This window comes from Oncorhynchus clarkii, chromosome 18 (assembly GCF_045791955.1).
Source record: "Oncorhynchus clarkii lewisi isolate Uvic-CL-2024 chromosome 18, UVic_Ocla_1.0, whole genome shotgun sequence".
Taxonomy (NCBI): Eukaryota; Metazoa; Chordata; class Actinopteri; order Salmoniformes; family Salmonidae; genus Oncorhynchus; species Oncorhynchus clarkii.
The window spans coordinates 35,041,294-35,329,651 of record NC_092164.1 but is presented as its reverse complement, the minus strand read 5'-3'; the positions used below and the strand labels follow the sequence as shown (position 1 = coordinate 35,329,651).

The 288,358-nt window shown below is 43.2% G+C and overlaps 2 protein-coding genes and 1 pseudogene across 4 annotated transcripts; all 3 read left to right on the top strand.

Moving 5' to 3' along the window:
• The first annotated feature begins 72,226 nt into the window (after window positions 1-72,226).
• LOC139373388 (angiopoietin-1-like) lies at window positions 72,227-130,406 on the top strand. Of its 2 annotated transcripts, none has more exons than XM_071113835.1 (9): window positions 72,227-73,354; window positions 96,946-97,101; window positions 98,265-98,386; window positions 99,628-99,860; window positions 104,504-104,631; window positions 105,622-105,723; window positions 107,969-108,135; window positions 125,395-125,525; window positions 129,121-130,397. In XM_071113835.1, the coding sequence occupies exons 1-9, from the start codon at window positions 72,935-72,937 to the stop codon at window positions 129,282-129,284; spliced, it is 1,623 nt and encodes a 540-aa protein (XP_070969936.1). In that variant the 5' UTR covers window positions 72,227-72,934; the 3' UTR covers window positions 129,285-130,397. The 2 variants fall into 2 exon arrangements, with proteins under 2 accessions (XP_070969936.1, XP_070969937.1); XM_071113836.1 differs by having other exon boundaries at window positions 72,412-73,354; window positions 104,507-104,631; window positions 129,121-130,406.
• Window positions 130,407-160,273: 29,867 nt separating this feature from the next.
• On the top strand, window positions 160,274-161,895 carry LOC139372308 (actin-binding Rho-activating protein-like; annotated as a pseudogene).
• A 3,316-nt stretch (window positions 161,896-165,211) lies between these two features.
• LOC139373386 (sterile alpha motif domain containing 12) lies at window positions 165,212-287,090 on the top strand. Of its 2 annotated transcripts, none has more exons than XM_071113833.1 (5): window positions 165,212-165,411; window positions 198,748-198,944; window positions 207,886-208,015; window positions 218,997-219,137; window positions 285,907-287,090. In XM_071113833.1, exons 2-5 carry the CDS (start codon window positions 198,777-198,779, stop codon window positions 285,927-285,929), a joined length of 462 nt encoding a protein of 153 aa, XP_070969934.1. In that variant the 5' UTR covers window positions 165,212-165,411; window positions 198,748-198,776; the 3' UTR covers window positions 285,930-287,090. The 2 variants fall into 2 exon arrangements, with proteins under 2 accessions (XP_070969934.1, XP_070969933.1); XM_071113832.1 differs by lacking the exon at window positions 165,212-165,411 and adding an exon at window positions 173,851-174,376 and having other exon boundaries at window positions 285,907-286,016.
• The last annotated feature ends 1,268 nt before the right edge of the window (window positions 287,091-288,358 follow it).

The window sequence follows — 288,358 nt, the reverse complement described above, 5'->3', positions numbered from 1 at the left end:
AATTGGCATGCTCATGAAATTGTTGACTGAAATTCTTATTATGGGTGATCAAAGATTAATACCTGAGCCATTACAATGCAGCTATACATTCTGGTTAGTGTGACTCAGCAGTGTGGGAGGATACATTATTATAGTTCCAAACACACATGCAAAACAACGCAAACCTCACCCATCTGGCACTCCAGGCTGGCACAACTGAATACTCAAAGTATTTAAAAGAGAGCAAATGCTATTTGTACCCAGGTCTGGTAAGAACAGAAAACAAACTCAGCCTCTGAAAGCGTATCTGAGAACATCTTTTATGACTAACGTTTTTGTATGGAAACTTCTTTACAGTCATCGATTTCAGCAAAAGAAAAGAAACCCTAATGAATCTGTCTCCCAACCTCAAACGACATTTCAACAGTCCCACGACTTTATTGGTCTTTCAAAATACTGTTTTTATTTCATTTGATCTAAATAACCAAACACAGATTTGCATCCAATAATTCCAAACAGTCCCCTTAATATCATTTTAGCATCAGGATCCAGGAGGCCAGGGAGTTCAAACACTTTTATACTCCCCACAGAGTAAGCATTTAATTCATCTCTATTAAGTGGTTTAATGCAGCTTAGAGTCAGCGTGTGGTTCCATGTTGAAAAGTATAACATTTTACTGAGTAATTGAAAGCCTTTCATGTCACAAACTATTTGTGTCCATAGCAAGAGCTTAAGCTAAGCCACACTTTGTCAGTATATTATATATGGGAGGCATTATTTCACATGAAAGCACTTGAAAGCATTTCTTGGAACTTAAATGATGACTTTAATCTTTGAATCCAATTGAAAGATGAAATGCCACAGAGAAAGGGGGGACATGGTGTCATCAATACAATAGACAGTAGATGGTCCCAGACTGTGCTCTTTATCAACGTGACAGTCAACTTATGATTCCAAAACTCAAGAAGATTTCTGCAGAAATGTTTCGGTCACCTTGAAACAATATACTGTATATTGGCATAGATTGGGAGCAGTTTTATGTTTTTCACTAGGGATTTTTTTTTTTACAGAGATCTCAGATATCTTAAATTAAAAAGGCAATCTAGGCAAAATTGGTGTGACACATAAATCAGTCTATCCAGCTTGTAGTTTGCGTTTATCGCGTCCAGAAAACAGTATATATATATATATATATATTTTTACATATAAGCTAAAAACAAAGCATGCATCAGGCAAGAACACATTTTATCCTTAGTTTTCTTCTAAATTGCGAAGTAATCTTGCATCAGTACCCCAATAACTTCTTAGTAGATAACTCAAGTACTTAGCTAAAGCCTTTTTCATTCTACCCAGAAAAGTTCCCATAAGGTCAGACAAGGCTTGCGTCCAATCATCGGCAACCTCCATCACATCCCTCTACTATGACATCACCCTCTTTCCTCCTGCTCGTGTCATTGTGGTTTGGACCACTTCTAATTCCATGTTCTCAAACCAGCATGGCCTCTCAGCGTTGTCCAACACTGGGGGGGAAAATCCTTTAAATGTCCCCTAGGCTACATAAACCTCCCTCCCTCTCCTTGCTGTGTCAGAGTGAATGTTCTCTTTCTGAAGAGGACTGTGATAGAACCTGGCATTAAAGACTCATATTGCCCCAAATTTAGATAGAGGTAGTTTGTTTTTGGCTACACACACCGGTCCACAGGCCTGCATACTGTATAAATAGATGGATAATGGCTACCATTTTACGGGCTCCCAACCAACTGTGCTATTTTCTGGGTTTTTAACATTGTTTTAACTTATTTTGTACATAATGCTGCTGCTACCAATGAAAAGAGCTTCTGGATATGAGAACAGCGATTAATCACCTCAAACTGGAAGACTATTTTTTTATTTAACGAGTCCAATGCGAAGTATAAACTGCTTCTCCGAGACTAGGCCCAAATCCCTGTCATTCGCATGAAGAAAAGATGGAAATACAGTGGGCAGAGATCGGGGTGCCTTGTGAGAATTTGTCAGCGATTGAGTAACCCACCTTTACCATCCGTTATATTGGCCAATTTACAATCACTGGAGAATAAACTGGATGATCTCCGTTCGAGACTATCCTACCAACGGGACATTAAAATCTGTAATATCTTATGCTTCACCGAGTCGTGGATGAACAACGACACAGATAACATACAGTTGGTTGGGTTTTCCGTGCATCTTCAGGACAGAACAGCTACTTCTGGTAAGATGAGATGTGGGGTGTGTTTCTATTTGTCAATAACTGGTGCGTGATGTCTATTAAGGAAGTCTTGAGGTATTGCTCGCCTGAGGTAGATTACCTCATGATAAGTTTTAGACCACACTATCTACCAAGACTTTTTATCTATATATTTTTTCTAGCCGTCTATTTACCACCACAAACCGATGCTGGCACTGAGACCCCACTCAACGAGCTGTGTAAGACCATAAGCAAACAAGAAAATGCTCTTCCAGAAGCGGCACTGTTATTGGCCAGGGACTTTAATGCAGGCAAACATAAATCCGTTTGACCTCATTTCTACCAGCATGCCACACAGAGAAAAAAAAACTGTAGACCACCTTTACTCCACACACAGAGACACATACAAAGCTCTCCCTCACCCTCCATTTGGCAAATCTGACCATAATTATATCCTGCTGATTCCTGCTTACAAGCAAGAACTAAAGCAGGAAGTACCAGTGACTCACTCAATATGGAAGTGGTCAGGCGACGTGGATGCTAAGCTACAGGACTGTTTTGCTAGCACAGACTGGAATATGTTCTGGGATTCATCCAATTACATTGAGGAGTATAACCACCTCAGTCACCAGCTTCATCAATAAGTGCATTGACGACGTCGTCCCCACAGTGACCGTGCGTACATATCAGAAGCCATGGATTACAGGCAACATCCGCACCGAGCTAAAGTAGCTAGTTTGAAGGAGCAGGACACTTTATTTAACCAGGCAAGTCAGTTAAGAACAAATTCTTATTTTCAATGACGGCCTAGGAACAGTAGGTTAACTGCCTTGTTCAGGGGCAGAATGGCAGATTTTTACCTTGTCAGCTCGGGATTCGATCTTGCAACCTTTCAGTTACTAGTCCAACGCACTAACCATTAGGATACCCTGCCGCTCCAAACACTAATCCGGACGCTTATAAGAAATTCCGCTATGCTCTCAGACGAACCATCAAAAATGCAAAGCTTCAATACAGGACTAAGATTGAATCCTACTACACCAGCTCTGACACTCGTCGGATGGGGTGAGTAGGGCTTGCAAACTATTAGGGACTACAAAGGGAAACCCAGCCATGAGCTGCCCAGTGACGTGAGTCTACCAGACAAGCTAAATGCCTTTTATGCTCACTTCAAGGCAAGCAACACTGAAGTATGCATGAAAGCACCAGATGTTCCGGTCGACTGTGTGATCACGCTCTCCGTAGCCTATGTGAGCAAGATCTTTAAACAGGTCAACATTCACAAAGATGTGGGCCTAGATGGATTACCAGAACGTGTACTCAGAGCATGCCCGTACCAACTGGTAGGTGTCTTCATCTCTCCCTGACTGAGTCTGTAATATCTACATGTTTAAAGCTGACCACCATAGTCCCTGTGCTCAAGAAAGCGACGGTAATCTGCCTAAATGACTACCGCCCCGTAGCATTCAAGTCGGTGCCCATGAAGTGCTTTGAAAAGGCTGGTCATGGCTCACATCAACACCATCATCCCGTACACCTTAGACCCACTCCAATTCACATACCGCCCCAACAGATCCACAGACGATGCAATCTAAATAACACTGCACACTTCCCTTTCCCACCTGGACTTAAGGAACACCTATGTGAGAATGCTGTTCATTGACTACAGCTCAGTGTTCAACACCATAGTGCCCTCAAAGCTCATCACTAAGCTAAAGACCCTGGGACTAAACACCTCCCTCTGCAACTGGATCCTGGACTTCCTGACGGGCTGCCCTCAGGTGGTAAGGGTAGGAAACAACACATCTGCCACGCTGATCCTCAACATGGGGGGCCCCTCAGGGGTGCGTGCTTTGTTCCCTCCTCTACTCCCTGTTCACCCACGACTGCGTGGCCAAGCATGACTCCAATACCATCAATCAGTTTGCTGATGACACAACAGTGGTAGGCCTGATCACCGACAATGATGAAACAGCCTGTAGGGAGGAGGTCAGAGACCTGGCAGTTTGGTGCCAGGATAACAACTTCTCCCTCAAAGTGAGCAAGACAAAGGAGATTATCATGAACTACAGGAACAGGAGGGCCAAACACATCCCCATTCACATTGACGGGGCTGTAGTGGAGCGCGTAGAGATCGTCAAGTCCCTTGGTGTCCACATCAACAACAAACTGTCATGGTCCAAGCACGCCAATACAGTTGTAAAGAGGACACAACAACAACTTTTCCTCCACAGGAGACTGACAAGGTTTGGCATCGGTCCCCAGATCCTCAAAAATGTCTACAGCTGCACTATCGAGGCCGGTTTCATCACCGCCTGGTATGGCAACTGCTCAGCATCCAACCATAAGGCGCTACAGAGGGTAGTGTGTACGGCCCAGTACATCACTGGGGCCAAGCTTCCTGCCATCCAGGACCTCTATACTAGGCGGTGTCAGAGGAAGGCCCAAGAAATATCAAAGACTCCAGTCACCAAGTCATAGACTGTTCTGTTTGCGACTGCACGGCAAGCGGTATCGGAGTGCCAAGTCTATGTACAAAAGGCTCCTTAACAGCTTCTACCCCCTGAGTGGCGTAGCAGTCGAAGGCACTGCATCTCAGTGCTAGAGACGTCACTACATACCCTGGTTTGATTCCAGACTGTGTCACAACCAGCCGTGATTGGATGGCGCCCAATTTGGCCCAGCGTCGTCCGGGTTTAGCCGGGGTAGGCCGTCATTGTAAATAAAAAAAAATGTCTTAACTGACTTGCCTAGTTAAATAAATATAGCCTTGTTATTGTCATTTTATTGTGTTGATTTTAATTACTTTAGTTTGACTTTAGTTTATTTAACTCTAGTTCTTGAACTGCATTGTTGGTTAAGGGCTTGTAAGTAAACATTTCACGGTAAGGTCTCTATTCGGTGCATGTGACAAATAAAAATGTATGAGTTCATATAATAATGTTCAGAACAGTACAGCAAGTCTTTAATGACATTCGGTTGACACAGCTGAAAATAATCACCGTCATTTGGGTGATAAAGTGTGATACAGGGTGATGAATAAGAGCTAATACTCTATATTAATAGTGATCTACAGTACATATAATTTTATGGTGATGAATTTATAGGCTGACTATTTAAAGAGGCAGTTGCAAATGATGTATTTAAAAGCTATCTCCATGAACAGATTTTCAACTGTTTTGAAAGATGAAATCAGTGTATTTAGCCTGTTTATCATGAAATCACTTTAAATAAGCATAACTAAGTGGTTTGGTATCTGGTGGGAAAGGTTAAAGTAGAGTAAGAGAGACTTGACCTCAAGTTGACTCATAATACAGAAATATGAAGCCATATCACAATGGTGTTAATCATATCATACGGAGTCAGAGAGTGGGAGTGTGTGGGGGTACTGTCTACTAGCTCCCAAACACTACCTGCAGAGCTTAGTTAATACATTAAATCATGGGAATCACTGTGGAGGAGTCTCGGTCTTAGACAACGAATGACCATGAACTTTTTTTCACCTGATCCTGTCTGACTTGGAAGCTCCCACAATAGATTTGTGTTGGCAATGCTTGTTAATTTATTTCTTTGATAGCCGGTTAGTGTATCTGAGTACCAGTCTGCCCCAGAAGTCAGGTCAAATAGTGTTTTTTTCCCCCACTCCTGCTGTCTGAGAGGATTTTTAGTAAGCGTTGTCAGTTGACTGGTTCCAACTCAAAAAGCACAAGAATTTGATTTTAACACTCACCTTCTCAGATTGTTCTGAAATTGTTTCTGTTGTTAGAAACAGATAATATTAGCATTACTGCAACATTATTTTGATGAAATATGATTTAATCTCGGAGAAATTCATTTTATTGATAGCATCTAAACTGGTCAATTTAATTTATAGGATTCATGTAATATTCAATACATATGGACCAAACTTAACAATTAGTTAGACATGATGAATCCAAAGAAATTGTCAAATGGCAACCACGCCCTCCCCCCCCCCCCCCCCCCACACACACACACACCAAATCCACCCCAACAACAAGTATATAGCATCAGTTTTCTATGTCTGACAAGAACTATAGAGCTGCGGCTTGGAGTATTGTTTCTCATCCTATTTAATGTATTTCCAGTGAATTTGGTGATATTTTCAGAGAAATTTGTTATTCAAGTTGTTAGGTTTATTTCCCATCCTACATCCTGATATTACCAAGTTCTGACCATTAGATGGTTAAAGGAATAGTTAACCTCAATGTTAAAGGGATAATTCACCTAATTTACAAAATTACATTTAGGTTTCCTCATTCTGTAAGCAGTTTATGGAAAAACCTGTTTTCGCTTCGTCATTATGAGGTATTGTGTGTCGATTGATGAGGGCAAAAAATAATTTAATCAATTTTAGAATAAGCCTGTAATGTAACAAAATGTGGAAAAAGTAAAGGGGACTGAATACTTTCTGAATGCACTGTATATACACTACCGTTCAAAAGTTTGGGGTCACTTGGAAATGTCCTTGTTTTTGAACGACAAGCAAAAAAAATTATCCATTAAAATAACATCAAATTGATCAGAAATACAGTGTAGACATTGATAATGTTGGAAATGACTATTGTAGCTGGAAACAGCAGATTTTTTTATGGGAATACATATTTTACATATTTCTACATATTTGTACAGAGGCCCATTATCAGCAACCATCCCTCTCTGTGTTCCAATGGCACGGTGTGTTAGCTAATCCAAGTTTATAATTTTAGAAGGATAATTGATCATTAGACAAGCCAATTGCAATTATGTTAGCACAGCTGAAAACTGTTGTTCTGATTAAAGAAACAATAAAACTGGCCTTCTTTAGACTAGCTGAGTATCTGAAGCATCAGCATTTGTGGGTTCGATTACAAGCTCAAAATGGCCAGAAACAAATAATTTTCTTCTGAAACTCATCAGTCTACTCTTGTTCTGAGAAATGAAGGCTATTCCATGTGAGAAATTGCCAAGAAACTGAAGATCTCGTACAACGCTGAGTACTACTCCCTTCACAGAATAGCGCAAACTGGCTCTAACCAGAATAGAACGAGGAGTGGGAGGCCCTGGTTCACAACTGAGCAAGAGGACAAGTACATTAGAGTGTCTAGTTTGAGAAACAAGTCCTCAACTGGCAGCTTCATTAAATAGTTCTACTGTATTTTAGTCAATGTCATTCCAACATATATTTTTATTTAAATATTTTACTTTTAGATTTGTGTGTATTGTTGTTAATTGTTAGATACTACTGCACTGTTGGAGCTAAGAACACAAGCACTTAACTACACCTGCAATAACATCTGCTAAATATGTGTATGTGACCAATAACATTTGATTTGAAGATTATTAAGGACCTCAGTCACCCGAGCCATGGACTGTTCACTTGGATACTGTCTGACAGACAGAGACAGTACAGGTGTATTAGACCCAAGACAGAGAGACTAATAAAACAGCTTGTTTTACCCGGCCATCAGACTGCTCAACAGCCATCACTAGCCGTCTACCAGGTGATGCACACTCACTTGCAATACAATCCAAGCTATCTCACACACACACACACACACACACACACACACACACACACACACACACACACACACACACACACACACACACACACACACACACACACACACACACACACACACACACACACACACACACACACAGGCTCTCTCTCTCTCACTTTGATTTTCCCTCAATCAGCCTATTGCATTTGTTCCAGTGGCGGTTTGGCACAGTGCAGCCGTAAGTGTCCTGGAGGGACAGTTTTCCTCGTAAATACAGCCATTATTAATCTTAATAGAAATGAGCCCAGACTGCACCAGGAGGTGTCTAGGGCTCAATGGCAACAAACCTGCTGTAAATCTCATAGTCACTATTGGAGTGCATCAGTCAGTAAATCTGTCAGCACAGTGTGTACAGTAAGCTCTTCTGCTCCCGGGGCTTCACAGATAATGTATCATAGTCATAGACGATAATGTATTATAAATACAGTAAATCATGTGTTTAAAAATGCAATTACAACAGATTTGAGGGTCATAATTAGGGTGATGCTTGTTCTTTATGTTTTTTTATAGGGAGGGAGGATATGACATGGGCTAGTGTGGGCAGATGGTGCATCGGCTGATTTTGAGGAGGCCCAGTGTGGTCTTAATAAAGAGGGGGAGAGAGTTGCGGAGGTTTGAAAGAGTAAGTGAGGAGAAGAGGAGTATTAGAATAATGGAACATCCTCATGAGCTCTAAAACACTCTTCCACCAGCTTAAAGTAACTATGTTAAATCCCTCAATGCTTGTGGCCTGCTTTTCGTCGCTTGGTGTATTGTGTAGCGACAACGAATTCAATAGGACCACAACATAACCCAGAATTTCAGTCACCACATAGTATGTATATATTCCTCCTCCGGTGGCAAAAACCACAAGGACCGGAATGATAAAGGGCAATTTCATGGATACGGAATTACACCGAGACTTTTCACGTTAAATATATACCAAACAACAACCATTGATTTCAAAGTTTAACAAACCATAAAATATTATTCGCCGAGGACTCCTTTTAATAATTTCCTCTGAAAATGTTACAAAGTTTGGTAACAGAATCTTCAGTTTTTCCCAATATGTTTATTTATTTACCGTGTAAATTGTTCAAAGTAGTTATTTTTAAAATTTTACTAGTCAAGTCAGTTAATAACAAATTCTTATTTACAATGACGGCCTACTGGGGAACAATGGGTTAACTGCCTTGTTCAAGGGCAGAACAACAGATTTGTACCTTGTCAGCTCAGGGATTCAACCAGCAACCTTTTGGTAACTGGCCCAACACTCTAACCACTAGGTTACCTATCGGCCCATGCATAGAGTTGTATGGTTGGTTAAACTTGGAAGTCAATCGCTTTTGTTTGGCATGCATTTCAATGTGAAAAACATTGACTCTGTACCGGTACCCCCTGTATATACTGTAGCCTTACTAATGTTATTTTACTGCTGCTCTTTTACTATTTGTTACTTTAATTTAAAACATTTTACTTTAAACTTTTCTTACAACTGCACTGTTTGTTAATGGCTTGTAAAGTAAGCATTTCACTGTTGTATTCGGAGTATGTGACAAATAACATTTGATTTGATTTGAATTCCGTTACGTGGAATTGCCCTAAAGTAAGAATGATGACATCACACAGCATAAGCCCCTTATAAACCAGAGCATGACTGTAAAATATTGAATGGGCCAGAGTGTCTTTAAATGTCAGGACCTTTAGTTCAAACCAGCCATCTGAGAAAACCGAAGATTAGATTTGATGTTTAATTCTGATACACTGATTAGACTTGGAGATGGTACAGCAGTGTCCCACTTTAAATCCTTCATCCTTACAAAGCCGTGAGTGCCCCCCCCCCCCCCTCCCCCGACACCTCTCCACGTCTGCCCATCTCTCACACCATCTAAGGGGAAGATAGTCAGGATGCCCCTGCCATCTGTCTCCCTTGTGCCAACCACACACAAATGGGCACACACACACACACAGACAGACTGACCGTGTGCGCACAGAAAACAAACACACACAGACACACAGGCACAAACACACACCCAGCTAGCAGAGAGTCTGGACGGTCCAAGCATTGAAAAAATACCGCTGCGCCACATTCCGGCATGCTCCTCCACCAAGGGAACAGGAAGCGTCTCCCTCTACAGCCTCTCCAGCAATGATGCCAGATGCCTTGCACACACAGGAGCCTCCAAAGTTGGTCCCCAGAACCCTAAGGAAGGTGATTGGCTGCTGATTGTACAAACCCGAATGGCCCATTAAACTCCTGTTTCACAGTGTGTGATCCTGCTAAGTCTCTGGACGGTCGTTGTGACAGAGGATGAGGATGTTTCTGCTTCCAAATATAAAAACATACCAGGACTTTACTGTTCGTTTTGAATACTGTACTCGCGCTAGCATCATGTTACGGGCCGGTATGCTGGTGCAATTGCAACAGCTAATCATGTGTTCCTTAATAAATAAAGATGCCTCAATAGCTGGCACCAATCATAACTTGCCAAAAGAGGAACTAGACTCGTACTGTCTGTGATGGCTGCCTTTACTAGTCAGAGCGAGAAGGGTTGGCTGCTAGCATGATCGTGTTTATTCAAACACACTATTCTCTTTGTGGATTTTGGAGAGAAACCACAAGTAGTCTACTGAGAAAATAGCAACGCAAGTATGAGTGGCTCTAGAATGTAAATGAGACCTTATGGGAGAAGGGATATCAAATCACTGTATACTGTTATTCACAGTTTGGCAAAAAAAAAGTAATAGAACACCAAATTGAGGAAATGTGACCTTTTTGAATGTCCGGATGTGGATGAGCTTTTTGCCATGACGTTGTTTCTGTGGTGGGGTAGCGCTGCCACTGCCTCCTCCACTACAGCCCACTTGAGTCGGCCAACTGCGTCAGCAGCCTGCATTTAGAAATGGACGTCATGCAGCGTGTTAGCCCAGCGCTAACGTTAATGTACCGTAATAACAGGCCTGCACCGCTTATGTGGTCGGAACTCCCTTCGCAACTCCCCCCCCCCCCCCCCGTTCAAAAAAGCAATAACAACAGATGGACTGTGCCAAGGAGACTGTGACCATGCCTGTCCATTACCATGGTGAGAAGGTACAGGAGGGGGCTGAGCTGAGTTGCTTGGATTGCAGATATGCAAAGTGTGTCGGCGGTTGGACTAATGCCGTTCTCATCGGCACATCCTGTACTGCTGCTCTCAACTTCACATAATGCATTTATAATTGCGTTCCTCCCCTGGTGAATAACAATGACTTTATTCACAGCCATGTTTTGCTAGAGCAGCAATAAACTAGCATAGTAGTATATAGCAATCATGCTAGCCAAACCTAGAACTTACCCTCCAATAATAAGGTGATATTAAGAACCCACACAAGTAGGTGATTATTGTGATTATATGTACTTATGTCTTTATGAAGATTCTAGTTGTCCTGGTCTGTTTTTGGAGATCTCTGTGACCAGTTGGCTGGAGAAACTAGCATTCCACCAATCCTGGTGTGTTCTTTTACGCAATTACAAATTACGTGGGTGTTACCTATCTCCTGGAAGTTCACATGGCTTCAATAGTGTGCTTGTTTTGGTGTTTACCTGTCTAGGTTGACAGTAAGTTTTTGTTGTTGGGTCTGGCGTGTTGCTATGTTCTAATGTGTGATTGTGGTCTGTCTGGTATTGCCATGCTAGCGGCTAGGCTGGAAATGCCCAAGGCCACACAGCATTCCATTAAATACTGAACGTTCTAGGTTCCAGGTCTCATCTCAATTAAAACAATGTCATTCATTTGAACCATGGTTGATATCATTCGCACTACTAAAGAGCGCTACATCCTTTCGTCTACAGACAATTTATTTTGGATTTTTAAATTAAAAAGTGTGAATTTATGTATGAATGTAAGAGAGGGAATGGGCGAGAGGTGTTGAATATGGCAAGGGCAGGAATATGCTGCGCCAAGCACGTTAACTGATGGATCACAGAGCCAGCTGTTCAAACATCCTTCCAGTCCTCCCACTGGATGATCAAAATAACGCTTTTTCCACCCAGGAGCAAAAGATCAGTCACATTTGCTACTAGGAGGGCCGTGCAACGTGGCATCGTATAAGAGGCCATGATACAGTAAATAGTCAGTAGACAACCCACTGAGCCCCTATCACAAGTATCATCATCCATTTCTCTTACTCTTTCTTTCTCTCTCCCTCTCTCCCTCCCACAAACAGTCCCCCAACCCATTGAGCTCTCTCTCTCTCCCTCCTTCGCACACATTCTCCCCCACACTTCCCAAAGCAAAGTTCCCACTGTCCAAGAACTCAAAAAAAATCTATTAAATAATGACTAAAAGTCAATGCCAAGGAGACACCCTCCCGCCCATGGAGATCAAGGGTCAAATTCCTTTTGCGCCAAATGGGTCTTTTGTTTCTAGCCAGGAGACGTGGGGGAGAGTCAGAGGCTGGGCCAGGCTCATGGAACGTGCTGCTTTCCTCGATTGTAGAAGCCTCCGTGGTGCCAAGTGTGCAGTCCTAACTGCTACCAGATGTGCAATTAAACCGCGCTCCAACCACCAAGCCTCTTTTAGTGGTGGGCAGAAAAGAAAGGGGCTAAATGACTTGGCAATGATAGCATTTTGGACAAATATTTAGTTCAGGTTTAGTGTGCTTTTTTATATGGGCATTTATATATATATATATATATCTTACAGATTGTAGGCTGAGCCACTCGAACCACTAGAAATATTTTACTAGGTTTTTATTAGCTAATTATAGTTAGTGAGGACACACACACACACACACCCAGACAGAAACACCTTTTAATTTCTCTGTTGAATAAATGAATCCACATGCTACCCTCAGCCACAAAAGTGGAAAAATCCTAGGCTGGGAATTTTTTTTTGGTCTCCTTTTGAGAATCTAATATTCATCCTAAGTGACATACAGTTCTCTGGCTGTGCCAGGAGGTGTAGAACCTCATTATTCATGTCAACATTTTTGGAAATTCCCTATGTACTCCAGAATGTTTTCCATCAACTTCTCTGAGCCTTTGATTACTTAATGATGGAATTTGGAGGCGTGGATGGATTTATTTTTTTATCATAATCCGCCCAGGTCTACATCCACAATTGTGCTTGTCTAGGACTTTCCTATACTCATACATTACATTTCTACGTACTTTACTGTACCAGTAAAGCCTACATCATCTATATCCCAGGCTGGTTTTCCCCGCGATAACAAGGGAATGGTTACACCAGTGTTAGCCTAGCAGAAGACATTAAGGAAGAATTACAGTTACACCGTAGAGTATACGTAATGTCTAATGTAAAGGCTAAACATAAAACCTCCCTAGCTGTCCAGAAAAAATATGCATGCAGATGAGTAGCTGACGTTGCCAGAATGTGGCTCGCAGGGGTACGACGCTGCGTATAAACGGGTGGACAGTTGTTATTACAGGTGCATAACCACATGTTGATGTAGTCTCCCTCCACTGCTGACATAATGCAAGCTGCTCTCTCCTTCATCCCCTGACCCAGCGGTGGAAGCATGGAACGAGCACACTGAGACCACTCAATCTCTCTCCCATTTAGGCCTGGAAGCAGGAAGAGCACAATTCAGGAAGTCCACGTTTTTTTAAAATTTCCTCTCTGTGGAGAAAAGAGAGGAAGCAAGTGACTAGGAAACATCAACAACACACGACTCCCCTCGTTGGAAGTTATTCATGTCGGATTCTCACACCCCTCCCTCCTGACTTTGTTGATTTACGGCTTTGAATATATATTTCCTTCATTTCAGCTCTTAAAATATACTTTGAAAAATGTCCCTTTGACAGTAATTCTATTTTAGCATAGTGCAGAGAACAAAAGCAATACTTTGCTGTGATCAATGGCCTGTGACAGTGAGAGACTACAAAGGTGACACACTGACAGAACAGAAGGCAAAAAAACAATGCCATGCCATTTTGACACCACGCCAGTCTGTTTGAACAGAATTATAAAGACGAGGAAGAGAAAGAAAGACGAAATTGGACTAAGCTGAACTGCTGTCTGTAAGGACCGACGCTGGAGGAGAGAAGCAGGTACGGGGAGTAGAACATCTAATATGGAACTGATATCCAACAGGACAGAGACAGCGTCAGAACCGGGTATGCCAAGACAAACAAACGTTAATCCTGTAGCAGGGAACAAAGCTTGGGAACAGACAGATATAGGGGAGGTAATGACACAGGTGATTGAGTCCAGGTGAGTCCAATAATCGCTGATGCACGTGACTGGGGAAGGCAGGTGTGCGTAATGCTGGGGAGCCTGGCGCCTTCGAGCGCCAGGGAGGGGGAGCGGGAGCAGGCGTGACATTGTCCCCCTCCTTTTACCGATTTAAGGGGTTGTGATGTCACTGCTGTCTATATTGGCAGCGGTTACCTAAGTAACATCATGCGCGCGTGGTGAGACCATCTCAGAGAGTTAGTGTAAGGGCCGCCAATACCCGCCATCCATCTGTTTCGAGCCAGAAGCGAGCTGTGATGGCTTTAAAATGGAATTTTCTCATTGAATGATTTAACGTCCTGTCCTTAGATAGGAAAGGATTATCAGGAAGTGATTGATCTTGCCAATCGATTCATCTACAAGTTTTAGAAAGTGTTGTATTACTTATGATCACAAGAGTTATGGTATCTTTCTGATTATACTGTGCTGTATGTATTTATTCAATTCAAGTTGTGTTTCTCAAATTACTTTTTAATAATTTGATCATGCAATCACTATAAAACTTAAACTTTAAAAACTATTACAACCAAATATTTGTCTCTGCACACTTTTGTCTTTCCCCAACTCCGGACTATAAAGTGATATCTATTACCTAATGAACATTAAGAATAAGACCGGAAGGGAACATCCATTTATCTCTTTGTATCTCTCTGACAATAATCTCTGATTACACAGTGGCTGTATCCAATCAGTTGAAACTAGCAGGTACGGCAAACTGCTGTGCAATCAATGGAATAGATCCTTCTATCACTAAACTTGTTCACCACATTGCCTTTCTTCAAGTTAAGTGCAAACGGAAGGAATCCTTGCTTTCTTCAAGGTTGAAATGTTGAATGTTGAAATCAAACTAATAATTCCTAGTATAGTTTAATTATATGGAATTCATGTTTAGCTCAAGTGTGGACAATGGAGGATCAGTTTAAGGATGGTGTGTATTGTCGTATGAAATCCAAAGTATATTGATTATCTGAGACATTTGTAAGGAAGATGTTACATTATATAAGAATACATTTTGACATGAAGTGTGTGTGCCTGAATGTGTCTGCATATGTATCGATGTGTTTAAGGTGTGAATCAGTCAGTGTTATTGTCTGTTAGGCACTAGATTGATTCAGATTACAACCCTGTGAATTCAAAAGTATCAATATTCTCCAGCTCTGTGAAAAAAGTTAGTTCAAGCCTCAACAGCTGTTCCCCATTGAGCAATTAGAGCCAATCAAAATGGTGAAACATTCAGGCATGCATATGGGATAGGAGATGCATTCCTCTGTGTTCGCTTAGCATCTAGGCCTACGATATGAGTGATGATTACATTCTTACACGTGTTATACGTGCTATTTCTTCATTCTATTGTCTAATTCCTGCCCATTTTCTCCTGCTTACAATACCGTCATTCTGAGAACAATTCGATTTTCATTGATTCTGTGCTACTAACTTGGCAGCAAAAATATGAATTTCAGTAAATGGGGAAACGAGAAGTGGGGAACGAGAAGGAATGGATCATACACCCGGAGACTCATTTAGAATACATAAAAACGCTAACTCGTCATCAGCACAGGTCTGTTCTAATCCCTGTTTTAATTCCCCATGGATAAAATGTGTCTATTTCAGTCAGAGATATACTAAATTTCTAATGAATTAAATGCATTCCTAGATGTGACATTCCACTTGAAAATGAAACCAGCATGATAGACACTACGTACGTCTGATATGTGTTTTTTTATGCTCTTCTGTTTATTGGAGATGTCATGCTATCTTCTCTGTGTGTGGTTTGCTATATAAAGGAACCACACATTAGATGTCTTGAAATCTACTACCTACAGGTGTGTCTGGAATATAAACAGTTCTGGTTTACGAGAAATGACCAAGTTTTTACAACGCTGGACCGGGGACAATAAAAAGAATAGCACAGCTGGCCTGAAAATAAACATGGCCACATACCACGGACATAAACACGCTTACAGTACCTGTCTACGCGAGACTTCAATCACTGTATCCTTAGGCCTATTTCCTCTCTCTCTCTCTCTCTCTCTCTCTCTCTCACTCTCACTCTCAATCTCACTCTCTCACGCTCACCAGCTGTGTAGACATTGGTGTTATGCTCCAGCCCCTTGAGTTCCCTTGGTAACCCAGAACTCAATAACGTGCTATGTGGCTGAGCAAACTGAGGCGTAAGCTGAGAAATGTCTTTTTACAAGCCCCCGGTCGGTCCATCTCAACCACATGTCAAAGAAGACATGTACACTAACAGCCAGCCAATGGTCTTTCCTGTCTGTGTCACTGATGTTAATGTCATCTCAGCAAACAGCTGTAACTGCTCAGGCCCTGGTAGGCTGGGAGAGTGTGAAGAGCGGTATGGTGAGCAAACACAGGACATGGCTGGAAGAACTACTCTCACATACTTTACCTTAGGCCAATGGGTTTGCATTGAGTAGGCAGCAATTATTATGTCATAGTGTTGAAGTGCTGAAATCAATACATAAGGCAGTTCCCAGGGGATATAACTAGATTTCTAGATTTTTCTTATTGGGTAATAACAGACTGGTACATATAATGACAGCTATATGCTCAAGGGCACTGAACAAGGCTATCCTTATTACATTTTCACTGTACGTGAACGTCAATGTGGGTAACACTGCGCCTCGCAGCTCGAAACCAGACCAACATAACTCATATTTGTTGAGCCCAGGGGGTTCTACTCAATCCCAGCAATCAACGGTGTGCCATGATGGGTTCTCCATCTCAACCACTCCCTAATGACGCAGAATCTCCGTGGCGATGGCTGATGAGGGCGTTCTCCACCTGTCACACTCCTTCATGATAATTGCAGCCACTCTTTTTTTTTTCTTGCCATTTTGATTGAGTCACTCAGCCTGTCGTTTTTTTTCTACTTTTCTTACACCATTATTGAATTTTCCTTCTACGAAGGTGTCAGGGGAGCTTTGCCTTGTCTTCAGCTCCGTGTTCCTCCTGTAGCTCCGCGCCTCTCTCTCCTTGTCTTTTTCGAAAGGATGCTTGTATTCATACATTTTTAACAATGGCCGGAGCACTGTGAGCGTTCCATTTCCCTGTGTGTGTGTGTGGGCGTGCGTGAGTGTGCAAGTGCGGGCGTGTGCATGTGAGTAAGCGACAAGGGGGAAAGAAAGAAAAAAGAGAGAGATGGTGTCAAAAAGAGAATATTGAGAGAGAAAACGAGAGAAAATCATCCGCTCTTGAGCACCAGGTTATTTTGGACCCACTTAAGGCTCTGGTTGGTTAACACCTTCCTGCTTGTTGAGGAGGGGAAGTGGCTTGAGGGATGTGGATTGTGGTGATGGCGACCTGTTTTCTGGGCCCCTTCCCTCCCTCCATCGTGTTTCACGCTGTGCCACCATGTGTGTCAGACCAACCTGACACTGCATGCTGCTGTAGATAGGTTTTTGAAGATACCTTCAATTTCAGGCTTCCTCGTGCCATAATGGAACTCGTTCAATAATTCTGGGAAATCTACAGGGTTTTTTAGGTCACTGGTCCCATCTTATAAAACTCACAAATCACTGGGAAGCCACAGATGACTGGGATGAATCATATGAACATGTAATGCCTTTCTCTCCTTGGGTTAGTTGTCAATTTTCATACCACAAAGGCTCAGGGGAGATGAAATGCACCCTGGGAATAGTCTTCCTGAAAAAAGACATGGGAAGATTTGAGGATGAGGTAAGGTTTGTACAGCTGTATGCGGGTAAGATGATGGTGTTGTGGAGGATGAGGGACTCTCCTAGTCTGGAATTCAACATGAAGTACTTTTCATCATTCATATCAGGATTCCAGGTTAAGTCCTGATATTTCCCTTGCTTTTTGATGTCACGAGTGTGAGATGGAAGAACTACATTTCCTGCTATTGAAATGGCGATCACGTACGTTGTGTACTTTCAATATATTACATATTTGTTTAGAGGCTTCATCACTCAACACAGAGTGTAGAGGTTAGGGAAAAATAGGTACTCAACCAATTGACAACATACAGTAATTGGATGTCACTCTCGCATAATAAATAGTATTGTCGCTTCAGTAAACACAAATATTTAGCTGCACATTACCTCAAAGTGTGTGGTGAACTTTTTCCTGAATTACCTCAAACTCTACTTTGTGCTTTAAAAGCCCAAATGACATCTACCAGGGGTTACTGGGAGCAGTTTAATTAGAGCCAAGCCATTTATCTTCACTGACTATTCATTAGATAGTGAAAGCAATCAGACTGGTTTATGTGTAATTAACAGTCATCTCTTAAAATTGCACGCCATTAAATACCATGTCAATAATCAGGCCCAGTATGCATATGCACTGTTTAATAAAAAAACGCTAATTAAATGCTAATCTCCTACACGGAAGTGGTCAAGGCATGTGGGAGAAGTTTAATAGCTTGAGGGGGTTTTTGGTTATGAAAATTGAGTTGCTATGGTGTCAGATTAGGTGGAATTCAGGAAAGGTCTATCAAACTTAGAGGGTTGCAATGGCCATTCGGCATGGCCAGAGATTTGGTCAACACTGTGTGTAGCCCATGAGTTTGCCCTGACAGGGTTGGCCGGCAATGGTGGGTGGGTTCTTATTTGGTTAGCAGCCTTGGAGGAATGCAGAATGGGCCTCGCCTTACAAATTAAGGTGTTCACTGCCAACGAGAAGCTTTTAACAACTTATTTTATGCTTCGGGAATCTTGCTTGGTACCTTACAGTGTTGTGTGGTGTGTTGATATAAACACCGATGTGATCCCACGTGGAATGCATGACATACAGTGGTCTAGCTATATATATATATATTTTTAAATCTGCAAGGTACCTACATGTAAACAAACAGTGTTGGAAAAAATGATATTGATAGCATGTCTGACAAGGTACGGTGTAATGTCAGATCTGAATTGGGAGACTCATGCAGCGTGAAGCATAGTAATTTCCAATACACCCCTTAAAGGGCCAATCAGCAGTTAAAACAATAACAAAACGGGTCTCTGCAACTGTTTTGATAAAAAGCTGAGGGATGGGGCTGGACAAATGTAAACTCTTAAATTCGTAGACAGAGCTATGGATGCAAGTATAGTTTTACCATGTTTTGAGGCTATGCAGTGTATGTTACATTTACTTTGTTTACAAACATTAATTGAGGAAAACCAGTAATATTTTGCGTTCTGATGGGGTACGACAGTGCAACTAAGCTCATGAGGCATTTATAATTTATATTCTTCAAGAATCAATGGGTACATATAATTCATTTATGAGTCCTGCTGATTGGCCCTTGTAAAAATGGAAATAATTATGGAAAAATGTGCTTTTAGGGACTATGTGTGAGAGTCGTCATCTCTGCAGAATAGAACCCATCCTACTCACATTCTCACCTTATTCAGATTTTAAATGAAACTGGGACCTATAGATAAGACAACCACAGGAGCTCAGGTGCTGCCAAATCCCACTTAGAGGAGAGAAAGGAGAGCGTATCAGGCTGGCTTCTTAAAGGAGGGAGATAAAGATCATTCATCATTTCCTATGCAGTGGTCTAAGGCCCTTCAAAGATCCCAATGGATGAGAGGAGAGGGGGGATGAGGTACAGGAGGGGGATATGGAGAGGGGTATGTCTGTGGAGGGTGGGTAGAGTGGAAGAAGTGGTAGAAAGGACAGGAACCTGTCACAAAATGACATGTCCTAAAGAGTTTGTGTAACACTCTATGGTAAGATTGAACAATTACATTTTGATATCAGGATGTCCACAACATGAGAGAACTGCAGTTCTGTATACATGTAAGTAACATCAATTGCTAGCTTGCTTATGTTTCTGCCAACTAGGCTATCATTAGCTAGCTAGCCATGGATTAGTTGACACTAGCCACTGTATCATGCACCTCCTGAGTCTATTCACTACAATGAGTCAGTAGTCTTTGGTTAAAGAAAATTGTAATACATAAAAACGTATCCCAGTTTCAAAAATTCAAAAATTGACAACTGTGCCATATAGATTGCAAAATAGTTGGGAAGAGATTTTCTACATACCGATTCCACGGCACATGGTTTATGAACTGATATGCCAAACGATCCCGGATTCAAAACTTAGAATTATTATTATTTTACATTGGACCAGTAACCAGAAGGTTGCTGGTTCGAATCCCCTATCCAACTAGGTGAAAACATTTGTCGATCCGCCCTTGAGCAAGGCACTTAAACCTAATTGCTGCAAGGTCGCTGTCAATAATGGTTGATTCTTGGTCGCGCACTCTACGAGGGTGTCCCGTGGGTAGTGGGATATGTCTCGTGGGGAGTGGGTAGATGTGTGAAACAGGACAAATATAAGCACCCCCTATTTGACTTTTGATGCTATGGCCACCGTATATGCCCTGATTTCAAATTTGACTACCATAGCACAGCTATTTCAAAATTGTCATGTCAATGTGGAATTTCCAATATCCTCTGGTTTGGTGTGAAGATGATAAATGTCCTTGTCTCTCATTCAGAACAATTTGTTGGAAAGCTGGAAAGGTAGCCTAGCTAGCAAGCTACAGTAGTGTAGGAATGACACTATGTGCATACTCTCATAGGTTGACACTTTTTTTATAATAAATGTGATTAGGTAGATATTTTGAGCTTTTGAGGCAGGAATTAACTGTCATATACACATTGTTATTGACAGTGCCTTGGAAAGCTTGGCCAAAGACCTACTCAACCTAACTAATCTTAGCCTAACAAGGACATGTTTTCATTCTTGTCCCCTAGCTTTGGATTTAAGATTGGGACATTGACATCCCCTTGTGCAGGAGGATGCAGTGAAACATTCGGTGGGATGAACTCTACCACAGACTGGCTTTTCCTCTGAGTCACTGCTAATGATTAATGGAACCACGACTTTCCAGGGGGGGGGGGGGAGTGGGAGAAGAAGAGTGTGGGAAAGGAAGAGACAAAGAGGAAATAAGCAGACTGTGTTTGATAGAGAGAAGGGTAGACAGTGAATGAGTGAGCGAGAAAGTGAGTGAAAGACCAAAAAAGTGAGCCTGTGCATCAATATAGAAAGAAAGAGGACAAGAGACTGACTCCCTCATCAGAAGCTCCCCGGGAAGTCCAGATCCATGTTGTCAGGACTTGTCTGTGTTGGATCCCCTCCAGCAGAACAAGCCTGTCGGTTGCAGCTCTAACTCTCTCTGTAGGCAGAGTTTCCTCTTTCTCATGAAACAACAGCGATTAATTCCCTCCGTGGGAATTTCCCTAGCTGGTTAACATCTCCCATTTATTCCACCTAGCTGAGCTGAAGGTTTTTGTTTCAGAAGAAAATTAAAGCCATTTTGATTGGAATATATGCTATTTTCTGTTTCATTCCCCTCCCCATGACTTCCTTATTGCCAGTGACGTGTGGACAGGGTAGGCAGTGTTTTTTTTCTGCATGTTTTTTTCTGCATAATAACATCAATTTCTGAACTAGTACTTACTTCCCAAATTTGCAGTGATCTGGTACAAACTGCGCAAGGTGGCCAGGGGAAAGGCAGCTACACTGTTTGCCTTTCTCCCGCTCTTCAAACTCAACGCAAGGAATTTACATGACTTGCACATGCTTGTTTCTACCTTATACTGCCAGCAAACAGAAGTCAAAAGGCAGGCAGAGAGCTTCGCTGCCTTTAATGTGTCAATGTCCAAATTATTTTTGTGGGGCAGAAGCTTTTCGGGCCTGTGAATGTGTGTCTAATGGTTGTGCTGCCTACATGCTGCTGTTTAATGGTTGGTTGTGGTTGTTGGATGGTTACCTTTGTGATTGTGTCATACCGATAAACACCATAGCAAAACATTTGCTTCATGAACTTTATGTATTTATCTTAAAGTCATTATTTGTCACATCTCTTAAACCCATTTGGGCAAGCTGTCAATTCTGTTTGGCTTTTTTGTTTTGATTTGAGGCTTTCCGTCTGCTGAACACTTTTCTTCACATTGCATGACGTACAATGTTAGTGTTTTCTTTTTTCACATATTTGCACTTTGTCAAGTACACTTCTCTGTTAATAAAATCAGCCTGGTCTCATAGACTAGACGTAACATAGCAAACGTAAATCTGGGGGACACACATTTGGTATGGTTGCATAACTTAACCTTTTCACATGCGAGTTCCAAATATCTCTAATGGTTGACCCAGTGTGAGTTTATTTATGCACGTGATGCACGTCAGAATTCACTCACTGTTCCAAAATATGATTGTTACGCAACAGGACTGTGAATCCGCGCTGCCCTCAAACTAAGGCAGGCTGCCTTCTTTTATCTATAGGCTGTTTCAACTTGTCAATTTCAAACAAGTTTTATTTTCAAACAACAGTTTGAATTTAGGTGCGTTCCGCCTCCTCATTAATTCACACAAAAGTAGGCCATTTCACTTTTGCAGACAATTTATGTTCTGGGCTTTACTGAGCCGGACAAACTTCCCCGAGCACTTCCCAATTGTTTCCGCAGATCAAGAATGCAGACATTTGCGCACCTCCAGTCAGAACAGAACCTGCACAAACTTTTCACATTTTCTGGCTGGTGCTTGCTTCGCCTTCATTGTTGTTTTCATTACTACATGATAATATCTTTGACATGTGTTTGTTTCTATTAAAGTAAGTGCCTTGTTAAGTTATAATAGTTTCTGTACGTCGTGTTATGTCATTTCTACTGTAGCTCACTGTATGTATGGAGCATAATATATTTGTGTGCATTCCTTATAACCGCAGACACGCGAGGCAACGTTACTAATTGCATAACCTTTATGGTGTTATACTCAGTCGTGCTCATGTAGCTATATTCTTCTATTAGCTCTGTAAAACAATGCTAATTGCGTCAGAGAAGTATTAGCTGGTGTTGTCTTTTGAAGCTACCCTGGCCTTATGACCATGGTTTGTTTTCGTTTGGCCTGTTTAGCATAGCTCTGTTCTGCCCTGCCACCTTGTGGACATCAACAGTTATTGTTTCTTACTGTTTTTATTGTAGTGTTGTTATGTTACTTCTTTGTAAAATAGTTTTATTGCTATATCCTGATATTGCATTATAATTACTAATAATTCCTCTTTATTCTGTACTTTCAGAAACCACACACACCAACAGTATTGAACATTATTTGCCAATATCATAACTGGAGCTGAAAACTGAGGCCATCTTTTGTATGCTAGTGTACACTCCTTAACAGTTGTACTGGATGAAAACACAGCAAGAAAGCACATAGGCCTATATGTAGTAGTCGTCTTTTTTATTGAAGTATTGGTGGTGGTTGAACAACAACAACAAAAACAACAACAAACCCCCCTCCCCCACATAGTATCATGGCAGATTACCGGTCAAGTCACCTGTCAAGTCAGTCAGTCAGTCAGTAATTGCTGCAGATGTGCTCAACAGTGCTTGGGCATAGTTGTACTCCCAAAAGCATGGTGAAACACATAGAGGTGTGTCACAGGCTGAACACGTATACTTTGTCAACCTCGTATGCTTCCTTCTCCTGGCGCCAGACAGGCAGACTTTGCCGTGCCTCCGTGTGCGACTACCTTGAGCAGCAGTTTAAGGGACTTTGCAGGGAAAATGCCGTGCAGTGAGGTGTAGGGGATTGTCTGCAGAGAGGACGGCCCCCAGTGGATTGGCGCTGAGGGGTGTGGTGCTCCTCCAGCAGCTCTCTCGTGAGGTTTTCTCTGTACTTTTGGTAGGTAATTACTTTACCTGTGGGGGAGAGGGAGTGGGGAGGATGATGAGGCAGTGGGCAGGTGGGTGAGATATTGTCACTATAATTGCATAGTGGTACTGTATGTGATTTGTATGTGAACTGTACATCCAGTTCCAAAAAATACCTTGTTCAGTAATCATCTCACCTGTTAGTCGGTGAACTATGTAGCCATTGAGGGCAACAGTGTCGATCAGGTGGAAAAATATCTTCTTATACCACTTAGTAGCTTTCCGAGCGCATTCCACAAAGCTGTTTATCATGTCTGCATTATCCACTGCCCCCATTTTGACATTATAGTGAAGCACACAGTCTGGTTTGATCTTTAACTCTCCCGTCAGGTGGTCCACCTTCCCTGTGGCCGACATGGTTGCTGTCTGGACAGTGGAGAGGACATGGACGTCTCGTTTGTCATGCCACTTTACTGCCAGTTGTTGACTGTTCTCCTTGAACTCCACCTCCCCTCTCTGCATCTTCCTGCATCCGAATGCTGGCATCCCCTTCCTGTTAGACCTGACTGTGCCACAGGCTCCTGTGCTGTTGGAAGAGCAGAAGCTGGAAGTGTGTGGGACTGCTGTACCAATTGTCCCCATACAAAGTGTGTCCCTTGCTGAGATGAGGAGCCAGCATGGTCATCACCGTGGACCTGGACACCACAAGACCCTCATAATGTTGGACGTTACCGTGCTTCTACACCTGCATTGCTTGCTGTTTGGGGTTTTAGGCTGGGTTTCTGTACAGCACTTTGAGATATCAGCTGATGTACGAAGGGCTATATAATGAATTTGATTTGTTTTGATTTGACGTCAGTGGTGGACCCTGGGTAAACTATAATGTCCCGGACAAATCCTGTCTTCACGTCGCACATGACAAAGAACTTGACCCCAAACCTGTGCCTTTTGGAGGGAATATATTGACGGAACGCCAGCCTACCCTTCCATAACATCAGGGACTCATCAATGAATAGGTCCTTGTATGGCACAAAGAACTGACCAAATGTTGATGTCAGGCTGGTAAGAACATTTCTTATTTTGTGTAACGGGTCATTTAGGTTGGCAGTAGCATTGTTGACGAAATGTAGGCATTTGCAGCAGAACTAGGAAGCGGTCTTGGGAAAAGAGGGTGCCAAAGAAGAGAGTTGTAAACATCTCTGTGCTCTGTGTTCCAGTATTCTCTTAGGGAATTATTCTTTACTATCCCCGTGAGAAGGACTGTCACCAGGAAGGTATACATTTCACTAATTGTGGTTGCCACCCATTTAGCAAGTCTCCCCCTCACTCCTGGCTCTCTCTTCTCTTGTAGCTCCAAGGCATAACGATTGGTCTCCTCTACTATGTCTCCCACCAGCTCCTCTGTCAGAAACAGCTTGAAGCACTCTGCCTCAGAGGGAAATGGCAAGGGGCTTTGCACTCCAGACTGGAACTCATCAAAGCAAACAGCAGGGCCAGGAGGAGTGAAATGGCTGGCAGCCTTCCAGCTACCACAGACTTCCTGTACTTCATCCACTGTTGGTCTGCCTCCATCACCATCAGCATCTTCAAAGTGACCTGGGACTTCGTCAGTGGACAAGGGGTCCTCAGATTCAGGGATCTCAATGGCTCAAGGTTTGGGAGCCGCTCCTCACTTTCACTATCACTGTCAGAATCTTATTACTGACTTCCATACTCTGACTCATTGTCAGAATTTATAAAAAATCTCCAGAATTTCCGCATTTGTGAGTCTCCTTTTGAAAGACATTGCGAAAGCTACAGCTTAGCTCACTAGCTACACACATAAATAACAACACTGAATGGCTCAGAGTGGGAGTGAGAGGTTACGTGATTGACTGCATGCACGCGCCACTTGTATCAATAAATCACTGTCAGAAAACGGTTTGTTTGGTAATTATTTATTTATTTATTTACTGTTCTATTCACGTTTTCAAGTACTGGTGACAAATCATGCATTCCGATTCTTTCATAGATTACAATGGACACATATTATGTGTGTAAAATACTTTTTTTATGGTTGTACTGATTATGATGAGTTAAGCTAATTCCAGCTACAGTATGTGTGGAGCCATGTTTGTTGACATACAATGCATTCTGGGTTTCACGTCTGTCGGACCGAAGATTTTTCAAGTAAACCTCCAGAAGTTAATGATGGGATGTGAACGATGGTAGACAACACACTCCCTTCAACATGCATACTATAAATAGACCAAACTCATCTTGTCTCCTCCTATTATCTTTGGCTGATTCAAAAAAACAAACATGGCGGCACGCACAAACTACCCATCGTCGGATAACGTTCGATTTCTAGAAACTGTTTTACTCAAATATTTTGATCAATGGTGAGCTCACCCCATGATGTGATTAATTATGCTGTAGCTACTTCTGTGAATGTCTGAACATTGCATCCAAAAAATAAACTGGTCACATTCAGGACATAACTTTGTAAGGACTGTGTTTGTGCAAAAGGTTTCTGTGAAAAAACAGTGTGGCCAGCTAAAATGCTGCCTGTTGCGTCAATCGAGACTGGATGTTCTAAATAAGCATTCTGATCACACCCGTTTGTTGGTACGTGTGAAAAGGTTAAGGCAAAAACAAAGGAGTGTGGTTGGTCGGGATGAATGGATGGGGAGGCGTATAAGGCATGTAGCCTACATCCCGAGGGTTATGTGTTTGAATCTCATCATGGACCATTTTAGCTAATTAGCAACTTTGCAACTACTTACTACTTTTTAGCTTCTCTGCAACTACATAGCATGTTAGCTAACCCTTCCACTAACCTTAACCCTTTTAACCCCATCTTTTAAAATTAACCCTAACCTTAACCCCTAACCTAGATAACTTTACCCACATAGCTAACTTTAGCATTAGCCACCTAGCCATCTAGCTAACATTAGCCACAACAAATAGAAATTTGTAAAATATCATGCGTATTGCACATTTGTAACATATTGTACCAATTGCAATTTGTAACATATCATACCAATTGTAATTCGTAACACATCATATGAAATGGATGATGGACATCCATCCACAAATGAATACATACCATACGAAACGTAACATATCATACAAAATGGAGTGAGACATATTTACATGTACTATATTACGTCTGTCTACCTGTGTCCAGGTTGGTAAGATACACACTCCGAAACAAAATTGAGTGAAGAAGAGCACTTTGAAGGCAGTTCACTGAAAATGAACAAAAACTGACCCAAAACAAACCGAATTCAGAACACTGAGGAAAATGCACTCAATTAATAAAACAATACAGCAATAAACCCAAATAAGCAATACACTGTGGGGTAGCAACTGCTGCACAAAAATGTAATGAATCAAAACAAGGAAAAATTATCCAGTGAAAAAGTTCTTCCTGCTATGCTCTGCGTCCACCTGGCCCCCTACCCAGAATGCTCTCACCTCTGCTCGTCCACAGCACACTACCAGGCCATACTAGTAGAGTATCTGTATCAGTGTCTGCCTCCACAGAGAGAAAACCACAGTGTTCTCTCATGTGGATGTTTTGCCTCCACAGAGAGAAAACCACAGTGCTCTCTCATGTGGCTGTTTTTCTTTTCGCCGGGGCTGTCTGTTTTGAAGCCTGTGTAGAATTATTCCCTTGGTGTAAGATGGGGGGACAAGAGGCGCTCAGTGCTGCCTGAAATCCAAGCCTCTCACCAACGCCCTATCAGAACTCTGGGAAAGTCGTGCTCCGGGCGAAGTCAACTTGGCTGCGGTCTGAGCCAAATATTTTGTGAAGCGCTGCATGCCTGCATGTTATTGTTGGGGCCATTCGAGCAATTTGTACACTTGTACACGTATGTACATACTAGCACTCTATACCGCAATGCAGTTGTGAGTATAATAGGCATTCAATATTACACTACAACATCAGTCTAACTGAATATACAGTAGATGTTATGTTGGCTGCAGTGGTGGAAAAATGACCCAATTTTCATACTTAGCTAAAAGTAAAGACACCTTAGTAGAAAATGTTGTGAAAGTAACCCAGTAAAATTCTATTTGAGTAAAATACTAAAAGTATTTGGTTTTCAAAAGTAAATGTAATTGCAAAAATATACTTAAGTATCAAAAGTAAAGTCAAAAATCATATCAAAGGCTCATATTAAACAAACCAGACAGCACAATTTTCATGTTTGAATTTTTTATTTTACGGATAGCCAGGGGCACACTCCAATACTCAGACATCTTTTACAAACTAAGCATGCTTGTTTACTCTTCAAACACACCGACAGCGTCATTGCGCAAAAAAGCACGCAGCATCTGAATATGTATGCAACAAAAGTTCAACATTCACCTTCTGCTACCATTTCTGTCAAGCCGTCTAGGCATAGTTTCACACATACCTTCGATAAATCCAACACATGCACCACACCGAACGCACTCCAACTGCCTCTGCAACGCAATGCTGCAAGGCAAACACATCGATGCTGTCGGTGTGATCAAAGCGTTAGTGAGTCTGCCAGATCAGAGACAGTAGGGACGACCAGGGATGTTTTTGTTGATAAGTGTGTGAATTGGACCATTTTCCTGTCATGCTAAGCATTCAAAATACAGTATAACGAGTACTTTTGGGTGTCAAGGAAAATGTACGGGGTAAAAAGTACATTATTTTCTTTAGGAATGTAAAAGTTTTCAAAAATATAAATAGAAAAGTAAAATACAGACACACCAAAAACTACTTAAGTAGTACTTTAAAGTTGTTCTACTTAAGTACTTTACACCACTGGTTGGCTGAATGTTCCAGACAGGGTCCTGAATGTTCTTCAGCTGGTGAACCTCGTCTTGTGTTGGGCAATGGCAGCTGATGCGGCAGAACTTCATGAGCTACCTAATGTTAGCTAGCAAAGTTACAAATCACATTGCCAGATAGCTGCTGGCTAATTACATTGATTTGCTTTGTAATGGCTAACCTGCGTATTATGAAAGCTAGCAAGATTTAGACTTCGATAGACAAATGCAGTTTGTTAGCTAGCTAAGTTAATTACGTTACCTCTGCTCGACTTCTAAGTAAGGTAACCATTAAATGTTAACGTCACCCCAGCAACCTATGCTGGTTGTACTTTGTACATCCAGGTACTGAGCACCACAACACGACTAAAGTAACATTAGCTACCTGTTGACAATGATTCTCATTGAGATGCAGAAGCGCTTGTACTTTCGTGTAGTGAGAAAATTCTTGATTTTTCTAACACAGATTATATGTTAATAACATATTAACCCAATGAGTCCCACGAGACGCCGGCAAGTTTTGGACTTATAACCCCTTTTAAACGTAGTGTGTTTGAGCTATATCCTCAAACAATATATATTTCTTCTCCATCCGTTGGTGCCAACCATTAGTCTGTGTGATCAACGGGTGCTGAGCTAGAGCGGTGTTTGTGAGACAAGAGTGGATGGCGAAGGGCCCCGTGGCCAGGTCTTTTTTTTTATACAAAAACGTCTGTAGAGTCCAAATGGTTTAAGCTACAATCTATTAAAACCTATTTCTGAAAAGCTGAGACTCTCCCGAACACACACGTTTTGCTCTATGATGCTCACAAGCTACATAAGAGTCGTTAGAAAGTAAGGGGTTATTCTAATCTACATAGCAGATCATACCAAATCCAAGGACATAGTGTCTGTAATAAACTCACATAGTTGCCGTCACAAACATCAAACGCCACACAGTTCTATTCATTTCCCACTGAGCAAACTATTTATGCGCTTACAGCATTCATATAAATCCATTTATATCTGTCAATAAAACTCATGAATGCGACTGTTTGTCAAATTATTTTGTGTTGTACACGGTTGTCCTGAAATTGAAATCGTAAACACTTAATTGTGTTTGGACATGCAGATGAAAGTGAAAGTCAGATAAATGAAAGTCAGATAAATGAAAAGCCGATTTTTGGTGGGTTTGGGGACTGACAGAGTAAATTTACATATGCAGTGAAAGAGCAACGGTGACATTTCCCTTTAAGGCCATAGCTTCTCTCCCACCAAGCTTCACCGCCAAATACGTCACCCACACACACAACAGCTTTAGAAACATCAAACACAACAGCTTTAACATGCAGATGTTTTCAGGATTGGTTTCCCATTCTAACATGAGAGTCTACCCAGATGCTCTCTCTATGCAACATACTGTATGTAAATGGATACCCATCTTGGATACCCAAGACATCATGTAGCTTTAGTATTATGTTTCTTTAGAATGTTGATAATGGCTAGATGGTTAGTGGCTTATGTATTACTGGACAAAAATATAAACGTAACATGGAAAGTGTTGGTCCAATGTTTCATGAGCTGAAAGAAAAGATCCCAGAAATTTTCCATACGCACAAAAAGCTTGTTTCTCTCAATGTATGTACACAAATTTGTTTACATCCCTGTTAGTGAGCATTTTTGACTTTGCCAAGATAATCCATCCACCTGACAGGTGTTGCATGTCAATAAGCTGATCACAGGATGATCATTACACAGGTGCACCTGCACTCTAAAATGTGCAGTTTTGTCACACAACACAATGACACAGATGTCTCAAGTTTTGAGGGAGCATGCAGCTGCAGGAATATCCACCAGAGCTGTTGCCAGAGAATTGAATGTCCATTTCTCTACCATAAGCCGCCTCCAACATGTGTTGATGTCAATGTTGTGAACAGAATGCCCCATGGTGGCAGTGGGGTTATGGTATGGGCAGGCATAAACTACAAACACAATTGCATTTTATCGATGGAAATTATAATGCACAGAGATATCGTGGCGAGATCCTGAGGCCCATTGTCGTGCCATTCATCCGCCGCCATCACCTCATGTTTCAGCATGATAATGCACGGCCCCATGTCACAAGGATCTGTCCACAATTCCTGGTAGATGAAAATGTCCCAGTTCTGCCATTGACTGCATACTCACCAGGCATGTCACCCATTGTGCTTGCTTGGGATGCTTTGGATCGATGTGTACGGCAGCGTGTTCCAGTTCCCACCAATATTCAGCAACTTCGCACAGCCATTGAAGAGAAGCGGGGCAACATTCCACAGGCCACAATCAACAGCCTGATCAACTCTATGTGAAGGAACTACATTGGACTTTGAAGAAAACTGCAAACCACTTATCCTGAGGCTGAATTTATTGTAGCTGGGGAATTTAACAAAGTAAATCTGAGGAAAACGCTACCGAAGTTCTATCAACACATTCCCTGTAGTACTCATACTTCAAAATGATTAAAGTGACCAGTGATTTCATGTCTATGCACATAAGGCAGCAGCCTCTAAAGTGCAGGGTTGAGTAACAGGGTGGTAGCCGGCTAGTGACAGTGACTAAGTTCACGGCATGGTGGAGGCTGGTTAGTGATGGTTATTTAACAGTCTGATGGCATTGAGATAGAATATGTTTTTCAGTCTCTCGGCCCCAGCTTTGATGCACCTGTACTGACCTCGCCTTCTGGATGATAACGGGGTGAACAGGCAGTGGCTCGGGTGGTTGTTGTCCTTTATGATCTTTTTGGCCTTCCTGTGACATCAGATGATGTAGGTGTCCTGGAGGGCAGGTAGTTTGCCTCCGGTGATGCATTGTGCAGACCGCACTATCCTCTGGAGAGCCTTACGGTTGTGGGCGGAGCAGTTGCCGTACCAGGCGGTGATGTAGCCCGACAGGATGTTCTCGATTGTGCATCTGTAAAAACATCTGAGTGTTTTTCGGTGACAAGCAACATTTCTTCAGCCTCCTGAGGTTGCACAGGGCGGGGTCGAGACCCAGGGTCACGAGCTTAAAATGATGGGTTTGAAGGATACTATGGTGTTAAATGCTGAGATGTAGTCGATGAACAGCATTCTTACATAGGTATTCCTCTTGTCCAGATGGGTTAGGGCAGTTTGCAGTGTGATTGCGATTGCATCGTCTGTGGACCTATTGAGGCGGTAAGCAAATTGGAGTGGGTCTAGGGTATCAGGTAGGGTGCGGGTGATATGATCCTTGACTAGACTCTCAAAGCACTTCATGATGACAGAGGTGAGTGCTACGGGGCGATAGTTGTTTAGCTCAGTTACCTTAGCTTTCTTGGGAATAGGAACAATGGTGGCCCTCTTGAAGCATGTGGACACAGCAGACTGGGATAGGGATTGATTGAATATGTCAGTAAACATACCAGCCAGCTGGTCTGCGCATGCTCTGAGGCTGCGGATGGGATGGCGTCAACCTTGCGAGGGCTAACATGTTTAAATGTTTTACTCACGTTGGCCCCGGTGAAGGAGAGCCTACAGGTTTTGGTAGCGGGCCGTGTCAGTGGCACTGTATTGTCCTCAAAGCGAGCAAAGAAGTTGTCTAATTTGTCTGGGAGCAAGACGTCGGTGTCTGTGACGGGGGTGGTTTTCTTTTTGTAAGTTTCTGTTTTAGTTTCTGTCTATAGGCAGGGAGCAACAAAATGGAGTCGTAGTCAGATTTGCCGAAAAGAAGGCAGGGGAGGGCTTTGTATGCGTCACGGAAGTTAGAGTAGCAAGGATTCAGAATGCTGCCAGCTCTACTCGCGCATTCGATATGCTGATCAAATTTAGGGAGAATTGTTTTCAGATTAGCTTTGTTAAAATCCCCAGCTACAATAAATGCACCCTCAGGATATATATTTTCCAGTTTACATAGAGTCCAGTGAAGTTCTTTCAGGGCCATCGAGGTGTCTGCTTGGGGGGGATATACACAGCTGTGATTATAATCGAGGAGAGTTCTCTTGGTAGATAATGCGGTTGGCATTTGATTGTAAGGAATTCTAGGTCAGGTTAACTGAAGGACTTGAGTTTCTGTATGTTTTTATGATTACACCACAAATCGTTAATCATAAGGCATACACCCCACCCTTTTTCTTACCAGAGAGATGTTGGTTTCTGTCAGCCCGTTGCGTGAAGAAACCGGGTGGCTGTACCGACTCTGATAACATATCCTGAGTGAGCCATGTTTCCGTGAAATACAGAATGTTACAATCTCTGTCTCTCTGGAAGGCAACCCTTGCTCGTGTTGTCAAGAGACTGGACATTGGCGAGTAGTATACTCGGGAGCGGTGAGCGATGTGCACGTCTACAGAGCCTGACTAGGAGGCCGCTCCGTCTGCCCCTTCTGCAGCGCCGTTGTTTTGGTTTGGCTACTGGGATTAAATCCATTGTCCTGGGTGGTGGTCCAAACAAAGAATCCGCTTCGGGAAAGTCGTATTCCTGGTCGTAATGTTGGTAAGTTGACGTTGCTCTTATATCCAATAGTTCTTCCTGGCTGTATGTAATAAGACTTAAGATTCCATGGGGTAACAATGTAAGAAATAATACATTAAAAAAACGAAATTCTGCATAGTTTCCTAAGAACGCGAAGCGAGGCGACCATCACTGTCGGCGCCATCTTGTAAAAATATGATTTCATATGTGTTATTTCATAGTTTTGATGTCTTCACTATTTTTCTACAAAGTAGAAAATAGTAGAAAATAAAGAAAAATCCTTAAATTAGTAGGTGTCCAAACTTTTGACAGGTACTCAATATATATATACAGCTGAAGTCGGAAGTTTACATACACTTAGGTTGGAGTCATTAAAACGCGTTTTTATACCACTCCACAAATTTCTTGTTAACAAACTATAGTTTTGGCAAGTCAGTTAAGACATCTAATTTGAGCATGCCAGATTTGAGCATTTTTCCAACAATTGTTTACAGACAAATTATTTCACATATAATTCACTGTATCAAAATTGCAGTGGGTCAGAAGTTTACATACACTAAGTTGACTGTGCCTTTAATCAGCTTGGAAAATTCCAGAAAATGACGTCATGGCTTTTGAAGCTTCTGATAGGCTAACTGACATAATTTGAGTCAATTGGAGGTGTACCTGTTTATGTATCTCAAGGCCTACCTTCAAACTCAGTGTCTCTTTGCTTGACTTCATGGGAAAATCAAAAGCAAAGACCTCAGAAAAAAAATTATAGACCTCCACAAGTCTGGTTCATCCTTGAGCAATTTCCAAATGCCTGAAAGTACCACGTTCAACTGTACAAACAATAGTATGCAAGTATGTACACCGTGGGACCACGCAGCCATCATACCGCTCAGGAAGGAGACGTGTTCTGTCTCCTAGAGATGAATGTACTCTGGTGCGAAAAGTGCAAATCAATCCCAGAACAACAGCAAAGGACCTTGTGAAGATGCTGGAGGAAAGCGGTACAAAAGTATCTATATCCACAGTAAAAATGAGTCCTATATCGACATAACCTGAAAGGCCACTCAGCAAGGAAGAAGCCACTGCTCCAAAACCGCCATAAAAAAGCAAGATTACGGTTTGCAACTGCACATGGGGACAAAGATCGTACTTTTTGGAGAAATGTTGTGGCAAAATGTCTTAAGGGTAACAAAGTCAAGGTATTGGAGCGGCCATCACAAAGCCTTGACCTCAATCCCATAGACAATTTGTGGGCAGAACTGAAAAAGTGTGTGCCAGCAAGGAGGCCTACAAACCTGACTCAGTTACACCAGCTCTGTCAGGAGGAATGGGCCAAAATTCACCCAACTTATTGTGGGAAGCTTGTGGAAGGCTACCCGAAACGTTTGACCCAAGTTAAAAAATGTAAAGGCAATGCTACCAAATACTAATTGTGTATGTAAACTTCTGACCCACTGGGAATGTGATGAATGAAATAAAAGCTGAAATAAATCATTCTCTCTACTGTTATTCTGACATTTCACATTCTTAAAATAAATTGGTGATTCGAACTGATCAAAGACAGGGAATTTTTACTAAGATTAAATGTCAGGAATTGTGAAAAACTGAGTTTAAATGTATTTGGCCAAGGTGGATGTAAACTTCTGACTTCAACTGTATGTATGTGTACACTCCGGACATTGCCAATCCTAATATTTATATAATTCTTATTTCCATTATTTTACTTTTAGATTTGTATATATTGTTGTGAATTGTTAGATACTACTGAACTGTTGGAGCTACGAACATAAACATTTTGCTACACCCGCAATTACGTCTGGTGAATATGTGTATGAATATATGTGACCAATAACATTTTATTTGATGTTGTGCTGCATGAGGCCACAAGTGATGGTCACACCAGATAATGACTGGTTTTCTAATCCAGGTCCCTACCTTTTTTTTAAGGTATCTGTGACCAACAAATGCATTTCTGTATTCCCAGTCATGTGAAATCCATAGATTAGGACTTAATTCATTTATTTCAATTGACAGATGTTCTTATATGAACTGTAACTCAGTAAAATCTTTGAAATTGTTACATGTTGCGTTTATATTTTTGTGCAGTATAGTAGTGACTGACTCATCACTCTCCACCTTTGGCAGGTAGTCTAAAATACAATGTACTTTGGGGCCATCTAGTGGTCAATATGAAAAAGGAATTTCCACAATGGGCTGACTGAAATGTTCATGAAACTGTTATGATTATGGATCAGAACAGATCGTATGCTGAGTGTCAGAACAGATCGTATGCTGTTTAAATGGAGTATACATGTATGTTTATGACTGACTGTTTATGGATTGCAGTTAGCAGCCAAACGACTGTAATTATGCTGTACATTATACTGACATGTAGTCTATATGTAGCGTGTTTATCTGAGGATTCAGCCAAGGTCAGTTTTGAAGGTGGTATTAATTGAAGTGCAATATATCTTTCCATTGAGTTTTGAGTTCCATGGGGACTTTCTTGTCAACAGTTAAATCTTCCTAGTGCAGGATATGACATGACTTCCAGTGGGCATCCAATGTGACACAATGTGTGTGTGTGTGTGTGTGTGTGTGTGTGTGAGTGTCACATTGGATGCACACACACACACACACACACACACACACACACACACACACACACACACACACACACACACACACACACACACACACACACACACACACACACACACACACACACACACGCAAACAAACCTGTGCTCTGATCTGGCTTGTCTCCAGTTTTCTACTAGGGTAAAGAGCAGTGCCCTGTGGACCACTGCTACTCAGTTGACAGAAAATCCAAGGCAGGCTCAGTGACAACCTTCCGCCTCCCCACTACCCTACAGGACAAGGACCAGGCAGACACAACCCATTCCTCTCTGCACAACCTCCGCCCCAGTGGACCCTCTATGTTCTGTCCTAAGACCATAAGCAGGAACAGGGACAGCCTTTGCCTTCCCCTTCTACCCATGCCCCAGAGGAAACTCTCTATCCAGTCTACAGAAGACCATAGGCAGGCAGAAAGAGCCTGTTCCCCTCCCTCCTAACACCAATGGACAGAACCTTCCTTCCTCTCTACCCCAAAGGACAGAATACCATAGGCAGACAGACTCCGACCTCTACTCTCCCTACTACCCCAGATGACAGAAGACCATAAGCAGGCCAGGCAGACTCAGCCCTCTCCCCTCTCAACTCACCCCATGGACAGAGAACCATAGGGCAAATACACTATACACTGCGCTTTCCCCAGCGAACACAGACCTCTCCTCCCTATTACCACCCCACAGGACCATGAGCAGACTGATACAGCCCTCTTCCCTCCCTACTACCCCAGAGGACCAATAGCAGCATAAGACATCCCCGAGGCCTGTTCCCCCTCCCTCCCCTCTCAGAAAGACCGGCGTGATGAGTGACGGGTCCTCCCTCAGCCATGTCACAGTTCTTAGGGGCCCGGTGCGCCATAAACACAGTTTCCCACACAAACACAAAGCCCAGTGACCATTTTACTGCTCTTAAACAGTTTTTGTAGCTTTGGCCCCTTTTAAAGAGACCAAGAGTTGACAAACACATAAAGCATAGTGGGTTTTTAGGAACTAGGCCAAAGTGTGTCTATGAGTATATGAACGTGACTGTATTGTTTAAGCCAAGTGACATATGTTCAGTGAAAGACCCTGGTAAATTAAAGTAGAGTGGCCAATGTGAAGTGATCTTTGTTGGTGTTTTAGTTGAGGGTGTGGTGTCACTGTACCTCCAACAGGTGGCAGTCATGTGCCAGGCAGTGTAACCATAGAGGTCCTCAGTGGCGAAATGAAAAAGGTTCTAGGTTTTATTTCTCTCTGAATAACTTTCAATCAACACTAGAACTAGGTTTTTAACATTTAACATGTGGAATTAGCAATACAGATGATCCTATCTCTGATGAATCAATCTATTTACATAATGTCAACTGTTTTTGGATGCATCCAAAATCCAGTAATCAAACTATTTGAGCCATTATAGCGTTTTCTCACTTGCAAATTTCTCTGTAGTCTGTGCGCCTTCCTTCCACCACATACCTTCCCATGTTTTTTTGATGCATCGTACACAAGTTATGTGTTTGTTACTGTATAGCTTCAAACCCCATGTTAACCAGTAACATTGAGGTACATGTTTTCTCTTCATCACCCTTAGGGTACTTTCTGTGTGGAGGTAAAATATCTCAAACAACTATCTGTTGGGTTGACTGATATTAATTCTTCCCTTGTGTTGGACTATATTTCACAGCTTCGATAAATCAATATATCAGAGCCTTGTCCTTGTCTCGGAATGTTGCATTTTATCCCAGCTCTATTCCCACCACAACAATCCATTGCACTCCATTCCCGGCCTTCCTACGGTTTCCCTGACATTACCAGAAAGACCATGGAGAGGAGAGAGCACATGGCATAAGGGATGATTTATAGGAATTCAATTTTTACGGTTTCTTATTCTGTAGGTGGACCAGGTTGAGGAATAAGGGTTGAAACCGAAGTCCTGTCAAACACAATTGGAATCAGCAGGTCTTTGTGAGAGATTGGAGAGAGTTGAGTTCTCTCTACTGACATTATTGACTGAAGAAACTGTGACGTTTTTGTGGCTTCTGCTTTAATCAGGATTAATCGTCAAATAGAATTGGCTATTTATTCAGATGATTCAACAACATTGGTTTAACACTATCTATCCAGCATCCTGTTGCTGGGATCACTGCTGATTTTCAATAAGATACTGCAAGACATAATATAAAGACTTCAGAATGCAGAGTTCATTCTAGCAAACACTCCTCTATCAAGAATTATAAAACGGGTGGGTCTAATCCTGAATGCTATGTTATTTTCGACTAACATTTAGTTTTCAACAGCAGAGATTTGCAACATTGTTCCAATATTCAAATTCATGCTCCTGCTGTCCCAAAGTAAAGAACGTGTCGGGAGTCGGGACGAGACAGAAGGGCAGGCAGCATTTTTCAGCCAATAGAAATCATGAATCAACTGGCATAATTTTTATGGATATAAACTGGGCAAAAAAAGAAACGTCCTCTCACTGTCAGCTGCATTTATTTTCAATAACTTAACATGTGTAAATATTTGTATGAAAATAACATGATTCATCAACTGAGACATTAACTGAACAAGTTCCACAGACATGTGACTAACAGAATTGGAATAATGTGTCTCTGAACAAAGGGGAGGTCAAAATCAAAAGTAACAGTATCTGATGTGGCCACCAGCTGCATTATGTATTGCAGTGCATCTCCTCCTCATGGACTGGACCAGCTTTGCCAGTTCTTGCTGTGAGCTGTTACCCCACTCTTCCACCAAGGCACCTGCAAGTTCCCAGACATTTCTGAGGGGAATGGCCCTAGCCCTCACCCTCCGATCCAACAGGTCCCAGACGTGCTCAATAGGATTGAGATCCGGGCTCTTTGCTGGTCATGGCAGAACACTGACATTCCTGTCTTGCAGGAAATCACGCACAGAACAAGCAGTATGGCTGGTGGCATTGTCATGCTGGAGGGTCATGTCAGGATGAGCCTGCAGGAAGGGTACCACATGAGGGAGGAGGATGTCTTCCCTGTAATGCACAGCATTGCTGTTGTAACAGTTAAGCTTCCGTCCCTCTCCTCGCCCCTACCTAGGCTCGATCCAGGGACCCTCTGCACACATCAACAACTGCCACCCACGAAGTATCGTTACCCATCGCTCCACAAAAGCCGCAGCCCTTGCAGAGCAAGGGGAACAACTATTTCAAGGTCTCAGAGCGAGTGACATCACCGATTGAAATGCTATTAGCGCACACCCTGCTAACTAGCTAGCCATTTCACATCGATTACACTCACCCCCCTTTTTACCTCCTCCTTTTCCGCAGAAACCAGTGATCTGGGTCATGGCACCAATGTAACAATTAAGCTTCCGTCCCTCTCCTCGCCCCTACCTAGGCTCAAACCAGGGACCCTCTGCACACATCAACAACTGCCTCCCATGAAGTATGCAGAACAAGGGGAACAACTACTTCAAGGTCTCAGAGCGAGTGACGGTCTCAGAGCGAGAAACGCTATTGGCGCGCACCCTGCTAACTAGCTAGCCATTTCACATCGGTTACACTGTGACACACCGCCCCAGACCATGACGTACCCTCCACCTCCAAGTCGATCCTGCTCCAGAATACAGGCCTCTGTATAACGCTCATTCCTTCGACGACAAGGCTTCTCCCGGTACGGACATTGCATTTTTTTGCCCCAGCCACATCTGTAGTCCTCCTGCCTCCTTGCAGCAAGCCTAAGGCACGTTCACGCAGATGAGCAGGGACCCTGGGCATCTTTCTTTTGGTGTTTTTCAGAGTCAGTAGAAAGGCCTCTTTAGTCTCCTAAGTATTCAAAACTGTGACCTTAATTGCCTACCGTCTGTAAGCTGTTGTTGTCTTAACAACTGTCCCACGGGTGCATGTTCATTAATTGATTATGGTTCATTGAACAAACATGGGAAACCACTGTTTAAACCCTTTACAATGAAGATCTGTGAAGTTATTTGGATTTTTACAAGTTATCTTTTAAAGACAGGGTTCTGAGTTTATAAAAATAATTCATGTTGAAAGGTAAAGCGAAGCGCAGCTAATTTGTAGTCTTTCCAGCTTCAGTTTGAAGTGATTATGTTACTGTAGCTGTGTTGTTGGCTAGCTCCTCTGAACAACAGTGTCCTGACGAGTGAGCACATTTTCTAGGCATTATCGTGCCTCTTAGCTTATTGTTATGGTTGTATCCAAATAAATGTCACTAGAAAACAGTTTAAGCAAATGCAGCTACTTAGCTGTTATTCTGGCGGGCACTTTTTGACCTCACTGTAAGTTAGCCGTAGCTGGCTAGCTAGCAAGCAAGCCAGTGTTTGGCTTCTCGGGCATTATCACTTAATTTTAACACAGATGACTAGTCTAATTATTTTGTCCTCACGTCATGAGAGTTCCGTCATCTTCTTGCTGATTTTTGACCATTGCTCTCTGCTAGCTTTGATCAACTTCACCAGCACCTCAGTGCACATAACACACTTTGATTGATAACCCCCTATCCCCGCCCTGTAGGGGCAGCAGCTATCAGCCCTCTTTAAGACCAATCTACCCCCTGGGATAGTGGACCATAGCTGGACTACACACGCTCCTTTGATCTGCCCCACAAAGCACTCCAGCGTATTTAACTTTAGATTAGATACCCACCATTTACATAATGGCGTCCTGAGCTATTCTGTTTGCAGATTTAGAGTGACTCAGACAAAACGGGACATTAGTGAGTAGTAATCATGTTAACGCTGCTATCTGAGACCCAGCCAGGGGAGTCCAGGTGCTCTTGGGGTTAATTATCTCTCAAGTCGACCATGATTCAGACTTAAAGGATTGTCTGTGTGCTCTGTGGGCCATTATCAGACCCCCCCTCCCCCCCATGCCCACCTCTGACCCCCTTCCAGTCGCGTGCCTGTGCGCTGATGAATGAAGGGCCCTTAAAACGGCAGGTTTGAATTACCGGCCTGATGATGACTCCAGCAGTGTTGCGGTGCTTGTAACCATTTCTCAGTCCAGACACTGCAGCTGAGATAAAGAAAGGTCGTCTGGACCATTACATCAGGAGCTGAAATGGAACACACACACACACAGACACAGACACAGACACAGACACCACCCCCTCCAGTCTAATCTGTAGTCTCATGAGAAACCAGTGTTTAATCATAAACAGTCACAGTCAGTCCTCAGACGCTCCACATCAGGATTTGACCCAATTTGTGCTGTTGAGGGACCGATGTCTCCAATTCCACAAGAAAGGTTTGCTGCAATCCGTTTCCTGCTGGTTATAAGATTATTCTCTACGGGGAACATGAAGGTGCGAACAAATTACTACTAACCGTGCATATAAATGCATTAAAGGGTTAAATGGTCTGTTGTGATTCCATTCAACTATGCATTGAGCTGGTGAATTATAAAAGGTTGATATGAGTACCACATTGTATTATATTTTTCTCCTTTTAAACCGAGTAATGGATTTGTCATTGTTCTGTGTATAAGAATTACTCACGGTATCTCCTGAACTGGGAGGCCATTGTATAGCTGCTGGGTTGCCATCGGTGATGGCAGACATGAATATCATGATATTATAAGATGGCGCTATAGAGGATAGCTGCCATCTTACGGGCTCCTCCCCAATTCTGCTATTTTGTGTTTTTTTAAAGCAGATTTTTAAAACTTTTTTTGCACATAATATTTCCGCCATAATTTCCTATGACCAAAAACAGATTCTGGACTTCAATCAATCAAATTCAATCAAATGTATTTATAAACCCCTTTTTACATCTGCCGATGTCACAAAGTGCTGTACAGAAACTCAGCCTAAAACCCCAAACAGCAAGCAATGCAGATGTAGAAGCACGGTGGCTAGGAAAAACTCCCTAGAAAGGCAGGAACCTAGGAAGAAACCTAGAGAGGAACCAGGCTCTGAGGGGTGGCCAGTCCTCTTCTGGCTGTGCCGGGTTGAGATTATAACAGTATATGGCCAAGATGTTCAAACGCTTATATATGACCAGCATGGTCAAATAATAATAATAATCACAGTAACTGTCGAGGGTGCAACAGGTCAGCACCTCCGGAGTAAATGTCAGTTGGCTTTTCATAGCCAAGCATTCAGAGTTAGAGACAGCAGGTGCGATAGAGAACGGTAGAGAACAGTGATCAGAACAGTGGTCAATAACCTCGATTATGGATGGAGACTTCTACTTCAACGAGTAGGCAGCTCTGGACGTACTGCTCATTCCGGACCAGGCCCTAATCCCTGGGACTCAAAAGAGAAAGAGACGGCACAAGAGAGGCAAACGAGCGGGCTCCCTGACGAGACTGCGTCGGCGAGTAAATAAACCACCTCTACCCTCTGTTCTATTGGCGAATGTACAATCACTAGAGAACAAACTGGACGAACTCTGTTCAAGACTATCCTATCAACGGGACCTGAAGAACTGTAATGTCCTATGTTTCTCAGAGTCGTAGCTGAACAAGGACGTGGATAATATACATCCAGCTGGTTTTTCTATGTATCATCAAGACTGAACGGCAGCTTCGGGTAAGGTTAAGGGGAGGTGTGTGTCTCTTTGTTAACAACAAATACTCTCTGGTGTTAAGGAAGTATCGAGGTTTTGCTCGCCTGAGGTAGAATATCTCATGATAAACTGCAAAACATACTATTTACAAACCGATGCTGGTATTAAGACTGCACTCAATGAGCTGTATAGGGCCATAAGCACAGAAGAAAATGCACATCAGTCTGACCTCATTTTTACCAGTATACAAGCGGCACTCCTAGTGGACAGTGATTTTAATACAGGGAAACTGAAATCTGTCTGACCTAATTTTTACCAGAATGTCACCTTTGCAACAAGAGACGAAAAATCTCTAGATCACCTCCACAAACAGAAACACATACAAAGCTCTTCCTCGCCCTCCATTTGGCAAATCTGATAACTCTATCCTACTGAGTCCTGCTTATACTATACTCAAACAGAAAGTACCAAAGACACACTCAATACAGAAGTGGTCCAATGAAGCTAAGGTGAGATGCTAAGCTACAGGATAAGATGCTAAGCTACAGGACTGTTTCGCTAGCACAAACTTGAAAATGTTCCGGGATTCATCTGATAACATTGAGGAGTTTACCACATCAGTCACCAGCTTCATTGATGAGTGCATCGACGACGTCATCCCCACAGTGACCATAGGTACATATCCCAACCAGAAGCCATGGATTACAGGCAACATCCGAACGGGACACTAGTCTGGTTGCTTATAAGAAATTCCGCTACGACCTCCGACGAGCCATCAACCAATCAAAACGTCAATACAGGACTAAGATCGAATCCTACTACACCGTCTCCGATGCTCGCTGGATGTGGCGGGGCTTGCAAACAATCATGGATTACAAAGGGAAACCCAGCCGGGAGCTGCTTGGTGACGCGAGCCTACCAGACTAGCTAAATGCCTTCTATGTTCTCTTCGAGGCAAGCAACAACAAACCATGCAGGAGAGCACAAGCTGTTCCGGACGAATGTAAGACCTTTAAACAGCTTAACATTCATAAGGCCGCAGGGCCAGATGGATTACCAGGACATGTACTCAGATCATGTGGTGATCAGGAGGGAAAGGGCAGTGTGGTGCAATAGAGATTGCATCATCTGTGGATCTGTTGGGGTGGTATGCAAATTGGAGTGGGTCTAGGTTTTCTGGGATAATGGTGTTGCTATGAGCCATGACCAGCCTTTCAAAGCACTTCATTTCTACAGACTTGAGTGCTACGGGTCGGTAGTCATTTAGGCAGGTTACCTTGCTGTTCTTGGGCACAGGGACTATAGGGGTCTACTTGAAACATGTTGATGTTACAGATTCATTAAGGGACAGGTTGAAATTGTCAGTGAAGACACCTGCTAGTTGGTCAGCGCATGCTCGGAGTACACATCCTGGTAATCCGTTTGGTCCTGCGACCTGTTTAAAGGTCTTAGTCACATCGGCTACGGAGAGTGTGATCACACAGTCATCCGGAATAGCTGATTATTATCAGTCATTTAATATCTATCCTGTTGCCTAGTCACTTCATTCCTACCTATATGTACATATCTATCTCATACCCCTGCACATCGACTCGTTACTTATCCCGTGTATATAGCCAAATTATTGTGTATTTATTCTTTGTGTTACAATTTTTCTAGAAATTTTCTATTTTTCTCTTTGCATTTTGGGGAATAGCTCGTAAGTAAACATTTCACAATTAGTCTACATTCATGTTTACGAAGCATGTGACAAATGAGCATAAAGCCCAGAGATTCAATGTCCGGTCTATTCCACTTCCTCTCTGCGTCAGCTGGCCATGAGGATGAGTCATTAGAACACACACTCATGCACATACACACACGTTTTTATGTCCATACATTGCTCCATATATTTATATATTCTCAATTCCATTCCTTTACTTAGATTTGTGTGTATTGTGTGTACTGTATTGTTGTGAAATAGATAGATATGACTTGTTAGATATTACTGCACTGTTGGAGCTAGAAACACAAGCATTTCGCTACACCCGCAATAACATCTTCTAAACACGTGTATGTGACCAATAACATTTGATTTGATTTGACATGTACAGTACAAGTCAAAAGTTTGGACACACCTACTCATTCAAGGGTTTTTATTTATTTATTTATTTTACTATTTTCTACATTGTAGAATAATAGTGAAGACATCAAAACTATGAAATAACACATATGGAATCATGTAGTAACCAAAAAAGTGTTAAACAAATACATTTTAGATTTTAGATTCTTCAAAGTAGCCACCCTTTACCTTGATTCCAGCATCTAGTGGAACGCCTTCTTAGAAGAGTGGAGGCTGTTATAGCAGCAAAGGCGGGACCAGCTCTATTTTAATGGCCATGATTTTGGAATAAGATGTTCGAGAAGTATGTGTAAAAAAATTACATACTTTTGGCCATATAGTGTATGTGTTTTTTTTTGGTAATGGAATTTCAAGGCACAAGGCAATATTTCTTTAACATACAGAAGGCAGAAACAAACTAAATAAGAGTTGATATTAGAAACTATATATTAGTGTTGATATTAGTTAGCAGGGGTCTTTACTTCAACATTATTGGGTTTTGATGCATTTTTAATACCTTTCAAGACTTTTTCTGGTAGATGTTTTCAAAGACCCAAGTCTTTGCTCATTCTTAATTTGTTTGGATGGAAAATTGTTGGAAAATGTATGAACTGTATGCCTTAATTTCAACAAAATATATAGACTTAGCTTTCATTTGACACCCAATTTGACATGCTCCTACTGTATGAACTTCGCATGTTGGTGCTTATGGGTCCTTTTACATGGAAATTACCTGAAATTAAAATAGCTATCCGCAAAATATGATTATTCAAAGTCCTCAGCCTTAAATCTGAATCTCCCAACGTAGATTGTAGAACTGCTCTCAAACCTAGTTTATTTTCAAGCTTGAGTATCAGGCTCTCTAACAACTCAAATATGATCATCCCATTTGTTGTTCTACAAATGAAATCCACAGCTATCATCCATTTTCGGGGATACACCTAACATCACAACAGAGACAATGAATCAAGGAGGTGAAAAAAAACAACGAAAATCACTCTTCACACATAGAGAGGAATGTATTCTGGGTGTATGTTGTCAGAGCAGACACCAGAGAGGCATTCCTTCACATAGGTTTTAACGACAAATCAAATAGAGAGTCTTCTACAGTCAACGATCCTTTATCAGGATGTCGCTCTCCGCGACATTCTTTACATGTGTTGCCGCATAAAGTCAACCCTACAGGTTTCAAGTGGTTGCAGAGCCCCTGCAAGATGACCCGGTGAACCCCTCTATCTGCCTGCACATTCCTTCCAATTGGCTGACTGGGAGCTAGGTCCTTATGGCCATAAAGGGCTGGTGTGGCTGATATAGGTCTCCCTCAACTAGCATGCCCTAGTGAAAGGCTTAATCAGAGAGGACGGTGATAACTGCAGCTATGAGGCGATGGGAGAATGGGAGAAAGTCATGAAGCAGTACAGCTGAGCTAGTGGTGTTACTTTATGGATAAGGTGCTACTGATGGCTGTGTGTACATACACACAAACAAACCTGCTTATATGGATTAGTTATATACACAAATACTAACGTGTACACATAAACACACATACAGCCAGTACATATTTCTACACTCAAGGCACAGCTGTCCTCAGAGCAACTGCGTATTGTACATAAAGCCCACTGGGTGCATCCACTCGCACATGCCTTTACACAAAATTACTGTAAATAGCTACTCTGCACACATACCAAATACAGGAATAAATTACCAAGGAGAAAATGGACCCTAATTTCTCCTAATAATTATGTCTGGATCTGAGCTCAAAGGGGAACCATCCATAACCCAATGATTGTGTTTGGTAATACGTTCCAAGGCTCTTTCAATAGTGCTTGTGTGCTCACTGTTGAGAGGGCCAAATATGAGTGCAGTGGTGAAAATGGATGAGATTGTTGCTGCCTCAGTTCAACTGCCAATGCTGAGAGAATGGTTACTGAAGTTTATTCCTTGCTGAAAGCTGAATTCAGAGTGTAAATGAAGGCAATGATTGATTAGGCTTAATTCCGGCAATATTCATTCACTCACCGTAGACATGGAATCTAGCAGGCTGTTTATAAATCACTTAAAAGGCAAAGGAAACTTTTAGTTTCCAAGTCTAACCAAACCACTGTGGTGTCATTTGGACCTATTTTCAGCACTGGCAGGCTGACCTATTTTTCGAAAAGATGCCCAAACTACCAAACATCCATAAAGCACCCCCCCCCCCCCCCCCCTAAAATCACACATGTTCACAAATCACCTTTTGTTGGAAGGGGGGTGGTACAAGTCTGGAACCCATTTCTGCCAGTTTTCAGATAACAACATGAGTAGCACTTCAGTGACACTCCACAGATCACAGGTTAGCGGTGCACACACAATGACTCCATTCATTAACTGGGCCTGAAATACCATTTCACAGCAGATGCCATCTTTCTACCCGCACGCTAGACATTGAGGAGAGACACGGCAATAACACGCTTGAAACATTTTTTTGGCAGCTTTCATCCATAAATGGCTCAGGTATGTGTGTTTAAGAGGGGACAAAAATGACAATAGTGAAATGAAGCAGGAGTTGGTCTGAACTACGATACTGAGGTCACACGTATTAAGTCGCTCGAGGGACCTTGTGTCGGTTTCCAGACGCATCGGGTTCTTCATACCTGATGATAGTATATACACACACACTCCATCCTGGCAGAAAGAAAACCTTTCGTAGAATTCCTTTTCATCGATCACGCCGAGTCAATAGCGCTAATGGCTAGTTTTCAGGACTTCTCACGTTAGAGATGTCAAAAAGGCAGTTGTGTGCAGAGTGACTCCAACCCAAACACGCCATTACCCAGGTGGACCCATGGCACTGTCCGATGGCCTCGGCTCAGAGCGTATCCAATAAATCGACTACAATACACTGCAGCTTCCGAAAGCGATTGCATAATTACAAATAAATGAAGACATCATACATCCTGGATTTCCACAATGATACCCGAGAAAGAGGTCTGTTAGCATAAAGTCCCAGATTAATTGGTATAAATTGGTCATTGACTTTGTGGAGGACGCCCGTCTTAGTCAGTACAGTTACTCAGTACATTATTAGCTGTGAGTTCTGCAATAACCAATGAGCGAGGTGAACAATCCCATGGGTGTCATCCATATAAGGCATTAAACCCAGACTCTATCAATATTTGAAAATAATTTTGCATGTGAGTCGGGGCTACATCGGATGGGCCTTGCATCCGGTTGTTCCAACTTCCACATTGTTTGGAAAAGGTTCCACGTGCCGGTCTACTGCTATATGCAGCTGTCAAGGGGTTGAAAATAGAGGGCGTAAGAGAAAGGGCCGGTGCCAAAATGAAAAAGGACCTAGCCCCCGGCCTCATGCAACACCTATACAGCAGATGTGCCACACTCACAATTAATCGAGCGGTTCGTCCACAAAGGAATTCACTTTTGAGAGGCAAGGAGGTGTGTCTAATTGCACCAGACCTCTGTGACACCGGGGACTTTTCAACAGTATGGGTGAACCATCTCTGGTCTATCCCTTCTTCATTGGATTTCTCTTATCCGACACACACGCTCGCGAACAAACATCTAAACACGCACACTCTCACACACGTGCCCGGTGCAAGAAGGCACACACACACACACATGCTCACATACACTTAGCCTATCTACAGTGAGGCATGTACACACGCACACACAATCTAGTGGCTGCTGAATGAGCTATCTTTTAGCTTACACAGTACATTGCACTGCAGATACTGTACTTTGACATAAAGGATTTCTCTATAAACCTCACTTTGTGATAAAACTGGATGATACTGTAGCATAGCCACTGAAGTTGTATATGCTTACTACACCAAATATCTCCAAATAGTCGGCTGGGGCATCGCTGGATCACAGTCCAGTGTTTCCGGGCAGACTTTGGATTTCTTTGGGGTGTTTATCTAGTTGTGGATGGTGACAGGATATCTGTGGTGATATCACAAGAGGGTGTTAGCCACAATGCTAATGCAGTCTTAGAAAGCCTTCCATGTGATCCCTAGGCAAAAATGTTGCCATCAACACCTCAACACAGACACAGTATGATTGGTACCTATAACAATACAATTATTACAGTATTTCAACATGTAATTTAGGGTATATTACATGTACAGGTAAGTGCCAAAATAAAGGAAACACCAACATAAAGTTTCTTAATTGGTTGGGCCACCACGGGCCGCCAGAACAGCTTCAATGTGCCATGGCATAGATTCTACAAGTGTCTGGAACTCTAATGGAGGGAGGAGACACCATTCTTCCATGAGAAATTGCATAATGTGGTGTTTTGTTGATGGGGGTGGAAAATGTTGTCTCAGGTGCCGCTCCAGAATCTCCCATAAGTTTTTAATTTGGTTCAGGTCATGTGACTGAAGCATAGGATGGTTGAATTGCTTAGTTAAATCAGGAGCCACACCTGTATGGAAGCACCTGCTTTCAATAAATAGTGTTTCCTTTATTTTGGCAGTTACCTGTATGTCAACATAAATCGGTAATGTCTTCAGCATCATCAATTCCTCTATTTAAAGAGTGAGCAGAGAGAGTTTGTGAAGTAGCATGCAGCTCGGGCTACAGTGCTCATCCTCACGTCTTTGAATCACCAACTGCCATCCTCTCCAGCCCCGTTGAAAATTAGGAGAAAGAGCAGAGTGGCCGACAGCAGAGATAAGGCTTATTAAGGCTCATTTGGCCCCTCCTCAACATGTACACACACATATACACGCACAAACACAGTGCACACACACACACACACCCAAGCTCTTCTACTGAGAATAAACTCCAATGAGCTTAGTCTCTATGTTTCCTTAATCTGCTGGGGTTTACAGAAACGAACACACTACCTGTTTATAGGAAAATCCTGTTTGCATTCTCTCAACCAGACACATAAACAGACATACTCTGCCAATGTAGCAAACTGTCACGACTTCCGCCGAAGTCCGTCCCTCTCCTTGTTCGGGACGACGTCACCGGCTTTCTAGCCATTGCCAATCCACTTTTCATTTTCCATTTGTTTTGTCTTTGTCTTACACACCTGGTTTCAATCCCCCAATTACCTGTTCATTATTTAACCCTCTGTTCCCCCATGTTTGTTTGTTTGAGTGATTGTTTCTATGTAGGAAGGTCCGTTATTGTGGCCTCTGTTTTTGTATTTATTATATGTGGAGCATATGTTTATTATATGTTGAGTAAAATACGTAAAATACTATACTTACTATCAGTCACTCTTCTCTCCTTTGATGTATTTGCATCTGGGGAATCCAAGTGTGGCAAGGAAAGGCATTCTAACTGTGAAGTCTATTGAATGGGTTTGAATCACAATCATAGAATTAGAATTCAGAATGAATTAGATGTAGCATTCTATTTCTGTTATCATATAAATAGAGTCTCTCCATTGCTCAGCCTGACCTACTCTTGGCGTACCTGTGGTTATATTTCACACTTGATTAAATTAGCACACACACCTGGCCCGGCTGTTCCCTTTCTCTCTCACACCCTCACAGCTGGTAATCTTGTTGTCAGGGTTATTATTAGGGCTGTGGCCCTTGGCTAGCCTTTTATATATTGGTGCTGCTTTCATCAGCCCCATCCTCCTTATTGCTCTTTATCTGTTTGCCCTTAACCTTTTCTCCCATGGGTCCGTTGGCCAATTTTACTCACTACTGGAGTATAAATAAAGTGAATTAAAGCTTTCATCTAAGGTCTCATAGTGCAGTGTCATGCCACGATTAGCACACTGGTGCCCTAGATCTATAACTGCTCTTTTACAGATCTATTAGATGTACCTTAGATCTATTAGATGCGCCTATAGTCGATTGCCGCACCAATGTAGTAAAATAATTTTTTAAATCCTCATCAAAATCCGTAAATTTATGCTAGAGATATCTGTTTTTCCACTGCATCTGCCCGTGAAAGGTGGCGGTGGCGGTGGCTGTGGCGGTGGCGGTGAAAGGTGAAAGGTGGCAGAGCTTGAACAGTATTTGTCAGACCATGAGACATCCCGAAAATAAGTAATCTTATGAAAACGTCTGTAGCATCCGAATGGTTTGATCTACTATTATGGCCCCTTTATGGAAAGGGGAGACAAGTGTCATGGGACTCATCTGGAGGTAACCTGCGCTGGTCTAAAAAAAAGTATTAAGGTAGTTGTGTGCCTACCCAAAAAAAGGGGTTAAATATCTGTAAAAATATATATATATACAGTATATTTTTCCTGAGCTTTCTTATATCTCCTAGATATAGGACAAACACTTCAAAACCTTATTTCTTATTATGTATTATGTATTTTCTGCCATTAATGAATGTGTTATTCAATATCTTTCTTGGGCTATAGTAGTAAAGGTCAAATTCTATATCTGATCAAATAATTGCTGTATATATTCTGATACCTGAAGGAGCCCTACAATTCTAAATCAAATAACTAAGTGGCCCATAATATGACCATCTAAAAACAATTCCAACTTCCATAAGTTCCATTGAACTTCCCGCCCCCGACATAAACTTTTTTTGAAATGTACCTGAAAGGTTTATTTTTAGCTCTTTAGATATTCATGTTTGAGTGCAGGCATCAATGACTCAACATTGTTCTTCTGCATGTGGCAATCACTAGTTTTGTGTGGCATGAAGAGTGATTCTCTATGAAGTCTCTAAGGAAATGCCACTGAGCACAGCATGGAAGACGTGATAACACGATAAGGTTAAACTGAAGTTAATGGTTGGACCCGATGCTCAAACATAACCAACTGTCAGGAATCCAAATAGCCACCGGAGAGAGTTTTAAATACTGTACACATTCAATGAAAGCTGACAAAGAACATGCAGATGTGATTTAAAACGGCTTTGCACAATCCTTAGCTTTTCACCTCTTTCTGTCAACTGTATGCTTAACCTTCCACTTGTATTCTTAAGTAATTTGTACAGATAGATGTTCAACTTGCACAATAGTAACCAAGCATGCCAATTTCACACTAATGAATGTGGATTCATAATGCAAGACCTGGAATCTGAGATGAGGAAGGCTTTCCTTTTTGTTTGCCACATATTTACATTTTGGCGCTATCCAATCCCTTATCATGACCATGTTCTCAATACAAAGGTCAAAAGCCATGTTGGTGATCAGCCAGCAAAGTAGAATCCAATGTAGTGTCAGAGTCGGTTCCCACCTGACCAACTGAGCTAATTGATCAGTTCAGTGATTGCCTAAATTCAACACACCTGGTATTCCAGGTCAGCTCAATCAAAAACATGAAGTGCCTGCGGTACTCCATGACCAGTGTTGCCTACCCCTGACGTAGAGATTAAGTCGGCCATTAAGACCCTTTTAGATACCGCTGACAGTTTGTTCTGACCTGGATTTATGGCTATTTAGTGTTGCAATCCCCTCAAGAGTACTTTATTACTGTAATCAAAAACATATCGCTTTGGCGGGAAGGACGGGGGTCAAAGGACGGCAGATTTATCATCTCCTGTGATGTCCCCTACGTTGCATTGCCAAGGAGAGGGTCAGCTTACTCTCGGAGTCTGTTGATCCACCTGCCCGTCTCGCCGCCTGCTGAGCGCAGTACATGTCATACGGAGACCTCTATGGAGCCTCTCTGTCATACTCCCAGGTGTGGCTCTGTGCCTTCACCCATCATCCTCTTTTTCAGTGCTAAACAGGGGGAAGGTGCGTCACCCGACAAAGTGGCAGTGACAGACGAACCCGGACCCTGGTCCAGAGGAGCTCATCGCTCCAGGCTATTCTCCTTGCGTTGAGAGCTTTCTTGGCAACAGGCACACAGCATATGAAGGTGCTTAGCACGAGACCTCTCCCACTCTCCCTCACAGTGGCAGGACAGGAAGAAAGAGTGAGCTAGCATGTTAAGAGTCAGCAGGAGTTGGATGTAATGTTGAAAGGCTGGCGAGTGTCCAACAGAATATGACATGCTCAATATAGTGTGGTGTGATAGACAAGCTATAGATGATATACAAGTTTTCATTTTGCGCACATCCGCTGTTCATTATCAGTTTGGAGGGTCCGGATGCATAAATATTCAATTTGGGCAATAATATCTCTGGCACTAAATAATATCTCTGGCACAAAATAGTATATCTGGCACAAAATAGTATCTCTGGAACCCAGTGCATCATTAGAAAGAAGCAAGATAAGTGTTGCGTTGTGTGGTTGGATACATTTTAAGAAAGATATGGACCTTGATCAGTAAATCACACATTTCCTCAGATATCATCATTTCAACAGCTTGTGATGGGTTCACAAAATAGTCTTGGTTCATATAGTTGGTAACAATGTGTGCAAGTATGTTATTTTAACAGACAAGACCAACAAACTTGGCACCGAGTGAGCTTCGACATTATCTTCAACCTTCTCAATACTGTCCCCTTGCTGCACGAACCATGGACATTCAGTAGCATTTTCTACATTCCATGAGAAGTGGAATGTTAATTCCACACCAAAGACAACTTAGTGGTTTTAAACCCAACTCAGGCTTGGAAGTGATACACAGACAAACTCAGTAGTGATGACCTTTCAACCCTTTGATGGTCATTGTATATTGGGAGACATTACCTGTGGCCCGACAGGCTATAACTCAGTTTCAGCACAACAACTTCTCTTATTTTTTCAAAACAAACAAGGAGAGCCTCCCGAGTGGCGCAGCGATCTAAGGCACTGCATCACAGTGCTAGAGGTGTTCGATCCTGGGCTGTATCACAACCAGCCGTGATCAGGAGTCCCATAGAGTGGTGCACAATTGGCCCAGCGTCGTCCATGTTAGGGCAGGGTTTGGCCAGGGAGGATTTATTTGGCTCATCGGGCTCTAGCGACTCCATGTGGCGGACCGGACGCCTGCAGGCTGACCTTGGTCGTCAGTTGAACAGTGTTTCCTATGACACATTGGTGCGACGGATGGGTGTTAAGAAGCATGGTTTGGTGGGTCATGTTTCGGTGGATGTGTGACTCGACCTGAGCCCGTTGGGGAGTTGCAGAAATGAGACAAGATCAAAATTGGGGAGAAAAAGGAGGTAAAAAAAAAAGAAAGGAAGTTGGAGGTTTGAGATGACCTCTTGTTGCAGTTAACGTATCAACTGTTCCTTTTTTTCATAACGTTGACATCCTTAGTCCTCCATTTCAGCATCCACCTGATCTAACTATCTCTGACATGGCTCAATCCTCTTCCCCAACACATGACCCCAGTCTGTTGTTAGTGAAAACAAAATGGCTGCCATGTTCCATCATGGTGAGTCATATTCCATGACAACAATGTCTTCAAGTAAAAGTTGTTTCAGTTCACCATTTACATTTCCTTTAAGGGCACAACAACACCACCTTTACACATAGGAGAAGACCGTTTCCTACATGGAGACATATGTTTGTAATGGTAACAGACACAGCCAGATTCTGTTTTTGGCCGACTTTATGAAATCCTCTATTCGTTTTTTATTTATCATAATACTGCTAATGCTATATTTTTCTGCCTTCCCACAACCTGAGGTTTGGCATGCCAAAGTCTTCAACAGAGAAAAAAAGGCAAAACATTGTCCACAAAACCACACTCAGTCTCTGGCTGCATTTCTAATACAGTATTTCCTTCTCAATCATCTTATTTCCCCCTGAAACCCGATTTACACGTTTTACATCAAGTTTTCTGGCTTCTAACCATATCCTTGAAAAGGAAGTCCGACAAAAGTCAAGAGAAAGTTTACGGTGAATGGAAAGGATCTGTTTGGAAATGTTTTAATAACGTTACTTATTACTACAACTCACCTGCATTTGCTTGTACTGCATCATCAATATTCACAAATCCACACAACCATATGTTGCCTACTGCTATATTACTTAAACTAAAAAGGATCTTGAAATTTACTTCACGTGGGAATAGAATGGCAGTTGTAACGTGTCATTGAATATATTATTAACGGATAGCTGTCTTCATTTTCAACAAAGTAGGGATAAGATCATTATAACAGACGTATTACAATAACCCAGGGTGATTACTCCTAAAGAACATATTCGAGTTGGAATCCACATTTCAAGCTTTGTCAGCTGTTTTCCTTGCTAACTACACATGGGCTTCACTCAGTACAGAGCGTCGGGTGGCTGTCACTGAGGCACGGTTGAACAAGCAGAGAATGTGCGCTAGCCGTGCCCGCTGTCTGTCCATCAGTGAAAACGGGGAAACGACACTGCATAACCAGTCGCCAGTTCTGTAAACTGTTAGAAAAGTAGGATCAACAAACAGAACCACCGCAGTCGGCAAGCTGGTCAAACCCTGGGTCAGAAAGGTCGCACACCATGTGCTGGTGCTTTCACTCCCCTTCATGGAAATGAGTTCTCATTTATTTGTACGAGCTAATAGTGACTTCAGTGCGTGACAAGTACATAGACATACACTCAAAGAACTGCTGAAGGCCTTACTCGCCTATCCTGAGGCACAGAGAGAGAGGGAGCTCCATTGATTGTGTTTATTGTTGGCCTCCTGAGCCATACAACAAAGTGACGTGATGTAAACCATTGGAGCACTTCTGGCCAAATTTGATGTGACAGTCTCACGGTAAACATATACATAGCGTGGCCAAGCTTATTCTTTTCCTTCACCTTCCACCCTAATGACTTGACATGAAATTGATTAGGGCAAATTAGCAGCCATGTAAACAGAAATTACGTAGATTAAAGGCAACCATAAATTGACTTTGATGGTGAAATTGGTGTATGAATCTTTAGTCAGTATGTGAAGAATCTAACCCCCAAAAATGGCCTTTTCCCACTTACTACAGTTACTTCACATCGTAAAGGAAAGCGTGGAGGAGTATAGCGAGGTCTGGTTTGTACCACTGTGAGTGTTCCTGAAAGGTGATGGCTGTTACTTATCCCCACAAATCACGCAGAGAATAACTTGCTGTTGGCTGAAGACACGTCAAGCTGACTGTTTTATTATTTGCCTTTTTAATATGCAGCTAATGGCCCTACTTCTGCAAGGTGTTTAAGGTCCTCTTTAAACTCTGTCACTCACATCCCTTACCTCACCGTGTTGCAGATCAGTGAAGCAAGTGCCGCCAACCATGACGCAATGAGCCTTTACAGACCCTTTCCATAGTCAGGGAATAAGAGAAAGCAGCTCTGACTTCCCCATGTGGAAATACTGTACTTATGGTACGCCTGGGCTCAATGTCCGCCATCTTGTTCTCATTATTTTAGTTTGGTTCCATAAATGCCTCCCATAATCCAAAAGTCTTGTCAACCTGCTGCTGTCGTCAGTGTGTTACAGTATTCATTTACATTGCTTTGACTCTACACACCACACACACAAGCCCAAAGGTGTCCTCGCAACGAGAGACACAAATAATGACTTTGGCTTCTTGTCAAAGAGCTTTACGAGTACACGTAGGGATGCGGTCATCCTGTGTCTAGGCTTTTTTCACGGAGGTCTTATCATAGGAATAAGCTCATGCTGTAGTTCTCCTAAATGCATTTGAAAACCTTACAGTTTGGCATAGTCCCAAGCGTGGCAGAGCTTCTCATCAGTGTTGTACTATCAGAGCTTCAATGGGTGGTCACCACTTCACATGCCTTACAAGAAGATAATTCGGTGCAAGAGAGCTTCATTTGGATTTTGCTGTATGCAACTTATCTGAGCAATTTAATATTCCTGTCTTGCGTTGCTTTTAGATGCTTTGTGTGTTTTTCTAAGAAGTAAATATCCTTTTTTGAGGCCGATCAGCTTTTGCCCGTACATATCCAGTTCAAGTGTGCTTTGAGCAGCTTGAGGGTCAGAGCGAGGGTTGTATCCATTGTTATACCGCAGCTTCAGATTTCAGAACAATCTTTCTGCAGTTCCTCTTCGATATGGCTGTGTTCTAGGTTCAATACAAAACCTGTGGCCCTCAAGACATTGTAGTTCGGAGCTATCCCTTACCTACTCAACATGGTCAAAAGGTTAGGCATAGAAATACATTGGCTGTACCTGAGCTTCCCAAACATCTATCCAAGGGCCCAACACAGAGAGAGACAAATAAATTGCTTATTTGGCAAAAACACTAGAGCTAAAATGATTTCCTTTCGCGAAACATGGGCAGGTCTGTTACAGAAACGGTCATCGATCTGGTGAAGGGAGAGAGAAAACACAAGCAAAACAATTGAATCACTCCGAGTTACTGCAAGAATGCACAATAGCATTGAAGAGATGTGGAGGAGATGTCAAAACAGAGTGAGGGAGTGTCAATGATAGCTCACATTGACCGGTTCATGTTTGTCGGGTTACACTTGGAGATTGATTCAATGTTACATCGACCACAAACACAGCCAATGCAGATCAAAATTCTACACCCATAAATAAAACCCTTGTAATTCACTACCTGTAAGTGGTAAACTCAGCCAGGCCCTTAATGAACCTGGGATGATAACAGTAGTTCTTGCACACACACACACATGCACGCACACACACACACACACACAAACACACACACACACACACACACACACACACACACGCACACGCACATGCACACACACACACACAGGTATAGGTTGAGTGTGACACTAATCATTGCCTGCTACAGGCACAAAGAAGGGCATGTCATTGAAACTATCTGACGTGTCAGCCAGTCAGCCTTTTAGTGCCTACTCCACCTGTCCCCCTGTACATGGCTATCTAACTGCGTATTATTTTTATACCAGTAGCTATCTCTACTATCACATAGGAATTCACAAGTCTAGTGACAGTGAATGGCTAAGGTCAGGCCAGGGAGAACAGGAGAGTGCACGGCCACAACATCTGTGTTTGCTTCTATGGATTTACAATGGAGATACGGGAAGAGACACACCAAAATAGACTATTGTGGTGATTACGTCTTGGTAGTTACATGGACATGTTATGATGTCATTTCTTGCACATGTTCTCAACTCGTCCATTTTTCATGAAAACTTATGAATAAGTCATTGGTGCATCTCATAACCAAAAGTATAGTAATAGAGCCAGGGGCTTCTTTATTGTGGCGGTGTGAGTGTGAGTGTGATGTGAGCACAAGCCCAATATGTTTCCTTCCTTTAGTGAGGCCAATTTTAAATAGCTAATGTGTAAGTTATAGCAACTACTTTTGATAGTATAACAATGGGTTCCACCTTAAAATAAGTGCAGTGGCGGAAAAAGTTTGTCATACTTGTGTAAAAGTATAGATACCTTAATAGAAAGTTACTCAAGTAAAAGTAAAAGTCACCCAGTAAAATACTACTTGAGTAAAAGTCTAAAAGTATTTGGTTCTAAATATACTTAAGTATCAAGTAAGTAAGCAAAGCAGGCGGCACCATTTTCTTTCTTTTTTAATTTATGGATAGCCAGGGGCACGCTCCAACACTAAGACATAATTTACAAAAGATGCATTTGTGTTTAGTGAGTCCGCCAGATGAGAAGCAGAAGGGACGACCATGTGTTGTCTTGATAAGTGTGTGAATTGGACCATTTTGTCCTGCATTTTGTATTCAAAATGTAACAAGTACTTTTGTGTGTCAGGTAAAACATATGGAGTAAAAAGTACATTATTTTCTTTAGGAATGTGGTGAAGTAAAAGTTGTCAAAAATATAAATAGTAAAGTCAAATAAAGATATCCAAAACACTACTTCAGAAGTGCTTTAAAGTATTTTTACTTATTAAGTACTTTACACCATTGAATAAGTGTTCCTTATTCAAGGTAATTACAGAGGCAGGTACAAGGTAATTACAGAGGCAGGTGCAAGGTAATTACAGAGGCAGGTACAAGGTAATTACAGAGGCAGGTGCAAGGTAATTACAGAGGCAGGTGCAAGGTAATTGCAGAGACAGGTACAAGGTAATTACAGAGGCAGGTGCAAGGTCATTACAGAGGCAGATACAAGGTAATTACAGAGGCAGGTACAAGGTAATTACAGAGGCAGGTGCAAAGTAATTACAGAGGCAGGTACAAGGTAATTACAGAGGCAGGTGCAAGGTAATTACAGAGGCAGGTGCAAGGTAATTGCAGAGACAGGTACAAGGTAATTACAGAGGCAGGTGCAAGGTAATTACAGTCTAATTTCTCTTTTTACCTGATGCCTGGATTATCTCTTTCAATCATGGCTAAGGGGAGACGGTTCCCGTCTTTCCATGGATAAACCAACTAGGCTAGTAATTCGACAATTTTATTCATATTTATGGATGGACACAAGTTTGCTATTAAGGCACATGAAAGTTCACATGTTCCAGAAGCCATTTCTGCCACAAAACGCATTTTGATAAAAATATGTACATTCAAATGGCCCTCCTGTGAAGTGGTAGCATGCGACATACGCCTAGTTTCCTGAAACAAGTTACATATGTGACTGTATGTCCCTCTAATTTCCAACGACTACTTACATTTCCCTCAAAACCCTCAACAGTGTATCCAATTTTTAAAATGTTCTATAGTGAGCCATTCTAATGCAGTTGGGATGTCTCAATACTACTGAGACCTTATACAGTCCAGTAAGCCAACTGTAAATGGATACAGGATTCACAAATGTTTCATCATCCCACTGTTTGTGTCTGAAAACATGAAAGACAGGCTGGCTTGGTTGCCATACAGTGCATTCAGAAAGTATTCAGACACCTTGACTTTTTCCACATTTTGCTTCATTACAGCCTTATTCTAAAATGGATTCCACTATGTTTTGTCAGAGCGAAAACCAAGCCATGAGGTCAAAGGAATTGTCTGTAAATCAAATCAAATCAAATTTATTTATATAGCCCTGCGTACATCAGCTGATATCTCAAAGTGCTGTACAGAAACCCAGCCTAAAACCCCAAACAGCAAGCAATGCAGGTGTAGAAGCACGGTGGCTAGGAAAAACTCCCTAGAAAGGCCAAAACCTAGGAAGAAACCTAGAGAGGAACCAGGCTATGTGGGGTGGCCAGTCCTCTTCTGGCTGTGCCGGGTGGAGATTATAACAGAACATGGCCAAGATGTTCAAATGTTCATAAATGACCAGCATGGTCCAATAATAATCACAGGCAGAACAATTGAAACTGGAGCAGCAGCACGGCCAGGTGGACTGGGGACAGCAAGGAGTCATCATGCCAGGTAGTCCTGAGGCACGGTCCGAGGGCTCAGGTCCTCCGAGAGAGAGAAAGAAAGGGAGAAAGAGAGAATTAGAGAGAGCACACTTAAATTCACACAGGACACCGAATAGGACAGGAGAAGTACTCCAGATATAACAAACTGACCCTAGCCCCCGACACATAAACTACTGCAGCATAAATACTGGAGGCTGAGACAGGAGGGGTCAGGAGACACTATGGCCCCATCCGAGGACACCCCCGGACAGGGCCAAATAGGAAGGATATAACCCCACCCACTTTGCCAAAGCACAGTCCCCACACCACTAGAGGGATATTTACAACCACCAACTTACCATCCTGAGACAAGGCCGAGTATAGCCCACAAAGATCTCCGCCACGGCACAACCCAAGGAGGGGCGCCAACCCAGAGCTCCAAGACAGAGCTCCAAGACAGGATTGTGTCGAGGCACAGATCTGTGGAAGGGTACCAAAACATTTCTGCAGCATTTAAGGTCCCTAAGGACACAATGGCCTCCATAATTCCTAAATGGAAGAAGTTTGGAACCACCAAGACTCTTCCTAGAGCTGGCTGCCCTGCCAAACTGAGCAATCGGGGGAGAAGGGCCTTGGTCAGGGAGGGGACCAAGAACCGGAAACCTGGCACCAAACCTACGGTGAAGCACAGCGGTGACAGCATCATGCTGTGGGGATGTGTTTCAGCGGCAGGGACTGGGAGACTAGTCAGGATCGAGGGAAAGATGAATGGCACAAACTACAGAGAGATCCTTGATGAAAACCTGCTCCAGAGTGCTCAGGACCTCAGACTGGGGCAAAGGTTCACCTTCCAACAGGACAACAACCCTAAGCACACAGCCAAGACAACGCAGGAGTAGCTTCAGGACAAGTCTCTGAATGTCCTTGAGTGGCCCAGCCAAAGCCTCGATTTGAACCAGATCAAACATCTCTGGAGAGACCAGGAAAATTGCTGTTAAACAACGCTCCCCATCCAACCTGTCACGCTCTGACCTTAGATGTATGTGTTTTCTTTATATTTTGGTTAGGCCAGGGTGTGACGAGGGTGGGTATGCTAGTTTTTGTATTGTCTAGGGTTTTTGTCGGTCTAGGTATTTGTATGTCTATGGTGGCCTGATATGGTTCCCATTCAGAGGCAGCTGTTTAGCGTTGTCTCTGATTGGGGATTATATTTAGGTAGCCATTTTCCCTTTTGTGTCCACCATCTGAAGCTCAACAGAAGTTGGGTGATGCAACAGGACAACGACCCAAAACACAGAAGTAAATCAACAACAGAATGGCTTTCAACAGAAGAAAATACGCCTTCTGGAGTGGCCCAGTCAGAGTCCTGACCTCAACCCAATTGAGATGCTGTGGCATGACCTCAAGAGAGCAGTTCACACCAGACATCTACAAGTACAGAAAACATTTGGTTGAGGGTATTGCTGCCAAAGGAGGGTCAACCAGTTATTAAATCCACAGGTTTTACATACTTTTCCCACCCTGCACTGTGAATGTTTACACGGTGTGTTCAACAAAGACATAAACATGTATAGTTGTTTGTGTGTTATCAGATTAAGTAAACTACGTTTGTCTATTGTTGGGACTTAGTTAAAGATCAGATCAAATTTGATGACAAATTTATGCAGAAATTCAGGTAATTCCAAAAGGTTCACATACTTTTTCTAGCCACTGTATGTTTTCAGAAATGAGGGGCTTTGTAAATGAAGGATGTTTTAGGAAGCCTTAAATCACGACTTTTCAAATAAACGTTTATTGATGAACAACATAACCCAGAAGATGGATAGGCTGATTATCATAGCCCTTTAGAAACATTTAATCACATGAGAAGAACAAGGCTGGAACATCTGGCATATTAACTTTTGGCCTTGCTACAAGAAGGACATTATCTACGTGGCAGACATGTTTTCATCAGATCCAAACAGATCTACAGCAACATAACCTTTATAGTTGTTACATCAACCACAGTAAGTAAGATGCGTCTGTTGTACATGAGTCCTCATATTGTACGTTTCCCGACAAGCTAATTACATTGTGAACATTTTTGGACTCCCAATCCCTCCATTAAAGGATTACCATGGTGACAGAATTGAGAAAAAAAAACATGCTCTGTCTGGTGTTGGCTGCAACATACCTCATGATATCTGCAAACAACCCATAATAGGTGATGGCTGGAGCAGACTGAGAAACAGACAGGCTCTGCCTTGCTCAAGGCCTTATCAGATTTTCTACCGCCGTCATTCCTGTGTTGGAAGCCAGAGAAGAGGAGTGCACTGTAAGTAAACCTGAGATTTACCCATCCCTATTGCTATTGATCTCAGGGGGTTGATAGACCACCATGTATCATCTTGCTTCTCTGAGTGTGTTAGGAAAACACAGGCATGCTCTGCCAAGAAAACGGAGGCTTGGGAGACCTAGAAGAGGATGAACACGCACATGAACTCTATCTGTGGCTAACTGTGTGCGACTTCCATGTTTCAGCACCACTTCAGTGCTTTTATATCCCAGTAAGTGAACCTGAGAGGGAACTACATTTGAGTCAGGAACAGTTGGATACTGATTGAATAGACGAAAGGCAAAGTGCGATAGGTGGACACATTTATTGCGCTCGCGTAGGTGATCTCATCCACCCTCACACACACTCTTTGACTTGATATGTGTTGTTGTTGTTCCATAGGTAGTGTGAGTCCAGAAAATAACCATTTGATGATCTCATGCTCTTTTCCCATGTTAGAATGACCAGTCCCATGACTGCAGAAGAAAATGCAACATGACAAATGTCAGTGTGTTGGCTGCATTCAAAATTAAGCGTGCAAACACAGCTTGCCAATGGGGAAATTAGGAGAGTAAGGAGAAAGATACCTGGGCTTGTTATGTCCGTCTGATGAACACGTTGGCCATTGCATCAAAGGCTGACAATGACAAAAAGCTTTGGGGCACACACATCATGACAGTGACTGTGGGCCACACACATCATGACAGTGACTTTGGGGCACACACATCATGACTTGTGTCAAACAGTGGTCCAAGAAGCCAGCTAAATGAGTTAGGGCTAATTATGGCTGCATTGCTATCTATTCCCCATGGTGGATCAGGTTGCAGGGTTGATAATGTTGTGGAAGGCTGACAAACACTAGGGACAAAGAGTAGTAGGCTATATAGACAATCACAGAGAATAATCTCAGTGTATTGATGAAGTGGATGAGGTATTTATTCAGAGAAAATCATTGATGTTGAAGGGGCACTGAATGAAATACTAAAATGAAGGGGCTACAATTAAGATTTCTTTGTTAAAATCATTTGTTTTACAGGTAAAGGAAGTCTGATATCAACAGGTATCAGCTTTCATCAGGTGCCAGTTGCACTTCATGCATGCAGTCCATTGCTATAATCTTGGAGATGTTTTTCCCAAAATGTCACTTAAATGGGACATTAACTCAATGCAGAGGTATGAGGTGGGGTCCTCTTGAAGCAGACCTAGACTATTGAAGTGTAATCTCTAGAGATCGTCTTTATGTAGGTAGGTAGGTCGGCATTGGTTGAGGCCCTGCCCACTGGGCACAGACGTCAGTTCAACATCTAGTTTTGATTTACATTTGGTTGAGTTGTCAGTTAACGTGAATTCAACACGAAATCTCCCCCAAAATTCCCCCTGTCAGAAAGTTGGGTGAAAAACAGACGACATTCCCTTAAGTTGATGACTTTTTGCAAATCCAATCAGTGATTCAACGTCATGACATTACATTTTTTTGTTAAAATGACGTGGAAACAATGTTGATTCAACCAGTTTTTGCCCAGTGGGTGGAACTGGAAGTAAAATCTAGGGGGACATTGGTTACCTTGTTAGGGAGAATGGAGGAGTATGATCTTCTGTAAACACTTCTGAAGGGTCCCTCCACCCTTTGCCGAGATAACAGCATTGCAGCACCGTCCACTTGTTAAAATATACAAGCCAGATCAAGCAGATTACAGAAGCTAACGGCTATTGGGGGGGATCTAAACAAGTTTGCTCTGGAAACCCAATCACCCTGGAAATGCAGTGATTGTCCACACTCCAGTGAACCACCTGGAACCTTCTCCGGCCAGGCTAACCTGCAGACAAACATTGTTAAGTGTTGACTCTGCTTTTCAAATTATGGAGGAAAGAGTAGCTGCATGACATGGCAGATATCTCTAAGTAGCGCCAAATTCCGCTTGCCTCGCAAACAAGCAGCCGAGATCATATTCTTTGTTTACGCGTTTGTTTGCGCACAGGGTCAGTCAACCTGTTGATTGCAAATGAAAAGCCAGGCTCGTGTTACATAATGTAAACTGCTATGTGACAATCCTGATCAAACTGATTTGTAAAGAGTCCTATGCATGCTGCAGAAGTCTAAGTATTCACAGTCGGGCTTTAGTGCGCTACAGTATGTACCTGCTTTGTATTGTGAGGCTACAGAGCACATGTTTATGTTATGTGTACAGGTGCTGTAACAGGGCATTTGCAGAATTATAGCTGAATTAACATGTCAGCGTTAGCATGCAAAATACTGTAGACTTTTGTAACTTCTTAGTCCTGAAGATGAATGACTACTTGAACTTTCAGTTTGCTTTAGCTACAATGCTAAACTGGTGAGCTGTAGGGGAAAGTACTCATGAGGTCTAAATCACATAAGCTTTTAGAGGCCGCACAATTATACACAGTACCAGTCAAACGTTTGGACACACCTACTCATTCCATGGTTTTTCTTTATTTTTACTATGTTCTACATTTTAGAATAATAGTGAAGACATCATAACCATTAAATAACACATGTGGAATCATGTAGTAACCAAAAAAAGGATGTATTTTATATTTCAGATTACTCAAAGTAGCCACCATTTGCCTTGAATAGTGGCTACTTTGCTTTTCACACTCTTGGCATTCTCTAAACCAGCTTCATGAGGTAGTCACCTGGATTGCATTACAATTAGCAGGTGTGCCTTGTTAAAGGTTCATTTCTAATCTAAATCAAATCTAACTTTATTTGTCACATGTGCCAAATACAGCAGGTGTAGTAGACCTTACCATGAAATCCTTACTTAAAAGCCCTTAACCAACAACGCAGTTCAAGAAAGAGTTAAGAAAATATTTACAAAAAATGTGTTTGAGCCAATCAGTTATGTTGTGACAAGGTATGGGGTGTTATACAGAAGATAGCCCTATTTGGTAAAAGACCAAATCCATATTATGGCAAGAACAGAACAAATAAGCAAAGAGAATTCTGAAAATGTAAAAAACGTTTAAAGTTTCTTCAAGTGCAGTCGCAAAAACCATCAAGCACTATGATGAAACTGGCTTTCATGAGGACCGCCACAGGAAAGGAAGAGCCAGAGTTACCACTGCTGCAGAGGGTAAGTTCATTGGAGTAACTATAGCCCAAATTAATGCTTCACAGAGTTCAAGTAACAGACACATCTCAACATCAACTGTTCAGAGTGAATCAGGCCTTCATGGTCAAATTGCTGCAAAGAAGCCACTACTAAAGGACACCAATAAGAAGAAGAGACTTGCTTGGGCCAAGAAACACGAGTAATGGGCATTAGACAGGTGGAAATGCGTCCTTTGAGTCCAAATTTGGTTCCAACTGCTGTGTCTATGTGAGACGCAGAGTAGGTGAACGGATGTGTAGTTCCCACCGTGAAGCATGGAGGGGGGAGGTGTTATGGTGTGGAGGTGCTTTGCTGGTGACACTGTCAGTGATTTATATAGAATTCAAGGCACAATTAACCAGCATGGCTACCACAGCATTCTGCAGCGATACGCCATCCCATCTGGTTTGCGCCTAGTGGGACTATCATTTGTTTTTCAACAGGACAATGACCCAACATACCTCCAGGCTGTGTAAGGGCTATTTGACCAAGGAGAGTGATGGAGTGCTGCATCAGATGACCTGGCCTCCACAATCACCAAAACTCAACCCAATTGAGATGGTTTGGGATGAGTCGGACCACAGAGTGAAGGAAAAGCAGCCAACAACCGCTGCCAACAACCGCTGCTATGTGGGAATTCCTTCAAGACTGTTGGAAACACATTCCAGGTGAAGCTGGTTGAGAGAATGCTAAGTATGTGCAAAGCTGTCATCAAGGCAAAAGGTGGCTACTTTGAAGAATCTAAAATCTAAAATATATTTTCATTTGTTTAACACTTTTTTGGTTACTACATGATTCTATATGTGTTATTTCATAGTTTTGATGTCATTAGTATTAGTCTACAATGTAGAAATTGTAAAAATTAACAAAAACCCTTGGATGAGTAGGTGTGTCTAAACTTTTGACTGGTACTGTATGTGTCAAACACATTTGTCTTTTTTGCTGTCTGATCACTCTCTTGCTCTTTCATTTTGTCAGTTTCCTGGTTTATGAATGTTTTGTTTTCTATTTTGAAATGCTACCATGGGGCTAAGCCGCAGCTAATGGAGCTATGGGTGGTTTTCCCCGTTGACTGTTATTCTCTCATACCTTGCATTCCTCCTGTGACACTGCCACCTCTGGGCACCACCAATGACAACGAGAGGAACTCAGGTCTCAATCAAGAATTACAATAAAAGAGCGCTTCGTGAAAATTGACAGGCGGGGACTTTTTACCTTTCCGTAAACTTGACCTGAACTTTGCCATCCGAGGAGGATAGGGGAGATCCGGCTGCTTTGACAGGGGACAGAGCCCAGTGCCGGTGTTGAGTTCGGGCTCAAGAGTGGAGGGGATAACTAGGAATGGCAGCACGTTCGAGTTAATGGCTTGGGGGAGTCACTCGTCGGGTCGTCTCACCCTGATGACATCATCCCTCCAGGCAAGTGCCACGTTGGGCTGTTTAAAGAATCAATCAAGTCATTAGTCCAAGGTTCTATGAGGCAGACTAAACATGTCTGTCTGTCTGTCTGTTTGTCACTCTCATCCGGAGACATGTTATCCATGGTCCAGGCCCAACCTGTGGCAAGATGCCCGCTTTGTCTCTCGGCTGTTCTTCTATCCTTAAGTCGTTCATATGCATTCCCTTGCAAGTAAATCCATGAGAGATTGAGGCGCTTCATTTGTTGCCTCAAGGATTTTGAGCTTACATTGTGAGCTCATTGTACTGTAGGCCTTGTTGAAGTACCGTTATGGATTTATTTGTAGTTGAACAGCTCTCCTCTCTCAGCATACCACCCTGCATAACACTGCTTGCTTGCCTCTAAAGCTAAGAAGGGTTGGTCCCTGAATGGGAGACCAGACGCTGCTGGAAGTGGTGTTGGAGGTCCAATAGGGGTCCCTCTTCCCTCTGGTCTTAAAATTGAATCCCAATGCCCCAGGGCAGTGAAGTGGAAATTGCCCTGTGCAGGGTGCCGTCTTCAAGATGGGATGTTAAACGGGTGTCCTGACTCTCTGTCATTAAAAATCTCATGGCACTTATCGCAGGAGTATAGGACTATTAACCCCATTGTCCTGGCTAAAATTTTCAACCTGTACCTATTTCCGTCATGGACACCTAAATATTATTATTATTGTTATTATTTACTCAAACACATAGCTACTCACATTCACACCAAGACAAACACACATCCTCATTCCCTAATTCTCACCTCCCAACCGTCAAGTGTGAAAAGTGAAGTCTGCACGCTGAGTCCTGTCAACACAGCCAGCCATTGTGTGATTGCTTTACGGCCTCCTGAGACCACGGAGGGACTCGACTGTGGGCATTTCAGTAGGAGAATATGTAGAGCTCACAGGTCTGCCCTGGACTCAGAACTCCAAACAGGAGAATAATACACTGTTATGGCCAGCATTAGCACTTGCAATGAATGGTATGGACGCTGGCGCAGGTTCAGCGTTGCCATGACAAACCTGAGGATTAGGGGCTAAAGCCTCTTCTCTGTCCTCATAGTGTCAGCACCACGGTGGAACTCTGACTGGATTGCACAACTATGTAATTCATTAAAATGTGCCTCGTTAACGGAGCAGGTAAGTACGAAGGGTCTTAAGCTATTGAAGTGGGTACGAGTTAGTTGCTTAAGCCTCTATTGGGAGATAACCCTGAGTTAAGTTCAACTCACTTTGTGCATTTTGTAACAGTTTTCTTTCTTCCATAATGTGAAAAGAAAACAATGTGCTATTGATGTAGGAGGCAAATGTGAAGACAATGTAATACCTTCATGACAATTGAAACTTGTCTTTCATGTATAGCAATACTTTTTTAATTACATTTTTATCTTTAAAATCTTAATATTTATAGACAATTCAGTAGTCTCGATTTGAATTGTCTTGCATTTACAGTTGAAGTCGGAAGTTTACATACACCTTATCCAACTACATTTAAACTCAGTTTTTCACAATTCCTGACATTTAATCCTAGTAGAAATTCTCTGTTTTAGGTCTGTTAGGATCACCTCTTTATTTTAAGAATGTGAAATGTCAGAATAATAGAGAGAATGATTTACTTCAGCTTTTATTTCTTTCATCACATTCCCAGTGGGTCAGAAGTTTACATACACTCTATTAGTATTTGGTAGCATTGCATTTAAATTGTTTAACTTGGGTCAAACGTTTCGGGTAACCTTCCACAAGCTTCCCACAACAAGTTGGGCGAATTTTGGCCCATTCCTCCTGACAGTGCTGGTGTAATTGAGTCAGGTTTGTAGGCCTCCTTGCTTCCACACGCTTTTTCAGTTCTACCCACAAATATTCTATGGGATTGAGGTCAGAGCTTTGTGATGGCCACTCCAATACCTTGATTTTGTTGTCCTTAAGCCATTTTGCCATTTTGGAAGTATGCTTGGGGTCATTGTCCATTTGCGACCAAGCTTTAACTTCCTGACTGATATCTTGAGATGTTGCTTCATTATATCCACATCATTTTGCTTCCTCATGATGCCATCTATTTTGTGAAGTGATCCAGTCCCTCCTGCAGCAAAGTAACCCCACAACATGATGCTGCCACCCCCGTGCTTCACGGTTGGGATGGTGTTCTTCGGCTTGGAAGCTTCCCCCTTTTTCCTCCGAACATAATCTATGGTCATTACGGCCAAACAGTTCTATTTTTGTTTCATCAGACCAGAGGATATTTCTCCAAAAAGTACGATCTTTGTTCTCATATGCAGTTGCAAACCGTAGTCTGGCTTTTTTATGGCTGTTTTGGAGCAGTTGCTTCTTCCTTGCTGAGCGGCCTTTCAGGTTATGTCGAAATAGGACTCGTTTTACTGTTGATATAGATACTCTTGTACCTGTTTCCTCCAGCATCTTCACAGGGTCCTTTGCTGTTATTCTGAGATTGATTTGCACTTTTCGCACCAAAGTACGTTCATCTCTAGGAGACAGAACGCGTCTCCTTCCCGAGCGGTATGACGGCTGCGTGGTCCCATGGTGTTTATACTTGCGTACTATTGTTTTTACAGATGAACGTGGTACCTTCAAGTGTTTGGAAATTGCTCCCAAGGATGAACCAGACTTGTGGAGGTCTACAATTTTCTTTCTGAGGTCTTGGCTGATTTCTTTTGATTTTCTCATGATGTCAAGCAAAGAGGCACTGAGTTTGTAGGTAGGCCTTGAAATACATCCACAGGTACACCTCCAAGTGACTCAAATTATGTCAATTAGCCTATCAGAAGCTTCTAAAGCCATTACATCATTTTCTGGAATTTTCCAAGCTGTTTAAAGGCACAGTCAACTAAGTGTATGTAAACTTCTGAAATTTGTGGAGTGGTTGAAAAACATGTTTTAATGACGCCAACCTTAGTGTATGTAAACTTCCGACTTCAACTGTATATTTGTCTTGTATGTGTACACATACATTGATAAAATCAACAGACAACCAAATAAATGTTGCTCATTTCTTTTCCAAAAGCACAACATGAGCCAGATACTGATTTAGAACAGCTGTATATAGGGCCTTGAGAAACTGACACAATCCATTCTGTGCTTCATTGCCATAAGTTAGCCATTTTGTCAAAGAAAGTGTTATGGCGAAAGACCAACTTGGGACCTCAACAGTTAGAAAAATGACAGTAGTAGCTTTGGAACAGCGTTTGTTTTCTCAGTCATGTTTCATGTTTACATTCCTATGAGAATTAAGATCTGAGATTACACAACTCAATTAAGATGATGTAAATACAAACAGCTTGTGTGTTATGGAAAGGCAGATAATGCCAATACAAGCTGGAATAAAAGGAAGTTGTTTCTGATATGACCATTTCTACTTCGTGATTTTATAGAGTAGACATGTATTGGCACTTGGGCCAATGACTGCATGGCTGCGCACAACTCTAACACCATCATTAAAGTTGCTCCACAGGATTTATTTATATTTTTGCGCATTGTAATTTCAGAAAATGTCTATAATATATCTGCTGTTATAGTGGAATGATAATGTTTCATAGTATTACAGTATTGCTACTCATTCAACCACTTATTTCTCCTGCCGGGGTGGAATCTGTTGTCAAAATGTGGCTGTGTTATCTAGTGGAAATTGCTGTGTAATTTCCTGGTTGCAAAAATTTGACACGGTTTGCTCAATTTCAGTTTATGTGAGAAAAGAAGCACTGAATATTGTAGGGAATCATTGTACCATCTAAATCGTTGTAAATATATTTTCAATAACAAAACGTTAAATTTTTACAGCTGTTTGAAGCTGCTGGACCAAAACCATTGTCTTAAGGTTGGTGGACCAAAACAAAGTCAGAACAGTTTCCCATCTTGACAACAGATGACTATCCGATGGGCGAATATCACACCCAATCCCAACACTGCTGGGTAAGTAATACTATGAAACATTATCATTCCACTATTAGCGGCAGATATATTATGTACACTTTCTGACAACGCAAAATGTCCACAAAAATTCTATGTGTAGCACCTTTAAGTTTGCTGATGACGCGACGGTGGTTGGCCAGATCACCAACGACCTCACAGCCTATAGGGAAGAGGTCAGTGACCTGGCAGTGTGGCGCCAGGACAACAACCTCTCCCTCAATGTCAGCAAGACAAAGGAGCTGACCGTGGACTACAGGATACGGAGGGCTGAGCACGCCCCCATCCACATTGACAGGGCTGTAGTGGAGAGGTTTGAGATCTTCAAGTTCCTCGGTGTCCACATCACTAAGGAATTATCATGGTCCCCACACACCATCACAGTCGCGAAGAAGGTACGGCAATGCCTCTTCCCCCTCAGAAGGCTGAAAAGATTCAGCATGGGCCCTCAGATCCTCAAAACGTTATACAGCTGCAACATTGAGAGCATCTTAACTGGCTACATCACTGCTTGGAATGGCAACTGCTCTGCATCTGACCCCAAGGCGCTACAGAGAGTATTGCTTACTGCCCAGTACATCACTGGGGCCGAGCTCCGAGCGCCTATATGACAGAGGATGGCGGTGTCAGAGGAAGGCCCTAACAATTGTCACCCAAGTCATAGACTGTTCTCTCTGCTACCGCATAGCAAGTGGTACTCATCCACCAGTCTGGAACCAACAGGACCTACTCCCAAGCCACAAGACTGCTAAATGGTTAGTTAAATAGTTCAACCAAATAGCTACCCGGACTGTCTTTTGAGTCATCACGTACGCTGCTGCTACTGTTTATTATCTATCCTGTTGCCTGGTCACTTTATCCCTACCTGTTGTATATGTACATATCTACCTCAATCACCTCGTACCCCTGCACATTGACTCGGTGCTGGTACCCTGTGTATATAGCTAAGTTATCGTTACTCATTGTGTATTTATAACTCATGTTATTATTTTTCTATTATTTCTCTTTTTTTCTTTCTGCATTGTTTGGGAAGGGCCATTAAGTAAGCATTTCACTGTTAGTCTACACTTGTTGTTTATGAAAAGTGACAAGTAAGCATTTCACTGTTAGTCTACACTTGTTGTTTATGAACTGTTAGAAGAAAGCATTTCACTGTTAGTCGACACCTGTTGTTTATGAGATGTGACAAATACATTTGATTTGAGAGTGAAAATTGTGAAAATTCCTACATTTTGTAACTTTTGAGATATATAGTTTCTTCTTTTCAGTTTATTGGGAAGTCATTGAAAATAGAGGAACCTTTTTTCAATAATTGAATTGGAAGTCTACTTCCTTTAATTGACTTCCTTCCATTCGAATTGAGCCCAACCCTGGGCTGTGGACTGTTTGATAGTATATCTTATTTGACAGCATGGCATTTAAGCTCATGTTCATGGCAATGCTAGTAGTTTTGATGTAATGCACTCAAGGACTCTCGGGTTCATTTGGACTTCGTAACAGGACACCCATGTTTTAGGACACCAGCGAAGTTCATCAACTGTACCCAGGTTTCCCAGAAATGTTTGCACATGCTTTGTGTCTTGACTAGCCAGGGTTTGTTATCTTGGGTCTCCTCCATGCATTAACTCACACACCCCTCCTTTTCCCACACTGTGAGCCCAACATTAGGTTGTATCCACTATCACAGAATACACACACTTTATCACACACACACATCAGGGTGGTTTGGACCACAGTGAAGTGATGAGGGCCTGGTCATCTCTATCTGTTGATAGCCTTCCCTGAATCATAAGGATGTCAGGACACTGTCCATAATAGGGACTTGACCTTTGACACTGGGCCTTTCACCACACTATTCCCTCGGCTTCCCTTGCTGGCTGCCAATGAAGACATTCCTCTGTCTACTTTTGGATTTCGGTTTTGTTTTCCTTAAAACACGGAGAGCTCTCCCGGATTGGTATTTTGACAGCTTTCGCAGAGTTTCGCACCATGTTGTGGCTATTTTTGGTGAGAGGAGAAGAATTACATTAGATATGATATACCACTTCACTCAATATGATAAAGTATGTAAACATTGAATTCTCTTACCACCTAAATGGGATAAAACTCGATTTACTAAAAACCATGGAAATACAACACAGCATTGTGAACCCCTGTGTTATATCGTTGAGTGTTATATAGTTGAGTGGTGGACAGTGAGAATCCTGTGGCATCTGCTGTGTACTGTAGTGCATGGGAGACGGGAACAGACTGAGTGTGTACAGGGGCAGGGCTACCACACAAGCCTCAGGTCAGAGAGCGTGTAAACCAATCCTCGCAGTCTGAGCACATCCTCTGTGCTTGGGGTCCCTCTCTGCCTTACACACACACACACACACACACACACACACACACACACACACACACACACACACACACGAGGGAGAGAGAGAGAGAGAGCGACTCGTCCATAAACACACATTCCTCTGCAGTCTCTGTGAGGGGCAGGCTCAGAGTGTGCTGGAAGCCTGGTGCTGTTCTTTAGTGAGCCTCGCTCCAGTCGTTTAGTCACACAGAGAAACCAGAGCAGAGACGGAGGAGGAAGAGCAAAGCAGTCACACAAGAGGAGGTCTGACGACACGATCCGTATGCACTGACACTTGTATTTAACACATGTAGACATTGATACAGTGCATTGATACACTGCATTGATACAGTGTAAAAAGGACCATCTATATAAACACACAAGCTGTCACGGCGCAACACGTGTATGCGGCGAGCCCTGGACGACTGGACTTCTGGCTGACTTCTGACCGGACACATAGCGCTCCAGCAGCCCATTACAAGAGTGTGTGTGTAAGTGTGTGTGTACGTGTGTGAGCACACCGGAGATGCCCTCCAGACCTTCTCACAGTAGGAGGTCCAGCACGGGGATGGATGACACGTGTTCTACATCGACTGGGATCCGTACAGCATTCTGATCCACTAAAAGAAATACTGGCCCAAGACCGACCGCTGAACAGACGAAAAGTCATCCAGAAGCCAACGATAAAAGGACTTTACTTTTTCAACCTTTCCTCCAGGCTGGAATGATGTTGTGGAACAAGTTTGCCTGCCACTTGCTTTCGTTGGCAGCCCTACTGGTGGCAGTGGGCTGCAGCGGGGGGGAGCATAGAAAAGGGACAGATGGCAGTGCCAGCGGCGCAGGACAGGGCAGCACAGGTGGCAGCACGGGTAGCAGCAGCAGCAGCGGTAGTAGTAGTGAAAGTAGTAGCAGCAGTAATCGGAGGTACCACAGAGTCCAGCATGGACAGTGCACCTACACCTTTATCCTACCTGAGGGCGACAGCAGTGGAGGGAATTCGTGCCGACAAGGGAAAGCCGCGACACAGTTTAACAGCGCCAATGCGCTGCAGAGAGACGCTCCACCCCTGGAGCAGGACTTCGCTTCCCAGAAGATCCAACACCTGGAGCACGTCATGGAGAACTACACTCAGTGGCTGCAGAAGGTAAGGGAGAAGTGGTCACACTGTCATAAGCAATGCAATGCGGTGACCGGAGTCATAGTCGAAAGCTTGTGCAGGTGTCCTTTTATGTTTACTTTCTGAGTATGCATTGAAGCGGTCTGTGTTTACGCAAGGGCTGTGTTGTTGTGTCTGGCTCTGATGGGGGAGGGGTTTTGTGACCCCTTTAAATGTATGTGCGTTTGAGAGTGATGTTCTCCGGCTTTCAATTGGAGTTTCCTCGTGGTTGTCTTAATGAAAGTTCTTACAGTATTGTCCGGGATACATCTGTGCTCTCTATGGCTGGAGCTGTGTGCTGCGACTCCGGTATTCGTGGTTTAAGATCTTGGAGAGGGTCTTGAATTGATGAATGATTATTATGACAAATGTAAAACTGTGAACAAATCTCATGAGGAATCTAGTTAAAAGTCTTTGTACGGCTGTCCCATACCGACAAAATAACCAACATCCCATAAACAATTTACATCCACAAAGCTGTTTTGTTACGTAACTGTATATATTAACCATTGATCTATTTGTGTAAGATCCGTGTTTGGTACTTCTCCGAAAAACTCTGTGCTCCCTGAGCAAAATTCCACAGATGTCAAGTTACGTTCCACGCTGCATCCGTCACAATGCGTGGTCGTAATATGTCAGTCCTCCAGAGTTCTCCAGTGTGCTGTCTCTTTTAATGACAGGAAGCCTGTAAGGACCACTGCTAGAGTACGACGGAAGAATGCTCCCTCTATGTACCGCCACCCAGGACTTTCCATTAGTCCACACTCCAGCTTTAGAATATAAAGAAAGCAAGTTAATGGAATCATCAGATATTTTCTATAAGTAAAGGATTTACTAACATGAAAGACATAAAAATAAAAAATAAATGTGAAAACGTACTGATTATTGGGAATAGACTAGTTTTAAAGGGAATAGATCTTCCATTTTCTGATCTGTATCTTTTGCCTTGCAAAATTGTGTATACATCTTTATTTCAAAGCTCTGTACATTTTTTCATGGGTAACCTTCAAATTGGATTTTCAACAGGCAAGGGCAGATCCAGTTTTAATACTTAATGTGACTTTACAATTGGGTAAGCAGTATTGCGGGAAACAGAAATAATGATTTTGCAATGCAGTGCTCATTGAATTCAACTGGGAATGCAATCAACCAACAAATATACTTGTCGATAGGCTTGCCAAGAATTGTAGGCAAGGGAACTAAGCAAATGTACTCTCTATCAGGGGTTTAAGAGACCTGTGGTGCATACGACTCCTCACATCCTTTTCCTCCAACTTGTAAAGCCAGTCAGGTGTTTATGACCAGGAATATGGTTTCACTGTGACGTTAATGAATTGTGAAGTCATCACTGATACCACTTGGCAACTGAATTGTTCATCTTAGACTCCTTATCGTTGAAAAGATAAACTATCTCTCTGAAATGAAGACATGAGTCAAATAAACAAACTCTACATTCGGAAAAGCAGCTCTGCTGTACTTTTCACAATAATGTGACTTTGCAAGGAGATTAGGAGGGCCAATCTATGATGAATTGCTTAAACACACAATCGTTTATTTTTGTCTGTAAAATGTTGGCACAAAATGAACAAATAATTGCACGTAATGCACAATAGATTTGATAGTTTTCTCTGGAATTGTGGGATTAATTTAACTGAGCATCATCAATACCCGTTAGCGTGCTGGGGTCTCTGCTCACTAGTAATTGGAGCACCATCTTAAAAGCTATTGGGGCAAGTTTCTCAACGGTATTACTGCTTTTCATCTACCTCCGAAATGTATTCTTTCCACTCCTCTGGTTGTGAGAAATGGTCGTTCTTTATAAATGACCCAACATTTCATTCCAATGAACTGTTGGTTGAGTTTGTAGTTAGGAAAGTAGTAGAGATGTTATTGCTTCTTACTGTATGTTGTATCTCACACTAGTAAAGCACAAACATAGAGGTATGCACATATCAATTCCCAAATAAATTGGTTGGCTTTTGCTCAGAAACTTCACACATCACTATACATCACTCGGTTTATCTCGTATCTGGGAAGAGGAATTTCAGTGGTAAAAACTGCTCGAAATCTTGAGATAAGCTGTGGGCTGTAAATGGTTGTGGGAATGATGACCTATATAAATTAACTATTGGCATGCAAAAGATTGTTCCGTGGAGAAAAATTACATAACGAGGACCATGACTATACATTGTAAAAAAAAATTAAAAATCATGTTGATTCAATGTACAATTGTAACGCAAGCAGTTGCAATAGGATTGTGAGTTTGCTCAACAAAGTAACATTGAAGTTAATTCAATGTGCAATTATAAGTCAACCAGCTGCATTGGGATTGTGAGTTTGCTCAACATTTGGGCACATATGACCTTATAGCTGAACCAACTTTGAGCAGAGTTTGAGTACACAGCTCAAATTTTTGTCCTTTTGAAGTCCAATCAACTCGCGGAATAAGGCTGATTAAGCAAGTTGGCTTTTTTTTTAACAGTGTAGGACTACTGTAAGGTCACCCTGAGTAAAAAGGAGTCTGAGATGAAATCACATGGACATGGACATTGATTCATATTGATATAGGTACTTCGACAGTCCATGATGGTACTATATAAACAGTACCAGCAGCAATTGTAGACTGAATTCTAGACTTAATGAGACGGTTGGAATAACTTTTTTTTGCTCAAACGTAAAAATGGTAGTGTGTGAAAGCATCTGCCATCACCACTAATACCATTCGTGTTTCTTCCCCGACACATTTGCATTCTCTGCAGACCTCTGACATTTTTTCATCTTAAGGGGTAGAAAAAACAAAGGGAAAACAAAAAAAATCCTGCATCCAGCACGTCTTCAATATTCTGAAAGAACAATATGCAATAATCTTGTCAACAGTTGATTGACAATAGAAGTGACAGTAACCAGTGGACAACAACATAATAAGAATTAGGGGAGACGTTTTAAGAGGCAGCACGCAGTGATAATTCAGCCCAATTACGGAGGTGCGGGAACATCAGGATGCAGTTAACATTTCTCATCAAACAGAGGATTAAGTGTCCCAGCCAGTCGATCTATCTTAATCACGTAAGCTTTGACTGCTTGTCAAGAGGAGAGCTGTCCCTAATGCTACTCCAGCCACCACTGATGAAAGAATCCACAAAGGATACCACACACGCCTCGATGCATGGGCGCCTTAACTTGTTGGGGGTAGATGCAGCAAGCAGCTGTTCGGGAATTATTAGGCCGTCCCAATCTTTCCCCTCCGTGGAAGTCTGGTCGGCCCAGGGAAGAGCAGGCACTGATAACATTCCTGCGCAGTCAAAGGTGGCTTCTGTTGGTCCAAGGATTACTTCCCCGGCAGGCCTGTAAAGAAGGGGGAATTGGACCAGATTGCCTGTGATCTTTGGGTATTTGTTGCTGGAAAGTAGCCAATTAATGCATCCCCACTCCATTCCATCACTGCCTGGTTTGTGAAAGTGTGCATGGTCAGTTGTAGAACAGAGATCATCGAGTTTGCCTTTTAACGACAAACAAAAAACATGAAATCAAAGTTAAAATAACATCGGGTGAGGTGTTTCGTATCACTCACCCGATCACTTCCAGATGCATTCAACGTTTGAATGATATAAATCAGCTATGGGAGAGATACACTCAAGATCTCCTTTCCACTTCCTCAATAATTCAAGGACAACTCAAGTCATTGAAACTTGGACCAAGGTCCATTTCAAGGAGCCAAAAATAAATCCTGCTCCCCAGGAGTGAAAGTGATAGATCTTCACACGTTCACTTTAGTGCCGAGCGTAGAAAGGGTTTCAAACCAATGTTTCTTCAGGGGGAGGCATTGCCAGAATAAGCTGTTGAAGTTAAAAGAGGAGAGATGATATCAGTGCTGTTCACAGTGCTATCCCTGTGAATTTCCTATTGCTCTGCCTGTTAGTGTAATCAGGATGCACAACATGGGTCGTTCCTAGTTTCCCTTCACCCCTTGGGGCTAATACAGCAAAAAGGGGTGAATATGTCTTAACGCTATCAGAAGGCCACACAGCCTGCCTAAAGAGCCAAGGAAAGACTAAACTATTTTAGGGGTGACTTCCTCTGTATCAAAGCTTCTTTTTTGCAAATAACGCGGGCCAAAACGAACAAATCGGACGATGCAGCGAGCTACTGGACGCACAACAGACTGAGAAGCGCTTCCTTCCTGTCCCTTGCAGAAGTTGCAAGACCAGGAAAATAGCAGAAGGGGCTGTTGTACTCTGCTACTGCTTCCAGAGATGAATCTTTGCCTCACTTGCACTAGCAGAGAAGGTGGAAAAGAGAACAGAGCTTCTTTACAGCATGTCAAGGGGGTAGATAAGGAAGTCCATTACAATGTCACAGTATTCCCACATGGATGTGAACATTGAGGGCGACATGGTTATTGTTATTTTCAGGAAATGGGCATTAGGTATGTTTGTCACGGTCAATATGGCAGCTCACTTAGTATCAAACTCTTTTCCCAGAAACCGTATTTCATTGTGGTCGTTAGCTTCGAACCTGTTAGAACTTTTGATATTGGGCAGAAAAGTAGTTTCAACTCTACGCCATGGTTACGCAACCAAAGTGAATAGGGGAGGTTTTTAATGCCCACGGTCTTGAGAGTCTCTCCAGTTTCTCTTGAGTTCTCTCTGAGGCATCATGTGTACATGTGGTTAAACTCCCATCATTCATTTCAATGAATTAACCTCCAGTGGGCTCTTGGTACAGGATTTACCTAGCTTTAATTGCAATATTATTTTTGTATTTGCTTCGGAGTGCCAGTCATTTGCTATACACCGCTCAAAGACATTTTACTTAATGCTCTGCACTCCCCAGTATATGTGTGAAATCAATTGAGAAGGTTCTGTATTATGTTTGGGTTTCCGAGTATATTCACTTCTTCAACGGAACACATTTTTCTTCCTGGGATTACCACAGGTATTATAAATAAGAGAGAGTGGGCTGCAGCATGTCACTCAGGTGATATAGAGAGCTTTACCATCGGCCTATACTGTATGTCAGGGGAACTGATATTTGGATACTTCCGTTCTCGATGACATTTGACCTTGTTTTGAGTAATGGTTCAGTATGGTGTGCCTGTATAAGGAATTAACATACCTTGGGTGGCAGGTAGCCTTGCGGTTAAGAGCGTAGGACCAGAAAGGACCATTGAAAGGCTGCTGGTTCAAATCCCTGAGCCGACTAGGTAAAACATTTTCCGATGTGCCCTTGAGCAAGGCAATTTAACCATCATTGCTCCTGTAAGTGCCTCTCGATAAGAGTGTCTGCTAAAGTCTCAGTCGTTGCGCTTGTCTTTAGAAGTTATAGCTCGCAAGCATTGCCAAACGTACAGCATACAGTGCGAAGCCTGTATGGGTGAGTGATTCTGACCCAAATATAAGATAGTAGCCATTGTGGAATATTATACAACACTATAAAAACGGATTGTTCAGTCAGTGGTCCAATAAATGCTGCTATCACAGTGTACTACAACATATCGTTGAAATCCAGCTGTGATTTGAAAGAACCCAATGGTATATCACTGCTCTCTATTATTTATATAAGACATAGACTATAACTCATGTCAAAATTTCTCTGGCTTGTTAAGTTTCTGTCATATTTCTCTGAACTGTCCATCGGGGAGCCCGTTTGGGTTCATTTCAGCCCTGTAAAATTCCACGAGGCCCTACAAGACTCTGCCTTTATATAAATGTGTACCTTCAAATTTTACAGCTGTGTTTTCTTCCAGGGACAGCGATCACAGGAAAGATATGTGGGCCTATGCTTTCTACTTCTGTTTACTGGCATGAGGCGGGAATAGAAGGAACGTACAGTAATGTTATGCCCTTATTTCTTTCTAACTTTTTTCGGGTTCAGCCAATCTTCAAGTCCGGTGTAGCATTTATCCTCTACAAATTCCCCATCGGAATCCTGTTCCATCTGACAATTATTCATCTGAGAGATAAGGCTGACTGCGTGGAGTCCGGGGAAATTCCTGAAGCATCCCAAAACACTGCCATTAAGCCCTACTCCCCTTCGAGGTTGTGTCCTACAGATGTTGCATTGTGAGCGGTTGCTTTTGTCTGTCAGCACTGGGGCCACTTGCCAGAGTTCCAAAGGACGCCATTTCACCTCATTTGAGAGTTCAGCTTCTTCAACTTTTCCATGATTACAAATCAAAACATCACAACATTGGTGATGAAAGAGAGCAATGGAATAGTTTCTGTCAAAGTGAGAGGCTTTGAATAAACAAACAGAACAGCAGATAAATAACAGGTCATAAAAGCACCCGCCGTGTGGGAAAACAAATGAAGAGAAGCAAGTGAAGGTGGGGAGAGAGGGAAAGAGTGTGGGAGATATTGGGTAACAGATAAGCAGTTTCACTCCCTCACAGCCGGAGTTGGATCAGTAAATGAAGAATAGGCGAGTTTTCCTTCTCTTACTCTGTTCTTGTTGTGATCTGGGCCAATCGCACATCAGGCTTCATGTCACACTTTGCAATAACCTCAGTCATTTCTTTGTTCTGTCTTTGGTGTTGGTGAGGCGTAGGGAAAAGTTGCTTGATGAATAATTCTTTGTAGTCCACATCTCATGATATATTAACATACGGTGTGGAACTGCACAACGTGGTCGGCCACTCACGACTCCTTCCTGTGCGGTGGGTGGTTTTGTCTTGTGTGTGGGAGGTGTTTGAGTCCCGGGTCAACGGTTTAGAGCTGTGATCGGCGTGGCACCTCATCCACACCCCTCACACACACACACACATACACAGACCCAACATAGGAACAGCTCTGGAGAATATCTTAACCCTGTCCAGCACTGTGATTGCCTGGTCTGGGACCCAAGCCAGGTTTCTCACATTCCACACAATACCAGGGCTGTGGCTGGCAGAGCCAACTAGAGATGACTGGTGAAGATGTCGATAGTGTGCTTGCCCCCCCCCTTCCCCTTTTCTTCCCTGTCACATCATTTTCGACCTCTGCTTAAAATAGGAGTCAAAGGTCAATCCACCTTACACCTTGACCTTTTAGAGAATAACTGTACTAAATGTAGCCTCAATTACCCTTATGATAGAGCCCTAGCAAGCTTTGTTGGGTCAGGATAAGACCGACCTCTTGTACTATGATACTGTAAGTGTTTCTAGTAAATTGCAGGGATAAAGGAATCGTTTCAACAAGAGGTGTAACTGTTGTCGAGGGTAGAAATTCAGTCACCACCAGACTGATGCAGACCACGACCAGAGAATCACTCAACAAGACAGCCCCAGAACACATGCCTGTAGCTGGAAAATTAATGGAGCTTTACGCCTGTTTACTCATAAATGGGTGCAGATGTTTGTTTGAGTGGACTTTACTGCCGGGGGAGCTGCAGGCTGGGGTTGCGGGGGTTAATCCTCAGCAGGTCTGGAGGGGTTATGTTTGGATGGACTGGAGGAGCAGGGGATGAGATTTAGTCTGACTAATGGTGGTCCGTAGATGGTCAGGTGGGATCTGCCTCTGTAGGCCCCCAGAACTCATTCCTTGAGCTTGAAACATTATGCATTAAGTTCTCAAACTTCTTAATGTGTAGTATTGTATGTCATAGTGTCAATCAGCATACTAATATAGCGTTTTCTTTGACTTTACCTTATTTAATTTTTTGACCTATTCGGGACATTTCAATAATGCTATATTGTAGGTGACTACTGGTAGTCACATTTTCCAATGTAAGAGGAATCAATAAAAACAATTGGGCTCTCAAATATTACATAATGATTTTGGAGTATTCTATAGCGTACTATAATATGGTAACCATAGTCTAGCGGAAAGGATCCCTAAGCGTCCCTCAGCCAGGGGATGATGGTCCTACAGTACTTGTCTTTGGGGTGCGCTGGTTTCGATCATTTGATCTCTCCCCTGCTTGTCACTGTGTGTATACACACTTCTTTTGCACTTCAGTCTGAGAAAGCAAAAATAAACAGAGTTCCAGCCAGATGAAAGCCTCGGGATAAGGCGACATTGTGCTGCGTATGCTCTGGTCCTCTGCTGCTCCGCTCGGGGCACTCTGAGGAGTCAGAGCTGTAAGTGACTGGAGAGGACCACGCTGGGTTATGATGATGTTACAGGGTTTAAACCGAGCTCTACTGTGCCGGTCTGGTGTGCCTGGGGATATTCCATATGATATGACTATGAGCTGAGCTTCCACAGCTCCAAGGGTTGGGGTTTTGCTTGAAAGTAACTGCTTTCTCTCCATGTTGACATATGGATTGCAGATTAGAGAAAAAAAAGTATAATTATTATTTATAGTTATTATTTTACACAACATGATCTCTGGGTTGTTGGTTAGGATTTGAAACTAGCTGTACAATTGCAGGAACAATGGCATATCTTATGACTTGTGACATTTTTTGATTGTGTAAATACTGAATATTATAGACATTTCAACCTATGAAAGAGACACACAGCCTCAGTAGCCATTAGCATCCATTTTCCCTTCGTTACACCGGTATGACCTGAGGTCAGACCAAAGCAGCTCCATCTGGTGAGGGCTACTGTACCTCTTCCTGCTGCTTTGTTTTCATTCCACTGCTGTTCAGTAGGCACCGCAACTGAGGAAAAAAGGGCCTGTTTCCAGTGACTGCCTCTGCGGCCTCCTCAGCGCCCCTCAACCCCATTCTGCCCGGGGCACGATGACTACCGCTGTCAGCACAGACGCATGATATCAAAGCCCCCTGTCCAGAGTCCAGACCCGCACAGCTGCAGATGATACATTGTCCAGTCTAGCTGTGAGATGGGGATGAGGAGGCAAAGGAGAAGTGTCTCATCATTTAGACCTCATGTAACAGTGTGGCTGGTTGTGTGATGTATCCATAGCAAAGGAGGGAAGGGGGGCCATGGTTTGACTTGGGAGTTTATATAGGAGGTTTTTCTGTTTGCGAGGGTAACCCTGGATGACTTGAGAGTCTCTAAATGATCGCTTCTTCACTTAGCGGGATGCTAGGGGGAAAGATAAACATGGACATGCCGCTGAATGTAACAATACCTTGCATTAAATGGCAGTTCAATTTGAATAGAAGAGGCATCAGCTCTGATAGATGTTTAGATGACACTAGCAGTGAGGGAACATAGTGGTTATTATTATGTGATGAGAAAGGCCTACCATATTCACAAACTTTGAGATTGCACACATACCAACTTTATCATGAGGCAAACTAATTCCATCTATGTCTGAAATGTGCTGGCAGAGATAAAGATACCCCAAATGTTTGGATCGAATCACCCACGTCCCGTGGGTTGATATTCCTGTGTGTTCTACGGCTAGGAAGATTGAGACAGCAGTGCCGGAGGGTTTACTCAGCCATTAGCGGCCACGTTCCTACTTGGATGAAGCCCAGTGGAAACGTTCCCATGTTTGAGAGAATGACAAGCTCGATTCCTCTGAAAACTAGAAAACTAGGGGTCCAGTACGAGGGCAGTTGAATTTGTTGAGTTTGTTTTGTTGTTTGGTTTTGTTTCTCCATTCCCATGTCTTGGATGAATGCATATGTTTCCTCTCCCATACGTCCAGATACACATCATTAATTGGGGTAATTTGAGGGCCTGCTTTTGACATAAGAGAGCTCCTTGAAACTCAAGGATTTGTGAAAATAGACATCCACACACAATCAAGGCTGCAAAATATTTATTTTCTCTCTTGATGAATTCACATGACTGATGCTAAGTGACCTGAGCTCAACAGAAGGAAGGAAAACAGCAATATATGGTTATTACTATAATAGCCTATAATTCAATTATATGATGAGTAATTAATAGAATACTACTGTTCTTTATCTAGTTTTTCAGACCGGGTGAAAATACTAATTTATTACTATACATGGGGCAAGTATAGAAAACTCAGTAGTAAAGGATTTGGAGATTCATCAGGGTGTTGCTACTGGAATATGGTCATATAAGATAGCCAAATAATCCTTGTCTAGACCAACTCTAAGAAATCATTTGCAGAATCTTGATTGTAATAACAAGCAAGCCTTCCACATCACAGCACCCGAATCTGAAAGAGAAATGTAAACATTTCTGTTGGACGAGATCCCTGCGGCCGTTCGGAGAGGAGAGCTGAAATTCAAAGCAAACACTTTCTCCGTCCCTCTTGTCATATTTCGAGTAAGTTCATGTTTATAAGACAGGATATCAAAAATTAATTGCTTCTTGGTTATGTTAACTTATTTTGGGCTTTCTTGTGAAATTGGCTCCTATCTTAAACTTTTTACCCGTCTGTCATTGTCTGTACATTTTTAGTAGCGTGTTACCTTGGTTGCCGAGGATTGTGTTTCGTTTAATACATGATATTGTTGAAGCCCTTGAATTGATGTGTGAGATCTCTCTGACATTGGTTAATAATACATGTATAGTAGATGGATAGGCAAAGTATTCCAACCAGATAAATGATTCCAATCACATAAGAATTAATGTATCTGATGGATGAAGTAAGATCAAATTTCCCATAAAGAACAGAAAACTATTGGCAGTCATGTTCAGATATAGTTTTACTTTTCTCAGGCTTCTTCCCATTTATAAACATTTGACCTTTGTCTTTACAAACTTTTGAATCTTTAATCTGTTTCAAGTTATGCAAAATGTTACTGTCCAAGCACCGGACCTCCATTTCAGCCAACCATTTCAAATATTTAAATCAAATCAAATGTATTTTATAGCCCTTCGTACATCAGCTGATATCTCAAAGTGCTCTACAGAAACCCAGCCTAAAACCCCAAACAGAAAGCAATGTAGGTGTAGAAGCACGGTGGCTAGGAAAAACTCCTAAGAAAGGCCAAAACCTAGGAAGAAACCTAGAGAGGAACCAGGCTATGTGGGGTGGCCAGTCCTCTTCTGGCTGTGCCGGGTGGAGATTATAACAGAACATGGCCAAGATGTTCAAATGTTCATAAATGACCAGCATGGTCAAATAATAATAATCACAGGCAGAACAGTTGAAACTGGAGCAGCAGCACGGCCAGGTGGACTGGGGACAGCAAGGAGTCATCGTGTCAGGTAGTCCTGAGGCATGGTCCTAGGGCTCAGGTCCTCCGAGAGAGAGAAAGAAAGAGAGAAAGAGAGAAAGAGAGAATTAGAGAGAGCATACTTAAATTCACACAGGACACTGAATAGGACAGGAGAAGTACTCCATATATAACAAACTGACCCTAGCCCCCCGACACATAAACTACTGCAGCATAAATACTGGAGGCTGAGACAGGAGGGGTCAGGAGACACTGTGGCCCCATCCGAGGACACCCCCGGACAGGGCCAAATAGGAAGGATATAACCCCACCCACTTTGCCAAAGCACAGCCCCCACACCACTAGAGGGATATCTTCAACCACCAACTTACCATCCTGAGACAAGGCTGAGTATAGCCCACAAAGATCTCCGCCACGGCACAACCCAAGGGGGGGCGCCAACCCACACAGGAAGATCACATCAGTGACTCAACCCAAGTGACGCACCCCTCCTAGGGACGATATGAAAGAGCCCTAGTAAGCCAGTGACTCAGCCCCTGCATTAGGGTTAGAGGCAGAGAATCCCAGTGGAAAGAGGGGAACCGGCCAGGCAGAGACAGCAAAGGCGGTTCGTTGCTCCAGAGCCTTTCCGTTCACCTTCACACTCCTGGGCCAGACTACACTCAATCATATGACCCACTGAAGAGATGAGTCTTCAGTAAAGACTTAAAGGTTAATGGGTAGGCAGACCATTCCATAAAAATGGAGCTCTATAGGAGAAAGCCCTGCCTCCAGCTGTTTGCTTAGAAATTCTAGGGACAATTAGGAGGCCTGCGTCTTGTGACCGTAAGCGTACGTGTAGGTATGTACGGTAGGACCAAATCAGAGAGATAGGTAGGAGCAAGCCCATGTAATGCTTTGTAGGTTAGCAGTAAAACCTTGAAATCAGCCCTTGCCTTGACAGGAAGCCAGTGTGGGGAGGCTGGCACTGGAGTAATATGATCAAATTTTTGGGTTCTAGTCAGGATTCTAGCAGCCGTATTTAGCACTAACCAAAGTTTATTAAGTGTTTTATCCGGGTAACCGGAAAGTAGAGCGTTGCAGTAGTCTAACCTAGAAGTGACAAAAGCATGGATTCATTTTTCTGCATAATTTCTGGACAGAAAGTTTCTGATTTTTGCAATGTTACGTAGATGGAAAAAAGCTGTCCTTGAAACAGTCTTGATATGTTCTTCAAAAGAGAGATCAGGGTCCAGAGTAATGCCGAGGTCCTTCACAGTTTTATTTGAGACGACTGTACAACCATTAATATTAATTGTCAGATTCAACAGAAGATCTCTTTGTTTCTTGGGACCTAGAAAAAGCATCTCTGTTTTGTCCGAGTTTAAAAGTAGAAAGTTTGCAGCCATCCACTTCCTTATGTCTGAAACACGTGCTTCTAGTGAGGGCAATTTTGGGGCTTCACCATGTTTCATTGAAATGTACAGCTGTGTGTCATCCGCATAGCAGTGAAAGTTAATATTATGTTTTCGAATGACATCCCCAAGAGGTAAAATATATAGTGAAAACAATAGTGGTCCTAAAACGGAACCTTGAGGAACACCGAAATGTTCAGTTGATTTGTCAGAGAACAAACCATTCACAGAGACAAACTGATATCTTTTCAACAGATAAGATCTAAACCAGGCCAGAACTTGCCCCTGTAGACCAATTTGGCTTTCCAATCTCTCCAAAAGAATGTGGTGATCGATGGTATCAAAAGCAGCACTAAGGTCTAGGAGCACGAGGACAGATGCAGAGCCTCGGTCTGATGCCATTAAAAGATAATTTACCACCTTCACAAGTGCAGTCTCAGTGCTATGATGGGATCTAAAACCAGACTGAAGCATTTCGTATACATTGTTTGTCTTCAGGAAGGCAGTGAGTTGCTGCGCAACAGCATTTTCTAACATTTTTGAGAGGAATGGAAGATTCGATATAGGCCAATAGTTTTGTATATTTTCTGGGTCAAGGTTTGGCTTTTTCAAGAGAGGCTTTATTACTGCCACTTTTAGTGAGTTTGGTACACATCCGGTGGATAGAGAGCCGTTTATTATGTTCAACATAGGAGGGCCAAGCACAGGAAGCAGCTCTTTCAGTAGTTTAGTTGGAATAGGGTCTAGTATGCAGCTTGAAGGTTTAGAGGCCATGATTATTTTCATCAATGTGTCAAGAGATATAGTACTAAAACACTTGAGCGTCTCTCTTGATCCTAGGTCCTGGCAGAGTTGTGCAGACTCCGGACAACTGAGCTTTGAAGGAATACACAGATTTAAAGAGGAGTCCGTAATTTGCTTTCTAATAATCATGATCTTTTCCTCAAAGAAGTTCATGAATTTATCACTGCTGAAGTGAAAGCCATCCTCTCTTGGGGAATGCTGCTTTTTAGTTAGCTTTGCGACAGTATCAAAAAGGAATTTCGGATTGTTCTTATTTTCCTCAATTAAGTTGGAAAAATAGGATGATCGAGCTGCAGTAAGGGCTCTTCGATACTGCACGGTACTGTCTTTCCAAGCTAGTCGCAAGACTTCCAGTTTGGTGTGGTGCCATTTCCGTTCCAATTTTATGGAAGCTTGCTTCAGAGCTTGGGTATTTTCTGTGTACCAGGGAGCTAGTTTCTTATGAGAATTTTTTTTAGTTTTTAGGGGTGCAACTGCATCTAGGGTATTGCGGGGTATTGTTACATTGAGTTCCTCAGTTAGGTGGTTAACTGATTTTTGTTCTCTGGCGTCCTTGGGTAGACAGAGGGAATCTGGAAGGACATCAAGGAATCTTTGTGTTGTCTCTGAATTTATAGCACGACTTTTGATGTTCCTTGGTTGGGGTCTGAGCAGATTATTTGTTGCAATTGCAAACGTAATAAAATGGTGGTCCGATAGTCCAGGATTATGAGGAAAAACATCCACAACATTTATTCCATGGGACAAAACTAGGTCCAGAGTATGACTGTGACAGTGAGTGGGTCCAGAGACATGTGAAGCCTTTTGGAGTGGGTCTGTGGACTTTTCCATGTGAATATTAAAGTCACCAAAGATTAGAATATTATCTGCTATGACTACAAGGTCCGATAGGAATTCAGGGAACTCAATGAGGAACGCTGTATATGGCCCAGGAGGCCTGTAAACAGTAGCTATAAAAAGTGATTGAGTAGGCTGCATAGATTTCATGACAGAAGCTCAAAAGACGAAAACGCCATTTTTTTTTTGTAAATTGAAATTTGCTATCATAAATGTTAGCAACACCTCCGCCTTTGCGGGATGCACGGGGGATATGGTCACTAGTGTAGCCAGGAGGTGAGGCCTCATTTAACACAGTAAATTCATCAGGCTTAAGCCATGTTTCAGTCAGGCCAATCACATCAAGATTATGATCAGTGATTAGTTCATTGACTATAATTTACCTCTTTCCTTACAAGGCTTCAGTGATGAGTCAAAGCACTGGACCTCCATTTCAGCCGACCATTTCAAATATTTACCTCTTTCCTTACAAGGCTTCAGTGATTAGTCAAAGCACTGGACCTCCATTTCAGCCGACCATTTAAAATATTTACCTCTTTCCTTACAAGGCTTCAGTGATGAGTCAAAGCACTGGACCTCTATCCCAGCTGACCCATTGATCGATCCTCATTCTGTCACGTTAAGGCAGAGGACGAGAGAGAGGATGAGAGAGGATGAGAGAGAGAGAGAAGTCAATTAAATTGGAAGATCTGCATTTGCCCAAAAGCATAAAAATGGAATTTGGAAGTCCTTATTTTCCTTACTGCACAATTCTCTAAATCAGATAGATTTTTAGGGAGTTTTGGAAACAAAAGAAAACGCCAAGTCTTTAGAGTTTTCACCAGTGGGCACGCTTCTCACTTTTGTCAATTTGTTGAGCCTAGGAGCTTTTGATGGACAGAAAGTGGTGTATTGGCTCTACTTGCCAAATGATTTTGGGCACTGGTTTTATATGCAATGATTTGGGTTGGAGATGGTTGGTTTGGTTTCAGGTTGTGTACACAAGACTAACTATGTCCTTGGAAAAGGATAACAAAATGAAATCAACACAACAGCATTCTGACAGAAAGAGAGAGAAACAGAGAGGACAGCTTTGGGTCCTGGCAGTGGACTGGTTGGATTAGAGTGTGATTCCCATTGGACTCTGGTCAAAAGTAGTGCGCTACAGTATATAGGGAATAGGGTGCAATTTCGTTTTGGTACATGGCAATCACACTCTGTCCATGGATCAGTTAAGCCCTGGAATCAGCACCCAGCAGGGCTTCAATAATGAGTCATAGCACTGGACCACCATTCCAGCCGACCAGGGGCCTATTGATCGATCCCCATTCTGCCACGTTGAGAGAGAGTTAGAGAGAGAGAGAGAGAGAGAGAGAGAGAGAGAGAGAGAGAGAGAGAGAGAGAGAGAGAGAGAGAGAGAGAGAGAGAGAGAGAGAGAGAGAGAGAGAGAGAGAGAGAATCACAATTTGGTAAATGCCTGGTATCTAGCTGTGAGAGTAAAGGTTGTCGAAAGGTAACTTTGATTTCAGCCTGAGTTGCTCTCCTAATTCGTATCCTCTCATGGTCTCACTCACTGTCTCAAAGTGACTTATATACAAACAAGCCACTACATTTTGGCTGAAGCTGGGGCAATGAGACAATGAGTTATATTCTATATGTATGCTGTTTGTAAAGAATTATATGCAACCTCAATTTAAGCAACCCATTAAAGTCCTGGGCATTGAGTGAATTATAACCACAGGTTTCAGAGAACGTATTAAATCCTCCCTTCACTGTCCTTTGGCGATAAGAAGGCGTTAGCACATTTGCTGGCATCATTCTCAAGGTGCCCTGTGCTGTAGTGTGAGGTGCTAATCGACAGTAATAGCTCCTTTACCGTATCCACTTGAGGCTTCTCAGATGGTTGGGGCCCGTCAGTGGGAAATGCAACCCAGACACCCACAGAGCCAGAGATAAGCTAGGCTACAACAGAGCACAAACGGTATGTTATAAACTGGGTGGTTCGAGCCCTGAATGCTGATTGGCTGACAGCCGTTGTGTAACAGACCGTATACCACGGGTATGACAAAACATTTGTTTTTACTGCTCTAATTACGTTGGTAAGCAGTTTATAGTCGCAATAAGGCACCTCGGGGGTTTGTGGTATACCTCAGGGGTTTGTGGTAAGGGCTGTATCCAGGCACTCCACGTTGCGTCATGCTTAAGAACAGCACCCTTAGACGTGGTTTATTGGTCTTATACCACAACCCCTCGAACCTTATTGCGTAAATATACCACGGCTGTCAGCCAATCAGCATTCAGGGCTCGAGCCACCCAGTTTATAAAGGGAAGTCATGCACACTCTAGAATGCCCTTCAAGCCAATCAGAAAGGAGTATTCAACAATGCCATGGTATAAGTAAGCAACAAGCAATGCGTAAATCAATCACACAACCTTTACCACCTTTCTACTCATGGCTCTGATAATGATCCACAGTCCAGGTAAGAGGTTAAACCTGACACCACAGTTATGGCTAACCTTGATGGATTTGGAGTGACCCTCAGCCAATGGGCTGCGTGTGGAGTTTAACCAAGTCCTCCAGCTGCTGCTAAGCCAAGCTGAACTGGTTCCTCTGACTCAGATAATAGCCCAGATTCCTCTCTAACAAACGTGAATTTCGATCAAAAAATCAGAGTGATTCATTGGCCTAAAGCTATTTGTATTTGTCTGCTGTATTTAGATGGAACATATATTAGATTTTTTATTTTTTTTTCCATTCAAATGACATTGCATTGTTTCAGATTGAATTTGAGTGCATTTTTTCGGATGACTTGTGTTTTTGTGTCTGGTCAGATGTCATGAAAATCTGACTTTGGCATTTAACCAACCCACGTGAGAGTGGAGCGCACCAGCACTGCATGCATAGCATGCACTTTTATGTATTTCATCATCGCTTTCCCAATTCCCAACAAGGGCATGCCTCTCTACTCACTTTCTACCACTGAAGGACACTATTTACTTTCTCCTGATTTCTAATCCTCTGCTGCTCACTGCCTGGAAAAGCACAGCCAAATAACTTAACACCCACATTGGGCTACTTTGCTTCTTCCCATGTGGTATTTCTACATGATGGGGCCGTGTTTGTGTAATCTTGTTTCTCCTTGGTACTTTCCGTTTTATGACCCTCGTCAGATTGAGTCCTGGGTCAGGCACATTCCCTGGGAGACTGGCCATATGTCGATGAGTTTCTGGAGGGCCACCGGTGTCACTTCCACCGGGGTCTCTCAAGGTGACTTACGCAGGGTGCCTGCAAGGCATATCAGACAACATTTACACAGATTCGTTTGAACGGATTGGCAAACTGCCATAAAGAGTACAAGCTGCTTGTGAAGCGTTTGAAGAGTACTACAGTGTATCACCATTAAAGGCACAGGTCTCCAAAGATAAATACTTGCCATCCAAGTCGTGCAACGAGCCTGAGGTTATCGATTCAGACTGTTTCAATACGTTATAATATCGGTGTTTCCGAACCATGTAGGTTCCAGACTCGTCATGTTCTTTCCAAACTCCTGTACCCTAGTGTGACACTTAAATCAGTCTGTTGTACTTCACAGCCAAAGGAGCTCTGTTGTATCTGAAAGTGGGCCTGAAACAACGCTACACTGAGCTTTTATACGAACGCCAAGACAGGGATATTGCACTGAACGACTATTTCCACGTGGCAGACATTTGCTGATGGCTGATGGGTAGAAAGATGTCACAGTTTTAGGATTGAACTGTCTCTGCTCTGTCTGTGTTATTGTACTGTATGTTCACAAAACATTGAAATCCATCCTTTATAGAGACAAGCAATATGACAGTTGAGTATTTCCCTATTTGTAAGTGGCAATCTTTTGAGTATGTTATACACATTAAAGTGATTTCACTCTCTCAGCTTCAGCCCTTTATACCCCAAGATAATTCTAGAATGACTGGGAATTTTCATAATAAAGCTAATATTCTCACACATTTCAAATAAACAGACATACAGAAGCTCAAAAACAAAGTACAAATGACAATTACAAGTTAACTTAGTTTTAAAGAGCACAACCTCTTCTTTAATATGACACCACATTAGTGTCAATAGCAATAACACTCATTTTGTCTTCCATTGTGTAAAGACTGTTACGTCTCTCGTCGGAAGGCATGGACCAAAGCGCAGTGTGGTAAGTGTTCATGATATTTATTGATCAAAACACTCGAACAAAAAAACAAAGTGAAACACGAACAGTTCTGTAAGGCAAATAAACTATACAGAAAACAACGACCCACAAAACACAGGTGGGGAAAAGGATACCTAAGTATGATTCCCAATCAGAGACAACGATAGACAGCTGCCTCTGATTGGGAACCACACTCAGCCAAAAACAAAGAAATAGAAAACATAGCAATAAAGAAACTAGAATGCCCACCCTAGTCACACCCTGGCCTAACCAAAATAGAGAATAAAAGCCTCTATGGCCAGGGGGTGACAAAGACACTCACTATCAAAAAACCATTAACACTGTACACAACAACAAAAAGTATTTAAAATTGCAGTAAATTTGACTAAATTACTCACTTAAAATGTACCAAGTATAATATATAATACTTATAAATATTATTTACATATCTAAAATACGACCAGAGGACAATATTCAGAAAGTATTTCAAAACCCACACAAAGTAGGCTAGTGGAATGACAACATTTCTTACTTCTGCAACAATGTAAAAATTCAAACAACTATTTCAAAAATATATGTAACCTCTCTCAATAAGATTTAGTACAGGCCAGGCCTGACACAAAATGTAGATATAGTAGCCTACTTTGACAACAATTCAGTGAATGCAGTATTAGATAGAGACAGATAAAGAGAGAGACGCTACAAAACACAACAACTGTTCCGAGATTTGTTGGACAAATTCATATTTCACACGGTCACTTTAGTGTTTGCATTTAGCCTACAACATGTCATGGAACTTCTGGAAGTACTGCCCCATCCTGCAAAGGGGCACAGAACACGTAGAGCACCCAAAAGGAGGTTTCTACACATCTCCCACTCTTTGCCCTGCGTCCACTCCAGATGCACACCACACACCCCCTCATGCGCCCTTCAAACTTCACCTGCTTTCAAATGAGTTTACAACTCAGTCCACACGCCCTTGTGCCACAGTCTTGGCTCCCCTCTTCCTGCCACTGTAGTCATATCACAAAGTGAATGGACAAACTGCATTTTGAATGCCTTCAGGGACCAGTGCCTGCGGTTTCTGGGAAGGGGCCTTTGCAGGGTCCCCCACACAATATATGCATTTACGATGGCAATGTTGAGCATCCCCCAAAACACATACTTCCACTATTTTCTGCCTGGTGCGTCCAACATTGTAATAGCTCCTCAGTTGGTCAACATTGTCAACCCCACCTATTTTCTTGTTGTAATCCATCACAAGCTCTGTTCCTAGCACCTCCAAAACCCATACCACTTTCACTTTAGGCCCAGGCTGTGTGGTACTATGGTGAATGGTGGGTCTTGGGGCAGACACACGCCATGGAAGGCTTCCTTCTCGGATGTGCTCTCCCTCTTCCCCTCCCTCTTCTTCCTCCTCTCGCTCGGCTTTGTCCTCTCCCTCCTCTTTTTCCTCCTCCTCTCCCTCCCACTCCACTCATTTCTCCTTCCTCTTCACTCTCCTATTTCTCTCTCCCTCCACTCTTCTCTCCTTCACTCTCCCTTCCTCTCTCCCTCCTCTCGCTCTCTCCCTCCACTCTTCTCTCCTTCACTCTCCCTTCCTCTCTCCCTCCTCTCGCTCTCTCCCTCCACTCTTCTCTCACTCCCCTCATTGCTCCACATCTCTATCCCTCCTATCATCTCTAACTCCTATTCGTCCCTGCCTTTTGCTCCAGAGCCCTGACTCTCCACATCACTTCCTTCGCTTTCACTGACCTTTAGGAACAGAGGAACAGAGGGAGAGGAGAGGAGCAACAAATAGGATACAATTGTGGTCAGGAACATAAACTCTCTCTTCCTCCCTCTCTTTCTGTTTTTCAACTGTACACATACTCTCTTCCTAATAAGGAGTTTCCATAATAAATTGTCTGAAACAGTTGCAAGCCTCCCATTCCACACACACACACACACACACACTCTCTCTCTCTCTCTCTCTCTCTCTCTCTCTCTCTCTCTCTCTCTCTCTCTCTCTCTCTCTCTCTCTCTCTCTCTCTCTCTCTCTCTCTCTCTCTCTCTCTCTCTCTCTCTCTCTCTCTCTCTCTCTCTCTCTCTCTCTCTCTCTCTCTCTCTCTCTCTCTCTCTCTCTCTCCTCCAATCAACTCTTGCTTTCTTGCCTGACAGACTAACTACAGAGTTCGCCAATGTTAGCTGATTAGTTACGAAGCTGGGACAGCTTCCAAATGAATTGCATTGGTAGAAACAGGATAGAACAAGCAACTTGTTAGCTGGCTATGTAAACAATTAGAAACTGGGTGGTTCGAGCCCTGAATGCTGATCGGCTGACAGCCGTGATATATCAGACCGTATACGGGTATGACAAAACATGTATTTTTACTGCTCTAATTACGTTGGTAACCAGTTTATAACAGCAATAAGGCACCAAGGGGGTTTGTGGCATATGGCCAATATACCACGACAAAGGGCTGTGTCCAGGCACTGAGAACAGCCCTTAGCCGTCGTACATTGGCCATATAAACCGCCACCCACCCACCCACCCACCCCACACTCGTGCCTTATTGCTTAAATATCCAACTCATCATATGAGCTCCACTGAAGAGGCATTTACTACCCTAACATGACAGCTAGGCAGTCAAATAATAGGAAAACAAGGCAATGTATAGCCTATAAATATCTGAACCTAAACAACATGACAACCCATGACAACCCATGTACTTGCTAGCAACAGATTGTTAGCAAGTACATTTTGCAATATTGACACAGATATTACTGTTGGAAAAACAAGGCCATTGGCGCCGCTCTAGTAATTTAACTGTGGGAATTCTATGGGAATTCTGTGGGAATTTAACTGTGGGAATTCAAATATGTTCATTTTGTGCACATTACAAACCATAATTGAGACACACATAATACTCTTTTATACCTTACAGTCTTTAAAGTTGAAAACTTCTACAGTTTATAGCCCTTCACAAACATACTGTACCTGTATATGGGTTGAAAATGGCAGATTTGGGCACTGATAAGAGCCTGTACAGTAATACTCTATAAATTATGTCAGCGCTCAGGCTCTGAGCTTTACAGGGCTTTATGGTCTTTGACTGAAAGCCATTCTGAATTTGAGCACCGCATGAGACAAGAATTTGCCCCCATCCCTCCCTCTAATTGCACAACCTTTGCACATGTTGTGTTGTCTCAGTGAGGGAAATGCTGTAAATTAAGAGAACTCGGTGTATTTTGAAAGATGAGACGTTGAGGATTATAATAAATACCACTTTGATGTCATACAAGGAAGACAAACCTCCGTCAGTCCAAATGTGCACTTCACATTTCCATATCATAAAACTCATGTCATACACAGTGTCCATGATTTTATGATCACTATTTTTGATGTACAGTTACAAGACGACATGGGTTGTTCTGAACAGAACGAGCCCACGTTTGTCTATTGTAAAAATGTGCCGCAGGAACACTCACCTGGATGCACGCATGACTCCTTTCTATGCGTACCAAACATGACGATGTGTTTCTCTGAATTGCCCTGTGACTGCCTAATACTGTAAGATGATATTTTATGACTTAGCTAGTCATTTTGGCAATAGAACAAATGACTCAGATGATGCCCACCTGACCCAGATTGCGGTTTATAATAGGCCATTTTTAGATTGCGTGAAAACAACGGTTATTGTGTGATGGCGGAGATACAGGGTTGTGTTCCGAGAGAAAAAACTACTACAAGTGTGCTTGCTCTAGTTTCTCAATGACACAGCTAGGAGAGCTATAAAAAAGACCGTATGGTTTAAGATTCTTCTTTGAGTCATAAAAGCGCATTGAAATGACTTTGTGCCCACTTTGGAGAGGTGTGTCATGTGGCCGCTAGGAGACACCAGATAGTCCTTTCACGTGTTGTGTTGCACCTACCTCACATGTTCCAGGAATATTCGCATCATGTTACCGACGCTATCGAGAGTGTTTTCAGGTTTCGCTATCAACAAACGCAGCAAAGCGTTTGAACATAAAATCAACAGTGTAACGTTTGGATTCAGTCTCGTGCCGAGGTGAACTGTTTCCACAATCTCAAATTGCTACCATGCGTGGACATATGCATTTCATGTTTCTTCTTCAAGAAACATTGAAATGTATCCATAGATGTTCATTCCCACACGGGTAAAGGGTTAATGATGAAACTTCTACGGTCTTCAAAGTTTAAACTCTCACTCATGCACTAGCTGTAATGGGCATGAAAGCCAACATAAGGTCTGAGCATGAAAGTCTAGACTATCCCAGTGCCCGTGTTTTCTAGAATAGGACTAAGGGCCTTTTAACGTGAGTCATTCAGGTCCCTGGAGGCCACACATTTAAGGTTCCTTTAACCATGTCGTTTTGAGGGTATCATCGGACATCACGGCTAATCTGACAATAGAAACAATCTGTATTTTCAGAGGAATGGAAAAATGAAGCGAGAGACTTTGATGTCACAAATGCTTCCTTTAAGAGTCTCACGGCAACAACATAAATCCTTCACACTCGAGTGAGTAGTGGAGTTTGGCCGGTGACGTCTCCGTGTGTGCTGTTCTTTTCGTTCAACCCGGAACAGTTGCTGAGTAAGGACATCAGTGCATGCGACACTGCAATGTTTGTAACTGGCTGGTGGGTTTCTGAAAATTCCCTATTAGATAGTGAGTTCAGAAAGGCCACTGTCCGATTGACCAAATCAAACAGGCCATCTAGATTATTCATTAATGTTTTCAAAAGTGTCAGTGCAGATGGTTAAACGTAACAGGCCGAACATCACCGCAGGTGCATGAACTGACGTTGATTTAAACCCTGTCCCAGCCTTGTCATCCGTTCACTTTTGGAGGATGAAAGCGTGCTCTCAAGATAAGCACCAGTGAGTATCTGGCCATCTCTGTCTCATCTTTCCCTAGCTAATGACCTACATCTGGATCCACCTATATTCTGAAGCTCATTCTTCACTTTGTGGTTCCCCAAAGAAGAGGTTTTGTGTCAGAATAATGTGGTGAAAAGACAGAATCAACTCAGTTGATCTATGACATAGAGATACTGATTAGAAGGCCTTAGAAATGTCCACGTGAGGGAATGTTACAATGATTACAGAATGTATGAGATTTGAAGCTTGATCAACGTGGATGGGAGCCATTTGTCAGGCATGTTCTGTCTTTCAACTGTAAAGTGATTGAATGCCGTCTCTCAACTGTCACTGTTTTCAAACGTATCTCTATTTCGTTGTGTCTGCATGATTTACAGCGTCTGTTTATCCTCTGCTACTTTCGTTTTTCAAGATACCCCAGTTTTGTTGAGTCTGCATCATGGGCCATCTGTTTTAGTCTGTTTCATGCTCTGTGTCTCATCCATCCTCTCATAATCTATCTTCAGATTGAAAACGACATAAAGGAGAGCATGAAGACAGAGATGGCCCAGTTGCAGCAGAGTGCCGTTCACAACCACACGGCCGCCATGTTGGAGATGGGCACCAACCTCTTGTCCCAGACGGCCGAGCAGACCCGCAAGCTAACGGATGTAGAGACGCAGGTACTATATCCCCCTAAACTCCTCACACTCCTGCCGGGAACAATCTCACGCACCATAGACTCAGCTATTCCACATTAAACCACCCCAAAAAAAGCAAAAGGGGGAACTGGCCAAAGATAATATGGATGACATGTAAATACCTACGCTCTCTTTATGTGATGTTCATATCAGTGAAGGCTACTCAGAGGAGGAAGGGGAGGACCAGCCTCCTCAGTGAATTTCATAAAAAATAAAAATGGTAAAACATGTAAAAAGTTATCAATTTTAGATAAAACTATACTAAATATAATCACGTCACCAAATAATTGATTAAAACACTATTTTGCAGTAGCCTCAACAGCCCTTTGTAGGGTAGCGCCATGGTGTACTGTAGCCGGAGGACAGCTAGCTTCTGTCCTCCTCTGGGTACATTGACTTCCACCCAAAGTTATCAAATAATTATTATAGTACTGAATAAGCATAAGCTACAGCTAGCTAGCACTGCAGTGCATAAAATGTGGTGAGTAGTTGACTCAAAGAGAGAGAAAGACAATAGTTGAACAGTTTTGAACAAATGCATTTCTTCCAAAATGAAGGACAAGCAAGAGAGAAATACGACGTGGCTGTGTGTTTATGCATGATCAGGGGTTTATGCGTTTTCCCGATTCTGTTGAAAAATAGAATAGAAACTCTTGTTTGTGTCACTGTCTGTCACCTCAAATTTGTCTCTCAACCTGTGTCCGTTGTAGCAACCTCATGATGGGTATAAGGAAAAGTAGCCTAAACCCGTCGCTGTTACATTGAACTGGGTGAATGGAATATGAATGACAGTTATCCGACATGTTGTAATATAAATAAGGCCATGCTCATGAAAAAAATAATCATCCTCCCTCATCTTAAACGGCACTGGCCGCCATTGGTGCCTATGTTTAGGTTTCAACTTCACTTGATACTTGGGGAGCTTAAGAAGGAAGGGGAGAAAAGTGGTACTTGTGGGGGTAGGTTTTGATAAGCAAAATCACTGAGTATTACCATGTGTCAGAACAACCTCTCTTCATGCAAAACCTATACTTTATTACCTCTTCCTAAAGAGGAGCTGATGATTTACATCTTACCTATATTTTGTTTTGCTGGAACACCTCTAGAAGGCAGGATACCGCTAACCTATTTCTGCCTTCGAGCAGGTTCTGAACCAAACCTCCAGACTAGAGATTCAACTGCTTGAGAACTCCCTGTCCACCAACAAGCTGGAGAAGCAGCTCATGGTGCAGACCAACGAGATCAGAAAGCTCCACGACAAGAACGGGTAAACTCACAGGCCGCTAACACAATGTGAAACATCATTTAAAGACATCATGCCTTTCATGACTCCAGACACAAACTCATGTATAGACAGATCAACTCAATGTGCAACAAGACACCCAATCCTGTGAAGTAAAACAGTATGAAGTCCATGAGGCCATATTTTCCTAGATGGTCTTTGAAAGCTGCACTTTAATGATGATGCAATGGGAGTAATCGAATGTGGCTTTTGGATGGCTTTTCAGAGTCCAGTTTGTCCAGTTTGTCTCTCATCGTCTGCTTAAAAGCTCCCTCCCATCCTCAGTGCTTACTGTAAATACAGTAACACAGCTGTACTGAATTCTTCCATTAATAAAAATATATATATACTGATTCTTATATTTGAGAGCTGCGCTCAAGGTTTATAGACATGGGTTCCACATGAGGTTGGTGGAACCTTAATTGGGGAGGATGGGCTCGTGGTAATGGCTGGTAATTGCCGTCCGTTCCAGCAATTATTATGGGCCGTCCTCCAAGAGTAGCCTCCACAGCGGGTTCCTTTACTGGGAGCAATTTTCAAAGATTGCGCAATTATGAAATCACCTCCCATTTAAACATTTTATTTTATTCATCAATTTAATGCAAGCGGAGTAGTTCTGAATTTGTTCATCAATACGACGTCTTTCAGACTATATCATCTTTCAGATTAAATCATTTTCCAGACTATATCATTTTTCAGACATTATTTATCAAATGGAGGACCATGGGATACGGTTAGAGCTTAAATTAGTCTGCAAAGTTTCTGATGAAATGTATGACAATATGTTCATTGTCTGTGTGCAACTCATGGTGACTGAATGCACTGACATAAAGAATTGCATTGCTAGTATGTCTGGGCGTAATGTATATAGTTGGGTTTCCATAAGACATGTTGCCACGGCTACAGTTCAGACCATGTTTTAGGGTCGGGAGAAGGGAATATGCCGGAAGCGGATTTGGTCTGATAATTCACTTGCTTGATCTATCAAAAGAAGGCAGGTAGAAAATAACTTAGAAAGTGATGGAATTCGACTGTTTTTGGCAATCACAAAGAAATGCCAGTAATTATTTGGTAACTATTATGTAACTACCATACAACTATGTAAGCACCAAATCACGAATAGAGGACTAATCCGAAAGTTGGTTATAGCTTCAGTTTACAGTCATCTATGAACTAAAGCTATAGGTCTAACAAACCTTCCTATGTCGGGTCTTCCGCTTCCCAAGGTTCATGGAGCAGAAGATGCAGGAGATGGAGTCTCGTCACCGGGAGGAGCTGGGGACGCTGCGGGAGGAGAAGGGAAGCCTGCAGGCTCTGGTGGGGAAACAGAGTGGGGTGATCCGTGAGCTGGAGACCCAGCTGACCAGGGCCACGGGCAACAGCACCGCCATGCAGAGGCAGCAGCAGGAAATGATGGACACAGTGCACAACCTCATCAGCCTCTGCAACAAGGACGGAGGTATAGTAGCTAAGGGTATCGTGTTGACAGACTTCACACTGTATTGTCCTCCAAGAACATGCCTAGTTGGGAGCTACACCCTGAAGAGAAAAGTCAAAACATGTGCATGTGTGTTATTACAGGTGCAAGATGTTTAAAAAATCGATATGTTATTTAAAAGAAGGTGCTTGGAAACTGTTTGGGCTCCCAAAGATGAGAGAGAGGAAGGAGCTGCCATGATGCCAATACGATAAACATGGTTCCATACAGAGAGGCACAGTGATGCCCTTAACCTCTGCTCGAGGGGGAAGCCAAAGTGGTCACTCATCACTCTAGTTGCTCGGTGTGGTGCTCTCGTTACGGTAATGGTTTATCACGCTTCACCGTGACAGCCTAGGCTGTGGTTACCGCTTGAGTGAAATGTCAAACAGCCACCATTTTGAGTAATCAACTCTTTTTCTTTGTTCGTGTCTCCCCGTGGCGATAATAAGGGACCCTTCGGTCCACCTCTTGACCCTGACAGCAACATGAGCCTCATGTTTAATCAATGCAGTGAACTCATTACACCCCCTCCAACTCAACACAACAGCACAATCCCAAACCCACTTGATCCCAAGCTTCCCTCGATCACATTCAGTCACAGGAGATTTTAAGTAAATGTGTGTGCTGGGATTGGTGGAGTGTCTAGCGAGAAACCTTGCACTATGTTCATGTTCCCTACTTCCTGCTGTGACGGCCCAAGACCCCACACTGCTTCCTGTGGCTGTTCACCCGTATAACAGGAAATGAGCAGGCATGAATAGATATCTAAGACATGGAGAGTGGATATGTGCATGACATGATTATCACGTGCTACTTCATAGCTTTATTGTTCTATGCAAAAAGACTCCCTAGCGGCTTAATTTCATAGCTCTGACAGTAGGAACACTTTATGGCAGATGGTCCTTTGAGTGTCGTTTAAGCTGTCTACTGAATGGGTCATATTAACTAATCCCTGTGTATTAACTAATCCCTGTGCCGTGCCATATTGTGACCCAAATATGTTATTAGGGTTTCTTAAGTCTCTAAAACTGTTTGCCAAATGAAAAACAAGTAATTAACTGACATGGAAAGACGTCCACGTTTGCCATGTTCCATTAGTTGCCAGTAATCCATTTAGTAAACACCTCTGCAACTTTGTCACCTAGTCAGCCATGTAATCTCCCTGTCAGCTCGGGGTGTTTCTTTGGGTCACTGGGGCATCCAGCCTCCCAACTTGATTGGTGGCTGCTTTAACAAGAGGAGAGTGAAATTAAACAATGGACACCCTGGCTCTGTGGTTGGTCCCATCCTCCTCCACGGTGGCACTGAGGGCTAACCGGGCGCTGGGGTCACCTCTTCACCCCTGCCGAATAATTCAACCTATAATGGCTCCTAGGGGAGGTTGCAACACTTCCGTTCCCCACAGTGTCTAAATCTAGATGTGATGATGCTCCGTTACAGGGGAGGATTTTCGGGGGAGGATTTGTTTGTTTACCAAACAGATTTGTGTTTTTGTTCGGGGAGGGTTAGCTTTTCGTACCATTGGATGGCGTCTATTCGAGTTAGGCTCTGTTTTGAAAACTGAACCCTAGCATTTCCTTTCATGCTCAGATTCAAATCAACACTGACAGTTACTATGGGGAACATTTTAAAAAGGGAGTTTAGATGCTAAAACTATGCCCATAAACATTGTTACTGACGTTTGTCAAGAAACATACTTCTCAATATTTAGGCTTATGTATACTGAACAGTAATATAAATGCAACACGCAACCATTTCAAAGATTTGACTGAGTTTCAGTTCAGTCAATATAAATAAATTCATTAGGCCCTAATCTATGGATCTCACATGACTGGGCAGGGATGCAGCCATGGGTGGGCCTGGGAGGACATAGACTCACCCACTGGGGAGCCAGTCCCAGTCAATCAGAATGAGAATGTTTTATTACAGACAGAAATACTCTTCAGTACCTTTTCCACTGTATTATGCTCTGAACTCTAATCCAACCATCTCTGATGCAGCCAGACGCCACTGAGCTCACGTTTGGGTCGTCATTATTACCTAAATCTTTCGAGAGAGCATTGAGCCAAATACCGTAGTATTAGTAGTGGTAATTGACCTCAGTGTTGGAACGCTCTTCAAAATCTCTGGGCGCTAAATATGATTTTCTTTCACAGTATTCTATCATCCCACCTAATGAATGCCATCAATCATTTTTACAGCCGGGAAAGCCATGTCTGGAGGGAATATGATCTTATTTGAATTATCCGCATTTAGCTCAGAGTTCTATGAAATGCTTCAAAATGGCATTTACCGCGTTGATTGTACACAGTGTACAGTAAATCATCAGATGTTTTCTACTAAGGCCTTTTATGATTTAACTATGCTCATGTTTAAGCATACTCATTTGTCTTGAAGTGACACCTGACGCTGCAAAGATACTCTGGAGCAAGTAGAGAGATTATCCATGAGGTGTGTATTGGCACCATCTATCATGGACTTATTCCAGACTTCTATTGACCCTATTTTGGTTTGCTTGTCTTTCCCTCAGATATTTGTTTGTGGTTTTGAGTCAATTTTATTTGGTTTTTAGCATCCTTTCACATTTAATTGAGTCTGCTAGATCTGTCACAGTCCATTTTGGTTCCTTTGTTTCCACGTGTGTCCATTTGACTCCATGAGGTGCCTTCTGGGTCCACAGTGAGATGTATAAAGGGACCTTTTCAATCCCCAAGGGTCTTTGAGGGGCCTCTCGGGGCTGCTTGGGTCCATGTAGGTTCATGAGAGTCTTTTTAGATCTGCGTCACAGCCTCTCTGGGTCCATTTGGGCTCATTTGGCAAGGGTACTGATTTATGCAAACACCCAGCCCTGCTATCCTTTTCACATGAACCCCCTGCTGAATACAAGTCCCCACTGAATCACAAAATATTTGTCTGTAAATAAATATTGGGAAATACCTCATATTTTCAGAGCCAGGCTGCAAGCTCTTCAAGGGTGCCTCTCCTATAGCAGGAAGTCACCAGTCTCTGGTAGACTTTGACTGCACCGTTTATTGTGAAATTTGTCCTCACTGTGACAGACTGTGAGTCAGAAGGTTCCCCTTTGACACCGATCTCTCCCACCTCTCTAATGCGTCCTGCCATCTCCCCATATGAAGTAAATTGCGTCACGACAGGGCCGGCCTTTAGTTGTGTTAGACTCCGCAGAGCAAGGTCCTACTCTGTCAACCTGTCACGGTGGGATATTCTTGTCGCTGACACTCAATACTTCATCAAAACGGCCTAAATAATATGCCTAACCTACAGCCTGTGTCTCGACTGACTGTTCAGCTGAGGGAGGGGGATCAAAGTGGAGTCTAAGGATCACTGACACGTTTCGCTTTCCAGTGACATCCCCTTTGCGTAAACAATCCCAATAGTAAAAACAATGGTGTGAAAACTGAGATTCGCCCCCTCCTTTTGGAATTGTAATTTCCATCGATATAACAAGGACTTGGAGGGTAAATATAAACCACTTGTTATAACAGGAACTTGAAATGTATAGCTTGTAGTATTTTGTCCTAGGCCCCTTGCTTGGTTTCAAAAATATTGCCGCCATAATTATATACAGATGGAAATAGACCCAGCTGCCTGTTCGAACAGGCCTGTCAAAGTCAGATGCCCTCTCTCTGGGCGGGAGATCATCCACTTGACAAACTGCTTTTATCTTGCTAATAAGCCATCCAGTCACCCTCTGATTTTATCATGAACTATATGGATATCCACACAGAGACCTTCTAGTTCGGCTTCTGTGTCACTTTACTTATATATTCATTTTCTGGAATGTAAAGATGGTAATCATGATAAATGTACACTGCCGGTTTTGATATTACAAAAACCCCACTGCTTGATGGCTCATATGTGACATGAAACCTAAGGTAGTCAATTCCTTATTTAAATAGCGGGATCAAAAATGACATATTTGTATATACACTGAACAAAAGATGTATAAACTGTAAAGTGCTGTGCCATGTTTCATGAGCTGAAGTAAAAGACATCTGTCGTATTTTGTTGTGTGACAAAACTGCACATTTTAGAGTGGCCTTTTTGTTTGTCCCCAGCACAAGGTACACCTCTGTAACGATCATGCTGTTTAATCTGCTTCTTGATATGCCACACCTGTCAGGTGGATGGATTGTCTTGGTAAAAGAGAAATGCTCACTAACAGGGATGTACTGTAAATGCAGCCAACTTGACACAACGATAAGAAGCATTGGAGTGGGCCAGCATCCCTGTGGAAAGGTTTCGACAGGGGGGTGAAACTCAATATTAGAAAGGTGTTCCTAATGTTTGGAATACTCAGTGTATTTTGGTAATGGATAGCGCCCAAGTGCTGAGCACAGGGATTTTAATAACCTCATTGACACCTGTCAGTCAAATATATAATTTGAAAATAAAGACATATGGAAGTTGCTTGTTGACACTTGTTGATAGATTGTTTGACAGTCTGAAGGCAATTTAACTGTGGCAGTTTAACATTCAAACACCACCTCTGAGTGACTGTTTCTTTTAGCTTAAAATTACTATTTTCTGAAGTCTTTCTAGAACCTGAATTTCCACAGCATGAAGTTGTGATGCCAACTATGTATCTCGTGTTTCCTCAGTAGTCCCAAGCAGCACGAAGCGGGTGGACGAAGAGAAGAAGTTTCGGGACTGTGCCGATCTGTACCAGGCTGGTTTCTACAAGAGTGGGGTCTACACCATACATATTAATGCCCAGGAGACCAAAAAGGTGGGCAGCCAGTCAGAACCTCATATAGAGAACGCCATGTGAAAATATCTACCGTTTCATCACTTTAAGCAGCTCTTTGAGCTGTGTTTTAGTATTTAGGGTGTTTTTTGTTACTAGAGTGAGCTTCAACTCTGTCCAAGAAAGCCAAAGACATTGACCTACTTGAGAGCAGCAAGTGAAGTGGGGCTATGATAGTTATTGGCTGCTTCAGTGCTTCAGGAATAATCGAAGGCTCAAAATATACCCTTGGCAGCCTGATGAGGGCCAGGGTTTACAAGAGGGTGGCGGGGGAGGGGGTGAAACAGGTGTTCACCACCTCCACAGGGTGCTGCCAGGCCTCAGACGGATGGCAGGGAGGTACGAGGGGGAGGTTGGCGGAGGAGTGAGGGATGAGGGGGAGAGAAAGGAGAAAGGAGAAAGCCTCGTGTCTGGTTTCGGAGAATAATTCTGTCAGGGGCTATACCTACTTAATTATACCCAGACCGGGCACTGTGTGTTCAGCTGGGGTCTTGTCCGAGGTGATAGACCTCCTACAGACCTTCTCCACTACTCAAACAAATAGCACCACAGCAGATAGATACCCCTGTTATCAGCTTACACAGCGGCCAAGGGTTAAGGGTCATGTTCCATCCAGGTGTCCAGTGGTATGTGTCCTGCTCCACTGGCCCCGTCCGCTTATGTCTGCACCAGGCCTGGGATTGGGGTCACCTCCTGGGAGTTGTTGGAGGATCAGGACACATTGATTACATTTGAGTAGGACTCACAATACTTCGCCCTGATGATACATGAGAAGGACTGTGTGCTGGAACCGATGATTCATAGAAAGGAATCACTAGTTAGGCCCGCTTTATTTTAGAATGGATGGTTCACAACAGCAAATGTAACCTATCATGTCTATATTTGTGCTCTAAATTGTAAGGTAAGAGCATGTGGATTGTGTTTGTAGGCAGCCTGAGAACTTAATGACCATCTGGGAATGTGTGTTTACAGGTGCATTGTAACATGGAGACCGCTGGCGGCGGATGGACGATCATCCAGCGAAGAGAGGACGGCGGCCTGGACTTCCAGAAAACGTGGAAGGAGTACAAGATGGTGAGACGAGAAGAAGAACAAACAGCCCAACTCGAACGCACCACACGCACAAGATAAAGCCATGCCTGAATGAGGAGTCTGTTTCCAACACACATCCTCTGCTACAGTAAATTATAACAAATGGGTATACTCTCGCCTCTCTCTCTTGGATTTAACATGTTGAAAAAGAGTGAGGTAGGATTCCCTTGTATTCTCAAGAGTGGCCAGGCCCTACCCAGCATCACCAGTTGTATCTCTGGTACATCTGTACACAGGGAGGGATTCCTCAGCCCTCGTATTAGAGACTCTAGCTTGGCACGGAATCCAGCCCAACCCTGGGCCTGACACACTGTTGTTATTCATTTCAAAACAGGACAGCAGTAGTCGGAAAACGATACATTTGTTTAGTCTTGCGTAACAGCGAGAGGTGTTGTGATCATCATCGTCCATTCCATACGGGGATAGATATCGACTGGTGTACTAAGAGGCTAAGCTCTGTTTTGCTTTTAGGAGCGATGAGCTACCCCATTGCCATTCCAATTAGCTGTAGCGTATACTAACATAACGTAGGCATCACAGCAGCTGGAGACCAGATTAAATATGGAGGGTGTTTTAATTACCAATCTGAGCACATGGTAACGGGAGGGTAAATATCTGCAGAGGGTAAATATAGATTTGACAAGGGTGAAAAGGGAAAGGTTAAAGAGGTACGGACAGACAGTCCAGCTGGTTAGAAGCAGTGAGGGAGCCATGGCACCCCTAGCCAAGCATGGAGAGCGTGGAATAGAAGTGGCAATGGAATCAGCACGGACCCTAGCACCACCACCGAATACTGGCACACCATCGGTGTGGTCCTTTGCCTCCCTCAGAGGCCCTTCCTTGAAGAGCCTGTTAAGTGATTGATATAGTTTTATTGTGTGATTCAATTCACTGTTGTTGGTCTCTGTGGGCTTTTGCACATAAATTCAAAACACTTGAAGGATTCATAAATCTTTTGGGCAAATTTATTGGGCTATTCCTATTTTGTGGGAAGATGGAGAGCACTCTGGCAGTGACCCCTACAATTAGTCGTCAAGTATGTGATCTTATCACCGTAATGTTTATAAATACATTAGCAGTACTAGATAGAGTATATGTAGCAGGATAACAAATGCGTTCTTTAACCGGTATGAGACACAAATCAATTTGACAATTTGCAATACCTTATTAAGTAAGTATTTGTCTAAGTTAGTATTTGTCAGAATGTATGGCAAACTTTATGAAAGAGCACTTTCTATCAATCTTTATCGTTTTAAGAAAAGGTTTTACTTCTCTACCCAACAATACTTCAAACCTCCTCTCTGAAATCCCTGGTAGACGCATTCAGCCAAGTTTGCGTGTGAATGAACCCTCTGGTGTGGAACATTAAGGGGGAACCACTACTGTTTGAGTCCAACCATCCCAACCACAAGCCAGGTTTGCAGAGGTGAAACGGAATCACAAGGGGAGGCCTTGGACAGCGCTAAAAGGCAGATCAGTCGGAAGTCAGATTGAGTCAGGGACGTGGCCCAGCCACTTTCTCCTTCCACCCACACAGCAGGACATGTCTCAGGCTGGAGGAATGCCCCGTGTTTACTTTCCTCCTTCCATTCTCCTAATCATCGCAGGCTCTCGGCACATCTCCCCCTTCAACCCACCCCTTCCGCAAATCGTTAATGGAACAGTCCAGAGCTCCAGACCAGTCTCTTTGAGCCATCATGTCACCCTAGTTTCTAATTCTCCCCATTGCAGGTTTGTTACTACCGCTGCTGTCAAAAGCACTTCATCTACAATGGGAGTCATTGTGACCCTATCTAAACGTTGTAATTGTTGAGAAGGCGTACGTGGCGCTGTGTGCATCTGTTGTCATTCTCATGGACTGTGTAATAAAGAGGGTTTATTACGAGTTTGGTTTGGGTGGGAATAGGAAGGGTGGAAAAGGTGCTTTGTGTGCCTTTTTTCAGCTGGTCCCAATTTATGCTCTCATAAACAGGGAGGGCTATTCTTGTGCGGTTTCATGCTTTGTGTTGCATTTGTTTAGGCGTCAATCCTGAAGCAGTCATTGATGATGACATCACAAAAATGCTATTAAAAAAATTCCATGGTGGAGAGATTGCATCTTTTCCAGGAAGACCTTGGAAGGGATCGGGATTGACTTCTATCCTGTATCCCGGAATTTACAGTAAGATTCCCTATGGGCCTCAGTGATGACTCTGGCCTCCTCTTTGCTCTTCTTCTTCTGTTGCAGGGCTTTGGGACGGTTTCTGCAGAGCACTGGCTGGGGAATGAGTTTGTATACCTGCTGACCAGCCAGAGGCAGTATGCCCTCCGTGTGGAGCTCACCGACTGGGACGGACACCAGGCCTTCTCCCTGTACGACCGCTTTCACATCGATAGTGAGAAACGCAACTACAGGTACTATTAAAGAGCTGTTTGTATGTGTCTTGATAAGCCTCGAATTCATGTTGCCACTACTGACTGATATCTAAAATGGAGACATTGCTGACATTATGCAGTCCAAATTCCTTCTCATTTAATGGTATCATGTCATAACAGATATTTTACATACAGTAAAGTGTTCCCACAACTGATACTTGGTCCTTGAATAAGGAGTTTAACTTTTTGCTTCTTCCAGAGCGCTAAATATGCTTCAAACTGTGGCAGATGCTTGGATTCGTTAGATTTTGAAATTCATTCTCATTTAACTGTATCATGTCATAACAGATATTTACATACAGTAAAGTGTTCCCACAACTGATACTTGGTCCTTGAATAAGGGGTTAAACTTTTTGCTTCTTCAAGAGCACTAAATATGCAGACGTTTGGATTCGTTAGATTTGGAAAACTACTGGAACATTCCAGAAAGTTTCGTGCAATCAAAGGTCTCTGAGAGGAGATGGTCTGACAATTCCAATTGAGGTGATTCGTCAGATTTGTAGCCCCTTCTGATAAGAAGCTACTTCAGTTTCTAAATGTTATTTTTTCAACTTCAGATGGATTTCTGTTTGTTTTCCGAAGACGTTGCAGACATTTATGCTGCCGGGAAGGGTGCTTCACAGCGTTCAGATGTTTGGACAAAATGGTGTGGTCGGGTTGAGAGTGAGGCGATTGTCATATCTAATTTGTGGAAACATCTTGGATTATGTGACGACAGGATTTACTTTAAAGAAGTCTGCCTCTTAAAGTGTTAGGTGCACACTCTCCAGGTTTTCTCTGTAGGCGACAGAAATGGATTTTACGGTAAAGCTATAGGGAGAGGTCAACCGATTTATTTTGTTATGCGCTGAGACTAAATCCGGGTTTATATGTTCCTTTGTGAAGATTGGATAACTCCATCCCTTTTTACCTCTCAGAGTTTAATACTGACCGCACAGGCACTGACTTCCTTCTCCCTATAGTCAGTATTTGACAAGGAAAGATTTGTTAAGTGCAGAGAAGGACCATGTAGGATACGGTTCAAGGGGGGATAATGCAGGTATGTTTATCTACACTGTATGTATAAAAGGACACTTGAACAGGGATAGTGATTTATTTGCACTCAAAGGATTCTCCCTCCCTCTCTCTCTTTCACTGTTTCCCTCTCTTCCTCTCTCTCTCTCTCCCTCACACACACATACTGTAACCTCTTGCTATTTCGATGGGGGAAACAGTGGTTGTTTGTTTCTTCGGGGCAGGAAGAGGCGTCTTTGAGCCTACAGTGGGCTTTAGTTAAGGGAAGGAAGGCTCGTTGGCGCTCGGAGTGGAGAAATCTAATCGGCCTGCTGTTCACTATAAATATATTTGTTCTGTCAAATAGTTGTGTGATTGCTTCTCAAGAACATTGGCCAAAACCAACCAGGCCACAAACAAAGCTGCCATCTATGTTCTGTTCTCCTCTGCTCTGGCACCTCCACTTCAGAATCCCAAACAATCTGCGACATGTTCTTCAACTTGTATTTATTGTACTGAGAAGCAACAGATTGTAGCAAAAGATAGCATGACGTTTTGGTTTGGTTTTGGATTATTTTGGGCATCGGTGGTGGGGGCCTTACTGGAATAGTACAATCTCCACTGACGCAGACAGACACGTTTGTTAAGACACATGAACGAAAGTAGCATGGTCATGCAACTCACTTACACACACACACACACACACACGCACACGCACACACGCACACGCGCACGGGCACACGCGCACGCACGCACACACACACACACACACACACACACACACACACACACACACACACACACACACACACAGGCACACAGACCTACACGCACCCATTGGATACCGCAGATGGTAATTTAAAGCTGTAGTCCACCGATGCACAAGTGTGCCCATTTATTATAAACAATGTCGAGCTTTGCGAGGAAATGTTTGCTTTACTGCCAGCTCCTTGGTTGCGTCTAAATATAAAGCCAGACGGAAATGACTTGGTTTGAAAGAAGTGCAATTATTGCCCAGAGAAATATAGGATTCTAATCCTTGATCTAAATCATATACAGCATGCACTAATTGTCACATTTATTACTGTCCCCCCTATTTTAATGATTTCCAAAGCACAGAGGCTGAGTAATACTCACCAACACTATTTTATTTAGTATCCAGACAGCATAATAAATACAATATAATAAAGCTATTAAATCAATCCATCGCAATGTAGATCTTGGTTATTCAAAACATATTTGTGAGTAAGTAGTTGGAGAAGTAAGTAAATTGGCCTGGTTCTCTTCTCATGGTGTGACTAATGCCGCGTTCAAGTGCTATTCAGAACTAGGAAACTCTGAAATTTCCGAACTGCAAATTGGTTATAGTTATACACGTGCAGCTTTCAACGAATCAGCAAGTCAGAAATTCAGAGTTTCCTAGTTCCGACTAGCATCTGAATGCGGCAATAGTCATTTCCAGATGACACAGTATTATGGGATTGACGCAGAAGTCTTGGAGAGTCTGTGCTACTCTTCCCTTTTTTTTTGTGTTGAAGCCGTGCTTAAGGATGTTTGTACTGGCAATAGCCTGCATCCATATAAACATGAAAAAAGCATCTTAGTATCAATTTTACAGCAAGGGAATACAGTGTTTGTGAAAATATTTTCACTTGTTCTGTCTTTTAAATATGAGTCCGTGTGTGCAGCTAACTTTCTTGTTCCCTAATGCTTTTCTCCCCCGTATTTTCCCATTATGTAAGGTCTTATTTTACCCCAAAAGGACAATGCCTACCATGCCCATATTACAATATACTTTAAACTGGCATCAACAATGCTACTCAACTTATACTTTACAAATACCGTTGAAATTGCTGAAAGAGTATTTACGGGCTGACCTTGTAACTCATAACTACACAGCTCCCACTGAACCATGCTTGAACAAGCTTGTAAAATTTTTTTTTTTTTTGGGGGGGGGGGGGTGTTTCGCTCGATTGTGAATCACGTTTCTGCAATTGCTATAACCTATGTCTCTCTGTAAACAAATACAAAGGAACAGTCTATAAAATTGACTGAAATTGTTAGCTTGGTGAAATAGTGGGTTGCAATTGAAATAATGGGCTGTACAGTGATTTAGTCATGACCTGCGAATGGCATTGATAATGATGTCCATCAACACATTCGATCGATAACACTAATTTATCAACATTTACAGTATGGGCCTCAAAATGAGTCTTATTAGAGAAAGATGGCGGGAGGAAAGAGCAGGGGAAAAAATACAGACTGATAGAAAGAGCAAAAGAGGGAGAGTGATCAGAAAGATGGGAATAATTACATTCCTACTGCAGAGGGGCAGGGAGGGGAATAGAACAAGCATTCACACTGCCAATCTGTGGACAGATCTTATTCATTATAGATTTGTGTCTAAGATCATTTTGAAGGATAGAAGAGGGCGAGGAAAACGATAGTTATGGTTGTAAGTTGCTTAGAAGGTTTGCTGTGAAGCAAAACATCAGTGTTGTTGCAAAGTTTAACTTACAAACGGATAGGAACTTTTGTTTCCAGAACTGGTGTGTGTGTGTGTGTGTGTGTGTGCGTGCGTGCGTGCGTGCGTGCCTGCGTGCGTGTGTGTGCGCGTGGTGGCCTGGGTGGTCAGGGAGAGTGTTTCCGGGGGTCGGCCAGGCATGAGATAGTGCCAGATACATGTTATTTCTCAGGGGTCAGAGCCATCAGTCAGGGGTCAGAGTTGATTATATGACACAGACTACAGAAGGGCTTTGACCAATGGCTTACATCCTTTTCAACACGGATCTGAGTAGTGGCCCTGTACCACAGTGGTCCAGGGGGATCATTTGACATATTAACAATTCATATTGAAGTGTTGAATTATGTAACTGTTTAGTCTACTTGCTAATCCTTTATAAGCTATTTAGAGTTTCCTTAACTTTCAAATGCCCTTAGGTGTACTAACTACAGTATAAGTTATGATTATTTATTTTACTACATTATGAATAGAATCTTTGCAAGGATTCAAATTTCATGTTAGTTTCTGCTTGCATGCACCATGCTGTATTTGGGTCTGTAAATGTGTGTATTTTATTGCAGTTGTGCCTTAACGTTGCATGTGAGGATTTAAGTATTGAATAAAACCATCATCTCCGGAACATTTTGAAATCGAACTATGTTAAAAAGCAGTGTGGGAGTTACTGAACACATGCACGGACACGAGTGAGGTTCACAGCTCAACGCTCTCCTCCGCATGTGTGCCGAAATCCTCTCCGTTGGAGAAAGGCCCTATTATGTTTACTCTTCAACTGACTGTTAAAATCTTTATTAAATATCCTTCCTCTTCAAGCCAAGCTCCCTAAATCCTGGGATTTCTCCATATGGTAATGGGGAATCTCCCTGGTGGAATCAGACAGTACCCTCAGATGTATTTGACGTGGGGGATTTGGAGAAGGACTTGGCAAAGGAGGGATTCTCTAGCTCGGCTGTAACCCCTCTGTCCTAGCCTTACACTGAGATGGGATCCCTGATACCCCTAACTCCTGAAGCTCGGTTTACTCATCCAACACGCATCCGCACTGCATTCTGACTGATAACCACAGTGCAGTGGGGAGGCAGCAACGCTGAATGCTATCTGTCCGTAAATCAAATGCTAAGGTATCTGAATACAACGTTATGTTGTGAAGCTAAAATCTAAAGATGATTTAGGTGAGAGGCGGTAGTATTATTCTGATATTTTATTAACCTTTTGTTGGGTTGCGGTTTAAGGTTTTAGTTTAAAGAAATTAACAGGGATGCATACAGTATGATCTACCTCAGTGATGATAATCATTGGCAACTTGTAAAGTAAAAAATGGTGAGTGTGTGTGCACATACGTGTGTGTGTCCATATGTTCGTCTGTCTCTGTGATGACACCCAGCGGCAGGCGAGCGAATGGGCTACAGCCAGACACCTCTGGGTAGGACGTGGTTCATTGGGCATGGTGATTAACCTCTGCTTTGAGCCAATTAGGCTGCAGTTCAGCAGGCTAATGACTGCCAGGTGTGCGACAGCATGTGCTGCCTGGACCTCAGTAGGTTTGGTCGTCTCCAAACTCCTTCTCAGACTGGGATAAAAGGAATGAAGCCAGCATGCTAGGTTGAACTGTGTCAGTCAAGAGAGGAAAGAAGTCCATTTGAAAGACTGACACAATTCTTTCTATGTCACACACATACAAAATAAACTTTTGTACAGGCAGACATACTGTAACAAACGTACACCTGTAGGTTACATGTTAAAATGTGCTTAAAACATCTCTGGGGGAATCCCTTCAGAATGTAAGTACATAAAATAAAGTAAAACAGCAATATCCCCCATTTGGGATAACACGGGGCCTTTTGAAATGGGACATGGCAAGCAGATAACAGACGGGCTGTGGAAGTGTCAGTGGGGGCCATTCCACAGTGTGTTTAGCCACAGTCTGATACATCTCACTGGTGCGGAGGAGAAAGACATATTTATGATTTTCTTTATTTTGCAGTGTTTAGGGATGAATGCCACCTTCACTGAGAACCCCTGATGTATGGACCCCTATGGCACACAGGACTTATGGTACTTTGGGGAGTGGAGGTCTCTGTTAACTTTAACTGTCGCTGGCTGAGCCTGGGTGGTTTGATACAGCCTTACAGATACAGGAACTCAATTACTATGTTGTTTTATGTTGCATACATGCAGGTATTAGGTAGGCCTAACTCAAGTGGTTGAAACAAAAGAGAAGTGAGATTGATGGAAACAATTCTATCTTGATACTACATCATGATGTAATTCAGCCTAGAATGAGCAACATCTACATAGTTTGTATGACCAATATAGCCTCGCAGCCTAGCTGTAAAGTGTTATTGACAGTGGAGGCTCCTCATCCTACTCGATAAATTTGATTTTATATTAAAAAAGTTGTCCTTTTTAGATAAAACCATAGTAAATATATTCACGTCACCATATAGCTGATTAAAACACACTGTTTTACAATGAAGGTCTACATTTCCATCCTCCTCCGGGTACATTGACTTAACTACAAAAGGCTCATGGTTCTCACCCCCTTCCATAGACATACATTGTAATTATTACTACTTCCGGAGGACGTCGTCCAACCTATCAGAGCTTTTGCAGCATGAACTGACATCTTGTCCACCCAATCAAAGGATCAGAGAATGAATCTAGTACTGAAAGCTTAAGCTAAAGATAGCTAGCACTGCAGTGCATAAAATGTGGTGAGTAATTGACTCCAAGAGAGAGAAAGATATAAGTTCTGATCAAATTAATTTATTAAAACATGTAGGAGAAGAAGCAGAAAGAAAGAGAAAGAGCTAGCTAAAAAAATATTATTTTTTAAATCACTTTTACTTTTACTTACTTAGCTAGCTAATGCAGCTAGCTAATGTAGCCTAATCAAACACCCGGCTCAAACAGAGACTATCCAGCACTGGAACTCTTCCAAGTCAAGGTAAGCTTTTTTTAAAATTAATTTATTGTCACCGGGGCCTGCCGTTGTAACTGCTAAATTACTTACTGTACACTGTACTACGTGATTGTAGCGGGAATACTAATGTGTTACTTCTAATAGCTATGTTGACTATGAGGGCAAAAGGCTCAAATTTTGAGCCCAACATTTTTTGGGGGCTTGCCTGTTTTGCATGCTAGCGTCCCACCTGGCCAAAAGCCAGAGAAAATGCAGAGCGCCAAATTCAAATAAATTACTATAAAAATGTAACTTTCATGAAATCACACATGTAAGATACCAAATTAAAGCTACACGTGTTGTGAATACAGCCAACATGTCAGATTTCAAAAAGGCTTTTCGGCAAAAGCAAACAATGCTATTATCTGGGGATAGCACCTCCGTAAACAAAAGAGAGAAAACATATTTCAACCCTGCAGGCGCAACACAAAACGCAGAAATATAAATCATGCCTTACCTTTGACGAGCTTCTTCTGTTGGCACTCCAATATGTCCCATAAACATCACAAATGGTCCTTTTGTTCGATTAATTCCGTCGATATATATCCAAAATGTCCATTTATTTGGCTCGTTTGATCCAGAAAACATTGGTTTCAACTTGCTCAACGTGACTACAAAATATCTCAAAAGTTACCTGTAAACTTTGCCAAAACATTTCAAACTACTTTTGTAATACAACTTTATGTATTTTTTAAAGTAAATAATCAATGAAATTGAAGATGGGATGATCTGTGTTCAATACAGGAAGAAAACAAACTGACGCTGCCTTTCTGGTCACGCGCCTCTAACAGTACACTTGAAGTGACCCTCTTTTTGAACAGGGCTACTTCTTCATTACACAAAGGAATAACCTCAACCAATTTCTAAAGACTGGTGACATCCAGTGGAAGTGGTAGGAACTGCAAGAAGGTCCCTTAGAAATCTGGATTCCAAATGAAAAACCATTGAAAAGCGAGTGACCTCAAAAAAAAAAAAAGATCTGAATGGTTTTTCCTCTGGGTTTCGCCTGCTACATAAGTTCTGTTATACTCACAGACATGATTCAAACCGTTTTAGAAACTTCAGAGTGTGTTCTATCCAAAACTACTAATAATATGCATATCTTATCTTTTGGGGATGAGTGGCAGGCAGTTGAATTTGGGCATGCATTTCATCCGGACGTGAAAATACTGCCCCCTGTCACCAAGAAGTTAATACGTGTCACATATCAGTTTGCAAACAATGTAAAACAAAAGATATATCATTAAGTTAATAAAGCCGCATACACACATGGTCTCTTTTTTGTTTCGTTGAGTAAGGCAGCTCCAAAATGCAGGTGTTTCAGCCTAGCTCAGTGCTTTCTGTGGTGGGGCAAGCCAGCAGAGAATACAGAGTGTTACGCCGTGACTGGCTCAGTGTTCTGTCACTCATGGGGACACTACGTCACCACCAAGTCTAAGGGTAGAGCTAGAAAATTCTAGCCCTTTGGGTGCTGCCATAGAGTTACATTAGAAGTGCCCATCCAAGAAGGCTCAAGGTCATTGGCCACAGATAAAATGACGTCAAATCACGTTACATGTATAGTAACTTTGATTGGACTGATTGTACTCATGTCAATACCATACTTTCAAAATCTTAGCTAGCAGTCATCATCATGACATTTAATGGTTAAAGACCTGGAGAATAAACACTCCTCCTCACAGCTGCTAATTTCCCTTAATGTTGATGATGTGGTTGTTACTGACAAGAAGCACATGGCTGAGCTCTTTAATCACCACTTCATTTAAGTCAGGATTCCTACTTGACTCAGCCATGCCTCCTTGCCCGTCCAACATTTCCTCATCTCCTACCCCTTCTAATGTGACTATCCCCGATGCCTCTCCCTCTTTTCCCCTGCCCCGCTGCAAAGTTTCTCCCTGCAGACAGTCACTGAGTCCGAGGGGCTAAAGGAGCTCCTTATTAAACTTGACCCAAAAAAAACATCTCGGTCAGATGGTTTAGACCCTTTCTTCATTAAGGTTGCTGCCCCTATAATTGCCAAGCCAATATCCAACCGTTTTAACCTGTCTCTCCTTTATGGGGAGGTTCCCTTTGCTAGGAAAGTAGCCACGGTTCATTATTTATTTAAAGGAGGAGAACAAGCTGATCCTAACTGTTAAAGGCCTATTTCTATTTTGCCCTGTTTATCAAAAGTGTTGGAAAAACTTGTCAATAATCAACTGACTGGCTTTCTTGATGTCTACAGTATTCTCTTGGGTATGCAATCTGGTTTCCGCTCATTTTATGGATGTGTCACTGAAACCTTAAAGGTCCTCAATGATGTTACCATTGCCCTTGATTCTAAGCAATATTGTGCTGTTATTTTTTATTGACTTGGTCAAAGCTTTTGATACGGTAGACCATTCCTCCTTGTGGACCGGCTAAGGAGTATTGGTGTCTCTAAGGGGTCTTTGGGCTGGTTTGCTAACTACCTCTCTCAAAGAGTGCAGTGCATAAAGTCAGAAACTCTGCTGTCTCAGCCACTGCCTGTCACTAAGGGAGTACCCCAAGGCTCGATCCTAGGCCCCACGCTCCTCTCAATTTACATCAACAACATAGCTCAGGCAGTAGGAAGCTCTCTCATCCATTTATATGCAGTTGATACAGTCTTATACTCAGCTGGCCCCTCCCCGGATTTTATGTTAAATGCTCTACAACAAAGCGTTCTTAGTGTCCAACAAGCTTTCCCTACCCTTAACCTTGTTCTGAACAGCTCCAAAACAAAAGTCATGTGGTTTGGTAAGAAGAATGCCCCTCCTCCCACATGTGTTATTACTACCTCTGAGGGTTTTGAGCTTGAGGTAGTCACCTCATACAAGTACTTGGGAGTATGGCTAGATGGTGCACTGTTCTTCCCTCAGCACATATCAAAGCTGCAGGCTAAAGTTCAATCTAGACTTGGTTTCTTCTATCGTAATCGCTCCTCTTTCACCCCAGCTGCCAAACTAACACTGATTTAGATGACCATCCTACCCATGTTAGATTATGGATACATAATTTCTAGAGCGGCAGGTAAGGGTGCTCTCGAGCGGCTAGATGTTTTTACCATTCGACCATCAGATTTTCCACCAATGCTCCTTATAGGAGACATCAGTGCACTCTATACTCCTCTGTAAACTGGTCATCTCTGTATACCCATTGCAAGACCCACTGGTTGATGCTTATTTATAAATCCCTCTTAGGCCTCACTCCCCCCTATCTGAGATATCTACTGTAGCCCTCATCCTCCACATACAACACCCATTCTTCCAGTCCCATTCTGTTAAAGGTCACCAAAGCGCACACATCCTTGGGTCACTCCTTTTTTCAGTTCACTGCTGCTAGCGACTGGAATGAGCTGCAACAAACACTCAAACTGGACAGTTTTATCTCAATCTCTTCATTCAAAGACTCAACCATGGACACTCTTGCTGACAATTGTGGCTGCTTTGTGTGATGTATTGTTGTCTCTAACCTTCTTGCACTTTGCGCTGTTGTCTGTGCCCAATAATATTTGTATCATGTTTTGTGCTGCTACCATGTTGTGTTGCTACCATGAGGTTGTTACAGTGCCTTGCAAAGGTATTCATCCTCCTTCGCATTTTTCCTATTTTGTTGCATTACAACCTGTAATTTAAATTGATTTTGATTTGGATGTCATGTAATGAACATACACAAAATAGTCCAAATTGGTGAAGTGAAATGAAAAAAATGACTTGTTTAAAAAAATAATAATAATAAATAAACGGAAAAGTGGTGCGTGCATATGTATTCACCCCCTTTGCTATGAAGCCCCTAAATAAGATCTGGTGCAACCAATTACCTTCAGAAGTCACATAATTATTTAAATAAAGTGCACCTCTGTGCAATCTAAGTGTCACATGATCTCAGTATATATATATATACCTGTTCTGAAAGGCCCCAAGAGTCTGCAACACCCTTAAGCAAGTGGCCAAGACCAAGACCAAGGAGCTTTCCAAACAGGTCAGGGACAAAGTTGTGGAGAAGTACAGATCAGGTTTGGGTTATAAAAAAATATCAGAAACATTGAACATCCCACGGAGCACCATTAAATCCATTATAAAAAAATTGAAAGAATATGGCACCACAACAAACCTGCCATGAGAGGGCCACCCACCAAAACTCATGAACCAGGCAAGGAGGGAATTAATCAGCGAGGCAACAAAGAGGCCAAAGATAACCCTTAAGGAGCTGCAAAGCTCCACAACGGAGATTGGAATGTCTGTCCATAGGACCACTTTAAGCCGTACACTCCACAGAGCTGGGCTTTGCGGAAGAGTGGCCAGAAAAAAAGTCATTGCTTAAAAAAAATAATAAGCAAACCTGTTTGGTGTTTGCCAAAAGACATGTGGGAGACTCCCCAAACATATGGAAGAAGGTACTCTGGTCAGATGAGAGTAAAATTGAGCTTTTTGGCCATCAAGGCCAACACCTCTCATCACCCAAAGATTACCATCCCCACAGTGAAGCATGGTGGTGGCAACATCATGCTGTGGGGATGTTTTTCATCGGCAGAGACTGTGAAACTGGTCAGAATTGAATAAATTATGGATGGCGCTAAATACAGGGAAATCCTTGAGGGAAACCTGTTTCAGTCTTCCAGAGATTTGAGACTGGGACGGAGGTTCATCTTCCAGCAGGACAATGACCCTAAGCATACTGCTAAAGCAACAGTCGAGTGGTTTAAGGCAAAACATTTAAATGTCTTGGAATGGCCTAGTCAAAGCCCAGACCTCAATCCAATTGAGAATCTGTGATATAACTTAAAGATTGCTGTATACCAGCAGAACCTATCCAACCCGAAGGAGCTGGAGCAGTTTTGTCTTGAAGAATGGGCAACAATCCCAGAGGCATACCCCAAGAAACATGCAGCTGTAATTGCTGAGAAAGGTGGCTCTACAAAGTATTGTTTTTTGGGGGGGGTGAATAGTTATGCAAGCTCAAGTTTTCAGTTTTTTTGTCTTATTTCTTGTTTGTTTCACAATAAAAAATATTTTGCATCTTCAAAGTGGTAGGCATGTTGTGTAAATCAAATGATACAAACCCCCACATTAGTTCCAGGTTGTAAAGCAGCAAACCACTGTATGTTGTGTAGCTACCATGGTGTGTTGTTATGTGTTGCTGCCTTGCCATGCTGTTGTCTTAGGTCTCTCTTTATGTAGTGTTGTGTTGTCTCTCTTGTGATGTGTGTGTTGTCCTATATTTTTGTTTTTCATTTTTTATTTTTAATCCCAGCCCCTCCCCCTGCAGGAGGCCTTTTGCCTTTTGGTAGGCCGTCATTGCAAATAAGAATTTGTTCTTAACCGACTTGCCTAGTTAAATAAAGGTTTAATAAATAAAGTCGACAATCTACTGGCAAATCCTTTTTAATCCTTGTCATATGAAGAGAAATAATGAAGAGAAATTATAGAGAAAACAAATTGGTGCTCATCGGTCATTGGACATAAACATTACACAACAAGTTGGAAATCACAAATTCAACAATAAGTGGTTTGGAATCAGTGACTAACTGCAAGCATTGCAAAGCAATCACTAGCCTGCTAGTCAGTGGAGTGGCTGTGTGGTCCCAAATATGGGATTAAGCTCTTTTCCAAGTTTAAAATGATAAACATTCAACATTGGCCATGCTGTCAATGAATCATGATTTGGGCCATGCTCAAAACAACTGTTAACCCAGAAATGAGAGAACTTGACTTCAGTGAGTTCAAGACAACTGGGAAGTTGGGAATAAACAAGCTCCGACTGGGAAAACACGTTTTGAACCGTCATCCAACTCGGAATTGTAAATCTGGCCTCTTTCTAGAGCTCCGACCTGAAGATCAATGACGTCGTCAGGATTTGACCTTATTTTTTTTTCGAGTTCCCAGTTGTTTTGAAAGCACCATAAATCCAGAGAATGCCAGACTTTGATGACAAAATTTGCCCACGAAGGCCCGCCGTGCCACCTTCCTGTTCAAGTGAGCACAGCACAACAAGGTGAGTTCAAAAATGTCTTGTATGCTGCTGCATAAATTATGTAATATGCCAAGGAGGTATTATACTGTAGCTAAGAAAGTAATACTAAGTGTATGTTGTGTAATAAGCTGTTAGTAGCCCATGTGCCTCACCCTAATAGTTTGGTCTATTATCCCCTCTTAATTTTGTCTACTGTTCCCAGTCCACCTCCAGTTTCAATTGCTCTGCTTGCGGCTATGGAAACCTGATGTTCACTGGACGTGCTACCTTGTACCGTACCTGCTGTTTTTGACTCACTCCACCCCCCACCCCCCCCCACACACACACACACATCTGCTGTCTCGACCTCTGAATGCTTGGCTATGTGCCAACTGACATTTACTCCTGAGGTACTGACCTGTTGCACCCTCTACAACCACTGTGACCACTATTTGACCCTGCTGATCATCTATGAACGTTTGAACCTCTTGAGGAACAATCTGACCTTAATGGCCATGTACCCATATAATCCCCACCTGGCACAGCCAGAAGAGGACTGCCCACTCATCAGAGCCTGGTTCCTCTCTAGGTATCTTCCTAAGTTCCTTTCTTTCTACAGAGTTGTCATAGCCTCTGTGCTTCTATATCTGCATTGCTTGCTGTTTGGGGTTTTTGGCTGGGTTTCTGAATAAGCACTTTGTGACATCGGCTGATGTAAAAAGGGCTTTATAAATACATTTGATTGATTAATATAAATAAGGCCAAGCGCCAAAAAAAAAAAAGATGTCTTCCCTAATCTTAAACAGCGCCGACCGTCACTGTGTTGTAAGTGGTGTTGTAAGTTTGCATGCTTTGCGCTAATGATAGTGATGCCCTCATGCATTCCCTCATGCATATTGGAGTGGGCTGTTAAAGACTGCAGTGGACTAGTCGACGCATACCGTGTAGTTTAGCACAATAGAATCCTCTATTTGAAAATAAAAATAAATGTCATTTAATTCGTTTGCCAAGGATATATTTTGGGAAAGCTTGACAATTGTTCAAGTTTCGAATGATCATGTATTATCATAAAACAATGATACTCGACTGATCCCAATTTCGGTCATTTCCCTCTTGTACTCTGCAATACTCCAGAGTCCTGTCCTCATTGCGATTGAAATCAAATCTACAACAAAGCAGTAATAATGATGCGTAGTATTAATACTATTGGCATTTGTATAAATGTTTTATATATCCAACATCCGGCAAAGAAATAACACTAACAAACCAGCATCCCCTTTGGATATTAGCAGAATGACATGCCAGGACACCAACACTTCTTCCTTCAGGCTGTCATTGAGAAAGCTCAAAACAATCCCCCACAATCCAACATTGTGTTTATTAATGAGCCTTGGCCAATCTAATTTGCTCGAGTTATTCCAACAAGAGCCAATCAGATCGGCACAGTTGGCCTTCAAAGTCTGTAAGGGCCCGCATCGGTTGCGCAGATGTTTGACCCTGGAGATGAAATACAGCCCGTTACATGACACGCTAAACGTTTCTGCCGAGAAACAGAGACAGCAGAACAACTGTACTCACGCAGGGGAAAAAACGTATTTTCCTCTTGAAGACTGCTGCCTCGGATCACCCTACTTATCAGTTAAGCACATAATGGACTTGACATGACAGGATGCAGATGTCAATTGAGGTGGATTATCTGAGGTAAATTGTCTGGTAAATACACAACACACCCAGTAAATACAGACAAAAACTATTTTAAGGTCGGACCAGTGTCATGCGGAGAATCCCTCTTTATGATGTGTCTTGGCGATGTTTCTCTGTGCGGTCGAAAGGCTGTGTAAATGTCTTCTAAATATACAGCTTGTGTCTATTCTTTATCGGAGCAGTAGCAGGCTACATCCTGGACTGTGTGGGTCAGGAATTAACAGAAGTTAAACTGCCAGGAACTCAAGCTGTGTTTTGTGATATGAGAGGTGTAGGCCTACAATAGAGTATCTGCAAGAACTTCTGTAATCTTAAAGGGTCAGAGTTGTTCTTCAGCGCGTGTCACAGATGAAGACTCACTACCCCCACCCTTCCACTACCCACACATCCACCCACACACACACACACACAACTGTGTTTTCGTGAAATTTCAGGACTTTTTGGAGTGTACATTTTTTTTTTTATCATATTTTCCCTAACCCCAAAAACCCTAAACCTAACCCTAAACCTTAACCCCAAAACCCTAACCCTTAAGCTTAAAATACATTTGAACAAATTCAGGACCTGAAAAAAAACTTTTAAAAACTTTTCAGGACATGAAGGTGAAATGTTACGATATTGGGGTCCAGATAATGTAGGAAAACAAGTGCATACACACACACACACACACACACACACACACACACACACACACACACACACACACACACACACACACACACACCCAACTCCCTACAGTATTTCATCACCCCACTACCATGTCTAATTTCAGCATGTTCTATTCATCCAACCCACCTTTGATTCAGATAAAACCACTGATTAGAGCTATGACTCTCCACTACATAATACAGTATTGGTTTAGTGGCTTAGTTGAATTCCCAACAATGATATAGTCACTTCTTTCCTCTTTCGCTCCATACAAAATCATTAATTTACACAGCTGTCTAAATACAGGAGTCATGTTCATGTTCATGACTTGCTCCAAGAATACACACCACTGACCAGTGTCTCCACTTCATGAATCTAACCTGAAACCACACAGCTACAAGCAGATGTGTCAGTCAATTACAGTTTGAGGGACATCAGAATGTAATATCTTTGCATTAATTTATTGTACACATATTTTGTAGGCTACACTTCACCCCCCTCACTTTCAATGGGCAATGGGAAATTCATTCCAGGTGGCTACCTCATGAAGCTGGTTGAGAGAATGCCAGGGGTTTGCAACGCTGTCCTCAATGCAAATATAAAATCAAATATAAAATATATTTTGATTTGTTTAACACTTTTTTGGTTACTACATGATTCCATATGTGTTATTTCATAGTTTTGATGTCTTCACTATTATTCTACAATGTAGAAAATAGTACAAATAAAGAAAAAACATTAAATGAGTAGGTGTGTCCAAACTTTTGATTGGTACTTTATATAAATATCTATTTTTAAAAGCCTGTCCAACCTTTCTCATAGGAAAAAACACAACTTGACTAAGACTTGTTACCCGCCTACTCCCCTGTCCATTCTGATTGACGGCAATGTGTTTCAGGAAATGATTTTGCTTAACAGAACATGTTTCAGAGCGCAGAGCAGACACATTGGCATGGTCCTCTGACAGAGTTTCTTGGCTCTGAGAGTCCATCTTTGGTGAGAGAAAACTCTTAGGCGTGTGATAATGTGGGTTAGAGAAAGGCAGGCCACAGAATGAGCTCCTAATGATGCAGGTCACAGCAGGAAAGAGAGGATTGACACTACAGCATTTCTGCTCTCTTACCAAGAGTGATTTCACAATTCACAATGACACACTCAAGTGTGTTTAGGCACACCTACTCGTTTTTTTAAAACTATTTTCTACATTGTAGAATAATAGTGAAGACATCAAAACTATGAAATAACACATATGGAATCATGTAGTAACCAAAAAAGTGTTAAACAAATCAAAGTTCTTCAAAGTACCCACCCTTTGACTCTCTTAGACCCTATTCAATTCCCAGTTGGGGAGAATTGTTAGGGGTTGAGTGGTGAGAAAGATAGTGATGATTGGATCTGAGAAAGGTAGTCATGGAGTGGGCGGATCGATGAGGAAGACACCAAGGCGTATGGTTTGGAGTCATTGACTCTTTTTGATCATGGAATAAATATTCAACCAGCTTCCAACATTAGTTGATGTCAAGCATCCTAATGACATTGAGATGTGAGATTACACTTGCCAAATCACCTCGTCAATAGACAATGTCTTGTGACCTTGCAATACCAGTCACTCAACCTAAAAATAGAAATCCACAAAACACACTATTCTAGCGACACGGCGTGAGAAAACAGCATTACGTTACCCCTCCACCCAACCAACCTTCCAGAGACATCCATCTCAAACCACCCCAGCCACGGTGCCCCTAAACAGGGGTTCCATGATACTGGTCCACCCTGCCCTTCCTGTATGTGCCCGCTGGTTCACTATGTCTTTCACCACAGCAGTACAGCTGGGGCCTTGGTTGATTTACAGGTACCACATGTGTATGTTAGACTGAGCAGCCCTGCAGGCAGCAGGCCTGCAATACTGTAACATACAACGTCTTTGGGTTAATATGCTTTATCTCCACCAAAAGGCCTGCCATAGTAAGCGCAGCAGGCCTCTGATCATTCTGACAGAGAAGAGTGTATCACACCGTACTGTATGACCACAGGAGGGAAGACAGTGGGCATAGTGCATTGCATACACACAAGGAGGGACACTGTGTATCTGAGGACTAGGACCAGTGGGAGGGGAGTTATGTAGCCTACATGACGGTGCCTCATTGGGCTGTACCTGGGTCAGCCCTTAACGACCTGGTGGTGGGTCTCTCTGCTCCTGTTATACTGTAAATCGCTGCTCTGGGGCTTGCAGGTGCTTCCCAGACAACTTTGTCTACACTTCTCTCTCTTTATTTCATTCATGTTGACCCAGGCGGAGAGACTGTTTGCAGAACAGATTTGCACAGGTAATCACTGCTGAAAATGTAACTTTCTCGGGAGGTCTCTTACAGTGTGTTATGTCTTCTTCTCTCCCTCTATAATCGCCCTCTTCTATTTTGTCCCCTTTTTCTTGTCGTCCTCTACCTCCTCCTCTCAGACTGTTCCTGAAGAGTCACAGTGGGACAGCAGGCAGGCAGAGCAGTCTTGTGATCCACGGGGCAGACTTCAGCACCAAAGACATGGACAACGACAACTGCATCTGCAAGTGTGCCCTCATGCTCACAGGGGGTAAGTACCAGGGTGTCCCCATAATGCACCACACTGCACTGTGGAAATATACTGTATAGTTCACCAAGCTACCAATGACTTCACAATGGAAGAAGTTAAGCAAAGGCTAAGCTAACCGTAAAGTTACATTGAAAATGTAACTACAAAATACTTAGTGATATATTATCATATCTATATCTGAATGTCAGACTACAAATTGCAAGACCATATCACTCGGGGGTCATATGTTAACAGAATGTGTAATTTAGCCTATTAAACACAACAACTATGTTTGAAGTGAGAATTAGGCAGGTCTGATGCGGAAATAAAAAAAACATTCTTTACCCATTCTTTACCCATATTTTATTTTATTTTTGGCAAAATAATAAATGTGTATAGTTCCAGTAGTTAGCTACACTGCTACATGGCAAAACATTTTTAATTAACTACTGAAAACACTACCAAGATTTGAATTGAGTTCAACTACCACCAAGCTACTGCATGTAGTTAAATGTAGTTAAATTACTAGTTGAACTATGCTGAACAAATATCTAAATGCAACATGCAACTATTTTAAATATTTTACTGAAATAGAGTTCATATAAGGAAATTAATTAATTAGGCCCTAATCTATGTATTTCACATGACAGGGCAGGTGCGCAGCCATGGGTGGGCCTGGGAGGACATAGGCCCATCTACTTGGGAGCCAGGCCCACCCACAGTGGAGCCAGGCCCAGCCAATCAGAATTAGTTTTTCTCCACAAAAGGGCTTTAAAACAGACAGAAATACTCCTCAGTTTCATCAGCTGTCCAGGTGGCTGGTCTCAGTTAATCCCACAGGTGAAGAAGCCAGATGTGGAGGTCCTGGACGTGGTTACACATGGTCTGCACATTGTGAGGCCAGTTGGATATACTGCCAAATTCTCTTAAACGATGTTGGAGGCAGCTTATGGTAGAGAAATTAACACTCTATTCTCTGGTAACAGCTCGGGTGGACATTCCTGCAGTCAGCATGCCAGTTGTGCACTCCCTCAAAACTTGAGACATCTGTGGCATTGTGTTGTGTGACAAAACTGTACATTTGAAGAGTGTATTACACCATGTGTAATGATCATGGTGTTTAATCAACTTCTTGATATGACACACCTGTCAGGTGTTTGGATTATCTTGGCAAAGGAGAATTGCTCACTAAAAGGGAAGTAAACACATTTGCGCACAACACTTGAGAGAAACAAGCTCTAGGATCTTTTATTTCAGCTCATGAAACATGGGACACTTTACATGTTGTGTTTGTATTTTAGTTCAGTATACATAAAGTTCCCTACTCCCCAACACTGCCACACTGTGACATGGTACAAAGAGAACCCAATAATGTACTATTTAGTGATGTGGTAGGGAAGAAGAGTCCCCACAAACCACTACATCATGGCAGAAGAAGATTTATCTTTGTAATGCATCCTGGTCAATTGTCTAGAGAACTTGGTTCCACTACAAGACTAGCCTGACTCCTCCTAGCTCAAACCTTGAGACTGGGTTGTGTCATTTTAACACGGACCTGTGCATGTGGCATTGTACCACAGTACAGAGTAATGAGGCGTGTGTGGAGCTTACTGCATCTCCTAACTTCTGCACTCCCACTACTGCACATTTGGGGTTTCAAATTAGCACCATAAATGTCCATGGGCCGGGTACCAAGTGTCAGGGAGATTCAACATGACTCTAATTCTCTGGCTGTGTAAGTGGAGCAAGGTGACCCTACTCACTGTATGACAGTTCCCCAGTGGAGGACTGGGCTTGTAAACCGTTTATGGTCAATGGCAAGAGAAGACAATATCGGGGATCAGGGAATTCTGTCCAACCAAATCTAAGGACTGCGTATTTCCCCTAATTCAACAAGCCAGTCTCACAATCCAGCAGTGTGTTTAGCCAGAGAGGGAGAGCAGGAGTGACACTTCCTGCAACAGAGTTAGGAAGGGTGCCTGTATCATAGTAGTGACTTAGTGTAATTAATAACTGCACCACACTCAAAGGGATATTTAATGTATTGCAAACCATTGGAAAACTTCCCTGGTCTGTGGTTTAATCTGTGCTTGAAAATCACTCCAATCAGAAATTACCTTAGAGATAATTGTGTGTGGGGTACAGAGATGGGGTAGTCATTTAGAAATCACGTTTAACACCATTATTGTACACAAAGTTAGTCCATGCCACTTATTATGTGACATTGTTAAGCACATTTTTAATCCTGACAAAAAGAGTTAAATAGTTATCAACTCAAGACATTTCAGCTCCGATTTTTAAAATTAATTTACAAATAATTCCACTTTGACATAAGGGGTATTGTGTATAAATCAGTGGCACCAAATTGAAATTTGATCCAAAAGTAATCTTTTTAAATTAATTTAAAACAACAAAATGTGGGAAAAGTCAGGAGGTGTGAATACTTTCTGAAGGCCGCTGTACACACAAGCTCAGTCATACTGAACAGACCTAACCCAGTCCTACTGTATGTTCACTAGTGTACTGAGGTGACAGTGACAAAAGACTATCCGGTCTGGAAACAGATCACCAAGTGTTTCTAGCAGGGTCATCTGTTTTTACAAGAGAGTAAAAGCCCAGCACTGGGAAACACAGAGGATACTGATCAAATCGGAAATAAATCATCATGGATTTAGTCACAAAGAACCAATGGGAAAATCTTTGCCACCCTGACCCCATGCCAAGACAAGAACAACAGTACGAACTGTGGGACTCAGTGTTAGGTCTTCTGTGAAATGTCACAGCTCACACTGGCACTGGTATTTAGACCTGAGGGGAAAGGCTGTGCCCCACCATATATCACCCATCGATTGACACATGCCACACCAGCCACACTGTGCCAACCTGAAAATATAAATATTTGTCTTGCTCATTTTCATGTGTTCTTTGGTGCTAGGGGTAAAGCAATACATTACCTTTGAGGGAGAAATTAGTAAGAGGATAAAAAAGCGCATACAACAGCATTATATGCAGGGAATTTATGTATTCTGAATGCCAATCCCAACAGAGCTTATTTGAGCCCACGCACATCTACTCTTTCTCTAAATACCATTGAGAGTTAACAGGTCCTTAAAACTAACCTCTCAAAGCAATTCATGATGACAGAAGTGAGTGCTACAGGGCGATAGTCATTTAGTTCAGTTACCTTTCCTTTCTGGGGTACAGGAACAACGGTGGACATCTTGAAGCAAGTGGGGACGGCAGACTGGGATAGGGAGAGATTGAATATGTTTCCAAACACTCCAGCCAGCCGGTCTGCGCATGCTCTGAGGACGCGGCTAGGATGCCGTCAGCCTTGCGAGGGTTAACATGCTTAAATACCTTTGCAATTATGTCTAAACAACTGCTCCATTGCTGCTGTTGGGAGTTCACTGTGGCATTCTGTCAAGGTTCAACATTGCAGAACCAGAATAGAGAAACAGTGTAGGACCTTCTGGTGTAAAGTTTCTGCTTTCTTTTAGCTTTAAGCAATGGCGTTTCATACACACTAAGGTCTGTCTTTGGTTGTTTTCAACTTTTTGTCATAGGGGCTTATAAAATGATCTAATTCTCTCCATCTGTTCTTTGCTCTGCCCAGGTTGGTGGTTCGACGCCTGCGGCCCGTCCAACCTCAACGGAATGTACTTCACCAAAGGGCAACACGTCGGGAAGCTAAATGGCATCAAGTGGCACTACTTTAAGGGTCCCAGCTACTCGCTACGAGCAACAACCATGATGATTCGTCCGCTGGACTTCTCATAGACACCGAGTGCGTCCAGAATGGCACCCTATTCCCCATATTGTGCAATACTTTAAATGAGTGCACTACATAGGGAATAGGATGCCATTTCAGACGCAACGTTAGAGTTTCTCCCCTACACTCTCGGTAAGGCCAATGGGACAGCTATATTAGGGGGAATGCTTCCTGCTTTACCCTGTTACTATCGTCTCCCCATAACGACTTTGGAGTTTGTCCGGATGGGAACTCTACACCACCTGGCTGTTGCTTGGTTAATGTTACTTCAGAGTCAGCCTGGAAGTGTGGTTGGAGGGTAGAGGGCTTGTGGAACGAGAGAGGGGTCTCGTCTTATCATAGAGCTACACTGTGAGTGATGAACTCCTTGCGAAGTCGGAGGACAAACTGCTTCGCTCTTTTTTTTTATATTTGACGCATGAACTCAAGTAGAGTTCAGCTCTCACCCCAGGCCTGTGGACTCTCACCCCAGGCCTGTGGACTCTCACCCCAGGCCTGTGGACTCTCACCCCAGGCCTGTGGACTATTGGGGTAGACTTCTCTCCTTTTTGGGAACTGACTGCAACATTGCAACTTCGTCTGCATATGAAGACTATATGACAGACCACACGACTACCCATAGACTACATGACAGGCTGCCTTCAGACTACACGACTCCCTATGCGCATCTGGAATGTTCTCACAACCATACGGGAGAAAAAGGCATTTTTATAGAGGTGTTGCACCAAGACATTGGGACATTGAACAATGTTTTATATTTCATGCTTTTTATTCCTATATAGCCTAATACATTTGGCATGACTTTTACATAAGTCACTCTGGATCGTTTCTGGAGAGGAAAAGTCACAAGGTCACCATCAGTATAAAATATTGGTCTTACATGTACTGCAGACTCCAAAGGCAGTTCTGAGAACAAGCCTGGCTCAGTCAATGGTTTTGCTGCCACTTATATAGTTGTTGTCCTGCCAGAGTGCGCTGATTATTTTCAAAGTTCAAAATGCCACGTTATTATTGGATTTGGCAACTGACAGAGATTTATCTGCAGTTGGTATTGGCTGACAACCAATGGCTGCCAAGGCTAAAAATGTGGTGATCTTCTTTCCTCATTTAAATATAAAAAATAATATACTGTAACGAACAAGCATTTCGCTACACTCGCATTAACATCTGCTAACCATGTGTATGTGACAAAATTTGATTTGATTTGATTTTATATATATATATATATATATATATATATATATATATATAATATTAAAGCATTGCCATACCGTAACTAGTAAAACTGTGTATAAGAAGGACAACATTATTTGTGACACCAAACCAATTGAAGGTAGTGCACATTATGCACTATTTATCTCTAGATGTTGTATGAATATGGTAAGTTTTCCATCTCAAGTATTGCTATACATCTACCCCCCGAAAGCGTTAAAGAAACGGATGGTGTTATTATACATTTTCTGAGAGTTTTGGAACCCTTTGAACATCAGATGGTGATTTTTCATTTGAAAACACTGTACAGTATATAGTATTTGGGTACAGCAAAGTGTAGATGATTTGAACAATTCCGAACCACATTAAAAAAAAAACTACCTAGCCATTGTGTGCGCTTGGATCATAGCTTCATGAATGTTCATTTCAAATGATATTCCTCAGTTTGCAATGGTGTTTTACAAAAAAAGGGGAAGAGGTTATGTTATGAATAATCACCTTTTTATGACCGGAGGTGGCTACAGGGTCTTGACAGAAATGTGGTCTGTCCATATTTTGAAACTCTAACCACTGACCAAAAGATAAGTCCCATTTTATTGGAAACACCCCACAACGTCCCTCGAATGTGTCTTTACTTAGACATACAACCGTACTGAACCCCAGATCCAGACAGGTTTTTCTCTTTCATCATTGCAGCTTAGAAACTGTTGTTTTTGGCTGAGGCATAAAATGGAGGATTCCTTTAAGTGTACTGTGTGTACTTGTATTGCATTACTACCAGCATGAAACAACAAGAACGAATGCACGGTTTAATATACAATGTTACTGAAGGTGGGCTACATGTTGAGGAAAGACACATGGAACTTGTAAAACTATGAAATGACATGTTTATTAACATACTAAAAGTGCATAATTTAAGTGTATATGTAAAATAACTTTCCTGAGGAAAGCCACTCCATTTTGTTTTTATTCCTCCAGAACCACAGTGGTGTTCTGAAGTTGAGCTTAAACCATAGAAGTAATAATAACAAGAGTTGAGAAACATGCCTTAAATGACTCTGCTTTTACCTCGTTAAACTGTAGATTTGATATTTTAATTCAACTACATTTTTTTTTGTAACAAGTGGTCGAAATGTCAAGTTGTTAAACTAAATAAAAAGCATGTGATGCACTAATGTTTTCAATCTGGGTATACATTGGGCGTTTTTTTTTTAATGTAAGATGTGCTGATTTTGAAACAGACCGATTTTGGGGTCACATTACAATGTATTCACTCACAAGTCTCTCTCACCACAACATCCTTTGACACATACACACTCAGGTCCCAATGGGCACACCCTGGTTGAATCAACGTTGTTTCAACATAATTTGTCAGCGTATTGTGACATGGAATTCTATCTCAATATACCTCTTTATTTAGGTTGATAGCATTACGTTGAAACAATGACATTGATTCAAGTATACCATTTTATAATCAACATTGAAACATGGTCAAATAAAATATGTCTAATTAAACATGAAATTCAACACAATTTAAAATATTGATTTTTTTTTACGTGGAATTTTCCACACAAATTCAATGTATACATAGTTCTTATGATTATGTGGAAATTAGATTGATGTAACAACCTGTTAGTCAGGTTAAGTCAATGTATTTAAATTAAAGTTTTGCCCTAATTTCAATGTTTACAAAGCTGGTTGAAATGAGATGAAAACATGACAACTTTTTTTTTAAATCCAATGTATTTTTCTTATTAATTCCACGTCACAATACACTGACAAGTTACTTTGAAACAACGTTGATTCAACCAGTGTGTGCCCAGTGGGGTTCCACATTTCTACCAAACAGAGGCAATTCACCACTCTCTCTTATGACAATACCTTGTCTTTCACACCAAGTCAAATAGAGGAGAAACACAGAGGGATGACACACGAGTGAGTCCTCCTACTAGGCAAATGGTGCTGAGATTATGAGGACCCGTGTGTGCACGGGTCAGCTGCCTTTGTCTCCACCTCAACTCGGCCCCTTAATACACTGCTGCTCTCTGCCGTGACAGATTGCAGAGGTGTCAAATGATGCTTCCGAGACCGTTGGTGTCTCTTCATAGTTGACATTTCTGGGGCCTAATCAGAGGTTGAACAAATTACATCTGCCTGCAAACAGCTGCTTATCCCTTAGCTCCTGGGCTGACCTGACACCCTTAGTGGAATCCATACAGGGGCTAGGGTGGGGGTGAGGAAGGGTCCAGACACACAATGAACAGGAGCGATGAGGTCGGCTCCCTCCACTATAGAAGTGCAGGATACAGGATGGACGATGAAGGATGGGGAATCATTCCACTGTGCAGGAGGCATGGACGTTTTCTTCAAAAAGAGGATTTTGATGTCTTCAGAAGTAGACAGAAGTAGAAAGAATTCCAACTAGGGGCTCACATATTCAGGATGTTAGGTGAAGTGTAGTCTGACCCTTGGCCCCCATCTTAACGCTCCCCACCTCCTGCCTCCACAGGCTGTTAGCTGTGCTGAAGACGGATCATTTCCTGTTTTCTAAGGGCGGCCGAGGGAGTTTGGCGCCGATGGGGAGGTTGCTGTGCCTGGGCTGCAGACAGTGCTGGGCCCAGAACAGATTAGATAAGAGGAAAGACAGTACCTGCAGTGTGAACACAGAGAGGCATCTCAACCCCCTGAGACCACCTACTCACATGAAGAATATGAAAAATGAAGGGAAAACGGAAATTGAGACATCTGTATGAAAACCAGGGGTGAAAGTAAGGTGGTCTGGTATGGTGTCCCAACAAAATAAATAGTGTGGGTATGAGCCTATCCCAATAATTAAAACAAAATGTCAAGAAAACTGTAGGCTATAACCGCATGTCAGACGAATGAAAAAATTTGCAAATGGACTTGAAAACGGATTGTATAGCCTACGCTCCACAATGTGATGTGGTTAGATGAGAACACTGACATTTTGCCAAAGATGAGTGGCCGACACCGAGACACACGTGGACAGCAGTGGACGCATAAATTCTGGCCTAATGACGATCGCCAAATGTCATTACCCTTTTCTGTGTAAAAAAATGTCAATGGGAAAGAGACAACTGTTTGGAGAACAAAAAAACAAACGCAACACTTAACAATTTACATTTTTTTTGCTGAGTTACAGTTCATATAAGGAAATCAGTCAATTGAAATAAATGTATTAGGTCCTAATCTATGGATTTCGAATGGCTTGGCCGGGGCTCAGACATGGGCAGGCCTTGAAGGGCATAGGCCCAACTGCTGAGGAGCCAGGCTCAGCCAATCAGAGTGAGTTTTTCCCCACAAAAGGAGGGGAAGAAGACGGATGTGGAAGTCCTGGGCTGGCATGGTTGTGTGGCCGGTTGGATGTACTGCCAAATTCTTTAAAATGGTATTGGAGGTGGCTTTTGGTAGAGAAATGAACATTGACTTCTCAAAGCCATCAAATCTTGAGACATCTGTGGCATTGTGTTGTGTGACAAAACTGTGCATTTCAGAGAGGCATCTTATTGTCCCCAGCACAAGGTGCAACTGTGTAATGAAATGTCTGTCAGGTAGATGTATAATCTTGACGCAATAAAATGCTCACTAACAGGGATGTAAACAAATCTGTGCACCAGATTTGAGAGAAATAAGCCTTTTGTGCATATGGAACATTTCTGCAATCTTTTATTTCAGCTCATGAAACATGGGACCAACACTTTACATGTTGCGTTTAAATTTTTTGTTCAGTTTAATTTAGCTTTAAACAATGAATGGGGGCCTCGTCTATCCATGCTTACGCGCAGAGGCAGTTGCATTGCTGCAGCGTTATCTGATTTACCGAAGGAGGCTAATTTAGTTACATCAATGATTACATTTACTTAACCAATGGCAGCTGTTTACCACAGAGGGAAATGGTCATCTGTCAAATATTAGTCCACCTTATTTGTAAACAATGAAAAGCAGCTTGTTCAGCGCCGTGTGCGTCCAACGTCTGTCCAGAAATTCAGATTCAATAACAACTACTGCATAACAATGTCTAGGACCCTCCCCTGGGGTCCTTAAATAAGGGAAACTTTTAACAAATAGCATTACTAGATTTGTTTGAGATTGTGGCATCTGTCTGTAAGGCATTCCAATGCTTGGAGTCTGTGCAACAAGATGCGCATGATGCTGATCCTACACTCTAACTCCTGAATGACTGACTTGATGTCTGTAGCTGCACTGAGGTACAGTAACATATTACAATACAAGACACAACAGAGTCAATGAAGAAGCTTCTGATCGTCCTCTAGCACAGATACAGTGTAAGATGGTTGGATGCAAACTATACAGCCGATCTAGTTTAACCGACTATCAAAACTTATTTAATCCTCTTTGTTCCTATGTGGGACACAAGGCTTACACAAGAGAGCGCCACTGCTTCCGATCTTCAGTATTTTTGAGGACAGCTCTCCTTCTCCGAGGTTCTTCGATGGGACGATCAAAACAGATATCCCAGAATGAATCAGTTGCAGGTTTGACAAAGGTTAACCGAGCACTTGAAACAAAGTCTGTCTCATAAAATTCATAACATGCAAGTCTACTGAAAACCGTGACATCAAGTATTGACATCAACACACACAAATTCCAAGTCATTCCCTTGTTCATTGCAGCAGACTCTGAAATCCAAAACCTTCTCAGTGGTCTCTGTAGAATTGTAAAGATTAGGTGTTAGGTCATGCATTTTTTGGTTAATGGCTCTTAGAAAATGAAAGAATCATTGTTTTCCTCGAAATGTGCAAAGACATTTTTCTTTTTTCATTTGATCAGAAACACGAACCATATCAAGTTGATGTACTTCAGAGATTTGTTACACTTGTGCTGGACCTGTACCATGTGTAAGATAAATCTGCACCTCTCATGAAATAAACAATGTCCTTTAAAAAAATCCAAGATCCTATTGCGACTCCAATGTCTGCCTGTAAACTGCTCTGATAACATCAAAAGGTCACCACCGATCCTCAATCTAACATTCTTGACTTTTGCTAATAAAGTGGTCGCTATTGGCACACCCTATTGTTTTTTAGAGTAATAGATATTCCTGTCTGGCTATGGGGAGAAAACCCACAAGAATGTTGTGCTAGAGCAACGTTGGGTTGCGTCGGCTTTGAGTAAAAACTCCTGTTTGGTTTAAGCAAAATAAATAGAAAGGAACAAGAGTATAAACACGAGGTGAGGTTACGGAAGCCCCTCTCCGTCTTGAAGAACTCAATAGGTGTTCATCATGACAGATGGTTTGCGGTAGTGGAAACGACAGTTGGTTTAGAATGGCGCTAGAGCGAGGTGAGGCAAGGCGAGGGCTGCTCTTTCCAATGTTAGAGAAGGCTAAATCAGACCCTGGGTAGCCCCTCTATACTGACCCCGAGTCATGTTTTAAGGCTCCGCTGGGAATGGCTTTTCTTTATTTGCTTAATTACATGATAACATTTCTACTTTTTTTTTTTTTTTTTTTTTTAAATGTCCAAGACATTCTTTACATTGCAAATCATAAATGAACTGGTTTGAAACCTGGTTTAAAAAAAAACAAGACAAAGCAACACCTCACAATGCCTCTCCCCTATTTGACCTAGGTAGTTTGTGTGTGTGTATTGATATGTAGGCTACGTGTGCCTTTAAAAAACATTTTTTGGTGTAGCTCTGTCTTTGAGCTGTTCTTGTCTATTATTAATGATTATATCACGTTCCATGTTTTGTGTGGACCCCAGGAAGAGTAGCTGCTGCTTTTGCAACAGCTAATGGGGATCCTAATAAAATACCAAACACCAAACTGGTATGGGGGGAGGGGGGGGGGGGGGGGGGGGGGGGGGGGGGTGTTATGATTGTTTTGGGGGGGGGGGGGTTTCACTGAATGTGATGGCTGAAACGTGAAACAAGGAAAATGTAAGTGTTGCTAGGTGAAGACTTTCAAGTGACTCTGTACATTTCAAAATCTATTACACATCGATGTAGATATAAAACTATTGGATTGTGTTTTGAATCATATGGCTCTCTCCAACTCAATAAAAAATAATATATGTGCTGCACGTGTGGACATGAAGGATGAAAAGCACGCGGCTGATTATGAAATGCTCTGGACCTGACAGAGACCCTGGCGTGGCCGCAGATAACGAGGTGTGATGGTTGACAAAGAATCACATGCCCAGAGCAACACCTCTTTACAAGACCCCATATTACAAAGGAGAAGCCCCTCATCCAAAGACAACCTCATGCCCCAATTAAAAACGGATTAGGCTGTCGAGCACAGAACACTACCACGGGAATAAACTCACAGAGGACAACCAACAAGACCCGGGACTGACGCACTAAAGGAGCGAGGCTGCCAAAGCCTTACAACCACATGCAAACCATTCCTTTCCCACCTCCGGACAAACAAATGACTGAAACAGAGCCTTTTTCAGTTGACCATTACTTTCCAATGATATCTATCCTTGGAACTTGGGGGACGACAACTGCTTGAGTGTATCCGTAGTGATGAGAACCAGTACAGCAAGGCTTACTTACTTAATCCTCTTCGTACCTTGAGGCACATAAGGCTTAATAACGTAGCAGACAGGGGCCCAAGGGCCCTTTATCAGGTGTCATACAGTACCCATACACTGGTGTCCTGTGTGAATTTAAGCTCTCTCTCTCTAACTCTAACTGATCAACTATGAAAAGGCAACTGACATTTAGTCCTGGGGTGCTGACCTGTTGCACCCTCTACAACCACTGTGATTATTATTATCTGACCCTGCTGCTCATCTATGAACATTTGAACATCTTGGCCATGTTATAATCTCAGTCAGAAGAGGACTGGCCACCCCTCAGACCTGGTTCCTCTCTAGGTTTCTTCCTAGGTTCCTGCCTTTCTAGGGATTAATAAATACAAAAGGGCTTAACAAATACATTTTATTGATTGATTGATTGAAGTATTACAATAGAAAAGTTCACTTGAGCAAATTGCTACATAGAAGAAAAAGCACATAAATCAAACACAATGATTTCTGATTATATTGGCCATATTTTAAATCAGTTATCTAGAGATTTGTAGTTTTCATAAAAGCCCAAATTTTCTCATAGATTTTTAATTTAAAAAAATCTCAGATGTGACATTAGGATAGAACAAAAATAGCACAATCCACAATTCACCCAGTAAATGACAGTCTACTGTGTACAGTAAAGAGGATAAAGACAATAGTCGTGTAGTAGGTGTAAATTGAGTTGAGAAATTGAGAAAAGCGTCCCTGCTTTATTGTGAGTGTCACCAAAATTAAAGACACCATGTCAGAGACGGTATAGAAAGCAATAGGAAATGTTACGGTATAGAAAATTCCACCATTATCTCTGCTTTGCGGCTCTGGCTGGTTGCTTTTGGCAGAGATGCAATGCTTTGCAAATGGTGGATTGCAAGTGCAAGGGTCTCTCGATGTATAATTTACTCTTCAGAACATGGAATAATATTCGTTTTAAAGTATTTTGAGGTCAAAACCAATGCTGATTGATCAAAACCAAGGCTTAAAAGGGATAGTTCACCCAAATTACAAACTGACATATTGGTGTTCTTACCCTGTAAGCAGTCTATGGAAAAGGGATGACAGCAAATCCATGCTTTGGTTTTGTTTTCCTAGGCATTTGTGGCACAAATCCCATTCAAGTCATGGTACCTATATTAGCATTTTACGCGTATCATGTCCAAATCATCTGTGACTTTGTTGAATTTCACAATCAATTTTAGATACTTTAGGACACGGTTTCCCAAACTTGGGATCACGAAACCATGTGGGGCTGCCTGATTTGAAAATGGGGTAAAGAGAGATTGGTTCGTAGAACCAGGGTTCGGTCAGTAACATCCGGTAGCCACTAGATTACAAACTGGTCGCTCTAGACGGAGTCTGTTCTATTATTATTTTATTTGCAGTGCCTTAGACCACTGCGCCATTCGGGTGCCAGATGACTGAATGTGATGTCGAGGTTGAGCGGCTTCACTGTAAATATATTGTATGTTTTAATATTCAATAAAACATTTTTTTTATGATTAATAACTATAAAACAGGGGGTTCTGTTTTCTTCATACAAATGTGGTTCTAACTTGTTTAAGCTACAAAATATTATGACCCCATCACTGAATGATAAGACTCTTATGAATACATACGTTTCCCTCAGCAATCCATGCTTCCCTGCTTTAGGACGATTTTGACATGAAAACCCAAGCATGGATTGCTGTTATACCTTGCCCATAAACTGCTTATGTAGCACATGGAGATGTGTGAAACTTTCTCTTGAGCCTGAAGTGTCCCTACTTGCACCTCTGAATATAGTAGCTAGTTTTTTCATGTGGTACAACTGGTAAGGTGCTATGGAAGGGCGGTCACGTGTGCTAGCAAAGAGGAGGTCCTGGGTTTGAGCCTTGGTATGAGCCGAAGCGGGACACGCTAAGCAATCAGCTTGACGTCCTTTACAGATGGTGCCAGTGACTCGGATGTGCAGTTGTGCTCAGCTTACTGTTGTGGAGTAAGTTTTGGGGGTGAACGTAGCACATGGGGTTGTGTAAAACACTTGTCCATGCCCCGGGCGCTGCTGGAGAGACATGGCGCTCCGTCAAAGCAACCTAACATAAATCACGCAGCGGCCACATTTGAGCCTATCTTAGGTAAACAGTGCCCTCGGAAAGTATTATTTTCCCCTTGACTTAATTCACATTTTGTTGTGTTACAGCCTGAATTCAAAATGCATACAATCATTTTTTTTTTTGCTCACCAATCTACACACAATAGCCCATAATGACTAAATAAAAAATAAATCAAATCAAATGTATTTGTCACATACACATGGTTGGCAGATGTTAATGCGAGTGTAGTGAAATGCTTGTGCTTCTTGTTCCGACAATGCAGTAGAAACCAACGAGTAATCTAACCTAGCAATTCCAAAACTACTACCTTATACACACACAAGCGTAAAAGGATAAAGAATATGTACATAAAGATATATGAATGAGTGATGGTACAGAATGGCATAGGCAAGATGCAGTAGATGGTATCGAGTACAGTATATACATATGAGAAGAGTAATGTAGGGTATGTAAACATTACGTATATTAAGTAGCATTGTTTAAAGTGGCTAGTGATATATTTTACATCAATTTCCATAATTTCCCATTATTAAAGTGGCTGGAGTTGAGTCAGTGTGTTGACTGCAGCCACTCAATGTTAGTGGTGGCTGTTTAACAGTCAGATGGCCTTGAGATAGAAGCTGTTTTTCAGTCTCTCGGTCCCTGCTTTGATGCACCTGTACTGACCTCGCCTTCTGAATGATAGCGGGGTGAACAGGCAGTGGCTCGGGTGGTTGTTGTCCTTGATGATCTTTATGGCCTTCCTGTGACATCGAGTGGTGTAGGTGTCCTGGAGGGCAGGTAGTTTGCCCCCGGTGATGCGTTGTGCAGACCTCACTACCCTTTGGAGAGCCTTACGGTTGTGGGCGGAGCAGTTGCCGTACCAGGCAGTGATACAGTCCGACAGGATGCTCTTGATTGTGCATCTGTAGAAGTTTGTGAGTGCTTTTGGTGACAAGCTGAATTTCTTAAGCCTCCCGAGGTTGAAGAGGCGCTGCTGCGCCTTCTTCAGACGACACTGTCTGTGTGGGTGGACCAATTCAGTTTGTCCGTGATGTGTACTCCGAGGGGGGTGCTCCCTCTGCTGTTTCCTGAAGTCCACAATCATCTCCTTTGTTTCGTTGACGTTGAGTGTGAGGTTATTTTCCTGACACCACACTCCAAGGGCCCTCACCTCCTCTCTGTAGGCTGTCTCCAACTCAAACTTGATGATTGAGTTGGAGGCGTGCATGGCCACGCAGTCGTGGGTAAACAGGGAGTACAGGAGAGGGCTCAGAACGCACCCTTGTGGGGCCCCAGTGTTGAGGATCAGCGGGGTGGAGATGTTGTTACCTACACTCCCCACCTGGGGGCGGCCCGTCAGGAAGTCCAGTACCCAGTTGCACAGGGCGGGGTCGAGACCCAGGGTCTCAAGCTTGATGACAAGTTTCGGAGGGTACTATGGTGTTAAATGCTGAGCTGTAGTCGATGAACAGCATTCTCACATAGGTATTCCTCTTGTCCAGATGGGTTAGGGCAGTGTGCTGTGTGGTTGCGATTGCGTCGTCTGTGGACCTATTTGGGCGGTAAGCAAATTGGAGTGGGTCTAGGGTGTCAGGTAGGGTGGAGGTGATATGGTCCTTGACTAGTCTCTCAAAGCACTTCATGATGACGGAACTACGGGGCGGTAGTTGTTTAGCTCAGTTACCGTGGCTTTCTTGGGAACAGGGACAATGGTGGCCCTCTTGAAGCATTGGTTGCGGGCCGTGTCAGTGGCACTGTATTGTCCTCAAGCGGGCAAAAGTTATTTAGTCTGTCTGGGAGCAAGACATCCTGGTCCGCGACAGGGATGATTTTCTTTTTGTAATCTGTGATTGACTGTAGACCCTGCCACATGCCTCTTGTGTCTGAGCCGTTGCATTGTGACTCTACTTTGTCTCTATGCTGACGCTTAGCTTGTTTGATTGCCTTGCGGAGGGAATAGCTACACTGTTTGCATTTGGTCATGTTTCCGGTCACCTTGCCCTGGTTAAAAGCAGTGGTTCGAGCTTTCAGTTTCACGCGAATGCTCCCATCAATCCACGGTTTCTGGTATTGTATGAGTACGACATTGTCAATGCACTTTCTAATGAACTCGCTCACCGAATCAGCGTATTCGTCAATGTTGTTTTTGGAAGCAATGCGGAACATATCCCAATCCACGTGATCGAAGCAGTCTTGAAGCGTGGAATCAGATTGGTTGGACCAGCGTTGAACAGACCTGAGCTCGGGAGCTTCTTGTTTTAGTTTCTGTCTGTAGGCAGGGAGCAAAAAACTTGAGTCGTGGTCAGCTTTTCCAGAAGGAGGGCGGGGGAGGGCCTTATATGTGTCGCGGAAGTTAGAATAACAATGATCCAGGGTTTTACCAGCCCTGGTTGTGTAATCGATATGCTGATACAATTTAGGGAGTCTTGTTTTCAGATTAGCCTCATTAAAATCCCCAGCTACAATGAATTCAGCCTCAGGATATGTGGTTTCCAGTTTGCATAGAGTCAAATAAAGTTCGTTCAGGGCCATCGATGTGTTTGCTTGGAGGGGAATATATACGGCTGTGATTATAATCGAAGAGAATTCCCTTGGTAGATAATGCGGTTGACATTTGATTGTGAGGAATTCGAAGTCAGGTGAACAGAAGGACTTGAGTTCCTGTATGTTGTTATGATCACACCACATCTCGTTAATCAAACCCCCCACCCCTCTTCTTACCAGAAAGATGGTTGTTTCTGTCTGCGCGATGCGTGAAGAAACCAGCTGGCTGCACCGACTCCATTAGCGTCTCTCGAGTGAGCCATGTTTCCGTGAAAGCAAAGAACGTTACAGTCTCTGATGTCTCTCTGGAATGCTACCCTTGCTCGGATTTCATCAACCTTGTTGTCAAGAGACTGGACATTGGCGAATAGTATGCTAGGGAGTGGTACGCGATGTGCCCGTCTCCGGAGCCTGACCAGAAGACCGCTTCGTTTGCCTCTTTTACGACGTCGTTGTTTTGGGTCGCTGGCTGGGATCCGATCCGTTGACCTGGGTGGAAGGCAGAACACAGGATCCGCTTCGCGAAAGTCATATTCCTGGTCTTAATGATGGTGAGTTGACGTTGCTCTTACATTCAGTAGGTCCTCCCGACTGTATGTAATGAAACCTAAGATTACCTGGGCTACCAATGTAAGAAATAACACGTAAAAAAACAAAATACTGCATAGTTTCCTAGGAATGTGAAGCGAGGCGGCCACCTCTGTCGGAGCCGGAAGTAGCCATAGACAAACATAGAAATGGAATTCAAGTCTGGGCTTTTGCTGGGCCACTCCAGGACTTTCACATTCTTGAAATGAAGCCATTCCAGCGTTGCTTTAGCTATTTGCCTGGGATCATTGTCCTGTTGGAACATAAATATTTGCCCAGTCTAAGGTTGTTGGCACTTTGAAGTCAGGTTCTCATCAAGGATTTTCCTGTATTTGGCTCCATTCATTGTTCTCTCTATCCTTAACAGTCTCCCAGTCCCGCTGAAAAGCATACCCATTGCGTGATGCTGCCACCCCCACGCTTCACGGTGGAGATGGTATCAAACGGGCGATGAGCTTTTCCTGGTTTTCTCCAGACATAGCACTTTGCATTCAGGACACAATGTTCAGTTTTTATCTCATCAGACTACAGGATCTTTTGCCTTATGATCTCAGAGTATTTCCCGTGACTTTTTGCTAATTCCAGGCATGCTTTTTTCATCTGCCTTTATTTCAGGAGTGGCTTCTGTCTAGCCACTCTCCCATAAAGCCCAGATTGGTGAAGTGCTGTAGAGACTGTTCTCCCATCTCAGCCAAGGAACAATGATTTGGCATGGGTCACCAGATCGTCAAAAAGTTCTACAGCTGCACCATCGAGAGCATCCTGACCGGTTGCATCACCGCCTGGTATGGCGACTGCTTGGCATCTGACCATAAGGCACTACAGAGAGTAGTGCGTACGGCCCAGTACCTCACTGGGGCCAAGCTTCCTGCCATCCAGGACCGAAACCTTTCCTTTTTCAGGACCCTGTCATGGCAACAACAACTGCCCGAGTTACACCAGGAACGCACAATCCCTCCATCAGTGCTCAGACTGTCCGCAATAGGCTGAGAGAGGCTGGACTGGGGGCTTGTAGTCCTGTTGTAAGGCAGGTCCTCACCAGACATCACCGACAACAATGTCGAGTATGGGCACAAACCCACCGTCGCTGGACCAGACAGGACTGGATAAAGTGCTCTACACTGACGAGTCGCAGTTTTGTCTCACAAGGGGTGATGGTCGGATTCACATTTATTGTCGAAGGAATGAGCATTACACCGAGGCCTGTACTCTGGAGCGGGATCAATTTGGAGGTGGAGTGTCCGTCATGGTGTGGGGCGGTGTGTCACAGCATCATCGGACTGAGCTTGTTGTCTCAACGCTGTGTGTTACAGGGATGACATCCTCCTCCCTCAAGTGGTACCCTTCCTGCAGGCTCATCCTGACATGACCCTCCAGCATGACAATGCCACCAGCCATACTGCTCGTTCTGTGCATGATTTCCTACAAGACAGGAATGTCAGTGTTCTGCCATGGCCAGCGAAGAGCCCGGATCTCAATCTCATTGAGCATGTCTGGGACCTGTTGGATCGGACGATGAGGGCTAGGATCATTCCCCCCAGAAACGGGAACTTTCAGGTGCCTTGGTGGAAGAGTGGGGTAACATCTCACAGCAAGAACTGGCCAATCTGGTGCAGTCCACGAGGAGGAGATACACTGCAGTACTTAATGCTTTTGATTTTGACCCCCCTTTGTTCAGGGACACATTATTCAATATCTGTTAGTCACATGTCTGTGAAACTTGTTCAGTTTATGTCTCAATTGTTGAATCTTGTTATGTCCATACAAATATTTACACAGTTTCTTCAAGTGCAGTCGCAAAAACCATCAAGCACTATGATGAAACTGGCTATCATGAGGACCACTACAGGAAAGGAAGACCCAGAGTTACCTCTGCTGCAGAGGATAAGCTCATTAGAGTTACCAGCCTCAGATTGCAGCCCAAATAAATGCTTCACAGAGTTCAAGTAACAGACACATCTCAACATCAACTGTTCAGAGGAGACTATGTGAATCAGGACGTCATGGTCAAATTGCTGCAAAGACACCACTACTAAAGGACACCAATAAGAAGAAGAGACTTGCTTGGGCCAAGAAACACAAGCAATGGACATTTGACTGGTTTCAAATCTGTATTTTGGTCTGATGTACAAATTTGAGAATTTAGGTTCCAAACGCTGTGTCTTTGTGAGACACAGAGTAGGGGAACGGATGATCTCTGCATGTGTGGTTGCCACCGTGAAGCAAGGAGGATAAGGTGTGATGGTGCTTTGCTGGTGACACTGTCAGTGATTTATTTAGAATTCAAAGCACACTTAACCAGCATAGCTACCACAGCATTCTGCAGCTATACGCCATCCCATCTGGTTTGCGCTTAGTGGGACTATCATTTGTTTTTCAACAGCACAATGACCGAACACACCTCCAGGTTGTGTAAGGGCTATTTGACCATGAAGAAGAGTGATGGAGTGCTGCATCAGATGACCTAGCCTCCACAATCACCCGACCTCAACCCAAATGAGATGGTTTGGGATGAGTTGAACTGCAGAATGCTCAGCATATGTGGGAAAAAGACTTCCAGGTAAAACTGGTTGAGAGAATGCCAAGAGTGTGCAAAGCTGTCAAGGCAAAGAGTAACTACTTAAAAGAATCTCAACTATAAAATATATTTTGATTTGTTTAACACTTTTTTGGTTTCTACATGATCCCATATGTGTTATTTAATAGTTTTGATGTATTCACTTTTATTCTACAATGTAGAAAATAGTAAAAATAAAGAAAAACCCTTGAATGAGTAGGTGTGCCCAATCTTTGGACTGGTACTGTGTATATGGAAACTGTTTAGTGCAAAAAATAAGAGATTAAATACATGTAAAAATATATATAATAAACCAATACTTCCTGAACTTTCTTATATACTATATACACAAATGTATGTGGACACCCCTTCAAATTAGTGGAATTGGTTATTTCAGCCACACTCGTTGCTGACAGGTGTATAGAATTGAGCTCACAACCATGCAATCTCCATAGGGAACATTATCAGTAGAATGGCCTTACTGAAGAGCTCAGTGACTTTCAACGTGGCATCGTCATAGGATGCCACCTTTCCAACAAGTCAGTTCGTCAAATGTATGCCCTGCTAGAGCTGCACGGTCAAATGTAAGTGCTGTTGTTGTGAAGTAGAAACTTCCAGGAGCAACAACAGTTAGCCGTGAAGTGGCCGTGAAGCTCACAGAAAGGGACTGCCGAGAGCTGTAGTACGTAGCGCGTAAAAATCGCCTGTCCTCAGTTGCTGAACTCACTACCGAGTTCCAAACTGCCTATGGAAGGAACATCAGCACAATAACTGTTAGTCGGGAGCTTCATGAAATGGCAGCCTAAAATCACCATGCGCAATGCCAAGCATCGGCTGGAATGGTGTAGAGCTCTCTGCAGTAATGAATCATGCTTCACTATCTGGCAGTCCGACAGATGAATCTGGTTTTGGCGAATGCCAGAACTTTTCTTGCCCGAATACATAGTGCCAACTGTAACCTTTGGTGGAGAAGGAATAATTGTCTGGGACCGTTTTTCATGGTTCGAGTTAGGCCCCTTGGTTCCAATGAATGGAAATCTTAACGCTACAGCATACAATGGCAAACTGTTGTCCAACTTTGTGACAACAGTTTGGGAAAGCCCTTTCCTGTTTCAGCATGGTAATTCCCCCGTGCTAGGTCCATACAGAAATGGTTTGTCGAGATCAGTGTGGAAGAACTTTACTGGCCTGCACAGAGCCCTGACCTCAACCCCATCTAGCACCTTTGGGAAGAATTGGAAAGCCGACTGCGAGCGGCAGTCGCTCAAGCCGGCAATTGCTCAAGCCGGACACAGTATCTACACATTGCATTTGAGCAAAAACAATCCTAATTTTGTGTTATGATGTAGGCTAATCTTTATAGTTTCTGTCATATAAAAGCCAGAGTTGCTGAAAAAGAACACTACTACTTTGACTGCCTGTCCGCCTCCTGCTATAGCCAATGTTAGCTGCATGTAACTCCCCACTTGAGTTTTGCATCACAGGCCTAGTTCGGTGCGAGATGACTGTTAGAACCGATGACGTGTTTCTATTGTCAACTTAACTTCCGTTTCCATTAAAAAAAGAACTCCGCTCAGACATCTTTATTTCTATGCCTGCTACGTTAGGTTATTAAAACAGGGAAAATATGCTTACTTTCTTTATGAAACACCATTTTCCACCACCATGCTGAACGCTATATGCAGCATCTGGGATTAGCATTAGTCACTAGTGTTGAGCGATTACAACTAATTGACCAACATTGGTTTCATTCTTTGAATTCCATTTAGTTCGGTTTGTTATCTGTGAGCTCAATGTGCAGTTTCTCTAGCGAGAAATCAGATCAATCCCGAACTGTGCAATGTAGTAGGGATTTATAGTTTCCAACAGGCCAATATTCTACATAGTTTCATGCAGGTAAATAACTACACTGACCATAATCCATTGCACACCTACTTGTCTGGTGTGGGGCAGACAAGGAGAGGGAGAGAAGAGAGCAGGGATAGAGAGCAGTTACTTTGCGAGGTATCTTTACCGAAAATCCATGATCTCAGTGATTGACATTTGGTATTCAGCAGTCATAAAAGTATGTCTTATTTACTTTGAAGAACTGCTCAAATTGTGATTTTGTCTGACAGCATAGGCAGCTGTCTAGATTAGATGATGACTTGGAATGAAATAATAAAGTCATCAAATAAAACAAATGTAATATACCTTGCAACTGAAATGTTTAATTAAAATAATGTGAAGAAGGGATAAACAGTAATGGGCACTCCCATCATGAGACCTCAAAAAGCACTAATTGCTCAGCACTATTAGCCACTGTAGTATTATGGTGAAAAATTGTGTTTCATAAAGAAAGTAAGCCTATTTTCCCCATTTCTTTCCCACTTTCTCGAGACTGTTTTATGTATACATTCCCTTTGGATGGCAAGATTAAACGACTCGATATCACCATCTGCCGGGCTTTGGGTGGTAGAATTTGCATATTTTTTTGATGCAGGATGAAAATCTGCTGCCAACTTTGTCGCTATATTTTGCGAGTTTTCAGACCCCTCCGACAAATGTTATTGGTAAAAGAGGCTAGAGACAAATTCATCTACTTTCAAGCTGCCTTTGGTGAGTTTAAATATTTTATCAATCAAATAGAAATCAACATATCAGCCAGGATCAAAATGACACTTTAGCACGTCTGTGTTTGCTCACCTGAATGTGTACAAGACAAGGGGTCCATTGCTCAAGGAGAGAGAGACAGTCGGACATTGCTGCAGCAGGTAGCCCATAATATAAATCAAATCGTACAGTATTTGTCACATGCGCCCAATACAACAGGTGTAGACTTTACCGTAAATGCTTGCTTACGAGCCCTTCCCAACAATGCAGAGTTTAAAAAATATAAATAAAATACTAACACAAGGATTAAAATAAAATACACAAGAATGGAGATCATTTGAGTGTCCAAGATTTACGTTTACTATGTTATGTTTAGTCTATGAGACCAGGCTGATTAAATGACTCAAATGTACAAATTATGGTTTGGGGTAGAAGCTTTCTCTGAGCCTGTTGGTCCAAGACCAGATGCTTTGTACCGTTTGCCGGACGGTAGCAGAATATATTCGCATGAAAATCTGAAAAGCTGTCAGCAATTAGATGAAAACCTAGCTACTGAAATTCTTTGAAAATTGTATTTTACCTCCATCCATTATTTGGTTTAGGTGACTCGCTCCAAATGTGTCCCATCCCTGGCTTTTGAAGTATCCTCAGGTCAGCACCAAGTGCACATCTTTAATCTAATTAGGCATCACAAAGATGAACTGGTTAGTCCTTATTTACCTTAGTCTGGGACAACCTAGTCTAGAACTAATTCATCTGAAATTAAGCAACGTCTCAGAAAGCTATTTTTTAAATCTGGATTAATTTAAGCAGAATTAGACTAGTCCTGATTTAAATGAAACTCTGTCCTGGAAACCTCCCCGTGGTGTGAATAAAAATGATTACAAAATGTTATCTTGTTTTTATAGCTACTCCTTACTGAGAAGGCCCTCCTAACATCTAACATCATTTTGCCTCTTAAAAACACTGAACCCTCATGTTTCTTTAAACTCTATGTCTTTCTTCTTCCCCCTTTTCTTTATTCACCCTCCCTAAAAGTGGGAATCTATCACGGACATGTCCAATAAATTCAAATTAGGGAGCCTCAGCTCTGCTCCAGCCCCTTAATGCGATCTGGCTACACGAGCGTACTCATTCATCCTGTGAGTCTCCATGCAGGGGAAGATGTGATATCCTCCTCTTCCTGGACGGCCCACGCTGACCCCAAGGCCTGTACTACAGCTAACTTAATGTCCTGTCTGTTTATTTATGAGGGCCGTTCGAGACGGCCAAACACAATGAATAATGCACTTCGCCTCTGTCTTTGGGAAGTATTAGTGGATTACAGAGTGGGTTTTTTAAAGCGACTTGCCGACATCATTTACGTCCCTGGGCCAAGGCAGATTTGTGGAGCTGTCTGGCTGTGTCTTTGGGGTCACTGTTGAGATAGGAGAGGATGTTGTGTGGTTGTATCAAAAAAAAACATGAGGAGAAATGAATGCCAAGTTTACTTCTCAAGTTTACTTACAAAGACACTTTGTCAACAGAAAATGTTTGAATGTTGTTAGTGTTGCAGTCTGCATTGGAAATGACACCTCATTCATCAAATAAATCCTGAGTAGGAAAAAAGTACCATCCAAGAGAAGAAAGACTGATAATATCCTCTGATTCTGGTTTAGGCAGATCCTGTATGCTCATCTAGTTATACTGCATTCCCCAAAACAGCCCACCTCACTTTGATCTAGGACAGCACACAAGATTCCAAGGCAATCAAGATAGATGCTTTTAGCCATGTCATCTTTTATCAGTGCTCTGAGTTAACGGTCATGTTAATCAGAGGCAGATTAGAACAACAGAACATTGTATTATCCATACGCAGCCCACTAGAAGCACCCCAAAAAATCTGCACCACCGGCAGGGGTCACAGAGTGCCTGAGAGGTCGCTTCACCACCAGCTTTGATCCTCATACCGCACAATTAATCTCGATTGCCAACCAAAACAACCCCGCCGAATAGCTGCCGACACTAAGGAATAAAAGACAAATAAGACAGAGGACTAACAGCTCTAGTTTTGATACGCACCAGGAAATGCAGGTGCACTCACTCTGTTCTGCCCCTTTCCGCTTTCCTGGATGCAGTGTCTGGACCACCAGTCCAGGTGGCTTAAAAGACCAGACCGGAATGGACTTTCAATAAGAAATGTATAGTACTTACACCTGGAACTCCAGTTTATGGAGTGAAGCCAGAATGAAAACCATCTCATTTCCCTCGTCCACACTGGTTATGGGCTACCACACTCTGATGAATGGGAAGCTGGGGCACTAGTGGTGAGGTGAAATGTATTAGTCTGCGATAATACAGCACAAGCAGCATGATGGGTTGCGTCCGGTCTGAGTACATACATGGCAACCACTAACCTGATCCACCTTTCTGAAACAATGTAAGTTTGCGAGATGACGATGGTGGACCAGGCTAGGTAACTACAGCTCTAGTTCAACATGTCTCACTCACCCATTCAATCTCCTGTAGGCTATTTGACCACTGGCGCCACAGAGCATTTTTCTCTAGCGCCACAGAGCTGTATAGACTCAACACTGACCTTGTGGGGACCTCTGGAGGTGTTTTACTGAACTTACAGTACTTAACAACTGCTGCTTGGTGTGATAAATATATACTGAACAAAAATATAAACACAAATTGTAAAGTGTTGATCCTATGTTTCATGAGCTAAAATAAAAAATCTCAGAAATGTTCTGTAAGCACAAGAAGCGTATTTCTCTAAAATGTTGGTACAAATGTGTTTACATCCCTGTTAGTGAGCATTTCTCCTTTGCCAAGATAATCCAGGTGTGGCATATCAAGAACCTGATTAAACAGCATGATCATTACACAGGTGCACCTTGTGATGGGGACAATAAAATGCCACTCTAAAATGTGCAGTTTGTCACAGAACACAATGTCACAGAGCATGCAATTGGCAAGTTGACTGCAGGAATGTTGCCAGAGAATTTCTCTACCGCATGCCGCCTCCAACGTTGTTTTTGGCACTACGTCCAACCGGACGCACAACAGCAGACCACGTGCAACCACGCCAGCCCAGGACCTCGACATCTTCACCTGGGGGGGTTGTCTGAGACCAACTCCCCGGAGAGCTGACAAAACTGTGTGTTTGCACAACTGAAGAATTTCTACACAAACTGTCAGAAACTGTCTAACGGAAGCTCATCTGCATGCTGGTCGTCCTCACCAGGGTCTTGCCCTTACTGCAATTGTGGGTCATACCCAACTTCAGTGGGCAAATGCTGACATTTGATGACCACTGGCATGCTGGAGAAGTGTGCTCTTCACAGATAAATCCCGGTTTCAGCTGTACCAGACAGATGGCAGACAGTGTGTATGGCGTAATATGGGCAGGCGGTTTGCTGATGTCACCGTTGTGAACAGAGCGGTGGGGTTATGGTATGGGCAGGCATACGGACAACAAATAAAATGGCATTTTATGGATGGCAATTTGAATGCACAGACACACCGTGACGAGATCCTGATGCCCATTGTCGTGCCATTGTCGTTCCCATGTTTCAGCATGATAAAGCACAGTCCCATGCCGAAAGTATCTGTAAACAATTCCGGGAAGCTGAAAATGTCCCAATTCTTCCATGGCCTGCCTACTCACCAGACATGTCACCCATTGAGCATGTTTGGGATTCTCTGGATCGACATGCACAACAGCGTGTTCCGAGTTCCCGCTAGGACTGGGCGGTATACCTTGTTTTACTATATATTGGTAATGATGCATGGACTGGTTTGGGTTTTTACTTTACCTTCTATAACGGTATTTGAATGTTTGGTTTGTTAAACAGATCCCTCTGTCACTAAAGGAGTGCATTTGTTGATGGTCAACCTGGGGACACTTGCGTTCAGTCTGCATGGTCAATGCAGCACAGGCAACCATGTTGATGACAACGATGCTGTTTCCACTTTGCATATATATCCGCAAGCACTCTATAATTCCACTATTAGTTTGTGTTTCTTATATCTGAAAAAAGTTAGTTTGTCTTTTCTTAGCAAGTCACTAAATCGTGTTAGCTGCTAATGCTAGTTAGCTGTCAAGCTAGCTAATAAATGTAATGAGTCAGAACAAATGTAGCTAGCTATACAGCCTGATACCAGTGATGGTGTAGGCCTAAATCAGCATGTTGTATCTGCAACAGTAACTTCTAAACCAAATCATGAATATGTTAACTACATTAATGTAGCCAGAGATTATAGGGTCCCCTAGGAAACACTCACCAACACTTTGGTTCCTACCCTGTCACAATAACTCCTCCCTGGCAATTTCATTCGTTGTCATGTCAAACAATACTGTAATCAAAGTGCCCACTATTATATTCTAAATACAGAATTATAATAATCATTCTATTCAGTGCTAGCTGTGCCACCAGAGACTCTGGGTTCGAGCCAAGGCTCTGTCGCAGCCGGCCGCAACCGGGAGGCCCATGGGGCGACGCACAATTGGCTTAGCGTCGTCCGGGTTAGGGAGGGCTTGGCCGGTAGGGATATCCTTGTCTCATCGCGCACGAGTGACCCATGTGGTGGGCTGGGTGCAGTGCACGCTAACCAGGTCGCCAGGTGCACGGTGTTTCCTCCGACACATTGGTGCGGCTGGCTTACCGGGTTGGATGCGCGCTGTGTTAAGAAGCAGTGCAGCTTGGTTGGGTTGTGTTTCGGGGACGCATGGCTTTGGATCTTCGTCTCTCCCGAGCCCGTACGGGAGTTGCAGCGATGAGACAAGATAGTAACTACTAACAATTGGATACCATGAAATTGGGGAGAAAAGGGGGTAAACATTTTTTATCACGATTTTTCGCAAATATCGTGCAGCTCTACATGGCAGTGTGGAAATGATCTCAAATAAGTACAGGAAATGCAGAAATGGATTAAAATGCAGCAAATTATTTTGGGTTGAAGTTTAATTGAATAGAATAAACAATCCGAATGGAGAAAGACCCATTGAAATCACTTGGAATGAATGTGTTGCCCCCTAGGGTCACACACTACTCAAAGAAAATTTTTAATTTGTATTACTCAAAAATATAAAATATATTAATATATATACTGTCAAAATTTGAAAAATACCTTGATATGTTTGCCATATATCCCAGCCCTAGTTCCAGCCAATATCCAGCAACTTCGCAACGCCAATGAAGAGGAGTGGGACAAGATTCCACAATCAACAGCCTGATCAACTCTATGTGAAGGAGATGTGTCGAGCTACATGAGGCAAGTGGTGGTCACACCACACTTCGAGGGAAATACAGTGCCGCCGAAGCAGCCACCTTGTCCTGCGTGAGCAAGACATTTAAGCGTGTTAACCCTCGCAAGGCTGCCGGCACAGATGGCATCCATAGCCGCGTCCTCAGAGCATGCGCAGACCAGCTGGCTGGAGTGTTAACAGACATATTCAATCTTTCTCTATCCTAGTCAGTTGTACCCACTTGCTTTAAGATGTTCACGATTGTTCCTGTACCCAATAAAGCGAAAGTAACTTAAATAAATGACTATCGACCCGTAGCACTCACTTCTGTCATCACAAAGTGCTTTGAGAGGCTAGTTAAGGATCATATCACCTCCACCGCCCCAATAGATCCACAGATAACGCAATCGCTGTCGCACTCCACACTGCCCTATCCCCTGGACAAGAGGAATACCTATGTAATAATGCTGTTCATTGACTACAGCTCAGTCTTCAACACCATAGTACCCTCCAAGCTCATCATTAAGCTTCGGGCCCTGGGTCTGAACCCCGCCCTGTGCAACTGGGTCCTGGACTTCCTGATGGGCCGCCCCCAGGTTCTGAAGGTACTGTAGGCAACAACACCTCCATTACGCTTATCCTCAACATGGGGGCCCCACAAGGGTACATGCTCAGCCCCCTCCCGTACTCCCTGTTCACCCATGACTGTGTGGACGACGAGACAGACTACAGGGAGGATATGAGGGCCCTGGTGGAGTGGTGCCAGGAAAACAACATCTCTCTCAATGTCAACTAAATAAAGGAGCATGCCCCCATCTTCAGGAGACAGCAGAGGGAGCATGCCCCCATCCACAGCGACAGGCCGCATTGGAGAAGGTGAAAAGCTTCAAGTTCCTCCGCGGACACATCACGGACAATCTGAAATGGACCAACCACAAAGACAGTGTGGTGAAAAGGGGAATAGTCAGTTGTACAACTGAATGCCTTCAACTGAAATGTGTCTTCCGCATTTAACCAAACCCCTATGAATCAGAGAGATGCAGGGTGCTGCCATAATCGACATCCATGTCTTCAGCCTTGCTCAGGGGCAGAATTTTACCTTGTCAGCTCGGGGATTCTCCAGCAACCTTTCGGTTACTGGCCCAACATTCTAACCACTCGGCTACCTGCAGAAGGCTCCACCCTCACAAACTTTTACTGATGCACCATTCACCGCCTGGTATGGCAACAGTACCGTCCGCAACCGCAGGGCTCACCAGAGGGTGGTGTGGTCTGCTCATCGCATCACCGGGGGCACACTGCCTGCCCTCCAGGACATCTACAGCACCCAGTGTAACAGGAAGGCCAAAAAGATAATCAAGGACCTCAGCCACCCAAGCAATGACCTGTTCACCCTGCTACCATCTAGAAGGTGAGGTCAGTACAGGTGCATCAAAGCTGGAACTGAGATACTGAAAAACAGCTTACACTTCAAGGTTATTGTACTGTTAAATACTCACCACTAACCGGGCCCCGCCTAGTACCATGCCCTGAACTTTAGTCATTGTCACTAGCCGGCTACCTCCCGGTTACTCTACCATGTACCTTAGAGGCTGATGTCCTATGTACATAGTCATGGAACACTGGTTACTTTAATAATGGAACACTGGTCACTTTAATAATGTTTACATATTATTTTACACACTTCATATGTATTTACTGTATTCTAGTCAAAGCCTATCCTATTTAACTATTGCTGTACATATAATATTCTTCAGATATACTACATATTCTATCCATATCGTCTATACATCCCATCATTCATACATACATACATACAGTACCAGTCAAAAGTTTAGACACACCTACTCATTCAAGGGTTTTCCTTTATTTTTACTATTTTCTACATTGTAGAATAATTGTGAAGACATCAAAACTATGAAATAACACATATGGAATAGTGTAGTAACCATAAAAGTGTTAAACAAATCCAAATATGTTATATTTGAGATTCTTCAAAATAGTCACACTTTGCGTTGACAGCTTTGCACACTCTTGGCATTATCTCAACCAGCTTCATGATAGATATATATAGATATAGATATACACTACCTTTCAAAAGTTTGAGGTCACTTAGAAATGTCCTTGTTTTTGAAAAAAAAATCACTTTTTGTCCATTAAAATAACATCAAATTGATCAGAAATACAGTGTAGACATTGTTAATGTTGTAAATGACTATTGTAGCTGGAAACTGATTATTTTTTATGGAATATCTACATAGGCGTACGGAGGCCCATTATCAGCAACCATCACTCCTGTGTTCCAATGGCATGTTGTGTTCGCTAAACCAAGTTTATCATTTTAAAAGGCTAATTGATCGTTAGAAACCCCTTTTGCAATTATGTTAGCACAGCTGAAAACTGTTAAAACTGGCCTTCAGTTTCTTGGCAATTTCTCGCATGGGATAGTTTTCATTTCTCAGAACAAGAATAGATTTGTTTCTGGCCATTTTGAGCCTGTAGTCTAAAGAAGGCCAATTTTATTGCTTCTTTAATCAGAACAACAGTTTTCAGCTGTGCTAACATAATTGCAAAAGGGGTTTCTAACGATCAATTAGCCTTTTAAAATGATAAACTTGGTTTAGCTAACACAACATGCCATTGGAACACAGGAGCGGTGGTTGCTGATAATGGGCCTCCGTACGCCTATGTAGATATTCCATAAAAAAATCATCAGTTTCCAGCTACAATAGTCATTTACAACATTAACATGATGGTTGCTGATAATAGCCCTCCATACGTCTATGTAGATATTCCAGCCGCTACAATAGTCATTTATAACATTAACAATGTCTACACTGATCAATTTGATGTTGTTTTTATAGATAAAAAAAATGTTTTTCTTTCAAAAACAAGGACATTTCTAAGTGACCCCAAACCCCTGAACGGTAGTGTATATATTTATACTCTGGACTCCGACATTGCTTATACTAATATTTCGATATTTCTTCATATTTCTTATATATTCTTTTGCGTTTTAGATTTTGTGTTTATTACTGGATTGTTTGAGCTAGGACAACAAGCATTTTTCTACATCCTCAATATATCTGCTAAATATGTGTATGCGACCAATAGCATTTTATTTGAGATTATTTGAGATTACTGACAGGTTCTGATTCTCACCCCTACTTAAAAAAAAAGATATCTATGACCAACAGATGCATATCTGTATTTCCATCATGTGAAATCCATAAAGTATGGCCTAAAACATTTATTTAAATTGACTGATTTCCTTAGATCAACTGTAGCTCAGTAAAATCTTGGAAATTGTTGCTTGTTGCATTTTATATAGTTGGTGATAGTTGGGGATTTTGTCAAGTATTTGCAAAAAAACATTCCTACTTTTGTCACTAGATGTCAGTAGTAATACTGTTGGATGGTGTGTTCTCATTTATTGAAATGTATGTTTTTAGACAATCAATTTTCACAAAAATGTCATTTAGTTAAATCTAAACTGTCTTGATAAGGCTTCTTGAAGGTGTCAACTTTACATAGACATTTGTTAGATGACTGTGGAAGTTCATCTACAACCTAATCTGACTACCAATATACAGTATATTTTCTATAGAAGTTTTCACTAAAACAAGTCCCAGCCCTAAAGTGCCAAAAACCTCCCCAAAAAGTGTAAAAACTTTCTATCCAATTGAGCAGAATATTTTTTATTTACAAAATAAAATGATATAAGGATTATTTTTCCCCCATGTGATTGAAATATGACACCTATTTAGAAGTCCAAAATAATACAAAAATGAATTATGTAATTTATTTTAGGCCTGTCGTACCCATACATCGACTATACCCCATAAATGTGATTCAGGGGTAATTAACATATTTGTCCATAAGGTAGAGCTCTAACCTGCCTATGGGGTGATCTGGTATCCGGAATGACCTGAGAGTTATACAGGAGTCCTCTGTTCATGTTCACTTTCACACATCCACACCGTGTGACTGACTGCCAACAGCTGTCTTTCACCAGTCTGCTGGCCTGTGTATGCTTGGGTCAGATTCTATTAAAATATCCCTCTCCTCTAATTGAACCCATACAAACAACAATACTAAACACACACACACAGAGAGAGAAAGAGAGATTCACATAAACATCCACACACACGTACACTATCATATTAAGCTATGCCTAGAGAGCTGAACACATACACATGTATGCATCTAAACTAAAACTAATAAAAAGTCTTGAAGCACTGGGTGCAATAAAAGAGCCAGTGCTTCCTGTTTGTAAACTCTGATCTCTCTACCAGGTCCATTGCAAGACTAAACCCTACATGTGTAAGCAGGAGCTCCTTGTTTTCCCCAGGTATCACATTATTTCCTGGTTAGAGTCCGTGTGCCTTCGGTGCCCGGATCAAATGTCTCCTTCTGTCTTTGACAAGCCCTCTGGTTCCTGTGAACCACAAAATAACTCCTGTGCAGCTGTAGCTGCTCCAAGCTTCTTGCCTCAGCACACTCCACATAGTATATTTGCATGCACAGTGTGGATATCATGTATCTGTACAAGTGGCAATGCAGTAAGTCTTTGTGTTTACGAAAATAGAACCTTGCAGCAAACATGCAAGTTAGAGCAGAATTTGACATGTGCTGTAAGCTAACATTTTTCTTGTGTGTGTTTGTGCTAGGTGATCATCAAATCAAATTAAATGTATTTATATAGCCCTTCTTACATCAGCTGATATCTCAAAGTGCAGCAAGCAATGCAGGTGTAGAAGCATGGTGGCTAGGAAAAACTCCCTAGAAAGGCCAGAACCTAGGAAGAAACCTAGAGAGGAACCAGGTTATGAGGGGTGGCCAGTCCTCTTCTGGCTGTGCCGGGTGAAGATTATAACAGAACATGGCCAAGATGTTCAAATGTTTATAAAATGACCAGCATGGTCAAATAATAATAATCACATTAGTTGTCGAGGGTGCAACAAGTCAGCACCTCAGGAGTAAATGTCAGTTGGCTTTTCATAGCCGATCATTAAGAGTATCTCTACCGCTCCTGCTGTCTATAGAGAGTTAAAAACAGCAGGTCTGGGACAGGTAGCATGTCCGGTGAACAGGTCAGGGTTCCATAGCCGCAGGCAGAACAGTTGAAACTGGAGCAGCAGCACGGCCAGGTGGACTGGGGACAGCAAGGAGTCATCATGCCAGGTAGTCCTGAGGCATGGTCCTAGGGCTCAGGTCCTCCGAGAGAGAGAAAGACAGAATTAGAGAGAGCATACTTAAATTCACACAGGACACCGGATAAGACAGGAGAAGTACTCCAGATATAACAGACTGGCCCTAGCCCCCGACACATAAACTACTTTAGCATAAATACTGGAGGCTGAGACAGGAGGGGTCAGGAGACACTGTGGCCCCATCCGATGATAACCCGGACAGGGCCAAACAGGCAGGATATGACCCCATCCAATTTGCCAAAGCACAGCCCCCACACCACTAGAGGGATTTCTTCAACCACCAACTTACCATCCTGAGACAAGGCCGAATATAGCCCACAAAGATCTCCCTCACGGCACAACCCAAGGGGGGGCGCCAACCCAGACAGGAAGATCACATCAGTGACTCAACCCACTCAAGTGACGCACCCCTCCTAGGGATGGCATGGAAGAGCAGCAGTAAGCCAGAGACTCTGTAATAGGGTTAGAGGCAGAGAATCCCAGTGGAGAGAGGGGAACCGGCCAGGCAGAGACCGGTTGACCAGGTGATCTCTTTAACAGATGCTTTTGAATCAAATTACGCCCTACTGTATTGTACCAACCCTCACTGTCTTTCTGTCTGTCACTGTCCTCCTGTTTTGAGGCTGAGCTTGACTTGATTGATTGCCCACTGGGCACAGACATAATTTCAACATCTCGTTTTGATTTACATTTGATTGAGTTATCAAGTAACATGAATTCAACGTGAAATCAACAAAAAATGTCACGTCATTGGATTTAGCTTAAAAGTTGGGTGAAAAAATGACCAAATTTCTTTACATTGGGGACTTTTTGTAAATCCAATCAGTTTTTTTTTATGACGTGGAAACCACGTTGATTCAACCTGTTTGTATAGTCGTGGTCAAAAGTTTTGAGAATGACACAAATATAAATTTTCACCAAGTCTGCTGCCTCAGTTTGGTTTGATGGCAATTTGCATACACTCCAGAATGTTATGAAGAGTGATCAGATGAATTGCAATTAATTGCAAAGTCCCTCTTTGCCAAGCAAATTAACAGAATCCCAAAAAAGCATTTCCACTACATTTCAGCCCTGCCACAAAAGGACCAGCTGACATCATGTCAGTGATTCTCTCGTTAACACAGGTGTGAGTGTTGACGAGGACAAGGCTGGAGATCACTCTGTCATGCTGATTGAGTTTGAATAACAGACTGGAAGCTTCAAAAGTAGGGTGGTGCTTGGAATCATTGTTCTTCCTCATGGTTACCTGCAAGGAAACACGTGTCGTCATCATTGCTTTGCACAAAAATGGCTCCACAGGTAAGGATATTGCTGCCAGTAAGATTGCACCTAAATCAACCATTTATCGGATCATCAAGAACTTCAAGGAGAGCGGTTCAATTGTTGTGAAGAAGACTTCAGGGCGCCCAAGAAAGTCCAGCAAGCGCCAGGAGTGTTTCCAAATGTTGATTCAGCTGCGGGATCAGGGCACCACCAGTACAGAGCTTGCTCAGGAATTGTAGCAGGCAGGTGTGAGTGCATCTGCACGCACAGTGAGGCGAAGACTTTTGGAGGATGGCCTGGTGTCAAGAAGGGCAGCAAAGAAGCCACTTCTCTCCAGGAAAAACATCAGGGACAGACTGATATTCTGCAAAAGGTACAGGGATTGGACTGCTGAGGACTGGGGTAAAGTCATTTTCTCTGATGAATCCCCTTTGCGATTGTTTGGGGCATCCGGAAAAAAGCTTGTCTGGAGAAGACAAGGTGAGCTCTACCATCAGTCCTGTGTCATGCCAACAGTAAAGCATCCTGAGACCATTCATGTGTGGGGTTGCTTCTCACAATTTTACCTAAGAACACAGCCATGAATAAAGAATGGTACCAACACATCCTCCGAGAGCAACTTCTCCCAACCGTCCAGGAATAGTTTGGTGACGAACAATGCCTTTTCCAGAATGATAGAGCACTTTGCCCTAAGGCAAAAGTGATAATTAAGTGGCTTGGGGAACAAAACATCGATATTTTGGGTCCATGGCCAGGAAACTCCCCAGACCTTAATCCCATTGAGAACTTGTGGTCAATCCTCAAGAGGCGGGTGGACAAACAGAAACCCGCAAATTCTGACAAACTCCATGCATTGATTATGCAAGAATGGGCTGCCATCAGTCAGGATGTGGCCCAGAAGTTAATTGGCAGCATGCCAGGGCGGATTGCAAAGGTCTTGAAAAAGAAGGGTCAACACTGCAAATATTGACTCTTTGCATCAACTTCATGTAATTGTCAATAAAAGCCTTTGACACTTATGAAATGCTTGTAATTATACTTCAGTATTCCATAGTAACATCTGAAAAAAATATCTTAAGTCACTGAAGCAGCAAACTTTGTGAAAATGTATATTTGTGTCATTCTCAAAACTTTTGGCCACGACTGTATGGAGGCCCATCCGTATGGTGTCCAACCTTACCAGGAGCAGGCAGAATTGGGTGTCCGAGATGAAAGACAAGCTGGCCAAGGAGCCTATCAGCTGGGCTCCTGACCCCCTAAGAGAGCTTTGGGGCGAACCACCAAAGACACCAAGCACCACTAAATTAGGAACCTGGCAGAAGAAGGTTTGTCCCTGTCAGGATCCCACTGCTGGCCACCACATACATACCTGCTGCTCAGAACAACACTTCAGCTACCAAGCAGGAGTCTCAAGGCAATTCTCCTCCTTCCCAATTGGAGGGTAAAATTAAGACCCCTCTAGTGCCTCTATACGGGAGTCCCGGATCAAGACCAAGTAGGTGGGGAAGACTGTGACCAGCGGCGTTCAGGAGAGGAGTGTGGGAACTACATTTCTGACGAGCTCATTTGTCTGGAGGCTCCACCGCCAGGGGAGGAGATAGACAGAACACTGAGTAAGAGGGGGTCGCTCGCACTCCAAAGAAAGTGCTCCAAAGTATCGAAACTGACCCGCAGCTGGAAGCAGGAGAAGGAGCGGAATGTAACGAGAATTTGGAGATGGGCACACGTGGACACAGAGGAAAGTGGGTACTCTGAGGCGGAGTAAAGGACCCTTGAGGCGGAGGGCGGCCAAGATAAACCTGGACAGACAGACAACTCTAAACCTGGACAGAGGGACAGCACTGAACCTGGACAGACAGACAGTTCTAAACCTGGACAGACATCTCTAAACCTGGACAGACATCTCTAAACCTGGACAGACAGACAGCACTGGGTCATCCGGAGAGGCCATGCAGAGGAATAGTGACGGCATCTCACCTAAAGGGAAAGTTGAGTCATGGGTGAGGGTCAAAGACCCTCCAGCTCAGTGTGAGTTCAATGTTCTTTGCATCAGTATGGTGACTGTATTAACATTCATGTACAAGCGATGGTGCATGACGGTCCCTCATTAAACGTTCCCCTAAGTATGTAAGGGACACTGTAAATACACCTAAATAACTTGATATAGCTAATTTGTTGCTCAAATAAAACAGTTTAATGCTACACTTGTTCAGAGCTTTACAATGGAAATGAACGTTGCAATGATTGATGATTGTCTCACTTTTTTGTTAAATATTTGGGTGATTGTTCTTCACAGGAGCAAAAAGGAGTTGGATGACGCCAACAAGATCAACGCTCTCTCAAAGAAGTACAGTGCCGTGGGCGATCTGAAGAGCCGCTGGCAGAACTGGTCCTCGACGAACACCGTCAACCAGAAGCTCAACCTCTTCAGTGAGGACTTTGACTATGAATACTCCATGTCCCTACGCCTCCACAAAAGGCGTGGAGGGTTATGGACGCCCCAAGGAGGACACCAAAACAAACAGCCGAACGTGCCAGGCGAGCCAAGCAACACATCCACGGTGAGATAGTCTACATGTGCTATGTGATCAAGACTATGAACGACCCAGATCCGGACGGGAAGACCCACGTCACTTTCAGAGAACTGTTTGATAGATACGTACGCGTCTCTGACAAGGTGGTGGGGATTCTTCTGAGAGTCAAGAGGCATGGGAAGGTGGCGTTCGAGGGGGAGATGCTGAGGCAAGGGCAGGATGATGGTGTTATCATCACCCTGTTGGTGTGACTTCCTCTCTTGTGGAACCAAGTGTATTCGGAAAGTATTCAGACCCATTCCCTTTTTCCACATTTTGTTACATTACAGCTATTACCTTATTCTAAAATTGATTAAATAATGTTTTCCTTATCAATCTATACACAATATCCCATAATCACAAAGCAAAAAAAGGTTTTAAGAAATTTTTGCAAATTTACCTGTGGTAAATTGAATCGATTGGACATCATTTGAAAAGGCACACACCTGTCTATTTAAGGTTCCACAGATGATAGTGCATGTCAGAGCAAAAACCAAGCCTTGAGGTCGAAGGAATTGCCCGTAGAGCCCCGAGACAGGATTGTGTCAAGACACAATTCTCGGGAAGGGTACCCAAAAAATGGAAGAAGTTTGTAACCACTAAGACTCTTCCTAGAGCTGGCCGCCCTGCCAAACTGAGCAATCGGGGGAGAAGGGACTTGGTCAGGGAGTTGGTCTGTGGAGATGGGAGAATCTTCCAGAAGGACCATCTCTGCAGCACTCCACCAATCAGGCCTTTATGGTAGTGGCCAGACGGAAGCCACTCCTCAGCTAAAAGCACATAGCAGCCCGCTCGAGAGGATCTGCAGAGAAGAATGAGAGAAACTCCCCAAATACAGGTGTGCCAAGCTTGTAGCGTCATACCCAAGAAGACTCGAGGCTGTAATCGATACCAAAGGTGCTTCAACAAAGTACTGAGTAAAGGGTCTGAATACTTATGTAAATGTGATATTTCATTTTTTTTTTGTTTTATACATTTGCAAAAAAATCTAAAAACCTGTTTTTACTTTGCCATTATGGGGTATTGTTTGTAGATTGATGAGGGAAAAAACGATTTAATCCATTTTAGGATAAGGCTGTAACGTAACAAAATGTGGAAAAAGTCAAGGGGTCTGAATACTTTCTGAATGCACTGTAAGTCCTTTTCAACATTGAAAGACTATGCACTGCTGGATAGGAATTTAGACAATTTGCTGCTATGGTGTAAAGAAGACTTAACATCACTAACTAACTCAATATTGTATGTTATTTTGTGGCTTTCCGCTGCAGTGCATTTGTTTGTTATGGTCACCAGAGGTAATGCTTCAACCTGATTGATTGCCATTGGATTACATAAATAGCTTTGACTTGAGGAACAATGTGTAATTTAAACAGGGATTGAGTTTCATGATTAACATCACTAACCAACTCTGATGAGATTACATAACAACGGGTTCAGGAGATACACAAAGGCTACAGTTCCATGTTTTGTGTGCCAGACACAGCATGATGACCGGAGCATTTTCAGGTATGTCTGTATCAACTGGAAATCTGTCCATTAAGCTTGAATTGGGGACTTGAACCCAACTGAACTCAGATGTGGGCACATTGGCTGCGTTTAGACGGGCAGCCTAAATCTGATCTTTTTTTTATTTTTATGTTTTTTTACCTCTAATCAGATCTGAAAAAGATCTGATGTGATTGGTCAAAAGACCACTTAGTGGAAAAAATATCTGAATTTTGATGCCTGTGTGAACGCAGCCCTTGTGACCATGTTTGACATCCTACATTTAAAATAACCTTGATACTGTATTAATCAACTATTTATTTATTGGCTAAACTTGGTCTCAGTTTAGTCTCTGATATGTATTGTCCACTTTTATTTGAATAACCATACTTTCTCTTTGTCAATCTACTAATTTGAATGCCATTGTTATGGAGTTACTGGGACTTTGTTGATTAGTGAACTCTTAATAACCATAGCCCAAACCTAACAACAGTGTTAGACAAGTAAAGTTCACCTAACATTGCATGCTTTCCTCTCAAATAATACAGGACATAATCTATGTGAACTGGTCTGTCGCGCCCTGACCTTAGAGAACAGTTTATTTCTCTATTTGGTTAGGTCAGGGTGTGATGTGGGGTGGGCATTCTGTGTTTTGTTTTTCTACGATTTTGTATTTCTATGTTTTGGCCGGGTATGGTTCTCAATCAGAGACAGCTGTCTGTCGTTGTCTCTGATTGGGAACCATACTTAGGTAGCCCTTTCCCTCCTTTCAGTGTGGGAAGTTAACTTTGTTTGTGGCACATAGCCCTTAAGCGTCACGGTTGTTTTGCATTGTTTATTGTTTTTGTCGGCGGCATCCTAAATAAAAGGAATATGTACGCTCACCACGCTGCGCTTTGGTCTAGTTATTTCGATGGCCGTGACATGGCCGTATTGTGTTGGACAACATACCTAATCGAGACATCAAGCAATTTGCTAAACTTTTGGTGTTCTTGGGAGAAAGAACAATTAATTAAATGATCTAATATCTATTGAGTTGATAAGGAATCATGATCATGTCTTTAACAGGAAATAATGTTCTGCTGACTGAAAATGCATGGCCTACCTGTAACATTTGTTACACTATGTACTGAATGTTTCTCCCTTTTGGTGACATTTATTTGACCATTTAACTTTATTTAACTAGGCAAGTCAGTTAAGAAGACATTCTTATTCACAATGACAATGGGACTCCCAATCACAGCCACATGTGATACAGCCTGGATTTGAACCAGGGACTGTAGTGATGCCTCTTACACTGAGATGCAGTGGCTTAGACCGCTGTGCTACTCGGGAGCCCAAGTGTGTATATTTTGCTTTCATATATTTTCAAGAGGACCACAATAGAAATAATTGTAACTTTTTCATGTCATCCTTTATGATTTGAATTGCATTACACAGTATCATCGTGTGGTTGTATTGTGTTAAAAAATGTATATTTAATTAAGGAATACAAAATATTTAAATGTAGAGATTTGCCCTTTATGAATGCGGAATACACCTGACTTCGCTAATTCGTAAAACAGGAACATAGTTTTTCTCAGGGTTCCTTGTTCCAGTGTATTCAATACATTATGTATATTGTGGCAAACAATGAATTCTCTTTTTTCCTGCCAGTCTGACGCCATCCACAGTCTTTGGTTGACTTGTCTTTATTTATCTGCCTTTTTTTTCGCTCTGAAGTTTAAAGTTGAAATGTGATAGACACAGGTTGCATAGACACAGGTTGCACACACACACACCCGCACACACGCACATGCGCACACACAAACAAATGTCCTTTGTGCTCTGAGGCATGTTCTGATGATTAAACCCATCTATGAGGAACTGATTTTTCTCCTACCTCACCATGCCAGACTGGTAATACCACTAAATGTAACCCACCCAGTTAAATATAAATGTCAGTGACAAGGAGCATAACACCGCCCACAGCTACAGTAGCCTATGGCTTCCTTGTTCCTCAGGCACATCTTTGACTGGAAGCCAAAGCCGATGCTGGTAGGAATAGACATTAAAAGATGTCAGCTGCAGTGGGTATAATTATAGGAGCACCTTGGCTTTGACTACAGCATTGGGAGAGACTCCAGAACAGCGCGGTGCTTCTCACATCAGACACTGATGCACTGACAGCCTTCGTTAACACCCGCTGCTGGCTCCTTCACTGACTCCTACCTCTAAACGGGTTTTATATGCACACTTTATCTGTGAGTATAGAGTTGTTTTTATTATTTGAATATTGCTCTTATCATTAAGCGGGAATAGTATTTATTATAATTGCATTTTTTATTGGCCCATCCACTACCGCCCATCTTCGGAGGACAAAAATAACTGTTTTTACAGCTTTTTCTTTTTTGTTACATGTAAATTCTACACACATTTGAAATACATGGCACTTTATTTTTTGACACGGTAGTTACATAGCAAGAATACAGTTAATAATAGTAATTCATTATGGGAATATTAGTAAATAATGTTTTGTACTGTAAGAACAATGTAAGAATCCATAGCGGTGAAACTGAATCAAGACCGTTTTATAGCATCTGACTGTTTGAATTTAAAATCGGTGTTGAAAAACAATAGCATTACTGTTGAGTTAACTTTCAATCAGATTGCAGACCTACTGGATGGATATAAAGATAACAGCACCACTTGCTTCACAGCGATGTGATAAGAGAGGGCTGGTAAGATAATACAATGAATAGGAGTAGTACTCTGAGGGACAAAACGTATTAGTCTTGCAGTGTTGGACAAATAACAATTTAATACATTTTACAATAAGGCTGTAAATGTCACAAAATGTGGAAAAAGTCAAGGGGTCTGAATACTTTCCGAAGGCACTCTATCTGTAATCGCTAACAAAGGACAAATGGTGGAAACACAACAACAATGCTCCATTTCCAACAACTCCCGAAGTTTTTACCGTTTAGTAATGGAAAAATGGTAAAAGGTTGCTAAATGGTAACTTTTTCCTGTAACTTTCCCAAACTTCTCAGGTTTTCTAGAACTCCTGGTTGGAAGATAATCAAAATCAAGGGGGAATAAGCAGGAAATCCAGAATCCTCTAACTAGATTTGTATTATTATTATTTAACTAGGCACGGTCAGTTAAAAACTTCTTAGGGCTGAGATCTCGTTAACGGGATCGATATGACAACAGCCAGTGAAAGTGCAGGGTGCCAAATTCAAACAACAGAAATCTCAATTAGAATTCCTCAAACATACAAGTATCTTATACCATTTTAAAGGTAATCTTGTTGTTAATCCCACCACAGTTTCCGATTTCAAATAGGCTTTACGGCGAAAGCACCACAAACGATTATGTTAGGTCAGAGCCAAGTCACAGAAAAACACAGCCCTTTTTCCAGCAAAAGAGGAGTCACAAAAATCAGAAATAGAGATAGAATGAATGACTAACCTTTGATGATCTTCATCAGATGACACTCATAGGACTTCATGTTACACAATACATGTATGTTTTGTTCGATAAAGTTCATATTTATATCAAAAAATCTCAGTATACATTGGCGCGTTATGTTCAGTAGTTCCAAAAACATCCTGTGATTTTGCAGAGAGCCACATCAATTTACAGAAATACTCATTATAAATGTTGATGAAAATACAAGGGTTATACATGGAACTTTAGATAAACTTCTCCTTAATGCAACCGCTGTGTCAGATTTCAAAAAAGCTTTACGGAAAAAGCAAACCATGCAATAATCTGAGTACGGCGCTCAGAGACCCAACAAGCCAAAAAGATATCCGCCATATTGTGCAGTCTACAGAAGTCAGAAATAACATTATAAATATTCACTTACCTTTGATGATCTTCATCAGAATGCACTCACAGGAATCCCAGTTCCACAATAAATGTTTGTTTTGTTCGATAATGTCCGTAATTTATGTCCAAATAGCTGTAAGTTCCATTACAGTCCGTAGAAACATGTCAAACGATGTATAGAATCAATCTTTAGGATGTTTTTAACATAAATCTTCAATAATGTTCCAACCGGAGAATTCCTTTGTCTGTAGAAAAGCAATGGAACGGGAGCTCTCTCACGTGAACGAGCGTCACGAGTTTGTGGCACTCTGCCAGACCACTGACTCAAAGAGCCCTTATTTACAGTAGAAGCCTCAAACAAGTTTCTAAAGATGGTTGACATCTAGTGGAAGCCTTTGGAAGTGCAACATGACCAATGTATCTTCAATAGGGAATGAGTTGAAAATCGACCAACCTCAGATTTCCCACTTCCTGGTTGGATATTCTCTCAGGTTTTTGCCTGCCATATGAGTTCTGTTATACTCACAGACATCATTCAAACAGTTTTAGAAACTTCGGAGTGTTTTCTTTTTCTTTTTTTTTTGAATTTTACCCCTTTTTCTCCCCAATTTCGTGGTATCCAATTGTTGTAGTAGCTACTATCTTGTCTCATCGCTACAACTCCCGTACGGGCTCGGGAGAGACGAAGGTTGAAAGTCATGCGTCCTCCGATACACAACCCAACCAAGCCGCACTGCTTCTTAACACAGCACGCATCCAACCCGGAAGCCAGCCGCACCAATGCGCCGGAGGAAACACCGTGCACCTGGCCACCTTGGTTAGCGCACACTGCGCCCAGCCCGCCACAGGAGTCGCTGGTGCGCGATGAGACAAGGACACCCCTACCGACCAAGCCCTCCCTAACCCGGGCGACGCTAGGCCAATTGTGCGTCGCCCCACGGACCTCCCGGTCGCGGCCGGTTACGACAGAGCCTGGGCGCGAACCCAGGGACTCTGATGGCACAGCTGGCGCTGCAGTACAGCGCCCTTAACCACTGCGCCACCCAGGAGGCTCTTCAGAGTGTTTTCTATCCATATATTAGCAACTGGGACTGAGTAGCAGGCAGTTTACTCTGGGCACCTTATTCATTCATGCTACTCAATACTGCCTCCAGCCATAAGAAGTTAAGAACAAATTATTATTTACAATGACGGCCTACACCGGCAAAACTCGGACGACGCTAGGCCAATTGTGCATCACTCTATGGGACTCCCAATCACAGCCGGCTGTGATACAGTCTGGATTCGAACCAGGTTGTCTGTAGTGACGCCTATAGCACAGAGATGTAGAGTATTCAAATACTGTGCCACTTGGGAGACCCCTTTTTTTTTAAATCCCTGTATGTACAGGGATTAGGAGAAAGTGACTGGTAGCAGGGTAAATAATAATAATAATAGTAAACCGTATGGCAGCAGTATAAGTGGTGGGTAAGTCTGTGCACGGTGGTGTGTGTGTGTGTGTGTGTGTGTGTGTGTGTGTGTAAGAGTGTCAGTGTAGGAGTGATAGGTGGACATGTAAACAGGGCTGAAAAGTGACTGGTAGCAGGAATACATAAATACTTATGATAATATGGTCATAAATACATGTAAATAGGCGTAATAGTGACCAGTAGCAGGATAAATAGATAGATACTAAATGGGTATTGGCAATCAATAATCAATGAACAGCAGCGTAGTGGTAGTAAGACATTTAAGCAATAATACTTTTAGCAGCAGCGTAGATGTGTGGGTGGCAGTAGTTGTTAGCCATTTAACATATTATGGCCAAGGAATAAAAGCTCTTTAGAAGTCTAATGGTCTTAGCCTTGATGCACCAGTACCGCTTGCCAGAGAGGATCATGGAGAACAGTCCGTGTCTCGGGTGACTGGAGCCTTTGGCAATTTTTCAGGCCTTTCTCTGACACCACCTGACATGACGTCCTGGATGGCTGGGATCTCACCTCCAGTAATGCTCTGGGCTGTCAGCACCACCATCTGTAGGGCCCTCCGGTCGAGGGCGGTGCAGTGGATAGCGAGGAACTTGAAGCTCTTCACTCCTCTCGACTGTAAATAAAAACAATAACGAAGCTATTCACTGAGTATACTAAACATTATGAACACCTGCTCTATCCATGACGTAGACTGACCAGGTGAAAGCTATGATCCCTTTTTGATATCACTTAAATACACTTCAATCAGTGTAGATGAAGGAGAGGAGACCGGTTGAAGAAGGATTTTTAAGGCCTGAGACTATTGAGACATGGATTATGTATGTGTGCCATTCAGAGGGTGAATGGACAAGACAAAGCATTTAGGTGCCTTTGAACGGGGTATGGTAGTAGGTGCCAGGCGCACTGATTTGTGTCAAGAACTGCAACGCTGCTGGGTTTTTCACGCTCAACAATTTCCCGCGTGTATCAAGAATGGTCCACCAACCAAAGGATATCCAGCCAACTTGACACAACTGTGGGAAGTATTGGAGTCAACATGGACCATCATCCCTTTGGAATGCTTTCCACACCTTGTAGAGTCCATTCCCTGATGAATTGAGGATTTCTGAGGGCAAAAAGGGGGGAGGTGTAACAGCTGTTGGAAGGAGTGGAGGACCAAGGTGCAGCGTGGTACATGTTCATCTTTCTTAGTTGAACTGAACACTGATTAACAAAAAACAACGAAGAGAACGAACAAAAACCGAAACAGTTCTGTCTGGTGCAGAAAGACACAAAACCCATGTGGGCAAGAGCTACCTAAGTATGGTTCTTAATCAGAGACAATGATAGACAGCTGCCTCTGATTGAGAACCACACCCGGCCAAACACACAGAAATAGAAACACATAGAAAAAGAACATAGAATGCCCACCCAAATCACACCCTGACTAACCCAAAAATAGAGACATAAAAAGCTCTCCAGTACGAGTCAATGTGCAGAGGTACGAGGTAGTTGTGGTAATTGAGGTAATATTGTATGTACATGTGGGTAGGGGTAAAAGTAACTAAGCAATCAGGATATACAGAGTAGCAGCAGCGTATGTGAAGTGTGAAAGTGTCTCTGTGTGTGTGTGTGGCAACTATATGCATGCATGCATGCATGTGTGTGTGTGTGTGTGTGTGTGTGTGTGTGTGTGTGTGTGTGTGTGTGTGTGTGTGTGTGTGTTGGAATGTCCGTGTAGTATCTGTGAATGTGTGTAGTGAGTGTGCATAGAGACAGTGCAAGGGAGTCCGTGTAAAACAATTAAGATAAATAAATCATAAAGGGGTCATTGTAAATAGTCCAGGCAGCCATTTTATTAATTGTTCAGCAGTCTTATGGCTTGTGGGTAGAAGCTGTTCAGGTGCCTTTTGGTCCCAGACTTGGCGCTCCGGTACCTCTTGCCATGCGGTAGCAGAGAGAACAGTCTATGACTAGGGTGGCTGGTGTCTTTGCCAACTTTTAGGGCCTTCCTCTGACACCGCCTGGTATAGAGGTCCTGGGTGGCAGGGAGTTCGTTCCCAGCGATGTACTGGGCCGTATGCACTACCCCCTGTAGCACCTTGCGGTCAGATGCAGAGCAGTTGCCATTCCAAGCAGTGATGCAGCCTGTCAAGATGCTCTCAATGGTGCAGTTGTAGAAGTTTTTGAGGATCTGAGGGTCCATCCCAAATGTTCAGCCTCCTGAGGGTGGAAGAGGCGTTGTCGTGCCCTCTTCACGACTGTGTTGGTGTGTTTGGACCATGATAGGTCCTTAGTGATGTGGACACAGAGGAACTTGAACCTCTCAACCTGCTCCTCTACAGCCCAGTCGATGTGAATGTGGGCGTGTTCGACCCTCCGTTTCCTGTGGTACACGATAAGCTTATTTGTCTTGTCCACGTTGAAGGAGAGGTTGTTGTCCTGGCACCACACTGCCAGGTCATTGATCTCCTCCCCTTAGGCTGTCTCTTCATCGTCGGCGATCAGGGCTACCACTGTTGTGTCGTTGGCAAAATTAATGATGGTGTTGGAGTCGTGTGCAGCCACACAGTAGTGGGTGAACAGGGAGTACTGGAGGGGACTGAGCAAGCACCTCTGAGAGGCCCCTGTGTTGAGGGTCAGTGTGGTGGATGTGTTGTTGCCTGCCCTCACCATCTGGGGGCGGGCCGTCAAGAAGTCCAGGATTCAGTTGCAGAGGGAAGTGTTCAGTCCCAGGGTCCTTACCTCAGTGATGAGCTTGAATGCTGAGCTGGAGTCAATGAACAGCCTTCTCATGTACAGTAGGGGTTTATTTTGTCCAGGTGGGAAAAGGCAGTGTGGAGTGCAATAGAGATTGTGTCATCTGTAGATCTGTTGGGGCAGTATGCGAATTGATGTGGGTCCAGGGTTTCTGGGATGATGGTATTGATGTGAGCCATGACCAGCCTTCCAAAGCATTTCATGGCTACAGATGTGTGTGGGACAGGGAAGTAGTCATTTAGACAGGTTACCTTGGCATTCTTAGGCACAGGGACTATGGTGGTTTGCTTGAAACATGTAGGTATTACAGACTGGGTCAGAGAGTGGTTGAACATGTTAGTGAAGACAGCGCATTCTCTGGTAGGCTCACATCACTGGGCAGCTCTCGGCTGGGTTTCCCTTTAATCTGTGATAGTTTGCAAGCCTACGCACTATGCAGTAGCGCTGTGAGCATCATGTTTGTGAGCCTATGGGAACACACACATACAGACATAAAATGTTGTGATACTGGAAGAAAGAATAAGAAAGACACTTTCAGTTCAAGTCATTTTTGTTAGGTTTATCCGTTTTTTTTTCTCCAATCCCCTGGCACTTACAGTTTCAGAAAAGGAAATTAAGGAAATCTTAAATATAACTTGCTAATTGGTGTTCCAAATTAAACACTTCCTAAAATCGGGAAATTGCCTACACTCCCCACAATTCTTTGAGGGGCAGTTGCTGTGCACCCCAGTTTTCCAGCAGCAAGTGATAACCAAAACGACAATGTACAATCAAAGCATATTGAGTTCTACATTCTACTACTGTATGAATGATTCCCGAATGTATAGAGTAGCAGAATGGCTGTCGAAGGTAAGATAACTCAATGTTGTTTATTAAAATTGGTTGTTTATTTTGTTTCAGCAGTGAGACGAGGCATGATATCACTGTCTATGGATGAATCAACCTGATATAGGCAGTGAGGGGATTCAATTATCTAGCCCGGGTTACCTCGTTGGGAGGATTTTGTACTGGGTGAAAAGTGAGGAAGTTATTTGAAGCAGGCCCGGGTTGAACCGGGCAAAGGCCCATCACCTCATTGGGCGAAAGCTGGAAGGGACGAGCGCCCTTCTCAAATGGAACAGTAATCTGCACCGCTCTGTCATTTTGTCAGCAAGGCAGCACGGTGCATCTTCCAGAAACATACATCTCTTTTCCATCAAATAAAAGTTCACATTTTCTAACTAGTTTTCATTGCGAAGGCAGGTAAAGCATTTTTATAAAGCATTTTTATCAAAATCCTACTAATAAATACATGTGCTTAAATACGTCACTTTTGTTTTAAGCCGACTTCGCTCGAATGCGATCAACTTTCAGCCGGGGCAAAACACACCTACATGGACGCCTGTGCGAGATTAATAGAACCCTCAGTGATTTCATTCGTTTTGGAACTGGGCTGACTCCTGGGCGTGAGCCAGGTGCCCCATTCAAAGCCAGGGTCAGCTCAAAACAAACGTGAATTATCCTAGGCTAAGTACGATTCTGTGTTTACTTTTCACATGCAAAAATGATTTATTTTGATTTAAAAAAAAATGATATGCCTTCAAAACAGATTTGATGGAAAAGAGATGTCTGTTTCTGGACGATGCACCATGCTGCCTTGTTGACAACATGACCGAGCCACAGATTACCGTTTCATTTGAGAAGGGCACTCCTCCCTCACTGCGTTCATGTCACGGGCCATTGACCGGTGCACCTTGGCTAAGGTTAATAGAACTCCCTCGGTGATGGGTTTCTTGCACATTTGTTTCGTGAACGGTAGGCTTAATGGAGTTGCCAACAACCAGATGCATCCGGTTTTAAGGGATACAGCTAATTCAACCTAGCTTCCTTTTTTTTTGCTGAAAACCGGAGAATTTTTACTCTGCCCAATATCTGTCCACAAAAATAAGCCCATGAAGTGAGTCATTTCTGCATGGAGGTCAATGAGTGTCAAATTTAGTCAACAACAATTGCAATTACTAATTTGCTACATGGGGTATATTTGATTAAATAGAAGTGGTTAGGTTGTTACAAATGCACTGATATAAGTGGACACACATTTTGGCAATTTACCCCAAAACGACTTTATATTGGAGCGGTTCCTGTGATCAAAGAGCTAGATAGAGGACTACTCACCATTTTAAAGTAGTCAACTGGGTGGGGATTCTTATGAGTTGGGAGTAATCAGCCAATGAAGAAGAAAATGTACTTCTTTAAAATGGAGATGAGCAGCGCTGGAGATCAGTAGCGCTGCCCATGCAGTCACAGACGTTATAATAGCTCTGATACCCAAGATTAGCCCTCTATCTATCTCTATGGCATGTTGTTCACATCTTGCCCTCTTTATTAGCTAGAATGGTCCCTCCCTCCTACCTTCCATCTTTGAGGACATGCATTTCTATTGTTGGAGCGGTCACTCGAATATCTTGTCACTATAATAGACTATCCTTGGTTACCTGCGCTCAAATGTGAAAGCCTGTGATTGGACGATATTGCAGTTGCCGCGCTCTATATAATTTTTGGCCTGGTCATCGGTCATCTATTCCTACAGTGCAGTTGATATGTATACCACAATGGTGTTTGCAAAGAGGGAAAGCAGGCCATTCACATGATATACAGATCAGTATTAATACGCAGGCGTCAGTCGGTATTTGAAACCCTGTGTAGCGTTGCTTCGAAAGAGCTGTGATGAAAATACTAGAGAATAGGTCTTTGTCTTCAATAATGATTTACAGTCTATGCCGGTGTGGGTACATTTAGAGCAACCGTTTGAATAATTAGTCTAAATTTGTGACGCGCGCTGTTACCGTGCGGTGCTTGAGGTCTGCACCTGTTCACTAACATGCTGAAGCCCGTGGTGAGTGCTCCATCTGCGTAGGAAACATCACTTTTTGACATTTTAAACCCTTTTATTTGCATTAACTAGAGAGCGCGTTATTTCTGCAGAGTATTTACAGTAAGGTCTAGTTTAGCAATTATGCCATGTAGGCAAGCGAACGGCTTTGTTCAGACCAGTGATAATAGCCTTTAGTTTCGTAAGGCGACGTTGTGGACCATCTGTGAAGAAGGCAAGACGAATAGATCGCCATAGTGTGCAGTTCCGCGATGCTCGGCCAGTCACCTCACCTTATTGGAGGTATCTTGTGGATCCAGAATCCAATGAGAGGTATGTTTGGTGGGTTCATAACCTATGGGAGTATACTTATAATGAAACCCTTCGCTGTGTCAGGTGTGACGAGAATTATTGTGGACAGGTTGCCTATTTTATGATCTTTAAGTGTTGCCATGTACTGATGCTATCACTTTTCGATCCCAAACGGTCTCTCTGGTTTCACTTCTCCAGTAAAAATGTAACGTGTTTTGTTGTAATCAACACCTACCACCACTAATTTTAAATGCAACATTTGTTCAAGCTGAACCGTATGATCATCATGTGTAATGTTAAGTGTGCATCATTCGTGTGTTGTCCTGGGTCACCCCTGCATCTCCTGGGATTTTTTTAATTATTATATAGGACTGGTGAGGAAAGAAGTCTTAACCTCCTATGTAGCCCATATGACCAGACTGCAGACTCAGGTCTATTCAACATGTCCTTGCTCTAAATCTTGTTATACCATTTAACATTTTCTCAACGACCAACTTCACTGTGGTACACTTAGCTATATTTGCAGATAAGGTATGCCTTTATCTGCAGAAATGATTTTGACGCCGCAATAATCTCTTGCTTTGCAGAGATTGTGTGTAGATATGTGAACTGCACGTCAGAGGAATTTCTAATCTCGCCCAAGGTCAGGTTTTATTCTGCTGAAGCTCCCCAAACATCCTTGTAATGCACTGGAGATTGTATTTGGATATTTTTTTTTGTCTTACGCAGAATATGCAGCTTTTCCACACTTTTAATAAGGATGCCCCCATATCTAGACATTTAACTCTTACTATTACTAATACCACATAGGGCCTACGCACAGAGAGACAAAATGTACCTTGGTCCTACTCTCTAACCTGCAAGAAAGTCCTGTGATGAATAGAAATCTGTGTAGGCTGTTCTGTGATTGAGTCCTTTCTATGCTGAGTTTCAACAACCTGGATTCAGGGTTAGACAACATAGTAAACATAGATCCGGGACACTCCATTTAGTATGATATGGTATGTATTAATTTGTGTATGTCCATTATGGTTGGGCGGTATCATGATATTCATACCGTCGTAGTCTTATATCGGAATATGAGGCGGCATATTGACAGGTTGTGTTTTATATTAAAAGTCAGGTGATTTTTGTTTTGTTGCTTCAATAGAGTGATCGGGGACGTGCATCTATAGTTTTCCTTCACAGAAAATATACTGAACAAAAATATGAACGCAACATGTAAAGTGTTGGTTTCATGTGCTGAAATTTCCATATGCACAAAAAGCTTATTTCTCTAAAATGTTGTGCACAAATTTGTTTACAACCCTGTTATTATTTCTCATTTGCCAAGATTATCCATCCACCTGACAGGTGTGTCATATTAAGCAGCATGGTCATTACACAGGTGTACCGTGTGCTGGGGACAATAAAATGGCACTTTAAAATGTGCAGTTTTGTCACACAACACAACGCCACAGTTGTCTCAAGTTTTGCGGGAATCTGCAGGAATCTTTACAAGAGCTGTTGCCAGAGAATTGAATGTTAATTTCTCTACCATAAGCTGCCTCCAAAGTTGTTTTAGAGAATTTGCCAGTGTATTTCTGTCTGTAATAAAGCCCTTTGTGGGGGAAAAACTCATTCTGATTGGCTGGGCCTGGCTCGCAAGTGGGTGGGACTACCCCATGGCTGCCCCCCTGCCCAGTCATGTGAAATACATAGGTTATTGCCTAATTAATTAATTTTTAATTGACTGATTTCCTTATGAACTGTAACTAAGTAAAATCTTTGAAATTGTTGCGTTTTATATTTTTCCATTATGTCAAAATTGTGAGACAGCCTATGGGCAGACACCGTGCCTCCCTCATATCTTCACACACACACCCTTGATTAAAGACCAGTGCTGTTACAAATGTGCTGTTCTACTTGACGGTGACTCTATGTGATGAAGCCTAACTTAATACTGCTGTGAAAACATGTAGAGGACGTCATTCTCATAAAGTTGTCTGTGATGTCATAACTGGTGTTGCTTCATGACAAGTGATGCGAACAGTCGTGACATAATGTCCCGCTGCATGATCTGCTGTATGACAGTGAAAGCTTATCTTGCACATACTGACATAAGTTGTTATGACTGCTTATGTCATCTGTTGCATATTACTTGGGACACTGTACGCGGCTTTGTGGCTGAGGGTTCCAGGGAACTGTTACAGAACATTGCTTAACACCATGCCCAAACCGGACGTCCGCCATCGTGCGCAAATTGATTTTGTCCCCCCACACCAAATGTGATTGCGACACGCATGTTGAAATATCAAAACAAACTCTGAACCAATTAGATTAATTTGAGGACAGGTCGAAAAGCATGAAACATTTATGGCAATTTCGCTAGCTTGCTTGCAGTTGCTTAACCCTTGATTTAAAAACAGTGTTTACCCCTTTTGGCCGAGCCTGTCCATTCCCTTCAGTCTGGCAACTCTCTGCTCAGCCTCTCTAATGCATCCTACCCCGACCCTCCTCCCTGTGCGTCCATTCAGAAGCCTAAATCGAATCCCTCAGTTCCGCCGGCCCAGAGCCCTGGCCGTCAGCGAGGCCTCCCAGCCCAGGGGAAGATGCTGGCTACACTTCCCAAGGAACCTGACAGGCTCTTTGTTGCACCTCAACACTAGCCTCTTTCACTTCGTTTACTCTGGGCTTTGTGGAAGTACCCACAGTATAGGGAGAAAACACTTTTAACAGCACCTACGTGATATCATACTTAACCTCAAAGCTGTGGTTGTCAGTGATACACAAGAATATGAATGTTTTATAGCTATTTCTTCTGTGTTCTAGTCATTCAGCAGCCTTATGTAGTACATTACAACCTCAGTAGTATCTTTGGCCATATTCTAGTCAATAAAAGCGGTTAGGGTGGAAAATATATTGTGCCAGAGTCGTTATGGTTTCAAAATACCCACAAATTGTCTTCATATTCACAGAGCAGCCTATATTTTGTCAGTCACTGATTAGATAGCCTCCTATTCCTCCCACTGAGCTTGTGTAACTGCCAATTTACTGAAGTGGATTAGATGTCAATTGGAAGACGTCCTTTAAAAAAAAAAAAATTACACAGACTCACACTGAATTTATATACTGAGGCAGAGTCACACACAGAGCTACAGGGATGAGGTAACACAGCCTAATTTTAGACCTGATGAAAATGCAATTGACGCAAGGCACTGAGAGCACGTACCTGCTGATGTCTCCCCGCTGTGTACTGTAACATCAACTCCTGTAGTTTTACTGTCTGTCAAAATAATCAATTCACTCAGTCAACGGCGTGAATTACCTTTTTAAAAGGGGCTTTCACGCCAAATTGGTTTGGTGCAGTTTTTCCGAACACTACAATTTAACCCCTTAGTTTGGTTTGTTTGCACTCGGGGGGGGGGGGGGGGGGCTGTAAAAGGGTGGTCTCGGTCCGGTATATTTCGTATCATGGTGCGGGTTGCTGCAGGTGAACAATCCAGTCCGGACCAAACACAGGAAAAGAACCAGAGTCGCGCAATATTATTGGTTGCTTGACTGCGAACATTTGATGAAACAAATACAGTATCATATCTTGATATCGCTGAAACATTCTGTGAGTAGCAGGGCATTTATGAGCGCATCCGATGCAGATTAGGGGAGATGGGGAGGCTATGCTGGGATATAGACTACTGAATATAGCCTATTCACACAGCAGTTAGAGGGGCTAACGTGCTGTTTCCTCATGCATGTTGTTGAAAGGTAATATGAAGATTGGGGACAAAAGTGATGCGTCATGATAATCAGAAATGGATTGCATGGACACATGGTTTTGTTCAGGAGTGTTTGTATGTTTGACATTTTGTCAATGTGAAACCACTCGGACCAAATGAAAGAACATAAATAAATACAATGTAACATATAGTCGAACTCTGATTCGAACTAGAGCTCAAAAGTGTGTGAAAACGCCCTAAGAAAATACTAGGGAGGAAAAACGACTTACAGTAGGAATGTCTTGGCCATGCCAATTACGTTTTTAGAAACTCCTCTCTTAGTTAGAAATATGATTCCCATCTCCTTTTGAATCAAGGATGCGGCCAAAATGGCACCCTATTCCCTTTACAGTGCACTGGTTTTGATCTGCGCCCTGGTCAAAGGTAGTACACTATAATAGGAGCAGGGTGCCATTTGGGACGCAGCATTGAGTCATGGTGCACCCTGCTGTGTACTCTGCTTTGTAACTTCGGATGACCATGAAGTTTGCCGAGCCCCATTCTGCTGCGTGGTTTGAAATGGCTGAAGTGAGACAATTTCAGAGTCATTGATATAAATGTGGGCACAGATGAGGGACTCGGTGTCAGAGGAAGTCCGTAGAGGCTTCTTTTACTGCAACAGTGACGACGCCGGGGTTCGCGGCCACAAAGACAGCCCAAAGGACAGCCCGAGGTGGTGGTCGACAGTGCCGAGGTGTGAACCAGAGACAACCTGGGAGGAGGTAGAGAGGTGGTCGGTCGACCCAGGGAGAGTGCCAGAGCCCGCCTGGGATTCAATAGAACAGTGCGAGGAGGGATACCGGAGAATGGAGTTGCCGCATACTCCTCGCCAACGTAGGCGTTTGGAGGAGCGTGTCACCAGTCCGGTGCAATCTGTGCCGGTCCCACACATCAGTCCTCCAGTGCGCCTCCCCAGTCCGGTATGTCCTGTGTCTCCTCCTCGTACTCGCCCTGAAATACGTGTCCCCAGTCCGGTACGTCCTGTGCCTGCTCCACGCACTCGCCCTGACGTACGCCTCCACAGCCCAGTACGTCCTGTGCTACCTCCCCGCACTCGCCCTGAGGTGCGTGTCACCAGCCCGGTGCCACCTGTACCAGCCCCACGCATCAGGCCTCCAGTGCGCCTCCCCAGTCCAGTACGTCCTGTGCCTGCTCCTTGCGCTCATCCTGAGGTGCGTGTCACCAGCCCGGTACCACCAGTGCCGGCCCCACACACCAAGCTTCCGGCGACGGTCCACGGTCCAGAGCCTCCAGCAACGGTCCGCGGCCCGGCGCCTCCTGAGACGGTCCGCGGCCCGGCGCCTCCTGAGACCGTCTCAGGAGGCGCCGGGCCGCGGTCCAGTTCCACGGAAGCGGAGGGACTAGCGAGCGGAGCGGGGTCTACGTCCCGAACCGGAGCCGCCACCGAGACTAGATGCCCACCCGGACCCTCCCCAATCGAGTCAGGTTTTGCGGCCGGTGTCCGCACCTCTGGGGGGGGGGGGGGGGGTACTGTCGCGCCTTGACCTTTTAGAGCCTTTTTCTTTCTCTATTTGGTTAGGTCAGGGTGTGATATGGGTGGGCATTCTAGTTTTTCTATTTCTTTGTTGGCCGGGTATGGTTCCCAATCAGAGGCAGCTGTCTATCGTTGTCTCTGCTGTTTATTGTTTTTGTTGGGTGAGTTTCATTTTAATAAACATGTGGACCTCTATGCACACTGCTCCTTGGTCCGCTCATTTCAACGATCGTGACTGGAGGGCACTTGCCTTGCCTACTGTACACACCATATAGAAGGATGTATGTTTTAGGGGTTGCATAAAAGACCCATGAGGCTCGTCATACGTCCTCATGCCCATGGGTTGGACCAAGCTTTAAAATCCGCAGCTGCTGAAGTCGAAAAAGTACAGAAACCCTCAAAGCTTATTTTTCAGTCATGATTATTCTAGGCACTTAGTTTTTTTTGTTCTTTGCCGTTGTGCCTTCTGCTGAAATATTAAACACTGTCCTTATGCTCCAAATCGAGCATATTTTTGTATTTGACTCTGTGTTTGATGCCCAGCGCAAATACTGTAGCTTACTGCCTCAGCTACACACCCTACGGTGTGAGTTAAATGTTGTATTCGGAGAATGCATCAGTTTCTGGCTCACATCGGACAGCCTATCAGAGGCCAGCCTGGGGGCCATGGTGGAGTCGGGCAAGGTTTGAACACTTACATTTTTATATGATTTCAGGGTGAATTAGGGAGAGAATTGTTATATGTCGCAAACTTCAGTCAGTCTGAAAGTTCCCATGTATAGCCAGGAAATGAACTCATCAAGCCTGCCGTGCCCAAACACTTCCTGTAGGCCTAGATCAGGTCTTTGGCGGTACTGTCAGGCACAGGGTTAGTGGCATCAAAGGTTTGTGCGTACTCTAATACTGTATATTCTAATGTTGGAGTTTACTCATGCATCCCAAGGTTGTAGATGAACCATGTAGACAGAGTTGACCTGTGAATCTTAATGTGCTAATAACCCATGCAGTAACAGTATTGACTCATACCTGAACTTTGCAGAAACCGAGTTGACCTGTCAATCCTGTAGTGACAAAGCTGACCCACGCATGCCAAGGCCCTGTTAGCTGCGATGGCTAAATGCATCTCAATTCAAGTAGCACTGTTGACCTAATACATTTTGAGGCCCTGTACAAAACAGCCTATGGCAAAGAACTATGCCAGAGCATCCTGGGGTGACCAAAGTAGAGTAGCTGGTATCGGTACGAGGGTAAATCCATTTGAATTCAATCACATTTTGACAGCACTGCTTGTGATTTGAACGAAACCTTCCATCCATTTTTGCCCGTTGTAGAATTCAGAAAGTAAAATAAATAAATACAAATAAAATTTGGACCTGAATGCCAAAATCAAGGTGCTCAAATTTGACCTATTTTGCAGACCCCGCCATCTGTGTCTTCACCACTGGAGAAGATGAACAGTTGAGATTTGATATCATTTCAAAGCTTACAAACAGGTTTGTCAAACTATTTGATAATTTTTTTTAAATCAGTATTTTTTACCTTAAACGTCCATTACCTAAAAATGCGTAAACTCTTGTTTTGTTTTTCTTCCTTCATATTCGCATCGCGTATTTTTACATCATCTGAGGTGTTGTGTTGTGCCTGCCATCGTTTGAGACACAACATTCTCTTGAGTACAGGGTTGGTGACATGTTTTGGCTTATGAGTATGTACTAAATCACAACTTTCAAATGGTACCACAAAATGGTTGGAGGTCAGAGGTCAGAGAATGTTGGCTTGAATGGGAATATGTTTTAAATTATACTGGCAATATTCCATAGGAAATCTATTGCGATAATAGAATATACATGAGCACTTTAAGTTTGAAGGTGGGTGGACAGGCATCTTTGTGGTAGTAAGCTGAAGTTAAACTGTCAATGGTGTAACCGCTAAATTGCAGTGGTCAGAAGGGATGGGTCCGTTCTATGATTGAAATGACACCCACAAATTATCAAACAGTTTGAAACCCCTGTTTTATAAGATTTTAAATTATATCGAACTCAACTGTTTATCTTTTTCAGTGATGAAGACCTGGATATCATGGTATGGTGGGGTGTGGAAAATGGGTCAACTTTGAGCTCCTTTTTCTATCCCGAATGTTATGGCTTTCATGTCCAAAAAGTCACTTTCTGTCCAATTCTTCCATGGGCAAACATGCGTGGGAAGTTTTGTGTAAATCAAAAGGGAAGCTGTCAGAAAGTGATTGAATTCAAATGGATTTAACCATGCATAGTTGTATATAGTAGTATCTACTTTTTGCCACAGGCTTTGTGTACGAGCCCTTTATGTGTTAGGAAAATATGTGACCAAATATGTGTCCCATGTAGTAGCAATATTGACTCATCTGTTTAGTGGGGTTATGTTTTTAGTAACTCCGATCAACTGAGATCACCTACTCATCTCAATGCTCTTGTGACTAAGTTGACCCATGCATGTCAATGCCCCATTGGCTGAGATGACCTATCAATCTCAAAGCTGAGCTAGCATGACATTATAGATAGATGACAAAGTCCCTCCCCCCCATTCACTCACTGGCTTAGTAAGAGAGGTGAAGATCCCCATATGGGACAATGAGCTCCTCTTTCCCTCTTCAAAGAAGTTCCAATTAGTACTTTAAGCAAGCGTGTAACAAGGATCTGACTGTGCCTTCCCCCTGCTGATAGAAAATGTGCTCTTGAAAGTCCTTAGGGTAGTCAGTTGGAGACATACACACTCTTACCCTTTGGAGAGATTTAGCAGGCTTCTCTGACTGTGCTTGCAGAGACTTTTGCTTACAGTAGAAAGGGAGAATCAGTGTTGCCCTGTGTCATTTTTGTCGATGAAATTTGGGCAGTGGGCCTAGGACTGTATTAGTATTTGGATGGGCTATAAAGAGAGATGACCGAGTGAACTGCAGATGGAAGAAGATAGACTGCATGGAAGATTTTAAATAAAAAAAAATTAAAAACATTATTCAGACTTCCTCAGTCCATAAATCACAAAAGTTGTTTGCGTTCTATAGAGAAGTAAAGATGATTTTTCTGCAGCTTCTGAAAAGGCTTATTTGTAGTTAGTGCTCAACACTACTGTTAGTATTTAAAAGAGAAGTTGCAGGGCTGGCAGCAGAGCCTATGAATTGTCATTTCACTGGAGCCCAGTCAATCCCTGACTCCTCTTCAAGCCCCCCTCAGGGTCTCCCCTGGTACGAATGGGGAGAGAGAGAGCGCTCACCCCCGTTTCCCCTGTACGCCCTCTAGCGGATCACTAATTAGCTTCACCTTTGGAAAATGTCCCGGGAGTTGGCTGCTGAGGCCCCATCTGTGCTGTACAGGGCTACAGTCAGTTGGCCTCTTTCTCCAGGCCTAGTTTCTGGGTCATGCAGTGTGTGCACAAACAATTCACTCTGCTCTACTTTGACAGCGAAGCCAGAGCGCCCGGGGACCAGCTCACACTGAGCAAACTTCACTTCTGATTATACTGGCTTCTCTTTAGATCTGTGGGTTCAAATATGACTCTGGATACCTGTAGGGAACATAAAACCTGTATTTGTAGTAGAGATTGACTTTAAATAGCCTACTTGTGTTTCCACAACCTTAACCACCTTGTTTCACCCTTCTATATTGCTATCTTCAATCCAAACGTCGATGTTGTTGATGCTGATATGGGGGCTTTATGCAGCCTGACTTAACAAATATCTGGGGGGAAAGTCTAATGCTCATCATTGTATAGCTTTAATTGTATATGACTTAAAATCAGGGTCTATGCTCATCTCATACTTATCCTTAGCTCGCTTCTAGTACTATACACGATTCAATCACATCTGCCACGCTGATCCTCAACACCGGGGCCCCTCAGGGGCACGTGCTCAGTCCCCTCCTTTACTCTCTGTTCACCCATGACTGCATGGCCAAGCACGACTCAACACCATCATTAAGTTTGCTGATGACACAACAGTGGTAGGCATGATCACTGACAACGATGAGACAGCCTATAGGGAGGTCAGAGACCTGGCAGTGTGGTGCCATGATAACAACCTCTCCCTCAACGTGATCAAGACAAAGGAGATGATCGTGGACTACAGGAAAAGGAGGGCCGAGCACGCCCCCATTCTCATCGACAGGGCTGTAGTGGAGCAGGTTGGAGTGGAGCAGTCACTTGGTGTCCACATCACCAACAAACTGACAAGGTCCAAACACACCGAGACAGTTTTGAAGAGGGCACAACAATGCCTATTCCCCCTCAGGAGACTGAAAAGATTTGGCATGAGTCATCAGATCCTCAAAGTTCTACAGCTGCACCATCGAGAGCAACCGCCTGGTATGGCAACTGCTCGGCCTCAGACCACAAGGCACTACAGAGGGTAGTGTGTACGGCGGAGTACATGACTGGGGCCAAGCTTCCTACCATCCAGGACCTCTGTACCAGGCGGTGTCAGAGGAAGGCCCAAAAAATTATCAGACTCCAGCCACCCTCCAGCCACCCTGGACTCCCTGCACATTTACTCTGTACCAGTACCCCTTGTATATAGCCTCTGTTAGGTTCTAAATATCAGAGTAAGAAATCGATGGACACTGACAGCTTAAACCAAGTTTATTCATCCCAAAGGATCGAACAGCTGAACAGACAATGACATGGTGCTACCAGTGGTGGTGTGTGTGTGTGTGTGTGTGTGTATATATATATATATATATATACCCACCCCAATTTGGGGTGGAGTCTCCTCCTTCTCGCTAAACATTGCATCTTTATTGCTAGGCAGGAAGTTAAGTGATACGGGCAATAAACTGCTCCTTCTCCCTTAGTGTGACCTGACCTCGACCCCCTTCGTTTCTAATCCACAGCTCTCTCCCCTTATCAGTGCTGCCACCTGATCATCTTCCCTACACTTGGCACATTCCAAGCTTAATTGCACTGATCATATATATACATTCCTCCTACAGATACCCATTAACTGCTGGTGTAGACCCTAGACTATGGCACCCCTCATGTCTCTAGCATAACTAATGATTATTAATATTCAAAGTTTAGAAATGTGAACTCGTCACCTCGTTACTGTTATTTATTGTTGCTCTTTAATTATTTGTAAAAAAAAAAATCATTTGTATTTATTTGTTCAGCTGCATTGTTGGTTAAGGGATTGTAAATAAGCATTTCACTAAGGTCTATTGAATACTTGTTGTATTCGGCGCATGTGACAAATAAAATTTGATTTGACAAGATTGTTGTCTGAAACTATACGATTACGACAGCGTGATATGAGTCCTTTTATACAGGTGATAAAACACAAGGACATTGGGATGAGCTATTCCAGGGCTGGTATGTTGTAACACTCGTACGACCTTTGGATTCACGACCAACCTTTGTCCTTCCAAAGGCCATTGATACAGTACTGCCAACTGCCAAGATGGTGGTTCTATGTATTTCCATTCAGCTCTTTCTCTCTTTCCCCCTCATTGACTCTGCCTCACGATGTACGCACAGCGCATGTCAGAGAGGAAAGGGAAGGGGGGTGAATGTTCTGGGCTATATATAGTAACTGTTGCAGGGAAAAAAAGCATCCTTTTTCCTCAACCCCCACCTACCCCACTAAGCCCCCCTCCAACAGGACACAGACCAGGCAACTCTCCCTCCATCCTTTCTTCACATCTCCATCCCTCACCTCTCCTTCCATCCCTCACCCTCTATCCTTTTTGAATCTCTCTCTTTCTATCTCAGCATTGCTGTAGTTGTACAGACACACTTAACAGAGAATGCATAATGAATTGCTGCTCCAGAATGGTTGAACACCAGTCATGCAATGAGTAACGATATGGAGAGGGGGAAAGAGGGAGAGAGCAGGAGGATAGCTCCGTGCCCTGCATCCTAAGTTGCCTTTGTTTAAAACATGGCCCTCTCATGTATATTGCCCTTTCTATTTGAAGGAGAATGCATCATGGTTTCTGCCTAGTTCCTCTCAATCTTGGAAGTCCCAGAGCTAGGGTGAATACCGGAATATTGTTTTACATTGTGGGATGCAACTCGTCTGCCTAGGGAGACGACAGAGCGTGAAACTGAAACGGCACCAGATGTATCTGGTAATCACCTAGCCTTGTCAACAAGTCAGTATGCTGATTAAAAATGGTGATAATGAGGTGGCATTGTAAGGGTTCAGTGGAGTTCATGTTTTGCTGCCATTGCGTGTTTACTATTGCTTGGATTTGAAACTCTCAGGGGTTTATGTCTAGTTGTCTAATTTACATTTTGTTTCTATCAGCTCAGATTTGAAACACTTCTCTCACATTTAATTATTTATTTGTTGATAATACACTAAACAACAAACGCAACATGTTAAGAGTTGGTCCCATGTTTCATGAGCTGGAATAAAAGATCACTGAAATTTTCCATACACCCAAAAAGCTTATTTCGCTCAAATTCTGTGCACACATTTGTTTACGTCCCTGTTGATGAGCATTTCTCCTTTGCCAAGAAAATAAATCCAGCTGACAGGTGCGGCATATCAAGAAGCTGATTAAACGGCATGATCATTACACAGGTGCACCTTGTGCTGGGGACAATAAAAGGCCACTCTAAAATGTGCAGTTTTGTCACACAACACAATGCCACAGATGTTTGGAGGGAGCATGCGATTGGCATGCTGACTGTAAGAATGTCCACCAGAGAATTTGGCAGTAAGTCCAACCGGCCACATACCACTTGTATGGCGTCGTGTGGGCGAGCGGTTTGCTGACGCCAACGTTGTGAACAGAGTGCCCCATTGGTTGCGGTGGGGGTTATGGTATGGGCAGGCTACGGACAACGAACACAATTGCAATTTGAATGCAGAGATACTGTGATGAGATCTTGTGGTCCATTGTCATGCCATTCATCCGCCACCATCCCCTCATGTTTCAGCATGATGATGCGCAGCCCCATGTCGCGAGGATCTGTACACCATTCCTGGAAGCTGAAAATGTCCCAGTTTTTTCATGGCCTGCACACTCACTTGACAATGTCACACATTAACCATGTTTGGTACGATAGGGTGTTCCAGTTCCCGCCAAAATCCAGCAACTTCACACAGCCATTGAAGACAATGTGAAGGAAATGTGTCAAGCTACATGAGGCAAATGGTCACACCAGATCTGACTGGTTTTCTGATCCACGTCCCCTAATTTTTTTTTTTTATCTGTGACGACAAACCTATGCATATCTGTATTCCCAGTCATGTGAAAACCATAGACAATGGACTACTGAATGTATTTTGTTTGAATGTTTTTATATTTCTGTTCAGTATAGTCTTGTAGCCTATAATTGTCACAATCAAATCCGGCAGGACTTTGTCCAGTAACCCATTGTGGTGTCCTCTGCTTTACATTGTCGTGGACTGAAGTGGTAGAGCTACTGCATCAGGTTCAGATGGGCGTCTTGCCTCCTTACTCTATTATAAGGAAACACTTATTTAAAAAAAAAAAATGTTTTCCTTGTTGGGTTTCCTGTAATCTCTCGATGACAGTGGCCCAGAACAGGATTTGGCAGCTCTCCCCCAACTGGCATCGCTCCAACATGACTTACATCAGATTTATGGACGTGTCTTTTTTAAATTTTATATCTCCCCACGACACAAATTTGCCTGTCGTGGAAATTTATGAAAATAATCCAATTATTATGCAGCTCGTGGAGTTTGTGTACTCTCCAAAAATAGTGTGGGGTTAGACTGGATTAGAGTGAATATGTTTTTATAGATTACTGTCAAGGAAACGGTTTTCATCTTTGACCTTGAGCATAAGAGTGTGTGCATTTTATTTATGTGTTCCGTTTTTTATTTTGGATCATTTTGCAAGCCTTTTGAGGTGATGGAAAGTTTGGATTTTCAAAACTATTCCACGTTAAGGCCTAACAGTACTATTTCTGTCTGTTTTCTGATTAGACTTCAAATAGTGCCCGCAATCTACATTTGATCAATATGTGTGATTTATGTAATGAATGTCAGTGTTATAAAAAGCTTTGGACCTCAATGTTGAATGTCCTCAAAGTAAGATCATGTTGGTCACTCTACCAAAGGATGTTATCTGCTGCCCTCTAGTGATATTCTAATAGAACAACATGCACCAAGAGAACATGCAAGTCGCGGATTCAACGATCTACTGTCCTTACCGAATTCTGATGCGCACTTTGAAGGTGTTAGAATAATGTTAGAATGTACACGTTGTACACGTAATGTTAGAATGTACACGTTTACTTTGCCTCAGCCAACAAGATGAGTAAAGAATAGCAAAATCACTGGCCCATGTCAATCTACTACCCCCATAGTAGAAAAGTTTACATATTCTATTGGTCAGCCTGTCGAGAAAGAAATGGCTTTTCCCAAACAAACTCTGGGACGATAGATCCCAAATTCATACAACCAGTAGGCCTAGGCAACAACAAAAAAAACTTTAAAAAGCAATGCAACTGATCAGATCATTTAGCTTAGAAATGTTAATTGAATATTTCATCACAAGGCACTAGGCAAGTTAAGTAATAAGTTGCATGGACTACACTAAGTGTTTAGCATGATTTTTGAATGACAACTGTACCTCATCTCTGTACCCCACACACACACAATTATCTTTAAGTCCCTCAGTCGAGCAGTGAGTTTCAAACACAGATTCAACCACAAAGACCAGGGAGGTTGACATTGACTATCTGAAGTTATTAATAACAATTTGGATGGTGTATCAATACACACAGTCACTACAAAGATACAGGTGTCCTTCCTAACTCAGTTGCGGAGAGGAAGGAAACCCCTCAGGGATTTCACCATGCGGCCAATGGTGACTTTAAAACAGTTTTCTCCCTATTTTAAACTCTGAGGATGACTCAAAAACATTGTAGTTACTCCACAATGCTAATCTAAATGATAGAGTGAGAAGAAGGAGGCCTGTACAGAATAAAAATATTCCGAAACATGCATCCTGTTTGCAGTAAGGCACTAAAGTAAAACTTTGTCCTTAATACAAAACGCTATGTTTGGGGCAAATCCAACACATCACTGAGTACCACTCTTCATATTTTCAAGTATGGTTATGCTTGTCATCGGCAAGGACTAGAGTTGTATTTTTTGGTGGGGATAAAAATTAACTAAATAGAGCTAAGCACAGGCAAAACCTGGTGGTCTGCTTTCCAAAAGCTGAAGAACATGCGCACATCCAGGTACCTTTTTGCAGGTGCTGGAGTTGAAGGAGGAAAACGCTGCACACTGCTGCTCATGCTCCCAGGTCTTCATCAGGCATCCATTTTCCCAGGTGTGGGTGGAAGGTCGTATGCATGTATGGGCAGTACTCCGTGAAATCACTTCCTGAAACAGGAGGTACAAATATATAACAGGTTCACAGTATAAAAGTATATGACCATACACAAGGAATGTGATCAATATTTACATTTTTTTTATAGATATATCACACAAAAGTAGGTGGATTTGGCTATTTCAGCCACACCCATTGCTGACCAGTGTATAAATTTGATTTTTCGACACAGTCAATAATACAGTAGAGGAAAAAAAAGTGTATATATACAGTGTGTGCAAATTAGGTAATATAAGGGAGGTAAGGCAATAGAAAATAGGCCATAGTGGCGAAGTAATTACGATATAGCAATTAAACACTGGAGTGATAGATGTGCAAGGGTGCACTGGGGTGCAAAGGAGATAAATAAATACAGTATGGGGATGAGGTAGTTAGATTGGCTCTGTACAGGTGCAATGATCTGTGAGCTGCTCTGACAGTGTCACGCCCTGGTCTTAGTATTTTGTGTTTTCTTTATTAATTTGGTCCGGCCAGGGTGTGACATGGGTTTATTTATGTGGTGTGTTTTGTCTTGGGGTTTTTGTTAGGTATTGGGTTTGTGGTTTAGTAGGGTGTTCTAGCATAGTCTATGGCTGTCTGGAGTGATTCTCAATCAGAGGCAGGTGTTTATCGTTGTCTCTGATTGGGAACCATATTTAGGCAGCCATATTCTTTGAGTGTTTCGTGGGTGATTGTTCCTGTCTTTGTGTTTGTTGTCACCAGATAGGCTGTTTAGGTTTTCTCACGTTTATTGTTTTTGTTAGTTTATTCATGTATAGTTTTCTTTATTAAAGTATCATGAATAACCACCACGCTGCATTTTGGTCCGCCTCTCCTTCACCTAAAGAAAACCGTTACAGAATCACCCACCACAACAGGACCAAGCGGCGTGGTAACGGGCAGCAGCAGGAGCAGCGTAATAAGGACTTCTGGACTTGGGAAGAAATCCTCGACGGGAGAGGACCGTGGGCAAAGCCAGGGGAATGCCGCCGCCCCAAGGTGCAGCAGGAGAAACGGCAGCAGGAGCAGTGAGAGGAATGGACATGGGAGGACGAATTGGACGGAGAAGGACCCTGGGCTCAGCCTGGAGAATATCGCCGCCCCTGGAACTGGAACTGGAGGCGGCGAAAGCGGAGAGGCGCTGGTATGAGAAGGCAGCACGGTGACGCGGATGGAAGCCCGAGAGTCAGCCCCAAAAATGTATTGGGGGGGGGGGGGCTCACAGGGAGTATGGCGACACCAGGTAGGAGACCTACGCCAACTTCCTGTGCTTACCGGGGGGCTAGAGAGCCCGGGCAGGCACCGTGTAATGCTGTGGAGCGCACGGTGTCCCCAGTGCGGGTGCATAGCCCGGTGCGGTACATTCCAGCTCCGCGTATTGGCCGGGCTAGAGTGAGCATCGAGCCAAGTGCCATGAAGCCGGCTCTACGCATCTGGTCCCCAGTGCGTCTCCTTGGGCCGGCTTACATGGCACCAGCCTTGCGCTCGGTGTCTCCGGTTCGCCTGCATAGCCCAGTGCGGGCTATTCCACCTCGCCGCACTGGCAGGGCGACCGGGAGTATTCAACCAGGTAAGGTTGGGCAGGCTCGGTGCTCAAGAGCTCCAGTGCGCCTGCACGGCCCGGTCTATCCAGTACCACCTCCACGCATCAGCCCTCCGGTGGCAGCTCCCCGCACCAGGCTTCCTGTGCGTGTTCTCGGCCCAGTACCACCAGTGCCAGCACCACGCATCAGGCCTACAGTGCGCCTCGCCTGTCCAGCGCTGCCAGAGCCTTCCTCCTCTCCAGCGCTGCCGGAGTCTCCCGCCTGTTTAGCGCTGCCGGAGTCTCCCGCCTGTCCGGAGCTGCCAGTCTGCAAGGAGCTGCCAGTCTGCGAGGAGCTGCCAGTCTGCAGGATGCCGCCAGAACTGCCAGTCTGCAGGATGCTGCCTGAGCTGCCAGTCTGCAAGGACACCTAGGTATTTGTAGTTGTCCACATATTCTAGGTCAGAACCGTCCAGAGTAGTGATGCTGGAGAGCATGCATTTAGTTTCACTTGCGTTTCAGAGCAGTTGGAGGCCACGGAAGGAGAGTTGTATGGCATTGAAGCTCGTCTGGAGTTTAGTTAACAGTGTCCAAAGAAGGGCCAGAAGTATACAGAATGGTGTCATCTGCGTAGAGGTGGATCAGAGAATCACCAGCAGCAAGAGCGACATCATTGATGTATACAGAGAAGAGAGTCGGCCCGAGAATTGAACCCTGAGGCACCCCCATAGAGACTGCCAGAGGTCCGGACAACATGCCCTCCGATTTGACACACTGAACTCTGTCTGAGAAGTAGTTGGTGAACCAGGCGAGGCAGTCATTTGAGAAACCAAGGCTGTTGAGTCTGCCGATAAGAATGTGGTGATTTGTGTATATTGGTTCCTAACTTCTCTGAAAAGTTGCATATCACGGGGGCTATTTGATGCTATTGCAGTACTCCACAATGTTTTTGTGCTGGTCGAGGGCAGTTAAGTCTGGAGTGAACCAAGGGCTATATCTGTTCCCGGTTCTACATTTTTTTTGAATGGAGCATGCTTATTTAACCTCTTTGATCTCTAGGGGCGCTATTTCATTTTTGGATAAAAAACGTTCCCGTTTTAAGCGCGATATTTTGTCACGAAAAGATGCTCGACTATGCATATTCTTGACAGTTTTTGAAAGAAAACACTCTGAAGTTTCAGAATCTGCAAAGATATTGTCTGTAAGTGCCCCAGAACTCATTCTACAGGCGAAACCAAGATGATGCACCAACCAGGAAATGAGCAGAATTTCTGAAGCTCTGTTTTCCATTGTCTCCTTATATGGCTGTGATTGCGCAAGGAATGAGCCTACACTTTCTGTCGTTCCCCCAAAGTGTTAGCAGCATTGTGACGTATTTGTAGGCATATCATTGGAAGATTGACCATAAGAGACTACATTTTCCAAGTGTCCGCCTGGTGTCCCTGCGTCGAAATTGGAGCGTAAAGCCAGGTGCAATTATTTTTCCATTTGAGAGCAAGGAGAAACCAGGCTTCCACGAAGGATATATCATTGAAGAGATATGTGGAAAAACACCTTGAGGATTGATTCTAAACCACGTTTGCCATGTTTCAGTCGATATTATGGAGTTAATTTGGAAAAAAGTTTGCGTTTTGAGGGCTGAATTTTCGTTTTTTTTTTTTTTTTTTTTTTTTTTTTTTTTTTGGTAGCCAAATGTGATGTACAAAACGGAGCTATTTCTAATACACAAAGAATCTTTTTGGAAAAACGGAGCATCTGCTATCTAACTGAGAGTCTCCTCATTGAAAACATCAGAAGTTCTTCAAAGGTAAGTTATTTTATTTGAAGGCTTTACTTGTTTTTGTGATAGTTGCCTGCTAAATGCTAACGCTAATGCTAACGCTAAGGCTAATGCTAAATGCTACGCTAGCTAGCTACTGTTACACAAATGATTGTTTTCCTATGGTTGAAAAGCATATTTTGAAAATCTGAGATGACAGTGTTGTTAACAAAAGGCTAAGCTTGAGAGCTAGCATATTTATTTCATTTCATTTGCGATTTTCATGAATAGTTAACGTTGCGTTATGGTAATGAGCTTAGGTCTATAAATAGAATCCCGGATCCGGGTTTGGTCGTCGCAACAGGTTAAGATGGTGAGGAAGGCCCTTTTAAAGAATAACCAGGAATCCTCTACTGACGGGTAGAGTTCAATATCCTTCCAGGATACCCGGGCCAGGTCGGTTAGAAAGGCCTGCTCCCTGAAGTGTTTTAGGGAGCGTTTGACAGTGATGAGAGGTGGTCGTTTAACCGCAGTCCCATTATGGATGCAGGCAATGAGGCAGTGATTGCTGAGATCCTGGTTGAAGACAGCAGAAGTGTATTTGGAGGGCAAGTTGGTTAGGATGATATCTATGAGGGTGCCCGTGTTTATGAATTTAGGGTTGTACCTGGTAGGTTAATTTGATAATTTGTGTGAGATTGAGGGCATCAAGCTTAGATTGTAGGATGGCCGGGGTGCATGTCCCAGTTTAGGTCACCTAGCAGCACAAGCGCTGAAGATAGATGGGGGGGGCAATCAATTCACATATGGTGTCCAGGGCACAGCTGGGAGCAGAAGGTGGTCTATAGCAAGCGGCAATGGTGAGAGACTTGTTTCTGGAAAGGTGGATTTTTAAAAGTAGAAGCTCAAATTGTTTGGGCACAGACCTGGATAGTATGACAGAACTCCGCAGGCTATCTCTGCAGTAGATTGCAACTCCGCCCCCTTTGACAGTTCTATCTTGTCTTAAAATGTTATAGTTAGGGATAGAAATTTCAGGCTTTTTGGTGGTCTTCCTAAGCCAGGATTCAGACACAGCTAGGACATCCGGGTTGGCAGAGTGTGCTAAGGCAGTGAATAAAACAAACTTGGGGAGGAGGCTTCTAATGTTAGCATGCATGAAACCAAGGCTTTTACGGTTACAGAAATGAGAGCTCCTGGAGAATGGGAGTGAAGCTAGGCACTGCTGGGCCTGGATTAAGCTCTACATCACCAGAGGAGGAGTAGGATAAGGGTACGGCTAAAGGCTATAAGAACTGGTCATCTAGTACGTTTGGAACAGAGAGTAAAAGGAGCAGGTTTCTGGGCGCGATAGAATAGATTCAAGGCATAATGTAAAGCCAAAGGTATGGTAGGATGTGAATACAGTGGAGGTAAACCTAGGCATAGAGTGACGATGAGAGCGATATTGTCTCTAGAAACATTTTAACCCGGTGATGTCACTGCATGTGTGGGAGGTGTAACTGAAGGGTTAGCTAAGGCATATTGAGCAGGGCTGGAGGCTCTGCTCAAGTGAAATAAGACAATCACTAACCAGAACAGCAATGGACAAGGCATATTGACATTAGAGAGAGGCATGCGTAGCCCGGTGATCATAGGGGTCCAGTGAGTAGTTAAGCTGGCTGGAGACACGGCGATTCAGACAGCTAGCGGGCCGGGGATAGCAAGCTAGCAGAAGTGCCTTATAGGTACGTCGCAATGAAAGAAGTCTGTCTATCTAGTAGCTAGTTAGCGGGCTAGCTTCTGTTGGGGGATTCTGGTTCGAAAGTAAAGAGAAATACTTTCAAAAATAACAGATCAATACCACATTGCGTGAGGCAAGTTGCAGGAGAGTATTTTGAAGTTGAGGTTTAGGAAAAATATAACAAATATGCAAAGAAAAAAATATATAAAAGATATGTACACGGGACAAGATGAGGACAAAGACGTCTGCCTGCTACGCAATCTTGGAACAAAACTGCAGTCTGTACCCCAGTTCTAGGAGATAGTCATGGTCACGTAACGTGGTCATGGAAAACTCCTGGCCATAGACATGACCTAATGTAATCTATAAAAAATATACATAAGGAATATAAGGCTGATATTAGTCAGGTGCCCAGTGATCCAGTAGAGTTCTGTTACTTACACAAACACTGAGGGGGAGCAGATGGGTGGGAACTCATTGACATCCAAAACGTTGACCGTGACACTGGCGGTAGTGGAGCATTCCACTGCCACGCTGTACGCTCTGACCAATAGAACACTTATGGGCCAGGGCCATAGGATGCCACCTTTCCAACAAGTCAGTTCGTCAACTTTCTGCCCAGCTAGAGCTGCCCCGGTCATCTGTAAGTGCTGTTTTTGTAAAGTAGAAGCATTTAGGAGCAACAATGGCTCAACCGCGAAGTGGTAGGCCACACTAGCTCACAGAATGGGACCAATGAGGGCTGTAGCGTGTAAAAATCATCTATCCTCAGTTGCAGCAATCACTACCGAGTTTGACTGCCTCTGGAAGCAACTTAAGCACAAGAACTGTTTGTTGGGATCTTCATGAAATTGGTTTCCATGGGCGAGCAGCCGCACAAAAGCCTAAGCTCACCATGCACAATGCCAAGCGTTGGCTGGAGTGGTGTAAAAGATGGAAACGCATGGTACAGCATATGCAATGACATTCTAGACAATTCTGTGTTTCCAACTTTGGAGGAGACCCTTTCCTGTTTCTGCATGACAATGCCCCCGTGCACAAAGCGAGGTCCATACAGAAATTGTCTGTCGATCAGTGTGGAAGAACTTGACTGGCCTGCACAGAGTCCTGATCTAAACTCCGTCAAACCTTTGTGATGAATTGGAACGCCGACTGCGATCCAGGCCTAATCACCCAACATCAGTGCCCAACCTCACTAATGCTCTAGTGGCTGAATGGAAGCAAGTCCCTGCAGCAATGTTTCAACATCTAGTGGAAAGCCTTCCCAGAAGAGTAGAGGCTGTTTTAGCAGCAAATGGGAGACCAAATCCATATTAATGCCCATGATTCTGGAATGAGATGTTCAACGAGTAGGTGTCCACATACTTTTAGTCGTGTGTGTGTGTGTGTGTGTGTGTGTGTGTGTGTGTGTGTGTGTGTGTGATCTCTCACACTATTCAATTTGGGCAAAAAAAGCATTTGGACATTTTGGAACTATAAAAACGGTTTTAAGTTAAGGCCAAAGGAGACCGTGTGTTGAGCCTGTGGATCCAGAAAGATTCCGTTTTGAAGATGGGTTTCAGTTGTGGGTCAGTATCCATAATGTCCCAGTGCTGCCTGATAATGTCCTTTTTAAATGCCTTTCCCACTGGTGAGTATTCTGCTTTTTATTTTACTTTTGGTTGAAGGCTTTCCAAGTGTGTTAGCCCTTCAAAACAATCATTTGCATGTTTTATCCAATTTGTCGTTTGAAGCCCTCTTCCTTTTGTGAGGTCCGTGGTCGGTTTCTGGTAAGAAGCTTCAGAGCTGTGTATTCTTCTGATGCGTCTGAATTGACTAACAGTGAGACTTTTTAAATAAGTGGACGTGGCTGGAAGCTGTCACCTCTTGAGGGTGGTTTCCTATAGAGATCTGTAGAGGGAGGGTTTTGTCCTTCATAAAACTGATTTTGTGATAGGGCGTAGTTAATGGTGAAACGATGGTGCTCATTCATAGTTTAATTTATTTATAGTAAAAAAAAATATTTACCCCCTTTTCTCCCCAATTTCGTGGTATCCAATTGATTTTTAGTAGCTACTATCTTGTCTCATCGCTACAACCCCCGTACGGACTCAGGAGAGACGAAGGTTGAAAGCCATGCATCCTCCGAAACACAACCCAACCAAGCTGCACTGCTTCTTAACACAGCGCGCATCCAACCCGGAAGCCAGCCGCACCAATGTGTCGGAGGAAACACTGTGTACCTGGCGACCTGGTTAGCGTACACTGCGCCCGGCCCGCCACAGGAGTCGCTAGTGCGCAATGAGACAAGGATATCCCTACCGGCCAAACCCCCCCTAACCCGGACGACGCTAGGCCAATTGTGCGTCGCCTCATGGACCTCCCGGTCGCGGCCGGCTGCGACAGAGCCTGGGCTGGGATAAAGGGGTTAAGGTCTGGATTCAGCACCACTTTTTTTCCAAACATTGGTTAAAATAATTAGGAGCCGTAGTGCCCCCCTTCGCTGTCCCTTTGGTCTGGAAGAAAAAGTCAGTTCCACCAAGTCCACAATACAATTGGCATGTTCATTGAGGAAGAACTTGAGGGCCTCTAGGGCCACCCTGGTGGGGGATGTTTAGTATATAGACTGGTAACATCAAAAGTACACAGAGTAGAATGTTCTGGTATATGGCCCACATATTTCAGGAGATTAAATCAAATCAATAGTCTCTGCTATACGTGGGGAGAGCGATCACCCGGGGTTTCACTAAATGGTCTTCAAAGGTAGAGATATTCTCTTTCAGAGATCCGTTACTACTCACAATGGGCATGCCTGGTATAGGTGGCGTCATGCTCTTGTGAATTTGGGAAGAGAGTGTACATGACCAGGGGGTTGTCAACTTTCATATACTCATATTCTGTCTTTGTAATTTTCAGCATTGCGTTCTCAGAATGTCCTTGTCATAGTTTGCAGCTTTTTACATCACTATTGCACCTCTGTCAGCATGTTTTTATCATCATACAGGAGTCATTCTTGAGTTCCATAAGGGATTATTTTCCTGCTTTGGACATATTGTGGAATAGCTTGTATTCTTGTTTCTTAGCCAGGAGATGTGTTATGTATCTTTCTCAACGAGGCAGCAATAGGTTTCAAGAGGGACTTATTTTGGGTGGTAAATATTTGCTAAATGCGTTTTCCCTTATGTCTTCAAAGCGAGAGTCAAGTTCATTGTCATTCAGGTTATCAATTGGAAGAGCATTAGCACGCTCCTGTCTGGTTACTGGTCTCATTTAATGGATTTACATTGGCAGGTGTATAGGGGGCAACCCCATGACCCCACAACTCAGTCACTCAAACTGCGTCACTCAAAAGCTCAGTCACTCAAACGTCTATAACTGTATCAGTCATTGGCCTGTGATGTTGGGACAAATGATAGTCCCTTAGCTAGGGCAGATGAACATGTATCAGATATAGACCTGTTGGACAATTTAATTACCGTGTCTTGCTCCGTGTGTGGGGGGGGGGGGGGGGACTTCGGGTGTTGCCCTCTTCCTGCGTTATCCTCTCCAGCATTTCTTGCTTGGAAAGCAGGGTGGGTGGTGGTTGTGATGACGGCCTATTCGATGATGTCGTCCATCGGGATTCTCCCAAAAAGAAGACGCTCCGGCTCTTAATTGGTCACTGGAGTCAGATGTGAAGGGAGGTTGATCGCCACTAGGATTATGGCTGGGCTGGCTTTTACCATTCCAGCTTGCTCGTGGGAGAGTGTCTCCGCCATCCCTCCAGAAATGCACCTTCTGCTTCGTGTAGTTTATTTTTATTTTTATAGCTTGCTTGGCTTTGTCTCCAAGTTTGTCATTCATTTCTTCCCACGTTGATCAATGTTCTCTTTTTTTTGTCCTTTATTGGTGATCTTGCTTTCTAGATCCAACATTTAGCTGTATCATTTGATCTCTAATCATGCTCAATTGTTCTGACTTCTTGTATGGTCAGAGCCATTAAATCAAAGGAGTATTTATTAAGAATCTCGCACCATCGGTCACAAAAGAAGGGGTTGTTTAAACCAAGAGAAGGTGCTTTCTGTATCCATAATCCTCGTGGAATTATTTTATGCCTTAGATAATCGCTCAAGGTGACTGCATGATAATTACTGTTGTCCCAGCCAAGGGAGTGGGCTCACTTACAATTTTGCCTAAGAACACAGCCATGAATAAAGAATGGTACCAACACATCCTCATAGAGCAACTTCTCCCAACCGTCCAGGAACAGTTTGGTGACGAACAATGGCATTTCCAGCATGATGGAGCACCTTGCCATAAGGCAAAAGTGATAACTAAGTGGCCCGGGGAACAAAACATCGATATTTTGGGTCCATGGCCAGGAAACTCCCCAGACCTTAATCCCATTGAGAACTTGTGGTCAATCCTCAAGAGGCGGGTGGACAAACAAAAACACGCAAATTCTGATAAACTCCAAGCATTGATTATGCTAGAATGGGCTGCCATCAGTCAGGATGTGGCCCAGAAGTTAATTGACAGCATGCCAGGGCGGATTGGAGAGGTCTTGAAAAAGAAGGGTCAACACTGCAAATATTGACTCTTTGCATCAACTTCATGTAATTGTCAATAAAAAGCCTTTGACACTTATGAAATGCTTGTAATTATACTTCAGTATTCCATAGTGACATCTGACAAAAATATCTAAAGACACTGAAGCAGCAAACTTTGTGGAAATTAATAATTGTGTCATTCTCAACTTTTGGCCACGACTGTACACACATCTATACTGTACACATTGGTGTCCTATAGTGTATTTAACCTTGTGTTCGTCCCCTCCCTCCCTCTTATCTCTCCCTGCAGCTGTCCACTGCAACCTGACCCAGAATGGGATGGACCACCAGATGTGCCCGGACGATGTGACCTCTCACCTGGAGGAGGAGCCTCTGGACCAGGGCGCCATGCTGGACGACGACAGCCCCACCTATCAGGATGTGAGCCCCGGGTACCAGCGCCGCTCACCGCCCCAGCGCTCCGTCTCCGAGTCAGAACTCTCACGTGTAAGAACGGGGACTACAGTGACGTCTTCATCAACCCAGTCCTCGGGACCCACTAGTCGTTACATACATTTGACATATCCTAAATCCAGCACACCTGGTTCATATAAAAAAAAATGCTTGCTGATTAGTTGACTAGTTTTCAGGTGTGCATGGTGTTAGAGCACATTAAATGTATGGTACGGCTGGTGTGACCCGAGGACTGGGTTGAGAAAGGCTGCTCTAACAAATGTCAGGATGGGTACCAGGCTGGGGTGACCACTCACCATAATCATTGGTATGTAATAGATTTGTAGGTGCATTTTGGGATATTAGTAACGCGTCCCAATTTTCAAGGAATTTCAGATCTGTAATTCTAACAGACAATCTTGAATTCAGCAATTACTTACTACACTTTCTGGCACCTAACCATTGCTTGATCAATCAAGTAAATACACAACTTTTCAAATGAACTCCCTTGACAGCCCTTATTCAATGTTTCCTGAGAATGACTTGTTTAGATTAAAGGTTGTCATCAGTGGAGAATTTTATTTGATTTCCTCTCTAAAAATGGCATCCTGTCGAGACAACAGATCTGACATTTCCTCCTTTTTCTGCCTCTGTCTCTGAAGGGAGATGAGAAAGAAAACGACAGAGATAATTATCTGTCAAGCTGACTGCCTGGAACTGCTTTCACCCAGACAATATGTCCTCCAAGAAGCCCTATGTAGCTACGCCTGAAATGTAGAGGAACAACTAGGCTTGGGCAGATTTTAATATTGTCATCCTTCTCTTATCCCGGGATTTAGTAAAAACGAACATGAACTAAATGGCAAAGACAGGCAAATCCAGCTCATAAAGTTGTACAAGCATAGCTAGTAGCTACCGAATGTCATTTCCGATGAGTGTGGACATTTACGAGCAAAAGTGAACGAGAGAAATTGTGCAAATGAACAAAGTTGTGATGCATGCTTTTCTGATGTGCACACGGAGGAGAGAACTAGTAGGAAGCATAGGGAAAAAAATGTCAGCTGTGCAGAACTCCTCCAGAACTCTCTGACTTCTGGCAGAAAGCCATTATAAGATATCTGACGGCAAACATTTTAGTAGTGAATTGCATACATGTGTAACTTCATCACCTCATGTGCGCCGCACAACAGAGACTCACTATAGATATAGAAATCTATACACTCCCGTTGTGCGAGTTACTAACAAGCGCGTGACTGGCTCAACCGTTCTGGGGAACTATAAGCTTCATAATGTGACAGGTGACCTGACGAACGCACTCTGCTTTATCTGCTAATGTATTGCACAAGTTGGCTGCAGGTATTAACTTAAAGTAGTTACAAATATTCACATTTTATTGAAAATGTTCAAATATTGAAAAACCGTCCTGTGGCTTTTTCCAAATACCCTGATAAACGGTATAACGCATAAGCCTACGAACAACTAGGATGTTTTTTTATGGTCTCACTGCGTGGTACAGGCCTTCTGTGTTCCTACAGTATAAGAGTATGATGAACCACCATGTAGGTTCATTTGAAAAATAATGTAATAACGGCATGGATCCCTATTCAGAAATAGGTACTGCTCCATAGTACTAGAGACGTCACTACAGACCTGGGTCTGAGTCCCATAGGGCGGCACACAATTGGCCCAGCATCGTCTGGGTGAGGGGGGGGGGGCTTTACTTTGCTCATCACGCTCTAGCAACTCCTTGTGGTGGGCCGTGGGCCTGCAGGCTGACGTCAGTCGTCACATGAACGGAGTTTCCACACATGCGGCTGGCTTCCGGGATAAGCATGACTCAACCTTCATCTCCTGAGCCTTTTTTTTTTTTTAAAGAAACAAAATCTGTGGACGTTATGTTACCGTACTTCATTTTTCTTTTTTTCATTCATTTTTTTTCACCTTTATTTAACCAGGTAGGCTAGTTGAGAACAAGTTGACTGTGACCTGGCCAAGATAAAGCATAGCAGTGTGAACAGGCAACAACACAGAGTTACACATGGAGTAAACAATAAACAAGTTAATAACACAGTAGAAAAAAAATAGTCTATATACATTGTGTGCAAAAGGCATGAGGAGGTTGGCGAATAATTACAATTTAGCAGATTAACACTGGAGTGATAAATGATCAGATGGTCATGTGCAGGTAGTGGTGTGCAAAAGAGCAGAAAAGTAAATAAATAAAAACAGTATGGGGATGAGGGAGGTAAATTGGGTGGGCTATTTACCAATGGACTATGTACAGCTGCAGCGATCGGTTAGCTGCTCAGATAGCAGATGTTTAAAGTTGGTGAGGGAGATAAAAGTTTCCAACTTCAGCGATTTTTGCAATTCGTTCCAGTCACAGGCAGCAGAGAACTGGAAGGAAAGGCGGCCAAATGAGGTGTTTGCTTTAGGGATGATCAGTGAGATACACCTGCTGGAGCGCGTGCTACGGGTGGGTTTTGCCATCGTGAACAGTGAACTGAGAAAAGGCAGAGCTTTACCTAGCATGGATTTGTTGATGACCTGGAACCAGTGGGTCTGGCGACGAATATGTAGCGAGGGCCAGCCGACTAGAGCATACAGGTCGCAGTGGTGGGTGGTATAAGGTGCTTTAGTAACAAAATTGATGGCACTGTGATAAACTGCATCCAGTTTGCTGAGTAGAGTATTGGAAGCTATTTTGTAGATGACATCGCCGAAGTCGAGGATCGGTAGGATAGTCAGTTTTACTAAGTTTGGCGGCGTGAGTGAAGGAGGCTTTGTTGCGAAATAGAAAGCCGACTCTAGATTTGATTTTAGATTGGATATGTTTGATATGAGTCTGGAAGGAGAGTTTACAGTCTAGCCAGACACCTAGGTACTTATAGATGTCCACATATTCTAGGTCGGAACCATCCAGGGTGGTGATGCTAGTCGGGCGTGCGGGTGCAGGCAGCGAACGGTTGAAAAGCATGCATTTGGTTTTACTAGCGTTTAAGAGCAGTTGGAGGTCACGGAAGGAGTGTTGTATGGCATTGAAGCTCATTTGGAGGTTAGATAGCACAGTGTCCGAGGAAGGGGCAGAAGTATACAGAATGGTGTCGTCTGCGTAGAGGTGGATCAGGGAATCGCCCGCAGCAGCATCATTGATATATACAGAGAAAAGAGTCGGCCCGAGAATTGAACCCTGTGGCACCCCCATAGAGACTGCCAGAGGACCGGACAACATGCCCTCCAATTTGACACACTGAACTCTGTCTGCAAAGTAGTAGGTGAACCAGGCAAGGCAGTCATTAGAAAAACCGAGGCTACTGAGTCTGCCGATAAGAGTATGATGATTGACAGAGTCGAAAGCTTTGGCCAGGTCGATGAAGACGGATGCACAGTACTGTCTTTTATCGATGGCGGTTATGATATCGTTTAGTACCTTGAGCGTGGCTGAGGTGCACCCGTGACCGGCTCGGAAACCAGATTGCACAGCGGAGAAGGTACGGTGGGAATCGAGATGGTCAGTGATCTGTTTGTTGACTTGGCTTTCGAAGACCTTAGATAGGCAGGGCAGGATGGATATAGGTCTATAACAGTTTGGGTCCAGGGTGTCTCCCCCTTTGAAGAGGGGGATGACTGTGGCAGCTATCCAATCCTTGGGGATCTCAGACGATACAAAAGAGAGGTTGAACAGGCTGGTAATACGGGTTGCGACAATGGCGGCAGATAGTTTCAGAAATAGAGTGTCCAGATTGTCAAGCCCAGCTGATTTGTATGGGTCCAGGTTTTGCAGCTCTTTCAGAACATCTGCTATCTGGATTTGGGTAAAGGAGAAGCTGGGGAGGCTTGGGCGAGTAGCTGAGGAAGGCATGGCCAGCCGTTGAGAAATGCTTGTTGAAGTTTTCGATTATCATGGATTTATCGGTGGGAATCAGTCAACTCTTCACATGTAGCATAAAGTACAACACGTCTTAATCACAAACTGTATTTTCAACCATGCGCATTGTACAGTATCTGCCATTTGAGTTCATGACTTTGATACCCTTTTCACACTACTGAGCCAAACCAACTCGAGCCAAGCTGTACTGCTCTGGCCAGGCTACACATTCCCCTAGATGCTGGAACATGTTTGAAAGGACAATAAGAAAAGAAAACGTCGGAGCCATCACGGCGCAGTTCTACCTATAGAGGAACTCTGTGGCTAAGCAACGGCATCGACTGAAAGCATGACCTTTGTAGAGCATGGTGCCTTCAACTCCAGGATAATGGGTTCGATTCCTGGGACCACCCACCCATAAAATATATGCACGCACGACTATGTCAAATTGGATAACAGCGTCTTCTAAACGGCATATATGATCATGGAACATCAAGAGAACCTACAGATATCACGCCCAAAGCAATATCTTACTTTGTCTTACACACACATATGAACTCCTATTGCCCTGCTGTGTTATGGATGCATATTGACTTCCGAGGTCAGGGAATTAAAAGCCAGCATTGTGTATGCACGTTCTTTTGATGTGGCCCAATGAAGTCGGTCTTCACGCTGCTTGTAAATCCAATTTCTCAACCTGGAGGCGTCTTTTAAAGAAAGCGGTTATTAATTCACTCAGAATAGCGTGTCATTTCTCCCTCCCAGCCCGGCCTGCCGTCCACATAGCGACAGCCTAGCCTGCCTTATCCCCGCAACGTAATGGAATAATTAGTTAATTTTCTTTTCCGTTGAGCTTTGGGAGAGAGCGAAATAATAAAGGGAGAGAAACAGCAGGCCCAGGCAACCCCTGCCGCAACGCTGGACTAGTTAATTAAGTGAGCTACGAAGGAGATGGGGCGAGAACAACACTGGGGCTCGACGTCTCAAATGACCACTCAGTCAGTGTGACACTAATGGCTATTCCCTCTCAACAGTGAGGAAATGTATCGGAATGATGGAATGATGCAGTGTGGTATTGGAATGATGCAGTGTGCCCATGTATTCGCTAGATGGCGCTGTATGTTTGTGAATGCCAGAGCTGTGTAGTGTACTAACTAGGCTACACAGTGGTGGAGCTATGCTAACACTACAGTACGAGAGCTCCTTGAATGCCTTTAGATTCTTGTAATAATGGTGTTACTTTGAATTACTGTAAGTAATTAATCAACTATCGATCGGTAAGGCTTTTAGTATCAATATTAAGTATCCTATTAATTACACCTGGTCTGTGCTGCTGTGGGTTTCATTTTCATGGCTTTGGCAATTGACATCCTTAAAGTGTTTTGAAGTTGTCCTTGCTCTGTTGCTAAGGTAACATGTAAAATACATGAACTGCATAGTGTGTTAAATTATGCCAAGGACAGATTGACTGTTTTTGTGTGTGTGTGTGTGCGTGTTTACGAGCTTGTGCATGCAGACATATTCTCAATTTCTCACTTAGAAATAAAGCTGGCTTTTTCTCGCTCTGCACACCGGCGCTTGTCACTCAAATCTCTAATTGGCCCAGAGTCTCATGAAGCTCTGTGGATGATTTCCCTTTGTTTCTCCTTCTCTCTCTCACTCACTCACTCACTCACTCACTCACTCACTCACTCACTCACTCAGCCTCACCCAGAAACACTGCTCTGTGTTGCATTACAGTACTATGAAATACATGGATGGCTATTGATTCAGGAACTGTTGCAGTTCCCCCTCCAACCCCAGCGAGCTCACCTTGTGCGGGGAACATTATACACACTCACTGCTGAGCAGTAGAGTGAGAAAAGCCAAGCCCTCTCTCTTGGATGACATACAATACCAGTCCAAAGTTTGGACACCTACTCATTCAAGGGTTTTTCTTTATTTTACTACATTGTAGAATAAAAGTGAAGACATCAGAAGTATGAAATAACACATGGAATCATGGAGTAACCCAACAAGTTTTAAATCAAAATGTGTTTTAGATTCTTCAAAGTAGCCACCCTTTGCCTTGATGACAGCTTTGCACACTCTTGGCATCCTCTCAACCATCTTCACCTGGAATCCTTTTCCAACAGTCTTGAAGGAGTTCCCACATATGCTGAGCACTTGGTATATGCTGTTTCCCTTCACTCTGTAGTCCAACTCATCCCAAACCATCTCAATTGGGTTGAGGTTGGGTGATTGTGGAGGAGAGGTCATCTGATGCAGCGCTCCATCTCTCTCCTTGGTCAAATAGCCCTAACACTGCCTGGATGTGTATTTTGAGTCATTGTCCTGTTGAAAAACAAAAGCTAGTCCCACTAAGCGCAAACCAGATGGGATGGCGTATCGCTGCAGAATGCTGTGGTCACCTACTCTGTGTCTCACAATGGCACGGCGGTTGGAACCAGAAATCTCACATTTGGACATATTTCCATCGTTCTAATGTCCATTTCTCGTGTTTCTTGGCCCAAGCAAGTCTCTTCATCTTGTTGGTGTCCTTTTTAGTAGGGGTTTCTTTGCAGCAATTCAACCATGGAGGCCTGATTCACGCAGTCTCCTCTGAACAGTTGATGTTGAGATGTGTCTGTTACTTGAACAAGCAAGAACGAGGCTGGTAACTCTAATGAACTTATCCTCTGCAGCAGAGGTAACTCTGGGTCTTCCTTTCCTGTGGCTGTCCTCATGAGAGCCAGTTTCATCATAGCGCTTGATGGTTTTTGCGACAGCACTTGAAGAAATTTGGGAAGTTCTTGAAATGTTACGTTTGCGAAAACCAAACACTGCGTTCCACAGTAAGAACCTTATACCAATGGTCAAGCATGGTGTGGTAGTGTGATGGTTTGGGGATGCTTTGCTGCCTCAGGACGTGGATGACTTGCCTTAGAGATTACTTCCTTCTATTATCTGAGAATGCTACAGGAGAATGTCAGGCCAATCGTCTGTGAGCTGAAGCTGAAGCCCAGCTGGGGTCATGCAGCAAAACAATGATCCAAAACAGACAATCAAGTCTACATTTGATGTTTTGGAATGGCCTAGTCAAAGTCCAGACCGGATCCCAATAGAGATGTTGTGGCAGGACATGAAACGAGCAGTTCATGCCTGATAAAACCCACAAATGTCGCTGCGTTTAAAGCAGTTCTGCACAGAAAGAGTGGGTCAAAATTCCTCCACAGCGACTTGAGAGACTGATCAACAACTACAGGAAGCGTTTGGTTGGAGTCAGTTGCCTTAAAGTATTTGCCCCCATTCTAAATTCTCTACTTTTGCATATATATATATATATTTTTTTATACTGAATGTCAGATCTTCAATGCAAACCTAAAATTAGATAAAAGGGAATCTGAGTGAACAAATAAGAATTACATACTCATTTAATTTCATAAACAAAAGTTACGCAACACCAACAGTAATGCCCCCGTGTGAAAGTCATTTCCACTTTACACTCTAACTGGTTGTGCCACCTTTAGTTGCAGTGACTCCAACCAAACGCTTCCTGAAGGTGGTACAACCAGCTATTGAGTGTAAAGTGGAAATGACTTTCACACTGGGGCATTACTGTTGGTGTTGCATAACTTTTGTTTATGAAATAAATGAAATGAAATTCGTATGTGATATTTGTTCACTCCGGTTCCCTTCTATCTAATTTTAGGTTTGCGTTGAAGATCTGACATTCAGTATAAAAATATATATATGCGAAAGTAGAGAATTTAGAATGAGGGCAAATACTTTTTCACTGCACTGCTTCCTGTAGTTGTTGATCAGTCGCACACAAACACACACACACCTTCTCTTCTTTCTCTCCCCTTTCCTCCCTACTAGCTCATCGTAGTGTTTCTGGCTAAGCCATCCAGAGCTACACTAGCTCATTCGCCGTACTGTACTGTACCATATGCCCCAGGCTGCTAGTCAGGGTTAATTGGTGGCGGGCTGAGCTGTATTTAATGGTTAACGTGGGTTGTTGTTGCAAGGCCGTCTTCTCCTCAGCGGAGGTCTCCTGTCTCTTCCGTCTCTGCAGATTTGGTGTCTCTGTGGCCTGCCAAAGCAGGCACGTCGGTCGTCTGTACTCTAACTATACTTGGCACTGGGAGAAGGACAGTCTCTCTCTCTCTCTCTCTGTCAGTCAGTCAGTCAGTCAGTCAATTAGTTAGGTAGGTAGAGACATAAAGGGGAATGTGGTGGGTACTGTTATGCTGGCCTAGCCGAGGTGGAGGCATGTTCTATTCCTATGCTGCACCACACAGCGAGCCGCTGCTGACTGGAGTGGGAGGGAAATGGGAGGAAGGGGGTGGATGTGAAATTTTAACCACCTCTCTCGGTGGGTAATTTGAGTCGCCCCTCAATCAAAACGAAGTGATGCCTGCACTTTCGCTACAGTGGCGGCTTGTTCAGCGGGACGCACACTGAATGCCTGAGGGATTAGGCAACATATGAACCATCAACCTGGCTGCATGTTGATGTCTGTCAAAGGATTTATAGTATGTCCCGTTTTGGTCTGGTAAATAGTGCTGTACAATGATTCCATTAGTGCTTCTTGTGTAACATGCATATCCGCTTATTACCATATCTGTAGACATTGCTATATCATTGGTAAGGGAAAGGGGGATACCTAGTCAGTTGTACAACTGAATGCATTCAACTGAAATGTGTCTTCCGCATTTAACACATCCCCATCCGAATACTGGCATGTACTGTGTAATTTCTAATCCTCTGAAGACTGGCATGTACTGTGTAATTTCTAATCCTCTGAAGACTGGCATGTACTGTGTAATTTCTAACCCTCTGAAGACTGGCATGTACTGTGTAATTTCTAATCCTCTGAAGACTGGCATGTACTGTGTAATTTCTAACCCTAAGGCCAGCATGGTGTATAAGCTAGCTACTCTTGTGTATTGCTGTCGATTTTACTGACCTGCAGATCTAGTCTTAGGAACTGTGCCATCCGGATTATACAGATGGCCCTTTTATCTGCATTGGTTGATATTGTATTGTTTGTGTGTGCACTGTATATGTACAGTCTGTGTTAGTACTGTATGTGCCATCTATTTTGCCCCTATAAGTCATCTGTTGTCTTTCCCCTCCACGCAGTCGGGGAACGTAAAGCTGTCCAAGCCGGTGGCCCTGTGGACCCAGCAGGACGTGTGCAAGTGGCTGAAGAAGCACTGCCCCAAGCAGCACCAGATCTACAGTGACTCCTTCAAGCAGCATGACATCACAGGTGCGCCCGCCACAGCCTGAGTCTGTCTGTCTCGTCGCGGTCACTGTTGCCACCGTCGCCATGTCAATCATCCCCCTAACGAGCCCCTCCAAGGTCACACCCGTCCACCCGCCAACGACCCGCCTGCCGCATAATGACGAAGGCTAATTGCCACGCACTCAACCTCTCGGAGCACGACTGATTACATTAAGAATGTTTATTTGCAGCTCGCCGGGACTGGCAAAATTGAGCACTTAGGCCGTGAGGAAACCGAGGTCGCTGGGGTTAAAGGCTCAACCGGAGCACACGGCAGCGGCGTTCCATTAAGATTAGTAGGAGCTGGCGACGTGCAGTAAGAATCCCACTTAGCCCATGTCAATAACATGTACATAAACAAATAAAATAGCAAATGATGCACTATGTAATAAAGAAAGAAAAGGGCCCAGTTCATCCATCTCATTTTGCTCATGAGAACCATCACCACGAGTTTGACTAAATTCAAACTTGGCAATAAACTTAGGTTTAAAATAGTAGATAATCTTAGCACGTTGTCTCTGAATATGCATTTCCTCATTTAGCCCACCGATAATGAAACAAGCACATGACCTAAGATGTTGTCTCACAATTAGTGTAATGACCTGCAGTTGTGAGATGTTTTTGTCTCAGGATCAGAGGAGTGGATAAGGGGTTAACCACCGGCCCAATTAGCGATAACGATATGCACAAAACACGCTAGTAATTCCCCTCGTCATCCCAACCAGCATGAATTAACAGACTGCAATTAAAACAGGCCAGGGCCATACCAATCGGGCTCACAATGCAATTTGCATCCCAAACATGCAGAAATATCATGCATAATATTTTCACTAGATTAGATTTAACTAGAGCAAGCAAATCATGAGGAATGTAGTATTGTGCTTGAGTAGCACACTGTGTAAACAAACTAGTAGAATAGGAACAAGTACTGTGTACACAAAACACAACTAGAAAGACCTATTGAGTCCCACTGGCCAGGGCAAGGAAATTGAGTTGGAAATTGAAAATGCTGTGTGTGGTTCGTTTCTGGTCTGATTAGGAGAAGGCCCTTTGTTTGATAGGACTTACTTTAGCTATGGTATCTATGGTAACAGAGTAATAAGATAATATTTTCAATAGTCAGAGAGAACCCAACGCTCTTGTAGGAAGTCAATACTACCAATTTCATTGGTCTTGGCCCACTGGTCATCCTTTCAGAAGTAGCAAATCAATACAGGGCACCGTATCCAAATCATAACTCTTACACGTCCCTTATTTATGTCCCAGCTCTGACAGTGTAAGATATTTTACGTCTCAAGGCTTTGCAGCAGCACTACGTTTTCAGTTCTTTGAACGACTTCAATATGCAGCTGTCGGTTGCCATCCCCTGCCAGCAACGTGGAGCGGCAGCCAAAGTCAAAATCAATGTTTCCCATCCGAGCACCTCGATTGCCAAGATCCCCCCACCCCCCACCCCCTCTCGACGCTCCCGAAAGACCACCTCCGAGTTTGACATTAACACCGAGCTGTCATTTTAAAATGCATTAAAGCATATTAAGGTGTAATTAGATATTAGTCCCCTAATCTTGTGTAATTACAGAGACTGAGTCGTGGCAGCGAGCAAACAGCGTAGTGTGGTAAATGAGTTTAGTACACATTTACTGATACCCGTAAGTGTAATCAGCGGAGAGGTGCACAAACATATGTAATCAGAAGAGGGAAGTGAAGGGGTTGGCGTCGATTGAATCGCACTCCCCTGTCATGGAGCGGTGCATTGAATGAATTAGAACATGGTGATCCAATGGCCTCCCACTCCAGACAGATAAAGAAAGGAATTGAAATAGATATGAGACAGTTGTGCAGGGTATCCCAAATGGCACCCTATTCCGTATGTAGTGCGCTACTTTTGACCTATAGGGGCCATTATGGCTCTGGACAGAAGTAGTGCACTATGTGGCAGGTAGCCTAGTGGTTTGTGCGTTGGGCCAGTAACCGAAAGGTTGCTAGATCGAATCCCCAAGTTGACAAGGTAAAAATCTGTCGTTCTGCACCTGAACACGGCAGTGTTCCTTAGGCCGTCATTGTAAATAAGAATTTGTTCTTAACTGACTTGCCTAGTTAAATAAAGGTTAAAAAAATATATATTAAAAAATGTAGGGAATAGAGTGCCATTTGGGACACACACTTGCAGTCAAAAATGTAAGAATCAAACAATCTAAAGTGACTGTAGAGAAATGGTGTTGTTTTTAACAGCATTGGTTCTATTCAGTGGTTCACCTCAGTAAGAGCATACTGTAAGAAGGATAGTAGTCTTTTATTGTAATATCGAGTGTTTTGATGTATCGCCAAGTGCTATTGGAAAAACCCTGACTGCTGCTTAACCCAGTTGCACATGTTGCACACCGCTTATAAATGTTGTAAAAGGTATAAGCTTGTCACACAGCCAAGTTCCATCCTGTAAACACCCCCTCGTTTTTCCTCGGTCCATCTCTCCCTTTACAAATCACAGTGGCACATATTACACAGTGGCAACCTGTGAGACACCTCCCCAGACATGTTCAAATCACAGCTGGTGTGGGTTATGATGGGCTGGTGCTCATTCCTCAAGTACTGTTTAGGACCCAATCAATGCAATGCAAATGGTCCGGGTGGCCATTTTGACTAATTGTTCAGCAGTCTTATGGCTTGGGGTTAGAAGCTGTTAAGGAGCCTTTTGGACCTATACCTGGCGCTCCGGTACCGCTTGCCGTGTGTTAGCAGAGACAACAGTCTATGACTTTGGTGACTGGAGTCTTTGACCGTTACCCAGTAGAGGGGTCATTTAAATGGTGTTTTTCACCTTTTCTCACAGCTCATCAAATATACATTTGCTACCCTGTGCGACACCTACCCAAGCACGTTCAAATCATAATCTACACAGACTGATTTGAACGTGCCTGGGTAGGTGTCGCACAGGGTAGAAAATGTATACCCATCTACTGGGCAATAGGCCTAAACAGCACTTGAGGAATGAGGACTAGCCCATCCTAAACTACACCAATGTCTCTCTGAGGACTAGGCATTCAGGCTAAAGGCTAAACGCTATCATCCAGAAGGCGAGGTCAGTACAGGTGCATCAAAGCTGGGACCGAAAGACTGGAAAAACAGCTTCTATCTCAAGGCCATCAGACTGTTAAACAGCCACCACTAACATTGAGTGGCTGCTGCCAACACACTGACACTGACTCAACTCCAGCCACTTTAATAATGGGAATTGATGGGAAATGATGTAAATATATCACTAGCCACTTTAAACAATGCTACCTTATATAATGTTACTTACCCTACATTATTCATCTCATATGCATACGTATATACTGTACTCTATATCATAGACTGTATCCTTATGTAATACATGTATCACTAGCCACTTTAACTATGCCACTTTGTTTACATACTCATCTCATATGTATATACTGTACTCGATACCATCTACTGTATCTTGCCTATGCTGCTCTGTACCATCACTCATTCATATATCCTTATGTACATATTCTTTATCCCCTTACACTGTGTACAAGACAGTAGTTTTGGAATTGTTAGTTAGATTACTTGTTGGTTATTACTGCATTGTCGGAACTAGAAGCACAAGCATTTCGCTACACTCGCATTAACATCTGCTAACCATGTGTATGTGACAAATACAATTTGATTTGATTTGATACATGCTTATTACTGACGCTCAGCCTGCAAACGGCTCCACTGTTGACCATTTTAGTAAGTTAAAAAATAAACATGATACTACCTGAATATTCTCCTTAGAGGTCTTCACGGGTCCAAAAACTTTCACCCGGAACCGATATGCATAAATAAAAATGAATATAGAGGCCCGTTTCAAATGGACCAAAGGACAACTAGACCCCCTCCGTATAGAGACCTGGTCGAATCCAGACCCGGTACGATCCGAGTGAGGGAAGCAGCAGAAAAAGTTTATTTTTCATTTTTAAAGCTACTTTATTAACCGGAGCTGATAAAGCACTAGAGGGAGAGGGGTGCCACTCTAGCAGGTGGGGGGAGGGGTCGTACTGTGAGCGAGTGACATGGGGAGCGGGGAGGATGGGAGGGGAGAGACAATCTCGCACTATAGCTGCCATAGCTAGGTTATTTATCATCAAATATGATCACGTAGGACGGGTGTTGGATTGCATCAAACTGGGAGACTCTAATTAAGCTAGGCTAACTGAGGCTGCAGTGCATGTGCTTTCTCATCCTACAACTCCGTTCAGAATATTAAGTAGCAACCTGACTGTCTGTTGGCTGTTGGTCGTTTGTAGGCTATCCTTTAAAAGTCATTTTAATTCCATCTTCCATTGATTCCATATCTTCTAACTTTTGCCTCACGGTGTGAGGCTCTATGGCTGTAGCCTATTGCTGCTTTGATGACTTATGATTGGCCAACCGCAAGCTACACGCGCCACGTTCCACTCTCATGAAAAGCAAGAGCCACATTATTAATGATACCATTTCTCTCGCTCTCTCTACTGCAGCAGTCTCCTTCTGATCTGTATGGGCCCTTTCGGACAAGTCTGTTAGAATTACACATACCCACATACCCGTGACTATTAAATCAGATCTGACCCAAAGCTGTGACATTATTTAGAATTCTGGACCTGCTCGGGTCCTTGATCGGGTCCCGGGTATTTGGGTAGACGTGGATCCGTGAAGGCCTCTATTTCTCCTAGCAAATGACCCATCTGGACAGCTGTCGGGTAGAGAGACAGAGGGAATTGTCAGTTAGTCATCCCACTGATGAGGTGATTTTTTTTATTTTTAAGTGGGCCTTCATTATGTCTTGACGATGTCTGGATCCAAGCGGGTGGATTGCTTGATTATGAGGTTAGATTGATCCCAAGTGATCTTAAGTGGAGAATTCTGAAGGATGCAATTGATCCTCAATGATTGTGAGAATAACATTGAGTGATACAATGGAACGAACGCAATATTAAGTGATTAGATTGGATCTGAGTGATCTGGAGAGCCACCTAATTGTATGATCATTTGGTTCCTCTCACAAATCAAATACAATGTATTATATTGTTCCTCTGCGCTAGTTAATAAACAACGATTAGTGACCAGATACTGTAGATGGGCAGTGACTCTGCATTAGCATCCTGCTGAGGTTGCAGTCTGTGCATCTGATTATCCCTCTGCTGCTGTGCTTGGCTTCATTCAGGAAGAGGGCTGCAGCCCATTGAGAATGATGCCCCTCTTTTCTCCAGTCAGAAATAACATTAGCATCTAATTTGGAACCGATCTCAGAGCATAGTCCATCTCATGGACATTTGGGAGCCGAGTTTTTTTTTACAATATCGTGCCTAGATTACTAAGAGTCGCATCATGGTCACCGTGTATTTGTAATGTGTGCCATTAAGCCAAGTACTATTAAAGGATGGTATACACAGCGTGTGGGAATGTTAACTCTCATATTTACTTAGACAACAGTGGGCCACATTAAATCGGCTAGTGGGCCGGATCTGGCTCACAGACCACCAGTTTTAGACCATTATAGAATATTACATTGACAAGGATGTATTGCTCATTGCATGAAATTAATTATTGCATATGTGGAAGGTAACCAGAGCCTCCTGAGATATTCAGTAGTCTATACCCACTTACACAGAAGACCCACACATGCAGCTGTGTCTGACGGTTTTATCTAGATCTACATTCTCCCCCTCTATCTCCAGCTCCAGCCAGCCCAGCTCGTACTGTCAAACACATGAACACATGTATGTTTGCTGACTGGAGCCATTTGGAGAGAGTTGGGAAAGTGAGGCTAATTTGCTGCTTTTGTGCCCCTGTCCTCACCCTCTGCTGCTCCACAGAGCAGTAATTAGCATGGCTTTTGGTTCAAACGCAAAAAGGGACAGATCCCGCCGGGGGGGGGGGGGGGGTGGTGTGTGTGTGTGTGTGTGTGTGTGTGTGTGTGTGTGTGTACTCTAAGCCCCATTCATCAAACGCGGTGGTCGACTGTGCCAGGCCATAGATTAATCTGCCAGCAGCCCCACACTGAGGGAGGTCTGCACTCCCCCTGCCCATTAATCTAACGCCTGGTCTGTGGGCTCTGTGTGTGTGTGTGCACTGTAGGTTTGTATATGTAGATTTATGAATATGCTGACTTGAATAATGTATATTACAGTATCTGTACCTTTATATGGGGGAGTAGTCATTTTCAATAGTAACTCATATTTGAATGAGGAGGAGGCAGGTTTTCCCAGGCAGGTTTGGGGTAATGATATAGAGGGGCGGACAGTGAGAGAGGGCAGAGCTAACACCGCCAACCAACAGGCTTACAGGGGTAATGGTATAGAAGGGCGGACAGGCTACTGGAGAGTGGGAAGAGTGGGAGTGAAATTTAAATCCAATCAATATTGTGCAACTGAAGAGGCAGAAGTGGCTTAAATCATTTTCTCTGTCAATTGGCCAAAGATAAGTGGATACAGGATATGAAGTAAAAAGGGAGCTTTGTTGTCTGGCAATGTTCCCATCAGACAGAGCTAGAGGAGAGGAAAATATTACACTTATTCAGATGGAAATAGAAGCCCTCTTACCTTAGCTGGGGTTGAGTCAGAGTGTGTGTGCGTGTGCATTAGGGATGGGCACGGTTAATGGAATATCCAGATATCCGAACGGACGTTAGTATTTGATTACTTAAGTGAGTGTTCATTTTTGGAGTAGACCTATTTTAACAATGAAAACGATTTTTCTAAATGAAATAATCCTTGCGACGTTTTTATAAAACGGTGAGTTGAGCTACTGCTGAGCATTTCGCCGTCCAGGCTGCCCTGACATCGGTATGCTGTTTCCCCCACTTCAAATAGCAATTCTTCTGTCATGGCAAAAATCTCAGTCGCCGTTGCTGGCAAATTACCTGAGAAAAGCACCCTGTCCCCTGTTTACCTTTGCGTCATTCTGATCGGTCGAGCAAACTACTTACTATAAGAATTTTTACTATCCGAAAAACTGACATGATATTATACGAATACTAACATAACCAATCTCTAAATAAAACAATGTTACCTGCCATGATGTGACCCATTAGGAAATAGCTACTCTAACTCCACCACTTTCCCAGTGGTCCCGCATTTTGGGGTCACTGTGCTTTGTCTTAGCACTTCACTCATCCCCAAGTTGTCTAGTCAGTCCTGTACAAGTCTCTACACTCTTCTTCTTTTCGTACTTTTTGTCTTCTCTTTTCTTCAAATCCACGCCCAGTCCCTCTCAACTAGAGGTCGACCGATAATGATTTTTCAACGCCGATACCGATTATTGGAGGACCAAAAAAGCCAATACCGATTAATCGGCCGTTTAAAAAAAAAAAAAAATGTAAAGATTTTTTTTTAATTACATTTTGAAATGTATTTGTAATAATGACAATTACAACAATACTGAATGAACACTTATTTTAACTTAATATAATACATCAATAAAATCAATTTAGCCTCAAGTAAATAATGAAACATGTTCAATTTGGTTTAAATAATTCAAAAACAAAGTGTTGGAGAAGAAAGTAAAAGTGCAATATGTGCTATGTAAGGAAGCTAACGTTTCAGTTCCTTGCTCAGAACATGAGAACATATGAAAGCTGGTGGTTCCTTTTAACATGAGTCTTCAATATTCCCAGGTAAGAAGGTTTAGGTTGTAGTTAGTATAGGAATTATAGGACTAATAGGACTAATTATAGGACCCTCTATACCATTTGTATTTCATTAACCTTTGACTATTGGATGTTCTTATAGGTACTTTAGTATTGCCAGTGTAACAGTATAGCTTCCGTCCCTCTCCTCGCTCCTCCCTGGGCTCGAACCAGCAACACAACGACAACAGCCACCATCAAAGCAGCGTTACCCATGCAGAGCAAGGGGAACAACTACTAGAAGGCTCAGAGCGAGTGACGTTTGAAATATGCAACACAGGACATGCTTGATAATATCTAGTAATATCATCAACCATGTGTAGTTAACTAGTGATAATGATTGATTGTTTTTTATACGATGAGTGCTAGCTAGCAACTTACCTTGGCTTACTGCATTCGTGTAACAGGCAGTCTCCTTGTGGAGTGCAACGAGAGAGAGGCAGGTCGTTATTGCGTTGGACTAGTTAACTGTAAGGTTGCAAGTTTGGATCCCCCGAGCTGACAAGGTGAAAATCTGTCATTCTGCCCCTGAACAAGGCAGTTAACCCACTGTTCCTAGGCCGTCATTGAAAATAAGAATGTGTTCTTAATGGACTTGCCTAGTTAAATAAAGACTAAATAAAGGTGTAAGAATTGTTATGAAAACTTGAAATCGGCCCTAATTAATCGGCCATTCCGATTAATCGGTCGACCTCTACTCTCAACCTTCTCTCTCCAGCTCTCCTCTTCTCTCTCTTCAGGCGTTCTCCCCTCATCCTCTACTCCTCTCTTCTTTCTTCGCCCGGACATGCTACACTGCTCTGTGTATTAATTGTGGTTTGATACATTCCCTGTTGTGGCTTCGTGGGATTGTTGAGTCAATGACTCAGAACCACAGTGGAGAGAGAGAGAGAGAGAGAGAAGTCTGGACCTCCACAGAGGCGTTTCGCCCGGCTGCTACTGGAAGGAGAGGAGAGGCGCTATGTTGGCACTGCCGCCAAAAAACTGGCAGCTTGGCTCCGAAATGCTCTTATCTCGACGCATCTTAAGCTGTCCACAATCGTGCAGTTCTATCGCCTATTAACTCTGAGCTGTTGATGACTAAAGATGCGTTATTATAGCAGTTGTTTAGTCATTGATCTGAAAGCGTTATCTCTCATACACCCTGTATGGTTGTTTGTTTATAGAACAGATAGCCACGAGGTAAAGCTAAAGAGGTGTCCCTGTTGAAAGGCAGATTTGTGTCGGATTTCGGATGAGGTGCCAAGTGATGGTTGGTCGTTATTTATAGACTCCTCAAGTGATCCTTTAGCGTTCATATTGTCGTTCTCACTCCCTCACTCACGTCCCATTTTACTGGCCCTCGTAGACCAGTAAAATGTCTGTAGTTAGCTACTCTGTATTTGTGTAGTAGTCATCATTAAACCATACAGGAGCTGGCATTACAATTTGATTAGATTTTTTGGACACATTTAGCGTTTTTGCCACACTTGCCATAGTTATCTGCAAATAACGTGTTTTGGCAGAGTAGATTTTCCGATGCTGTAGAGCTGGGCGATTTAGGCAGCAACCAATATCGTGATACATTTCTTGAACTGATGCGATAACGATAAGTTTATAACCTTAATCTGCTGGGTTTATATTTTTAAACTACAACTACTACTAGTTTGATGGTTGTAGCCATCAGTTGTCACATTTAACAAACACCTATTTAGCAAAGTTATTCATTTCCACATTTCTCTAGTATAGGCTACTTATTGTAATGAACGATATCAGCAAAAGGCCTGCGATAAGTGATCGGTGTGGTGTTGATAATTCTCGGTTTATCGTCCCAGCTCTACAATGCTGTTAGCTTTATACCACCAACACACAGCTTTGTGTGGTAATTCATGGTTGCATAAAGCCCAAAACTGTATTAAATCACCAAAATTGACTTTCAGAAGATGACCTAGCCTACAATGCTTTCACAAAACACCCTTTTTTGTTATTTTTGTTACCTCAAATAATGAGCCGTGTCAAAGAAAGTAAATATGCACAAAGTCGTTAAGTAACAAATCGTTATGAAAATCTACAGTGCGTAAAGAGTCAGTAAGTACAGTGCTGTTGGAGGAGTGGATGGGAGGAAGGAGCTCGGGGGTGAAAGAGAGAGCATGTGACAGTCACACCACCGTAGTCCCGCTGTGAGACCGTAAACCAGGGAACGTTCACGGCTGCTAGCCAATCAGGAGGAGCGATCCGGAGCCCAGAGTCATTAGGGTCAACGAGCGATGGGTGGCTCTACAGGGGTCGGGTTTATACATGGTAATCACCGGGAATTATCTACTATCTAGCTCCCCAATCCCGCACACTGCCACAAAGGCCTTCCATAACGAGCGTAATTCATTAGACTCTACTTTCTCCACTGCGATTTATTACCGGACCAAATCCGCCACTTTTTAAACAAATTATATTAAAGAACATTAAATTAGGGATTATGAAAATCAAGAGCTCCCAGAAGGAGGTGCCTATGGGTGAAAGAAGAGTAATAATTATGTTAAGTGTGTTATGTCGCAAGATGAAGATATTTCTTCAGTGGGTCTTCATTGGCTGCTCGACGCTACCTGCTAGCATACCCGCGCAGAAATGTAATAACATGTATTGAATGGATAGACTAGAGCAGGGATCCTCAACTAGATGCATTTTTTTTTTCTTGAGCGGATGGTCGGGGGCCGGAAAGTAATTACAAATAATTTGTAGGCTGCAGATTGACCGCAGGAAGCCCAAACTGATATATTTGACTAAAACACAATAATTTCAAACCTTGCTTACATTTGTATATGATCACGTCTCTCTATTTTGATTTTAAATTTCCAATCACTTGGAGCTGATTTCCTGCTGTTTTTACATGTCAAGCACAGAACATGAAAAAATTAATATATGTTGTTTTTTTTGCTCAGAAAACAAATTTGGCCCACTGGCTGCCAGTTGGGGAACCCTGGACTAGAGAATGATCTATTCATGGTTTGAGAATAGTCCCCTTGGTGAGATCTACACATAATGTAAATGGGATATTTCATGGATGTATATATTGTGCTGCTTATTGTATGTAGCAAAGTTGAATGCAGGTAAAGGCAGCATTCAGAGAGACAGTCCTTTTTGGTCAGTTATGCTTTAGTTCACCTTGAGGTGCTTCAGAGATCTGAAGTGTGATCCAATTCCAAACAATTGATCAATTTCATTAAATATACATTGTTACTTATGGTGTTTATTTTGGGTGGGAGAGACGCATCAGTCTTATCTCATGAGGGGTTGGTTTTAACCTTTCTAACGCTCTCTCTCCCTCTTTCCATCCAGGACGGGCTCTGATGAGATTGACGGACAGGAAGCTGGAGCGAATGGGCATCATGCAGGAGGGCCAACGGCAGTACATCCTCCAGCAGGTCCTGCAGCTCCGCGTCAGAGAGGAAGTCCGAACCCTGCAACTACTCACGCAAGGTATACAGCGCATTCGGGAAAGTATTCAGACCCGTAGGTTTTTTCCCACATTTTGTTACGTTTACAGCCTTTATTCTAAAATGGATTAAAAAAATGTTTTCCCTCGTCAATCTACACACAATACCCCATAATGACAAAGCAAAAACATTTTATTTATTTATTTTGCGAAGTTGTTAAAAAAAATAAAAATATTTAACATAAGTATTCAGACCCATTACTCAGTACTTTGTTGAAACACCTTTTGGCAGCGATTACAGCCTAGAGTCTTCTTGTGTATGACGCTACAAGCTTGGCACACCTGTATTTGGGGTGTTTCTCCCATTCCTCTCTGCAGATCCTCTCAAGCTCTGTCAGGTTGGATGGGGAGCATTGCTGCACAGCTATTTTCAGGTATCTCCAGAGATGTTCGATCGGGTTCAAATCCAGGCTCTGGCTGGGCCACTCAAGAACATTCAAAGACTGCTTAGGGTCGTTGTCCTGTTGGATGATAAACCTTTGCCCCAGTCTGAGGTCCTGAGCGCTCTGGAGCAGGTATCAAGGATATCTCTGTACTTTTCTCCATACATCTTTGCCTCGATCCTGACTAGCCTCCCAGTCCATGCCTCTGAAAAACATCTCCACAACGTGATGCTGCCACCACCATGTTTCACCGTAGGGATGGTGCCAGGTTTCCTCCAGACGTGACACTTTGCATTGTCTATAGAATTCAATCTTGGTTTCTCATGGTCTGAGAGACTTTAGGTTCCTTTTGGCAAACTCCAAGTAGGCTGTCATGTGCCTTTTACTGAGGAGTGGCTTCCATCTGGCCACTCTACCAAAAGGCCTGATTGGTAGAGTCCTGCAGAGATGGTTGTCCGTCTGGAAGGTTATCCAATCTTCACAGAGGAGCTCGGGTCAGAGTGACCATCGGGTTCTTGGTCACCTCCCTGACCAAGGCCCTTCTCCCCTGATTGCTTAATTTGGCCGGGCGGGCAGCTCTAGTAAGGGACTCGGTGGTTCCAAACTTCTTGCATTTAAGAATGATGGAGGCCATTGTGTTCTTGAGGACCTTCAATGCTGCAGACATTTTTTGGTAATCTTCCCCAGATCTGTGCCTCGACACAATCATGGCTTGGAGCTCTATGAACAATTCCTTTGACCTCATGGCTTGGTTTTTGGTCTGACATGTACTGTCAACTGTAGAACCTTATATAGACAGGTGTATGCCTTTCCAAATCATGTCCAATCAATTGAATTTACCACAGGTGGGCTCCAAGTTTTAGAAACATCTCATGGATGATCAATGGAAACAGGATGCATTTGAGCTCAATTTCGAGTCTTAGCAAAGGGCCTGAATATTTAGGTAAATACGGTATTCCTGTTTTCGCTTTGTCATTTTGGGGTAGTTGTGTGTGTGTGTGTGTGTGTGTGTGTGTGTGTGTGTGTGTGTGTGTAGATTGCTGAGGATTTAAAAACAAAAAATGTAATACATTTTGTGTGGTAGTGTCTCAAATGGCCCCCTATTCCCTATATAGCGCACTACGTTTGACCAACAGTAGGAATATAATGAAAAGGGTGCCCTCTGGGATGCACCTCATAAAACCCCTGTCATTGGTCATGATAAAGCCTGTTTGACCAGTGACCAGCTTTAAAAATGATACCCTGTGAAATGATAGGCCATTTCACTCACCCGATTGCATGGTCGTGTGTCTTTACACTCAGTCAGTTTAAATTGTTCTCTAGGCAGACAGCCACCTGCCCCAATCAGCACTACAGCCAATTTATGTGTGTATTTCTGGGACCTACTCTCTACAGTCTGTCTCCCCATATCAGATCATTGTCCAAGCCCAACACTGAGTAACTGACCCCCTCACATCCAGTCATTCTTAGCGATTCGTCTCTCCTCAGAATCACTCGCACTGACACGCCCACATCACCACTGGCAACTGGAATCAGCCTCATCCCCATCAACTTGTCTCTTGCTGTCAACACAGACCGCTTTTGCCTCAGGGGCGAAACCCAAATACTGGGAAACTGTTCTCGTCATGAATTCCAGGAAAACAGTTGTGTTGTGTTTTCGCTTTGATGGCCCTTTCTTATTGCCACTCTTCTCTCTCTTGCCACTTGTTTTGCCCTTGCAGTGCTGATGAGCAGAGAGCGGGAGGGGAGAGAGAGGGACCAGTGGATAGGCTGGAACAGACTAGGGCCCCCGGGCAAATCCACTGTAGGTGCTACTGCTGGGAAAGAGTTGAAATAAGGGAGAACAAGAGGGGTAGAGAGGGGCCTCCTCTGTCCCTAGAACGCTGAAGCTTGTGCTACTAGAAATACTGCTGTGAGAGGAGTAGGGAGAATTAGAACAGTGAGGGAAGAGAGGAGGTGAGAGAAGGAGAGAGAAATGGTGATTGGTGTGAAGAAAGGAGGAAGTGCAAAAAGAAGAGATTGAGGGAAGGAGATGGACAGAGGAGAACTAGTTTTAGTGCATATACTGCGGAAAGTGCTCGGTGGGTCAATTGTGGGGGAAGCAAACACTGAAGGAGGATGACAAGATGATAGAGGGAGAGAGCCTGAAACAGAGGAGAGCTAGTGTACTTCAGACACCTTTGGAATACATGTGTGGGAAGGCTAACAGCTGGAAAGGACCTAATGGTGAGGGAAGTTGAGATAAGTGACATGTTTTTTTTTTGTGTGAGAAAAGGAGAGATGAGGAGAGGAGATTGCTGGTGTAGTGATTAACCTTTAAGGCACAGTGGGCCATGGGAGGAAAATGGATTCCCATCTCTCACTCTCTTCATCGTTTCCACACCAGAGGGATGATTCTGAAGGATTCTCTACTTTTTTATCAACAAAAAGGGAGAGTTGTCCTTTTGCTAAACACTAATAGTCAAGTTAGGGAAAGATGGCTTTTAGACTGCGGAGCACGTTAATAAAGCGTGGTAGTGTCATTGTTTGCCTAAACGGGCAGTCCCATTTGCATATACTTTCATAACATAGTTTGTTCACCTTCAGGCACATGGATGTTCAAAATGGATCCAAGCCTGAACTCTTTACTATCATCTATCTCATGAAGGAAGTTGTGCACAAATTCCAACTACATCAGTTAATGCCAAATCATATTAGGGATACTGTACTGTAAGAGGAAGGTGGGTTGCTTCAACCGCTGCTCCACTTATGTGACTGGATACTCTGTTGTTTTGGCATTGCTAGAGTGTATTTGTTAGCCTGAAAGTCAAAGTGTATGCCACTGACTTTCTACTTTCCTTCTAGGTCTGTCTGTATCCATGGATACAAGTCAAATACTTAGACAGTTGCTTGGTAATGAATTATAGCTTGTTAACCATCTTGACAAGCAACAATAAAGAAAAATCTATTTAAACTGAACACAAATATAAACACAACATGCAACAATTTCAAAGATTTTACAGACTTACATTTCCTTTTTAATTAAATCAGTCAATTGAAATACATCTGTTAGGCCCTTATCGATGGATTTCACACGACTGGGTATACATGTTGGTTAGATACCAGAGCAACCCAAACATGCTCAATGGGTGAGGTGTCTGGTGAGTATGCAGACCATGGAAGAACTATGACATTTTCAGCTTCCAAGAATTGTGTACAGATCCTTGTGCGATGGGGCTGTGCATTATCATGCTGAAACATGAGTAGATGGTGGTCGGATTAACTACACTGCTCAAAAAAATAAAGGGAACACTTAAACAACACAATGTAACTCCAAGTCAATCACACTTCTGTGAAATCAAACTGTCCACTTAGGAAGCAACACTGATTGACAATACATTTCACATGCTGTTGTGCAAATGGAATAGACAACAGGTGGAAATTATAGGCAATTAGCAAGACACCCCCAATAAAGGAGTGGTTCTGCAGGTGGGGACCACAGACCACTTCTCAGTTCCTATGCTTCCTGGCTGATGATTTGCTCACTTTTGAATGCTGGCGGTGCTTTCACTCTAGTGGTAGCATGAGACGGAGTCTAAGTGGCTCAGGTAGTGCAGCTCATCCAGGATGGCACATCAATGCGAGCTGTGGCAAGAAGATATGCTGTGTCTGTCAGCGTAGTGTCCAGAGCATGGAGGCGCTACCAGGAGACAGGCCAGTACATCAGGAGACGTGGAGGAGGCCGTAGGAGGGCAACAACCCAGCAGCAGGACCGCTACCTCCGCCTTTGTGCAAGGAGGAGCAGGAGGAGAACTGCCAGAGCCCTGCAAAATGACCTCCAGCAGGCCACAAATGTGCATGTGTCTGCTCAAACGGTCAGAAACAGACTCCATGAGGGTGGTATGAGGGCCCGACGTCCATAGGTGGGGGTTGTGCTTACAGCCCAACACCATGCAGGACGTTTGGCATTTGCCAGAGAACACCGAGATTGGCAAATTCGCCACTGGCGCCCTGTGCTCTTCACAGATGAAAGCAGGTTCACACTGAGCACATGTGACAGACGTGACAGCCTGGAGACGCAGTGGAGAACGTTCTGCTGCCTGCAACATCCTCCAGCATGACCGTTTTGGCAGTGGGTCAGTCATGGTGTGGGGTGGCATTTCTTTGGGGTGCCGCACAGCCCTCCATGTGCTCGCCAGAGGTAGCCTGACTGCCATTAGGTACCGAGATGAGATCCTCAGACCCCTTGTGAGACCATATGCTGGTGCGGTTGGCCCTGGGTTCCTCCTAATGGAAGACAATGCTAGACCTCATATGGCTGGAGTGTGTCAGCAGTTCCTGCAAGAGGAAGGCATTGATGCTATGGACTGGCCCGCCCGTTCCCCAGACCTGAATCCAATTGAGCACATCTGGGACATCATGTCTCGCTCCATCCACCAACGCCACGTTGCACCACAGACTGTCCCGGGGTTGGCGGATGCTTTAGTCCAGGTCTGGGAGGAGATCCCTCAGGAGACCATCCGCCACCTCATCAGGAGCATGCCCAGGCGTTGTAGGGAGGTCATACAGGCACGTGGAGGCCACACACACTACTGAGCCTAATTTTGACTTGTTTTAAGGACATTACATCAACGTTGGATCAGCCTGTAGTGTGGTTTTCCACTTTCATTTTGAGTGTGACTCCAAATCCAGACCTCCATGGGTTGATAAATTTGATTTCCATTGATCATTTTTGTGTGATTTTGTTGTCAGCACATTCAACTATGTAAAAAAAAAGTATTTAATAAGGATATTTAATTCATTCAGATCTAGGATGTGTTATTTTAGTGTTCCCTTCATTTTTTTGAGCAGTGTAATTTATGCCTGCCCATACCATAAACCCACTGTCACCATGGGGCACTCTGTTCACAATGTTGACATCAGCAAACCGCTTGTCCACACAACGCCATACACACCATCTGCCCGGTACAGTTGAAACTGGAATTAATCCGTGAAGAGCACACTTCTCCAGCGTACCAGTGGCCATCGAAGGTGAGCATTTTCCCACTGAAGTCTGTTACGACGCCAAACTGGACTCCGGTCAAGACCCTGGTGAGGACGAGCACGCAGATGAGCTTCCCTGAGACGGTTTCTGACAGTTTTTGCAGAAATTCTTCAGTTGTACAAACCCACATTGTCATCAGCTGTCTGGGTGGCTGGTCTCAGACAATCCCGCAGGTGAAGAAGCCGAATGTGGAGGTCCTGGGCTGGTGTGGTTACACGTGGTCTGCGGTTGTGAGGCCGGTTGGACATACTGCCAAATTCTCTAAAATGACATTGAAGGCGGCTTATGATAGAGAAATCAACATTCAGTTCTCTGGCAACAACTCTGTTGGACATTCCTGCAGTCAGCATGCAAATCAAATCAAAGTTATTTATATAGCCTTTCGTACATCAGCTGATATGTCAAAGTGCTGTACAGAAACCCAGCCTAAAACCTCAAACAGCAAGCAATTCAGGTGTAGAAGCACGGTGGCTGGGAAGAACTCAGTAGAAAGGCCAAAACCTAGGAAGAAACCTAGAGAGGAACCAGGCTATGAGGGGGGGCCAGTCCTCTTCTGGCTGTGCCGGGTGGAGATTATAACAGAACATGGCCAAATCAAATCAAATTTTATTTGTCACATACACATGGTTAGCAGATGTTAATGCGAGTGTAGCGAAATGCTTGTGCTTCTAGTTCCGACAATGCAGTAATAACAAGTAATCTAACTAACAATTCCAAAACTACTGTCTTGTACACAGTGTAAGGGGATAAAGAATATGTACATAAGGATATATGAATGAGTGATGGTACAGAGCAGCATAGGCAAGATACAGTAGATGGTATCGAGTACAGTATGTACAAATGAGATGAGTATGTAAACAAAGTGGCATAGTTTAAAGTGGCTAGTGATACATGTATTACATAAGGATACAGTCGATGATATAGAGTACAGTATATACGTATGCATATGAGATGAATAATGTAGGGTAAGTAACATTATATAAAGTAGCATTGTTTAAAGTGGCTGGTGATATATTTACATCATTTCCCATCAATTCCCATTATTAAAGTGGCTGAGGTTGAGTCAGTGTCAGTGTGTTGGCAGCAGCCACTCAGTGTTAGTGGTGGCTGTTTAACAGTCTGATGGCCTTGAGATAGAAGCTGTTTTTCAGTCTCTCGGTCCCAGCTTTGATGCACCTGTACTGACCTCGCCTTCTGGATGATAGCGGGGTGAACAGGCAGTGGCTCGGGTGGTTGATGTCCTTGATGATCTTTATGGCCTTCCTGTGACATCGGGTGGTGTAGGTGTCCTGGAGGGCAGGTAGTTTGCCCCCGGTGATGCGTTGTGCAGACCTCACTACCCTCTGGAGAGCCTTACGGTTGAGGGCGGTGCAGTTGCCATACCAGGCGGTGATACAGCCCGCCAGGATGCTCTCGATTGTGCATCTGTAGAAGTTTGTGAGTGCTTTTGGTGACAAGCCAAATTTCTTCAGCCTCCTGAGGTTGAAGAGGCGCTGCTGCGCCTTCTTCACGATGCTGTCTGTGTGAGTGGACCAATTCAGTTTGTCTGTGATGTGTATGCCGAGGAACTTAAAACTTGCTACCCTCTCCACTACTGTTCCATCGATGTGGATAGGGGGGTGTTCCCTCTGCTGTTTCCTGAAGTCCACAATCATCTCCTTAGTTTTGTTGACGTTGAGTGTGAGGTTATTTTCCTGACACCACACTCCGAGGGCCCACACCTCCTCCCTGTAGGCCGTCTCGTCGTTGTTGGTAATCAAGCCTACCACTGTTGTGTCGTCCGCAAACTTGATGATTGAGTTGGAGGCGTGCGTGGCCACGCAGTCGTGGGTGAACAGGGAGTACAGGAGAGGGCTCAGAACGCACCCTTGTGGGGCCCCAGTGTTGAGGATCAGCGGGGAGGAGATGTGTTGTTGTTGCCTACCCTCACCACCTGGGGGCGGCCCGTCAGGAAGTCCAGTACCCAGTTGCACAGGGCGGGGTCGAGACCCAGGGTCTCAAGCTTGATGACGAGCTTGGAGGGTACTATGGTGTTGAATGCCGAGCTGTAGTCGATGAACAGCATTCTCACATAGGTATTCCTCTTGTCCAGATGGGTTAGGGCAGTGTGCAGTGTGGTTGAGATTGCATCGTCTGTGGACCTATTTGGGCGGTAAGCAAATTGGAGTGGGTCTAGGGTGTCAGGTAGGGTGGAGGTGATATGGTCCTTGACTAGTCTCTCAAAGCACTTCATGATGACGGATGTGAGTGCTACGGGGCGGTAGTCGTTTAGCTCAGTTACCTTAGCTTTCTTGGGAACAGGAACAATGGTGGCCCTCTTGAAGCATGTGGGAACAGCAGACTGGTATAGGGATTGATTGAATATGTCCGTAAACACACCGGCCAGCTGGTCTGCGCATGCTCTGAGGGCGCGGCTGGGGATGCCGTCTGGGCCTGCAGCCTTGCGAGGGTTAACACGTTTAAATGTCTTACTCACCTCGGCTGCAGTGAAGGAGAGACCGCATGTTTTCGTTGCAGGCAGTGTCAGTGGCACTGTATTGTCCTCAAAGCGGGCAAAAAAGTTATTTAGTCTGCCTGGGAGCAAGACATCCTGGTCCGTGACTGGGCTGGATTTCTTCCTGTAGTCCGTGATTGACTGTAGACCCTGCCACATGCCTCTTGTGTCTGAGCCGTTGAATTGAGATTCTACTTTGTCTCTGTACTGGCGCTTAGCTTGTTTGATAGCCTTGCGGAGGGAATAGCTGCACTGTTTGTATTCGGTCATGTTACCAGACACCTTGCCCTGATTAAAAGCAGTGGTTCGCGCTTTCAGTTTCACACGAATGCTGCCATCAATCCACGGTTTCTGGTTAGGGAATGTTTTAATCGTTGCTATGAGAACGACATCTTCAACGCACGTTCTAATGAACTCGCACACCGAATCAGCGTATTCGTCAATGTTGTTATCTGACGCAATACGAAACATCTCCCAGTCCACGTGATGGAAGCAGTCTTGGAGTGTGGAGTCAGCTTGGTCGGACCAGCGTTGGACAGACCTCAGCGTGGGAGCCTCTTGTTTTAGTTTCTGTCTGTAGGCAGGGATCAACAAAATGGAGTCGTGGTCAGCTTTTCCGAAAGGGGGGCGGGGCAGGGCCTTATATGCGTCGCGGAAGTTAGAGTAACAATGATCCAAGGTCTTTCCACCCCTGGTTGCGCAATCGATATGCTGATAAAATTTAGGGAGTCTTGTTTTCAGATTAGCCTTGTTAAAATCCCCAGCTACAATGAATGCAGCCTCCGGATAAATCGTTTCCAGTTTGCAGAGAGTTAAATAAAGTTTGTTCAGAGCCATCGATGTGTCTGCTTGGGGGGGGATATATACGGCTGTGATTATAATCGAAGAGAATTCTCTTGGTAGATAATGCGGTCTACATTTGATTGTGAGGAATTCTAAATCAGGTGAACAGAAGGATTTGAGTTCCTGTATGTTTCTTTCATCACACCATGTCACGTTGGCCATGAGGCATACGCCCCCGCCCCTCTTCTTACCAGAAAGATGTTTGTTTCTGTCAGCGCGATGCGTGGAGAAACCCGTTGGCTGCACCGCTTCGGATAGAGTCTCTCCAGTGAGCCATGTTTCAGTGAAGCAAAGGACGTTACAGTCTCTGATGTCCCTCTGGAATGCTACCCTTGCTCGGATTTCATCAACCTTGTTGTCAAGAGACTGGACATTGGCAAGAAGAATGCTAGGGAGTGGTGCACGGTGTGCCCGTCTCCAGAGTCTGACCAGAAGACCGCCTCGTTTCCCTCTCTTTCGGAGTCGTTTTTTTGGGTCGCTGCATAGGATCCACTCCGTTGTCCTGTTTGTAAGGCAGAACACAGGATCCGCGTCGCGAAAAACATATTCTTGGTCGTACTGATGGTGAGTTGACGCTGATCTTATATTCAGTAGTTCTTCTCGACTGTATGTAATGAAACCTAAGATGACCTGGGGTACTAATGTAAGAAATAACACGTAAAAAAACAAAAAACTGCATAGTTTCCTAGGAACGCGAAGCGAGGCGGCCATCTCTGTCGGCGCCGGAAGTTGAGTGCTAATCACAGGCAGTAGGTTGAAACTGGAGCAGCAGCACGGCCAGGTGGACTGGGGACAGCAAGGAGTCATCATGCCAGGTAGTCCTGAGGCATGGTCCTAGGGCTCAGGTCCTCCGAGAGAGAGAAAGAAAGAGAGAATTAGAGAGAGCATACTTAAATTCACACAGGACACTGGATAAGACAGGAGAAGTACTCCAGATATAACAAACTGATCCTAGCCCCCCAACACATAAACTACTGCAGCATAAATACTGGAGGCTGAGACAGGAGGGGTCAGGAGACACTGTGGCCCCATCCGATGATACCCCCGGACAGGGCCAAACAGGAAGGATATAACCCCACCCACTTTGCCAAAGCACAGCCCCCACACCACTAGAGGTATATCTTCAACCACCAACTTACCATCCTGAGACAAGACCGAGCACGCACATGAGCTTCCCTGAGACGGTTTCTGACAGTTTTTGCAGAAATTCTTCAGTTGTGCAAACCCACAGTTTCATCAGCTGTCTGGGTGGCTGGTCTCAGACCAATATCACGCTCCCTCATCTTGACATCTGTGGAATTGTGTTGCATGACGACAACTGCACATTTTAGTGGCATTTTGTCCCCAGCACAAGGTGCACCTGTGTAATGATCATGCTGTTTAATCAGCTTCTTGATATGCCATACCTGTCAGGTGGATGGATTATCTTGGCAAAAGAGAAATGCCCACTAACAGGGAAGCAAAACAAATTACACAAAATTGCACAAAATTTGAAAGATTTGCTTTTTGTGCAAATGGAACATTTCTGTAATCTTTTATTTCAGCTCATGAAACATGGGACCAACACTTGTACGTGTTGCATTTTTATTTTTGTTTAGTATAGTACTAAAGTATACAATGTTCATGTTTTTATTCGAGATGTATATGCATACATACAGTACCAGTCAAAAGTTTGGACATGGGTTTTTGTTTATTTTAATATTTTCTACATTGTAGAATAATAGTGAAGACATGAACTATGAAAACACTTGGAATCATGTAGTAACCAAAAAACTGTTAAACAAATCAAAATAAATTTGAAATTCTTCAAAGTAGCCACCCTTTGCCTTGATGACAGCTTTGCACACTCTTGACATTCTCTCAACCAGCTTCACCTGGAATGCTTTTCCAACAGTCTTGAAAGAGTTCCCACATATACTGAGCACTTTTGGGCTGCTTTTCCTTCACTCTGTGGTTCAACTCATCCCAAACCATCTCAATTAGGTTAAGGTTGGGTGATTGGCCAGGTAATCTGAGGCAGCACTCCATTACTCCCTTTGTTGGTCAAATAGCCTTTACACTGCCTGGAGGTGTGTTGAGTCACTGTCCTGTTGAAAAACAAATGGTAGTCCCACCAAGTGCAAACAACATGGGATGGCGTATCGCTGCAGAATGCTCTGGTAGCCATGCTGGTTAAGTGTGCCTTGAATTCTAAATAAATCACTGACCGTGTCACCAGCAAAGCACCATCCCACCTCCTCCTCCATACTTCACGGTGGGAACCACATATGCGGAGATCATCCGTTCACCTACTCTGCATCTCACAAAGACACGGTGGTTGGAACCAAATATCTCCAATTTGGACTCATCAGACCAAAGGACAGATTTACACCGATCAAATGGACATTGCTTGTGTTTCTTGGCCCAAGCAAGTCTTCTTATTATTGGTGTCCTTTAGTAGTGGCTTCTTTGCAGCAATTTGACCATGAAGGCCTGATTCACGCAGTCTCCTCTGAACAGTTGATGTTGATGTCTGTTACTTGAACTCTGAAGCATTTATTTGGGCTGCAATTTCTGAGGCAGGTAACTCTGACCTTATCCTCTGCAGCGGAGATAACTCTGGTTCTTCCTTTCCTGTGGTGGTCTTCATGAGAGCCAGTTTCATCATAGCGATTGATTGTTTTTGCGACTGCACTTGAAGAAACTTTCAAAGCTTTTGAAGTTTTCCGTATTGACTGACCTTCATGTCTTAAAGTAAAGATGGACTGTCATTACTCTTTGCTTGTCTGTTCTTGCCATAATATGAACTTGGTATTTTACCAAATAGGGCTATCTTAAGTAAACCACCCCTACCTTGTCACAACTCAACGGATTGCCTCAATGAAAGAAATTCCACAAATTAACTTTTAACAAGGCACACCTGTTAATTTAAATGCATTCCAGGTGACTACATCATGAAGCTGGTTGGGAGAATGCCAAGACTGTGCAAAGCTGTCATCAAGGCAAAGGGTGGCTACTTTGAACCATTTCAAATATAAAATATATTTTGATTTGTTTAACACTTTGTTGTTGTTGGTTACTACATGTGTTATTTCAATTTTTTGATTTCTTCACTATTATTCTGCAATGTAGAAAATAGTAAAAATAAAGAAAAACCCTTGAGTGAGTCGGTCTGTTCATACTTTTGATTTGTACTGAATATTTTTTTCAAACAGTTGTGGGTAGTTCACATTAGGCTGTATTGAATCTGCATAGACTGGGAAGTTAGCGGTTAGTTGTTCAAAAATATTGTCCCCTCTGTATTGAATTTCATGGCCATAAATGATGCATAACTGCAATAGTAACTCTTTATTAGAGGCAAACCTCATTAACATGCCATTGGATGCAAGTGACTGCATTACTCTTAGGAACTTGAATGACACAGCACAAAGAGTATGATACAAAGTTATCCGTCAAGTGTATTGGACTAATCGGTGGAGATGGATATAGCAAGGAAACACTTTAGTTACTATGTTAGATGAACAATAATTTTAGTAGCAACAATAACTACATTCTTCAGTCCACTTCACCTATTGTCTTTGCTGTAGGTCATTGGTTAAAACGGCCTCTGCTCTCACTGCATTCTTAAGCAAGAGTGTTTTCTCTAATGAAGAGTCTTTGCACCATAGTCTAAAGTGCAGAGTTTTCTTGCTCCCGGCTCCTTAATGAATGATCTCTCCCTGCTCTATGGCCTCATAGGAATGTCATCACTTGGTGATATTTAGTGATGAATAAAATATAGATATTACTCAAACCACCTTCCAGGCCGGATTGAATGGGTATGTATGTTTGACATAGAATTAGAAATTCCAATACTAATAATAGTAATTGAATAGGATCTCTAAGGTTTGGCACCTCTGATTTAGAGTCTTGACTCTGGAGTCTTTAGCGAAATATACAGTTGACTTTACTCCGAATGAGTCTTCGGTGGGTAGTGTCTTTCCTTGGAGTCTTTAGTGAATAGAATGTCTTTACTCTGGAGTAAGAGGCTGAACTGAGAGGCCTCATTATCTGAGCTCTGCTTGGCAGGCTGCTGTCTTCTGTGGAGTCACTAGCCATGACAATGCCTCAGTCTCCACCTTTTCTCCCCCTCTTTCACTCGCTCTCCCTGGAAGGTGTTATTTTTTTTATTTCCTGTCAGCGAGACCACCCCCAATGAGACTCAATCTGCACCAGAACGTCGGCAAGATATGATTAACGTGAAGAAAAAGGAAAATGCCTTTCTTACCTATAAGACAGAAGCTGAGTGGCATAATATCACTATTTGATGAAGTCCTCAGTTTGGTTACTCATTTTAAACTTGAAACTCAAGTTTGCGTTAGGTGGCCCTACATATTAGGTACCAATTGTGGCTCATATTTGAAAGGTTAGGTGTCATTATGTAGCAAAGTAACGTGGCCACATTGTTCGTGAAATTGCCTCGGAGCCCTCGCTCATTAGTCGCTAATGTCTGAAAGCTCGGCTACCCACGGTGAGAGACAATGTAGCTACACAGCCCACATGCTAATAAATGTTATGAAATACAGGAAATAATTATTTCTCTCTTTTGTGAAGGCCCAGACTCCATTAACTCCTTTTATTTGCACCGTGTTGAGAGGGGCCTCAGCAATGAAGCTATATCAGCCTCCCCACAGTTGGGAATGAGTGGGAAATGTACCCCAGGTGTTTTGAAACGAGCCTGGAACAAAACACTGTGGCATTTGAAAAGAATAGTTCTACCTTTTGATAACCTCCTGCAACAATTCCCCTCAATATGGAGTAAAGGCTCCCTGCTTAGGTTACCAATTAGAGCCACTGTTCTCCCTCACAAATGCCTCAGACCGAACTGCGAGTGTGCGGCGGCCATTTTCTTTCTCCTTTGGTTTCCCTGCCTACTCGCATATAGGGAGTTGAAGAACGTCAAGGTTAGCTGCCAAAGCACATTTCATTTGGTTTTATCCAGGGAGAAGCAGGGAATACAAGAATACAACAAAACCTTCTAACCTGCACTATCTCTCTCAAGGATGTCAGAGCAGTAGGGCAGTGAAGCATGAACAACACGTGCAGATCTGTTAATGAAGCTGAAGGAGAGAGGGCACCGCTGTGGAATTCAAAGATGGAATACCCAGGGCAGCGAGAGGGCATGCAGGTAGAATAACCAGAGGCACTGATGGTACTGTAGTCATACGTGAGGCTCTCTGCAGCATCACCTTCGACCTTTGAACTTGGTAGAAGCACAGAGATATTTCAAACAGACTCCCTGTCAAGGCAGTGCTACGATTCTGATCTGTTAGCTGATGCTATAGACTCTAGAGGCAAAGGCTTTATTAGTTTCATATCCTACAATGGACCTTTGCAGAGAGCATGGACATTGACTTTATACGAAAATGAGTTCATCAGGAATGGCAAGTGTTGTGAACATAGTAGAATATAATGATTACAGATTAACTTTTCAAACTGTTACTCTGCAAATCTATGCACTGAACTTTGCAAAAATAATGACCCGGAAGGTCAATTTTAAAGCCGCAAAAAAGCTTGATCGTTTTTTTGTGGGTTTTTTTTATCATCTGGTCATGGTGGTTTTAAGTTTCACCCCATTGAGCCACATTCATCAGTTTACGGCGAAACGAAGAGCGTTAAAAAGGCATCGCCCTGCCCTAGCTGGTTCCGCTCAGTCTGTAGACAGCCGTCCCGACCAACACAGGCCACTCAGGAGTCCAGACGCCTGCCCGCCCAGGCAGTCGGGCACATGAAGTCAGCTTCCCAGCATTCACTCATGATCTAGCCAACCTGGATCAATACCTAAGAGGGACGCCTTACTGTTGCACCACCAGCCGAGGCCAGCCATTATATATCCCTGGGCCTTGGCTGCTGGCTCCAACCCTATATGGAGGGTTGCTATAGGACTCTTATTGAGTGGTGAGGAAGAGTAGGAGCTCAATGGACCCTTAGTGTCCGGAAGTCATTTAGCCATTCATTGTAGTCATTGCGATCTGTAGAGTTTTCTTGTCAATTACTTTGTGACATTCCTGGATTACTCATTATATTAATAAAGTCAGATTTGAAACAACATTGTCAGTTGAAAAAAAAAAGGTTAAGGGTACAAGACTGTCTACACACAGTATCTGGCTTTGTTGGCAAAATCACAACATATCCCAATGAGCCAAGCAGGGAGAGGCTGCCCATTGTCACAGTTCCAAGACCATTCAGAAACTTCCACCTTAACCCTACACCAATGACGCCGGTGGATCTCAAAACTGAACTTGGATCCGCGTTAAGTAGCAATGATATCCTTCGCCGCTGTCACCATCATCTCGAACCTGTCATGACAATTCAAGTTCATTTCCAGCAAATGTCTTAGTTACGTGATTATATAACTAGCAGATGGGTTTTGAAGTCTAGGGTGCAGTATTTGAGGGTTTGGCAATGAGGGTGAAAACTAGCATAGTTCCGCTAGCTTAGCCGGGGAAAACTAGCTCAGGCCTAGTGCACGTGTGCCAGCTGGGGGCACATGCAGAGAAAGCTAATTCAGGAGACCGATTGTAGAATTTATTCTCTATCAGGAGCGGAGTGCGATTAAACACCTCAGACTGAAACTAATAAATCAGATTACTTATATTTAAGGAAAGCAAATCGATATACAATCCCGAAATCAGCTGTAACTGTCAATAGTAAAACAAACCTTTAAAACAATGTTTTAAGTTTGAGTGAAGCCTGAATACAGAAAATGAAAGGTGAATTAGCTTCTGGACGCAGTACACTCCTCCTCACAACTATACATTTTTAGAGGTTTTGGTGGGTTTATGTGTTGCCATGGTGACCTTAATGTAGTGGATTGTGTGTCATTGATCATTTAATGTAGTTTGGAGCATAGCCTGTTTTTCTTGTACTGGTCTTGCTTATTTTGTTTTTGTGACTCCGTGTCTAGTTCTCTCGCTAGAGTGAGTGGCTCTCTCTTTTATCTTAGCACCTTTTTTAGTAGCTGGTCAATCTTAATCTCAAGGCGTTTGTCTGTATTTGGTGTTTCAGTTAAGATCGATAGAGGTTCATTTATAGGCGTGGAACAGATGGGACGTGTTAGCCCATGTTGCCATAGATGCATATGGATGGCCGTAAAAAGGAGGAAGACGGAGCGAGAGAGCAAGGGCATTTTGAGGGAAATGATGTGTATCAAGGGGGTACATCATTTACTTTTATGTCTATAATGCAAGTCCTGGATCATCATTATTTACTATCTAACTAAATAATAACACAGAATACACACACACACTTACTAAACTCAGCAACAACAACAAAAATGTCCCTTTTTCAGGACCCTGTCTTTCAAAGATAATGAGTAAAATTCAAATAACTTCACAGATCTTCATTGTAAAGGGTTTAAACACTGTTTCCCATGCTTGTTATGAACCATAAACAATTAATGAACATGCACCTGTGGAACGGTCGTTAAGACACTAACAGCTTACAGACGGTAGGCAATTAAGGTCACAGTAATGAAAACTTAGGACACTAAAGAGGCCTTTCTACTGACTCTGAAAAACACTAAAAGAAAGATGCCCAGGGTCCCTGCTCATCTGTGTGAACGTGCCTTAGGCATGCTGAAAGGAGGCTTGAGGACTGCAGATGTGGCCAGGGCAATAAATTGCAATGTCCGTACTGTGAGGCGCCTAAGACGGCGCTACAAGGAGACAGGATGGACAGCTGATCATCCTCGCAGTGGCAGACCACCTGTAACACCTGCACAGGATCGGTACATCCGAACATCACACCTGCGGGACATATACAGGATGGCAGCAACAATTGCCCGAGTTACACCAGGAATGCACAATCCCTCCGTTAGTGCTCAGACTGTCCGCAATAGGCTGAGAGAGGCTGGACTGAGGGCTTGTAGGCCTGTTGTAAGGCAGGTCCTCACCAGACATCACCGGCAACATCGTTGCCTATGGGCACAAACCCACCGTCGCTGGACCAGACAGGACTGGCAAAAAGTGCTCTTCACTAACGAGTCGCGGTTTTGCCTCACCAGGGTGATGGTGGGATTCGTCAAAGGAATGAGCGTTACACCGAGGCCTGTACTCTGGAGCGGGATCGAGGTGGAGGGTCCGTCATAGTCTTGGGCGGTGTGCCACAGCATCATCGGACTGAGCTTGTTGTCATTGCAGGCAATCTCAACGCTGTGTGTTACAGGGAAGACATCCTCCCTCATGTGTTCTGTCATGGCCAACGAAGAGCCCGGATCTCAATCCCATTGAGCATGTCTGGGACCTGTTGGATCGGAGGGTGAGGGCTAAGGCCATTCCCCTCAGAAATGTCCGGAAACTTGCAGGTGCCTTGGTGGAAGAGTGGGGATACATATCACAGCAAGAACTGGCAAATCTGGTGCAGTCCATGAGGAGGAGATGTTCAGGGACACATTATTCCATTTCTGTTAGTCACATGTCTGTGGAACTTGTTCCGTTTATGTCTGTTGTTGAATCTTGTTATGTTCATACAAATATTTACACAAATAAATGCAGTTGACAGTGAGGACTTTTTTTTTGCTGAGTTTACACGAGACAAAGTTCCCTAGCGGGCTGACACAATATGGCATTTTATCCAACGACATAGAGAGCAAAAAATACACTTATCGTCGATATATTCTATAACTCTTCTCCCATTTAATCATATACTTTGCAGACAAACCACCACAAGTTTCGAGTAAGAAATCATGAATGTATTTACGTATGATTGTCTTTGTCCGTCGTGTAATCCTGAACAGAACTACAGCATTCACGCTTCCATTAGCTCCTGAAGCTGCTTTTTTGAAGATAAGCCAGCCGTGCCGATGGGAGGAATGGGAGTAGTGTACGGGGATTTGATACTCATAGTAAGATGGGATGGTTTGAAGAGTTTGAGATGTTTGACTCAGGACAACTAATCAGCTATACCAGTGATCGTCTGAGAGGGGAGTTTGCCGCCTCTTCCTCCTCGTGTTAATTATTCAGGATTCAGGGTTCAGGATTCAGACCACTATGGGCATGAGCTGCAGCTCTTCGTCTCTCTGGTCTAAAGGAATGTAGTTTTTTTCTTCACCTTGTGTTGAGGTTCAAAGTTTAAATCATTTCAAACATGTAGCATTCCTGTTATAATGTTAATTTCGTTACCAAGGCTTTTTATGCACTCTTGGTCAAAAGGGGCGTTCCGTCATTCTGACAAGCTCTCTGACCTCACCCGGGGAGTGGCTACTTACTTGTACAAAGTATTATCAAAAGCAATTATCTTATTAGAGAACTAAAATCCATCACATTCATATCTTAACAAAAATACTTTCTGGATTTTTTATTTATGTACAACATATTGGATGAAAACTTGACGGATGAAGGGGATATACTTCTCAAGTTAACAGTATTTCTGTTATACTAATTTTGTACAATTATTGTTCCTTTATTCACATTTGATCATGTTAGAGTTTCGACGGGAACACTGTCTGTGAAACTTAAGACATTCCTTTGGTTGATACTAAAGGGGAGAAAGCCTCCTTCTACTTAAATTTACGACCGGATGTGTTTGTGTCAAAACCCCCACGCCAGTACCTTCCTCCCCTCTGCGGGTGAGAAAAGGTCTGGTTATTGTCAGCCATTGCCAAACTGATCTGACCCATTGTGGTCCTCACAGGTCAGTCATGGCACCAGTCTGAGTACAGTACATACAGTATAGGTAACCTATTCACCACTAGGAATAATGTCACTGAGTTAGTCATGATGACTTGGACAATTCAAATTACACTTGTAATAAGCATTTACACTACCGGTCAAACATTTTAGAACAAATACTCATTCAAGGGTTTTCATTTTTACTATTTTCTACATTGTAGAATAATAGTGAAGACATCAACTATGGAATCATGTAGTAACCAAAAAAGGTTTGAACAAATCAAAATATATTTGATATTCTTCAAATAGCCACCCTTTGCCTTGATGACAGCTTTGCGCACTCTTGGCATTTTCTCAACCAGCTTCACCTGGAATGCTTTTCCAACCGTCTTGAAGGAGTTCCCACATATGCTGAGCACTTGTTGGCTGCTTTTCTGTCACTGCGGTCCGAATCATTTTCTACATTTCCACAATGTAGAAAATAGTAAAAATAAATGAAAAAAACCTTGAATGACTATGTATTCTAAAACTTTTGGCCTGTAGTGTACATACTTGAAGTTGTTAGACATAAACACCTTTACTGTGTATACCGAATCAGGAATCTTAGTGTTCTTGTCATATATCCCTGTGGGATCGTCTGAGACCAGCCACCCGGACAGCTGATGAAACTGTGGGTTTAAACAACCAAATAATTTATGCAAGAACTGTCAAACAGTCTCACCGAAGCTCATCTGCGTGCTCATCATCCTCACCAGGGTCTTGACCTGACTGCAGTTTGGCGTCGTAACCGACTTTAGTGGGCAAATTCTCACTTTCGATGGCCACTGGCATGCTGGAGAAGTGTGCTCTTCATGAATCCCGGTTTCAACTGTACCGGGCAGATGAGAGAAAGTGTGTATAGTGTTGTATGTGCAAGTGGTATGCCACGTTGTGAACAGAGTTCCCCATGGTGGTGTTATGATATGGGCAGGCATAGGTTATGGACAACAAACACAATTTGCATTTTATTGATGGAAATTTGAATGCACATATAACGTGATGAGATCCTGAGGCCCATTGTCGTGCTATTCATCTGCCGCCATCACCTCGTGTTTCAGCATGATAATGCACGGCCCCATGTCGCGAGGATCTGTACACAGTTCCTGGAAGCTAAATACAGTTGAAGTCGGAAGTTTACATACACTTAGGTTGGAGTCATTAGAATTTGTTTTTCAACCACTGCAGAAAATTCGTATTAACAAACTATAGTTTTGTCAAGTCCGTTAGGACATCTACTTTGTGCATGACGCAAGTAATTTTTCCAATAATTGTTTACAGACAAATTATTTCACTATCACAATTCCAGTGGGTCAGAAGTCTACATACACTAAGTTGACTGTGCCTTTAAACAGTTTGGAAAATTCCAGAAAATGATGTCATGGCTTTAGAAGCTTCTAATAGGCTAATTGACATCATTTGAGTCAATTGGAGGTGTACCTGTGGATGTATTTCAAGGCATACCATCAAACTCAGTGACTCTTTCCTTGACATCATGGGAAAATCTAAATAAGTCAGCCAAGACCTCAGAAAGAATATTGTAGACCTCCACAAGTCTGGTTCATCCTTGGGAGCAATTTCCAAACGCCTGAAGGTCCCACGTTCATCTGTACAAACAATAGTACGCAAGTATGTACACCATGGGACCATGCAGCCATCATACCGCTGAGGAAGGAGACATGTTATGTCTCCTAGAGATGAACGTACTTTGGTGAGAAAAGTGCAAATCAATCCCAGAACAACAGTAAAGGATCTTGTGAAGGTGCTGGAGTAAACAGGTACAAAAGTATCTATATCCACAGTAAAATGAGTCCTACATTGACATAACCTTAAAGGTCGTTCAGCAAGGAAGAAACCACTGCTCCAAAACCGCCATAAAAAAAGCCAGACTACGATTTGATCGTACTTTTTGGAGAAATATCCTCTGGTCTGTTGAAACAAAAATAGAGCTGTTTGGCCGTAATTACCATTGTTATGTTTGGAGGAAAAAGGGGGAGGCTTGCAAGTCAAAGAACACCATCCCAACCGTGAAGCATGGGGGTGGCAGCATCATGTTGTGTGGGTGCTTTGCTGCAGGAGGGACTGGTGCACTTCACAAAGTAGATGGCATCATGAGGAAGTAAAATTATGGGGATATATTGAAGCAACATCTCATCTCAAGTTAAAGCTTGGTCGCAAATGGACAATGATCCCAAGCATACTTCCAAAGGTGTGGCAAAATGGCTTAAGGACAAAGTCAAGCCATTGAAGTGGCCATCACAAAGCCCTGACCTTAATCCTATAGAAAATGTGTGGGCAGAACTGAAAAAGCATGTGCGGGCAAGGAGGCCTACAAACCTGACTGAATTACACCAGCACTGTCAGGAGGAACGGGCCAAAATTCACCCAACTTATTGTGGGAAGCTTGTGGAAGGCTACCCGCAACGTTTGACCCAAGTTCAACAATTTATCGTGGCATAGCCATTGTAGCAAAAATAATGTCCAGCCCAGCATTTGTATACATGACCCTATGTATGATGGGATGTTAATTGCTTAATTAACTCAGGAACCACCCCTGTGTGGAAGCACCTGCTTTCAATATACTTTTCTATTCCTCATTTACTCAAGTGTTTCATTTATTTTGGAAGATACTTGTATCTTGTGGTGGCCAAAGCTCTTTTAGTTTTACAGCTACCTCCGAGAGATATCCAGGTATTGGGTATCAGTCAGAAATGTGTTGATCCCAACTTAGTTTCAACAGCCTACCAACATACCAGCCTCCTATGGTTCTCAACTGGTTTTGCCTCTGGACCCAAATTGGACCAGGTTGTCTTAGTCACAACCCAATATTCGCATTGCGAACAAGTATCGCCAAAGTACAATATGGAAAACGATATTTAAAAATGTGGGTTGAGAATCGCCGCCCTAACATGTTTGATAATATTTGGCGCCTCGTGGTTTACTGAATGAAAAGTGCATAGAAGTGCCTTGTGTCTTTATAACTGAGACTAAATTAATTCACAAGGCTTGGAGCTTCAGAGAACTTCTAACTTTCATTTGAATGACTTTATAAATATATACAGGCAAGGTTTGCCAGGAGGGTGAAATATAAATGAGGCTTTTATTTGTAAGTTATATTTATCTTGATTCATTTTTCCTCTCTGTGTCTATCTTCTTTGTTTGCTTGCTTGTGTGTGTGTGTGTGTGTGTGTGTGTACGTGCGTGTGTACGTACGTGAGTGCACGCACACCTGTGTTCGTTAGTTTGCTCGCTCGTTTGATACGACATCCCTGACTGTACCCCTGTAATGCTACTTCATATTTCAGTGTGTGTGTGTCAGATGCCGTCGTCTGTGCATCGTCAAGCATCCGGATCAGCACAAGCGCACCGCCGTGCACGTTGTCGGAGCCGCCGCAGGCTTAACTTGCCCTCTATTAAAGATGTACGGTCTTCAAAGAGGGCGTTATTAAACCCCAGGGCCCCACTTTGTGACGCTCTGTTTGTAGCATTGTACTGAGTTTAAAGGAGGTTCATTGAAAGGTCTTTTAGCCATTCCGGTTGATTGAACTCACTCTGGCCCCTTTGATATGCAAGCTAAGAATGCCAGTCTTCTCACTCGCTCTCGCTCGCTCGGACCTCTCGCTCTGTCGGCCTTCTTTCTGTCGGGCCCTCTTTCTCTCGCCCCTTTGGCCCTGCTCGTGCCAGGCGCCATGTTTGAGGGACACTCCTGATTTTAATTATATCCTTTGATTATCTTCCAAACTGAACTCCTCATCTTGGGAGAGAGAGAGAGAGAGAGTGCTGATGATACAGACCTGGGCTGCCTCAGTGCCTCTGCCAAGCAGCAGCGCCGTATAGAAGAGATGTGTGTCCAGCCAATGCTGAGATGTGTCCCCACTGAGATATTCTCTCATTATTTATACGCATGGGAATTTACAAGAAGAAATGTTTGTCTTCGAGTGTCTTATTGGGGGGGAAGGTTGAAGATGGGCTGCAGAGTTAGCTGAGAGGGGTTAGCCTAGCCTAAGCTAGCACCTGGCTGTAGTGGTACCAGTATACAGATGCATGCTGTAGATTCATAGTCATGACATGACATTAATGGGTTGGACATTTCCAGACATATAATCTAGCTGTAAACATGTGCAACAATTTCTTCTGTTTTATGACCAGCGGTGCCTGTCATGGTGGATGTGATTTGTTGCCATGGGATGGCAGCCATTTTGAAATCCACGTTGTCCAATGAATGAGCAGTATTCCTTTGTCTCAATCACATGTAATGGGGTCACTCTTAAAGCCCGCACAGACTGTACGATTTTAACTGTTTTATGCCACGATTTTGACGTCCCAGACAACATGTTAACGTCGTGGGCATATTCTTAGGCCGTAAACGATTGTCGGACATCTTGGCTTGTTCAGTGTGACAGGTTCTAGGCCTGATTTTTAAGCACCACTACATGCGGGCGTGGGCCCCGACAAAGTTCTGGCAGTGTCAAATGTTTTGACCAATAGGAACACGATTATTGCGTTGCAAGAAGAACAATTTCCCTAATCTGGTTTAGCCTACATTACACATCTGAAATCAGGCTACCTTATAGGATTTTGATAAATGCACAGAATTGCCAATCAAAATAAACGTTCTAACACAGTGACCATGTCAATTTCGGGAAGCCTATTTGATTCGGAGTTCGGACATATACAGATAGTTTTTACATACAATTTCTAAGATTCAAACGTTCCGTTTTTTCTCCGAACTCACTACATTCATGCATAAGCATAGAGAGAGGAATGCTCTACTGGTGCTGGCACATGTGCAGATCAAATACAAACTTGGAGTCACCCGATTATATGGTGTGTGTGTGTGTGTGGTCCTCCCACTACGACTCGGGAAACCATGCAGTTTATTAGGCTACAGATGATGAACTTCACAGGGTTTTGAAAGTGCATGTTATGAGCATGATTCTCCTCCTTTCCAATAAATATTGAGGGTCTTATTCCGGTGACATGATGATCGACGCTTGATTGCTGTTTGACAAATACAAATATTCTAGCTGATAAATAATCTCAGGTAGACTCAGTCCCGTGTGCCTCAGTTGATAGAGCATGACGCTTGCAGGGTTGTGGGTTCAATTCCCATGGGGGGCCAGTATGAAAATGTATGCACTCACTATAATACTGTAAGTCACTCTGAATAAGAGCATCTGCTAAATGACTCAAATGTCAATGTAAAATGTAGCCTGCCTGTACAGCCTGCCTGCACTGTATCGGTGAGTTGTTGGCTAGAGTGCTGATGCCAAGACCAGAGTAAGCACATTTTGCTATTCAAAACAACTGTTTTTGTGACAAAACTATCTGTAGAATTGAAAGATGCGATGGGAACACATTGACCTTTTTAGATTTTTATTCAGTACATGAACACTAAAGCAAAACAGGGCCCACGAAAATGCAATGTGTCATCACGCACTGATTTTCCTCCACAACAAGTCCATTTGGTGGAAACACACCACTGGAGGGAAAATATGTATTTTCTTTATGCCGATTTGAGAATATTCACATGGAAATCTGTCGCCAATGGAATGGGAACCTAGTTACTGAAATTCACTGTCTAACAGAACACTCTTTTAATGTGTCTCCATCTAATCATACATAATCAATTAAAGAGCAATTGCAGAAAGGCAGAGCGGAAGTGGAGAAAGTCAAAGTTGCAGGTCCATTATGCTATTCTGAGGGAGCAACTGGTCACAAGGCAATTAGAAATGCCAGGTGGGCACATTCTTCTAACTTGATCACTATTAATCAGAATCATTTGAGAGTGCTCTTCTCGACCATTGATGTCCTGATAAATCCTACCCCTGCAAATCTATGTGAACTTCCACAAAAAATAACCAACAATAGGCCGGGTGTCAGTCAAGCAAGACATGATGAGAAGTTTGATATGTTCCCTAGCCTACCACGCAAACGCACTATGGATTTATTTTCCCTGGTTGACAGACATGATCAGGAAAGTGATTTCACAACTTATGCCTTCCACCTGCCTTCTCGATCCTATCCCCACCACCTTCAAAACAGTTTTTTAATTACATATCTGAAGAAGTGCAAGCTATTGTTAATCACTGCCTGTTCACAGGCACTTTCCCCACTGCACTAAAAACTGCTATGGTGAAACCCCTTTCTGAAGAAAAGTAATCTAGTTTCTTCAGCTCTTAGCAATTTTCAGCCAATCTCCGACCTTCCACTCTTAAACATTCTTGAGAAATTGGTTTTCAAACAGCAAAATATTTTTTTTAAGAGCCAACACAGACGCCAAACAGCTCTCTGTCCTTGTAATCTTGGATTTAAGTGCTGTATTTGGTTTAGGACCTATTTAACCGGTCAACAGTGTGTCACCCTTGGTGAACATAATGCAGAGTAAATACATGCCACGTGGCGTTCCACAAGGTTCGATTTTGGGTCTGGTGCTTTTCAGTTTATACAGGGCATTCGGAAAGTATTCTGTAGTGATGCCTCAAGCACTGAGATGCAGTGCCTTAGACCGCTGCACCACACGGGAGCCCTATGCAGAAAGTGTTGCTACACTTTAATTAGAATTCCTCTTTAGCCCTCTGTTCTTTATAATAGTTCAATTTATTGTCATTTGTTCCGCTCCTGGCAATGAGCCCCTCTTCATCTCTCTTTCCCTATTCCTCCCTTCTCGTCCTCTACCCCAATCCATCCATCCTATTGGCTCCGTAGCGTTTGGCTCATAGAAAATGAGGAATGATTACATGACACACTTTTTAGTGTCCCTACTATAAAACTGCCGCGGAGAAACCCATAATGGGGTGGAATGAGTCAGGTTGGCCATCGTGCCAGCCGTTTTCTTTGGCTCGACAGCCGGTAACAGAGCACACTCGGGGCATATATGACACAAACTTACCCACTGATATTAATGGGGGAGATATTATTTCTCATTGCGCACACATTAAATCTTAATCGAGAAATGTAAGGAGGGCTCATGTTTCTCATCGGTGTGCTTCAGTCCTGGGCCTTATTATTTGCCATTAGTCAACTGTAACTATTCTCAGAAATCTGCGGTTTCTTTTCCCAAGTCATGTTTGTCTGTTAACAAGTTGTACCCCGTTCAGTTTTCGCTCAGTTTTCCTCCACCAGTCTTATATCGTCCTACTCTGTCAATCTGTTTATAAGGTCGGTAGTAGTGCCAGGCCAGTCTGTCCCATCTAGATGGACATCTCACTTCTGTGTTGAGGCCTACAAGATAGCGCTGAGGTTAGCTAACCAGACTGTTACCAAGCTCAGAGCCAACTTCAGTCACGGCTACTATAGCTAGATTCGTATCAAAGGTATCTAACTCCTAGGTGTGAGTCGTGCCCCTGTTCTGCTCAGAACAGAGAGTTGGTCTTCTTTGTTATGTACTGTACGGGCTCTCGCAAAGGGACTATGTCCCCGGCGATCATGTTTCCCTGTTGCAATAGATCTATGTTTCTGTAATTAATGAATGCGAGTCAGGGAGAGGGTAGGGGACTAAGTTATTTGATCATTAAAAGGTTATTTTAAGGTACCAGGTACAGTATTGTAATTCAAACTTTCTAAATCGGTGTCATTAAGCACCAAACGGACTGAAACAGGTAGGGACTAACTGAACCTGTCCAATAGGAAATGCTAGCTTTCCGGTGGAAAACGTCTTGCTACGGTATGCCCTAGTAATGAATACAACCCTGATCTAAGACCTGCAGTAGAGAGAGTAAATTGGCCTCTTTCGCAATCACAACGATGTTAATAGACTCATGGAAACGTCAGATATTTACTTCTAAGTTCATTGTGAACAGTTTTTTTTTTTTTGAGAACACATACTTTAACTGTCTCCATTAGAGACAGAAAGTCTATACTGGTGTAGCTTATCTCTCTGTGTAATCTATCTATGTAATAGACTACATTTTATGCCTGAGTTGAGCTGCATTACATTCTGGCCTCGACAGAGATGTATTAACTTGCAGGTCGACAAATGACCTTTTTGAAATGTTCTGGACCTGAAGAGAGAGGGGGGATTCCTTCAGCTCATCCACACCAGCTGCATACTTTTACTCGGAGTAGCAGTGGACGTGTGCACCCTCACTTATTCATCACCTCCAGATTTGCAGGGGAGCCATGAAAGAAAGTACTTCAACTCCCTCCTCATCTCCCAAGAACATTTTTCATCCTCCTGAAAAGAACATGAGATGTCTGTTTTTTTTCTTGTTTTTTTCTCCCGCTTCCGCATTCCACAGCGAAACTGCGTTTTTTTCCCCCCTCCCTCCATCTCTCTCTCGTTCTCTTTCTGTCTCTCTCTCTCTCTCTCTCTCTCTCTCTCTCTCTCTCGGCTACTCCAGTACTTTTGAACTTTTTTACTCTTAATCCCATTGCCTAAAAATATGCCTGCGCCGTCTGAAGCCCAGCCGGTCCAGGATAAACTCTGGTGTCTGCGGAAGAGGGAATTAGAGTACTGCTCTCCAGCCAAGTGGAAATGAACAGAGCGAGAGGAAGAGGAATGGAGAGAGTGAGGAGGGAAAAGATTTCAGGCTGTATCAGCACTCTCTCCAGCCTTTCTCTGGACATGCTTAATGCCAATTTTATAGTTGGCATTAAGGTATCCCTCATTTTTTGCTATCCCAGAATTGCAGAGATTCGCCTTATATGTTGTGCTATTCTAGATCATATCTTGAGCTTAGTGCACAGACATTGAGAGTGAAATGCATGACTATTGTTTTCCTGGTGGCGGACAGATAGACAAGGGGGAGCAGTGGAGGAGAAAGGAGAGGGGCGGTACGATGGAGAAATAGACACAGAGGTGGAGAGGGAGACAAAAGAGAGGAGGCAGAGAACGAGAAAAGAGGATGAGGGCGGGAGACGGACTGCTTAAGCGGCAGAGACTCGGGGGAAATACCCGAGCAATATCCCAACCAACCAGCCTCTGCCACCCTGCCCCACACAATTACAATATATCTGACAGAGATATTGAGCGCGGATCCCTTGCCATTTCTGTTGATGCACCGGCCGTCAAGAGGCAAGAGTTTTATATAAAATTACAAAAAAATGGAATTAATACGGTCTTATTGAAAAGAGGAGGCCCGGCCAGCCGGGGAAAATAACAATGCGAGTTTCTGTCTCCAGAGTCCTCTCTTCCTCAGATAGCAGGTGGAGGTTTGGCCGGACCATGTTGTTCAGTTAGGTTCATTACTCATTGTGCGAGAATAGAAATGGAGATTGCTTGGGGGCTGCTACCTTGATATTAGGTAGAATAGAATAAATAGAAAATAAATCTGTGGATACTGCAAGAAAAGCATGGGGTTGAGTGAAGCACTAGTCACTTCTTATCCTCTCAGGCTGTGCTGTTTTGGAAGACCATTTTCCCCCATCACGCCACCTTAGACGAGCACTTCGGTGAACTTTGAGACCTAATGTAGAACTGTCCATTTTAGAAGAGACAAGCTTAGGGCAGGAGACAAGGCAACCAACCTGTCAGGCACAGTCAGGAGACTATGGCCAGGCAGCTCTGTCTGAGGGACAGCATCTTCCCCTTCGTTTTTTTTACTGAAGACAGTGAAATTCTGTCTGTCAGAATTTGGGAGGTGCAGGGGACTGGTCATGGGATGTATCAATTTTAAGAGGTTTCTGCACTAGCTTTTGTTGAAAGGTCTATTTTTATTTACATTTTGTCCGATTATTTTTTTTAGACAATAGACCTAGACAAAAGACAACTTAACATTTCAGACATGGATCCACTAAACTAGACATGACGTTGGCTGGGACTTGATGCCCAACCTTAAACATAAAGAAAAAAGACACACTAGCTCAGACATTCATACATTTCAACAAACATTAATGAGCTCAAACTTTCCCAAACCTACATGTTCCCACAGTATCGATACCCATCTTGTTTGTTCTCATAAGATTTGTATTAAAAATGTTTCATCCTATGGATATTTCAAGGCTTTGTAATACTTTATGCCATTATGGCTTCAAATTGTGCTATTTATATCTGTGGCCCACTTTTTTTTTTTCAATATATTTTCAATAATAATTAATTTGATTAATCTACTTAATGATCTAGGACCATATGATTTCCAGTTTAAGTAAACATTTTCAAACTGATTGAGAAAATAATGTTCCAACCCATTGGGTATCTCATTGCACCCTCATGCCATGTCTTGCAATATGCCGATAAACGGATTCAACTTTCTAACTCCGCCGATACATTTTTGACGTTATAGCATAGGTCTTGGTCCCACAAAAGGTATATTTTGTGATGTTCTACCTTTTTGCAAAGGATATTGCGGCAAGGTGTGCGTCGGCTTATCCATATAGACCTACATGGAATCGGTGAATGCAGGATTGTACCAAACCTGTTTAATGATGTATATTACATGTTGTATTTACTCATTTTCAAAGAATTTGTCTGTCCATTCTCACCTTCACCCTGTGTCTGTCCATTCTCACCTTCACCCTGTGTCTGTCCATTCTCACCTTCACCCTGTGTCTGTCCATTCTCACCTTCACCCTGTGTCTGTCCATTCTCACCTTCACCCTGTGTCTGTCCATTCTCACCTTCACCCTGTGTCTGTCCATTCTCACCTTCACCCTGTGTCTGTCCATTCTCACCTTCACCCTGTGTCTGTCCATTCTCACCTTCACCCTGTGTCTGTCCATTCTCACCTTCACCCTGTGTCTGTCCATTCTCACCTTCACCCTGTGTCTGTCCATTCTCACCTTCACCCTGTGTCTGTCCATTCTCACCTTCACCCTGTGTCTGTCCATTCTCACCTTCACCCTGTGTCTGTCCATTCTCACCTTCACCCTGTGTCTGTCCATTCTCACCTTCACCCTGTGTCTGTCCATTCTCACCCTCACCCTGTGTCTGTCCATTCTCACCCTCACCCTGTGTCTGTCCATTCTCACCTTCACCCTGTGTCTGTCCATTCTCACCCTCACCCTGTGTCTGTCCATTCTCACCCTCACCCTGTGTCTGTCCATTCTCACCTTCACCCTGTGTCTGTCCATTCTCACCTTCACCCTGTGTCTGTCCATTCTCACCTTCACCCTGTGTCTGTCCATTCTCACCTTCACCCTGTGTCTGTCCATTCTCACCTTCACCCTGTGTCTGTCCATTCTCACCTTCACCCTGTGTCTGTCCATTCTCACCTTCACCCTGTGTCTGTCCATTCTCACCCTCACCCTGTGTCTGTCCATTCTCACCCTCACCCTGTGTCTGTCCATTCTCACCTTCACCCTGTGTCTGTCCATTCTCACCTTCACCCTGTGTCTGTCCATTCTCACCTTCACCCTGTGTCTGTCCATTCTCACCTTCACCCTGTGTCTGTCCATTCTCACCTTCACCCTGTGTCTGTCCATTCTCACCTTCACCCTGTGTCTGTCCATTCTCACCTTCACCCTGTGTCTGTCCATTCTCACCTTCACCCTGTGTCTGTCCATTCTCACCTTCACCCTGTGTCTGTCCATTCTCACCTTCACCCTGTGTCTGTCCATTCTCACCTTCACCCTGTGTCTGTCCATTCTCACCTTCACCCTGTGTCTGTCCATTCTCACCTTCACCCTGTGTCTGTCCATTCTCACCTTCACCCTGTGTCTGTCCATTCTCACCTTCACCCTGTGTCTGTCCATTCTCACCCTCACCCTGTGTCTGTCCATTCTCACCTTCACCCTGTATCTGTCCATTCTCACCCTCACCCTGTGTCTGTCCATTCTCACCCTCACCCTGTGTCTGTCCATTCTCACCTTCACCCTGTGTCTGTCCATTCTCACCTTCACCCTGTGTCTGTCCATTCTCACCTTCACCCTGTGTCTGTCCATTCTCACCTTCACCCTGTGTCTGTCCATTCTCACCTTCACCCTGTGTCTGTCCATTCTCACCTTCACCCTGTGTCTGTCCATTCTCACCTTCACCCTGTGTCTGTCCATTCTCACCTTCACCCTGTGTCTGTCCATTCTCACCTTCACCCTGTGTCTGTCCATTCTCACCTTCACCCTGTGTCTGTCCATTCTCACCTTCACCCTGTGTCTGTCCATTCTCACCTTCACCCTGTGTCTGTCCATTCTCACCTTCACCCTGTGTCTGTCCATTCTCACCTTCACCCTGTGTCTGTCCATTCTCACCTTCACCCTGTGTCTGTCCATTCTCACCTTCACCCTGTGTCTGTCCATTCTCACCTTCACCCTGTGTCTGTCCATTCTCACCCTCACCCTGTGTCTGTCCATTCTCACCTTCACCCTGTATCTGTCCATTCTCACCCTCACCCTGTGTCTGTCCATTCTCACCCTCACCCTGTGTCTGTCCATTCTCACCTTCACCCTGTGTCTGTCCATTCTCACCTTCACCCTGTGTCTGTCCATTCTCACCTTCACCCTGTGTCTGTCCATTCTCACCTTCACCCTGTGTCTGTCCATTCTCACCTTCACCCTGTGTCTGTCCATTCTCACCTTCACCCTGTGTCTGTCCATTCTCACCTTCACCCTGTGTCTGTCCATTCTCACCTTCACCCTGTGTCATTAGCCCTTTTAAACATTTTTTTTTTCAAATACTGTTGCTTTTCAAGTCAACGCAACGCTTTGAAAACAAACCTTACTCTGAACCATAAATGACCTTTATCTCGTGACAGTGCTCTGGATTTAATCAATTTACCATGGGTTACTGTCATTATCTGTCCAATTGCAGATAGTTTTTTTAGGTTAGGTTGTACACTACTGCTAGAGACTATACTGTATATGTAGAATACTGCTATGGTATACTACTACTACTACTACAATTGGTGACCCCAGGGGGATGGATATCCACATCTAAATCTTATTTGTGCTTATTGGGGTTAAGGGGATCACCAAGTCCAGGGGAGAGATCAATCTTTCTCACTCTCTCTCTCACACACACACACACACACACACACACACACAGCCCTCAACCTTCTCAGATCTCCCTTCCCGCGCTTGACAAAACCTGTCATAACAATAAAAAATGCAGGATGTCCGACTATTTTATGAAGTCTGGAAATGAAAATGAAATGGGTCCATAAATCACATGGAATCTTTAAGTGTTTCCCATGTTTAATTTAGGAACGAGAGAGCGAGACTAAAGCGCTGACTCCACTGCCACCAGTGCGGATGACTACATAGACCTAGATTTTAGAAACTAGTATGTTGCCTCCATGTATAACGGAGCCTTATAACGCTATATGCACAGTTACCACCTTCAGGAACTCAAACTAATACATGATACAGATGTAGGATCTTAATTTGACCAGTTTCCCACAGCAGGAAAATAATCATGCAGCAACAGGAAATGTGAATTATTGGATTATAATTATTTGACATTTTTGTAGGGATTGATGATACATTTTTAGTTAGGGCAAATCAAGTCTGCAATTTTAAAGTGGAAATGACAAACTTTAGAAGCCTTTTTAACCCTTGAATATACTAGAAGTTAGCATTTCTTGCTGTGCAGGAAAATTCCTACAACAACATGGTGATCAAATAAGATCCTACATCGGTAAATGCTTTAGCATACTATGCAATACTAATATACGATCTAGGTATAGACATATTATACAGGCAGAATGAATTATATATGGGTGTAGACATAGTATTTATTCACAATGTTTAAGAGAGCGATATATTTACGCTCTTCAAAATGATTGGTTTAAGTCCAATTAGGTTAAATGGAATCGATGCGAGAGAGACAAATAGAGTACATATTTCATCGGAGTAGATCCAGTGTGTACACTTATTTTAGATTATATGCGTATAGTAACAGTATACTGAATTAATTGATAGGTCCTTCCATCTCTCACACACACACACACAAAGAGAGCAGCTGGATACGGAGGGGAATTATCATGGGACGTGGTGTGAGGGTGTTGCTGATTTTGTATAAGGCCTACATTAGGGAGCCCTTTGATCCACAGTGCTCCCTTTGCCCTACAAAAACACAATTAAAATCGTGTGTGTGAAGGAACATCACGTTATTAACACCATTCTGACATCGCTTAAATGATGAATATGTTTTGCTCTGAGGGGGTAGATGGGGACGTACCCCCTGCGCCCCCCTACCTCAGGTGTGTGTGTGTGCATTAGGAATACACATTTAATCTAATTCACATAGAAATCGCAACAGTTACGTGCAATATCCACATCGCAATTGATATCCATCTTGCAATATTTTAAAACGCCACTCAGCCGCGTGTAACATCCGTTTTTAGAGTTTACTCTGTTTTTGTCGTCTCTCCCGCTCTCCTCTTAAGGCTTTCTCACGCACAAAAAGCCTCGCTCCGTCACTCAAGCAGCGCAGTTCCTCCTCCCCGCTGTTAGATTTATTATACGTTTGCATGCTGTTCTGTTAGGTCATGCAGTCAACACATTGTTCCAAACAAGAACGATGCTGCTTTCCACTTTGCTTCTTAGTGCCTTCAGAAAGTGTTCACACCCCTTGACTTTTTCCTCATTTTGTTGTGTTACAGCCTTGGGAGAGAGAGAAAGAGGGGGAGACAGAGGAGTTTTCGGGGCTAGTGACAGAGGACAGGAGCCTGCTGAGCAGAGAGCTCAGATAATGAGGCCTCTCAGTTCAGCCTCTTACTCCAGAGTAAATGCATTCTATTCACTATAGACTCCAAGGAAAGACACTACCCCCCGAAGACTCCTTTTGCAGTGCCTTCAGAAAGTATTCACACCCCTTGACTTTTTTCCAAATCTTGTTGCGTTAGACTGAATTTTAAATGGTTTAAACTGAGATGTTTTGTCACACCCCATTATGTCCAAATTATGTCAAAATGGAATTATGTTTTTCTTTTTCTTTTTTGAATTTTACCCCTTTTTCTCCCCAATTTCGTAGTATCCAATTGTTGTAGTAGCTACTATCTTGTCTCATCGCTACAACTCCCGTACGGGCTCGGGAGAGACGAAGGTTGAAAGTCATGCGTCCTCCGATACACAACCAACCAACCAGCTGCTTCTTTAACACAGCGCACATCCAACCCGGAAGCCAGCCGCACCAATGCGCCGGAGGAAACACCGTGCACTTGGCCACCTTGGCTAGCGTACACTGCGCCCAGCCCGCCACAGGAGTCGCTGGTGCGCGATGAGACAAGGACACCCCTACCGACCAAGCCCTCCCTAACCCGGGCGACGCTAGGCCAATTGTGCGTCGCCCCACGGACCTCCCGGTCGCGGCCGGTTACGACAGAGCCTGGGCGCGAACCCAGGACTCTGATGGCACAGCTGGCGCTGCAGTACAGCGCCCTTAACCACTGCGCCACCCGGGAGGCCGGAATTATGTTTTTCAAAATGTTTACAAAATAAAAAATGGAAAGCTGAAATGATTTAAGTCAGTAAGTATTCAACCCCTTTGTTGTGGCAAGCCTAAATAAGTGCTTAAGTTGCATGGACTTTCTCTGACCGATGACATGACATACAGCCCTCTGTGTGCAATAATAATGTTTAACATTGTTTTTGAATGACTACCTCATCATACCTCACCCACACATACAATTATCTGTAAGGTCCCTCAGTCGAGCAGTGGATTTGCAGTGAATTTCAAGATTCAGCCACAAAGACCAGGGAGGTTTTCCAATTCCTCGCAAAGGGAACCTATTGGTAGGAGAAAAAAAAGCAGTCATTGAATATCCTTTTGAGCATGGTGAAGTTATTAATGACACTTTGGATGGGGTATCACCCAGTAACTACAAAGATACAGGCGTCCTTCCTAACTTAGTTGACGGAGAGGAAGGAAACCGCTCAGGGATTTCACCGTGAGGCCAATTATGACTTTAAAATAGAATTTAATGGCTGTGATGGGAGAAAACTGAGGATCGATCAACAACATTGTAGTTCCTCCACAATACTAACCTAAATGACAGAGTGAGAAGGAAGCCTGTACAAATGTAAAAAAATATTGCAAAGCATTTATTCCTGTTTGCAATAAGAATAATGTGCAAAGCTCTTAGACTTACCCAGAAAGACACACAGCTGTAATCGCTGCCAAAAGAGATTCTGACATGTATTGACGCCGCGGTGAGAATGCTTATGCAAATGGTATATTTCTGTATTTTATTTTCAATAAATGTGCGAAAATGTCTAAACATGTTTTCACTTGGTCATTATGGAGTATTGTGTGTAGATGGGTGAGGAAAAAATATCTATTTAATCCATTTTAAATTCAGGCTGGAACATCAAAATGTGGAATAAATCAAGGGGTATGAAGGCACTGTATATCATTCTATTTCTAAAATTCCAACACTTCACCCAAGTGTTTTGATCTATATCGCAAGTCAAATCACAATAACAATATTTAGTAAACACATTTTTTTTATTTTATTTTTTTTTTATTCCCTGTCGTGCAGCCCTAGTGTGCGTGCATATGTTTATGCATGTGTGTGTAAGGGGGTGTGGGCTGGGCCTCAGAGAGAGAAACTCTGCAGAAGGTGTTTGGAGCTGCCACCCAGCACAGTGTGTGTAGAAGTCCTGTTAACCTTCATTAGCCTCCTCCAGTAGAGAGAGATTAGCAGAATACAAATGCCATTTTTCTCAGGTCTCTATTGAAAAGCCTTCTCCTCTCCACAGAACTGCTGACGAATGACCTGCAGAGAAATATGATTTGGGGGGGAGGAGCAGGTGTTTACAGAATGCTAAGCACCTCTGCTTTAATATATTATATGCAAACTATTGATGATAGGAATACATGAAAGGTATTTGGCAGGTTTATTAGAGAGCATTTTTGTGGTGTGTGGTGGCTGATAGAGAGGTGGCTGTTGGGAGTGTTTGACCTTGAAGAAATAAGGTCTTGGACTCTTACATATTTTATCTGTTTGACGTGCCATGCCATGTATTTATAATGGAACATGACTTATATCAATGGTCAAGCCTGGCAACGTGTACTTTAATGTATTATAGATGGGCAAGTTCTGGTTCAAGTACCACCAATTCTACGCTGTCATTAACGTGTGAAAGCAGTACTGGTGGTTGGTATTGTGAGTCAGAAAGCCTCGGTCTTCATTTCAATAGAAGAGCCACAGGTAGGGAGTGAGAGTTGCTGTTGCTAGGTTGTGTTAGGCCATAGAGGGAGGTAACACCGAGGACACAGACTTGTGGGCACACTAACACTCAGACATACTTTGTAAACACAGCAGTGGTGTAGAAAATACTTTAAAGCAGTTTTTGGGGGGTATCTGTACTTTACTATGTTTGACTAAATTCCTAAATGTACTTCTTCATCACTTTTCCCTGACACCCAAAAGTACTCGTTACATTTGAAATGTAGCATATGTGACGTCTTCTAGCATCTCTCCTGCAGTCTCATTAACTCTGTTCCCTTTCTCCTCTTCTCCATCAGTCTCTCTCCTGCTGTCATCTCTGCTCTCTTCTTTTCTTCTCAATCACTCGCTCTCTCCTCCCATCGTCTCTCTCCTCTCTAGCAGTGTCTCTCTCCTACACAGCAACAGTGTCTGACCGACTGATAGCACATCCCTGGGCTGGTGGAGGAAGACACCCACTCTGTCTGTCTCGGGGCTCTGCTCTGCAGTACTGCTAGCTAGATGTCAGCAGGATTATATTTCAGACAGAGAGATGTTCCAGGGTGGCCGGACTTGTTTCTATCTGTGGAACTGCAATGAATGTGAACAGAGTCGTACAAGAAACCAGTAGCCTACCATCGTCGGATATCATGCTATAGCACAGAGCTGATGTAGTTATTGGCAAAGAAACGTGCGCACACACACACACACACACAGACTTCTCTGGATCCAGAGTGACTGCAGTTAAACTAGTTATGTTAGAAAACTGCTTTAAGATTCCCAGGGGCCTCTTTGAATAATCTATAGGGAACTGTATACCCTGTTCAACTGGAGAGTTATTTAAGTTTGCTAGCCTACGTTACTCCTGACTGCATATCACTGGCAGCATAAATTGCTAAACTTTACTTGACGTTTGCTATCCATCGCCCCTATTGTTGGCAACTTCCCAATGTACTCTGTGTGTAGGTGTGCAGTCATTCTAATCACTCTGGTACCTTGGCCATTTTTACTGACTTATTCCACATACTATGTCATGGGTCTGGAGGGAGAGGCGTGTCACTGGAGAAATTAATGCACTTTACCGTGAGAGCCCAATGACTCCTATGTGGCAACCCTACACACACAGCACCATGTATCGCTCTCCAGAGGGGAACCATAATCTAAATCTGTTGACAGCGAAACAAGAAGAAAAACCGCAGACTGGATTCAAGTCAGTCTCAGGGGTTTGAATGTTGAACGGGTTAGGATCTGTGTACAGGGAAAGTAACAGCCCATCTGTGCTGGAACTGTTGGAACTACGACACACATCCTGGCATCTGTGGCCTGTGAAGTAAAAAACATAATTTAGTGTGGGTGTGTGCTCTGTAATAGCTTACAGGTGATGTACAGTAAACTAGAGTTGTTCTCTTGTTTCCATAGTATAGGCATAACGTAGGAAGATCATAGTTTGTTTCTTTTCTGCATCCGGCAACTGCTGACCTGCCATGTAAATCCAAACCCACAGTTAGCACCGGGTTCGATTTAATTTAGCGACACCCTGTCTCTATCCTTTTCATTGTTTACGCACAATGTAACTGTAAACAAGAGTTCGGCGTCATCTAAAGGCCCGAACCGGTCATATAAAAACCTCTGTTTACCCTGTCTGCATTTCTCTGACTGACATGTGCCACTGACACGGCCCGCAACCAAAACCTGCGGACTCTCCTTCACTGCAGCCGACGTGAGTAAAACATTTAAACATGTTAACCCTGGCAAGGCTGCAGGCCCAGACGGCATCCCCAGCCGCGCCCTCAGAGCATGCGCAGACCAGCTGGCTGGTGTGTTTACGGACATATTCAATCAATCCTTATCCCAGTCTGCTGTTCCCCATTGCTTCAAGAGGGCCACCATTGTTCCTGTTCCCAAGAAAGCTAAGGTAACTGAGCTAAACGACTACCGCCCCATAGCACTCACTTCCGTCATCATGAAGTGCTTTGAGAGACTAGTCAAGGACCATATCACCTCCACCCTAGACCCACTGGACTTCCTGACGGGCCGCCCCCAGGTGGTGAGGGTAGGTAACATCTCCACCCCGCTGATCCTCAACACTGGGGCCCCACAAGGGTGCGTTCTGAGCCCTCTCCTGTACTCTCTGTTCACCCACGACTGCGTGGCAATGCACACCTCCAACTCAATCATCAAGTTTGCGGACGACACTACAGTGGTAGGCTTGATTACCAACAACGACGAGACGACCTACAGGGAGGAGGTGAGGGCCCTCGGAGTGTGGTGTCAGGAAAATAACCTCACACTCAACGTCAACAAAACTAAGGAGATGATTGTGGACTTCAGGAAACAGCAGAGGGAACACCCCCATATCCACATCGATGGGACAGTAGTAGAGAGGGTAGTAAGTTTTAAGTTCTTCGGCGTACACATCACAGACAAACTGAATTGGTCCACCCACACAGACAGCATCGTGAAGAAGGCGCAGTAGCGCCTCTTCAACCTCAGGAGGCTGAAGAAATTTGGCTTGTCACCAAAAACACTCACAACCTTCTACAGATGCACAATCGAGAGCATCCTGTTGGGCTGTATCACCGCCTGGTACGGCAACTGCCGTAAGGCTCTCCAGAGGGTAGTGAGGTCTGCACAACGCATCACCGGGGGCAAACTACCTGCCCTCCAGGACACCTACACCACCCGATGTCACAGGAAGGCCATAAAGATCATCAAGGACAACAACCACCCGAGCCACTGCCTGTTCACCCCGATATCATCCAGAAGGCGAGGTCAGTACAGGTGCATCAAAGCTGGGACCGAGAGACTGAAAAACAGCTTCTATCTCAAGGCCATCAGACTGTTAAACAGCCACCACTAACATTGAGTGGCTGCAGTCAACACACTGACTCAACTCCAGCCACTTTAATAATGGGAATGGATGGGAATTGATGTAAAATATATCACTAGCCACTTTAAACAATGCTACTTAATATAATCTTTACATACCCTACATTATCCATCTCACATGTATATGTATATACTGTACTCTATCATCTACTGCATCTTTATGTAATACGTGTATCACTAGCCACTTTAAACTATGCCACTTTGTTTACATACCCTACACTACTCATCTCATATGTATATACTGTACTCGATACCATCTACTGCATCTTGCCTATGCCGTTCTGTACCATCACTCATTCATATCTTTATGTACATATTCTTTATCTCTTTACACTTGTGTGTATAAGGTAGTAGTTTTGGAATTGTTAGGTTAGATTACTCGTTGGTTATTACTGCATTGTCGGAACTAGAAGCACAAGCATTTCGCTACACTCGCATTAACATCTGCTAACCATGTGTATGTGACAAATAAATTTGATTTGATTTGATGACATACAGCCCTGATTTTCGTGCACTCGCTCTCCCCCCATCTCTCTCGCGCGCTCCCTCTCTCTTTCCCTCTCTGTCTCTCTCTCTCGCTTCCTCGGAGCAGTGTGTGTGTGTGTGTGGTGGCGTTACGATGATGATGTAAACTGCTCTGTTTTAACATGGCAGCTCCCAAATTGCCCTGAAGTGGCTCGTGGTGTAATTGCAGGTTGGGGCAAAAAAGGGAAAGAGTCGTATGGAGTCAAGTCGCTCCTCCTCGGGGGGCCAAAAAAGACTCTCCTGTCTTAAACTCTCCATAAGTGACTTGTCTAGGCCGACGCCTCCATCACACCCACACCTCGAGTAAGATCTCCAGGAGCCAGGCAGCAATTACCCATCAGCCAGGTTGGTGTGTCTTGCAGGGGAGGGAGCGTAAGGGGGTGGAGAGAGGGGAGAGATGGAAAGCTGGAGAGCGAAACAAAGCAAGACAAGGAGATGGAGAGAGAAAGAAAACGGGGGGGAGTATCTGTCAGAACCAGGAATTGTGCCGCCGTCAACCCGGCAGCCATCGCTGATAAAGACAAACCAGACAAAGGATCTTCATGTGTATCCTCTCTTCCTCTCTTGTCTCTCCTTTCTACCCTCCTCTTGCTTTGTTGCCATTGTCCCCCTCCCTACCTCCCCCACTTCCTACAAATTAGCGCCTGCATTTACCCATCAATCAGTAGACTGAAGAATGGAGTTAGGAAGCAGATAGAGGGAGAGAGAGCGCGGCATACACCGTCATTCTCATTAGGGTTCCGTCCTACTCTCATACACACACACACCTCACTGACTGACTGAGTCTGTGTTATTTTGGGTGATTTCCGGAACCAGTTGGTGCACTACCCGCCTGCTCTCCACTGATCCATGACGGCAAACGTATTTTCTCCCTCAAGTCTTAATGAAGAGTGAAATCCTGTTGTTTTACGCCGGCGGGGTTTATCCTCGTTTTTCGTCCAGTCTATCTTCGTTTCCCTACGATCAAGGGTAGACGGAGTACATTTTAATAATGCAATGCATTTGCAGAGCGCTTTTCATTTACAGATGCTAATCACAAAGCTCTTTACAATGAGAGCAACCATTTAAAAGAAAAGCTTTAATAAAAGAGCTATAAAAAAAAACATTAGGCGAGAAATGAAAAGTACTAAACAGGATACACAAAATAATAGAGGCGACAAGGACAAAGCAATAGAACTTGAATGTAAGGTATTTAGAGTGCCTTTTTCCAAATGAGTGATGATTCTTTGAAAGATGTAGTGAAACAAATAATTTTAGTTAGCGTGCTTGGTTTGACATGCCCATGCTCTTGTGAGGACATACAGTGCCTTGCGAAAGTATTCGGCCCCCTTGAACTTTGCGACCTTTTGCCACATTTCAGGCTTCAAACATAAAGATATAAAACTGTATTTTTTTGTGAAGAATCAACAACAAGTGGGACACAATCATGAAGTGGAACGACATTTATTGGATATTTCAAACTTTTTTAACAAATCAAAAACTGAAAAGTTGGGCGTGCAAAATTATTCAGCCCCCTTAAGTTAATACTTTGTAGCGCCACCTTTTGCTGCGATTACAGCTGTAAGTCGCTTGGGGTATGTCTCTATCAGTTTTGCACATCGAGAGACTGACAGTTTTTCCCATTCCTCCTTGCAAAACAGCTCGAGCTCAGTGAGGTTGGATGGAGAGCATTTGTGAACAGCAGTTTTCAGTTCTTTCCACAGATTCTCGATTGGATTCAGGTCTGGACTTTGACTTGGCCATTCTAACACCTGGATATGTTTATTTTTGAACCATTCCATTGTAGATTTTGCTTTATGTTTTGGATCATTGTCTTGTTGGAAGACAAATCTCAGTCCCAGTCTTAGGTCTTTTGCAGACTCCATCAGGTTTCATCAGGTATTTGGCTCCATCCATCTTCCCTGTCCCTGCTGAAGAAAAGCAGGCCCAAACCATGATGCTGCCACCACGATATTTGACAGTGGGGATGGTGTGTTCAGCTGTGTTGCTTTTACGCCAAACATAACGTTTTGCATTGTTGCCAAAAAGTTCAATTTTGGTTTAATCTGACCAGAGCACCTTCTTCCACATGTTTGGTGTGTCTCCCAGGTGGCTTGTGGCAAACTTTAAACGACACTTTTTATGGATATCTTTAAGAAATGGCTTTCTTCTTGCCACTCTTCCATAAAGGCCAGATTTGTGCAATATACGACTGATTGTTGTCCTATGGACAGAGTCTCCCACCTCAGCTGTAGATCTCTGCAGTTCATCCAGAGTGATCATGGGCCTCTTGGCTGCATCTCTGATCAGTCTTCTCCTTGTATGAGCTGAAAGTTTAGAGGGACGGCCAGGTCTTGGTAGATTTGCAGTGGTCTGATACTCCTTCCATTTCAATATTATCGCTTACACAGTGCTCCTTGGGATGTTTAAAGCTTGGGAAATCTTTTTGTATCCAAATCCGGCTTTAAACTTCTTCACAACAGTATCTCGGACCTGCCTGGTGTGTTCCTTGTTCTTCATGATGCTCTCTGCGCTTTTAACAGACCTCTGAGACTATCACAGTGCAGGTGCATTTATACGGAGACTTGATTACACATAGGTGGATTGTATTTATCATCATTAGTCATTTAGGTCAACATTGGATCATTCAGAGATCCTCACTGAACTTCTGGAGAGAGTTTGCTGCACTGAAAGTAAAGGGGCTGAATCATTTTGCACGCCCAATTTTTCAGTTTTTGATTTGTTAAAAAAGTTTGAAATATCCAATAAATGTCGTTCCACTTCATGATTGTGTCCCACTTGTTGTTGATTCTTCACAAAAAAAATACAGTTTTATATCTTTATGTTTGAAGCCTGAAATGTGGCAAAAGGTCGCAAAGTTCAAGGGGGCCGAATACTTTCGCAAGGCACTGTATATAGAGTACAGGGATCATAATCACTAGGTTGAAGTGCTGTTCCATTTCACTCTGGGCATTGTTGTGGGCCTGCCCTCCCCTCAACAGCCTCAAATAGGCTATTTCATGTGGGGGCGGGGTGGAGCGGCAGACACACGCATCTCTGCCATGCTCCCTCTAATCCACAATATGTTGACTGAGTGGAGGAAGCATGGTTTGCTGTTACATTCTACCCCATTCCATTTATATATATATATATTAGACTATGGGTCATACACATACAGGGGGGCAAAAAAGTATTTAGTCAGCGACCAATTGTGCAAGTTCTCCCACTTAAAAATATGAGGCCTGTAATTTTCATCATAGGTACACTTCAACTATGACAGACAAAATTAGAGGAAAAAATCCAGAAAATCACATTATAGGATTTTTAATGAATTTATTTGCAAATTATGTTGGAAAATAAGTATTTGGTCAATAACAAAAGTTTATCTCAATACTTTGTTATATACCCTTTGTTGGCAAGGTCAAACGTTTTCTGTAAGTCTTCACAAGTTTTTCACACACTGTTGCTGGTATTTTGGCCCATTCCTCCATGCAGATCTCCTCTAGAGCAGTGATGTTTTGGGCTGTTGCTGTGCAACACAGACTTTCAACTCCCTCCAAAGATTTTCTATGGGGTTGAGATCTGGAGACTGGGCTATCTGCCCAGCTAGATTTCAAGATGATCAGTGGTCATTGGGTTAAAATACAGCCAATCCACAAAACAGTGGTCATATAATTGGTGCACAATGAGGTCATTACTTGTTGTCTTTAAATTGGTTTCTTTCGGTCAATACGTCCCGCGAAAAGAACCTTCATGTTTGATTGTGTTACACACAACCAGTTGATTGCAATGAAACCAGTGTGTGTATTTACATTGAATGTTTCATCGAAAGTTGAACGAGATGGAATTCACGACACAAGGGGTTCACAAAATGTTTCGTGTTAGGCTATAAAAATGGATTTTATCAAACAAAAGATCATTCATTGTGTAACAGTGAATGAGGAAGATCTTCAACGGTAAATTATTTATTTTATTGCAATTTGTGATTTTGTTACGCCTGTGCTGGTTGAAATAGTATTTTGGTATGGGGCTCTGTCCTCAGATAATCGCATCGTATGTTTTCGTATGTTTTCGTCGTAAAGCTTTTTTGAAATCTGACAACGCAGGTGGATTACCAAGATGCTAGGTTTTTGAACCATGTGAGACACTTGTATTTTCATGAATGTTTAATATTACTATTTATGTAGCGCTCTGCCATTTCACCGGCTGTTGTCGAATTTAATCTCGCAAACGGGATCTAAGAAGTTTTCAAGCCATATTCTCCCGCATGGGTTTTAGGTGTCAGTGATATTAGTGCAAGACTGAATGTTAAACATGGACTTGCTAATTGGTCAGGAAGGGTGATAATGAGCCAATGTGAGATGGGCATGGCTTTAGTCTTCCAGTCCTAGTTGGTATCCTGTACAGTCAGTTCCAACCCAGGAGCTTTAAAATCTGATTCATATTGAGTTAATGACTGATTGTTGTTCCTGAGAAATCTAGGTGCATTTTCAAATTAGCACCAAGGCACTCTTGGGAAAAAATACATAGTAATTAACACTTAAATAAATAATTAACACTTTTTCACTAAATGCCAGATTTCAGGACATGATCTACACTACTGAAGGTACTGTCAAAGAAAGTGCTGTTGTACTTCAAGCATTTCTCTATTTCTCCCTCAATGAACCATTTTAACATATTTCGTATGTTTTTTAAAATATTTTTTAAACCTCAACTCCAACATACTCTCCTGCAACCCGCCTCACCCAATGTATGGATCTGCTATTTTCTTTACTTTAGAACCGGAACCTCCAACAGAAGCTAGCCAGCTAACTAGCTACTAGCTAGTAGTCAGCCAGCGGTCATCAGCTAACCTTTAGCCCGGACAACTCATGCCAGTCTGCACAGCGCGATTCAACCCAGTCCACATCTCCGGATTCCTACCGCAAGCTCTGAACCTTTTCACCTGGATCGTCGCCGCTAGCTAGCTGCTATCCGAGTGGCTACTCCTGGCTAACGTCTCTTTCCCGAAGCAAGCACCAATTAGCCTGGAGCTAGCCTATGCTAGGCCCATCTCACGGCTAGCTAAAGAGGTCCATCAGCCACTCCTTGGCTACAATACCTATTTTGCCAATTGACCTGAACCCCTTTTACTGCCGATACAGAGCCTCGCCGATCCATCACGACTGGTCTACCGACGTAATACGCCCAAGGGGGTTTTCAACAGGCTCCTCTGTCGCAACGTCCCCTGAATGCCCATCTGCTATCCGCGGCCCGCTAGCTGTCTAGACCATATTGGACTGTTAGCTGAAGAGGCCCAAAAGCCAATTTTATTGGGCTACAATACCTATTTTGCCAATTGGCCTGGACCCTTTTACTACACGGAGCCCTGCCAATCCATCACGACTGGTCTGCCGACGTAACCGCCCAAAGGGGCAACAACTGACTCTTCCGTCGCGACGTCCCCCTAAGGCCCTTCTGCTACCCCCGACCAGCTAGCTGTCTGAATCGCCGTGTCTCCAGCCTGCCTAGCTACCCACTAGACCCCATGATCACTCGGTTACGCATGCCTCTCCCTAATGTCAATATGCCTTGTCAATTGCTGTTTTGATTAGTGATTATTGTCTTATTTCACTGTAGAGCCTCCAGCCCTGCTCAATATGCCATAGCTAACCCTTTTGTTCCACCTCCCACACATTCGGTGACCTCACCTGGTTTAAATGGTGTCTCTAGAGAGAATACCTCTCTCATCGTCACTCAATGCCAAGGTTTACCTCCACTGTATGCCTTGAATCTATTCTTCCGTGCCCAGAAACCTACTCCTTTTACTCTCTTTTCCGAACACACTAGACTACCAGTTCTTATAGCCTTTAGCCGTACCCTTATCCTACTCCTCCACTGTTCCTCTGGTGATGTAGAGGTTAATCCATGCCCTGCAGTGCCTAGCTCCACTCCCATTCCCAGGCGCTCTCATTTGTTGACTTCTGTAACTGTAAAAGCCTTGGTTTCATGCATGTTAACATTAGTAGCCTCCTCCCTAAGTTTGTTTTATACACTGCTTTAGCACCCTCTGCCAACTCAGATATCCTAGCCGTGTCTGAAACCTGGTTTAGGAAGGCCAACAAAAACCCTGAAATGTCCATCTCTAACTATAACATTTTCCGACAAGATAGAACTGTCAAAGGGGGCGGAGTTGCAATCTACTGCAGAGATAGCCTGCGGAGTTCTGTCATACTATCCAGGTCTGTGCCCAAAGAATTTGAGCTTCTACTTTTAAAAATTCTACTTTCCAGAAACAAGTCTCTCACCTTTGCCGCTTGCTATAGACCACCTTCTGCCCCCAGTTGTGCCCTGGACACCAGATTGCCCCCCATCTATCGTCAGAGCTCGTACTGTTAGGTGACCTAAACTGGGATATGCTTAACACCTCGGCCGTCCTACAATCTAAGCTAGATGCCCTCAATCTCACACAAATGATCAATGAACCTACCAGGTACAACCCCAAATCCGTAAACACGGGCACCCTCATAGATATCATCCTAACCAACCTACCCTCCAAATACACCTCCGCTGTCTTCAACCAGGATCTCAGCGATCACTGCCTCATTGCCTGTGTCCGTAATGGGTCTGCGGTCAAACGACCACCCCTCATCACTGTCAAACACTCCCTAAAACACCTCAGCGAGCAGGCCTTTCTAATCGACCTGGCCCGGGTATCGTGGAAGGATATTGACCTAATTCCGTCAGTAGAGGATGCCTGGTTATTTTTGAAAAGTGCTTTCCTCACCATCTTAAATAAGTATGCCCCATTCAAAAAAATTTAGAACCGGGAACAGATATAGCCCTTGGTTCACTCCAGACCTGACTGCCCTTGACCAGCACAAAACACTGTGCCGTACTGCATTAGCATCGAATAGCCCCCGCGATATGCAACTTTTCAGGGAAGTTAGGAACCAATATACACAGGCAGTTACGAAAGCAAAAGGCTAGCTTTTTCAAACTGAAATTTCCATCCTGTAGCACGAACTCCAAAAAGTTATGGGACAATGTAAAGTCCATGGAGAATATGAGCACCTCCTCCCAGCTGCCCACTGCACTGAGACTAGGAAACACTGTCACCTTCGATAAATCCATGATAATTGAGAATTTCAATAAGCATTTTTCTACGGCTATCCATACTTTCCACCTGGCTACCCCTACCCCGGTCAACAGCCCTGCACCTCCCTCAGCAACTTGCCCAAGCCTCCCCATTTCTCCTTCACCCAAATCCAGATAGACGATGTTCTGAAAGAGCTGCAAAATCTGGACCCCTACAAATCAGCCGGGCTAGACAATCTGGACCCTCTCTTTCTAAAATTATCCGCCGCAAATGTTGCAACCCCTATTACTAGCCTGTTCAACCTCTCTTTCGTATCGTCTGAGATCCCCAAAGATTGTAAAGCTGCCGCGGTCATCCCGCTCTTCAAAGGGGGAGACACTCTAGACCCAAACTGTTACAGACCTATATCTATCCTACCCTGGCTTTCTAAGGTCTTTGAAAGCCAAGTTAACAAACAGATCACCTAACATTTCAAATCCCATCGTACTTCTCCGCTATGCAATCTGGTTTTCGAGCTGGTCATGGGTGCACCTCAGCCACGCTCAAGGTCCTAAACAATATTATAACCACCATCGATTAGAGACAATACTGTGCAGCTGTATTCATCGACCTGGCCAAGGCTTTTCGACTCAAAATAGCCTCCAACACTCTACTCAGCAAATTGGATGCAGTCTATCACAGTGCCATCCGTTTTGTCACCAAAGCCCCATATACTACCCACCACTACGACCTGTATGCTCTCGTTGGCTGACCCTCGCTTCGTATTCTTCGCCAAACCCACTGGCTCCAGGTCATCTATAAGTCTTTGCTAGGTAAAGCCCCACCTTATCTCAGCTCACTGGTCACCATAGCACGTGATCCAGCAGGTATATTTCACTGGTCACCCCCAAAGGCAACTCCTACTTTGGCCTCCTTTCCTTCCAGTTCTCTGCTGCCAATGACTGGGACGAATTGCAAAAATCACTGAAGCTGGAGACTCATATCTCCCTCTCTAACTTTAAGCACCAGCTGTCAGAGAAGCTCACAGGTCACTGCACATAACCCATCTGTAAACAGCCCATCCAGCTACCTCATCCCCATACTGTTATTTATTTTTTTGCTCCTTTGCACTGCAGTATCTCTACTTGCACATTCATCTTCTGCACATCTATCACTCCAGTGTTTAATTACTAAATTGTAATTATTTCGCCACTATGGCCTATTTATTGCCTTACCTCCCTTATCTTACCTCATTTGCACACACTGTATATAGATTTTATATTGTGTTAATGACTGTATGCTTGTTCATTCCATGTGTATCTCTGTGTTGTTTTTTGTGTCGCACTGCTTTGCTTTATCTTGGTCAGGTTGCAGTTGTAAATGAGAACCTGTTCTCATTTAAATAAAACAAATAAAAATGTACATTAGTAATTAAGCGGTCACTTTTATCCAGAGCGACAACCACACATACCAGTCAAAGTAAGCAAAAATATCCTAAATAAAGCAGCTATCAGAAAAGTCAGCGCTAGTAACAAGAGACAAGTGCAAGAGTTCATGCAACAAAGGCAAGGGTGTTGTTGTTTTTCCGGGGACTTCCTTAAAATGTACAAAGCCTACGGTTCTATACATTCTTCTAATATATGGGTACATCAAATAAGCATAGGCTTAAGGATCATATTTGCAGCTATAAATGCATAATCATTAGATACACACTAATTGTCAACCCATTGTATTGTACTGTATTTGCAAAGAGGCTAGATGCTAGGTACTGCATCTTTATTCTGCACTAGTAGGTAAACCTCTGTTTCATCGGGGGAACTCTCCAAAATACAGAGTCGGTTTGTTTATTTCTTTGTTTTGGGGTTTTGAATTAGATTAAACATTTTGTGCACAATAAAAATTCAGCGACTTACAGTAATTCTCTCTTTTGTTTTCTGCCCTTAATAGAATTGTGTGGGAAGCAATTTCCTGTAGAAGGAGTGATTATCATAGGTGCTTAGGTAGAAAATTGATTTACAATTGTCTCCCTGCTACACTGCCTTCATTCAAGGCTCTCAACATACAGTCAGAGGGGGCGATATAAAGAGAAAGATGTGTAATTGCAGATCACAAGGATCACAGATCAAGCTTGTGTCCTCTGTTCTCATACCCTCTTCCCTCACTCTAGTTTTTTCATCTCTCGCTCACTTTTACTCCCTCTCTCCTGCTTCTCTCTCTCCCGCTCTTTCACCCACCTCTGTTTTTTCCCCTCCCTCACTTTTACTTTCTTGCTGTAGTCCATCTGTCTTCTCTCTCTCTCTCCCCCCATACACACTTACCAGTCCACACACTCTTACAGTCCTTTATTTCTACCCATATCTTATGCTCTCATCCATAGCTGATGCGGCCTAATTTTTACATTTCAACGTCACCTAGCAGGGGGAGCAAAGGTGTGTGTGTGTGTGTGTGTGTGTGTGTGTGTGTGTGTGTGTGTGTGTGTGTGTGTGTGTGTGTGTGTGTGTGTGTGTGTGTGTGTGTGTGTGTGTGTGTGTGTGTGTGTGTGTGTGTGTGTGTGTGTGTGCGTGTGTGTGTGTGTGTGTGTGTGTGTGTGTGTGTGTGTGTGTGTGTGTGCGCATGCGTGCTGCTCGGGTGGTTAGATGGGTGCGGCCTATCCTCTCCCTCCTTAGTCAAACAAAGGCTTTGCTCATTCATACCGGGCCCTGATTGGGCGGGGGGTGTAGGGGGAGGAGCAGGGCAGATGTCTCAGGCTGTGATTAGTCAGTGGCGTGTGGGCGGTGAGAACAGGTGACACATTGGACTGGAACGCGTGAGAACGAACAGCACCACGCTGATTAGTCATCATTTGAGCACAAACTGTTCCCTTTTTCTCTTTCACTTCTCCATCAGACCATTCCTGATTCCACTGCTGAGGCTTATACAGTTGAAGTACTCAATCTGTTTTACTCACTAATATGCTGTTCGATCAACAACCGATATGATTGTTGATATTTGTCGAGTGATTCCGTCATATCCAATAGACCAACAGTTGATGAGATGAGTTCCACCCCATACTGTCCACAGGTATTTGTGTAGTTGGAGTGCTACTGTATATAAATCCAATCCCTTAGTACTTATAGCAGTATATTTTAGGAGTACTGTAGTAGTATCAGTCAACATGTTCCATTTGCCCCTCCAGTAGTCTCATTTACCAGCTGTGCATGTTATACCACTTGCTTGCAGATACCATACTGACATCAGCCTCCCTCTGTGTCCTTAGTGTCACTTGGCTTGACCCAACATCATTATGTACCCACCAACATTATGTACCCACAGGTATATCATATTTTATACCAGAGCTACTGTCCTGTAACAGTGTAGCACCACACATCACTGAACCATCACTGTAGAGTTCTACAGCAGCGAGGCCACATTGACTTGAGAGCACGCTGGGACATGCTGCAGTGGTGAATGGCCAATGACGGCCTTGATAGGTGACACTTACTCCCCCGGGGTCTCTCCCCTCCCCGCCACATATGAATATTTATCCCACGTTAGCCGACAGATGCCCCCGCCGATATCCACCGGGACCTACACATAGCTGACACTTACATAATATCCCGTTTTACCACAGGTCGATATACATTCAGTGGCCCATTTATTAGGTACCCATCTGGTACCAGAACGGCCTGAATTCTTCAAGTATGGAAACTTTGCTCAGTTGGTATCAAGGGACCTAACGTGTGCCAGGAAAACATTCCCCACACCACTGCCAACATCCTGTACTGTTGACACCAGACAGGATGGGGCCATGGACTCAAGCTGCTTAGACCAAATCCTGACTCTGTCATCATCATGACGCAACAGGAACCGGGAGGCCGTTCTGAGCACCACTGTTGTACTGTGCTATTATTTGCCAGTTTATGGCCCGCCTGTTAGCTTACACGATTCTTGCCATCCTCCAACTTCTCATCAATGAGCTGTTTTTGCCCACAGGGCTGACCTCTGACTGGATGTTTTTTGTTTGCGTGAAAAGCCAGCGCATCTGGCACTGACTATCATACCACGCTCAGTCGCTTAGGTCACTTGTTTTTCCAATCCTAACATTCAACAGTAACTGAATGTCTCGATGCCTGTCTGCCTGCTTTATATAGCAAGCCACGGCAAAGTTACTCACTGTCTGTAGGAGCTAACCATTTTCGTGAACAGGGTAGTGCACATCAAACTGGCCACGATTTTAAGGCAGTTAAGGTGAAGTGCCATCTCGCTCAAGGGTACAGAGAGAGCAGTGGCAGCGTTGCCCCTCCCCCTCGCATAAGTCTTCGGCGGTTCCGCGTTTGGCTCCCACAGCTGTTTCCATATTTCACCTGTGTGTTGTGACAGAGCTGCGCAGCCCCGTAATGTTGCCTTTTAACCTTCCATCATTGGGGCCTGTCTTTAACACTGTAATTAGCATGTCATAGACAACTGTAATAGCTTACTATGTCTGTATGTGCCAAATTATATACCACTGATGTGATTGCAGCAGACTGCTTGCAGCAGTTTGTAAGCTAATCATTAGCTATGTTGCTAACCAACATTGCTAACCAAGAGTGCGGTGTGTTCCCTGTGTCAAGTCACTCATCATAAACTGACATCTGGTTGTTTATTAGAGCCAATACTTTTTCCTGGTCAGGTCACATGGTCCCGAGTAACTCCTGGCCCTAGTGAGTATGATGACCTACCACACGTTACGCTTTGCTACATCTAAAAACCATTTTTATGCCATGTTCAGCTTTATGGTTTGCCGCACTATGTCTCTACTTTCAGTAAGGGAATTAGAGATCGGTCAGTCTGCAGTGTGTGCATTGTTTTCATTTAGGGAACATAAGACAAAATGTTGCCCAAGAATCTGGTAATGAAGTCCAGGCTTGTCCACTCCCTTTTTTCTTCTGTCTTCCCGTATCCCTAACACAAGCAAGAAACAATAACTATAAGTAATCAACCTGAAATGAGTCAATCCAACACACACACACACACACCGGCAGAACTAATTGTTTGAAGTGATTTCTTATTTATTTACGAGACAGCAGAATTAGTTTACACGTGAAATGCTGCTCCACTCATGCGGAATAAAATCGCTTCACAACGTTTTTCAGGACTGAAGGCCTCCAAATGAGATTTTTGTTGATTGGTGATATGATTGCGTGGGAGGACTGGCTGTTCTTCCCTGACCACTCGAATTACCGCCCAGACTTGGGAGGGTTAAGTCACTTGTTTAGCTTACTTGTTCCACATAGAGTAAATGTATAGAAAAATCTATATTTTGGGGGATTTGCCTGGCGACGCAAGCATTCCACTGGATTTTGCCACTTCTACAGATATGCAATTTAAAGAAAGTAGTTAGTTAGTTAGTTAGTTAGTAGTGGATAATGAATGCATTATCCTGTTTAGTTTTAAAGTAAATTAACGACTGCTGTCGCTAAGCGATATGGCTGTACATGTATGTGTATATATATATATATATATATATATATACATACAGTGGGGCAAAAAAGTATTTAGTCAGCCACCAATTGTGCAAGTTCTCCTACTTAAAAGATGAAAGAGGCTTGTAATTTTCATCATAGGTACACTTCAACTATGACAGACAAAATGAGAAAAAAAATCCAGAAAATCACATTGTAGGATTTTTAATTAATTTATTTGCAAATTATGGTGGAAAATAAGTATTTGGTCAATAACAAAAGTTTCTCAATACTTTTGTTATATACCCTTTGTTGGCAATGACAGAGGTCAAATATTTTCTGTAAATCTTCACAAGGTTTTCCCACACTGTTGCTGCTATTTTGGCCCATTTCTCCATGCAGATCTCCTCTAGAGCAGTGATGTTTTGGGGCTGTTGCTGGGCAACACAGACTTTCAACTCCCTCCAAAGATTTTCTATGGGGTTGAGATCTGGAGACTGGCTAGGCCACTCCAGGACCTGGAAATGCTTCTTACGAAGCCACTCCATCGTTGCCCGGGCGGTGTGTTTGGGATCATTGTCATGCTGAAAGACCCAGCCACGTTTCATCTTCAATGCCCTTACTGGTGGAAGGAGGTTTTCACTCAAAATCTCACGATACATGGCCCCATTCATTCTTTCCTTTACACGGATCAGTCGTCCTGGCACCTTTGCAGAAAAACAGCCCCAAAGCATGATGTTTCCACCCCCATGCTTCACAGTAGGTATGGTGTTCTTTGGATGCAACTCAGCATTCTTTGTCTTCCAAACACGACGAGTTGAGTTTTTACCAAAAAGTTCTATTTTGGTTTCATCTGACCATATGACATTCTCCCAATCTTCTCCTGGATCATCCAAATGCTCTCTAGCAAACTTCAGACGGGCCTGGACATGTACTGGCTTTAGCAGGGGGACACGTCTGGCACTGCAGGATTTGAATCCCTGGCAGCGTAGTGTGTTACTGATGGTAGGCTTTGTTACGTTGGTCCCAGCTCTCTGCAGGTCATTCACTAGGTCCCCACGTGTGGTTCTGGGATTTTTGCTCACCGTTCTTGTGATCATTTTGACCCCACGGGTGAGATCTTGCGTGGAGCCCCAGATCGAAGGAGATTATCAGTGGTCTTGTATGTCTCCCATTTCCTAATAATTGCTCCCACAGTTGATTTCTTCAAACCAAGCTGCTTACCTATTGCAGATTCAGTCTTCCCAGCCTGGTGCAGGTCTACAATTTTGTTTCTGGTGTCCTTTGACAGCTCTTTGGTCTTGGCCATAGTGGAGTTTGGAGTGTGACTGTTTGAGGTTGTGGACAGGTGTCTTTTATACTGATAACAAGTTCAAACAGGTGCCATTAATACAGGTAACGAGTGGAGGACAGAGGAGCCTCTTAAAGAAGAAGTTACAGGTCTGTGAGAGCCAGAAATCTTGCTTGTTTGTAGGTGACCAAATACTTATTTTCCACCATAATTTGCAAATAAATTAATGGAAAAAAAAATTATAATCTCATTTTGTCTGTCAATGTTCCTATGATGTACCTATGATGAAAATTACAGGCCTCTCTCATCTTTTTAAGTGGGAGAACTTGCACAATTGGTGGCTGACTAAAAACTTTTTTGCCCCACTGTGTATATATATATACATTTTATTTATTTATTTTAATTTTTATTCTAGCTAACTATATAAACAAAGGTTATAACCTGTGTAAAGAGAAAATAACATTCCACAATACCTCACACAACCCATGAGCCAAGACTGCCGCCTTGTCTTGCACAGCTGCCTTCCTCACTCTCTCTCTCCTTCGACATTTGACCTTGTTGAAACCAATTTTGCACTCGAGCGAGAGACAACATTCAGTACATTCTGCCATTGAGTTGGCAGAATAGGAGAGAAATAAGGTTCCGTTACCACAGTAGCACGTGGATATGAGGAGTTTTCAACCCCGCAGTGTGTGAGGTCATCATTATTCAAACAAACACCACGCAGCTCAAGGTTGTTTTGGACATAAAATTGCTGAGGCCCAAACATTGTGCTTCCTTACTGGACTCACTTCCTTGTCTTTCTCAATGATCTCCATCACTTCTGTCCATTCTGTCGAGTCATCATATTTGTATAGAAAATGAAATTCGCTTCAGCTGTGAAAGACTGACTCACTGACTGATGATCCCCTTAACCTTAGCTATTGATACACTTCCCCCTTTCTAAAATTGGACGATATAAGATCATGTCTTATACTGTAGAGTTTTGAAGGACTCTCAAATCATATTGACTTTGAATTGAATTGCCAATGACTTCTGTGTTGACATCGAAGAGCCCTTGTTTGGGTGAGGATGCTAAAGGATTCAAGGAGTCTTTTCAAGACTATGCTCCAAGAATACGTGGCGGTCTGATGGACATTTAAAGGACAGTGAATGGAAAGAAAGCACTGGTTTTTCATGTGAAAGCTATATCCTGGATTTAAAAGACAATGAATGTAGCATTTAAAGCTACAGTGCATGGTAAACCTAATTGATGTAGCACAAAACGCCATGATTGATTTCACCACGTTGCATTGTTCTGTCATTCCTTGGATCAAACTAAAGTACAATGGCAAGAAGAAAAAAAACTTTGGAATTATCTGGATTTCTGCATAAATTGGTCATAAAATTCAATCTAAACCACAACAACAGACAAACACAGTCTGCTTAAAAACCTCTTAAGGATCCACCCCTTTTTTTCAATTTTCGCCTAAAATGACATACGCAAATCTAACTGCCTGTAGCTCAGGCCCTGAAGCAAGTATATGCATATTCTTGGTACCATTTTAAAGGAAACACTTTGTGGAAATGTGAAAGGAATGTAGGAGAATATAACACAATAGATCTGGTGAAAGATAATACAAAGAAAGAAAACTTTTTTTTTGTTTTTTTTGTAACATCTTTGAAATGCAAGAGAAAGTCCATCATGTATTATTCCAGCCCAACTGCAGTTTGGATTTTGGCCACTAGATGGCAGCAATGTATGTACAAAGTTTTAGACTGATCAAATGAACCATTGCATTTCTGTTCAAAATTATGTATCAAGACTGCCCAAATATGCCTAATTTGTTTATTAAGAACTTTTCATGCCCAAAACTGTGCACTGTCCTCAAACAAAAGCATGGCATTCTTTCACTGTAATAGCTACTGTAAATTGGACAGTGCAGTTCGATTAACAAGAATTTAAGCTTTCTGCCAATATCAGATGTCTATGTCCTGTTCTTGTTACTTACAACCTCATGCATTAGCCTACGTTAGCTCAACTCTCCCGTGGAAGGGACATCGATCCCGAATAAGTTTTTAAACTAAAAACACACATTATTGCATTTTTCTTGCCTACATTGAATACATAATTTAAACATTCACAGTGTAGCTTGGAAAAAGTATGTGAACCCCTAGGCTAATGACTTCTCCAAAAGCTAATTGGAGTCAGGAGTCAGCTAACCTGGAGTACAATCATTGAGATGAGATTGGAGATGTTGGTTAGAGCTGCCCTGCCGTATAAAAAACACAGACAACATTAGAGTTTGCTATTCACAAGAAGCATTGCCTGATGTGAACCATGCCTCGAACAAAAGAGATCTCAGAAGACCTAAGATTAAGAATTGTTAACTTGAATTTAGCTGGAAAGGGTTACAAAAGTATATCTAAAAGCCTTGATGTTCATCAGTCCACAGTAAGACAAAAAAAACATTGCTGCACATCTGAAGTTGACAAAATAGCATCTGGATGTTCCAAAATATTCTGTGGACAGATTAAACTAAAGTTGAGTTGTTTGGAAGGAAGGAACACGCAACACTATGTGTGGAGAAAAAAAGTATGGTGAAGGGAGCATCATGGTTTGGAGCTGCTTTGCTGCCTCAGGGCCTGGACAGCTTGCTATCAACGGAAAAATGAATTCTCAAGTTTATCATGACATATTTTGCAGTAGTATGTAAGCCTATCTGTCAGTCAATAAAAGTTGGGTGGTGCAACAAGACAACGACCCAAAACACACAAGTAAATCAACAACAGAATGGCTTCAACAGAAGAAAATAGGCCTTCTGGAGTGGCCCAGTCAGAGACCTCAACCATATTGAGAGGCTGTAGCATGACCTCAAGAGAGCGGTTCACACCAGACATCCCAAGAATATTGCTGAACTGAAACAGTTTTTGTAAAGAGGAATGGTCCAAAATTCCTCCTGAAAAAACATTTGGTTGAGGTTATTGCTGTCAACCAGTTATTAGATCCAAAGGTTCACATACTTTCCCCACGCTGCACTGTGAATGTTTAGACAGTGTTCAATAAAGACATGAAAACGTATAATTGTTATTCAGTTAAGCAGACTGTATGTCTATTGTTGTGACTTAGATGAAGATCAGATCAAATGTTATGACCAATTTATGCAGAAGTTCAGGTAATTCCAAAGGGTCCACATACTTTTTTCTTGCCACTGTAAATGACATTGAGGTTCTGTAGGGAGTGAGCAAAAGGTCTCATGCCTGGAACAGTGCATAGTCAGGGCAAGAGCTCTAGGAGCACAATGCGGGACGGCGCGCTCCAGCTCAATAAATTATCACGGGGACTATTTTTAAGCCGAAGTGTAAATGCACTAATCCTCCGAGCAGTAGCTGCGAATAGCCTACCGAGAGTCACATCAGGGAATAGCACTCTTCATCTTTCTCCCTTCTCTCTCGTTCCCACCCGCTCTCCCCGTCTCTCGCACTCTCTGCCTCCCTTTTCTCTCCCCCCGTCTCTCGCACTCCCTGCCTTCCTTCCCGTCTCTCGCTCCCTCTGCCTTCCTTTTCTCTCGACTCCCATCCTGCATGCTACCTTCGCTCTCTTTCTGTTTCACTCCCCGCTTCATTCTCTCCGCCTCTTTCTTCTTTACCCTTCTTTTCATATGTAAAAAAAACAACACTTTGTTCCTGTGTTAGGGTATTGTGCTTATCGCCCAGACTCTATGGGGACTCCGCAGCGTTTTATTACATTTTAATAAACAATAACAGCCTTTTAAATAAACGGGGAGGAGAAACATGTAAGAGACACTGCAAACGTGACACAGAACAGGAGTATAGAGCATTTTGGTCCATATACTACCATACAATTATATCATAAGCATATTGGCCCTCCTGCAAGAACTAGATGCCTATGGCTTTATGTAACAGCTTTCCTCCTATGGGAATCGTTACATAGCCACACTTAGAAAAGTTAGCTACACGAAGTAAGCCCCTACGTCTTTGGCAGCTGTAGTTGTGTGTTTTGGTATGGGCTACGGGACGCTCCCGTGATGGTGTTTAATAGCACATAATGGGCTGCCGTTAATCATGGGCTCGGGGTTCGGTTTTACAAGGTTAATGACGCCATAGCGGAGCTCTCGAGTGTGTCCCATTCCTCAGGTATTTATCAGTGTCAGGTGAAAGCTGTGCTGGGACTGGGCAAGGCTGCAGCCCCCGACTCTCTCCTCCCCTAACTAGCAGAAGGAACCAAGAGTGGTGCCAAAACTGCAGTAGAATACCTGAGCCCCAAAGTAAATTAATTATTCAGCAAACTCCAATGTCTGCGATGATGTAGCAACAAGGTTTACCAGAGCTAGTGTACACCTAATCTCGGTAACCCAAAACCAAAAATCTCTACAAACTACTCGATTACAATACTATTTAGGTAGTCCTGGTAACTATTTAGCAGCCTTGTTTAGCAGTCAGCTAATGCTAATACAGCTAATGCTTGAGCTACAACTGGTATTATAGCTGGAACCAATGCTAGAGATATGGTGAATACACTACTAGCTACAACCAATAGACTACCTTACCTGGAACCAATTTTGGAGCTACAACATATCTTTGCATTCACCCATGCTGGACCTACAATAACCGTGTGATAACGGTCTTGAGATTAACGCAATAACACTGTAACCTCCTTGAAAGTGGAAGCTCATGACGCCATCACCACCATCATTAAACATTTCTGGACCGCCTACAGTAATGCTCATGGCACATTTACAGTACTTTCAACATTTCTGCACTCACACGTTCTTTTTTTTTTTTTTTTTGCATCACTAAGTGAAAGCCCTAGAGAAGTTATGTGGCAAAGAGTAATCTTTCTGCATACTAAAGAGAACATAGTGCTGGTAGTGAGTTAAGTATGGTCCCCTGCTGAGTACCATAACATGTAGTAAAGACATTTGAGAATGGAGGCATCATGGCATCGTACTATGATGATTTACAGGGAACTTAGGTGAACTGTTGGAATAAAATAATTATTATAATTCAATAGTTAGAGTATAAATAATGGGCACTTTGAATACAGTGTTGTTTGACATGATAACAAAAGAAAATGCCAGGGGGGAGTTATTGTGACAGGGGTAGGAACCAAAGTGTTGGTCAGTGTTTCCTAGGGGACCCTATCATCTTTGGCTACATTAAAAGTTTATTTGTGTATCCAACATATTCATGCTTTGCCTATTCCTCTTTGATTTGCAAGATACTGTTGCACAAACATGCTGATTTAGACCTACACCATCAATGTATAGCTAGCTACATTTGCTCTGACTTAGTACATTTATTAGCTAGCTAGCCAGCTAACTAGCGATTAGCATTAGAAGCTAACACGATTTAGCGGCAAACTAGTTTGCAGATTTAAGAAAAACAAGCTAATAGTGTAAATATAGAACGCTTGTGGATTTATATTAAGAAGCAAAGCGGAAACATAATTGTCAACATTGTTGCATGTGCTGCATTAACCATGCAGACTGGACGCAAGTATCTCGTGGTCAAGCAACAACAGACGGACAAATGTTGGTTTGGCAGATGCCAGAAGAACGCTACCTGACCCGATGCATATTGCCAAGTGTAAAGTTTGGATAAGGAGAAATAATGGTCTGGGGCTATTTTTCATGGGGCTAGGCCCATTATGTTCCGGTGAGGGTACATCTTAATGCTACAGTTCTGTGCTTCCAACTTTGTGGCAACAGTTTGGGGAAGGCCCTTTCCTGTTTCAGCATGACAATGCCCTCATACACAAAGTGATCCCCATACTGAAATGGTGTGGAAGAACTTGACTGGCCTGCACAGAGTGCCGTTCTCAACCCCATTGAACACCTTTGGGATGAATTGGAACGCTGACTGCGAACCAGACGTAATCGCCCAGCATCCGTGCCCGGCCTCACTAATGTTCTTATGGCTGAATGGAAGCAAATCCCCGCAGCAATGTTCCAACATCTAGTGGAAAGCATTCCCAGAAGAGTGGAGGCTGTTATAGCAGCAAAGGGAGGACCAAGTCTATATTAATGCCCATGATTTTGGAATGAGATGTTCGACAAGCAGGTGTCCACATACTTTTGGTCATGTAGTGCACATCATTTACACACACAAACACAAACGTCAGCTCAGACAAATCCATCTCAGAGAGGCCCAGCTCATGAGCTCCATCGGCAGCAGATTTGAATTTAGAATGGAAAATGGATGTGTTTATGCAACAACTGTAAGTGTATCGAACCGAATCTCATCGATTAATTCTCTAATCGCACTGTTTCCATCCAAAACGTATCGTTCCTGTATTGTGTCCGAGCACATGTATCTAGATGAGTATCAAATCATCAGGGAAAGGGAAAGATGCACATACCTACAAACCGCATATCAGTATTGGCATCTTATTCTTCAGTAACTATTAGTGTCCTACGTAAATGTGATGGGTGTGGCTGCCTCTAGTTGAGGGCTTGTTTATTCTTGGTGGGATGGATGACAGACAAATGTCATATTCCACCTGCAACCAAGCCCTGTACTTTCTTCATTGCTGTCAATGTAGAGAAAGATGCAGGAAAGGGCAGCAAAATCGTCATGGCCTCAGTGGTAAGTTCAGGATACACTTTTTCACAGTAGGCCAGAAATCCACGAGACATTTGCTGGATTTTGATCTTCAGTGTCCTATTACAGGATAACTCCAACTCCTCTTCAGCCATTCCACAATGTCTGCTCTTAGATGTCATGGCGAGGGCAAACGGATCACGGACCCAGTCCCAATCATTTGTGTTTCTCCGTGAAGTATGAATTTATATACTCACTCCATGAAGCGTGATGATTGTCTCTCACTATGTTCACTGATGGAATGTTTGTGTCCAAAAACATGTCAGTAATCCCGTTCTGTAGCCTTGTTAGCCAAATTTCAATTTCCGTCCTGAAAGCATTGATCGTGCCTCGCACCTCCAGAATAGAGGCATAATCTCCTTGTATGGATAAGTTAAATATGTTAAAATCAGCGAGGTAGGCATGTTTAGCAATCCATTCTAAATTGGAGAAAAAAATGAAAGTTTGTCCTCTTTCAGAAACTTGCACATCTGTGTGCGTAGGTCAAACATCTGCTGTAACACTTTTCTGCGGGAGAGCCACCGCAGCTCGGAGTGAAACCAGTGTCATGTTCCACGCCCATTTCTTTGCAATGATGTGCCAACAGACGTGACTACGGTGGCCTTGATTTCACAAAATTAACTCCCGTCACAACCTTATTAAGCACAGAAGTCTTGATCCATGGCTTTGGATGCAATTGCTTATCGTGTGTAACATGCATTGGGCGCCCACTATCTTGGGGTTGACAGCCTTTATTCTTGCGACTGGTCATTGCCGCCGCCGTATCATTTGTGCATACAGCCGCACGTATTTCCCAGCTTAATCCTTCTTCGGTCATGAATTTATCCAACATTTAGAATATTTCCTTACCTGTTGTTTGACCCGGCACCTTTTTCCATGATTGCTAGCCAGGCCCGGAGAAATTAAAAGGAGCGAGATAACATTGACCTTGCATGAACGAAATGCATCCGTTGATTTGATTGACATGACTTTGTCAAATTAGTTATTTGAATAAACCAATCACAAGCACAATACAAGACAGGCGTGTGGGCTTTGCCTGTGAGATGCTTGATCAGTGCACAATTCAATAATTTTTGGCGGACCCCAGGCTATCAACTTAGTCCACGGATCCCTTGGCCAAAATGTGTTTAATATGTTAGTAATATTCAATAAAGAAATATACCTTGTTTGCCTCAAGTGTTTCCATTATTTTGTCGGTTACCTGTATGTTTATATCCCACTTTGCCGCCATGCACACACCCTCCCCTCGCCCCAAACGCCCAGTCAGTCCCAGATTCCCCAAAACGAAATCTTTCTCCTAATCCTAATTACAAACATTGACAGTTTGAGTACTAGTGGGGGTTTGCAGTTGCAGGAAGAAATGCGACAAACAAAAACCTGTGTGACATGTCATAACAAAGACCAAACGACTCCCTCCGCATAAAACATTGACAGTTTGAGTACTAGTGGGGGTTTGCAGTTGCAGGAAGAAATGCGACAAACAAAAAACTGTGTGACATGTCATAACAAAGACCGAACGACTCCCTCCGCATAAAACAAATAAGACTTATTTACTTAACCTCACTTGGTTATGCTGATGAGCAAGAGTTTTTCTGTTTCGTAGAGGGGAAAAACATCCGTCTTTGTTTATGTTGTGATATCGGGGCAGGGGAAAAGGGAACTCACGAACAGCCCGAGAACAGGATGACCTATTTTGAAGGCACACTGTGGAACAAGGCTTTGCTAAAACCCTATCTGTGAGCTATAAGTATCTAAACAATATCCTCCTTCGTGTGCGTGCGTGAGCAAATGCTGCTGCAGTAATGAGTACGTAGACCAACCAGATAGTAGAAATACATTCACTGATCATTTGCTTGCTTAAAGTACATCAGACGAAGGGCATTCCGTTTCAGGCCTGGTTAGACTATCTTCAAGTGTGAAGGTCTCAGAGACCAAGTAAACGTAATGTCCGTCACCAAAACAACAGCCCTTCTGAGATGGCATAAAACCCGAAACAGAGGGAAAAGAGCCAGTCAAACACCAGATCTCACACACAAAAATGGATACCATCCAATCACAAATGAGACCACACCTAGGGCTGTTGCGGTGAGCATATTATCGCCACACCGGCGGTCAAGAGTCAAATTATATGTGACTGTTTAGTCACGTTAATTAGGCTTTTCCAAGCTCTGATACTGCTGATGGTCATTAGTAGCCTACCAAACTTGCTAACTGCCTGGTACTCAGCACTCTAGTGTCCCTCTAATCACTCTGACATCAATGCAAATGTGATTGAAAATCTAATCAAACACTTCATGAGAGCCCATGAGCTCATGTTGGGCAACATGTCAGACCTCTAAAGCAAAGAAAATAAATTCATAGAGACAAATCTGCCCGATTCCAGCCTTGCTAAAGCACCCCTAGATCATCACCGATCCTTCACCAAATGTACAAAAAAACACACACAAAAAAAAAAAACATTGAGTTAATAAAGCCGCAAACAGACATGGTCTCATTTTTGCTTCCTTTGAGTAAGGCAGCTCCAAAATGCAGGTGTTTCAGCCTAGCTCAGTGCTTTCTGTGGTGGTGGGGCAGCCAGCGGAAAATATGGAGAGTAAGGGTTGGTAATGTTCTCTAGTTGCGCCGTGACTGGCTCAGTGTTCTGCCACTCATGGGGACACCTCCAAGTCTAAGGGTAGAGCTCGAAAATTCAAGCCCCCTGGGTGCTGCCATAGAGTTACATTAGAAGTGCCCGTCCAAGAAGGCTCAAGGTAATTGGCCACAGATAAAATGATGTCAAATCACATTATATATACAGTAGCTTTGATTGGACTGATCATGTCAACATCATCCTTTCAAAATCTTAGCTAGCATTCATCATCATGAATCAAGTCGACAATATACTGGCAAATCGTTTTTTAATCCTTGTCATATGAAGAGAAATGATGTTGAGAAATTATAGATGAAACATATCGGTGCTCATGGACATAAACATTACACAAGTTTGAAATTGCAAATTCAATGAGTGGTTTGGAAGGAATCAGTGACAGTGGCTAACTGCAAGCATTGCAAAGCAGTCACTAGCCTGTTATTCAGTGGAGTGACTGTGTGGTCCCAAGTCTAGGTTTAATGGTCTCTTTTCCAAGTTTAAAATGATAAACATTCAACATTGGCCATGCTGTCAATGAAGCATGATTTGTACTCAACTTAACTCGTAACTGGGAAATCTGACTTCAGTGAGTTCAAGACAACTGGGAACTCTGGGGGAAAAAACGTTTTGAACGGTCATCCAACATTTTCCCCTCTTGATTTAGCCTACTGTTCTGACTTGGTGGTGCACATGTAGCCTATAACCTGTTTTAGAGAAATGTAATCATTGCATATTGTATTTTTTTTCTTCTTCAAGTCATTAGTCACATCATGCAGCCTTACAATGTATTAAAAATCAAAACATAGCCCAACATTTGTAGAAAAACTAAAGTTACATAAATAACTCTAAATTAAGCATACAGGAGTACCTATTTTCTTAGTTAACCGCTCAACGCAGAATAGCCGCATGTGCGCACTCCCTCAAATCCTTTGTAGAAAATATCCTTTCTATTTTATTCCGCTTGTTCAATTCTTATACTATAAAATGTCAAATGCCACAGAATTCCAAGAAAATCTTCTCTGCTGAATGAACTAGTGTAGCCCACAGCTATTTGGCATGGCCAGGACTGGTGGTGGAAAAGTACCCAAATGTCATACTTGAGTAAAAGTATAGATACCTTTTAATAGAAAGTTACTGAAGTAAAAGTGGAAGTCACCCAGTAAAATACTACTTGAGTAAAAGTCTAAAAGTATTTGGTTCTAAATATACTTAAGTATCAAAGTAAAAGTATAAATCATTTCAAATTACTTATATTAAGCAAAACAGACGGCACCATTTTCTTGTTTTTAAAATGTACGGATAGCCAGGGGCACACCCCAACACTCAGACATAATTTACAAAAGATTTGTGTCTAGTTAGTCCGCCAGATCAGAGGCAGTAGGGATGACCAGGAATGTTCTCTTGATAAGTGTGTGAATTGGACAATTTTCCTGTCCTGTTAAGCATTTAAAATGTACGTTTGGATGTCATGGAAAATGTTGGGAGTAAAAAGTACATTTATTTTTCTTTCGGAATGTAGGGAAGTAAAAGTTGCCCAAAATATAAATAGTAAAGTACAGATACCCCCAAAAACAACTTAAGTAGTACTTTAAAGTATTTTTACTTAAGTACGTTACACCCCTGATAAGGACAACTCAGAGTATGTGATTCTGAAATGAAATGACTAAATTTTCTTCATATAATGTTTCTTTAGACCTGTCTAAAATAATGGATTTCTTGTAAAGGTGTAGGCTATATTACATGGATTTGAGACTTTTTCAAATGTAGATGTTCCAAAGGTCTGCGTCAGTGGCTTTTAGACTGTGTGGAAGCCAGGAGATGCTAAATGTGTTTACAGTCAATTACCGCTTGACAATCACCAGCTGACCAAAAGTTTGTGACTACCACACCCCCAAAAACTCGAAACGCTCCAATCACAAACCCCCGTCCCGTTTAGTACCCCTCAAGAAAGGCTTGACTATAGCCCAGATCAGGCACTTCAAAGCTTGCTTGACGATTAGCTGGGTACTGTGTGACTCTCCAGGCGTACACTTTCTCACACCGAGTACCACAGTGGCAGAACAGAGGTGAGGAGAGAGAGAGCGACAGACACAAAGAGGGAGCGCGAGAGAGAGAGATACAAAGGTAGATGCAGACACTCAGAGGTGTGCTCTGATTAAATAATGAGAGATGAGGCCTGATTTATTAATGCATAGAGATAGATAAATGGAGAGCCGGAGAAAACAGATTAAGCCCCCCCCACCTCCTCCCCCATTCTCTTCAGAGCTTTCGAGAATTCCGACCTGTGAGTACCTGTTTCAGAGGCTGCTGCTCGTATCTTAATACTGGGTGAATCACATGAATAATTTAGCCCAGTGGCAAGGGAGCCACCACCGGCTAGAGAGGGACTGAGAGAAGAGTGACTGAAGTGACTAGAGGGAGAGAAGGCCAATATACACTCTGTCGTTGGGTTCTACTGTATGTGTAAATTACAGTGCAAAACGCTACATTAATAATCAACACCTTCAGCCTTTGTTTGGGCGGTGAATGGCATGAGTGGGCCATGTAATTGGTTAGTTTAATAACTGGGCGTGGTGCATTGCTCTTTTTTTGTGTCTCACACACACACACACACACACACTAATCGCACACAGGCATAGCCGCATACACAGAATAGAATTGAGTCAATCTGAGTTCACTGGGTGTTCTGAGGGCTCTTAAAAGGCACGGTAGAATTGTACTCGCTTTTATTCACCATTTAATATTATAGCTCCTAACGAAGGCAGTTTGAAGGTTATTTTTTCAATGATGTGCGGAGCTAAAAAAGAAAAAGAACGGTCTTAAATTGCCTGTGAATCAGGGATTTTTTTTTATTTTATAGATTTTTTTTAATTTGATTATCATCCTTAATTAATTTTACCGGGGAAGTCACTTTGAGATTGACGGCTCTTTTTCAAGTGAGTCCTGGCCAAGAAGGCAAGAGTTGAGAACAAGATCATAGCTGATAGATGTATAATACAAAAGGTGTATAAAACAACGGGAACAGGGCAACCAGTCGTGGCATTCCTTTTGTGTGTGCAGTATGCGTTTGTTCTGTTGATTTCTCCTCCAGGCAAAGAAAAAGGGAATTCTTGACATTGACATCAATTGAAAATACAATATTTGTCATTGACTTGAACCTTGAGGCCTGTTCTCGATTCTCGACTACCACCTTTATAACGAGGGTACATGTATTATAGAGAAGAATGTGTGTGTGGAGGGATGGGTTGGGGTGGGGGCTGTGTCAAATAAAATCACATTTATTGGTCACATACACGCGTTATTGCGGGTGTAGCGAAGTGCTTGTGTTTCTAGCTCCGACAGTGCACTCATATCTTATCAATTTCACAACATATACCCAATACACACACTTCTAAGTAAAGGAAAGGAATTAAGAATATATAAATACATGGACGAGCAATGTCAGAGCGGCATAGACTAAGATACAGTAGAATAATAGATTACAGTATAAACATATGAGATGAGTAATGCAAGATACGTAACATTATTAAAGTGACTAGTGTTCCATTTATTAAAGTGTCCAGTCTATGTATATAGGCAGCAGCCTCTTATATGCTAGTGATGGCTATTTAACAGTCTGATGGTCTTGAGATAGAAGCTGTTTTTCAATCTCTGTGTTTGTGCGTGTATATATGTGGTTGTGCATGTATGAAAAAATCTTGACATGTGTGTGTGTGTGTGTGTGTGTGTGTGTGTGTGTGTGTGTGTGTGTGTGTGTGGTATATGCATAACGGAGAAAGAGGGGGGAAACCTTGACTATTTTCTGCACTATAAAGTGTGGCGTGTATTAGGAGAGAGACTATGGCAGGCTGTCTGCTCGTCAAGGGTATCCATGACGGTAATGAATTTCAGACTTATCACTACCACTATCACTCTCTCTCTCTTCCTCACACACACACAGCCCTCTACCTCCTTTTTGTATCTGTGTGTGTGGTCTGACACGTGCTTGTATACAGGCAGTTACTGAAGACATGGACTGCTGTTTGTGTCAATGCTGATTTTCATATGGATGGATGCATTACCGGAGCGCCAAGTCTAGGACCAAAAGGCTCCTTAACAGCTTCTACCCCCCAAGCCATAAGGCTGCTGAACAGCTAAACGAATCAAATGTTTACCCGGACTATTTACATGAACGCCCCCAACTTTATGTTGAGGTATGTTGTTTGATGCACAGCCACATAGCCTATATGTTAAATACAGCGTCGGCTCTTGCTTTTCATTTCAATCTGGAAATGGTGTATTCACAGTGTGTGACACTCTTTCAGAGACCAGTTCAGACTCATCAAAGAGGCATTGGCATGTGTCACCCGTGCTGTGTCACTGTCGTTGCCGAGCTTTAAATGTCAATTGTCTCCCCTGATCCGCCTGACTCGTTCTTGTGCATGTGCTTTTTCTCTCTCTCACACACACACACACACACACATATATAGACACAGACCAGCTCTCCACCTATTTGTGTTCCTTGGAGTGCAATGCTGCGCCACAGTATTGATTACCTGCTGCTTCTGCCCTTTTTATAATTATGTCTCCACTCTTTTTACTCTTCCCTTTCTCCTTTATCCTCTCTGTCGCTCATCTCCTTCTCTCTCCTCTTTTGTTAATTCCCTTTCCCCTGATCCATTTTTATGCCCCCCTGTGCCCCGTGCTTATCACACTCCTTTTTCTGTTTGATCTCCACTTTCCTCCTCATGTACATCATTTAACTCTGTTCATTTTGCTCCTTATTTCTTTTCTTTTTTAAATTCCTAATCATCATTCTTTCTGTTTATCCATTTCTCAATTCCACCTTTGTTCTCCTTCCTTTCGCTCTCTCCTTTCTCTCTATTCCCCCCCTCTTTGTCTCCCCCCCTCCTCTCTCTCTCTCTCTCTCTCTCTCTCCTTGTCTGCAGCCTCTCTGGAGTGTTCTCCGTAGCCCGGGCGTTCCAGGACGCCAGCTGCCAAAAAGACCCAGTCTCCCTCGGACCTCCTACATCTGACCCCCTCCCACCACCAATCAGAGCTGTCCTGACCCCAACCTTAATCCTAACTCCAAGCTTAACCCCATGCTTAGTCCCAAAACCTCAAACCTTCACACAAGTAAATTCATTGGCTTGTCCAGTGACTTATCATAGACATTCTATCACTTTCTTGCCTTTAACAAAGCATTCCCACTACATTTGTCCCTATGCTACCCCAACTCTCCTACCCCTTCTGAAGCACCACTAGCCCAGGGCATTCTGAGAACAAGCATCAAGAGCTGGACAACTTATCAACCCTCAACCGACGATCCAACCACAAAGACTGTGGAGAACAACGATAAAACACACATGTCAAATATGGCATCAACTTGAAAAAAACTTGTATGTTAATTCCTCCATGGCCGTCCTATGTGAATACAACCCCCAGGATACACCACTGAGCCGGTGTGTAACATTCTGTTGACTTCTAATGGTGACTTTATAGACATATTGGGTACACCAGCCTTTCGCTCTTACTCTCCGTCTTCTTTCTCTCAGTCTCTCTCGCGCTCTGTCCTCACTGACTATGTCGGCGCAGCGAGAGGGTGACACATGTTGCACTTCTATATGTTCCCTTTCTCCTTCACTCTCTCTCCCTCTTTTTCCGACTATTGTCTGCATTGATTCTGTGCATTGTCAGTGTCTGGGCTTGCCTGGTGAAAATATTGTCTCGGTTGTCCTATCTGTGTCCTCTGCCCTGCTCCACTCTCTCCCTCCCTCACTGTGTGGGTCGCTCCCTCAGCGAACCCTTCCATGTGGGAGAACTTCACTGCGAGTACATCCAGGTGTGGCATGAAGAGAGAGAACCAGGTGAAAAGTAAATGACTGATAACCTACATGGGACAATTTGTGGGTTGAGAGATGTGGTTGAGAGAGAACCAGGCAAGTGCTTCTCTACTGATGAAGAGAACATAAAGAAGAAAAAGATCACACTGAAGACCCCCCCCCCCCCTCTCCATTTTAAATATGAGCTGTATTGAAAATAGTGTAGAAAGGAAAATGTGCAAAAAAAACATGTACCGTGTGCAAAAAACATGTACCATGTGCAAAAAAAACATGTACCGTGTGCAAAAAAACATGTACCATGTGCAAAAAAACATGTACCATGTGCAAAAAAACCAAACCATCCAATGTCTGCCAAGTCTATCAGAGACATGGCATTTATCTCCCTCATTGTTTTATGACAAACTAACTCTTTGCTGTAACTGTTAATGTGAAATGGCCGTTCACTGTTAATATAAAGGCCTTTTACTGTACTTAGAAGCACATGGAACTGTCATGCCAACAATCCCGTCAATTGCTTGGGCCATCGTCCACTATATGTGTGTTTTCAAACCCTGTAGCCAGTATGCTGGAGTGATTCCTATTACCCATGTATCACTACCACTGTAGCATGACCTATTGTCACCATCACAACAACTTTCTCTCTGTGAATAGGAATAAATGGGGATCCCCCAAAAGTAAATGGCTGTCAAGAAATGGAAGTAGGGGAATTCCAACCCTGGAGAAAGCCATTGGTTTAGCTGAATTTAATTGCAACATTGGGTCTTGTGTTACGAGTGTCCATTGTTTGGATTGAAGCTTGGCTTATGCTGTGTAGTTGGTGGTTGGCCCATTAGTAGCACATTTAATAGTATTGATTAAACCTTCAGGACTGTGTAGACCTACAGGCCTGGAATAGCCCATCCCTGACATTGGAGAGGTAAGGAATGCTGATACTTAGTCACATGGGATGAAGTCGTTCTTAGCTAAACACAAGTGGCTATTTCATGCTTCGGTGGAGATCTGGTGTCAGTATCTCTCTTGGCTAGTGGGGGCTGCCTGCCCTGCCTGCTGCCAGTTGGGGGACCTGGCACCTTCTTTTCACATCATCTGGATGTCGATAGCCGAACTGGGAGAAGTAGTCTACAGTATTAACCCAAGGCGGTGTTTGGATAAAAAATTTAAAAAACTGGAACTGTAACATGGGCTGCTCCTTCCTGCCAACTATAACTGGGCTGTAAATTAGTTATTTAGTAAAGGAAGTATTATGACTTTGTATATGGTAACTCACCATGTGACTTTCAGGGCATTGCGAACCTGGGTCGTGTTCATTAGGGCACACCGGAACCAAAAGTTTTGCGACAGAAAACCAGACCGAGCGTTTCTTATTGGACAAGTCCAGGTAGTCCCATCTTTGAACCCATTTTCTCCCGTTTGGTGCCTAATGCACATGACCATGCCAGCTCTGCCAAGGTGCCCGATGACTTGCCTGAACTGGCTATTTCCACAATCCCCTGATACATTTTTTACGCTTTTGGAATTTATTCATTGGCACTTTACTAGTGCACTGTTACTCAAGAGA

Coding starts and splice junctions, on each gene's coding strand:
- LOC139373386 (XM_071113832.1), top strand. CDS start 174,316: ATGCTCGGCCAGTCACCTCACCTTATTGGAGGTATCTTGTGGATCCAG. Junction 198,945..207,885: donor CCGAGTCAGAACTCTCACGT/GTAAGAACGGGG, acceptor CCCTCCACGCAG/TCGGGGAACGTAAAGCTGTC. Junction 208,016..218,996: donor CAAGCAGCATGACATCACAG/GTGCGCCCGCCA, acceptor CTTTCCATCCAG/GACGGGCTCTGATGAGATTG.
- LOC139373388 (XM_071113835.1), top strand. CDS start 72,935: ATGATGTTGTGGAACAAGTTTGCCTGCCACTTGCTTTCGTTGGCAGCC. Junction 73,355..96,945: donor ACACTCAGTGGCTGCAGAAG/GTAAGGGAGAAG, acceptor ATCTATCTTCAG/ATTGAAAACGACATAAAGGA. Junction 98,387..99,627: donor AAGCTCCACGACAAGAACGG/GTAAACTCACAG, acceptor CCGCTTCCCAAG/GTTCATGGAGCAGAAGATGC.